Genomic DNA, 283,925 nt, shown 5'->3' on the forward strand with positions numbered 1-283,925 from the left:
TCCTGCTTTTCTGAAAAGGAGAGAAAGCATTTCCCTGGTTTATGGGAACAATACTTTCCCCAAAGTCCTTCTGCTTCTTGAGCAGTGTGGAAAGGGCTTACTCTCATGCAAAGCATACTTTATTCAGCATATGATACCACCAGCTCACCTGCTGACAAAAGCCAGCAGAGCTGGCTTGATGTAGAGCACAGCAGATGGAGCACAGACTGCTGCCTATAGTTGCCAGGACTGTGCTCTGGTTTTGTTGCAGCTGAAAGGCAAATAGAGTCCCCAGTTTGAAAATCTACCTCTAAATTGCTTAGATCCATGAGTAAAGAGTTCTGTAGTAACACCTCTAGATTAATAGTGGTGTTATTTTTAATTCAGCTGCCATTAGCCGCCATCTGTTTAAGTAATTCATCTGCAGTGCAATATTACTCTGTGAGACCCCTTGCTAGTCACTATCGCTGCAGAGCTGTGCCTTCTCTCCAATCTAAAATACTAAAGGGCCAAAGTAATGTGGCACCAGAAAAAGTATTTAAAATAAAACACAACAAACAAGGCATACATTTAAAAAGTGTTTTTCCGTAAACTAGCACATTAGATCAGACTCAAAGAAAAGACCCATTTTGTCTTATTTGACTAACAAGTGGACAAAAACACTACTACAGCATCATATAGAAGGAGGGGAGAGATTCTGGTTCTTGATCAGCAGAAGCAGAAAGTTTTCCAGACATTAACATCTGACCTTCTCTATGCTCAAGCATGCACATCTTGATTATATTAGTGTGGAATGTAGTCCTCCCTGCACTTATTAGACCTCAGTTGGAAGCTGGTGGGGGTCCAAATTGTCTGACACAGCTTAGCACTCAGGTGGTAAGGAGGCACACTGACTGCTCCGGAAAATTGGGATGCAGGGGAGGCAAGGGAGTTTTCTGCCTTCAGCCCTGAGCAAGGCAAAGAGAAATACCTCTGGCAGCTCTACTAACCTGTAGATTTATCTACATTTTCTGTGTATGTTTAAACCAAAACATAAATGCTGAAAGACATTTGGCTATAGCAGTTTTTCTTGGGGTAGTGAGCTCCCCCACCCCCTCTCCTCAACCTCTTATGCATACACGATTTTCTTTTGGGAAAAAAAGATACTGATAGCTTTTTAAAATAGCTATTCCGTAACATCTATTTCAGAAAATATCTAAGTTTAGAAAAGCCATAGGGATGTCTTCCTCTGAGGCCCAACACTGTGAGGTGCCAATGTCCCTTAACTGCTCAGCATGTCAGAAGGAGGCTCTTCATATGCATCTGCATTGCTCAGTCTCTGTTTAATGTACCACCAAGACACAGAAACAGCCTATAATTCGTGAGAAGCTGAAACAACAGAAGCTTCCTGTGGTCCTGTATTAACGCTTCAGAGGGAAAAGCTGCAGGTGGATGTTCACTCATTGCAGATTGTCATTCTCCAGCATGTGCCTGTATCAGTTATCCTATACACCTCTGTCGGCTGGAGATTTCCTGCTATTGAACTTGACCTTGGAAGGTACTTTGTACATGGTTTTGTTTGGAAGAAAGGTCTTAGAAGAAAACACAGATGCTAATCTCAGTAAGCTTGTATCTTAGGTATTCATTCACGAGCGGACATGACTTTGTGCTTTAGAAGAAAAATTCCAAAGGATAACAGTGGTATTTTTTATATGTTGTTGTGATCAGTTTGATACCAGAACTAGTAGTCTTTATGTAAACAGAAATAAAGCAAGTAGGATGCAGCAGAAAAACAGTGAAAAAAATTCATTAATTTATCCATTAATTATTATGACTATGGCTACAATGGAACCTGTGCCCACCTGGCTAAAATAGCCATGTGTGTACAGCAGGCGCAGTACAAACAGAAGGGGAAGTGCCACATAAGGAAAAACGGCTTGCTAGGGTAGTGCTGCACAGTGCCCTGGGATCCTTAACCCTCATAGTGCTTTGGGCCTCCCATTTGCATTTCCTGAGCCTATTTCAGTACAAGATCAGAAACTCAATTTTCAGCCATTAACCGGGATGTACAGGATTGGTTTTGTCAGTGTTGCAGAGAAATGGATCTGGCATGTGACACAGAAAGTATGGTACAAAGGATTTGGGAATTATCATTTCTTTGTAAATTTTGAGATCACCAGGTTTACTGAGATATCTGTTAATATCGCTATGATTTTTTTCTCATCCATTTACTTGCCTGGGAGAGCCTATTCCACTACAGATTTGTTTATATATTTAGAAAAGATCTGTCATTACCAGTTCTCCTTTGCTCAGTCCAGTGATGTGTTTAACACACTATGAACAAGAACGATACCATACATTTTGGTAATGAAGCCATTCTGCCCCTGACATTAATATTAGAGATACTTTCTTCCTCCCAATGGTTTATTCAAGCTCTAAAAAATTAAGTAACCTTAAGGACCTTTAGAGTGAAAAATTAATCCACTGAGTATTTTATTATCTTTTGTTTTGATGCAACATCAGTGGGAAAGTTTCTAGTACTTGTAACAGCACTAGATCGTGCTCTTAAGCATAATAAAAAGTGCCAAGATACTTCATAGAAACAATTCTGAAACAAGAATTTGAAATAGACAATATAGCTCCCTAGTCTGAACACCCTGATCTTGTACAAGAGTTTGGATATAAAGTTGGAATGTCACATTTCTTCCCTGCAGTGCCTGTGATTTCCCCCTGTACTTGTCAGCTCAGATATCACAAAAAGAAATACCCTTATACCATCACCAGTACCCTTATATCATTTATGTGTATATTTTAAAGCAAGATTCTTCACTTTGGAAAAGTCCCCAGACTTATAAAATAAAAATTAAAAAAAAAGAGAAAAAGAGTAAAACCTTGTGTTTACATAGCAGATACACTAGGAAAGACATCTAGGATCATGTTCAGTTTCAGGATATCACATTATTATATTCATCTTTGTTCTACTACAATAAGTTTTCTGGACTTAACTTGATGAGTAATTAAAATTAGTCCAGTGATTTTAAGGACAACTCTGATTTAAAAGTGTTTATGAGGTGAGAACTGGGCTTCTATTTAATTGTTTTGTGAGTGATGAAGTTTTTCATATAGGCTCAATTAAAGTTGTGCACCCAAACTCATGTGAGATAGTGTAGCTTGCAAGAGGACTGAGAGGCAGGGGAAGACTGCACAGAGAATGTTGATAGCATTGGAGCGGGATGAGGGAGAACACAGCAATTTTACAAGCATACTGAAATTCAGCCCAATAATGAGGCAATAGTTGCTCACGTTTCTCCAAATAAGCTAGGTGACAGACATAGAAAACAAAGTGATCATGATTTGCCATTTATTATAAAATCTTGCTTTCAGCTTGGTAATCAAGTAAAAAAGATAGCAAGAGATATTTTATTTTAGAGTTTTTCAATAGCATCAGCAGTTTCAAACACAGTGTTCATCATGCTGTTCTGGCCAGAGCTCAAGAAATAATAAAAGATCTAAGGCTCTATTTTGATGTACGGTCTACATCTGTTAGAGGGTATACATTCAAAGCCGTTGACTAGCATTAGATCTGGAAGGAGGGCTCCAAAAGAAATAGCATTGGGCTAATTCCAAGAGTTCTCAAAGTTCTAATGGAAGTAAACTGCAGTTTTGTTCTCCTGAGAATCTAGGTTGCTTTTCAATGCCAAATAATGACCTAGCAGGAGATGAGGAAGGGCTTCTGGAGAATGACTAGCTGGCATAACAGTTTTTAGATAGAAATCATTCCTTATCATCTTTGCATATTTTCTATTCTAAAAGTGAGGAAAATAAGAGCATTAAAGAGTTAAATTATCTTTCATCATAGGGAGTTTAATAAAAATAAACATAAAAGTTTCCATTAATCACCAGGCTTCTGAAGTGGTCAACAAAGATACATAAATGTCCCTATGGTATTAATTCCATTTAACAGATACCTGAGCTGAAGCAGAAAGAAGCTAAGAGGCACATACAAGATGCAGGGAACATGTGGCATAGCAAAAACAGAATGTGTATTTCCTGGCTCTTTGACTTTAACCAGTGTGTGGATATTTCTGCTTTGCCAACAGCTAATTCTTTCCACTCCCAATTATATATATACACACACACATACATCCCAAGAACGTGATACATTACAGAAAAATGTGCTGAAGACAAGTAGTGCCCCCTCACAGTTAATAACCTTTGAAAGCTTTAATGTGAACAATAGCATGTGTCTGTTCTGCAGATTTTTCATTAAAGTACATAGACCAATCGTGAAGAAAAAATTAAAAAGATATTTGAGGAAGTAATAACCCAGAGGTTAAAAAATATTGATTAGGAAAAATATTTTCTTCATAAAGATAATATTTCTCTTTTAGCAAGAAGAAGCTGCTCAGTCTCCAGAAAAAGAAAACAAAGTATGTTCTGAAGGTACCCATTTCATTTATTGTGAGCTTTGTTGAATAATGAGCAAAACTGTCATTCGTCTTACAACCTTCTCTCACCTTACCTATCACACTGAAAGATTTAAAATTCTTCTGGGAAGTCTGTGCCACTTCATTTATTATATTGTGAAAAAAAAAATAAACCCCAACTTTTAAATACTTTTAGTGTTTTGGGTTTTTTTGCAATCTAACTACCTGCCCTTTGGTGCCTAATAACTTCTTAGAAGATACGACCTGGTAAATTTAGTATGGATTACAACAGACTGCATTTACTTCTAATGAGACATAGTTTCTCCTAATCTTTTTCATCTATCTTCAGAGAAGAAAGATAAAAAAAAAAAGCTTGTTTCTGTCAGTTCGCTCTTTGGTGTCAGGGAAACATGCTGGGTTTTTTCCTTCTCCATCTTCTAAGTTTTCACCTTGATCTTGTAAAATATTACAAATAATACAAATGCATATATTGCACTGCTATTTTGTAAATTCAAACTGAATAGTCAAATAGTTAAAGATAATGATAACGATTACTTGAGAATATATTGTTCCATCTTTGAGAAATGCATTGGGTGGTATATTTCCAAATTTCAGGAGACTGGTGGGTGACTTGCAGACTAAGGCAAATGCAAATTAAGATAGCTGAATCAAGGGCCTTCTGAGGACTTCAAAGGGCTTTGGATTGAGCCTCAAGTTCTTAGGACTTTTCATCTCTAGATATCAAAATACTTCACAACAATCAGTAGCATTTCATTATTTTTATTTCATTGATGGGGAAACTGAGGTATAGAACAGTGAACAATTCTCCCCTTATCATTTAGTGAGTCTGTGACACATCACAGGATAGCAGTCAGTTTCCATGACTGTCCCTTTCTTCCGTCTCAATCAAGTTTTTGCACAAAGATTGCTGTAGGAATTATTAGTTAGGCTTGTTACTCCAGTAATTTTGCCCCATTTCTGACTAAACTGAAGTAACGTGTTATGTATCAGCTGTATACTGATCCCTCAGGACTAGGGCTAAATGTATTAGTAAACCTTCAAAATCCCAATGTGCTGTGCCTGCCACCACCAACTCTCATCATGGCAGTTCACTCGCATCTTTTCCTATCACCCTTTGATCCTCCCCATCTCTTACTAATCCCAGCTACTTCAAGGGATTAGATGGAATTAAAATTAGATCCTGTGTTGATTTAGAAGTCTGTACTTTCAGACAGAAATTGTATCCTCTCATCTGTGTTCAAAAATAAGTAGCATGCTATCATCACAGCCACAATATAAATTGCTAATTATAATAAGGAGCCTGATGCTCATAAAATAAATAATAAGGTCTTTGAATGCCGCTGTCCTTTTTCTCCTCAATCGTATCATCTGTTTTATATGCTGGGGGGCTGGACTTTCTGCATTAGGTTAAATAGTTAAAGGGAAAGCCTGACACTTTGGCATGGAGGAACATTCTTAATAGTTGCTGTTTAACACATACCATGGGAAAAAAGGTTGTGAGTGCCCATTGGATAAGCAACAGCAGTTAACTAATAAATACTATTCCCGAATGATTCACAAACAATGAAGTAACCAAAAAGAGCCATGTTAATTTCTATTCTGTTTTCAAGGAGGAGGACAAAATCAATATTTGCTTAATGGCAATACTTGAGTCAGGCCATCAAGGGCATAAGGGCTGACTTGTAGCCAAAGCATAAATAAGGCTGGGAATCAGGAGACAATGATTTTTCCTTTTGAATTGCTTAAAATGAGTTAGTATTGCTCTTTGCCTCACTTTCCCCACTTAAAACATGTGAAGTTGCTGCTCCTGGATGCTGCGTGAAGCAAACAGATGACCACAGTTTTCAAGCACTATGGGTATTTTCTGGACTGGCAGTGAATGCTGTGGAGAAGTGCTGTTGGTGACCTGTCGCTATCACTGCTGACAGCAATCCAGGCACAGATAAAACTGAGGCTGCTTCTTAGCACCATACTAAAAATCTACTTAAATGAAGAGGGAGGGTGAGGACTAGCATTCTGCTGCTATGCATACTTAGCATGCAATGGGTACAGACCCTCAATATCCGACCCAACAGCTCATAAAAGTGTTATTATATATGAAATACCTCCTTTGGGGTTAAAGAATGAGAAGAATGGAAAGAATTTATTTCAAATTTAAAAAAAGGCTTCTTGGGAGGATATTATCCTATTATTGCCATGTAGCAGCTGCATTTATCCACTTCCATTGCTAAGACCAATCCTCTTGTTAACATTTTTATATTATCACCATGTGCTCTAGGAATGCTGTGTAGGAATGCTGTGTGGCCTTTTTCCCTATGAAATACTCAAATCTTTTAAAACCTGTGAAGGTCAGTCAGTTCCTCAGTGGGGCCCATTGACTACAGTAAGACTGTTAATGTTTCATTAGTTTTGTTTCTGAGTCAGAGGTTTATAAATTGTACAGCATTCTTTAAAACCACAGCTTTTTGAGTAACATAACATCAACAGCCTTACATTTGAATTTCCTGAAATCTGCTGATACCTTACCAGAGCTAGGTATATTTCCCACATCAAAATAAAACTCACTGAGAATGTAGTTGACTAAAAAGGTATTCCACTCCAAGAGAAGATACTTAAATAGTCTGTATATTACCTTAGGCACCACTCACAGGCACTACCCTGCACCCCAGGGACCTGGATTTTGACTCTGACATTGCTTCATAATCAAGGGTTGTCCCAGGGTGAACTGTCAGACTTCAGCAATGTGGTCTAGGGTCAAATCCTGAGGGGATGTAAGAGGATGGGAAGAGATGGCAAGGAAAACATAGCTGTGCAATGAAGCGGATTGATACACACAAGCTAAAGATGTGATGAAATAAAGAACTGGTTTTAAGACTTTTTTTTTAAGCTATGTTATCATCATCATCAGAAAACAGAACACACAGTGAGGATTTTGCTTTCCGTAAATGGAGAGGTTGACTCATAGCTACAGGAATTTGTGATTAAAAGGCCCGATGGCAATAAACTGATGGCCTGATCCTCAGTTACTCTGAGGCCTTTGTTTAAAAAAAAGTATTCTGTGAGTGAAAAAGGGTCTAAAATGAAAATTATTACTTTTATGAGTGTCATACACAACAGAAAGAAAAGAAAGTTCATTGAGACAATCAAGGGTTTATTCTGCTGGCCAGGATCCATTCTGCACCTCTGGTCAGTGTAGTGTCTTGGCATGGTGGTAGCACCAGTTAGAGGGGCTTTACAGGCTTGTGACACATTTAATTCAATGTTTTGGGCTGCAGAAAAGTTAACTGGATTCATCTCATGAATTAAATTGTGCGATGTGTACCCAAATTAAGATGGTTCAGTTACGCTGTAATAACCAGGAATGAAGACAACCCTACACCAACAGAAAATACATGGACTTTTGTGGTTGTGATCACCTGTGTGCCTCTAATTTCATGTGTTCATAGCTATTGAATATTTCAATCCCTGGTTTAACAGGAAATATGGAATATTTGCGTGAAGTATTAACCCCTTTTTCACGAACAGTAAAACCCTCACTCAATTTAGTGGAACCAGAATTTGATGTCATATCTGTCAAATGGTAATATCAGTTGCTATCTGTTTGGCAGGAGTCTTATCGTGGCTTATTTTATTTTGTTGCTTCTCCTCACTTTCACATTTTTCATTCTTTCCTTCCTTCCACTCTCTGGATCTCACTTAAGCAGTATTACAAAATATATATACAAAGATGGCAAAGTTGAAAATTCACTTCAGAATGTTAGTGTAATATGCTCTATGGTTATAGCCAGAATATTATGCATGGAAAACCTACAGTATTCCTGAGGTAGGAACTCTGATAACCTCATCAATCATTTCCTGTATGTTATGTACACTATTTAAGTAAGTGGAAAGCTAAGTATTTTTCCTTGAGGTTAAGTGTATGTCAAGAAGAAGAAGAAGAAGAAGAAAAGTGTTTTTCACTGTAAATACAAAATAGATTTTCCAATGATCTATTTAACATTGACTCCATTAAAAACCTTCAGTAACAGAGCAGATCAGAAGTAGTGAGGGAAAATAATTACCAGAAATAGCACTTGTGAAGAAAAGGAATAGGAGAGATCTTTACTAGGCTATGGTGATTTGACTCTTGAGACTCAAAGGCAAGATACAACAAGAAAATCTCATTTTCTGTATCTATATGCCAATATATTAAATATTTATTTCTTATATATTAATTATTTTGAGAATAGTAGTTGCTATTTTCAAAAGCATAGAATTTTCATCTAAATATTTTTCTACTGAAATCAATAATAAAACTCCTATCAGCGTCACTGCCAGCAGGGAGAGACAGCTGCTTCTGAAAATAGTAGTATATAGGGGCTTTTTTTGTGTGTGTGTGGAGGGAGAGGGTTATTTTGAAAATACACGTAATCTATAGTTTTTTCACCTTGACACCATCCAAAACGTGACAAGTTCAAAAACAATAATACTTGTGTTTCAGGTGGAAAGGACATTAGGTGGAAAGGACATTCATGAGAGATCTCAAAATCTTTAATAGTGAGGTGTGCATAAACAAAACTGATATACTGTGTCTTCACAACACAGCAAGTGAGGCAGCCTGAGCCAAATACAGAGAAGCCCCATATTCCGGTGACAACTCATCTAACCACTATATATATAAATATGCCATATTATATTTTCTTTAGGATTGTATTTGATGAAAATGTCAATATTTGGGCAGTAATCTGTTCCTTCACTGATTTTGCAAAAGGTACTTGAACAAATATTGCTACCTCTGACCCTTTTAATGAATGCCTCTTAACAACAGGAAAACCTTCACCAGGCATTAAATTTAAGATTAAAATCGGAATAACTTATGTTCAATTAATTTTGTTCTATTGTATTCCAATGCTTTTTTTTTTTCTTTAGGTTCAAATACAAGCAGATCAAGGTATGTCTGTGTATCACTGTAATACAGGTCATATAGATGAATGTCACTAAGATTTGGAAAAGAGAATTTTTTGTGATGTGCCAGTTTAGGTAAGCCATTTGGAAAGATTCTTTACAAGTAGGTGGTCTCCTTTAAAAGGAGCTGTTGGAAAAAATACTACTACCAAATCTTCTGGTTATACCATGATCAGTATCTGGAGTATGAATGAAAGTATCAGTATATTACTGAGATTCATGCAGATTTGTAACAGCCTAAGGAAAATAGAAACAAAATATTTGGGTAGCATCACCTGTATATAGAAAGACCACAGGAGCACAAAATTATTCTGTGTATGGGTCCATACTGCCAGCTTGCCTCACACATTAGCTTCAGTACCCTGTTACCTCAATCACCAAAATCAGACAGGGCTGTTCACGTCAGGGCTCCCCTCTGTAGTTAAGAAACTAGTGACCTCTATGACAGTTTGGTCCAGGATCTGCTATAGAGTGACGCTACCATGGCAAACCCTATCAAGTGTCATTCCTTCCTCCAGCACTACCCCTGAAGGCTTTGGCTTTTGCATGTTCCTTTGTTTATCCTTCCTGGACATGAAAAAATCTCAGCATAATGCAAGACACCCACCTGACAGATGGAAACGCCACCTTCAAATCACTTCAAGTACTCAAAATGGGAATCTCACAAGAAAGCAATGCCTTGAGTGAGCTTGTTCCAATCACCTTGAGAAACAGGACTCCTGCTGGTGCAACCTATAACAAGAATATAGACAGAAATGTCTCGATAATTCAGTAATGACAGGGACATCATTATATCAGTAATGTAAATGACTGATAGTTGATCATAATCAGTATGATAGACAGTTGCGTTGAAGTCACATTGTAAGACAGATAATTTATAAAAATGATTTTAACCTAGACTGAAGTTTTATAAATTGGGATTCTGGATTTTTAATTTCAAATTCCAGAAGTGTTATTAAAACTGTAAAATCATAAAGTCAAGATTTGGGGTCTTACTGAAATATATATATATATTTAAGGATTGATCTCACTCGTAGACAGCAACTCTCAACACATAGGAAAGAAAAGAGCTAATAAAACCTAAATATGAACATGGGAATCAAATTTAAACTTGTTCTTGAGGCTCTTGGACCAACAGCATTTTAAGACTGTTCTAACCATTATATGTTAATTTTAAATTAGATCAAATTTGAATTTGAATGTTTTCTTTGATGAAAATGTTCATTACTCAAATTACATTTATGTTTGACAATGGAATACAGCTCTTAGTAGAAACAATCATGAATGCTGCTTTAAAAAGATGAAACTAATGAATAACCAGCTGGGAGGAAATCTTAGTTGGAAGTGGGAACTCTTAACACAAAATATCCTTGAGCAAGACATGAAAACATTCATTATAAGTTTCCATCCATAGGTAAGAATAATTCCTAGGTTTGAATTTAGAGTTGCTGCTACTGATGTTTTTTTCTCTTTGGCAGCAACTGTAAATGAAAACCTATGAATTACATATATTATAGAAAAAAGGAAAAAAATTCAATGTTAGAAGGATTAAAGACAAGGAGTGTTCTAATTCTATTAGGAAGGAGAAGGAATCCTAAAAATGGAATGGCAGCTGGAAATGGTATAGTTATTCACAATAATAAAATTACTGCAACTTGCACTTGTTTAACACTAATAGTCATGTCCCACTAGCCACAAATTAAGAAAGATGGCAACAGATTAGACGTATAGCAGGCAGCAGTCATAAAAAATATTTGTGGGATGTAAAACATCTTTTGTGAAAGAATCAGTAGCATCTTTCTATGTAACTAACACATATGTGAATTCCATGTTAGACTGCAAGTACCCACATGGGTGTTGTGGTTTTGCCTGGCAAGGTTCTGGTAGCGGAGGCAGGTGCATGGGTGGCTTCTGCGAGAAGCAGCTAGAAGCTCTCTGCCTGACAGTGTAAACACCAGCTGACTCAAGGCTGGACCTGCTACTGACCAAGGCTGAGCCCATCAGTGACAGTCACAGCACCTTTGGGAATCATATTTAGGAGAGAAAAAAACTGCAAGCAGGTGCTTTTTGCCACCAGAGAAGGGAGTGAGAAAATGTAAGAAACTCTGTAGAAAACAAGGTCAGTGAAGAAGGAGGGGACAAGGCACTCCAGGCGCCGGAGAGATTCCCCTGTAGACCATGGAGAAAGCCATGACGGAGCAGGATGTCCCCCTGTAGCCCATGGATGAGGATGGGGAGCAGAGACCCCACCTGCAGCCCATGCAGAGGCCCCACGCTGGAGCGGGTGGAGATATATAGAAGATGCTATGACCCACATTGGAGCAAGCTACTGGCAGGACCTGAAGCCCAAGGGGAGAGAAAGGTGGGGCGGGGCAGGGAGAGGGAGAAGGAGAGAGAGTGGGACATGTTGTCCCCCCCTCCCTGTGCTTTGTCCCTAGGGGTGAAGAAGGGAGAAGTGTTTGTGTGTGTAGTGTAGTGTAATAAATTGGACTTTTTTTTCTTTTTAGTTGGTGTTGAGTCTGTTTTGCCTACTTGCAGAATGATCTCTCCCTGTCCTTATCGTCTCCTAAGCCTCTCAACATATATTCTCTCCCCTGCCCAGCTGAAAAGGGGAGTGATAGAGTGGCTTTGGTGGTCATCTGGCTTCCAGCCAGGGTCAAAACACCACAATGGGGTATCTTTTAATACAGAACTTTCAAAAGTGGCTGACAGACTAAGCCAATGTGGACATAATGGAGCAATACAAAGCTGAAGTAAGACAAATTCAAATTTGCCATAGGAAAACCCATTACATACCAAGTCCTGGAAAATTAGAACTAAGGGGTACTTATCAAAACTGGTCAAGGAGCCATAGCAGAGCAGTTTACAACTTGAAAAGAATGAACTTTTTTAAGTACCAGGCAGAGAATTTCTGGGCTTCATTGCCTTAGATGATTGTGGAGGCAAGCCGTAACAGCAGGTCCAAGAGGCAAATTAATCAACCACAGGTTTGTTAACAATTACTAGAAAGAGCAGTCAGGGATGTGTCTTCGAACACCCTTAATACAATGCCAGTAGATGCTGGGGTAAGACAAAGGGAGTGGAGCTTGGAGGTAAGTGCTCACCCCAGATAGCATCCCTTATTGCCGCTGTTGGGGAGCAAGGGCTAGATGGACCACTCTTCTGGCTGGGTAAGACATTTCTTTTGTGTTCTTTATTTTTATAGCAGTGATCATAACTGCCCTTGAAATGACTTACCAGAAGTGCAGGGAGTTCTGTGGAATTGGCCATGTTATGGCAAGGTATGTTTTCCTTTTAAAAAAGGATACAAAGAGCTTTAATTTTAATTCAGGTAAATCTCATGGCACACGTTAGGGAGTTCAGATTAATTTACAGAGCTATTCTCATCTGGCTTCATAATCTACAGATCTTTGGAATTTTCTAGTAGCATAATAATTTTTCAAATTCAGACTTGCTCCTTCTTTACCAGTCCCTTAATATTTTTTAACTATAAGGTTTTTAAGAGGGTCCCGTACTATCTCTCCTTTTATATATAGCACTTGTTTATCTTTAATAAATGGATAATTGTACTGGCTTTACGTTGTTTACTGTTCTTTGCATTTTTCATCTTCTTTGTGTGCTCTACCTAGCACGAGAAGGTATCTTTCAATAAAAATTGCCTGAGAGTGGAGATGAAGAAAGGGAGCAGAAGAAATACAGACAGGGAGAGAGGGGCAGAGGAAAAAAAAAAAGACTAAAGGGAATGTTATTGCTGAAGGATTTAAAATAATTCACTATAATTTGGAAAAGTCTTTAAATGCCAGGGAATGCAGATCAACTATTTTAAAGAACTTGTGATAATCTTTGTGATGGTATTACCACTCCCATTTTTATAAAAATTGATGATAATTCACATTTAATTTAAACATGCTGCAGTGGTGGGACTTTGTGTACAAATGTGTACTTTGCCTTCTCACCTTGCCTTTTTGGTGGCATGGCAAATTACATAGAGGTAATAAATTTTCCTGATGTAATAAAAACCTATAATCATGGCAGATTTGCTCCAATTAAAGAAGCAGTTGCTATGATGCTCATACTATGATGTTTAGCATCACACTCTGATGTTTAACAAAAAGATACTTGTTTATTTCATGTTAATGATTATCCTGTGAAGATTTCCTTGGGAGCTTAGGTTTATGAGCACCGTTTATCTAGCCTCGAGTCATTAAAGTGTTGTGATTTGGGGTTTTATAATTTATAATTTAAATGTTTTCATAGTCTTTCTGATACTTATTTCAGGACGAAATGTGATAAATAAATTTTCAGTGTGGATTAAGAAGAAAAAAGTAAACAACTGCAAAACCATATAATGCTAACAGGTGAAATAGGATCTCTTCTAAAGTATGAAGTTCCAGAACATATTCAAGATTATATTTATGAAAGCTATGGTACAAATTGAAAGTATCTTCACAGAAATAATTCTTTGATAGCAAAGAAAAAAAAAAAGCCTTTGCAAGTTTCTTTCTACAAAAAAACAGAAAGAGGAAAGCCTTTGAACTGCTATTGTTCTGACAACAATATTAGCTATGTTTTATCCAGCATAGTGTTTTTAAATGCTATTAACTTACAGACAACACTGCTTTTTTTTTTTTTTTTTTTTTTTTTACAGAATAAGTGGTGGCAAGAGTGGTGAGAGATAACCCAGCTGAATATTTTGCTGGATGAATCAATCCTACTTGAAAGCAACTGAGAGCTCTTGGAGACTGAAATACAATAATCTCTACCAAATGGCATGGATACTTGCTACTTGTTATGTTTCACAGTAGACAGGGAGAAAGCAAGAGATAAAAATTCTAGCCGTATTTGGAATCTGAATGTTGGTCAAGGTCCAAGTTTCAACGATCTGTGGCAAAGGATAAATTGGAAACTCCTGACAGACTTGAATTTTAGAAAGCTGGATGGGGGTGTCAGCATCCTTTTAGAAGAGTCCTGTAGAATTCCCACCAACTGGAATCTCTTTGTTAAAAGTGTCACAGTATGGGTAAAAATGCAATTTGAAAATACTTATGAAAAGTGCTATTTTTGGTGAACCAAGTTTGAACTAAACGATAAGGTAGAGTCAGCCTATCACTTAAGATGGATCTGAGCCAAAATACTCTACCTAAACTTCAAAGTGTTTGCAAACCCTCCCTCTTCTACAACTGACTTAACCCAAACTTCAGATTTGCGTGCTGGGAGACAATGAGAGTAGATTTTAAAGTTAGGACAGAAAATTTAGTTCCCTTGGGCAGTGCTGTATTTTCTACTTCTGCTTGACTATGTTTAAGCTTTTTTTGTCCCAAGGTTGACTGGGAAGTTCTCAGGCCCAAGTCTGTAGGATGCTGAATGCTTTGCAGGAGGTGCTGAAAGATTTTAAACCCCATTGTTGTCATTGATTCTTGACAGCTTTCAACACTTTTGGATGGTGGATGTGGAAGGGGTGGCAGAATCAGATGCCAGTATAGTAAATTTTCTTGACACAATAAAAATCTATGATAGTGGCAGATTGAATTCATACTTTAAGCCTAAACAAGAAAAAAAAATTAGTTTTGCGTGTTTCTGCCAGAAATAAGTAGCACACTATAAGTAAATCACATTGTTTATACCACTTATTCTATGTGCAGTGAAAACAAGAACAGCTGTTCCATGACTGTTCTGTTTGTAACAAATGTGCACTGTTACCTGTTATAATAGCAAAGTTTACAAGATCTGCTATCCTTTCCCTTACACTCTGTTTTCCTTGGCATTTATAAAGTCAGTTATTAATGTTCATTCCAGTTTAAAAAGTGCCACAAAAGAAAAAAAAATAAGTCTCTTGAGGACAAAAAAAGAAAACCAACTCTGAAAACCAAAACCTGCACACAGTTCTTTTGTCGTGGAAGTGGGGAAAAGCCCCGTATCAGGCAAAGTTTCCTTTCACTAGATATATGCAGTCTTCAAGTACCAGACAAGATAGCTTGTGCATTAAATATTACAGGACAAATCCTGGCTCCATTAACAGCAATGATTTTTTTTTAATTGATTCAAACAGGACTAAGATTCAAAAAGGTCAGAATAAGACTGGAACAAGTTCTCTGGGTAAGCAACACAGCTGTTAGAAATATCCCTTAACAGTCTCTTACATGAGTTTATTAAGTCTCATCTCTTTCTTGCCAGCAAGGGTCTTCTGATGACCACACTTACCTGAAACATGGAAATCTTCTTTTCATTTCCAGCCTAAATGCAGTGAAAATAGCTGATGCCTATTTGATCTCATATCTTTTACTTTAATAGCTCTTCTTTCTCTTAGTGGTCCTTTGCCCCCTTATGGCTTGAAACAATCTTTTTTTGCAATAAAGTTGACTTGAAATGTACTGTTATGTCCAGGCGATGTCTCAACAATATTTTGTACAATGGCAGCCAAACATCTCCTTCTCTGTAGGTATCTTTTGGCTTATATGGTCTGATGACATTCACATACTCATTTGCCATGGTACCCTGATAGTCCATAGGAATCTGGTAACAGACCAAAAAGGGAGGTTTGCTTATATTATGTAATTTGCAAATGACATAATTCCTAATAGTTATATTAATTTCTACTGACACTATTAATTTTGGTAGCTTGCTCTCACCCCGGTGTAAGCCTCCCAGTGGGGTTTTAAAGGACAGTTTATCTCTTCTCAGTCACAATTTTAGCAATTATTTTCTAAACCTATGGCAATGATATACATGATTTTCATATCTGAGGTAATACTCTGCAATTAACTTTAATTGCTTGATCTTATGGTCTTCTAGTATAATATTCTAAGATTTCTCTTTTATTGCCAAATTTGACTTGCACATTTTACAATTTTGACTTTTGTTCCAAGGATGGAGACTGGGTACATTAACACTGCAGCTCCACCTTAGATTTGGAATAGCTCCAATGGCAAAACCCAGGTGATAAAATGTGCTGCCTATTGATTTTTAGCTTTAGTTATATTTTTAACATATAAAGAAAGTAATTTGGGTGCAAGAAAGGTTGTCAAGTCTTGTTTTAATTGTTTAAAAGAAAAAAATACACCAACTCTGGAACTGTAGAAAGAAGCCTAGGTTTTCTAAAACCCTTCACCCGACAGTGAAGTGTGCATGTGGGCAATTTCAATATTGACAAATTAAATAAAATTATATATAGAGAGGACAGAGGCTGCTATGCATCTCACCAAAGGATCTAATAGATACTGGAGTTGTGCTCGTTTGAGTGCTGCTCAGATGGGTGTCAATAGATGGGCCTTGTCCCGGAGGACTGTCAGTCCAGCACACAACACGGTGGCAGGACTGTCAGTGCAGTGCGCAACATGGTGGCAGGCATGGATATGCTTCAAGTGGCTTCCAGCTTTCAACAACACTCCCACATGCACTAACCAGAGGCCATCTCATCGCTCACCAAGGTCACTGCCTTCAGTATCATCACAGCTGGGTGTGCAAAAGTCTCCCTGAGAAAATCGAAGGATTTTGGCTTAAAAAATCATCTCTTGCAGCTAAGGAGGGCAGAAGGAGACCCTGACCAGGATGGCTTGCCCCTATTTGGCCCAGCCTTGCCTCTGCCCTTGGTGCAGGTTGTAAGGCAGCACCACTAAACCCACAGCTGGGTAAGAGACAACCCACCACAGAAAATAACTAATTATCACAACAACAATGAAGAAGAAGGAATGGAAAAGGGAAAAAAGGAACTAAAAAAAAAAAAAACAAAACCAACCAACCAAAAAAAAAAACCACACCTGCTTTGAAACTACATTTCCCAGAGTGCCTCAGCTGCCGCTGGCTTCCGGTCCCTCACATGACGGCTCGCTGAGCGAGCCATGGCGGAAGCCGAGGAGAAGGTAGAGGTCGTGGGGGCATTGTTCAGGCGGAGGGGGCGAGTAGTGTGTTGGGGAGTGGGGCGGCCCGTGGGAGCAAAGGGACGGCGCGCGTGTATGAGAGGGGAGAGAGTGTCAGCCAGCCCTGCAGGGCTGCGAGGGCCGACGGCGGGGAGAGAGACGCGGTTGGAGCGGAGAGGAGGAGGAGATGGAGGCTACGGCGCGAGGCCTCCTGTCCCCCGTCGGAGCTGCCCGAGGCTGCCTGGCGGGTTTTGTCTAAAAGAACCTGATGGACGGCCACGGGAGGCGGCGCAAGCCGTGAGGGCTCAGTTTTTTAGGTAACACCCGATGCAGTAAGCAGGGGGGTAGGTGGGAGGGATTTAGAAATGCATTTGTTAACTCTGGAGCCAGGATTAGAGAGTTGAAGGGTCCGTCTGAAATGGACGGGCCCTTCACCTGTCGTTTACCAAGTGGTACAGGAGACGTGAGCAAGTTATCTCTGTAGGGCAGTTTCCTCCTGAGATGAAATTTTAGGAGTTAGGTGTTTGTGTCTGGTGGTTCTCTAGCGTGGGTGTCCTGAAGCAGCTTCCCCTGCCTAGCCCAGACCTTACAGAGGCGGGGGAGGGGGGGGGGGAGGGGGGGGAAGTAAAATCAAGAAGTGAAGTTCCTTGTCCTTTAAGATACCTTCTCAGTGTTTCTTTGCTGAGCCAGGACTTTGCCACACACCTGAACTGTAGGACATTTGTTTCTAATGCCTAAAGGTGGGAGAGTTTTAGGATTACCTCAATGACGTTGCCCTTAATTGGAGATTGACGTCTTGTTTCTACCTCCCCTGCTGGCTGGGTTTTTGTTGGGGTGGGGGGTGTGTGTGTGTCTGGTTTCCTTGGGGGAGATTTATCCACTGTTTTGGTGAGTTTTAAACTGTGGCAGGATTTCAATGGATTCTCAGGATAAAATCAACTCTGTTGACTCTTATATTATGAAGAGATTAAAACTGCCTGTGTCTTCCTACTGCAGTAGGAAAGTTCTCTTACTTGTTTCTGCTGTGTACACCCCTACTGAAAGGGGTATGTATGTTGTGTGTGTATGTTTCTTTGAAACACAAGTTTTGTGGTTTTCCCCTCCCAGCTGCTCTAATTACAGGCCTGAACATATAGTGGGTAGCATCTGATGGTTTTAAAGGCAGGGAAGCGAAAACCCTATATCCATCATATGGGAAAGCCAGTTTAAGAATTTATTGAAACCTTATGTTGGATCTGCCAAGTGAGAGATTATAATGGTGAGAGATTACTTCACATTTCTATGGTTTCCTAATCTGTGTTCCCTTTCTCCATTCTTAGTCTACTTGAGCAGTAGCATTTACCAGCTGGCTGAAGTGTATTGCTGATTTTCCCCTAGAGTCTGAGACCTACCGATGACAGCTATTCCTACATGATTTGGGATTCTTGTTGTCTAGAAATCCCTGTTGAGGGACTTCCTTTTCACAGTTACAAGAAAGTAGAAGTGGGGTATAATCCTCTCAGTTTGTGCATTTGGAGGGAGGGGAGAGGAACCTAACAAAACCCCAGGGCAGCCATAACTGCGGTTTATTTGTTCAGTTTGCTTGTGTGAGTGGGAGAAATCAGGCAAAAAGCTTCTCATAGTAAGTTGCTGGCAAAGTGAGTTAGTAGGTAAGTGTCAATTCTAAGCATCTTCAGCTCAGTTATTACCAGGGAACAAGCACAGTTTCTGAATGTTTTGCTAACCCAGGACTCTAAATTCGTGCATGTTATTTTCTACAGTAAAACATAAAGGCCATGAAGTATGTGCCTGAATTTGTATGCCACTTAGGAAAGTTAGATGGTCCAGCTGCAGTGACTTGGGAATACATTACGTATACCAGGGTACATGTCCTAAACCAAAACAATTCGATACTTTTTTAGTTCACTCAGACCGATTATCATAATCAACTCCCGATGTGCCGTGATTTGTAGGCCATTGTTTTCCAAGGATGCCCTCATACATAACAACCTGCAATTCAGTTCAATCTTTATTAAGTGACTCAGGTGGATGTAAGGATCAGCTGTTGTAACAAGAGGACTGTTACTCTGCCCTGCATATGTGTGAGTCTTTGTGGTGTTAGACAGCAAACTAATCCTGAAAATTAGCATCACTGGCTTTCTTGATAATTGTAGTCTCCTGAACAGCCAAAGCAATTAGAGCCATGGGGAGAAAGAAATGTTAAATGATGTAGCTGTAATAGACAGTCTTGTGTTTACCAGCAAAAGTGTCACTTGCTGCAATTGCTTATTTTGTTTGGGAGAACAGATTCATTTAATTTATAAAACAAATTCTCCTGTTGACACAGAGAATGTGAATTGTATCAAAATGGTGATACTTAGAGTTTAGATTTATTACGGAGTAGGCAGTGCTTGATGATCGTGAGAGAAAGACAGCTTATTTTACTAGGAACCTGATGATACTTTGCTTTGGACTTTGTGTGGTGCTCTAGCTTGTCCAATAGGCTGGCAATGTTACACAACAATATTTTAGGTTTGTCCTCATTTGGTTATTGTTAAGTAGAATTTAAGATGCACAGAGATTATTTGTAACAGAATTGTTATTGCCCAAATGGTAACTGCATCTTGTGAATACAGGCCATGAGACTGACAGACCAACAGTTGCATGTGTAAAATCAAACCTAAGCTTGAAAGAAACCCAGGATACTAATCCCTCTTCATCTTCCCTGGCTCCCATGTTCTTTCTACATGCAGTTTCCCAACTTGTATCACGAGTATAGGCGACAGAGATAACCCTTCTTTGGGATATGTGTTCTAGAGGTGGACCTGGCTATAGTGGATAAAGTGGAGGAAACAGATGGCAGTATCGCAGTAGCACCTTGCGCTGAGTTTCTGATCGCAAGTACAAATGCTGCTTTTCCTCTCCCCCATCTGTTGCAATGCTCACTGTGGGTACTAAAGGTGAACTTCGACTACTGCAAAGCAGGCATTTGCTTTTTGCCTAGAGGTCACAAGCAGTGTGTTTTATAAACACAGAAAAGAAATAAATGTGACAACCTGTCGTGGTTTCACCCGGCTGAGGGCCAAGATCCATGCAGCTGCCTGCTCCTTTAAGGAAAAGAGCAGATTAAAGGGAAGGGGAGGGGGGTGAGAAGTAAGGGAAGGGAAAAGGAAGAGAAAGGGGCAAATAACCCCAAGATCAAGAAATTAAGAGGCCCGTGGGTTGGGATAAGGATAGTTTACTAAGATAACAGAAAGATACAATGTAACAATACTAACAGGACTTCAAAGCAAACATATATAAAGCAGTTGATACACAATGCAGTTTCTCACCAAACCATACAACTCAGGCCGTGCCAACCAGAGCCGTCCCAGAACCCGACCGTCCCCCACGAACCGCGCGTCCCGGCGCCGCCCCAGGCCTTCCTCCCGTCAGCCCCCGATATCCTGGGCAGGACGTAACTGGCGTGGAATACTCTCTTTGGTCAGTTGGGTCACCTGTCCTGGCTTCGCCCCTCCTTTCTCATGAAGAGCTGAGAAAGTCCTTGACTGTCTGACAGCAACTAGAAACATCAGGGTGTTATCAGCACTGCTCCCATTTTACTCTCAAACACAGCATTCATCTGCTGCTACAAATGAAATTAACTCCATCCTGACCAAAACCAGGACACAACCTGAAAATGCCATTGGTTGTTAGTGCATTAACTTTTATTCCCTTTACTGTTGGCAACTGTCTCTTTTTTTTTTTTTTTCTTTTCTTTCTTACCCTTCACTGGTGAAATTCTGTACCTACTTATCTTACTGTCCAAATGCTACTTCATAAGATTTGAAATGCTGCTGTCTCTCTTTCTCGTTCTTTATATCATATTTTGTTGTTAAAATGATTACATTCACTGTCAATGTATTAGTTGGAACCTTTTATTACTGTTGATAACGATAAATACATTAAGTAGATCTTCATTTTGCTGACCTTTTTGAAGAGGCATTGCATCAGCAGATTTTCTCAGTGGACAGGTGAAAGATTAGGAGTTGACTTAGTAGGACAGGAAGTATCATTGTCTTGCCAGAGAGAGATGTTTTAAAGGCACAGTTGCCTCAAAGGTGGGAGAAAGCCACATAATAGCTCACATTGACATGCGGTGGGAAGGAAAAAGTCATTCAATGCTGGATTTCTATGGAAAATGGTTTGAAGTTATTTAAGTTTAAAATAAGTCTGTCAACAGCTTACAAGCTGAATACTGAAGCTAGTTTGTGGATAATTTGAGAATGCTGTTCTGCCTTGCAAGTGAAGACATGGGCAGTTGCTTTGCAAAACTTGCTGACACTTCTGGGAGAAGGGAGGCTTTCCCATGGACAGGTTTTTGGGTGATGCAATCCTGCTGTCTCTTAGGGCAAGTGATAGTTGTATCACAGTCAACTGGTGCCACTGAGTGTCAGTGTGGCACTAGATTGCAAGTACTAGCAAAAATGGGTATGAAAGGAGAGGATGGAAACTGAGCTTTGGGTTGCTTTTGCTTGTTTTCTGTTTCTTAATAAAGGCTTAAAAAGAACTTTAAAAAAGGGAAATACTACTCAGTTATGTTTACTTAACTAATTTACCTGTTGTTCTTCGTGTTGTTTTCAGGAAACCAGGTCTAATGAGGAATCAACAGATGAATCCGAGGTAAACCTGCCTAAAATGCTTCACACTTGAATCTGTCAGTGTGGGTTCTTTGTCAGTATGGAGGTAGAAATGCTACCTCGTAGGTTGGTTGTAGAAGTTTTGCCAGTACTATGTAGCAAGGTTTGTTAATCTGGTCTTAAATTATTAAGAAGGAGCTGTGTTTTGCTATTAGAAGGTTCTTTAGGTTAAAAAAATCTGACAATGCCAACAACACAGTCATCCCATTATAGTGAAATGACTTATGCTGAGAGAGAAGTTCAAATGCATGCACTTTAATTGTCAGTATAATTATATATACAGTAATACTACATTCATGTAATTACTGTGTTATTTTAATAGCTTCACAGTCTTGTTTTAATTTAGTTCTGTTCTTTATTTGACGTTTTGTCAAAAACTGTCTCATGTTCTGGAGAAGTCTACTTACCTTGCTGAAGGTGTTGGAAAAAGTGGGCTAGGGATGAGGAAAGGACGGGAGCTATGGAGGGTTTGAGAATTCTGCCCCAGCCAGCAGTATACTACCTTCAACACTGAAAGAACCATGAGAGGTCTCAAAAGACATACTTGGCTTCAGTGTGGTCTAGGATGGCTACAGGAAGGAAGAAATAAGAGTGATTGAGCAGCAAGGACAGATGACATAGAGCATGGCGTTACCTTGATGGAGTGTTTGCACCCATTATGTGTCTCAATGAAAGCGGCTCCTAGACATCTAAAACTTTAATGGGCTTGCTGTTAGGAAGATTTCTGTTCTTTACCTGGGGACAAATATTCATACTTGGGATTTGGGTTTAAGAACTAAGAAAGCAAAAATTGTGATTTCCAAGGTAGTGGTTACTGCAGAGACTGCAGTGGGGGATTCTAAAAGAAATCTTTGTGCAGAAGATGGTGGCTTTGTTTCTTGTGGGATAATGTTTTACCCTCTGCCTTTCATGCTTGGCTGTCTGCAGTGCCACCATAGGACATTCCTGGTAAGAAGCAAGGATTACTTTGGCCCCTTAATGTTACTCTATGTAACAGCCACCTGGACCAGACTTTTTTTTTTTTTTCCCGCCAGTGATGTTGCATTGTGATGTGAAGTGTGGATAGACACTGACTGGGCAAGGACTCAGTACTTAGTAGAGTAGTAATCCTGAGATTCACAGGTTAGTGAACACAAATACTTACCTGCAAAGGGTTTATTTTCTTTAAAGCTTCTTGCAAGTGAGAACTTGTTTTAGTGGTCTTTTTAATGGCCTATCAACACTTCAGCCCATAGTAAATAAGTATTTACAGCAGAATTAATCATAAATGGGTTGCCAGGTTGTCAGGGTTTTATTTGTTTTTACCATAAGTAAAAATAGGCATCATGCAGCTCTCACAAAATCGAAAGTCATAAAATTTTAACAAGACCTTTGTTAATGTCCACTTTGAATGTTAATTTCACACGCGTAGAAAAGTGAAAAAGAGTTTTTCATATTGAGAATGTAGATGTTGGATCTAAAGAACAATGCCTGTGAATATGTTTTTCAGGAGCTGTCCTTCAATAGAAAGTCCAGTCTATAGTATATTGACACTACGCAGGTAGCTGATGAAATGAAATTTTGAAACCATGTTTAGTAAGTACATGGAGGAAGTAGTTGACAATTTTCAGTTTTAGTGCTTATATCACTTTACTAGGCCATCTCTGATCATGATTCAGCTAGAAGTCAAGAACACTGATAGAATCACAAAGTCTGCTGCTTGTTGGTGCTTGTTTATGTGGTTTGAAGTATGGTCAGAGGTAAGATTGAACTGATTGCTTTGCTCTTGGCTCTTGTGATCATAAAAGTGTATTGTTTTGGGTGGCTCATGGCTTGAATAATCAGGAATGGATTTTATGGCAGTACTAGGATCTGAGACTCTAATCCTTGCAGCCTGTGTCCAGTTTTGCTCAAAAATATAGTATTTATGGCATGGACTTGTAGACATCATAGTGATAAAGATTTTTGCATGTGATTTAATTCTTCCCATAAAATTGAAAGTTGGCACTAGTGGTTTCAGAGGCCACATGACACACATCCAAGTTCTACTATATAAGTCTTTTCTATTATGGAGGAACATAATTTTTAAATTCCTAGTTTTGAGTAAATTATGTCCCTGTCTCAACAGGGTGTGTAAACAAAATATGCCAATATCTGTTGCCAATATACGAAAGCTCAGGCTAAGAGGGATGACAGCACTACCTTCTGTTGCCTTTTATGCAGCATCTTCATCAGAGGACAGAAACTGTGCTCAGTCATTATCAATGCTTGTAAAGTGCTCCGACTTGGCTGTCCCTGTGTGGATCCGGGAGTTGAACTTGATGATCCTTATGAGTCCCTTCCAACTCTGGAGATTCTATGAGTCAATGGATATTTTTTTTTTCTGTACTCTTGACAATAGTGTTCCATTACTTATTAAAGAATCAAAAATATAGTGATTCTGTTTTATACAGCAAGTCTTTTACTCTCGTTCCTTCAGTAGCTCTTAGTAAAGAAGATGCTAATTCTAACTTGCTGTGTGTTTGGTTTCTTTTGCACAACAGGTTCTTTACCGAGTGCCAGTATGCTTATTCACGCAGACTTGGTGGTAGGCTTTACAATGGGCCTAAAATTTGACAGTCTGCCAAAATGACGGTCTTCAGTGTGTATCTGCTAAGAAACATTCCTTATAAGTTTGGTTTCAACTCTTGCTTCCCAGGAAATTGAATTCCTAAGGCTCCTTAAGTGTTCAATACTTCAAAGGTGTTAATTAGCAGAAATGGTGCACATATTCAGATGTTAAGCAGATCTTTCAGTGTATAGTGGTAGTTACTTGTGTCAGCAGGGTACAACTTACACTTAAATTTCATATGCTTATGTATGATATGGTGTATTGTAAGCTTTTCTTTTCTTATAGACACATAACTATACTGCTTCCCCACAGTATCACAGTATAACATATAGCAAACACAGTCTTCTAGTTCTCAAGAGAAAAGCCTACTTGTTTGCAAAGTAATACTATTGCAGTCTTGAAACACAGTTATTTTCTATATGTATCTTCTGGTTTTGGTGATTTATTTTTGTTTTTTAATTGTTCTTGTGAAGTAGAATCATAGAATCATAGAATTTTAGGGGTTGGAAGGGACCTCAAGAGATCATCAGGTCCAACCCCCCTGCCAAAGCAGGCTCCCTAGGACAGGTCACTCAGATAGGCGTCCAGACAGGTCTTGAATAGCTTCAGTGAAGGAGACTCCACCACCTCCCTGGGCAGCCTGTCCCAGGGCTCTGTCACCCTCACTGTGTAAAAGTTTTTCCACATGTTGGTGTGGAACTTCCTGTGCTCCAACTTGCAGCCATTGCCCCTTGTTCTGTCCCCACAGACCACTGAAAAGGGGCTGGCTGATTCCCCCTGCATCCCCTGCTTCAGATAATTGTAAACTTTAATTAGGTTCCCCCTTAGTCTTCTCTTCTCAAGGCTGAACAGTCCCAACTTACTCAGCCTTTCCTCATATGGGAGATGCTCCAGGCCCTTAATCATCTTCGTAGCCCTTCTTTGGACTCTCTCCAGGAGATCCCTGTCCTTTTTATACCAAGGAGCCCAGAACTGGACACAATACTCCAGGAGGGGCCTGAGCAGGGCAGAGTAGAAGGGGAGGATCATCTCCTTTGACCTGCTGGCTACACTCTTCCAGATGCACCCCAGGATCCCATTGGCTCTCTTAGCCTCCAAGGCACGCTGCTGGCTCATGGCCAACCTGTCATCTACCAGGACCCCCAGGTCCTTCTCCACTGAGCTCTTCTCCAGCAGGTCATCCCCCAGCCTGTACTGATACAAACGGTTGTTCCTTCCCGGGTGCAAGACTTTACACTTGCTCTTGTTGAATCTCATCTGATTTCTCCCTGCCCAGCTCTCCAGCCTGTCCAGGTCTTGCTGGATGGCAGCGCAGTGTTCCTGCGTGTCCGCCACTCCTCCCAGCTTTGTATCATCGGCACTTGCTGAGGGTGGATGCTATTCCCTCATCAAGGTCGTCAGTGAAGATATTAATCAGGACTGGACCCAACACCGAGCCCTGGGGAACACCGCTAGTCACAGGCCTCCATTCAGATTCTGCTCCACGAATCACAACCCTCTGGGCTCGGTCCAACAGCCAGTTCTCAACCCACCTCACTGTCCATTCATCTATCCCATGCTCTCTCTGCTTTTCTACCAGGATGTCATGGGAGACAGTATCAAAGGCCTTGCTCAAGTCAAGGTAGATAACATCCACTGCTCTCCCTCCATCTACCCAGCCTGTCATGAGATTGTAGAAGGCTATGAGATTGGTCGAGCACGATTTCCCCTTGGTGAATCTATTCTGACTACACCTCATGACCTTCTTCTCTTCCAATTGCTTGGAGATGGCATCCAGAAAAAGCTGTTCCATTACTTTTCCGGGGACAGAGGTGAGGCTGACTGGCCTATAGTTACTAGGTTCCTCCTTCTTGCCCTTTTTAAAGACTGGAGTGACATTGGCTATCCTCCAGTTTTCAGGCACTTCTCCTGTTCTCCAAGACCTGTTGAAGATGATAGAGAGCAGCTCAGCAATCACCTCTGCCAGCTCCCTCAGCACACGTGGATGTAACCCATCTGGGCCCGTGGATTTGTGTGCATTAATCCCTTTGAGCCGCTCTTGGACCTCCCCTACCTCAACCAGAGGGAAGTTCTTTATTTCCCATCCAGTGTCTGTGGGTCCTGAGGGGCCTTTGAAGTGAAGACCGAAGCAAAGGTGGCATTCGGTATCTCCACCTTCTCAGCATCCCCTGTTACCGGGACACCCTCCTCATTCAGCAAGGGACCTACATTATCCCTGGTCATCCTCTCACTATACACGTATCTAAAAAAACCCTTTTTATTATCCTTTATGTCCCTTGCCAGCTTCATTTCCAAGAGGGCTTTAGCCTTCCTAGTTGCATCCCTACAGGCCCTGACCGCATTCCTGTATTCTCCCCAGGTGCTCAGACCCTTTTTCCACAATTCATAGATCTTCTGCTTCTCTTTGAGTTTACTCAATAGCTCCATGTTCATCCATGCAGGTCTTCTGCCTCTCTTTCCCAAAAACCAGTACATTTGTATTACTTCTCCCAATCCTGTCTAATCATCAAATATGCTACATTTGGGGCTAAGCCTGAGCAGACTGAAAAGTCTTAGCATAATGTGGTTTATTTGGCTTATTTAATTTTATTTTAAAGCACTTGGAGCTACATGTTTCCACTGTGGCATTTGATGAGATCTTAAAAATAGCCAATCAAGTAATCTGACTTTTGGCTGTTTGTAAACTGTGGAGGACAAAAGTCTGCATAAATTATGTACAGCTTGAAACTAAACTTCTGTTTTCAAATTAATTTTCTTCCTTGCAATATGATTGTTTCTGTAAAATTTCCCATTTTTCAGTTGAGCTGTTTTCTGTCAGGCGGATGCTTATATTTTACCAGATGATTAGCAAAAGTTGATGCTAATAGATACATAAGTAAATAGTTAAGCTTGCTTCAGTAGCAATGCCATGTGATATTAAGGTAAGATGCACAGTGGTATTTTTCTTGTGCTTAAGCAGATGCTGCTGCTCAGCTTGTAATTTTGTCTTTAAAAAAATGAGAGAACCCTGTTATATAACATGATGGACCGTTGTGGAATGATTTAACTAAATTTTATTTTCATTTAATTAGTGTCCTTTAAAACAAGGAATAATTAGAGCACAGTACCACACACAACAGGATGTATTGTGGAATACATCCATGAATCATTTGCATTATATGGAGAGAGGAGCTAGTTTTGTATCTCTTAATTCAAAAGAAAGGTTATTAAAGAGCCAGCTTGAGTCTCCCTGAAGTCTAGTGCTGTAGTGCTATGGAGTGTGTTTATTTACAGTGTGTTCTAGTTGCACAATACGGCACAGTCACCATTCATTATGTTACACTGTGAAGTCTTGTGAGGTCAGGTGAATGCTATTTTTGTTTTCCCTGATTAGGTAGTGCACAAAACATTGCTATCGAGACTTAATTTGCACTGATGAAAGCATCTTTTGCACCTTGGAAAATTTATTGTCTGCATAAATTAGTAACAGTTATTTCAGGTAACTTGCAAGTAGCAGAAAAATGTTTGGAACCATGCCTCAGGCTCTGAGGTTGAGAGAGAAGCTGTAGGTCCTGGTACCAATGTACAGGGTAATTATGTTCCACCTCTTTCTTCCCTGCCTGCCTCCCACTGCTCCCCCAACTATAGAACCTACCAATAGTTTCCTGCTTCTGAGGAGTAAAGAGAGGATTTCAAACTTCATTTGTGAGTGTGAGGTACTGATAAAGTAATGATGTATCCAAAACTATTTATTTTAGTGATTTAAACACTTTATTAATAAAATTCTATGACTGTTTGTAGTAAGGAAAGTATTGCAGAAATTTTTGGTCAACTTGGTGCTCAGATATTTTATGGCAGTTTAGAAATACCCCTCACTGATACACTTTTATCTCTATAATTCATAACAGTTTTGTTCTTTTAACTTTTTGAAATCTGAACATAGCAGGAAAACTGTTAAGGAACGTATAAATTTTTTAATTTTTTTTTTTTTTTTTAGGTTTTTCTTTTCCTTTTCAGTGCACTCCAGATCTTAGTCTTGTAGTTTGGGTCTGGATTAGGTCAAAGCAATTAAATCATTCCAAGTAAATAAAGCACCTGGTAAAAAACGTTCCTTGTCATACTCTGTTTCCATCAAAAGGTTCTCTTAATGTGGAGTGTGGAGCATTGGGATGGAAGAGGTGAGCGCTTCTGTGGCTAGTAGCTTTTGAAGGGGCACCACCATTGCAACAAAAAATACAGATGATTGAAAGATTTGTCTACTGTACATCAGACCAGTTTGCCTTTTTTTTAATCTCTTGTCCGACCTTTGGCAATGTGTTGTTTTTCATAGTGCCTCTTCTCTCTATTATTGAATGGCTCTATGCTAGGTTGCCATTTTTCTCTTCCAGTTGTTTTAAGAATATAAAATGGTAGAAAAATGCTCAAATAACCTATTCTCTTTCACATGAATTTTACGTGAAATTGGCCTTTTAAATAGAATTGAAGGAAAGGATATATCAATTCCAAATAGAAAGTTTTCTTCCTTATTAATGAGAAAATGTATCATGCTAATAATTTATCAGTTTGAGTCAGTAGGATGAGCATTGTAAATTATTTATTGAAGTTTAAATGGAATCTTTTCATACATTAATTTGAAAAACAAGTTTGCAGTGACTAGTAACTAACATTATAATATACATAGTTAGAGGATTGACTTGCAGGAAAAATGGATTATTGGTGTGTTCTTTTAATATCTTCTGGTTTTTAGTGAAAATTAGATACTTCATTTAATGAGCTATTAATATTAACCAGAAGTGCCTGTTCTATCTGTGTGTTGTGGAATACATAAAAAGTAAAACAGCTTCTGTGGGTGCTACATAAATTAAACTCAATTGCAAAGCCAGCGTGCTAACAGAGTATGCAGATGTGGCTTTTCCAGAGTGCTAACTGTAGTCAGCTGGGTGGAATGGCACTCTGGGCTGGAAAGAAAGTAGCAGAGAAATTAATCTGTTTACCATCTATCTGTTCTCCTGCGGCAAGTGGGTGAACTTTAAAAACTACTGTTCCCAAAACTGCACTGTAGGGCTTTCATAGGCAGTACATCACAGAGTGGCAACCAGGCTGCTTGAGAAGTGTTCACAGGGGAAACAAATGTTTGCCCAAGTTACTTACTCAGCAAAAGGAAAATACAAGTAGAAACACATAGTTTCGTTGATATTTGAACTGTGTGGGGATTTTTCAGTGTTGGAATTGGATTTGGATGTGAAAGATAAAACAGGCTATCTCGTGCCGCTTCTGTATGGCGCACTTAATGCGTGTGGACTGATGCTGTGCTTTTGAAGGCTGCAGTGGATTTGAAACTTTTTTTGTAAAATAAAACAAATTGATGTGAGCTGAAGAGAAAGCAGATTGTATTATATGGACTTCTTACTAATTTCTTCTTTAACATGCTGTTTATGATGATTGCTCATGTGTAGTATGTCATCTGTGTGTTATTTCTGCCTCACAACTTGGCTGGGGCCCAGCTCCTTCAAACCTGTAGGAGTGAATCTTCAATTAGTGTTCTGCAAATATAGTCTGACATTCTCTATACTGAACTGTTTTGTGAAGACATAAAATACTCTCTGCTTTGCCTTTCATCTATGTGTCTTTTCATACTGTGAATACAGCCCATTTTTGATACATATTTGCAGGCAGCCATATAATCTTAATTCTTTGCTCCTGATGTGTATCTGCATTTTCCCAAAGAGGTCAAGGTATTAAATAAATCCCTGTGGATAATGCATGGGGAGAATAGAAAACTGCTGTGTGAAATTTTACCACCCTAATCCATATTTGCCAATTTCACAGCCAAACACTGGGGCAGTTTTGGTGATTTGCCTTTTGAGGAATCATGAAGGAACTGGCAGGGTGGTTATTCACTTGTTTCCTTCACTGAGCTAGTATTAGTGTATTTTCACAACAGAATTAAGGGAAAATATTTTTAAAATTTGTGTAAATCACAAATGTGTGTTCATTCGTTTGAAGTTTCAGTCTTCATGCCTTTTGTTGTCTTGCGTAGTGACAGTTGCAGAACAGAAACTGATTCTCGTAGGGGTTGGAACCTAAATAGGATTTTAGTATTTGTTCCAAATGACTATAACTTTTATTCCAAAATTCCCTGTTTATGTAGGGTTCAGAATAGAGCAGCTCATGCTCTTTCATTTTGGTTTTGCAACCATTCTAGAAAACCTGAGTAAATAATCAGGTATTCTACAAAGGTAATGATGTGTCCTCCATGCCCAACTCGGTAATTTGCATTTTTTGAAATTGCTACCCAGGTTGTCACTTGAGTAACTTTGTAATATGTCTCTCTTCATAGGAAATTGTTTGGTTTTGTTTTGAGCTTTTTGTTTGTTTGTTTGTTTGTTTTCTTTTTCCTTTTCTCAGATTTTTGGCTAAGCAAGCTGATGATGGATATTTATAGTTTTTATTCACTGTTGCTCTAGCTGCTTTGGAACCAATGACTTAATGCAATGTTCTTTGCTATTTTAATTCTTAAAGAAATGAACAGAATTTTTTTTTCTGCTTTGAAATTTTCTTGTAGGAACAAACTTTTTAATATGAAAGTAACAGAAGAAAAGAGATTTGTGTTCTCTCAGTATGTTTTAGTCTCCAGAGGATCTGGTAATTTGCTCAATATTTAAATTCACCACAGTAAATAAAACAACAACTTGCAGTAAAATTGGCTGCCAATTTGTGCACTACCTAGGAAACTGGGTTTTTGAAGATTTAAGGCCTTACTCTGAATTTTTCTTGGCATCCCTTTAGTGTTAGAGGTTTGATTGCTTAGAGAGAAATTGATTCAGGATCCTAATCCTGAAAATAGCACAGGTAGTTCCTTTGTCACTGAGACAGGAGCACAAGCCTGGAAACCATATCCCAGGGATGGAATACAGTAATGATGAAGCAGCACTTTGCACTAGTTACGTATTCTTATACTATAATTCTCCTTGTTTGCTCTGTATCATGTCTTCCCAAACTGTGGAGGACGGAGCGCTTTCTTTTGATTTACTTTTGGCTTTTTTTTTTTCTTTTAAAAGAAGTCAGGGTAGCAGGGCCCTGCCTCGAAATGGGCAGCAGGAAAGGTGTGGTGTTTCCATAGTTTTAGAATACAGTAATCTCTTTTCAAAAGTAAATGTGGACAGATCTTTAATATATGACTTTGAGGTGTAATCATTGTAAGGACTGAATGGGCTTTTAAATGGGACTTATCTGTTTCTTGATTATACATGTAAAAATTCACTACTTTTTTTGCAGCAGTGAAAAAACTAAATTTTGGGGAATCTTTGTGCAGTGAATTCTCAGGTATTTTTTATCATAAATAATGATTCTTGAAATTATTTTTCAAAGCCAGTGTTTAGATTCCAGTTGTGAGAAGAAACATGAGTTGGGCTAGGGGTTCTTCTGACTCCCGTGTCAGAGTTGTGTGCAGTAGGTTATTCTGTTTCCTTCAAAAATGGCAGCATCGGAGACACACATTGGAGTCAGATGTTACAGTGGAAGAAGTCTGAGTAAGCAGCTACATCTTTTGTGAAGATAGTGATATGTTTTTATTGCCTGCCTCAGTAATTTCCATCTTTTGACAAATTTGACTTCTAAAACTTTCCAAAGGCAAGCGCTCCCTTAATTTCTGACCAGAACTGGTCATCTTCCAAGTAAGGTGAGCTGTGAAAGAGTAAGATGCTGCTGGCATGTGTGCCCAGTGCAGCACGAGTTAAAATAAAAGCAGGTGAGGTTACTCAAAGTTACTGTAAGGAAGCAAAAAGTGAGTTTGCAGTAGAGGGGAGTGAACAAATGCCCAAAAATACTCTCATATGCCTTCTTATATCAAATAGATGATATACCAATTCCAATTTAATATAGGGGGTTCAAAGCTTTTACCTATCATCTTTAATGTATAAGTCATAGTCTGATGCCCGCAATTGTAAGGCAGGAGTGACATCCACAATGACTGTTTTGTAACTGCTAAAAAGGAATGTAACAAGGAAGGAGGGGGTAGGAAGCTAATATACCCCATCACAGGTATAACCAAGGTGTAATCATGCTTAAAATCATCAGTTTGATAAGCTGTTTAGTAGATAAAGAGATTTTTCTTCATGTTCTCAGAAAACAAAACAAAGAGCTAATCAGTCTTAATACAAAATGATACACTATAAAATATGATCTGAGATGGAAGTTGAAAGGATCTCCAAACTGTGTTGCTATGTTATGATAATGTTTCTGTAAATTCATCAACAGACTCTAGCAAGCTCTAACAACTTTCCTTCTAATATTTTCTAGAACTGCTTTAAGAATATTTCTAATACATAATTTAAGTCATGTGTTGCTCCCGTGTAATGATTTCCCTTGTAGCAGGATTTTTGCTTATTTTTTAAAATTTGTTAGTCATAATTCCATGTGTTGCAAATGGAAAGTGTGTTCACTTGCATATGTGAACTCTGAGTAAAATAAAATTGCTTCTTCCTGCAATGTATTTGAAGAACATGTATGGTGTTAAGGCATGGAAAAAGGAGACTGAAATACAGGAAGGTAATTCTCTAGGTTTCTGAATCCTCTTGCTTGGTTTTGATCTCTGTCCCCCTGAGTGTCCATGAGTTGGTGTGGGTGTGCTGCTGGGACTGCATCTGTCTCTGCTTTTTCTTAGATCCAAATTTAGTGGTTTTGCTGAGCAATTCATGGTGGGTTTTGGTGTCTTGTGAACAGCTGTTCATACCAGGCTGTTAGCAGTCATTAAAAACTCTGTATATGAAAGCTACTCTGCCATGAGGGCTGCCTGGTTGGAAGTAGGCTTCCAACCGATGATGTGGTGGCTTTGACGGGTAAGAAAATGGGGGTCCTAGCATTCACACTGGAAGGTGTTGAAACTGGTACAGGAGTCTAGGCTGAGAGAGTTTGCTGAAGGGTTTGAGGGCAGTGAGAGTATCGTCAAGGATCCATCTGAGGGTTGCAAGAACAGATTTGAAAGTGGGAGTCTAGTGAGGGCTATGTTATATTTCCTCCTGCTTGTGAGAGTTCAGAACTCTGCAGTCTTAAAAGTGGAGATTGTTACTCTAGGAGTCAGCACCCTTAACCTGTTGGCTTTATTCATAACTGGATTGTAAGCAGAATTGACCGGTGCTTTGAAGGCAGGCCACCCCCTTGAGAATCCGTTTGATGTAGCATTATGGTGAGCAGAGTCATTTGTTGCCTTTTCCATTGGCATTCCAAAATTCCAAGTAGCCCAGGGAGCAGTCTCAGCCCTGCAGAGCTGTTGTGAAGAATTCCTGTGCCTGCATTGTGCCCTGCCCCCACACTAAGCTGAATAAACTGCTCATTGTCCTGTATGGTCAAGGGTGTCTAAACTGAAGTATTATTTCCAGGATGGAAAAACTATAGTTTGCCAGACCTAATTACCACCTTTGGGTACAAAACATATGGGAAGTGTCAGTGTTTTAGCATTACAGCTATTAGAAAAAGTATGTATCTTTGTTTTAAAGCAGGAAGTGAGAAGTGATGTGCATGCGTATTCCTGCAGTGGTAGTGGGAATATGGACACTTGTTTCTGGTCATCTAGATTACCAGATTATTTGAGCCACATTTTGCCTAAATACAATCTGGGTAGAGAGGACTAGAGGTGACATATTAATGGAATAGTGAACCTTGTCTGAGGGACTCTGTGTTAGGTGACTAATATCTCTGAAGAATTTGGGGGACAACATTTAGCAAACCTAAAGTTGAGGTTATACATTTATCAGTGCTTCGTTATCTCTTGACCTTGAATGAAGAGAGATAGACGGGTCCTAACAGAGGTCTGGGATATGAACTGGAGGGAATAAAGACAGAAAATAATCATTTCTTTACCAGCCCAAAGGAGGCATTACACCCAATGTAGTACAGTTCCCAGGTGTGGTAATGAGGTGAAGGTTAAATAAGAACATTTTAGCTGTATCTTTTGTGGGAATCTTGAGACTTCTGTGTGTGAAGGGGTGGTACTGTTATACCAGCCAAAATAACAGCCTAAAGCTGTTTCCCAGTTCCCTGCATGGATTTATCCACCTCGCCTGTGCTGGCCCCTGGAGCTGGTCTGTAGCATCCGATCATGAGTCTCCCTCTCTGAAGATATTCAAGACCCATCTTGAGTTCCCAAGGTGAACTCAACTACAAGCCCCAGGCTGCTGTTCCCAGACTGCCACTGGTCAAACACAGCCGAACTGGGTGAGGTGGAACAGGTCTGGAAGGAGGAGTACAGGGAAGGCAACAGCTCCCAGCGAAACAAAGTATATGGAGCAGGAGATCACCAGTATCTTCTCATGGAAGAACTTTTCATGATGAAGGTGATGAAGCCCTGGGACAGGCTGCCCAGGGGGGTGTGGAGTCTCCTTCTCTGGAGATACCCCAAACCCTGTCTGGATGCTGACCTGTGCGACCTGTCCGAGGGACCCTGCTTTGGCAGGGGGGTTGGACCTGATGATCTCCTGAGGTCCCTTCCAACCCCTACGATTCTGTGATTCTGTGATCAGGTATCTTTGTATTTGGGTTCAGATGTTTTGCAGGGTCAAACTTACAGGTATAAATGAGGTTGGAATGGCTGCCTGCAGTAAGTGGAATTCTGGACAGATGATGTGCAGCAAAGAGGAAGGGCACTTGCCTTATAATGTATGCACCATTTATTTCCATAAAGGCTTTGAAAAACTTGGAGGGCAAATCGTGTGGGAAGGATGACACTTCGCTGTCAGTGCCTGTAACATAATTAGAGTATCTGCAATCAGTAGAGCACGTGGTTCACGTGACAGACTGTCTTGTGGGCGGATAGCCTGCTGCAGGAGCAAATGTGGGCTAATGGAATAACTCTGGGAACTGCCCACAGGTTTCTTCTGGAAATTTTCTTTGTGAGGACCAGATTCAGGTTTTGTTTTGGTTTGGTTTTTCTTGATTCCACAGCAGTTGTTCCTGTAGGCAAAGCTGGGAAGGACAGGGCAGAATATCTGTAGAAGGTTGGAACATATTTTCAGTGTCACCGGCCTTTTATGAGCTTACTGCAAATTTGCAGCTCCTTGGTTTTGTAAATTTTCTCCTAAAGAAAAGTTGATAGCAAGCTTTAGACCTACTAGGTGTTAGGTGTGGGAAGAGAAAATTGTTTTCAATTCAGGAGTGACACATGGAAGAGGTCTTAGTAGGATTAGTATTAGTTTTACTGGTTAATTTAGAGTATTTCATTCAGTTGGAAATGTACTTTCAATGGGAAATGTTTATGGATACCTGTTCTTTACAGGTTCTTTAAAGCATCATTTTAGCAATTTGACTGCCTGCTTCAGCAGTAGAAAACAGTAGAAAACAAAATGAAATATGGGGTTCAAATGAACATTCCTGTGGTTGAAAAATGGCCATTATTTATTTTGCAACACCACTAAGGTAGTCTCCTCCTGCCAGGTCTGTGGGTTTCTGTCGCTTTCATAATTTAAGGCTGCTGTGTTTGGTGCATTTCATGCAATTTGTCCAGTATATATTTCTTTTTCTCTTAAAGCATTGCATGAGAATTTCAAAATTCAGTGCTGTTGGGCTTGTTTTGCTTTGTGTTTTTTTAGGCGGACAATACAGAAGTGTTAAGCTGTGGTACAAGAAGCAGTGCTATAGTATTTCTTTTCAAATGTTTAGAATCATCTAGGATGGTTTAAAGGACCTCTCTTTAATTAAAAGTGCCATACACTTAGTAAAAATCCATGTTTCTTGAGTAATTGTGAGTTTTCTTGTATAGGGTAAATGTCACTGTTTATATCTTAGCTTTGCTGCAAGTCAGGACTTGTACTATTCCTCTAGGTTGTCATAGAAACGCAGCTAACTGTCATCTCAACTCAGGCTGCTGATGGTTTTATTTGTGGGTTTTCAAGATTATTAAAATTTAACAAAAATTATTGATTTGCTTTTTATTAACACTGGTTTCTGTTTACTTTAGAAGTTCAGACTGCATAAAAGCTTTTCCTGATAGAAAACACCTTTAAAATGATTAAACTCTGATAGTCTGAATAAGAGATCATCAAGTGCATTTAATATATGAAGTAGTCTGAAGCAGTAGACTTGCATTTTTTGCAAATCACCATTTTCATTTCATTTTGTTTACAGCGACGTTCCTCCACCCCATTTCAATTCACCTTTTAGCTTGACTTTGCCTTAACATAAAAGATACCTGTCAAGAAAGCGTGAAGTGGGTACATCATCGTGCCTAATATTTGAAGTTTTCATTTTATTTACTTTTTTTGAAGCCTGGCAAAATGCTTCGGTGCACTGACTTTGTATAGCACGTAGGAAAAATTACTTAGTTTTCACTCATAAATAAGACAGCAAAACTTACTTACAGTAACTTTATCTAATGGTCCATGGATGAATGCTTTTATGCAAACTACTCAAGAGACTGGAATTAACTTTTCACGTTGGTTGCACATTTGATGTCCAGACTATAACAACATGTGGGATCTTATAAAAACTAGATGACTGAAGTTCAATTTTTACTTTTATGAATTTATTCAATGATTACCCATGCATTTCAAGTGTAATCTTTGTAAGCAATGTATAAAATGCAGTAATATATTAATTGCTCTAAAGTGGATGCGTACTTCCTTACATCCTCCTTCCATCACATGGATGCTTTTTTCTTTGACTTTAGCTCCTACCTCTACCCTGTAGTCATTTATTGAGGATCCCTAGGCACACAGAATTTGGCTGATTTGTATACAGCCCTGTAATTTGACATTGTCATTCTGTCTAGTAACAACTTTGTTCGGTGTTAGATTTACTGGATAAAATTGTTTCTTGGTGGACATTTTGACACCTCACTTCAGACTGCTACGTCATGGACTGCTGACATCCCTGTATTAATCTCATTTGTATTCTGTCATAAAACTCTCAAATAACATTTTAAAAGGGCCTCTCTTTGCACCATATCTGTGTGAGCATGGGGGTATATATTGAATGGTTCTGTAGGCCTGTGTGACTTCTATGTGTTTTGTGTGAGAGTTTGTATATATTACTACGTGTGATGGTAGTGTAGTGCAAGTGGTAAGTGGCTGTGATATTTGACTTGGTGAAAAAACTGGCTTTAGGACTCCAAAGGCAGTTTAAACGAAGTATGTTTTATTAACATGCACATATCTCTTATCCAGATTTCTTTTTTACATCGTTAGCTACAAGAAAATGTCACACAGATACAGTTGTTCTGCCACTGGCTGACACTGCGCTTTTGGTTTCTGTTCTAGGGATTGGAAAGCAGGGGTTGGTGGGAAGTGAAGGTGCCCCTTTACTAAAGCACTACATTGGTACGTTCTGGTTGCTTAGGAATGAAAGACGTGTTTTATGTGGGAAACACACTCAACATTGATGTGTTCATTAGAACTAATAGCGAGTATAGGAGACTATTATTGCAGGTATTCTGTTTCCCACTGAGGACCAACAGATATATATGGATTTGTTTATGTCTATGTGTGTACAGTATTAACTGAGGCTTACTGAAGCTTATGAAAACTCTCTCTGGCATTGTAGTTGAGTAGACCATCTGTTACGGATAGATGCCTGTGACCAGAGAGGTGTTTTGCACCTTGGATTTTCTTTACCTAAGAGATAAAATGTGTTGATGGTTCTTTGATGAAAGTATTTGCTGCTTGTGGTTTTAGCTTGGTCTCCTTTCTCTTCATTCTGTGCTGCTTGATGCAACATCTTTCTTTGCATATAAGTAGTGATTCAGTGATAATATCTAACATGCCTGAAAAGAAAAAGAGGAAGGCATTGTTATTTACCAGAAAAGGTTCCTATCAGGCAAATGGTATAGGTGATCCATAGGAATATGCTGTGTCCAGATCGCTTTCCCAGACAGTTTTGCACCAGCATATTTAAACTTTTTTTTGTTAAAACATAAACCCATTGATGTGTTTTATATAATTAACTTATTCCTAGTGGATTCTTTATATTTTTGTCCACAGCATTTTGCCTCTATCGTTCCTACAGAGGTGCAGCATCTTATAAAGGTCTTGAAGTTTCTTGTAACCTGCATGCTTCAGCTTAGAGTTAATTGTGGCTACAGTGGCACACTTAATTTGTCATCATCCATTGTTCCATAAACATCCCCTTTATATTTTTCTTCTAAATTGGGAATGACTAACTTAATGTAACAAAGTCCACGTACATTTTTTCCTGCTTTTTAGATATCTACTAAGTGCTTCTTATAGCTGAATTGATATGCTGCTATACAGTCTATGTTTGCACCCAGAACTTTGGAATAAAAAGAGAAATCAGTAACAAAAAAGCACAATCCAAGCCCTCTTTGATGATAAAAATGTCAGAGTTTGGCTTTCGATTGTGATGGCTGTTGTTGAGAGATAATAGTGATCTGTCTTTGCCTGTTGCTCTGTGATAGCTTTGAGGTATCTTTTAGTTTGCTTTTATTTAAAGTAAACTTCTAAATATTTGGTTTTTTTTCTCTTGCTCCCTTTTCCTACACCCTTAAAAATTTAGGAGGATGAGAGCGAGGAAGAGCCTAAGCTGAAGTATGAACGACTTTCTAATGGAGTGACTGAAATTCTTCAGAAGGATGCAGCCAGCTGCATGACAGTGCATGAAAAGGTATTAATTACATGACTTTGTGGCAGAAAGATAACTTTTGCTTGGTTTTGTGTATTTATCTGTGCTTATAATGTGTCATTATATTTCTGTGTAGAAGCACTGCCAAATCTAGAGGTGCAGTGCAAGCCAACACTAACGGGAACAAAATTAATTGTAAACTTTTGTTGAACTGTGCACGCTTTCTCACTGAGAAAATGAGGTGAGAATTCAAGGGGCATTGATTTGTTAGATGGGATGTTTACATAAGCCACTGGGAAAGTGCACACTCATTTTTAGTTGTGGACAGTATTGTGAACTAGATCTGGGCCATACTCCCAACTTTTCTTTGTTCGCGTACAACCTGAATCACTGAAGACAAACTTGATCATGGTAGGGGCCAGTTTAGCATGTATTCAACTGTGGAATTTCTGTTAATACAGTATAGACAAAGGTAATTAAAATATTCCTTTTTACTTTGGTTGGGGCTTTTCTTTTGAGAGGGCATCATACTAATGCTTCCCTGTTGCAATTCCCTTCTTCAGTATGTTAAAAAAGAGAGTGCACGTGCTACAATACTGGTAAAAGTTTGAGACATGCAAGAGAATGAAAGGGAGAAAGTGATGGATAATGCAAAGTAAAGAAATTTTAGAATATTTTTTTTGTCCTTACAAAGAAGAAAGTCTGTATGTTTCTTTAGTGATTTAAACAATTGCTTTTTTAATTTTCAGGTTTAATTCTCTCTTATAAATACTGAATAACATTTTAAAATATTGAGGAATGCTGAGGAGCATCTGAAAGTATGAGTTAATGATTTGTCAAGTAACTATTAGTATGTAAAACATAATAGCTGTTTGCTGAATGTGTAATTTCTCACAGCCACTAATAGCTCCTTAACAGTTATTGTTGAGGGATTCATCTCTATTATTTGGCTGTATTTTTAGATTGAATTGTGCTGTGTTTCTTTTACTCAAAGGACCGTTATCATGGGTCAAGAGGCTCTTAAGATGAAGCTTGTATTTTAACTGTGCGAATGAAAACAATAAGTCTTTTTAAAATGTTTTTGACAACTTAGAATTACACAGATATTTGGAAAATTGGCAAGCGTTTTCTCCTGGTCTGTGGCCTGTTTGTTACCTTTTTTTCCTAAGCCTCAGGTAAATTTTGAAAGCCAGGGGATGAACAGGATTTTTTTTCTTTAAGGATGTGCACAGGCACAGCTTTAACTATGGTGTCACAAAGAGTGACAATACAGGAAAGCTGTTTAAGTGTCCTGGCACTTTTAGTTTTTCAGCAAACTAGATACACTATTTATGAGAAGGATCAATATTGTTAGAAGCCAGATACTGGAGTCTTTTAGGAATAGGTCTCTTAGAACTTGAAAATGAAGCTGGGTTATAGGTTTTGTAGAGGTGTTTTCTGTTTTGTTCTGTGAGGGATTTCTAGTTTGCGGGTTTTTTGGGGATTTTTTTTCTTCCCTGTAAGAGCAGGAAAGCCCTGCTAAAGAGTCATCATTAGCACAATTACACAGTACTATCTAAAATACGCCTCTGATTAAAGCAGTTTAACTTCACTGGGAATTCTGAAAATCAGTATTCAGACTAATTTTCCCTGAGAGTTATTTTTTTCTCTTTTCACCGCTAAAGCATCATATTTTCACCAGGCTTGCTGTCTGCACTGGATGACTAATCGTCATGGCACCTGGTGCATTCAAGCAGGCCTGTGCAGTGGAATAGTCATACCTAGTTATGTCTGCACACCTGATGTTTTATTAACCAGTATTGATTTTTTTACCCGGGGGACTTTTTTCTTCCTGAAAAAAGGCAACCTTGCAGGAGTGAAAGGCATTGCAGGGGATGAATTTCTAATGAACCCCTTCTTTCCCTTTTTGACTCCTTTTAATGTAGCTTCATATTTTAAGTGTCTGGACTGAAATTTCATTTTAAGCAATTCCATTTTGATAAATCCTTTTAAACCTTGACTTTCTGTAAGGTTATTTTTTAAAGATTGTGCTGCCTGACTGACATGCTTAGCAGTGCCTGTAAATTTGAGCATTTCATTATAGGTTGCAATGAAGCATGCTCACATGCAGTGAAATACAGAGAATTGAGGAGCCTAGACTATTTGAGTAATGCTGAAAGGAGGAGGGGGAATAAAAGAAACCTCTGTCATAAATCAAATAGTACCAAAGTTCTTCCTTTTCTGTTTAGATGTAGTTCACATGGTTCAATTAACAGCAGATCTCTCTGAATCAATTCCCTTCTTGTTTGTATCGAAACAAGTTTGTGATAGCATGTGTTTGTGTGGAGATTTCTTTATTTTGCTACTACTTTTTACAATGAACCTCCTGAGATTTGTGAGGAAAAGTGTATGTGCCTTGAGAGGGTTCAGTGGAGAAGCATTGCTACATGAAGGAAAGCAAACCCAGTGGTTATCTGTGAGCTTGAAAGTAGTGTCAGAGACCTTCTATAATTCAGCAGTATTTTACCAGTGGCCTTTTGCTGTGTTTGAATGTTTTGCTTTTATGTTAACGATGAAGGAAAATTATAAATAAAGCCCAAAGGAAACCATTAAGATTGAAACAAAGATGCAGAAAGGATAGAGGAACTATTTCAGGTCAGTATTGGTCTTTGCTTTCACGCTGCATTTTTAATTTGCTGCCACAGTCCATCAGGCAGTGTGTATGGACTGCAGACACACCATTAGTTGTCAGTGGATGAGGGTCCTCATGACTCATTCTGACAGCTAACTTGCACTATCATAGTAATATAGGCTTGAAGCCCTGTTTTATTCGTTAGGTGCCCTTAAAACAAGCTTTGTCTACAGAAGATGGTATTTTGGGGTTTTTTATTGGTTTTTTCCTCCTGTGCTGCTAAGCATTAATCTGCATTCATTTAGGATCGCTGTAGTTTGGGTTGCAGTGTCTTTGTGTTTATATAATTGGTCTCTCTCTTTTACAGTTCTTGGCACTGGGAACGCATTATGGGAAAGTTTATTTACTTGATGTCCAGGGGAACATCACACAGAAGTTTGATGTCGTAAGTATGGCATTATTCAGAACACATCTACTGGGATGTAAAAAACGCTGTGATGTACGCAGCAATAAATACATTAACGCTCTTGATAAACCTGAAATTTTGCTAATGTGTTTCCTGAACTCCCTCCCCATAATGTTAGAGGCACTGTGTGGTCCTTGCAAAAAAACTGTTGCGCTGAATGGTTTTGTGATAAGCACATCTCAGTTTACATATAATAAACTTTCTTCTTGAAGACAGAAGAGAAAATACATATTTATGATTGTAAATGGTTATTATTAATTATGTAACCGAGAGGCTCATGACTTCCATAAAGCATGAGCCCTGCTCATTAGGTGATTATTGTTAGTTGTTAGTGTGTGCGCTATCATCTTATCTAGTTGCCACAAGTAATTGAAAATTGATTGATTGCCTTGCTGGTTCAGTTTATCTACTGGAAATATATAACACTGATATTTTATGTGAATGTTTTAAAGCTTGGACTCTTAAGGGATTGTATTGATTGAAGGAGAAGCAGCAGATGCTTTCCTTATTGTGGTTCCTGATATTAGAGGATGAATGAAATACTAAATTTAAAGCTTTGTTATAGAATATTAAATGTTCAATTGTTGATATTTGTGGATTATTTTTTGTTTTGCTTTATAATGTCTCATTTTCAAATTCTCTGTCTTGCACAGAAGGTGGGAGGGAGAGAATTAGCATTTTTTTTCCCCTCCTGGCATTGTCACAAAATCTAGTAGCCAAGCTACTGTTTTTTCATAGCAATGTCAGCACTTGTCAGAGTATCCATCACAAGATGTTGGCATGTTTGCAAGGAGAACATATGTTCTAAAGCTGACACAGCTAGCTGCATGGGAGGGGAGAAAGGTTTTGTTTATATTTTTGAAAAATCTAATTATGCAGTTGTGCAAGGGTGATGAGGGAAGTCACAGCCAAAACCTAGGCTTCTAGGCACAACCTTCAGAGGAAATCATATATAGCAGTGGTCAGATTGACAATGACCTTACTGGATATTAATGAAATTCAAGCTAATGATGATGTTTTGTTTCTTTTAACTTTGTGCGTTCATCAACCCCACAGAAGAGGTGCTGTTCGCACTTCAAAAGAGGAAAAATGTTGGTGTTTCCCTTATGGTTTTGGTTACTTTACATGTACGCTACTTGTTCAAGGTAATTTCTTTCTCTCTGAGGTAATCTGTTTGGGGCAGGCTGAATTAAAGTGTAAGTGAATTCTTCTCTTCCATCTTTGCAGTTAAAGGCTGACTCAAAGACTCACTCAAATGAAATGGAGGTTTTCTATTGGAGTTCTTTATTGAGTTGGGCGTTATACGTCTTAGACTTGTATTTTTTCCACTCTGTGTCAGATGTCTGTAAGAGTTCATTTATAGAACTGCTCTTTTTTTTTCCCCTAAGTCTATTGCCAATGCCCTGTTCTCCCACACCAGTCCACAAAGATGAAATCCTCCTTATGGCACTGCCTAGGTGTAGAGCAAGGAACGAAGGGACCTCTTTTCCACTAAATATAATAAACCAAAATCCCTGCATCCTCTTTATACCTGTCCACCCAATTCTGCTTTTTTCTTTGCTTTTCCTTAATAAAAAGCCCTTCCAGTGCCTGTTGGGGCAGGTGGTTGAGTTAAGAAGTTAAGGTTGGGCTATATAATCCACTTTCTGCTCTACCCTGCTTACTTGCTTATCTATTTTCCAAACTTAGTCTGCTTCAGGATGAAGATTTTTGTGCCATGTCTTCTTACAGAGATGGCAATGATTTCTTTTTACGCTATTGTTTGAGTACAAACTGCTTTTTGAGATGGAGAATAGGAAAAAGAAGTGTTTCATGGGCTCTATTCTTAATGTTTCTGTCTCTCTTTGTAACGTACGTGTCTCCAGTCAACAGATAAATTATATCATGGATCAGGTGGAAAGGCTGCTTCTTTTTTTCATCTTTTATAGCTTGAAGAAAAATTATTTTGATCTAGGACCACTTGTCTCTAAAGGAAAAGTTTTCCAAAGAACTACTGAGTGCTGTAGAACAGAATAGGCTGCCTATGTGAGAAACAAAGCAGCTCTTGGATATTCTTGAATGCTTAAACAGGGAAGTTTCCTTAATGAATGTTGTCAGCTGTTGAGCCCTTAGAGTATTCTGATCTGGCGTCTTTATGTCAGTTTATCTTCCTTCTAACCAGAACTTTTCAAGATCTCTGCAGGCTAGAGGCATGTCAAAACGTCTGGTGGGGGTCTTCTTTCCCTTCCGTCCTACCATATTTAATGTCTCTCTTGAGCAGTTTGCCATGAGGCAAATCCCAAAGGAAACCTAATCCTTTCTTGAGAGGAAAGCAAGAAACTTCCTGATGTCCTGTGAGTGCAAAGCATTCCTTGCAAATGTGCAGGGGTGAAGAGCGTTATCAACTAGTGATACTTTGGTTCTTCGTTGGGTGCAAAATGAGCAAATTCTTTCTGAGGAGTGTTTCCACTGGTGGAATTGTGGATATGGCTTTACCTTGAAGTTGTAAATAGGAGAAGTATCTGTTGTTACTGATTACTGGAAATTAGTAGTGTATAAAAATTGTTCCAAGTAAATAAGTAAATAAGTCTCTTATTAAGGAGCAAGCAATAGTACCACTGACGTATTTTAATTGTTTGCATTAAACAGTGTATCTGAGGAGTCACTTTCAGATACATTTCTTTGTGAAAGAATCTTTTTTGCAGATATTTTCTGTCTTGTGAAATGACAGAAATTAATAGTAAGGGTAGCAATGAGAAGCCCTTTATCTGGAAGAAATCAGTTATGTAATTCAAGGGATTCTTCTGCATCTGAGTCTTTATCTGTATTGTCCAGGTGTTTGGCCCTTTTTTTTTTTTTTAGCCAAGTTAGGGACTAAAAATAAATTTTCTGGACATCTAAGTCTGTTAAATGTGTAGTAGAGAAAACAAACCATACATAGGAAACTTTACAAGTCACTAGATTTGAAATAGTGTCAGTTAGTGAAATAAGAATGGAGAGAGATATTTTTATTTTAACCTTTTAAAAATATTTTAATGACAAGTTCATATTAAATATATCTAGGAAATACCATTGTTGCTTCAGTGGTCCTCTTGATTTATGTTTTTCTTTCCTAATCTCAGGTAAACACAGTAATATAAATGCACTTGGAAATTGAAGAATTAAGAATTTTGGTTTTATAACAAATCACTTATTTTCCATATTGTCTTACATCTTTATTTGAGCCAAACTATAAACCAGAAATAGATACTAATCTCAGAGGATTTGCAGCATAATTACTTAATCATGTCTCCAGCTTCTATAAACTGGAGAGAGAAGGCTTACAGGTATGTTGCATAGTCTCCAAAATGGCTAATTTTTGAATGATGGCCCTCACATGGAAGACTGAATACATTTAACTTTTTTAATGGCTAAAATCATCTGTAAGAAACGCTATAAATATAAAACCTGACATCCCTAGAAGTTCTGCTGTTGTAGCGTGCTTTTTTTTGTAATGTCCGTACTAGTATCATAGAATCACCCAGGTTAGAAGAGCCTTTTAACATTGCTGAGTCCAACAGCAGCCTAACCCTGCTTAGTCCACCTCCAGACCATGTTCCCAAGCACAACATCTACACGCCTTTTAAATACCTCCAGGGACAGTGACTCCACCACTTTTCTGGGCAGCCTATTCCAATACTTGACTACCCTTTCAGTAAAGAAATTATCCCTGATCTCTAACCTAAATCCCCCCTGGTGCAATTTGAAACCATTTCCTCCGGTCCTATTTCTTACATGAAAGAAGGCATGAGCCCCCACCTCTCTACACCCTCCTTACAAGTAGTTGTAGAGAGCAATAATGTCTTCCCTCAGCCTCCTGTTCTTAAGACTAAAAAGCCCTAGTTCCCTCACCCGCTTCTTACAGGACATGTGCTCCAAAACCTTCACCGGTAGGGTGAAATAGGGCATTGTTGCCCTACTCTAGAAATGCTCCAGCATTAAAATGTCCTTGTATTGAGGGGCCCACAGTACTCAATGTGTGGCCTCACCAGAGCTGAGTATAATGGAACAATCACAGAATTGTAGGGGTTGAAAGGGACCTCAAGAGATCAAGTCCAAACCCCCCACTGCCAAAGCAGGTTCCCTAGGACAGGTCGCACAGGTAGGCATCCAGATGGGTCTTGAATATGTCCAGAGAAGGAGACTCCACAACCCCCCTGGGCAGCCTGTCCCAGTGCTCTGTCACTTTCACTGTGAAAAAGTTTTGCTGCATATTGGTGCGTGCTTCCTGTGTTGCAGCTTCACTTACCTACTTGTCTCGCTATACAGGCCGGGATGCTATTGGTTGGCTTGACCACCTGAGCACACAGCTGGCTCGTGTTCAGGCAGCTGTCCACTAACATGCCAAGGTCCTTTTCCTTCAGGGAGCTCTCCAGCCACTCTGCCCCAAGCCTGTAGTATTGCTTGGGGTTATTGTGACCACAGTGCAGGACCCAGCGCTTGGCCTTGTTGAACTCCATGAAGTTGGCCTCTGCCCATTGATCCAGCCTGTCTAGGTCCCTCTTCAGAGTCTTCCTGCCTTTCAGCAAATTGACACTCTCACACAATTTGGTGTTGTCTGCAAACTTAATGAGGGTTCACTCACTCCCCTCAAAAAACAGTGTGGGTATCCTAGTTACAAACAGGCCCTAGTGCTGCAAAGACTTAATCGTGTACTCTGCTTTGACCTGTAAATATTCACAGGAGTTTCTGTGAAACTAATGTAGACATCTTAAAAGTCTTTTCAGAAGAGTGCCTTGCTCTCTTCCTGCTCTTAAAAGCACTAATATCTTATGTTGGATACTGTGACAGGTGGACAATTAGTCTTTTCAGGTTTGCAACTCCTCTTGTCAATAGCAGTGGAAATATGTCATTTGAAACTGGTGTGTGAGACTTCTTGTTGGGGGAGAATTCAGAGGCAGGAGTTTTGGGGCTTTGGCCTTTGACGGTGATGGTACATGGGCAGCCACACTCATGCTCTCACATGATGCCTTTCCTCTTTGACATGTGTTTTTAGCTACTGCCAGTGTGGCTGTCTTTGATAATGTCAGCTGCCTAAGATTAACTGATACGCATCCTCAAATACCATATGTTTGACAAACTGGTATTCTCTTGTATTAGGGTTCAGTGCATTGAGTGAGATAGAATGTGTCAAATGCACTGAAAATTATTACTGAAAGGCACCGAGGGGAGGGGGGAAAAGCCTGCTAATGCCACTGACAAAGGATGATGCAGGACTGATTCACAGCATGTTAATTCCGGATGCCTCTCCATCTTTCTTTTCTTTTTAGGCTGTCTAAAATTTATTAATATAATTATTACCTCAACTGACATCTTGTGGATTAAGGACTTGTTAGATATAAAGAAAGCTGTATAAACATGTTTAGTTAAGTAACAAATCAAAAACCTTTCAAAGGGCAAGAAAACCTGTCCCCATTCTGGTCTTCTAATAAACATCAAGCTTAAAACAGAAATGGTAAGAAGTCTTGGCTGGTGACAGTGGTATTCTCTGAGAAGGGGAAACGACTCCTCTTTTACAAGTAGGGGGGATTTAAATGTTTAATGCTTTGGAGGTATTTCAGAGGTGATGCATGAGCCTAGAAAACAATTTAAATAGTGTCTTAAAACCTCTGTTAGTACAAAGAAATTGAAGCATGCAACATTTGTGAGCTATTCAAGACTGCTGGAATTTGAGAAAGAATGAAACTTTTAAGTAGAAGCCTCTTCTTGCAGCGTTTTTTTACCATGTGTTTCTTTCCAGGCCTCACTTTTTTTTTTTAATAGTTGTCTCATAGCACTAAACATTTCTTTATGTTTTTTCAATTGGAGTGGCAGGAATCCAAAATGACTAGGGCATCTCTGCTACCTTGAAAAATTAAAGGGAAGTTTCTTCTGTGGTGGTATTTTTGCCCTTGGGTATATTAAAGTTACAGCGCTTGCCAGCCTCCAGAGGAAGTGTGTTGCTTGCTTGAAGGTCAGTCAGTGGCTTGTTGATTTTGCTGGTAACTCAGCAGGTTGCAAACCAAATCTCAGAGGTTTTTGTGAACTTGAGGTGCTTTGGAAAGAATTTAATTGCTAACAAGAAAAGCATATGTCTAATGAAGAAACAGCTGTTGTTAAGCAATAAATGCTGGTGCTGGAACTGATGTGGAGCCTGCTAACTGCTGTGAGAGATAATGTAGCATCTTTCAATGGGGAAGGTAACTTTTTGCATTGGATTTTATAATGAAGAAGTTACTTTGAATGGAACTTTACACAAGAGTTTAAGACTAAGATGATATAAGTGTCACTTACTTTGACAGTCTACTTAAAATTCCCTGTTTATTACTTTAACTACATCATTTTAGTTGTCACTGTCAGACTATGAAAGAAGTCTTAGTCGGGAAATGAAATGAAGCAACGGAATTTAGAGTAGAGATCTGGGTAGCTGTGTGTTAGTATTTGCAGGGTGTCACTGCACCTGTTAAATTCGAAGCTGAAATCCTCTGTTTAGTACAAATCCAAGTGAGTTGCTCTAAATATAGGCTTCAGAAGACAAACTAACAATTCAGGTTTTGATAGGAGCAAGTGTCTATGCAGGGAACGGGTTTCCTTCTGCTCCATGGGACCTACCACCCAAATGGGTGGTGCAGTCTTATGGCTTAAATGCTTTAAATTAACCCCTAGCTCTGCCCAGTAGAAAAAATGGAGAAAAGTTACATCCGTTGGGATTTTGCTCTTAAGACTTGGGTGTCTACACCCGATTTAATAGCCCTTCTGCTTTTGTCTACCCTTCTCTTCATTTTAACTGCAGATGATGTGGAAATCCAGAGGTGTTTATAGTAGTTATGGGAGTAACTCAGATGGCCTTTTGTGTCTGGCCTTTTGGGTGTTCCAAAGGTTTGGCAAGTGTGTCTTATGTTGTTTGTTCTGGTATTGTGTTTATTATGAACTGGAGTGTTTCCAATTAGAACGTTGGAACTATTGAAGATTATGACCCTTCTTTGTCAGGAGTCATGGTGTACCTGGATCTGTCACTGGCTAAGTGAGGTAGCTTGCCTAGACTGGCAAAAATTGTGGTGTCAGGGACGATACTCCACAGATCTAGAAAAAAATTCATGCCTGGTACGACTGAAATAAAAAAAACCCCAAAACTCTCATAGTGTTTTGCACATCATCTTTGTATCCACTATATCTAACTTATGAAGGGAGTGTTGCTTAAACTTTTTATTTAAAAAAATCAAATAGATGTGGAAGGCATTTGTTATTATTAGAAATGTTGCTTGGAGTATGGATGAAATATGGGAGTTTTAAACAGTTGTAGTACCATGTATGGTTAATTCTTATAACCTCAAAACTGAGGAAAGCATGACCATTTCATTCAGTGATTCTTTCAAGCTTGTGGCTTGCAATAGCTCTGGAGCTTAGTGCAGAATACTGTTAAAATTGTAACTGGATGTGTGGGTTCAGCTACAGAAGTTCTTGTGTGGTCCAGCCACTTGTTTCTTGAATGGTGCTAGCTTATAAAAGTCAAATATATGCTTGTTCAGTCATGATCAGTAATGTGTATGTAGTAGATTAAATTTATTTCAGTTAAAGACTGTGTACTTTATCAGCTATTACTCGGACTGCAGGTGTTTCTGCCTTCTCTTTTCAGCATTTCACCTGTGGCTCTCCTGTCCATGTACCTTCTTTTGAGAAATATGTCAGCCCCATCTTTTGACTGAATGATCTTTCTACAGCTTCCTTATTCTACAAACACATATTGGATTTCCTCTATTTGTTTGACATAGAAGCATGGAAGAAGTTCTGCTTTTGTTCTCCAGTATAAATCCCTTTTCTAGAGAGTGGGTATCCTGCAGCCTGTCAGTTTAATTTCATTACCAAATCTAAATCTAAAGGTACTATGTTTAAAGTACCTTAGCAGTCCTTTTTAATGCCACTGATTCCAGTAACAGTTTGTTAATGTCAACTCTTAATGAGGTAAAGGGCTGTGACTGGATACTGTTTTGTAGCAATCATCCAGACATAGGAAATAGTTCAGTTTCTCTTGATTTGTATGGACTCATTGTATTGTGCATATTTTTCAAAGGTTCTATTGTATTCTGTGTATTTTCTCAAAAAAAAAAAAATAGAAAATTTCACTTCTTCAAAATTCTAGGGGGAAGAATATCATGCCCTTTCACTGACCGACAGCACTGCATTAAATACTAAAGCAGTAATGCCCTTCATGTTTAGCAAAGTTTTCATTGTGGTTTTTATTCTTTTTTCACCAGACCTTGTAGGTTCTCTGATTTTGTGAAAGGTCAAGTAGGAGAATTATAGTAAGGTCCTCGAAGTGAATTCACATGTCATTTTCAAACAGTTTTTGAATGAAACTATTTGTGACATTATGCAGAAACATTAAGATCATCAAAGCAATTTTTCTTTTTTTTTTCTTTTTTTCTTCTACCTCACTATTCAGGTTTGGTAACATTTGCTGTTTGAATACATAGTGTATGCAACCATTACTCATAATTTCTTTAAAAAATGCCCTCTGAACCATAATTTGACAACATTATTAGGCAACAAAGTTTATTTTGCTAATTTCAAAGATGTTTTAAACAGCCATACAGTATATTGTTTTTATCTCTCATTTAAGCAAAAGTTTACTTTCTAGACTGTAATTGTCTCTTAAAGGAAAGCTTCAAAAGGCTCACAGTAAATTTCAAACTACTGTTTAATAAAGAACATACTTCTCTGGGCCTTCCAGAGGCTTAGTCCTTGACTAAGACGAGATGCTGTTAGTTTGTCTTATACTACTTGTTGGTGTTTGAAGAGCTACAGATTCTCACCATCAGGGATGTCCCTGACCTGCTAGGAGCTTTCTGGTTGACCAGGTGATGTTAACTAGCATGAGACATACGTCCAGTGATACTGCATCCGTTTTTCAGTCATCTCAGAAGCATTTTGTGCCACATCTGTCTCATGCCCCCTTGAAATATTCTTACTGATAAGTAGCTGGACTGCTGGGCTAAGTTGCTCTAGAGGTTTTATTAGCAGCAATGGAACAGCTAGTTTCAGGTAGCAGTGATGAAATCTTCATAAAAGACTGATAACACAAACGTGTGTTTTCTAAACCCTAGCAACCTTTAAAAGCAGAGGGAGGATTTGGAAAGGTTTAATTCCATAGAAGCTGGGATGCTGCTGATTCCTAGAGCTGTTTTCCTTTCAAATGGCATATTATACCTGGATGGCATTTTCCTGTATACAGAAGGCAGGCACTTACGTGCACACACACACAAAATAATAGCAGTTTGCTTGTCAGAATTATTCAGGGTTCTGGCATTAATAAAATATTATTTGCATTAGAAAATGTTTTCCTTGTTAGAAAGTACAAAGCAACTGAGTTCTGGAGGACAATGTTTTTTATACAAGTTGACATTAATGATAGAGCTGCAGCCCTTTGTTTCCATTAACAATAAAAATGCAGTGCTATTAAAAACACAGCATGACATAACAGGAGCATAATATGATGAACAAAACACGAAGGCAAAACTAAGTATTTTTTCCCATAGGGAGTAAGAGATTGTTGATAAGGAACTTGGTAAATCTAGTAAAGATGCTGCTTTGAAGGATGAGACTTAATTTGTTTGAAGAGACATAATGGCATGTGTAGCAATTGTTTGTTGCTCTCTGGATGGAATGCTAAACATGGACAGTCCAGATTTGTCCAGACTTGGGTGTTAATGGCCTCACAGTGGCTGCTGACAGTTGTAGCTACTTTGAAGCTGGCTGTCTCCACTGTGATGCTGTTGAGAAAGGTAGTTCCACTCAGTGTCCCCTGACACAGCGAAATAAAAGACATTTCAGAAATCGTTATTTTGGTATTGGAAGGTTCACCACTGTAACCCTAACTGGCTGCTAATTGAAGTCTGTGGTTGCTGCAGGTCTCAGCAGTTTTGAAGACAGGAGCTGTGCACACTGTAAAGGCGGAAGCATTAATGTATCTGTTTGCTTTTTGGATCTACTTTAAATATATTTTATTATAAGCAATCATGTCTATGCTTCACTGGTATTGAAATAGAGCCTCTTTGTATGTAAATGCATTGAGGAAGTTGCACAGGATCAATTAATCTTCAGATTTATCTTTTCCTATCTTACTGTCACAGTGAGGATATTGCATACAGTATGCCATTTACAGTAAGTTACAGTTCACTTCATGATCCATATTTCCTACTTGTGTGAGTATTCTCTTCCATCTTCCACCATCTTTTGGATTTGCACATCTTTTTTTAGGATTCTGTCAAGAATCAGACACCCAGCGTTGATATTCATTGAGTATCTGATGGGTTTTTGAGACTTTCCCAGACAATATAATTGCAAATAAAGGAAGTTACAGAGTGGTGTCCAAAGAGAATACAACGCTTTTACAAAGCAGGAAGTGTGTTTGTTATTGAGTGGAGTTCTGATTAATGCCAATCTATACTAGTGTTGGTAACTGAACATTTACATGGAAAATGTCAGTTTAGCTCTTTAGCCTATAGGCTGAACTTCAGCATTGTTATTTAGGCATGCCAGGAATATGACTAGTTATGTCATTTTTCATCCAGGAAAGGGAATTCCTTTCCTTACACTCTTTCTGTCTGATTTACCTAGGTGAGAGATGTTTTCACTGATTTCAGTGGCTATCAGGTTGAGATCACTGTAGTGGAATGGTTGACAGGCTAAAATAATTAGGGAAAATACTTAGTGCAGTTTTTCTTGGCAGGAGCTGATAGAAGAAAGAAAACTACGTAGTTGTGGGAAAAATAATGGCTACATAATGGAACATATGGAGAAGCAGTGATGCTAGGCTCCATGTGGTCATGTCCTTTGTCCTCTCAGTTAGGTCAGGGAGGGGCATGAGCATTACGGCTGTTGTGAAAACCTTCCTGGGAATGATGTTGGCTCAGCAATGCATGACCCCTGAAAAAAAATAGACAAGAGCCTCTTTCCTTCTTTAAAAGATTTTTTATTTTTGGTCAAAGCACCAATAAAATAATCTCTTAAAAGCAAATCTGTCCTGACAAGAACTTGCACGGTGTGACCTGATTGGCCTTTCTCATTAGTCACATCTCTGAAATGTGGCTTATCAAGAATTTTTGAAAAATCTCATACTTTACACTTTGGGGGTTTGTGTGGGGGGTGATGGTGCTAGAATTCTATAAAATGTTGTTAAATACATTAATAACAATGGTGGTGGTATTCTGTTAGAAAGAAGCTGTGGAAGTGCCCCAGTAGGTGTCATCCTCAGAGGTTTAGATATTTTTTTGAGTTGTTGTTCAAAACCCAATTTATAATTCAGTAGCCTGTGTGGAAAATTAATGCTCAGTGATAAATTCTTCAAGCTCATTGTGCTTGGGGAAGTGTTCTGAAAAGAAAGTGGTTAGAGAAGTCACTGATGTGAACCTCCAGGTTGCCTGGGATAGTCTTTGCCCACATTGTGGTGAGCTTTCTGAGGAACACGCATGAAGTCATTGCCTGGAACCTTTCCTCAGCCCTCTGACAATACTTCAGCTCTCAACCTGGGTGAATGATGGGGAATACTGCTTCATATTCTCAGATGGCAACAAAAAGGTAGAGGCAGGCTTAGGATATACCATTGTTGAAGCGCTACAGTACAGTAGGTGGTGAAGGGGACTTGGGGAGAGGAGAAAATGGGAGTAATTTGTTTACTTTGGCACAGAGCTCCTGAGAGGATATCTCCTTACACGCAGTGTTTTAATAGAAAAAAAGATTCTACTTTGGATCCATCAGGAATTAGCTAACATTTAAACTCTGCTAGGAGGCAGTGTAGGCTTTCAATATAGATTTGTTTTCAGTAATAGTTCCATCATTCCTAGAAAAATATTCTGATTATCTAGCAACTGCTACAGATTTAGCGAGATCCCTTATTAATTTTTTTTCCCTTGGTTGTTTGTTTTTTTTTCATAGTCCTTGTAGTTGACAAACAAGATTAAGGGATTCACTGATGTGGAAAACATTTAAGTCACTGTAGGCTTTTTGGTCTTTCTCACTTTCTTAGACTGTATGAGAGATTCCTTGTCCTCATATTCCCTTAGTTTTAGACAAGCTTTTGAGATCTTTCTTTTTTTTTTTTTTTTTTTTTTTTCTGGGCAAAGTCTACCTTCCCACAGACAAAATAAAAGTGAATGTTGTTATTGTTCTGTGTCCCGGACCTTGTCACTCTCCACAGCTTTCCCTCCACCCCCCCGCCCTTTTTTGCTAACCAATATAATCTCCCATTTTTCATTTGGAGAATGACAGATTCAGGAGTGTTACAGGAAAAAACACTGGAGCAGGAATCCTCACTGACCAGAAGTTGACTGTTGAACAAAACCTCTTTGGTGTGGATGTTGGTTCATAAAATTAAATTTAAAGTGTTTTAAATTCAGAGTATATTAATTCTATTACAGACAGTGGTAGACAGCTTACTCTGTAACCTTTAAAGCTGCCTTTTCAATTTCAACCTTTATCTGACTACCTTATGTTTGAGTTGTGTATATACATGTAGATAGGTGTGTACTTTTACCTTTTTATAGGTAAACCATGATACAGCATCAGAATCTGCTTTTCTGACTTGCTTTTCCCTCTATTGTATCAGTAAAACTCTACAAATACAGAAAATATATGTAAGTGCAGCACTGCAGCATCTGGGGATAGAAAAGTGAATGGGTTTAATGTCTTCTTTTCAAAGGGGGCTCCTAGGTATGAGAGATGTGTGGGCAGTGATGTTCTGAAGTCAAAACAGATGGGACAAACAACATGTGATAGAGTTGGCTTAGCTGTTGGACACTGTTTTGGGGTTCTTTAAGAAAAGAGTTGAAGACTCTCTTGCCATCTTTGGGGTTGTTACTGTTTTGTTTTTCTTCCTTCACCTGTTATCACTTCCCAAAAATGAAAAGGCCCTGGAAAGTAGAACACTTTTTTTGACAAGCTGCAAAAATTAGGCTTTCTTAGGTTGGCTGAAGCTATCTTTTCAGATTGGAAAAGCACCCATGGAGAAACATAATGCTCAGTACTTGCTTAGGTTTTTTGCGTTTTTCTCCTTTTTCTTTTTTTCTCCATGTAATGGTATTGTCTGTTCATTCATTCATTGGTGGTGATTCATATAGAATGTCTAATTTTTAAATGTAAAAGCTGAAGAGCTCTGGGGCTCTATTCAAAGCAAGTTCCTCATCCTACCTAGAGCAAGGCTTGTATTTTGAGAGGATCTTAGCTTAGTTCTGACAATAGCTAAGGCAGCTTCTGTTTACAAATCAGTAGTTTGCACTTGCGTACCTCCACCGTAGAGGAAAATAGTACAAACATAAAAATGGGAGTCCTTAATCCAGTGGTCTAAGATGTTAAGCAGTGACTTGATTGGTCATATTGCTGTATATTGGAAATCATATGTGAATGTCATACGGATGGAAACATATGAGTAAATAAAACATTGGTGCTTGTAGGAGACAAATTTATTATTTTGTTACAATTCAAATTCTGCATGCATAAAATTTGCCTTAGTTTGGAAAGCAGACACATAATGGTTATGTAGATCCAGATTGATATTAATGTGTTAGAAAACATGGCTTTTTTTCTTCTTTGGGTATGTATATTTGTGTGTATAGATAAAAATGTTTGGCTTAATTCAAGAAAAGTTTCTGAAAATTCTTTTTAAAGAACGCATGAAAAAGCTGCTTAAAGGGATTGTATTAGTAATGGGAGCCTCTTGAAGTACAATGAGCTTTGCTTATGAGTATGATTGAACACTGCTTTGCTTTTCACACTCCTAATGTGTGTGTTGTTTGCCTGCTAACCGTGGCTAAAAGGCATGAAGTCACAGGCAACTATTAAAATGCTTAGATTCTAGCTTGCAAATATTGCATTTCTTGCAGAATTGGAGTGAAATCCAGTCTTACATTTCTTGTTCATCCACTTCGTATCCATTGGGATGCAGCATTTGTGAAAGAATCAATTATCCATTTGTTAGTCAGAGGAGCTTTACAAATTATACATTAGCAGATTGATTTCTCAGGCTCACCATTGAGGGACTGATAGTATAAGGTGGGTTGATGATGAGTGTCAGGGGAGAAGGAGTTGCCACAAAGAACACAATTGAAAGAAGCTTTCTGAGTGGCCGTGAATTTACTCCTAATTGAAGAGCTGACATAATCCATACTAAGTGTGTTTATTTCAAGCATTTTACATTAGGTAATTGACTATCAAATGAGGTACGTGTATTGGTAGATGCTTTGTTTTCCTTTCCTTTAAATTTAGGATTTTGCAAAAGTCTGCATTTAGATCTTTATGTGCAAGGTGCCTGCTAGCTTTTTTTCCTTCTCCCTAAACTTTTCTTTCTTCCATTAAAGTAACATTTTTTTGTTCTGTAGTGTCAGCTTGACATTATTGATTTTGAACAGTCAAACTTACTTACGTTGTCCAGAATTCCAAACATGTCTCCATCAGAAAGAAAACTGCAACTAATGGAAATTCATCTGAAGTTGTTTCTTCCCCCTTTGACGGAACTTCCTCAGTGTATGAAATTCTGAAACTGTTCCCAGGTTAATCATTTCAGTGTATTTCCCTTCCTAAGTAACAGGATCCTCCTTAGTGCCAGATTTGAGTTATGTTGCTTTAGAAAAACTGCCTCCGTTACTTACAGTGCTGTATAAATAATAGTATTGCTGTGACCACAAAGAAGTTGTGTGGTTTTTCCTTATGTTTGCCCTAAAGCCTAGGGGTCCTGATTGGGTTTAAAAAAAAATTACCCAATGTAATGCTTACTTATTACAAGCAATTTCCTCAACATTTCAGATGCAGTTGCATGTGTTTTTATGATAAGGGATTTAAGATTAGATCATCTCTTTATTGAAAAATATTTATATGGATTATATGTTCCCAATTTTTAGATTGAAACTGTGACTATAGATTGCTGTTGTAATTTACAGGCATCATTTAAAAAAAAATTAATAAAGTGTGGACAGATCCCACTCATTTAAAATACCTTTGAAACAGTCAACAGACTAAACCCCAGACCATGTCCTGGTTCTGACTATATCACATGTCCTCCAGATTATGAAGAATTAGTGACTACCTGTGTCCTCTCTAACCTTGAGTGATTCTTCATCTTTTGTCATCCAGTAAAGGTGGATGTTGCAGGAATGGCGTTTATTCTCTGTACTTTAAAACCCCAAACCTGTTTTCTTTTGCCAGGCAAATTAAACTCTTCAGTGTTTTAGATGGAATAAGATTTAAACAAAACAAAACAAAAAAACCCCAAAACAAAAATCACAAGGGAAAGACAGCTGTAACTCCATGGCTGAGTTGATAACATTTAATAAAAATAAACAATAAAAGCAGGGTGTATGAAAGTAACCCACAAAATTATCTGTGCTCCTCTTTTCTGAACTATCACAATAATCCACAGCATGTTGGTGTGAAATAAACACAAGTAAATTTGAAATGGTGAGTAACTTAGACACAGTGGTATAGTTATAAAAATAATTTATATGAAAAATTGAATTGGAGCTGATTCTAAAAGAAACGCTCTGGTTGACATAACACATGTACCAATTTTCCTGGAATCGTAGAATGGTTTGGGTTGGAAGGGATCTTATAGATCATATAGTTCCAACCTCCCTGCCATGGGCAGGGACACCCTCTACTAGACCAGGTTGCTCAAGGCTCTGTCCAGCTTGACCTTGAACACCTCTAGGGATGGGGCAGCCACAGCTTCTTTGGGCAATCTGTGCCAGTGCCTCACCACCCTCAGAGGGAAGAATTTCTTCCTCATCTCTCCTATAAATCTCCTCTCCTTCAGATTAAGGCCATACTTCCTTGTCTGATCATTGCATGCCCTTGTAAGTATTCCTGCTCTATCTTTCTTTTAGGCTTCCTTCAGGTATTGAATGGTTGCTAGAAAGTGGTCTTGGAGCCTTCTCTTCTTCAGGCTGAACAAGCCCACCTCTGTCAGGCTGTCTCGATAGGAGAGGTGCTCCAGTGCTCTGATCATCTTAATGGTCCCCCTCTGGACTTGCTTCAACAGGTCCATGTCTGTTTTGTGCTGGGAACCCATAGATCTGCATGCAGTTTGCTTCCTGGGCTGCAAGCACACCTTGATGGATTTTGTTGCGCTACTCAACCACCAACACCCCCAAGTCCTCCTCCTCCGGGCTGCTCTCAATCTATTCTCCGCCCAGCCTGTAGTTCTGCTTGGGATTACCCTGACCCATGTGCATGACCCTGTGCTTGGCCTTGTAGAGCTTCATGAGGTTTGCATGGGCCTACCACTCGTCAGTCAAGATCCTTCTGGTTTGTATCCCTTCCCTCCAGCATGTTGACTGCACTAAACAGCTTGGTGTCTTCAGAAGACTAGCTGAGAGTGCACTAGATCCCACTGTCCATGTTACCAACAAAGATACTGAACAGCACTTGTACCAATACCAACCTCTGAGGAACACTGCTTGTCACTGATCTCCACTTGGATATAGAGTTGTTGACTGCAACTCTTTGAGTGAGACCATTCAGCCAATTACTTTTCCACTGAGTGTTCCGTCTGTTAAATTTGTGTCTCTCCAATTTAGAGACAAGAATGTCGTATTGGACAGTGTCAAGTTCTCTGCAGAAGTCCATTTTATCTGTGGCCTTATATTTCTGATTTCCTAGGTAGTTTTAGATAGACATCTTAAACAGCTTTCCAGTGAAATGTAGTCTGGAAATGGTAGGCTTGATTTAACTCAGCTCTGAACAAGGAGATCCTTGCATTAGCTATCTTTGCTGGAACTTTATTTCAAACTGCATTTACTAGTCTCACTGTTTTTAAGTTCATGGTCTGTTGTCACTTTCTGAGCTCCATGGAAGGTTCTGCCTGGTAAAATCAGTGAACTTGCTATTAGCCAGTAGTGCCAATTTGGCTTCAGCGCAGAAAAATCCCAAACCCTCTGCATTTGTTTGCCTTGTGTGCATCATCTAGAATAGTGCCCCTTGCTGGAATTTAGCTGGAGGTTTGTGTAAGTGGGCAGGTCTGCTTTTAGCTGAATCTGTTTGCCTTCCCTGATCGTTATCTGTGTGTAGTGCAGACAACAGGATTAAAAGACTTGGATAAAGGCAAAGCTACAAGCAACTGATGGAGATATTGGGAATCCAGTAGGCTTGTACCAAGTTGCCAGTTACATACAGTGTTATGAAATACTGTACCATCAAATCCCTGTTCAGCAGGAGGTTCTGAAGCATTGTGCACAGTTTTGAATGTGGGGAAAAATGTAAATACTGCGGAATCACTGCCTTCTCCACCAATATTCTGTGTGTATGGAAGGAGAGATTTTGACTTTCTAGGTACCGTTTGGTTACCTGAGTGTAATCATGCATTTAATCTCTAAAGTATGCTATGTGGCTTTCAAATGCCACATGACAGATTAATTCCATTATCCTGCTCCTCAGTCTTCAACTTCTATGTAAGCTATCTTCACATAATCTACATCGCCTACTTCCTGCACTTCAGTTTTTCAGCATCAAACTTTATCAAAGCGATTTGGCAGCAAACTGGGAACAGTGCAGACTGAGTGTAGAATTGAGTTGTTGGCTTTTCTGGTGTGTCCTGTTTTGTTTCTTTTTGTCTTGGGCTTTGTTGGAGTAGACTGTCTCCAATAAGGCCTATCAGACAGGAGTGCTGCTAGATCTGCTGTTGCTGTCCTGTCAACCCTGGTGGCAGCTTTAGGTGCTGGAGAGTTGAGAATAATACGGCCAGTTGAACGCTGCGTATGGCCCTATGTCAAGATGGGGCTATTCAAGATTGACTTTTTACCTTTCCAACTGCAGAATAGAGTAATAAGAGGAGAGCCTTTGTGAGAAAGTTATAGCAATGACAATTTAGATGCAACACAGAAAAAAAACAACATACCACTTCCATGATGAACTCAGTTGAACTTTATGTGCTTGTCCTTTTATAAGGCCAGAGTTCTTTCTTATTGTAGAGGGAATGGTAGAGATGTGCTGGCATTTTTTTTTTTTATTATTATTTTTCCTCTAGACAGAGACAAAATGTTCTATTGAACCTTGATGACCAAAACAGAAGTTTACAAAGGCATTTTCAAGGTAAGGCAGGAATAAAAGTGCATGTTAGCAACTTTTATGAGGCTTCTAGAAAGTGGCGACTGGAGGCAAGACATGTCAGTTGTCAGTATTGGAAGTAGCCAAATGTGTGTGGCATCTGGTAATCAGAGCTTTCACATGGGTGTTGACCACATCACACAAGGTGATGGGCTTAAGCTGTACTCTTCAGCTGACATCCCCCCAAATGTGACACCTCCCACCAGCTGCTTGCACAGCCAGCCATGTGTTCACTTCTGATTTTTGAAATGCAGCAAGTCAGCGTAGGTGCTTTGTGGTGAATGAGAATGCTCCTGGGACACAGAAGTCAAGGAAAATTAGTTTGATTTCCTCCTCAGTAGTGCACTTTTTGGAAGACAACACACAGTGGAAAGACTAGTTGGTGATAAGTGGTAATTGTGGTGTTTCTACGTAGCATTTTGTGGTGATGCAAAATGAGAGCAAGAGTAGCGTCTCCTGAATGCCAGGAAGTGGAAAAGCAAAGGTGTTGGCAGCATCCATTTTCCCAACTCATCAGGCAACTGTTGTACTGCAGGGCTCAGTTTTTCAACCTTACTTAGAAAGAAGCTTCTAGAAAAGGAAATGTGATTTAGGTGTATATTCTTGTCAAGGTAGAAGTGAGGAAAACTTAATTTCCCTGTGTTGGAATTTGTGTGTATGTGTGAAAGATTATAGGGAAAGGCTTTCTAAAGGTTGTGAGAAGACCTCAGTTAATAAACTGTAGATAATCCTTCTGGACAGGGTGTTTTTATATAATTTTTTCTGATGTACTTCTGTAATTCCAACTGCCACAGCATATCTAAGGACCTGTGATATTTTATACACAGTTGTGTAACATCTGTTTTGACCCTATGACTCCAGTGGTGTTCCAGTGATGCTTTCTTTTTACACAAACATACAAAGTATTTCTCTTACTGTCATGCTCAGAAGTGATCTGTTTTTGTGATTCAATCTGTTCAAAATTTTATGAGAGTAAGAAAAGTTCTTAAATGTGTAAGAGAGATTCACTTGGGTTAACATCCTTCATTGACGCTTGAAATGGTGAGAGATTTGTTGCAGAGGGTGAAATCAGGATCATGGTACATAAGAAGGTTCTTGGTACTTGAATATAATTGAAGGGGGATTGTATGTGACAAGGATAGACATCGTATTACCCAAATGATGTTATAATTTTGTCCTCAATATTTAAGGTAAGTATAAACGTTAAGCTATAGTAAACAGCAGCAGAGGTAGATTAGAACCAAGCACACACTTGGATGGGAAATAAAATTTATTAAATTGGGGCACTCTTTAGGCTTTTTCAGTATTTGAGTACATCTATGTTGCACTTCAATATCTTCTAATAGTTGCTTCTGAGAACGCTTTTAGAGGCAAAAATGGAAGTAAAAGAAGGGATTTGAAGGAAGAAATAATTCCAGTATAGCCATCAGACCAAGCTAGAAGAATTTTCTGCTGCCTTGTTGCCTGGTCAGTGTGTTTTATTCTGAGTTTTGATAGTGGGAGAGGTTTTTAATGAACAGCTGTGGTGTGCAAGGTTGGTTTTTTGTGGTTTCATTTTTTTATTTGTCCAACTAAACATAATACAACTGTTAACACATGAATCCTAGGAAGTGTGGGGGTGTGTTAAAAGATGTAATTGGTGATATAATTTTAAAGTCAACTTCAAAGTCTGTTTTTCTTTCTTCTTTCTCTAGAGCCCAGTGAAAATAAATCAGATTAGCCTGGATGAAAGTGGAGAACACATGGGTGTTTGCTCAGAAGATGGCAAGGTACAACAGACCCATTTATATATTTAGTAAGATAGCAGGTAGACCTCAGTATTGCACTTAAGATAATTGTGATACCTGTGGAGGTAATTCCTGTATCTAGCACGACTGCTTTGACCATCCATTTTGAGAACTGAGCTCACCTTTGAATACTCAGAATTAAAGTCAAATATATTTTGCACAAATGTGCTGTAGGAAAAGTAATTACAAGAATGTCAATAATGTAACTGGTATTAAGCTGATTAACAGCTGTGGCAGGAGGACATGTCACCTTAATCATTACTGCTGTGCCAGTTATACTTCAGTGACTACTCTGCTGTTCCTGCAAGACAGTAGTTTAATGCCTTTCTGCTATAAATCCACAAAATTGGATTTTGTGGGCATGATTTCTGTGGGCTGGTGGTTTTCATTTTCACACGTTATGAATGTTTCTCTTGAATTACAGAATCTTTTGATAAGCAATCATAGTTTATCAGAAGAATAAAGTGTCTTACAACAGCCACATTAAATAAATGTAAAATCAATATATGTACAGTTTCCTAAAAAACTGGCACCTACTTCCTTGACTGAGGACATATATCATTTGTGCAGTGTATAACCAACAATTATCAGTGCTTCTCTGGAATGTTGAGCTGTGACATTGAGTGGTTTTGGTGATTGATTTTCCACTTATAAGAATGTCTTTTTTGTTTTTAAGTCGATGGCAGTCTTTTGTAATGTTAGTTTGCAATGATAAAATTCTAATGCACAGGATGTATTTAAGCTTCTTTTTTCATGTAATGCTTATATACAAATGCAGTGCATTAAAAAATCATTTAAGTAATTTCTCAATATCCAACTGACTTACTGAGGAGAACGTTGCTTACAGAGTAGAGTTGGAGGAGGACGAATGTTGGTGATCCTAATGGATGCGTCTCATTCAGTAGAAGTTTTAGAAATTAAATATAAAATTGGATTTTGCAGTAGGTAGAATGGGGAAACAACCCTTTTAGACTGTATGTACTTTGGGTGTTTTCGTTCAAAATATGGGGTTTTTTTTTTTCCTCAGTAGGCAGGCAGCCAGTTTATGTATCCAAGCCTTTTGTTTCTCAAAGCTATGTTGATGTCAGTATCTTGACACAGTAATTGGGATCCTAGTGCCTATCAAAGCGGGTTGTAGAATTTTACAGCCTATCAGAAACACAGCAAGAGTGTCCTAATTGTTTAAGCAAGATAAGGGAAGGGTCAGTAATTGTGCAAGGTAATAAAAATGTTGAGCCTAGCATTGTTGATTTGGGTGGTTCTTTGAATGGTGGGGGAAAGCAAGCACTTGCTATAAGACATCCTCAGATGTGACTGTGGATTACTGACTTGAAATATGTATGTTGCGGAAGACTACAAGCCACACACATTTTTCATATATTAATATTAAAAATACGCATTTGATGTCAGAAACATTAAGAAATCCATAATCTCTGCTCTTGTGTGGCTGTATTTGAAAAGACTCCAATACTATAAGTGATGGACCTATTTTGATTTTGTGAAACAACTATTGTGGATTCAGTAGGTGACATTTCATGTCTCCAAGCCAGGGCTAATTCTGGTAATGTTCTTGACACAGAGCTGGAAGAGCACGACTGTGATATTCATCATATTTTCATTCATAACATCCAGGGACGTTTTGGTTCTATATTAAAAAGCTCATCTGGAGATTTGGAAGATCTGGGTAATTTAGAAGTTTGACTTTCCACTTGACCCAGAAAGGGGTGTGTCTATGAAAGAATACACCCTTAAAATGGGTGAAAACACCTACTTATGTGTTGTGCTACTGTGTAAGAAAATGGCAGGTATTCCTGGCCAGATAACATAGCACTTGTAGGTTCTGGGTCAAAACAGAAGTGTAATTTTACACTCCTTATAGCTCTTTCCTTACTGCAGTGGGAGTGTTCATATTGTGGAAGAAGTTACACACTTCTTGGAGTGGTTGCAGAGTTGTCATTAACTGAGATAAATAAGTAAAAATAATGAAATCCTTTCTTTAAAAAAAAAAAAAGTAAACCAGCTTAGTTTTCTTAAATCAGTTTTAAACAACAGCAACAAAAACGATTTAATAAAAGACCTGTGAATTTAGAGCCAGCTGGGATAATGCAAGTATCCTGTATACCACTGCAAAGGATTTTTGCAATAGGGAGGTAGTGCATTTTCCCATATCGAAGTGGGTCCAATATGAGGGAGATGGAAACCATTTGTCATTTTGAAGGAAGCCCTTATGATGAGAAACCCCTACTCATATCCGTTCTGCCTTCTTGATGTATTTTATTTTCCTACTTTTTTTTTTTTCTTTCTTTTCCCACACTAAAACTAGATTTGGACAAGCTACATTGACTGGGAGAGGGGCTTGGCAGCACAGTTCAAAGCTTTAACCCTCTTCTTGTCAGCTGGCATTTTCACCTAATGTCAAAATTTGGCACTTGTTGGCCACATATGACATACAAGTGCTTTGGTTCTTTGAAAATCTTCCTTGCCAGTGAGGCCTACTGCAGCTGGTCAACACTGGCATGGAAGGAACAGAAATCAAACCCTACACAATCACTCCAGTCTGGCCACTGACTGGGGAAAATGGCTTGGTGTTGAAATCTTGGGGTGTAAGAGGAGAACTTTGGTGCTAGAATAAATAGAAGGGGAGGCAGGCTTGCAGCTTCAGAATTAAGGAGGGCTTTTTAGGTTAATTTTTTCCTAATTATATGCTGTCTTGCAAAAACCCAACTCCAAATTTTTCTTAAGTTGTCATGTCATTAAGTAATAGTGATATAATTGGCACTGTTATTGGCTTGTAACTTTTTTATATCAAGAAATATAAATTAAATTGAAACCTCGTGTTGCTTACATGCTTTAGTGTCATGTTTAATCCCTGTATTCTTAACATTTATGTTAAGAATATCCATGAAGTATTGTATTGATCATTTGTCAAGAAATGTGGTTTATCAATAAATCTGAATCTGTTTTTCTGCCTTTTGATCGCTGGAGTTTGGGTGCTTCTTCCACGTGTAGAAACAAAGAAACAGCTAAATCGAGAGTGGTGGGTTCTGGATAATTAAAATCAGACAGGATTGACAAAATGTAGTGGACTACCGTCCTAAAATCCTTTTTCCAGCTACCCAAAACCATCATGAGCTTAGTGGGGATAGAAAGCAGAAATAGATAAATCCAATATAGGTTTGTAATATCAAAAGAATCACTTTCTCTCTGAAGAATAAAAGACACTAAGAAGTAATAAACTGTTATACGGTGTCCCTAGAGTAAACATGAGAACATGTATTTTATGCTGAGTTGTTTTTTCCCGTTTAGTTAACTGGCTCCATTTTGTTTTCATACCCTTAAAGGAATATCATATTGTCATGTTCAGTGCAGTATTATGAAAATACTGAAGACACCGCTGCTAATGTTAATTTTTAATTGATTTAGAGAGGAGTGTTTTCTCATTTTTTAGCATTCTGCTTATATGGAATTTTGTGTTGTAACCACATCTATTCTTTTTCTTCCTCCTTTCTTCCTTCTGTCTTATTTTCTTTTTCCTTTGTTTCTTATTTTGTTTAGTCTGTTGTATTGGATATGTTGTGCCAACTGATTAAAACAAAACCCCGGGAAACAAAATCCTCTAGACATCAGCCCGAAGGTTTTCTAGGCTTACAGCCAGGCCCAACTCAAATACAGCCCTTTGGTTGGCTTACATAATCACAGCTTCGCGATACATCGCACTGTCTCCAAATATTGATTTTCCAATCATTTGGAGCAGTAGCTCAGCCCTACATAGTGCATGCAGCAGTACTTTTAAAGTGTGTTGTTAGAGGCAGTATATTCGCTAATGAGTAATGGACAGAGCTGATAATGCTGCTTAGGAGATGTATCCAGGAGACAAGCTTGAAAGGGAGAGGAGGTGGTTTGAGATGGCTTTTAACGCCACTGAAACTGCTGAACTTTGAGTCACACTGCACATGGCTCAGTTCTTGTTCCTTACTTGAAGTCTAATTTTTATTTTTTTAAACTCTGTCTCCTGGACTGTGTCTGGGAATTTTGTCCTCCAAAATGTTCTTTTTAGAGCCATTAAGCCTGGCTTTTTGTGGCACATTGCTGCTGTTTACTGCGTTTGTTCTGCATATCTTTGTGTAGTGTTCTGTTTTGGTTCTGGGGTGGTGTTTTTTTGTTACTATTACTTCGGTTTTCCCCTGAAGGAATCACAGTGGAGAGAGAAAGAAATAAGGTTAAAAGATCTCTTGAATCTTCGAGTCGAACTTGTTGAACATGCAGATATGGTTTTCCACTGATTGCTCCATGGGATGCTCCTTTTTCTCCTTTCGCCAACCAGCAATATCATTCCCCGCTGGGGTATTATTGTTTCAACCACTTCTGACAGTGGGTGAAAGCCTCCTAAAATCATAATCAAAAAGCAAACCAGTAGTTATTCTTTGTTGAAATCGTATTAGTGAATCGATTACTAATTCCTGGCCATCAGTCTTCAGCTCTGTTTTGCTCCTAAGTTCTGCAGGAGCTAGTTTGAGAATTGGAGGAGCTTTGCATGTTGCACAAAGAGACATGAGCTTGAAAGAGGTGTATTTAAAAAAAATTAAGAAACCCTATTCCATAATCATGGTGTCTAATAATATTTCTGAACACTTGATACCTCTGTACCTGTTCTGTAAGTAAAGGGAAGAAAACACTTAAAAATCCATTAATTCTCTTGACAACAGAAACACTGTTTTTAGTTTGGGTTTGGCTTTTTTAATGTTGAGCCGCCTTCCGATGGAGTAATTCTGAAAGGTATTCTGATGGCCTATGGTTACAACTGCTGTGCTGGCTATTAAATGTACTGAGACATCTATATAGATGAGAAGGGAGGAATATTTAGAGAAAGACATTTCCAGTGGTCATGGAATAAAACAAAACAGCACTGAATGCACTTGGGAGGATGAGAGGATGCCAAGAAACATATAGGACTTGGTTTTCAAGCTGATTTTGCTTTATTGTCACAAATTTCTTCTTTCTTATGTAAACCCTGTATTGCTTAGAGGGTAAAAAAAAATCCTGCAGTTCTTTCCGAGAAAGGAAGAGTTTTTAATTTATCTTCCACTGAATGTTATTATGTTGCTCTTACCTTACTTAGATCAGTATCTGTTAAACAGATTTGATCAGCCTAAAGCAAAAGGAACTTGTAGTTTTTGCTGTGCTTGTAACAAAAAAGGAAAAGATTCAACGAAGTACCTTTGCACTGCTGCAAATATTTAGAGACATGCCATAATAGAAGCCCAGGATATCTCAGTTAACTCTGCATTGTTGAATATGACTTTTTTTTTTTTTGCTTCAGGAAAAAAAATGTAACTGTTTGCATTCAGATTCATCATCTAGTTGTTAGTCATTTACGTTCACCATTAATTTTCAAGTGGTTATTAGGTGTAACTGTTTTTGGGGTTTTTATGTACTTCTTTAGGTGCAGGTGTTTGGATTGTATTCAGCAGAAGAGTTCCATGAAATTTTTGACTGTCCTATTAAAGTAAGTGCTTGTTTTAATCTTTAGTAATTGTGCTGTTGTCCTCTTTAATAACAGAAAGGTCATATTGAATCTAAATGAGAGGAACACCACTCCCTTGTAATGTTATTCAAGTCACTAGAAAATAGTTATCTATCTCAATACAAAAGCTTTTGATCTGGTTAGGCAGGGAGAAAGCCGATCTTGGTTTTGTAAGAAGTATTATTGAGTTTTTCAAATACAAAAGGCAAAGTGAAAGAAAAATTGTCCTGTTTCACCTGTTACCTGTCTCAACATATTTCTCTCTTAGTAGATTTGTGATACAAATTCTGAGGGTTCTGCTAACTCTGAGGTCAATATTTTGCAGCCAATTCATATCTTTTAAACCTACCTCAGGCTAAGGCAATGGGTGGTGATGCTGATGTACCCTGTCTGAAGGGGAAAACTTCTGTTGTACTCTGCTTGAGAGATGCATGGCTGTCTGGCTGGTGAAAAAGCACTTCTAGTAGGTTAATGGGAAGATCTAGCTTTTTTGAACACAAAACCTTTCTTGAAAGAGGGAAGGCGGTGCAGGCAAATGATTGCGTTTTGCTTTTTGGGGTCTTCCATGTTGCAGCTTGCTCTTGTAAGGGTGGGAAATTAGGTAATGGAGTTTTCACACATGGAGGGGACTGGCCTTCTAGGCCCTTAATGCTCTTACAGCTGGGTCTCACACACTTGACATAACATATAAGGCAAAGAGGCTGTTTTAAGGTGTGTTGATGCTACACAAGGTTGCCCTGCAGCAGGGCTGAGGTGTGTGTGCCCTCTAAGCCCGGCCCCAGACAAGACTTAATTGGGGTAACCCTTACTCATGGCAGTACGGTCCTGGTTCTGATGACTGCTGTGCAAAAACAGTAGTTGTGTGGTGTAATGTGGCCTTCAGTGTTAGGTATGTGACTTGTCACATGCCATGTAATACTGAAAATTTTCTTCTTTGCTAGGAAAAACAGATGTCTGAAACAACTAGGCTTTTTTCAGAGAAAGAACTTGGCTGTAATACGTGGTAGTTGGCAAAGGGTTATCTAGTTTAAAAAGCCATGTGATGCTCCCTGTAAACTCCTATTTAAGCCACAATCCTGTCCTTTTTTTCCCCTCCTCAGATTGTTGCTGTTCATCCTTATTTTGTAAGATCCCACTCCAAGCAATTTGTAACAGGAGGGAAAAAGGTAAGCAGTAATAGTGTAATGATCTTAGGCTATCGTTTTAAAAATGCTCAGAAGGCTGTGTATGTAATATTTAACACCTGAACCAGAGAGTTCTGTGTTTTCCTTCTCTTTATGCATTATATTCCAAAACAATCTTTCTTAGTTAAGACTAATTCCAGTGGGGAGGCCGAGGGGATGTGTACCTTTTATGTTAAAAACATGTTGCAACAAGTTGAGCTTCAGGGTAGGAATGTTTCCATCTACAAAGTCTGAAAATAAAAAAAAGTTTGATTTGAAACAGTCACTTGAATTCATGGATTTTTCCTGTTGCCTTCTCTTATGAATTAAGGATGAACAATCATCACTTATAGATGCATCAAACCACATGCCACGGCATTCCCTTACCAGCGTGCAAGAAATACAGACTTCTACTGAGGAATACAACTTAATTTTCATTAACAGTTCAGTATGTTTCAAAGCAAAGCTGTGTTTTATTTTGCTTTTTAAGTGGTATATATGCTTGACAGCTTTTGCTGGCTGGTCATATTTGGTGTTGTCCTTAAAATAATGCACAGTCAGCGTATGTCTTTGTCAGCCACCAGTTTGTGAAGCTTTTTTGTGTTGATAAAAGGGGTTTGGAAAGAGAGAAGCAGGGAATTAATAGAACAGGGCTCCGTCAGGTGGTAAAAGAGCTCGCATTCACCTGATGCTGAACAGAAAAAAACATCAGGGAGTTAACACATTCTCTTTGGTTATCTTTGATTGCTTGACAGGTTGTTTTATATTCTGTCCTCTGGGGAATGGTATACTCATTCTTAATGCATTCATTTTTTGCTGAGGAACTTTCCTCTTCAGGAAAACTTTAATTGACATCTTAACATAAGGTATTTAGTATTGAAATAAATGTCCCTCGACACCTGTAATTTGATTTTATTGATACATAAAACCAACAAATAAATCCTCTGAGCTTTGTGGCAGAAACCCTTCCCCTTTTCTCCTTTCCTCCAAAAGGAGCATGCACTCTTGTATAAAAGCAACAACAAAATGCTCTGTGAAAATTCGGAAAGTTAAATTCCACTTGCTTATTTCTTTAAGATTTTTGTAAAACATATCTGGTTTTTATTTACACCTCTCCTTAAGTATAAAGCCTGTGTGTGGGTAGATGGCAACAGTCTGTTGGTCCAGAAGAGCGAGGAGAAGCAGGCTGAAGCATACTACCTCACGCTGTGGACCTCTCCCTGTGTCTGGAGGCTGTGTAGTTGGGTGAGCTCCTTTGGGAAGGGGGACAGGACCTTCCATGGCTTCTGAGGTCTCCGTGCTGTTGTCCTCGACACAGCAGCTTACAGTTGATAGCTGGCAGCTGTGGGAGACAGGCTGCCTGTCTTTCCCACCTGCACCAAGGCAGGGATAGCAGTATGAATAGGGGTAAGGCTGTCCTCACTTTAGATCAAGCTTAAGGGAAAAGCTGTGCTTAAACCCCTGTAGTTCTTGCCTGAGCTGCATTCAAGAACATAGTGTAAAGTGTGCGAACGCTTTATCCAAGGCGTTTTGTCTTTGAGTGGGGTTGTTTGTTTTTTCTAGAAGATGGTGGCATAATGTATATTAGCATTTTAAATGGGTGTTTTTTTAAATTGTTTGCTGAGGTAATTTGAACAGATAAATAGACCCAGAAAGAAATTTGGTAGCTTCCTTAAGCCTCTCATTGTTTTCTCAGAGTATGAGAAGGATGTTCATGATGTCTTAATTGAATTTCATGCTGATTTTTGGTTTACCATGAAAGAAAAAAGACAAGCCAAACCATACATACGTACAGGAAGCAAGAGCTTGACACCTGTTTTGTCTCATCTCAAAAAACTACTTTAGGATCTGCTTAAACTTCCTAATTTTATAGCCAAGAATCTGCCTCAGTAGGATCCTTAATGAATAGAGTGAGAAGGCTGTAGCTGTACATTATCACCTACATAATTTTTTGAGAAATACACAGTCTTCATAGCAATATAAAATGCATAAAAATAACAGTTTTCAAAGACATATGGCAGAGCATTCTGTAATTGTTCAAGGTGAGCAACAATCTGTTTTAAAAAATGTAGAGAGAGAGGGCAAAAAAAGTGACATGATCAACTTCAGCAATGTGCAGTGCAGGTCCTCTGTTCCCAGCACTGGTGGATGTTTGGAATTTGGGTGAATTTTTGTGTGAGTCTGAGATTTCCCAAATGTTGTGTTTCTGGCCAGGCCAGAGTCAACCTCCACAGGCAGCCAGCACAGGTGAGCTGACTTAGCCTGGGCTGTTTTCCACACCACCTGACAGCACTCTCCCATAAATGCAGCTGGTTGAGGAAGGGCTGGGGCTTGGTGCCTCTAGGACAGTCTGAGTGCAGCTGGGGCATGGAGTCAGTCCTTGCCATCGGGCAGTACTCTGTAATTGTTGGGTCAGTAAGGTATCTGAGTGTGTTATCACCAGTGTGTTATTACTGGGTGTTGATGTAATTGGCTGTTATTTTTCTATGTTCACAGTGATGATTTTTGTCTGTAAACTGTCCTTACCCCAACCCGTCAAGGCTCTGTCTCTTTCTCCTCTGGGAGTGAGCGATGTGTGGTGCTCAGGCCACTGGTTGGGGCTGAATCACCACACCACGTCTTAGAAGCTCAGCCTGACCTAAGGTTGACTTAGCAGCTCTCCCTGGGATAACTATTTAAATAATTGCAGGTTGTTGAAAGTTTAACTCTTACCATGAATATGTTTATACAGTTGCTTAACTGTGTGTGTACTAGAGCCACGTTAAGAACGGGTTTTCCTCAAATTGTTTTATGAACTAACTAACCAATTTAAATTGTTTGCTTACTAATGCACTAGTTTTAAAAAGTGAAGAACTTTCATTAAACTTGGAATGATGTAATTGCCTTCTGTTTTGGGCTGGAAAAAAATATTTTTCACCCCCTTTTTTTCCAGTGTTACCTGTACCTAGAAACAAGGCAGGTAGTGTGCAAACATTGATATGATCCCAGTGAGAAGCAATAGGTGCCATACTAAATACAGGCATTCCCAGCTCCCCTCCCCTTTATCTCTGCAATTAACTGCAACACCGTTGTCATGACTTGGCAGATGATGGTAACCCTGAAATAATAATACTGTATATTGTAAATAACAGGGCATTCCTGTCCCAAGCAGGCAGTAGAGCTTCAAAGCAAGGCAAAAGACAAATGCTGTGCTATTGAAGGCCATAACCTTCTACCTTTTAAAAAAGGGTCTAATCTTAAAAAATAACAGGGTAAAAGCCAACTAAATGAGGGTGGTAAAGCTGAAAAGAAGGTGTTCTTTATTTAACTGTTACAGTGCTGGTCTTTCCCAACACATCAATGTTATTGCAAAGTCCAAGTATCCATTATATCCAGAGGGTTAAAGAAGCAGGACTAACAAAGAGAAAAGATGGAAGGTATTTCAGTTCCAAAGGCAAGGTATTGGCTGCAGCGTCTTGTGAAAAGATAAATTAGGAGATCAGGACAACTTAAAGATTCTTTCTTGGCAGAATTTCATATTTTGATTAACCAGACACATAGGTTTCTGTAGTAAAATTCCTAGGATGGTGAATCCTCTGGAGTGACCGAATCACTCTGCTCTACGTGTAGTAATAAAGGTGTTTGGGTGCATTCTCTGTCTGGCATGGTAGTGGGGCCCCAGCACAAATAAGAAAATGAACTCTGAAGCCAGTGTGGGGTAGGACATTTGGTATCTTAAAGGATTTGGCTCCTCATTTGCTTAGGACATGCATTTTATATAGTAAGTGTTGATTTGAGTATCCAGTCTGAAACAAATTAAGGGTTAGGGAACCAAGATAGAACTGAAAATTTACACTGCAACTGTCAGCAGTCACATCTTTATCTGGGTCTATATCTACATGATATATTTTTATTTTATATATATATATATGGTGGAAGTAGACAGAAAAACATATATTTAATGGGGTATGTATTTCTTTTGCTGGAGAAGATACACTATTAAAAACTGGGTTTCAAATACAGATGTGTCTGAACATTTGTCCCATTTATCTTCCCAGAATTAACATGTGAGCATATCGATGCCCATGCTTTAACATTTGACGTTTTTCTTTGTCTGCTATAAAAGCAGAGAAAACTTAATGTGGCCCGGGGAAAATTTCTCATTAAAAAAAAAAAGTCTAAAACATTATTTCAGTGTTAGAATCGTGGCCTGGACCCATGGTGTCTCCTGCCTGAGATGCCACACAAGGCAATCCTTTCCACTCCAGGTGAAGCAATGTTATAGACAGAGAAAGGGTAACGATTGTGAACAATACACAAGTGGGAAGAGAAATAGCATTCTTGGGGATCTGCAGTTGCTGTTACAGGTAGAGGAATTTGTATGTTAAAGTCAAGTCTGCTAGGGAATGTCATGGATTTTTTTTTTTCTTAATTGTCTGCATTTAAGTGTCAGCAGATGCACTTTGCTTTGTGAGTAAGTAGATGACCTTTACCTCTGAACCCTATGATATGTACTTCATAATAACTGGTTGGACTACTTTGACAAATTATTAAATTGTCAGGATGCTGTTTGCAGCACAGTCCATTTTTAGAAAGCAGATAGTCAGCTGTTTGGCATTATGCTGGGTAGAAGAGCACCAGACAAGAAAGGCAGATTGCTTTGTAAGCTATGAAATGTCAGTCAGAAAATACACAAAGGTCTGGTTTAAGTGAAGAAAGAGTAAATACTATGGCAATTTCTGTCCATACATTGGATAATTTACCATAAGCAGGAAACAAACTGTAGCAGCAAGCAAGCCACAGTAATACAGGTCTGCAATTTGCTTGCTTTGATGTATAATCCCCTGATGTACCCCATATTATTCAGCAGATGAGACTTTGATATGTAGTGATGTGCTGTTTGCACAATAAGCATATTATTTGGTTTAGATTTCTCCTTTAGTATTATTTGCCTGTGCATTTCTTCTTTATTGTGGAAAACAAAACACTCTTGTGCTGTAACAAATTTGGTTTGTGTAAAGAGGCAATGGATCATAGTCTTGTGTGTGTGATCTATAGTTGTGTGTTTTGAAAATGTCTGCATAGAAAACTTTCTTTCGTGGCATGAGGTGGAAAGCAAAGAGGATCTAAATATATGAAATGTGTGAGAGCTTGTGTCTCTGCCTGCAAGGCTGCAGGACTCGCTTTCCAAGGTGTTAATTCTGTAGCTCTTTGTGAATAGGTGACAGCTGGAATCTAGCAGTTGAGTTATTAAAAGTACAGCCTAATAAAAGTCCTATGGCATTTGTTTGTATTAAACATCTCAGAATTTCTAGCCTCTCTGTGAACTACAGCAACAGTTCGTGTTTCGTATCTCACTGTTGCCGTCACTTACCTCCTAATGCTGCTGCTGTCTGCCACTGCCTCCTTGCTTGATTTTCCTTGTCTGCACCTCCTGCCCTCCTCTCCATCCCCACCCGGGCTCCTTAAGACAACAGTGTTTTGTGATGATGTTTTGAAAACTCATCTTCACTTGAAAACTTGAGGTTTACATTATTCTCAGCCTCTTTTGATCTCATCCAGTCCATCGCTGCTCCAAACAGAAGTGATAATTTTTTATTGTTGCTATATATTTTCCTAGAGATGCACAATTAAACAGGAAGTCTTCATGTGGCATGCTCTTCTGTGTTACTCTCTGATATCTGTTAATCTTGGCTGTGCCTGTAAATGTAGGCCTTATGCTGAAAACAATAAATATCTATAATGATCACTAGTAACCATGGCAGTAGTATTTTAGGGGTTTGTGATCTTGCCTGGCTGAGAGGATAGTTGGTGACACAGATGCAAAGACCAGAACAAATGCCACAGGTAGACACATCTCCGCACTCGGGCAAAGATCAGGACAAGGGAAATCCAGGGAGTTTTTTCCTAATTTTTATTTAGTGAAATAAAACCTAATCTGACAGTGCTGCGATGGGGAAGGGAAGGGTAGAGTGGCTCTTCAGTTATAAATTGAAGTCTCGGCCTTCTGTAAAAGTCCTCCATGTCTTTATGGAGAAAGCATTATATTGAAACAAAGAAATGACTGTGCATCCTGCATCATTAAAAGCAGGTATCCTCTGAAACCTTTCGCTGTGTGAGAACAGACATGATTTCAGTGTTTTGAAGGTGGTATTTGGTAGTGAGATGAAATAAAATTGAATTACCTCACCTTATTGATACTACCAAAGCTGCAATCGTTGGCCTCTTTGTTCAGAGGACTGAGAATTCCTGTATGTAGTTTAAAGACTGAGATTATATGTAATTAGTGATAATGCTAATTGTATGATAGGCTCTGTTAAATGCTCCATTAAATGCAAACACTGGTCTTTTTTCTTTAGTGGATGCACTCTAAAATAAGAGTTTCGAGCTCTTCTGGGAGGAGGTTCATCTCCTGCTAGTGAAAGACTTGGTTACGTATTCACTAATCCAAGTGCATTGTGTTAACTTGTTTTTAAAACCAAAAAGTGTCCTTCACCATCTTATCTCATGCGTTTCAATCTGTTTTGTAATGATCCAGTGAATAAGCATAAGCAGTTAAAAAGATTATTAAAATAGTAGTAAACTATCAGAAGATTACACTGTACCATGGAGCAGTGCGGGTGGGGACCCTTGAAGTCAAAGTTTATTGTATTTGATTTTAGCTGTATTATGTCATGGTGCATGCAGAAGATGTTGGCAGTGTGTTCTAAACACTACAGTACTGTAACAAAGGACCAGAAAGATTTACCAGATCAAATCAAAAAAGGGAGAATACAAACTGTATTGCAGGTAATGCAAGAAAGTCATTTTTGTGACTGCTGTTGAAATACAAGTGCTGTGAATGCTGACTGCCAAAATCTGGGATTTATGGGAAATAAAGCCCTAAAATATTTTTCCCCTACCAGAACCAGAGGGAGGTGGAAGAAGGAACCACTCTAGAAACAGTGGATTTTTGTTATGTGTCTAGTTTCTCTTGAAGTTTTAAATGGCTTCTTTGTGTGATAAACACTTTGTTATGAAGACAGAAAGGAAGACTAAGAAAGAAATTAGGGTGCTTGTTTGAGACTGATGCAATGGATGGATAGCAGTTCTAAAATGCATAGCGAAGTTCTGGGTTTAGTAACTTAGTTTCTAGGTGTCACTGCAGTAAGGAATAATAAATATCTGTAGATATATCACTGAAATGCAGGTATAATGCCATTGCAAACAAATTGGTAAAGATGAAAAAATATTTTTTGGAGGCCAAAATGTTGTGTCCCCTTTGGCTTCAGTCTTTTATCTGTTGCACTTGCTGATAGGAATTGAGGATTTCTGGGTGCTGCAGCGATTCAGATTCTCTTCCCATCTTTGTTACAGGCAATATCAGACTTGTCTTCTACTGTCTTGGTCTGAGAACTTAACCGTGTGCTTAGAGCTGAGCAGAGACAAAGTAGGATTTTTTTGTTGTTGTTCTTCTTCTCACCAGTTCTTTGTCAGGTCATTTATTTTCTTTGCAGCTTCTTACTCAGAGAGTCATGAAAAGGCGTGAACAGTCACAAAATAGCTGCAAAGTACCATTCCAAGCTCAATCACCATCTTGTGTGTAATAAACTTAAATCACAACACAGTCATAAGCAGAAAGGATTCAAAATTCAGTTAATATAATGGAAATAAGCAAGTTTTAACCTTTCACAACAGTTTTCACAGCCTTGTCCATTAAGTCCAGATAAAAATACTACGTGTTTACTGCCGTTTTTACTGGGCTGTTATTGACAGAAGCATCCAAGTGATGGTTCTTTTCCTATCGAGCCTCTCAGGAGTTTGTGAACAAGGAAAAAAGTAATTTTCAAGTCTGGATCGGCACAGTGCTTAGTTTTTAACGATAACCTTGTCCTCTGAGTGAAGCCAATGAGTGATGTTCGGGTGGGGTTAAAATGACAAGATATATCTAAGACGTTAAATGTCTGCAGCACACTTTCCGCAGAAATTTCTGATAGACCCTCCCAGGTAGTGACTGCTTTACACTACTGGAGAAAATACTTGTCTTTTGGTGCCATCTTGTGGCGTTAGGAGAGGGAGGCATTCTGTGCAATCGCCGTTAAAAATCCCTTATTTTGTTAAAAGATGTTCTTTTAAACATCTAGTGTCTTGTCAGTTGATGTATTTATGCGAGTAGGGGCAGGGGGAAATAGGTGTAAGAAAGCATGTACAGCTGGACCTTAGCAAATGCTAGCAAAATAGGTACTTGGTTTAGGCTTTTAGCATGGTTGTTGTGCATGACTCGGTACCTGGGTGTGCTCATGCAGAAGCTGGTCCAACTGGTACCTTGGAGTATGATCTTTGTAGATGCTTCACCTTCTTGTGTAGGTATCCCTGCGAGCACTGCATTTTGCATCACTCAAAGTGATTCCATGTTATAATCCTATTAAATAACTTCCTAAAACCATACAGGAACTGGTAAAAGAGGTGGACTATCACACGAACAGTCTGCGTGTAGCTGGATTATTCTTTGCTGCTGCAAAGCATTTTGTAGCATCTCCTGTGCAATTAGCTGTTCTAAAATACCTTCCCTGTATGCAGAACCTGGGATTCCTCATCACAGAAGTTTTGCAATCAGAGCACTTGCTGTACAGTGGAGTTTGTGTGTGTGGGACTCTCATGCAGCGACTATAAGAGCCCTGTGGTTCTACATGGGGCCAAGCAAAAGGCCAGAGTTTTGGGGTTCTTCAGTTAATTTTCTTTTGACTACACCAGGCATATAGGATGTTTTTCCTCTCTCCAGGTTTTTGGAGGGAAGAGGGAGCCTATCACCAGATCAGCGCGTAGGTGTGAGGTAGCCTGGTTTCATTACCAGCTTTCTGAAGTGTTGCCACCAGTGCTGTTGGCTTAGGTTCTCAAACTGCTGTCATTTCTTTATCCTTAAAATAAAAATAATTATGCTTACTCTTCTCTGGAGAAACTTGATGAAAATTTGAAATATAATTAAAGCAATTTTAATTCTGTAGTATAAAAAATTACCAGTGCATATGTACCATATAAAAATAGGTGAGGTTTTTTCATTACCGTTGATAATGAAGAAAAAAATAACCTCCCCTGTTTACATACATTCTTGTGTATCAGAAATATTTTTTGTTGCACTTCTTTATAGCTGCTGTTATATGAGAGGGGTTGGATGAACAGATGGAAGCCTTCGGTTTTACATGAAGGGGAAGGAAACATAAGAAATGTAAAATGGAGAGGACACTTAATTGCTTGGGCCAATAATATGGTACGTATATCATCGCTCTTAAAGGAACAAATATTCTGCTGCGTTATCACTGTTTGAAATGTTTCAACGTTAATTGTCAGAAGCTTTCACTGAAAGATGGTACGTTTGAAGAACCAGGTATAAAAGGGTTTAAAGGATAGTGTTCTCTATTTTGCGTTTCTTCATAGGTATTTCTGGCATCTCCTGATGATTAGTCAGGGTTCTCCATATGATTGCCACTTCTGAAGAAATTAAGAAATGTGACTCTGTACCACTGTTTGGGGTGGCTATTACTGTTGCCTAGCAGAGTTTTGACCAGTGCAGTGTATTTGAAACAAACAGAGAAAGAAATTATCAAAGGAGGAAGGAATTATCAAAAAAACCACCAAACCAAACAACAAAACAACCAAGCCATCACCACCCTCACCAGCCCACCCCCCCCCCCCCCGCCCAAAATCCCAAGTCTGTCTTGATTTTCAAATTTGTACTGAAGTGACATTATCATATATGGTTCTAATACTGCAGATTTGCAGATTATACTTAAAAAAGTTACAATTTCTCATTTTGATAGGCCAGTAGAAAAGACTAGATTTAGGAGAAAATAGGGTCTTTTTCCTCTCAGTGTAATTCATATTTTAAAGGGAACCATTGCTTTCATGCTGAGTGTTGCATTTCACCTATCACTGTATATCTAATTGATGGGTCAAGGTCTGTGTTTTAAAGCTCAGCAGTGAGGGATATTTTTTAAGTGTGTATCATGTCTAAATTCCAAAGTCTTATTTTAAAATGTGGGGAAAGTCTTCTGAAACACTAGCTTTTTTCCTTTTCTTGTTTTTAGCTCCTGAAGGGAAGCATTTATTAAAATATTTTAAAGCTATTGTTTTCCTTTCAAGGCTGATAGGAAATTGGTAGAGGTGGACTTTTGTTTATTAACTCCCCTTTAATAATTGCATTAGAATCAAAACTTCAGTGGGTGCTTGATCATCGTAACATAAGCTCTTTTTAAATGGTTTGTTTTTTCCAGAGCTATACAATTAAAATATATATTCTAGGTGAATCTGCTGGGAATAGATAGGACAGTTGAGGAGAGCTATCTCTGGAGATGATGTGCCACATCAGAACACAGAATACTAATAAAATGTTGAGAGCCATCTGTCAGAGACAAAAAGCCATGGTCAGGACCTATTTTTCAATGAAAAATGAAATTACACTTGCCCTCCAAAAGATTAATATATTTGGTTATTGGCCTTTCCCATCCCCCTTTACCTTTTCAAAAATTTCTCCATCCTCTAGCAAGGTTTTGTGTTCCTTTTATTTTTTTCCTTCTTTCAGAGAAGATCTTTTATAGCTTGGCTGCTTACTGGCTGTATATGGCTACCTAGTTCTTTTCTTTTCTTTTTGTTTGTTTTTCTGGGATTTTTGTTTGGTTGTTGGTTTTTGGCACACTCTATGTGAACTTATTAGGTAGACATCTGGTATTCTGACATGGGCACTGGTTTAGTTAGGTAAGATTTAACTCTGCTTATTGGATGCTCAGGTAACCCATGCAGGATGATTCTGCACCCTACTCCTCCTCTATGGTCAAGATTGTACATAGGATTTGCAAACTAGCAACACCCAAGTTCCAAATCCTTAGATGCATTAGGCTGCCTTACTCCTATTTCAACAAATTTTAGGCTCCTTCATGAGAGGAAGTTGGCCCTGGAAGTCCTTTTGGTTCATGATGAAAAATGGCATACTTTTAACTATGGAGTATCCTATGCTATTGGTTTGAAAGGCACTTGAAACGTAAGCTAGGCTGTGCCATACAGGTATTGTTACCTTGCAGAAAAATGGAAGGTGTGATGTGGGTCAGTTTTATCTGAAAATTGTCCTTGAACAGAAAGTGGTAATATTAATAAAAAACAATTTTATTAAAATGCAGTTCACACAAGATTGCAGATTTTATCAGATGAGCTTTTAAAACACAAAACATAGGCTTCTTGTTTAGGTCTGGGCTCTATACGTTACACATGCTTAGTGTAAGGGTTTTTTTTCCTGAAACTTTGGTGGCTGTTAACCTAAGAGATGCCAACAGGAGTGTGTTCTACACTCACAGTGTTCTGGTGACAAAGATCACTAAAAATTTTTTTAAAAAAAGAGCCTACCCTCCCACCCTGATATCACTTACTGCTTCTTGTGCTTTAAGGGGGGGTAGCTGAAGGCAAAACCTGTTTTAGACCATGACCTCCATGTTTAGGCTCTGAGACATACAAACAGTTCAATCTACAGCTGGGGATGTATGAGCTCGTGGTGGGGGTGAAACAGAAACAGGCAGGGGAATATTTTAAATCAGTTTTGTCAGTAGAAAATCCTAACATGGAATGGCATCCTGGACACTGACCTTTCAAGGTCCCTTCCGTCCCCTTTTCTGTGATCATGAGTGTTGTTTTTCTGCTCTCTGAGCTTAAAGGAAATATCTACTAAAATGCTTTGTTTTATTTTGGGGACTGTTGTTTTGAAATCACTAAGAACAAGTCATTACTTAACATGAAATTAATCTCCATTCTGTTATTTGAAAGGTTATAGCTTACCTTTCTAAATGGCATGGAAAAATCTGATTAATGGTGCTTTTCTTTCTTTCCCCTCTCTCAAATGACTTTAATCTTCCTTTCTTTTAACTTTTTTGTTCTATTAGCTTAGGAGGTTTCATGAGGAAGCAGTGAAAACTCTCAGCATATAAAACCAAGCATCATTTAAATATACTTGCCTTTCTGTTTTAAGTGAAGAAATGCATTTCTGGAGAAGTACAGATTGACCTCATTTATCTTAATGAGCTGTTGCATCACATCTTTTTCTTTTCCAAGGTGGAAATTTCTGCTACACTCTACAAGGGCTGAGAAGGGATGTTTTTTTAATTTCTCCAGTAGCAGCACTGGCCTAACAAGCTGGACTGGTTCATGACTGAAGTTGCCCATCTGTCACTCATTCACTTTACTGTATCTTTTCATTTGGCGTGTGAATTAAAAATATAATTTCCTCTAATCCCTTCATTTCATTCTGTCATCTTCTGGTTAGATGGGGCTTTGTACCAAAAAAGGCATTTCTGTATTTCTGATGGCACTCTCAGCCCTACCCTGAAACTTATGCCATAAACTGCTATGACTGCCTTCGTGTGCAAAGTAATACAGGATGTGGGGAGTAGGAGTTTGTCATACTGAATAAAGTTCTCTTGTATTTAAACTTTCAGGGTGTGAAGATACTTGACATGATCTCCAAGCAAAGAATTACCAATGTGCCTCGAGATGACATAAGCCTTCGCCCAGATATGTATCCCTGCAGCCTTTGCTGGAAGGATAATTTAACGCTGATTATTGGCTGGGGAAATTCAGTAAAGGTGCAATTACCTGTCTTTGTAATAAATGCTTGCTGTTATCACAGACAAACAGAGGATTATTTCTGAAAAGTAAAGACAATCGAAAAAAATAGAATTTGGTTTGACTACAGAGTGCAGGATTCCTGCTGCCATAGAAATGTCATTGGACTGACCCTCATGAGGAGGAGTGATAGACACCCAGCAGTCAGACAGATCTCTGTGTGTGAGCACGCAGTGAATGTAATCCTCAGGGACACGTTTCTCCGTGCCTTGGAGAGATAGCCTCTTCTGAATGCTATTAGTGGGCTGTTGAATTAATTTCTTTTGATTAGCATTAAGGATCAGCTACTTACCACGAGGTGTTTTTGGAGGGGTTTGTTTTGGGGCATTGAGGAGTTTGCAACTGTTGAAACAGCTACATAATTTGGTCAACCATGGAAAGAAAGGAAAAAAACCAAAACCAAGATGGGGTGGGGAACAAGCTGCTTGGGATTTTGTTCTGCTTTCAGCAGGGAGCTGGCATTTTGAACTTGAGCAATGCAGACTGACTGTGATTTGCTCAGACCAGCACCTGACATGAGTTTGTTACAAGCCTGTTAGCTATTTCCTAATAACAGACTGCTACATCACTGCACAGTGGGAAATTAAAAGTGCTTGGTAGGAGTAGATGGAGAGGGAGGGCAAAGTGAGGTAGTGAAGTGTAAAAAGCTTTTGGAGCATTAAGAGTTTTATAAATGAGGGGGTTTGTCATAAGTTTGGCATTTGTCTTCCTCCTCGTATTGTCTGTGCTTCACATTTGGGTATTTGCATTTTTTTTTTTATATGTACATGCTGTCCTGTTGTTGGGAGTTGCTATAGCATGTTCTTACTGAAATGGTAATGAGATTCGAAGTGTGAGCAGATACCAAATCCAAACTCACATATATGCTACTATGAAGAAGTCATAGTAGGCAGATGTTTTCAGATTTGTCTCGGGGTTCATCTTTCTTCTCCCCTCCAAGCATATTTATAAAGCTGTGGGCTATGGTTACAACTTTGGTGTCTGGTTTCCTTCTTCAGTGATGCATCATCACTGTTCTATAGCTTGTGTTTTTAAAAATGTAGAAATGCATGTCCAAAAATTACCAGAAGCTCCTTTTCTCATTGAGGCAAAGTTAGTATCATTTTGGGAATTGCAGTTTGGTCATCCTAATGATGCAGATCTCTTTCCCATAGATTTGTTCGGTAAAAGAACGGCATGCCAATGAAATGCGTGACCTTCCGAGCCGCTACGTGGAAATAGGTATGATTGCACCAATGCGCTCTGTCTCAACATTACATAAGTTTTAAAACTCTGTTGTCACATTCTAGCTGGAAAAGGTGTTGCAGTTCAGAGGCAGCATGTAGTCATAGCACAAATGTCTTCTTTTTAGTTGATGAAGCTATCATAATGTCCTCCTGCATAGGCATATGTGGTTTTATTCAAAATTTTGTATTAATGTAAAATCAGAAATCCTTGTGTGAGCAGTGGATGTCGTAGTTTTTCCTTCATGAAGACTCCTATGGATAACTTGGTGTTTTTCATCATGGTTGATGATCAGTATAGTAGTAAGGACAAAATAGACACTATTTTATTTGATTATGTGTTATTTGATTATATTGCTCATAACTTTTTTTTAAACACCTTTTTGGTATAGTGCTATAAAATTGATTTAAATTCTGAATTTTGATTTTAATTTTTTTCATAAAAGCTGCCTTTTATGCTTCTGCATTTTGAGTTCTCCTTTGTTTTCTTACTTGACTGGTTTAGGTGATGTGAATGAATTTTGTTATTGCTGATTAATGGAAGAGATCTTGACAAAACCTTTGTTAAGTAAAGTGGGATTCAGAGGAAATTTGGAGGGGAAGAGGGGATGTAAACAAAAAGTCACGCTGTCCCCAGAAGCTTCATCTGGGGAAAGGATATAGCCATGAAGAGGTATTGATGGGGAGGTAAAAGGGCCATTTGGGATTCTGCCGATCCTGAGCAGACAACAGTTTGTAAACTTTGCTGCTTCATTGTCTTGAATGTAATGACATGAAATTATAGACAAGAGTGTTTAACTACAATTCTGGCTCATGTGAGATTAGAATGTTGCATGGCATAGGTATATACTCTGCTTTCTAATTTCTGAAATAGCTTCTGAAAACCAACTAGGAGGCTTGTAAACTCTGTAGGAACTCTGGATGTGGAGAGACCGTAGCACGCCAGACAATTAACTGAGACCTGAAAGCTATTTGTTATTTAAGATTACATGCTCGCAGCAGAATACTTAACTGTGGAATTCTAGGGTATTTGAAAGAATTTTTCAAGGAGAAGTTCTGTTTTGAGTTTTAGCCTCAGATTTTTTATGGAATCTCTTCTGTACCTATGAGTCGTTTTTAGAGAATAATTAAATGGGTTTATTTATATAGTGACAAGAGCACAGAGGCAATTTATAGTTCAGCTATAATGTGTCTACATGGAGGGAGCTACTATTAGATGGCTAACTACTTCGTTTTAAGAAAAACAAAAACTGTCGTCAGAATTTTGAGGTGCAGACCTGAAAGTCAGAGATTATTATGGAAGTAACCTTTTCATTTTACAATTTTTAGCCTAAAATCTTCTCTCTATTCTTTAGGACTGGTGTATTATCTCAGCCTGTTAATGAAGTGCTTGAGATTTTTCTTTCTGGTCTCAGGTCAGAGCACTGAAACAGCTCTGCCAAATGCAGTAAGCAGCACTTACTGGAATGTGGTATTAGATTGGGAGGGAGAGGCAGACACTGTTGCTCAAATCTCAATATAAATTACAATAGCTTTTGATGTAGTCACATAGAAGGTCTTCTTGAGAGTGGTGTCATGTTCTAGCATTTATTGTAACTTTATTTTTCAAAGGCATAGCTGGAAGGTCTGATACTATTAACGAGCAGGCCAGCAACTAGTATAGTTTTTTGCAAGATCATTAACATCCTAAGTGGTTGCATACGCTTTCCATAATGTAAAGAATTTATATAAGGCAAGAATATCCTTCAGTGGCAGGTTAGCTTAATTTCCTTCAGCTTTCTTGACTCATATTATCTTGGCAACATGCTTATGAAAAATAGTTGTGGTTTTTCCCCACCTGGGATATAGCCACCGTGTAGCAGCTAGCTCACCCCTTCTCCCTGCAAGGGAATGGGAAGGAGAATGGAAAAAAATAGTCATGGGCTGAGATAAAGACTATTCTCTATTAAGGTAACAAAGGAAGAAAATAACAACAACAATAGCAATTAAACAAAATAAAAATAACTGATGTACAATGCAATTGCTGATTGCAATGGAAAGGAAAAAACAACAAGCAGATGCGCAGGCTGTTTCCAAGCAGTGAAACTGCTTCCATTATATAGGGAGCACGATGTGACATGGTAGGTAATGTATCTTTGGCCAGGCTGGGTCAGCAGGCCTGTGTCCACTCCAGCATCTCATGTACCGGGCAGGGTGTGAGAAGCTGAAAAGCCCTTGATTTAGTGTAGACACTACGAGTACCAAGCAACAACTAAACCCATCATTCTGTTATCAACATTGTTTCTGTAGGAAGTCCAGTGCAGCACTATACCAACTACTAGAATGACAATCAACAGTCAGCCAAAACCAGGAGAAAAATGAAACCCATAACACAGTATAATTTTTGTGGTGTGGGATTTTTTTGTTGCTGCCCTCCCTGTCTGTACTCCCCATGCCCATTTTTTACAATTTTTTACAGTTTTGCAACTGGAATAAAAACCAGAAGCGGAGCAAGAGACTTCATAGTTGCTTCTTTGATGGTCATGGTAACACCCATGAAGCATAGGGAGCTTTCTCATGTCTCAAGAGTGTAAGATTTTTGCTCTATTTTAGAGTCATTCTGAGGGCTTCAGAGTTCCACAATAGTATCATCGTCAACTGTGATGGCATTAATAGATCATGTTTCTTCAGTAGTTTGCAGCACAGTGAATGAGGAAATTGAGCACTTTATGCTTTGCAAGTTATGTACATAGGAGCCTGTAACACGGTGTAGGCCTCGTCTTCTGATTCTTGACACACGGCAGTACTTTGAGGCGGGAAATACATACAGTGTCTACCATGATGCTAAAACAGATGGCCCATAACATGGGAAAGTAACACCACTGAACTGTTCTAGCTGGTGTATTTTCAAGAAGATAACGCTATGATTACTTTTAAGAGAAATTAAATTAATTTTAAAGGTCTCATGCACTAAGATCTCTGCATGGCATTGCTCATTTTATTTACATCTTTCATTATATTAACGGTCCTGTTTTTCAATAATCTTTTCCATTGTTTCTGGTTGTATGTTACAGTTCAATGATTCCATGGGTCTTCATTCACCGTCGAAGATAAACTCCTGTGAAATTTTTCTATTTAGGTTTAAATGTATGTTAGCTGAGCAGATCCTATCAGTTTAGCTCTGTCAGCTACCGCTGTGAAGTAGTGTATTGATTAGAAAGTATTGGTATTGAATTACAGGCTTAACATGGACTAAATGCTGTTGTGATCCTTCTTAAAGAGTGCTTGACCTCTATGCTAGCTCCTGATGCGTGTACAAAAGCTGTAATGCTGGACAACTTCTGGTCTGAACAGGGAACCCTTCCTCAACTGAAACTTGTGAGAAGGCTGGCTGCTAACAAACTAATTAGCACTTTGCAGTTAATACAATGGCTTTTCAAAATGAAACAGGACGTCTTGTCTTCAATGGCCTCCTCAAGTAGCTTGTAATTTTATATACCTTTACAGAGAAGTACTTTGTCTCTACCTCAGTTACTCAGGTTGTTAATGGTAGTCGAAAAAAGAGATTAACACTGGAAGTCAGTAAAAGACTTGAAGTCAGAGACATCCTATTCAATTTATTTCAGCCCAAATTTTATTTGAGGATTCTCTGCTTAATTCCAGATGTCAACCAGCCAGCAATGCTCTTGAGCACTTGCCTCCCCTCTGCATTCCCCCAAATTCCTCACAAAGAAGAATTCTGGTTGAAAAATTATATGATTAGTGGTTATGCTTATAACAACACATCTGTATGTTTTGTGAGGTAATACCTGTATAACTGCATGGCAGGTTACCACCAAGCATTGAGATTGCACGTTTTTAGCTGAAAATAAAACATGGGAATATTTTTTTTTTTTTCTGTTTGTGAAGTGAGATACTGGGATCTATCATACCAGCATTTGTCTCTTTATATAGACAGAACTTAAAACTTAATAAATGTGATGAGCAGGAAATTAACTGTGACTAAATGCCATCAACTTAGCATAAATCAGCATATAAGTGTATCATTGGAGAAAGCCTGCTGCACTCTGAGAAGCTGTGGTGGTTTAGGCCTGGCTGGAGGCCAGGTGCCCACCAAAGCTGCTCTATCACTCCCTTTTGCAGCTGGACAGGGAAGAAAATATATATTGAGAGGCTTAGGAGACAAGATTAGGATAGGGAGAGATCATTCCACAATCAGCATCATGGACAAAATGGACTCAACGTGGAATGAAAAAAAAAAAGAAAACCATCTAATTTATTACACTGCACACACAGAGAAACCAGAGTTGGATAATGAGAAGTGCGACCAGATCTTAAAACACCACCTCCCACCCCTCCTTTCTTTGCAGACTCAACTTTATTCATGATTTCTCTACCCTTCTCCCCCCTCCCAGGTTTCACAGGGGGAGACAGGGATAGGGGTCAGTTCTTCACAAGTTGTTTTTCTTCTTCGTAGAGGGGGTGGCATTCATCACACTTTTCCCCCCCATTTTTTTTTCCTCTTAGATTTGTTATCACTGTCACTGACTGGCTGGTCCTTGAACCCAGGTGGCATTTACTATGTTTGGCCTGGGGAAAGTTTCTAGCTGCTTCTTGCAGAAGCCACCCCTGCAGCACCCTCTTCTCCACCAGAACCCAGACACATAGAACCACAACAGAAGCAAATTGAAAAAAAACCAAAAGCAAACAAAAAAGCCCCACTCCAACCCATTTATATAGCTGATTCCACTGGGACTTTTGCTAATCCTCTATTGCCACAAACCAAATCAATCATTTATAAATTTCTTGATTAAAAATAGTCAAGACTATAAGACTCCTGAATATTTTCTTTGGTGGTTAACAGTTTCCTCAATTAATGCATAATGGGGAAAAAAGAGGTTTTCAGAAAATCAATTTAGAAGCTTTGAAACTTAGGCTCCTGACTTCCAGATTTTATCAAGGATTGTATGGGATTTCCTTAAAGGCTTTTGTGTGTCAATAGCTAAACAGTTGTACAGGCAATTGTCCTGTTTCTAAAGATGATTTTTATTGTTATGTGAGATGGAATGGGGCAAGATGGCTTCACCACAGTAGCACTTCTGTTTCACAGAACCTGACTTCAGGTAAAACACCAAGTTGGAACAATGCTTACAGTAGACAAGACGTTTTTCTTTTTCAGTTGAAAGGGTGGACCTCACCAGATGGGTGGTATGGGTATGAAGTAGTAGTGGACTTTTTTCCTGGTGTTTCTGATTAGTGTGATTCTGTAACTGAGAGAAATTGTTTTGTTTTAGTAGCAAAATGATTGCTAGTTTCCATTCTGTGCTGGTAGCAAGTAGTGAACGAACAGCTTTCAGTGACAGGCTTTAGAGAGTTTTAATTTTAAACCTGGGTGTTGTGGGGTTGGGTTTTTTTTTGGGGGGGGGGAGTGGGGAGGGGTTGGAGGGTTTTTAATGTTTGGGGTTTTTTTGTTTCGTGATCATATTCAAACAACAGTATCATTTTCATTGCCCTGATTTGCTCATTCTCTTTGCCATTTGGCATTTGAAGTTGGATATAGAATAATTAATGATTTTCCGTAAAACATTTCTGAATCTTCAGTATTTGAACAAAAATAAATTGGAATATTTTTGAATCAGTTTGTTTATAAATAGAAGAGGGTGTGAATTCCAAATTTGAAGTTTTGCTAATCATTGATAGGGCCTGCCATCGATTTTAGTCTTACCCTACTGCTCTTCCTACTGAAATACCAAGAAAAGTATAGTCCATTAAAATGTCAAAATATTTACATTAATTAGGTAAATATTTGCTTGATTTTACATATTATGGTATGGGTAGAAAACTTACAGGGAGTTCTATGGAAATTCAGACCTAAATATCGTGTGGGATACTTCACTGCTTCTCCCCAGAAATTTATGGTTCCTTTTTGAGTTGATGTTGACTTTTTTTTTACTGGGCACATCCTGAGCTTTCTGCTCTGGCTTCCAGTCAGAAGTAGGTCTGCCCTGGAAATCTGAATATATGAAGACTTTTGGGGAGCCTTATAGGAGGCAGAAACATTTGTAAGGAAATCACAGAATCGTAGGGGTTGGAAGGGACCTCAAGAGATTATCAGGTCCAACACCCCTGCCAAAGCAGGCTCCCTAGTTCATACTGCACAGATAGGTGTCCAGATGGGTCTTGAATATCTCCAGAGATGGAGACTCCATCATCTCCCTGGGCAGCCTGTCCCAGTGCTCTGTCACCCTCACTGTGAAAAAGTTCTTCCGCATGTTGGTGCGGAACTTCCTGTGCTCCAACTTGCAGCCATTGCCCCTTGTTCTGTCTGCACACACCACTGAAAAGGGGCCGGCCATTTCCCCCTGCATCCCATACTAATGCTTAAATGCTGCCAGAGGTGTTCATCTATGATGATTTTCAAAGGAAAGTACAAAGGTGAAAACCCCAAGATTTGTATTTTCTTCAAGGATCATGTTGGGTGGTACACTTAAAAGTAAGAATATTCTTTTATTTCAAAAAATATATATACCATGCTTGTATCTTTGTGATTTATGATTTGTTTCTATGCATCTAAAGACAGCTTAGGTGATACTTATATGCAACCTGTTCTGGTCCTGTAGCTGGAACTGAATGCAAATACTCTAGAAAGGGAAATAAAAATAAGGTTTTTGTATTTTATATCAAATACAACTGCATGAACATGATCTTAAATAAGTAAAACATGCCATTTCATGTACTATTTTGCTTTACACAAATAACCTAGGTTGGTAAAAGCACTGATGGGGAAGCTACTGTCTTAAAAACACTTAAGGGTATGCTGTACTGTGACCTGCAGCAATGACTTAAAATTTTGCAGATGTGCTTGAAATAGCTGGTGAAAAATGTAATTTGGGAACATATAGTACGATCACCCCAGCAACTAGTGGTGCACTAGAGTTCTAGGGAAGCTGGGCCAGTTCATGGATCTTTTGTGGCTCCGCTGCCATGGATATATGAGTGGGCTACCTAAAAATTAACTTGTGTGTTGGCTTTTCCACTTCTTTCATATATCATGTAGATTTATTTTTTTTTAAATGTGTGGAGGAAAAGAAGGATTTTAAATTTTTTTTTTAAGTTTCATGTTAATTCTCTGCATGTTAGTTCAGCTTCTTGCTTACTTTCCCAAAAGACAGAGTGGAAAACTTGCCCCTTTGTAATCAATGGCCAAAACTCTCTGCGTGTAACCCAAATTTCACACTAAATTTGCAGTGGAAAAGCAGGGCCTGCTTTTTGAGATTTGATTAAATAAAATATACTTCTTTTAGTTTCACTCCACTGTGTGTGTATCTTTAAATTCCAGAGAGAAATACTTTACTGAGTTTGGGTAAATAAGGTAGAGCACGTGTTATTTCTGTAGTGTGGTGTATTTCATACATTCTTTATAATGAAGGACACAGAGAATTACAGGTTTCTTCTTTTTGCTTCCTGGTAATTTGTTATCTGTATGTAGGTGCTGAATGTAGAGTAGATCGCTGTGAGCATGTCTTCCATCTTCTCTCATGACAGGCATAAACATATATGACACATGGTCATACCTTGGTCATTCCCACTTACTTCAATGATTGTTTTAGTTGTTTTGGATCCTTTTAAAATTAACAGCATTTCTGCAGTTCTGTTGGATTTTTTTCTCTCTTCATCACTACAAAATGTCCAGACAGTAAGTCAGATTAACCTATTAGTGTTCTGTGCAGCTGTAACTCCTGTAATTTATTTTATTCGTTCAGTAAAACCTGTTTTTGATTAGCTGCATCAAAGGTTTTTATCAGGTCATGAAGCCCTGTCTATGCCAGCTATTCTTTGTTCAAGGCTATAGCAGCAGAGCTAGAGCATTGTGTTTCAACAAGGCCTCTTGAGGAGAATGAATTGAGAGAAAGCTGGAAGTGAAACCAAGGAAACTAAACTCTACTAAAAAGAAAAACTTGAAGTGATGACTTTTATTTGTTAATTTCTTTTTGTCTCACAAACCAGTACTACACCGTTACATAGACGGTACAAATGTTTTCAGTGGCAAAGGAACTAAAGTTCCAGTGAAAGCCAAAGAAACACACCTGTGTTTTATCTAAATTGTCCCCTTAATCTTTATAAAGGTACCATTCACTGCACTGTGGTGTTCTCTGAATCCAAACCCTAATATTTTATATGTGTCTGATAGCCGTTTCTTGTCACTTTTTCAAACTGAAAGTTTCTTTGCTTATCCTAGCCAGCATTATGGGTGTGGGGTTTTTTTTGCGTGTTTTTACTCCTGCCTTCCAAATTCTTTTAAAATGCCAAATGCTAAACCGTAAGCTAAAAGTAAGATATATTATGTAGATATTTCTGACATGGCTTAATATCATCACTCTGAGCAACATGTGCCAAGGTCCACATAATCTCATCAGTCTGCAGGCTAGAACAAAATAATTAGGTCCACATTTGTAATCCTGTACATATTATCTCCTGGAATAGATTTCGTGCTCTACCGTTGTGCCATGCTTTGGTCCCTCAGTGATGTCAAAGTGGCACCAGTAATTAAGGGAAAATGAGTATTTACTTATTCATTGAGAGACAGGTGTCAAATCTGTATTTTATGTGACAGAATTTTTTTTTCTCCCTTAGCAGAACAATTATTTCTCCTGTTACTTCTTATTACCTTACTAAAGAAAATTAGTTTTAGTGTTAGGATGCTGCATTTTTTCTTTGATTTACTAAAATAATTAGTAACTATTTTAGTAAAGAGTAGATACTAGTAATGCAGCCTGCTAAGCAGCAAGCTAGGAAAACTTGGGGTTTTTTACGTACTTATAAAAACATGTTTTGAGAGAAAATGATGATGCATGATGTTTTTGTAAAAGCTTACAGATACAAGTTTTTCCAGTGTAAGCACTTGGATGATTCCTGTTTTGGGCCCCATGAGAGCGGAGCCCACAAAAAGGGCTTCCCAGACACTGAATGCCTGCACTGTAAATCCAGCAGAATAAAACAAAATAGATATTTCTGTGGCAGAAGTCTTCTCTAATGAGTCTTTTTGTAAATATAGTTCATCTCTTTCTCAAAATAGTTGCCACAAAACCATCTCAATTATAGGAAATTACATTTTCAGTTTTATGAACAAGAAAGGGACTGTTTAACCGTGTGTTTTCTTTGTAATGAGGGTATCTGTAAATCTTCCTTTGATGTCTAAAATGATGATAAATAAATAATGATCTTTGTGTTTTCATTTATCATAACAATAGGTGTAGCAGGAGTGATTCTGTTATTCACCTCAAGTTTGTGGGGCTGTATGCAAACCAATGAAGATGTTCTATTTAGTGCCTATTTTATTGAGTTTGGGTTTGGTTTTACTTTGTTTTTTTCAGTGTGACTACTGAAAATCAAGCCCACCATTAATTTCAAATGTTTCATCTCTAGCATGTCCCAGAGCACAAACATTTCTTCTTGCAAGCTTTAATGAGATTTAATCTGTTAAAATGTAATTTTTCATCTTGCTGATCCAACTGGGAAGTCCATAGGTTTGTTTATATGTATTGAATCTCCCTTTCTCTGAAGTGCTACTGTGTGCTGTTGCCACTGAAAATCAGTTGTGTGGGGTTCTGTTTTCAGGGAGTAGTTAATTTCATTCACCTATTTAACAGTCTGTTGCCTTTCCTGTGTTTCAGTTTTCCAGTTTGACACCGAATTCTATATCAGTGGACTTGCTCCTCTCTGTGACCAGCTCGTTATACTGTCATATGTAAAGGAGATTTCCGAAAAAACGGTAATTATTCTTAATTAGTTTCTTCACGGCGCTTATCTGGCTTGTGAGTTGGGGCTTAATTTAGTCACATAGATCTGATTATCTGTGAAAGAATTTGCAGTCCACTGGTAGTGAACGGTACTTGAAACTTCTCTGACCTATGAAATAAGGTCAATGGAGGTGATGTTGAAGACCGGTGCACCTACCTTTCAGAAGTTCTGTCTGTGTCTCTTTGTTTCTTGCAGGAAGCAGGAAAAGTGTCTGGCTAATCTTTCTCTCTCCTATGTAATTCTTTTTTTTTTTTCCCCTCTGAGTTTTTCTCCTTTTCTCTCTGCCTTTGTGCTGTTTCTGCACCAGATAACATAAAGGATCTTTTTTAGCACTAATCGGGGCTTGCTGACACTGCATCTTAAAATAAATGAGTAGTGAAGTTGATCAACTCTAGCAATTGGAGTCAGCGTGGTGGGGGTGGGCTGCGTGACTGCAAGCAAGCCGCATCATTGTCTCCCTTGCTTCCAAGACCTTTAGTTGCCTACACCCAGATACGTGTGTAAATAGGTAGAAATTAGGATTCATGTCAGCCTTTTTTACTGTGCACAGGCGAGTACTGTGTCTGTCTCCAACGTTTACTTCATATTGCCAAATAAAAGGCGAAGCAGTGGAGGAGATCCTTGAAGTTGCAGTGTTAGAGTGGCAGATGCTCTTGATCATCTTTTTGATAGTACGTCTGCATTAGACAACCATCACCATAGTAACCTTAAGCAACTGGGTGCACAAGTTGCTAGGCAATGAAATGCTGTAGGTTCAAACAAATGCTCGAGCCTGCTGAAATCAATAGGGTTAGCTTCTAGCTCTGCTGCAGGATGTCAGATTATTATTTCTTTATTTATATTAAGGAGAAAAATAATGTCACAGCAGTGTTTCCCAAGAGAGCTGGTACAGTAGTCCTCTACTGCAGGAAAGTTGGTGAAAGGAAGCAAACAAATAGAATAAGAAAAGGGGAAGAAAAGGTGGGTTGAAATGTAAGGAAGCAAGGAAACAGGGAAGCTTCTGTTAATGAAGAAGTAGCATTCAAAAGGAGCTAGTATAAAGGAGGATACTGACTAACGAAGGTTAAAGTCATTATAACTACTTCAGGAAAGATGAAAAGAAAATTTCAGGTGCTATAACAGTTTTAGAACATATGAAAGAAATTTCTTTTTTTTCCATGTATTTGCGGTTAATTGGCCTCTTAAACAAACTCCAAATGCTGAACTTTGATAACTTCTCAGTCCTCTGGGTAACCCTAGCAAGGAAACAAAAGTACTCTTCTCCCTAGAATTGTGTCTGTGCACTGGTATGATGGGAAACCCTCCCTTAGTGTCTTGGGTCCATGGTTACCAGACTGCCTGAGAGTTGCAGCAGAAGTGCTGCTCACTACAAATGCAGTTGGGTTGTGAGGACCACTATTCTTCCTATTCTTGATTTCACAGCTTTCAAAGGACATTTTCCAACTTGTTACAAATAGGGTCAGAATTGAACTCGCAATGCCTTCCTCTCCTTCTCCACCCCCTGCACTAGAACAGTTAAATTGAGAAAGGACCTGAGTGGTTCCACTGCTGAACTGGGTAGGCTAGAGCTGTGTAAATCAACTTTACATGTCTCTTTGCACTTTCATTCTGTATTTTGTTACAATTCACAGACAGAAGTAGAAAATAAGGGATTGACTTGGACCTTGGTTTAATTAAAAATACAGCTAGTTGAAGGCAGTGGCCTCCCTTGTAGAGAAGATGAAAATACATGATGTTGTATTACCATAACCATCTACATTGCATTTTAAAGTTCATGTTACTCTGAGATCATCAGCACAGCAAGAGTTTCAGAGTATTCTCAGATTAATTTTTTTTTCCTTACTGCTACTGGACAATTAAAAGTGAAAACTTAAATACCAGTAAAAAAAACCCCACTCAGGTTCATCATAGTTTGAGAATATCATTGAGTCATAGTGCTCTGCCTTTTAGGGTCCTGAGCTGAGAATGTGCCTTAAGTAGTTGAATGCAGTGTTTGATCATCATCTGTGATAACCCTGAAAACAATTGTGACCAAGAGGGTAAAAACAGTGATCAAACTCAGGGGAAGGGTTAGACCTGCGTCTTGTCTAAACCTCCTTCTCTGTGCTGATCTGTTGAAGGGAAGCAAGCCAAGAGTAGGGCTAACTTTGCTTTGTGTTTCATATGTATTTACAGCTACTCTGTGGAGCACAACATTGCAACTTGTGTGGCCTGCAACTAAATATTCAGTGCGAAGTACTGCACCTTTGGAATGTTTGCGGGTGTTGAATTTCAGCTGTATTTGTAGATGGCCGTCAGTTGGCATTGCTAGGTTAAATAGTGGAGGATGTAACTAAGATGTTGGAGTTTTTCTAGGAAGTGGAGTATTGTGCAAGGCCTAGACTGGATATTGTACAACCCCTGCCTGAGTCCTGTGAGGAGATCTCTTCTGATGCACTAACAGTACGAGGGTTTCAGGAAAATGAATGTAGAGATTATCATTTAGGTAAGTATTCTTAATCTTGTTTTGGTTTATTTTCGTAACTTTACTTAAAAAAATACTTGATTTGACAGGACTCAGCCTCCTTTTTCATTATGTCATTTCCTTGAGTAGTTGTCTATGACTGCTTTTGACACAGAAGCTTCAAGTGGAAATCCACAAGAACCAGTTGTATGAAAGAAAACAAATGTGGATGTTTAAGATCATGATTTGTAATTCCACCTGTTAAGTCAGACATACTGGGGAAGGCAGAAATGCGGATTTCATGTAACGTCTGGTATAGTGTAAAGCGGTATCTTTGATGGACACTCATTCAGCATGTTGTCCATAGGAGCTCTTGTATCTCTTTGGACACAAAAGGCTTCGGGAATAGTGAAATGAGTGACACAGTGTCTGGAAAAGCTTCTTTAGAGACAAAGATGGAATAAATGTCATTTCAACAGGCAGATGCACCTAGATAACTTAAAAGGACTACACCTAATATTTAGCTTCCCTGTACTGGCAAAGATGTAGGTGTATAACACACCACAGAATAGTAAAATGTAATGAATAGAAACTGGATTTTGCCAAGTTCAGCCTAGAAGATAGGTTTAATTATGTAAGAGGCAGAGAGATTAAGCCTTGGCACAATACATGCCAGTCTTTTGAAAAAGATGGGATAGTTTTCTTGTATATGTGCCTGACAAAGCTGGTGCAGAATTCTTTGGTGAAGATTATATAGCCTGTATTATACAGAAACATTCCTTCTGGCTTTTAAAATCTATGAATCTGATTTTTAAGCATCTTCTCTGGCAGCATGCTTCAAATCATAGGCTTGGCAGGCCTCTTTGTGTACATCAATGCCCTTAAGCCACTAGAAATATAGTATATCTCCTCCTGATCACCAAAACATCGCTGCTGCTATCAGTAGAATTGGGATTTCTTTATACCTGTCCCTAAGCAGAACATCGTCCACACTTGTGCTTTTATGCTTAATGAATATTCTAGTTAATCTGACAAACGTACATTTTTTGCATGGCTTTAAAACAAGCATTATTTTGTGAATTGCCTATCAGTTCAGGAGTATATTTCTGTGTGTGTGTAGATGCAGGTAAAGGATGGGGGATGGTTTTCTTTCCTGTACTGACAAAATATTGATGGTGTTTCTTCATGGGTTCTCTGAAAATAATAACTACTCTGAACAGTCATCTTCTGTGTTTGATTTTTACCTTTAAGTACATTTTTACTTTGAGCTTACTCAAAAATAAAAGCTTATAGTATAAGCAAATGCATTATACATATAACCTTAACTTATAGCATTGCAAATGCATTGCTGTAATGATGTGCTGTGTCCCCAGGGGTTATGGCATCTATCATTTATGCTTTTGATGGCCTTGACCTTGATGGGGAGGATAAGTTTATTGCAGGCTATGTAGTGTAATAGTCCTCTAAAAGTATAATAATGTGTTCTAAACCATCATAAAGTTTACACACAGTGGATGAATCAGAATTTGCAATAAGCTGTAGTGGTTTTTTTTTTTTCTAAAAGCTATTTTGCCATTTAAACCAGGTTTAATTTATTAGAGAATACAGCTTCCCAAACAAGCATGTTCTGCAGGAATAGCCTTGCTGTCTGCCTTGCATCTCCTTTTAAAATGTCCCCTCAAGGGTGTACTAAAAAGCAGGGCTTTACTTAAGGAAAATATAATAATAATAAAGCTGTGTATGCTTTTGCAGAGTATTCAGAAGGTGAATCACTTTTTTATATCATCAGCCCAAGAGATGTGGTTGTGGCTAAAGAGCGGGACCAAGATGACCACATCGACTGGCTTCTTGAAAAGAAGAAATATGAAGTAATTTTTACAACATTCTTTCCTTCAGGCTTTACTTGTTTTGGAAAAGGGGGTGGAATGATGAACTTTGCTATATCCTCTGGATTGGATAATTTCTGTTCCTATAGTTATTGACTAAATGCTTGTAAAAGGTAGGGGTTGACTCTGCATCCCTCCGTGTCTCTGGAGACTTAGTCTTCCTACTGAAACATCTGAATTGCACCCAAGCGAGGTCGCTCAATTAGATGCTGTGAATACTGCTCTCAGCATCTGGTATGAAATGTGTTAGCTGTCACTGAAAATTATTAAAGCTGGGTTTTGGCTTTAAAACAGTGGAACCATTAACTAATGAGCTACATGAATATTTTTTTCGATCTACACCAACTAAAGAGGGGAAGGGAAATGGGCATGGTGGGCAATATTAATTCTTCCCACTCTATACTGATTCCACCACAGAAAAAAAAGGTTGGGTTAGGCTGCTGTGCATTGCTCTATGTTACTTATCTTCAGTGCTGAGGCTTTTAAAAGGAAAATGACATGGGCTTGAACTGTTGGTTCTGAAAGTGGAGTTACTCACAGAAAGGCAGAGCCAGTATTAAAAAAAAAACAAGGGTATATATCTCCTTTGGAAAAAAGCAGCTTGGTGTTTGGTTGTGTAAATATTGGCATGTTTAAGTATAAACACCTAAAGCAATAAAAAATTCTTGCAGACAGTGTCAGCATACACCCAGTGTTCTGGATTCTGATGTCCTGCAGTTAATGACTTAGAACCCTTGTTACCATGCATAAAGTAACTTGCAAATTCTTATTTGTGTTATTTGGTGGATGCCTATTATAAGAAAAAAATATAATGTGGGAAAGCCATTTGGCACGTATTCCTTTTGTTAATGCAGTCATGATATTCCTCATGCAGATTTGTTTAAATCCTTGTGGATGCTTTTGCATCTGACTAGCAAACTCAGTTTTGCAGTTTATGTAAATTGCAGCAGTCCCTGAGGACTCCAGTAATTTGCAAGTGACAGCTATGTGTGTGCCTTTTTGAAAGCCATTGAAGGTAGCAGATAGCTTCTGTGTTATGATGTGTGTTAAAGGTTTCACTTTGTTTGTAAAAGTGCTGCCTTTGTTTCTGTAAATTTGAAAGAAGTAGAAAAACAGCAAATGACACTTAAATATAAATCAGCCTGACTGAAGGAGACTTTCAGGCTGGGGGAGGGAAAAGTAGCCTTCCCCCAGCCCCTTTCCTGATTATTTTTTTCACAGCTTTTTGTAGTAAAGTGTTCTCATTTGAAAATGATCCAATGCAATTGGATTGTCTGTTTCATTGTAATCTTGCAATTTGATCCTAATATAGTAATGTGGAGTGAACCCAGATGGAAACAAAAGTAGTTTTCTCTTTGGTTGACTGCTCTTGTTTGAGTATGAATTCAAAGCTGTTCATCCAACCATGGCATTAAAAATGCTAGTGCTTCAAACACCCAGCTCTGAAAAATAGTTGATTTATGCAGTTCTAGAGCTTTCTGTATTGAAAATTTGTGTATTTGGCCAGTAACTCTATTATCCACTTTTTAAATATAGGAAGCTTTGATGGCAGCTGAGATCAGTCAGAAAACCATAAAAAAGCACAAGATTTTGGTAAGTCTCAAAACTTCTATTCAAAACAAAATATCTGATTTATTTTAGAGTGCTGTGAGATGCTACAACTACACTCCCTGTTCTGTATTGCACCAAACAATAGCTGTTAGGCATACTCCACCTAGCATTTGATGTCTTGGTTTCAGCTGCAGAATAGGAAAGTTAGTGTGTGAAACAGGAAAGGGCCTGGATTTTATGAAGGGGCAATTGACATCGAAAAGAAGAGAGTTCCATTACTCTGATGATGGGGGTTTTGTTTGCTTTTTTTTTGATTTAAATTCAAGTAACACACAATATTACAATACTAGAGGTTGGGGGTGGGGTGGGGAGAGAGTGTGATATTTTTCTCTTTTAACTTTTACCTTGTACATGTGGCAGGGTTTCTGCAGGAGTTTAAAAGGTGTGATTGGAAGACCTTTTAAATGCTAGTGAAATTCGGTCGCAGCTCCACATTGAGAGTGCTCATGTTGCTTTGCAATTCTGTTATTTTACATACTTCAGCTCCTTCTCTCCTGTGTAGCTATTTTCCATGTCTATAGTGCCTCCCAGAGCAGCAAAGGGTATCAATGTTTAAGAGGAAAGGAGGCAGGTAATGTAATAACCACAAAAGCATCATTAATTTAAGCTCGTTTGTTTAAATTGTCCTCAGTGTGATCACATTAGTATTTCATTAATAAATTAATACTGCTGCTTCTTTAGTGGAAGTTTATGTTTTAGTACAAAGCATTAGAAGATTTGTTTAACTTTTGATGCTCTAATATATACAGTGTGTATCAGTATATCTTAAAAAATCTTTTCTTCTTACGTAGTCCAGGACTTGAATCAAGAACTAATGGCATGCCATCACCTGTCACAGAGTTCATATGATTTATCTGCTCTGTGACCCTTGGAAAAAGATGTAAAGAGCTCTTAAAAGAGGTCTTGGCAATACATTAGGAGAAAAATCCAACAAAAACACCAAACCAAAACCAGCCCAAAACAAACAGCAAAACAAACCAAAACAAAGCAGCTTTTCTCTTGGTTTGCAGAAATTAGTTCTGTTAGGATGAAATTCATTCAGTGTGGGTATATACAGAGTTGTTTCATGTTTGGTCTCTAATGCAAAACCATGAAATGTGTTGAGGGGGGAAAAAATACTGAGCTCTAAGTGAGGGATTACTGGTACAGTGATTTAAAACACCTTGTGCTCTCACTAGCCAGCAATGATACCACACTCTCACCATTTAACAAGTCTGGTGGTCTTAGGGATTATTTAGGTTGCAGTTATGATTGCTGCACCTCTTGAGCAGAACAAGAGTTCTAAACAACCACACATCTACAGCTCTTCTACTGTCTTCTCTGCTCACTGGGAAGTGACTCACAGGAGAAAGCAGCTGCTAGAAATCTACCTTCTTGAGAATGGTAAATGTGAAAATACAAACATAGTTCCTATGGTGGAACAGAATCCAAAAATCTGTTGCATATGCATGACTTGGGTTTTTTCAACTTTGTAGTAGGTTGACGAAGTTGTTGGATATCTCTGTTAGCATTCTGCTCTGCTCAGCACTGTCCTTGATACTGATCGAAAAATTTTATGTTGTGAATCCAAGTGGTTTGGGTTTTTTTTTTTTGTAGGAAACAAGTACTTCTTCTTCATCATACAGCTTTTTCTTTTTTTCTGTTACTCTTTTTTTTTTTTTTGCCTGGAAGCAATGTGCTTTTACTGTTGTGATTCTTTAAGTTATGGAGTGGGTACACTGGGCTTTGTTGACATTGACACCAGTGTTGACATTACAGCAAGAAAGCACAGCTGTCTCAGCAGTTCTTTAATATATTTAAACACCTATCAGAAAAATCTTACAGCTGACCTGTGTGATAAACTCTTGAGAAAGGCAATTTAGTATTCAATAATATGTAATAATGTTGCTAAATTTTCAGTAATTCCTTTACTTTTACAAAGCAGCACTAGTATTTACACTCTCAACCAATGTTGTTCCCCCCTGCAAACTTAGTATTGACAAAGAAAGTGTTTCATACAGTGGCTGGTGGGGTGGTTTTTGAGATAGCTGACCATTCAGTGCTTGGATTAGCTATGTGTTTTGAACACTCCAAAGTATATAGGTGTGGCATAGTCTTCATAGCATCAGTGAGGTTCTGACAATGATTAAAAAGAATATCTTAATTTGAACCCATCAATGCCCCTGGTGCTTGACTTAACAGCAGTGCACGCAGCTGGAATGATAGTTATCGTGGTGGTCATGTAGTTACTACCAAACTTCTATAAGTAATTCTTTATTTTTATTCCCTTTAGGACATTGGCTTAGCCTATATAAATCATCTGGTGGAGAAAGGAGAGTATGACCTGGCTGCTCGGTAATGGCTACAAAGAATTTATTTGCTGGCTATCATGCGCGTGTGTGAGGAAAAAGAAAAAGCAAATTATTGATTCTGAAGTATTTTGTGAGGTTGATTTTCTGTGTGCTCTGGAGTTTCAGAATTGTCAAAGCATATACATGTATTACTGTGACTTACATTTTCTTGCCTGCAGTAACCCAAAAGTTACTGTAAACTTTCTAAAATTTAACTAGAATTGAGACATGTATATATTTGAAAGCCTTGATTTTTTTCAAAGCCACAGTAGATTTTGAAAACTGTTTTCTTTGGATGTTGATAATAAAAAATTATTACTGTGTCATTACAAGTGGAATCATATAGTCATAGAATGCTTTGGGTTGCAAGGGACCTCAAAGATCATCTAGTTCCAACCCCCCTGCCATTGTCAGGGATATCCATCATTAGACCAGGTTGCCCAAAGTCTCATCCAACCTTGAACACTTTCAGGGATGGGGTTTCCACAGTCTCTCTGGGCGACCTGTTCCAGTGCCTCACCACCCACAGAGTAAAGAATTTCTTCCTAACATCTAACCTAAACCTCCCCTCTTTCATTTTGAAGCCATTCCCTTTTGTCCTTCAGAAGGCAATTTGTGGTTATATGGGTGTAAACAAAAATGCCAAATATGGGTATCTAAAGTAAAGATCAGAAATTTCCTAGTTTGTTTTCATGTGTGCGTAAGCATAAATACATCTTTTTAAGTTCTTGAATTTTCTAAGCTGAGATTTAAAAACTTCACTAATAAAGCTAATATGGTCCTAATTAATAAGGGTGAATACATAGTAAGCAGTTAAGTCCTCTTGCATGCACCAACATTTTAAGATCTGAAAGGAAACATACCTTGCATGCTCTGCTTGAAGAGATGGCTGCCAAGGTAAGTCACTTTTGAAAGTGATAGGAGAAAGAAGAAAGGAATCCTTGTAGTAATGCCGTTGCATTTGTATTATTTTATGTAGCTACTTTTGTTCTCTTCCCTTTCATTTTCCTTCCAGAAAGTGCCAGAAAATTCTTGGTAAAAACACAGAACTCTGGGAGTTTGAAGTTTACAAGTTTAAAGAAATAGGTCAGCTTAAGGTAAGTTAATTTCTGTCTCTGCACTATGGTAATTGGCATGCTATATTTTCTGAATGTTTTGACCAAGTGTCTAAAGAATCACATTTAATGATCCTAGTGTGGTAGCAGGATAAAACACCTATGGGGAAATTCCTGCCCCAGATCTCTAGTTTTGGGGTTTTTTCGGATTGATGTGTATATGTTAAGAAGCCTCAAAATGAGGTTGGAGGCATAGCACATCCAGGTACTCAGTTACGTATTTTTAACTTGTTGACAGCCCCCAAGTAAAAGATCCACCCCCAAGGCCTTTACATGCAAAGATGCTCACAGCTAAATGCATCTTTCCTGTTTACTTTTTATACCCTTCACTTATGGCCTGAAAAATCCTACCTCAACTCTTGAGGAAAATAGCCTCTGTTGATGCCAGCCTTTCCTGAAAATCCAAGCTCTTTGCGACAGAACCAGAGCGTTTAGAGTGTTGAAGAATAGTTAAATAGAAATGCATCAGGAAAACCCTATGCCATGTGCTAGAAATTGTAGCAAGAAAGAAGAGCAGTCTGCCGTGTCTTGTATTTTCCCTGGTTGCAAGCCAGCTCGCATAACGGTGCAGGTTTAATGGGAGGTTCTCAGTTAATAAATTGCTCAGGACATAAGGCTGTAGCGCTGTCACTGCCAAACCAGTAGAAAACATTATGCACACTCCCTTTGGTAACGCCTGTACGTTTATTTCTGAGTTTTATGTCTTTCTATTCAAACTCAATGAGCCAAAAAGGACATATTATTAAGATCTCACAGCATGCAGTCCCATGCTGCTTTTGAGCTGTTTAATTCTGTTCAAAGAGCGGAAGTGTTTCGGCGTGACGGCTTTCAGAAGCGTCTGGCTTTTGTTTTAGAGCCATGTCAGTGCAGGAAGAGCCTTGCTTTTTGTGTGAGTTCTTTGTGGTTCGGTGCACACTTTGCCACCTTGGAGGATAAAGTCTTATGTTCCTGTCTCTCTGTATCAATACAATAAAGGACCTGAGTGCAGGTATAGGTGAAATTTTGTTACAGTGCTTCTTAGTCCTTTTGGCTTTATTTTGCTTTTCAGATGGAAGTGTCTGGAACGGATGTTTTCTTGTCTCTACTTATGTCATCCAGCAGACTGTAAAATATAAAAATATTTGCAGGTTTGCTGCAAAAGCATCTCTGCTAAATTACTGCTTTCTAAACGGTTGTTTTCAGCTGCTTGAAAGCAGACTTAGCAAAACATAAGATGCGGTCTGTTAGATTATTCAGCTTCAAGCTGCAGTTCTAGAAGATGCCTTTCTTATTTTACACTTGCAATTACAAATAACTTTTCTCAAGTTCATAGAATCATAGAATGGTTTGGGTTGGAAGGGACCTCAAAAATCATCTAGTTCCAACCCCCCTGCCATGGGCAGGACACCCTCCACTAGACCATGTTGCTCAAAGTCCCATCCAGCTTGGCCTTGGACACTTCCAGGGAAGGGGCAGCCACAGCTTCATTGGACAACCTGTGCCATTGTCTCACCACCCTCATGGACCTTGTGCATCTTCAGGTTCCTTAGATGTTCTCAAGCCTTATCTTCCCCTGCAGTGGGCAGTTCTTCCTTCTCCTAGTCCCTGCGTTTGCCTTCTGTGACCTGGGCTGTGTGACCAGAGCTCTTGCTGGTGAAGACTGAAGCAAAAAATTCATTGAGGTCCTTAAACTTCTCCATATCCTATGTGACCAGGTCTGCTGTTTTGTTCCAGAGGGGGCCCACATTTTTCCTTCTCTTACTTTTATCACTGACAGAAACTTTCCTTGTCCTCGATGTCCCTGGCCAGATTTAATTCTATCAGGACTGTAGTATTCCTAGTCTGATCCCTGGCTACTCGGTCAGTTTCTCTGTATTCCTGCCAGGCTACCTGTCCTTGCTTCCAGCCTCTGCAGGCTTCCTTGTTGTGTATGAGTTTTCCCAGAAGCATCTTATTCATCCATGCAGTCTTCTAGGCACTACTGCCTGACTTTTTCTTTGTTGGGGTGCATCACTCCTGAGCTTGGAGGAGGTGATCCTTGAATACTCCTAGCCAGTTTTCTTGGGCCCCTCTTCCCTCCAGGGCTTTGTCCCAGGGTACTCTGAAGCAGGTCCCTTAGAAGCAAAAGTGTGCTCTCCTGAACTCCAGGGCTTGCTGTGTGCCCTCCTTGCTGTCTAAGCTCTTCACTGTTTCCTGGTTGCTGCAGCCAAGGCTGCCCATGAGCTTCTACCAACCCCTCCTTGTTGGCAAGAACAGGGTCCAGAATGCCACCTCTCCCTTTTGGCTCCTAGAGATATTGGAGTATCATAAATGATAAATTAAGTTGAACCAGTTCTAAATGAAGTGGTTCTTGAAATATTTGGGCTCACTTGAATGCTATTTGAAAATGTCACCAATTTACCCAACCAGCAGGTATTAAACAGGATAGTGGGTTATAATGGCTTTAAGCCCTGGTGAGGAGACTTTATTTTAGATTTGTAGACAAAGTGTTTTTTTGAAAGGGAATTTCTTAAAGAATTTGCACCACATGTAAGCCTGGTGTTTCCAGTATAACGTGGTTTGCCAAGAATGGAGGTACCAGTGAAACTAAAGGTTTAAACTTCCCTTCCTACAGAGAGTCTAATTAGTGACACACCAGTGTCAAAGCCTGTGGGATGTGTGTGTTGTCTGTTTGCTTGTGGGTTTTGGAGGGGTTTTTTGAATGTTCTGTACTAAAAGGTACTGTTTGGCTACCAGAGGCTGCAATTTGGTATCTTGAAGTCTCTTCTGTCTTCTGTGAATGTCTTCTAGTGAACTTTGCTATGACAGTTAAAAGATTTTAGAGCTTTGCAATGATGCTCTTCCTCCAGCAGTGGTGTCTTGATGGAGTTACATGCTTGTGCTTGAGTTACTTCAGAATAAAATCCGGTATCTCAGTTCAAACAGCTGGGGAAGGTGGGTTTGCAGGAATATACCAATCTCTGCGAGTACTGGCCATTGTAGCATGAGGGAAATGCTCCATTCTGTTGACTGTGCTGTGGCAGCAATGACTTTCAGCAGGGGTTCAGGATAATCATCTATCAGCAGCAATGTTTTAATGACCAAATGTTGACTAGAGGACACAAAAAAGACTTCACCTGACTGGTGGGCATAGCATAGAGAAGCATTGTCCAATCAGCTTCTTTCAGCTCATAGATATCCTCAGAGGAATAAATAGTTGTGGTTTGGGGTTATCTGTGAGATGTTTTAGGCACTCTTATGTCAACTTTTATAGAGGCCTTCTTGTGTTTACACCATGCTTATATCTAGTGAGTAAAAATCTGAAAGCAGGGCTTTATAGAGAAATATTTTCTAGTATCCTTTTTACTATTAATTTAAAGTCACTTTCACCACATGACTTGGGAGCTGATGCGAAGGCATCCTGATTCTGGAGGGTTTTTTTGTCTGACCTTGCTCCTTGCCTACTGTTAAAAAACAGAATCATAGAATGGTTAGGGCTGGAAGGGACCTTAAAGATGCCATGGACAGGGACACCTCTCACTGGACCAGGCTGCTCAGGGTCCCATCCAACCTGGCCTTCAACACTTCAAGGGAGAGGGCTTATCTGAGCAACCTGTTCCAGTGCCTCACCACCTCCTAGTGAAGAATTTCTTCCTAATATCCAATCTAAATCTACCCCCTTTAAATTTGAAGCCATTCCCCCTAGTCCTATCACAGCATGCCCTCATAAAAGTCTCTCCCCAGCTTTCCTGTAGGCCCTTCCAGGTACTTGAAGGCCACTATACGATCTCCCCAGAGCCTTCTCTTCTCCAGGCTGAAAAGCCCCAACTATGTCAGCCTGTCATAAGCCAGGAAGAATTTGTAACCTCCAGCTCAGGTTTTAGTTCACCTTGGTGCCTGGGCTTAAAAATAACTTTAATGATTCTCAGTCTTTGCTGCTCTCAGGGGCCAAGCTGCAGGAGGTGGTTGCACTTTTCCTTCAAAGCAGTGGGACTTGGGGCAGGAGTGATTTCCTTCCCAAGGCAGCCTGGCCCCCGTGCAGTGAGGCAGCTGCAGCTGCTCTGCAGCTTGCTGTGTGGCCCGTCCACAGCCAAGAGTTGCAGCAAAGCCTGTCAGGTAAGGCTGTTCATTTAGGAGGTGGCAAGAAGGTAGAAAGTGAGTTTGAAAACAGCTGTTGGAGAATGTTCTCTGCCTTCAAGATTCCAGCAGATGTCCAACTTGCTTTTTTTTTATGGTTGGAAGAGGGTTTTTTTATGAGGGGGTCAGGAATATGATTCCCCAGGGCAGCTGGCAAGACTCTGCCCTGAGTTAGCTATTAAATTCTGTGGCAGATGGTGGGAACTGATGTTGGCAGTACACTATGTTTCAAAGACTGGCCAAGCTCAGACAGTGCAGGGAGAGAAGAGGTCTCCTGTGAGCAATGAACTTTTAATTTTTACAGAGTCATTAACAATGCTTTTTTTTTATTGGTCTTTTACTTACTTTTTGACCTACAAATGGAAGTCTTTCATGAAATACATAATTCAGGAAATAGTTTTGATTTAAATACTGGGAGAATTTGTTGTGAATAGCTATCACACTCTGTAAAGCTAAAAAAAATCAATAGTGAGACGTTACTTTTCCTGCTTTGTTCAAACAACTTCAGTAACAAAATGCTACTGCACTTTGTACCATTAGTGGGCAGCAGACAACATCTTTGAGTGTTTGGAGGAATTTCATCAGTGTTAGGCCTTTGGCTACAAACCCCAAAGTCCCAACACAGCTGGTAGCAGTAGGGTTTATTTTGGCAGGTGGTAATAACCTTGGCCTCTAGTTGCATGGAATAATAGTGCTAATAAGATGTGCTGAAATTCCAGGGTATGAGGTGATTCATTCTGGCAGGTTTTTGTCTCCTGCCTGCCAGAATGCTGTTCTTTAACTCCTCCTGTAGAGCAGCAGATCACACAGCGTCACCTTTTCCACAGAGAGATGTATTCTCAAATTAATTTTAATTTGGCTATGTAAAAATAGCTGGCAAAACAGAACTCTTCGTAACACCATTGGTAAATCATAAATCACAAGTACAGATTATTCTGCTAATAAATGCTTATATCTTTTTTGTGAGATCAAAGACCAAGACTGAACATAATGGATTATGAAAACTTCATTCTTCTGAGGGGTCTTTCATGGGTTTTATATTCTAGATGACTAGCAGTAAATATTCAGATGTGTAAGTAAATATTCAGGTGTATGTATGTGCAATGGTTGATACTCCATTCGAACTGGGATCCTACCACTACCTTTCTAATGAAAATTCTTTCACATAAATAATACAATTCTGATGTGTGTGATGCAAAAGCAAATAACTTTAGGTTACTGCTTAGAACTATGAATATAAAGCACTTTGGTGTTTAGCACGAGGCATGTTTTGTGCATAGTTTTGATATGTGTGTTGGGGTTCGTTTTATTTCAGCGTGCCAGGATGTGACATGCCATTCCCCTTGTAATGCTTTGTTCTTGTTGTTCATACAGGCGATTAGTCGTTACTTGCCCAGACGAGATCCGATCCTGAAACCTCTGATCTATGAAATGGTCCTGCATGAATTTTTGGAGAGTGACTATGAGGTACTGCAACCTGACATGTCCACATGTCATAGCTGTTGCCAGCAAAATGGCCTCGGCAGTGTGTAACTGAGAGCAATTCTATGTTGTATTCAGACATTATCAATGGAAAATATAATGACAGTGGTTAAAAAGATGAATTTTGGTTTAGTTTTTAAGAGAATTAGTAGAATGTTCTTCAAGAACACAAATACGTTGAGATTGGTTATTTATTATAAATACTGTTATTTTTAGTTTGCTTAATGTAGCACAAGGGGTTGAGGTGCTGCAGAAAGCATGCAGCACCTGAAAGACACCCAGCTTCATGAATCTTTATAACATTGCCCTAAGAAGGAAGAAGCTGTGTTCTACACTGTGCACATCTGTGGGAACGTAAAAGTGGCTTAGAGGTGAAGCACAGCAGGTATCATCTCAGAGGCTTAGCTGAAGCTTTGATGTTTTGAAATGTTCCTTAGGCAGTTCTTTCTATTTCTGTTATAATCTCTTTTAGGGCTTTGCAACTCTGATAAAAGAGTGGCCTGGAGATCTCTACAACAACACAATCATAGTTCAGGCTGTAATGGATCACCTGAAGAAAGATCCACAGAACAGGACTTTGCTACGAACACTTGCAGAATTGTGAGTATAATTTTAAACTATTACAAAATGTAAGCTTGAACTAGTATACTGTAGTTTATAAATATTTGTCTAACTCAACAGAAGTATCTGCTTTGCTGCAGTCTACAAAGTATTGGCTTTCTCTACTCTCCACTCTGCTGATTGCTGATTGCACAGCTTAGAAATTCTTTTCCCTTCCTTATAAAGTCTATGCTGAGTATGAAAGCAAAGAGTTTAGTGTAAGATTGGATTTGCTACTCCTCTTTCCAAAACAAATAGCTAGCATTCCTCTTTGTGCTGTCACAGGAAATGTCTTTTGTGGAGAGTGAATTTCAGAGTTGCCCATAGGAAAATAAATGGCATTTTATCTCCTCTATTTCAGAAGTAGTATATTTAGGTTTATGGTGTGGCTGGAAATATGTGACTGGGAAATGTACCCAAACTGGTCTGGTTCTAGGCTGCTTCATACAAGAATAAAGCTCTCCAGTTTTCTCAGCCTGATTCCCATGTTAAGTTCTTTTCTTACTGCTTTTTTGTAGAAATCAGAGCTGCTGCTATTGTGATGTTACAGTCTGTCCTGAAGTTTTAAGAGAACAGTGGGTTATAGTTCTGAAGTGAGTTCCAATTACTTTCCAAAAATAGAAAAGCTAGCATTTTGTGGGGCTTCCCCTGTGGTTTGAAAATGGGAAAATGAAAATGCAGAGAACCACAGGTCAGAACACAAGTGTGGTGTTTGATATGTACAGAGTTGAAATTCACATTGCCCAGTGTTTTATTTCCTTTTAACGAAAGCAAGTCACAGCAACTATTTAGGTACTCATCAAACCAGGTATCCTTATAAGCCTTGCATCCTAGAGTATATTTATATATATATTTACATTTTTCCTCATAGCTAATTTTCCTATACTTGGATATGTAAGGTAATGTCTACTGTTGTTTTTTATCAGGTATACTTATGACCAGCGCTATGGCAAAGCCCTAGAAATTTACCTAACTCTGAGGCATAAAGATGTCTTCCAGTTGATCCACAAGCACAATCTTTTCAGTTCTATCAGAGACAAAATTGTTCTTCTCATGGATTTTGATTCAGAGGTATGGGGATTTTAATGGTTTTATATTCCCTGTCCACCAGAGATATTTAAACAGATTAAAAATAAAGGAGCTAAAGAAAGTATTGAGGTGGAGAGTGTGCTTTCTGTGTCTGGATATATGTTTGAGGTAAGATGGTGTTTGCCAAGGCTGCAGATAATTGACCCAAGGATGGGGTTGGGTTTTTACTTTGTATTTCTATTTAAGTATCAGTCACAGTGAGAATGCTCCACATCTGAGATGTGATTCTCAAGTAGATTTCTGCCATGATAATCTTTCTGCATTTCTAATCAAGTAATGCTATTAATAAGCAAAGAAAGCAGTCAGTGAATTTATAGTGAGGCATATGTTCAATTACTTGCCATTTTTCTTTCACTGCTGTCAGTTAATAGAATAGCGTATTCCTGTTGGAAGGTACCTACAATGATCATCTAGTCTAACTGTCTGACCACTTCAGGTCTTAAAAAAAATTAAAGCAATCTACTAAAGGCATTGTCCAAATACCTCTTAAACACTGACAGGCATTGGGCATCAACCACCTCACCAGGAAGCCTCTTCCAAGGTTTGCTCACCCTCTTGGTAAAGTAGTGCTTTCTAACGCCCAGTCTAAAGCTCCATTGGCTCAGCTTTGAGCCATTCTAGTGCATCCTGGCATTGGGTCCCAGGGAAAGAGATCAGCACCTCCCTCCCCACTTCCCCACCTCAGGAAGCTATAGAGAGCAGGGAGGTTGCCCCTCAACCTCCTTCTCTCCAAACTAGACAAGCCCAAAGTCAGACAGTCTTCACAGAACGTTCCTTCCAGCCCCTTCACCACTTTTGTTGCCATCCTCTGGATACATTCAAGAACCTTCAATTCCTTTTATGTGGTTGGACCCAGAACTACATACAATACTCAAGGTGAGACCAAACCAATGCTAATTACAGCAGATGATTGCCTCTTTTGACCCACTGGTAATGTTGTCTGATGCACCCCAGGATGTAGTTTGCCCTCTTGGCTGCCAGGGCACACTGTACTGCTGACTCCTGCTGAGCCTCCTGCCAACCAGCACCCCCTAAACCCTTTCTGCAGGGCTGCTCTCTAGCCACTCCTCTCTCAATTTAGATTTGTGTCATGGTGCAGAAACTTGGTCTCAGGTGCAGAATCTGGCATCTGTTCTTGTTCTGTTTCATGCTGTTGATGATTTCCCACTGCTCCAGTCCATCCAGATCCCTCTACAAGGCCTCTTGTCCCTCAAGACAATCAATAGTACAAGCCCCAGTTTAGTATCACCAGCAACCTGCATTCATCTCCTGCGTCCAGGTCACTGATAAAAATACTGAACAGAATTGGTGCCTAGAACTGATCCCTGACAAGGACTGGTGACAGCTCTTCTCCAGCCAGATGTTGCCCATTCAGTGCAACCCTTTGAGCCCTGACTGTATGCAGCTATAATGATGACACTCAGTATACTGAGTATCTGCTCATCTCACAGTTGGACAACTTGTCCAGAAGGATGCTGAGAGGAACAGTATCAAAGCCATACTAAACCCCAGAATAACTATATCCACTGCCTTCCCTTTATCCACTAGGCAGGTAACTTTTTTGTAGAAGGTATTACATTAGTTAAACAGGACTTTCCCTTTGTTCATGGTTACTGACGATTGCATTCTTCTTTAAAAGTCTTTCAGTAGCACCCAATATGATCTTCTCCATATTTTTCCCAAGAACTGAGGTTAGGCTAATAAGTTTGTAGTTCCCTAGTTTTTTCCTGACACCCTTTTTGTAAATTGGAATACTGTTGGCTAGCTTCTAATCACTGGGGACATCCTCAGACTCCCTGGACCTTTATTGGATGATGAAAATCAGTCCTGCTATAACATCTACTAGCTGCTTCAGTATTCTGGGATGAATCCCAGCAGGCCCTCTGAACTTGTGAACATTCAGCTGATACACTTCGTCCTTTAAAATTTCAGTGGCAACAAATGGAAAGGTGCAGTTCCTGCAGTCATGGTCCTCCAGTTCATGGAACTGAGCAGCCCAAGGTCTCTCAGTATAGTGCCTCAATAAAGATTGAAGCAAAAAGCGGCATTCAATAATGCCTCTTGCTTTTTCTCCACCCCTATTATTCAGATGACAATATCTGACAAGCATCATGATGTCCAATGTTTTTCTTACATCTCTTCTTACTATTAAAATACATTAAAAAGCCCATATTTGAAACAGGTCTGTTTCATCTCTCATTGAGTTGGCCTTTTCTGTCCTCTCCCTGTATATATGAACCACAGCTCTGTGAAGCCTGACCTTGCTGTCAGAGATTGTACAATTTCTTTTTCCTCTTGAGCTCCGTGAGTTGTCTCTTCAGCCAAGCCGATCTTCTTTCACCTCTCACACTTCCTTGTCCACACAGTGGAATTGCCTGCTCCTCTGCTTCTAAAAGGTGATTCTTAAAGACTGTGGACTCCTAAGCTCTCAAAAGCAGATTCCCATAGTAGTCTACTAAATAGCTCCCTGAGTAGCTTCCAATTTGCTCTCCTAAAGTCTGCAGTAGCAAGTTTTTTGTCCTTTTTTCTCATTGTACTAAAAATTTTTAAATAAACCACTTCATGTTCACTGTGACCAAGACAGCCATCTACCATCGCATCCCAAATGAGTCATCCTCTGTTCAGAAAGAACAGGTCTACAAGGGTGTCTTTCTTATTTGGCTCACTGTGTACCTGGGATTGGAAGTTCACTCCTACTAGCCTCAAGAATTTCCAGGACCAGCTCATCACAGCAGTATGATATTTCCATTTGATGTCTAGGAAGTTAAAATATCCTATAAGGACAGGGACTACCAAACCAGAAATTTCTCTTAGTTGCCTATAGAGTAACTCATCAGTTGGTTACATCCTGGCTGGGTGATTGTAGTAAACATCCATATAACATCTCGTTTGTTTTCCACCCTTCTAATTCTCATCGAGAGGCTCTCAGCCACATCTTCCCTAACTGTAAGGGCTGGACAGTCAAACCTCTTCCTTACATGTAATGCAACTCCTCCATCTTGCCTGTTCTTCCTATCCCTCCTGAACAGCCTAGAGCCCTCCATCCCCCCCTGCCAGTACTTAAATCATGGGACTCATTCCACCAAGTCTCACTAATACCAGTGATGTCATAGCTCTGGGAACAGACCAAGGCTCCTCATTCATGCTGTTAGTTTCTCATACTGTGTATGTTGGTGCACAAACATTCTAGACATGCCCCTGCACTCCCAGGAGCAGTGTAAATGTTCCCACTGGCATTGCCACCCTCAGGAGATGCCATGCCAAGATTTGGCTTACCTACTGTAATCCTGTTAGCATCCGCTTCACCTATCAATAATAGTTTAAAGCTCTCTCAAGCAGCCCTGCTGGCTTATGCCCAAAGATGTGTTTCCCTAGGTGGATCCTGTCAGGCCTCAGCATACCTTATCTCCCCAAAGTTTGCACTATTCCAGAGCCAAGTATTGATATCCTGGGCTTGCCTGTTTGTTCTGAAGTCTTCCCCTCACTGCTGGAAGGATTGAAGAAAACACTATCTGTACTCATGAATATTTTTTCTTTTGGTTTTTTTTTCCATTGTTCTGAAAGTCTGCAAGGTTATTAACTTATACTTCCTGATTTTTAGAATTTATGTTTTGTGATGAATTCAATTTTATTTCTTCCCATCTGGCTATAAAACCTCAGCAAATGACTTTTGGTATGATCCTTGAGGGGAAATTAAGGTAGATCTTCTATTTCAGTGCAGTGGTGGTTTAAACACTGGAACTAAAATAGGGAGCCACCTCTGCCAAAGATGATAATCTTTGGTGTGTCCATTCTAAACTACTTGGGGAAAGAAAACAATATATTTTTCTTAGAGTAAATCGTATCATGAATCTGTGGATTTATATTTTTTTAAATGGGAAAGTTTGTTCTCCTAAAAGGAAGCAGAACCAGAATCCCGTTGGCTACTCTGCTTTACATGGTCTTGTCTGCTTGTGCTACAGTATTGGTGTGCAGATAGTTTGGTGGAATCCAGTTGTAACGCAAGTAGAGTTGTGTGTTTCACCCATCACCCTACACTCGCCCCTTTTGCAAAAGGCCAATTAGTATTTCGACATCATTTGACCATGGCCTTTTGTGACCTGCGATTTGATGGGCACACTTCACCTGCAGTATAAGTGTATATGGTATTGATTGCTGTTAGTGTGGAAACTTAATACTGGAAGAATACATGATGTGTTCTCCTGTAATGCTGTGCTGTTGGGGAATGCCGGTTTTATGCAAATTGCTCTGTAATTGCTCATGCTGCAAAAAGTAGGTCTGCAATAGTCATCCAATACCCATCAGTGAACAAGCATAATACTTTACAGAGTGTGAGAAAATGAGTATACCTGTTTCTTAACTGGGTTCTCTTTCTTTTAGAAAGCAGTAGACATGCTTTTGGATAATGAAGATAAAATTTCTGTGAGTATAACAATTTTGTGGCATGGCAGCCCAGTGCTTGTTTGTATTACCTGCCCTTTCAGCCCTGCAAATGTGAAGTCCTTCACAGGTTTGCTAATCTGCTGGGTTTATTTTTCTTTCAGATTGACAGAGTTGTGGAAGAATTAGAGAACAGGCCTGAGCTACAGCATGTGGTAAATACTTCTGTATTCTGTGGGTTTCAAATTGAGCTGAATAAACTCTTTGCTGGGCACATCTTTTACAGATGGGGTTATCCGTCAAAGTGCACACGACACTAAAATGTTTGTTAAGTCATTGAGAACCAAAGTGGCTACTTTTGCTAATCCATTTTTTTTTAACATGGCCATAGCATTTTTACAATAGCAAAATAATTTTAACGTGTACCTGTGAGAATTTGGTAACATACTGCTTCCATGTCAACATATTGTGAGGTGCTCCTTATGATATTGCAGGCACTTATTTTATCTGGCCAATTACTTTTTGCTTGTACCCTTCTCTTTCCCTACAGAAAAAATGGGGTTGGGTGTTGGGTGAACCTCTGCAGCATGTTTTGCTGATCTACAGAGACAGCAAACTGCTTGTCTTTCTAGAGCTGCAACTTCCATGTGCTGCAGGATTGTTCTTGTTTGTGCAGAATTACAGCATCACTCTAAGGCTGTGGCTCCACATTGCTCTTCCAAAAGCATCTCTTCAATTTGAGTGTGGTGTCAGTGGAATATATAACGTGTAACTGTGGGCTGTGTTAAGGAAGGAAGCTTAGCTTACTTGGTACTCTGTACAGGTGGGGCTCAGGGCACTGATCTGGTGAGGAGCAGGTTTATGTGTTAGAGATTTGATTATGGGAAGCAGCTCTATGAAGTGTGCAGCTCACAGCCCAAAAGCTTTGCAATGGCAACTGTCTGTCAGTTTATGGAAGGGATGCATATATTTCAAAGTGTGATGTCAGCTTCCCTTCGTGTAAAAGGACTCTCCAGATGATTCTGGAGGCTTTTCGGTGCTTGTTTAGAGAGGAGGAGCTTTGCCCCAGTATTCATAGTTAAAACATGAAATGTTTTAACCTGTTTTATCTCTAGTTATGTGTAATGGTCGAGCATATCTAGATAACTAAATGCTTCATTTGACATATTTGCCCAAAGTGTTCTGTAAAATTCAAAATCATAGAATTATATAATAGAATCACAGATTAGTTTGGGTCGGAAAGGATCTTCAAAGATCATCTAGTTCCAACCCCCCTGCTGTGGGCAGTACTGTCCTTCACTAGACCAGGTTGCTCAAAAGACCCATCCAACTTGGCCTTGAACACTTCCAGGGATGGGGCTTCCACAGCTTCTCTGGGCAACCTGTGCCTGTGCATAACCACCCATAAGGGAAGAATTCCTTGTTTAATCTAATCTACCCCCTTTTAGTTTAAGCCCATTGCCCCTTGTCCTGTCACTAAAAAAGCAGTAGTTTCATTGAAGGTTCAAGGACAGTTTCTTTACTGTTGCTGAAAGCCTGCTTCCCAGACCTGGTTTTGGAGATTTTTACTTAAGTGGTACTTAAGAAAAATGTAAAAGAAGTCTTTTGAATCAGGGTTTAATCTTTTTGCTTTTCAGTGTATAAAGAAAAAACAATATTGTCTAAGTGATTTTGAATTCTGCTTCTCTTTTTTGATTCCTAGTATTTGCACAAGCTTTTCAAGAGAGACCACCATAAAGGCCAGCGATACCATGAGAAACAGATCAGCCTTTATGCTGAATACGATCGTCCAAACTTACTCCCATTTCTCAGAGACAGCACACACTGTCCGCTAGAGAAGGTAAGCCCTTGAAACCGAAACCAGGTCCTCGATTTTTATGTCTGTAGCTTGTAGTGTTGTGAATTTGTAACTGTGTCTGGTACTGCCCTCTACTGCCAGGAGGAGGAGATCGTTTGAGTTTGTGGCAATCACCTTCAGAAATTTGGTTTGCAGAGCTGACTGGCAGCTGAGACCTTTGTCTCAGCTCACAGGGTCGAGATTTTTAGTGCAGTTCTGAATTTAGACTTGATGGGTACTTACAGCAGCATATCTACATAGAGGTGCCTGGCCTGACTGGGCAGGGGGTTGTGGTTGCTGGAAATCAACAACTGCTTTGCCAAATCTAGGACTAGTCAGTAAACAGATACTGAAAACTGATTAACTGTGGCTGGAGGCTTTTTCTAGCTTTGTGTTCTAAGGTCCTAAATTACTTTCCAATTATATATATAATATAGTAGGTAGTTAACTAGAAGAGATGAAAATATTTTGTCTTTAATCCTGCTACTAGACTTGAGATTTTACAAAGTACCATATTTTGACCACCTTTAACCTTTTACATTTTCCTTCTTTGTTCTTTTGTGTCAAATTAAAAAATAAGTTAAGGACAGTCTTGGGTTTTTTCCCTTGCTTGAATTCAAGTTAATTGAATGGAAATTTAAGTTTCCCTCTTTAGTTAGGTCAGTATTTTATTATTTCTCTTTGTTGCTTTTTATGGCTAAGCAGAGAAATTATTGAGAAAGGATGCCTCTCTGTATGCAGCTATAATGATGACACCAGTGGGGTAGCTTGAAATTTAATACTGAATATTGCATCTTCACTTTTTTTCTTCTTTTGGTGCAAATTAATTGTAGTTATTGCACATCCAGGCACCTGTCTTCAGTGATGGGTGGTGCAAAGTGAAGGTATGGACTATGAGCAAGAATATGTCAGACAGCCCTGAACCTTTGAAAGGTGTGGTGCAATAATCACCAAAATGAGAGAAAAGGATGTTAGAAAAAGTGTCATTCTAACCTTAGGTTAAAGTGTGAATATGTCTCAGTAAGAAGCTGAGGAAGAGAGAAAAGATCTCAACACTCTATAAAACTTAGCTGAATTTACTGTCACAACTCATTCTGTAATTGTACTTCTTACCATACATATCATATAGTAACACTTCATGCTGCATACAAATCTTTGTTCTAAGGAAATAAAAAAGGGACCAAGAATTTCCCAGTTAACTATTTTCAGTTCCTGTTAAGCAGATTACTGTGCTGTGTTATAAATTGCAATAGAAGATATATTTGAACAAATTCACACTTATTATTGCTTTAAAGAAATTACAAATAATTATTGTTCTTTAAAAGTATGTCACTTTTATTCAAGTGCGGTTTAGCAGCTGCTTGTAAAATGAACTGAAAAAGAAGTCTGAGTGTTCCTTGTCTTCCTCTAGAGGGAGCATGACACTCATGCTATGAAGCATCCAGAAATACTGAATACCGGTACTTTATAGTTTAACTTCTCAGTGGAGAAAAAAAAGCTGTCAGATATGTTTATAACTTATTAGTATTGTTCATACCTTCATTCCCCTGTAGTATCTGGTTGGTAATTCATTTACCCCGACCCTGAAATTCATTGTCTGCATCACTGATCACTAGTAACCCATCTGAAATAATTTGAGTAGGGAAGGAAAAGCTGTATCTTATACATTTGCAATTTTGATTTCCAAATATGAAAAAATTTATTAGCGAACAGTTGTTCTCATAGGAATGTCACGAATCTTGAGTTTCTTCTTCCAAACTAGGAAGACACATGGCAATGTTTACGGCATACCAGCCCTACCAATTTTGTGTTACTAAAAACTTCTTGGTAATCAATTTGATAATTTTGCTCGGTGTTTGTCAACTACACACAGGTTCAATAACTACTCATGGTATTTATCCCTCAAGTCTTTAAACCAAATTTACAGTAAATGTTTCGTCCTTATTCTTGCATACTTGGGTTGGATTATTCTTGTATTGCCTTCTTTGAGGTCATTGGTAAAACATTTAGCAGGCACTGTCTGTCTCCCCTGAGGAGATCTACAGGCTTGTATTATGACTGAGACTTCATAAGTCCATCCACAGGAAGCAAGTCTTGACAGCACATCACCTGGATGCTTTTGAATTAACCAGATTTTAAAAGCCGAAGAATTGCTGGTAGGTGTAAAAGTAGAGGTTGGCATAATCCAGATTGAAATCCCTGTCCTGTCCCCAGATTTATTGCATCTTGTAGAAAAATCAAAAAAGTGCCATGGAGTTTCTTCTCTTAACTAGTGTGAGAGGACCTGACAGTGCATATTAAAGGAGCTGTATTCCTGTCAAAATGAGTAACACAGCTTCATGGAAAAGTATCTTTAAGCCTCCTGCAGCATTTCTGATCAATAAAGTATCATGTTACATGGTTCCCTGTATTCTTTTCCCCTCCTCCCTTCCCTTAAATTCAAGGCTCTTGAGATCTGCCAACAGAGGAACTTCGTAGAAGAGACAGTCTATCTTCTGAGTAAGTAACAGTGTGATAAATTACAACGTGCTTTTAATCTTGTCAAAGTTTGTGCTGTGAAAATGTATGATGTACTGTGTAATATCATTTAACATGCTTTCCCAGAGACAAAGTCAGTAGGACGAAATAGCACAATTTAGAAAATAAAACAAAGCACTGAATTATTTATATGACTCCATATATTGTGTTACAGCGTTTCTGATTTGGTGTTCTGGGGTTTTGGAGGTGTTGGGGGTCTACGGGGAGCAGGATGGGGCGGTGGGAAGGCAGTATTTTTGAGACTATCTCCAAGAGAAGAGTGATACTGTCAGTTTGAAGGGAGGTGAGAAATAAAACAAATGTTTTATTCTGAATGCATCTCAGAAGCTTAGTATTGTCTTTTGCTGGAAGAGGAAGATTTGCTTATGTTCTTTTTTTTCTTTTCTTAAATAAAAGTAATTGTAAGTCTCCCAGCAGGCCAGGAAATCTACTCTAACTGAAAGGCATTATAAGATTGGGATTTTTATGTATGTTTATGTATTAGGCATGAATGGAGTGGAAAGCATTTTTTTAAAATCAATTTTCTTCTAGTAAGAATGTTTTGTGAACCTTTGAGAGCAAACTAGGAATCATTCATGGACTCATTTAAATAATTGATCATCATTTTTACAATGTCTTCCTCTTCCTTCCTTTCATTTTCCATGGGTGTAAGCTGTGCTAAGCCTACTGCAAATTAAAACTGTCTGTGAGGTCTTTAAAAAGGTGTTTGATGTCACAGTTTCAGTGCATTGCTCCCCCTTATGTTAGATGTTGCTGCAGTTCAGAACCCCTAATATGAGCCAACCCATCCTTAAGAAAGCTTCCAGGTGCCAGTCCAGGAAAGTGCTCCAAGCATTTGTTCAGATTATACCAATTCCTCCGCGATTTGCATTCCTACATTAGATTACATTTCATCTTGGTTGAATTAGTATGAGGCAACCTCACACTTAAAGAATTCATAATTAAAGAGCTTGTTAAAGCACTTGAGTGTTGATAAGTGTTTAGTACTTAATATCTCTTTTCCTTATTTTTTTCCTTCTAGGCAGAATGGGCAATAGTCGCAGTGCCTTGAAGATGATAATGGAAGAACTACAAGATGTAGATAAAGCTATTGAATTTGCCAAGGAACAAGATGATGGAGAACTGTGGGAAGACCTCATTTTATATTCTATTGATAAACCACGTAAGTGGGATAGTTTCTCAGAAGCCTTGCATGTGTTTGGGATTTTATTTTTATTTTGTGGAATGCTACTGGAGTTAAAGGATGGAATTATCCATGTGCATGTTAGCAGAGGTGTTTACGGATGGCCAGGGAGGGGTTCTGGTTTGTGGAGCACAACATAGCTGTCCTACTGTGCATAAAAATTCCCAGTAAACCAGCATGTGGGCATGCTACGGAATGAATACTTAGGGATTTAACATTTGACTACATTCTGTGTGGTTATGTCCTTAATGACAAACTAAGGGGAGAATGGTGCTTTTAATTTGGCAGAATAAGGTTTTAATTTTAGACAGCCTCAAAACACAGTCTGCAGGCTTGATGAGAATGTTGTGTAGTATGTTTATTGCAGCTGCTTACTTTTGACATTCTGAAAATGAAGATCCTACACTTTTCTAAGTCTCATTAGAATAATTAATTTGTTTTGTTTCTCTGGCACAAAGGTAAGAACTGTAATGATGCATACACTTTAGTTTTTACCCTTTATATGAATAGCTACTCAAGTTTAAAGTTTAGATAGAATCAGAAACCAACAATCTCATAAGCAATATAAGATTTGTTCAGGAGGCAGATTCAGAGTAGTTAACATAACTGAGAAAATAGAGAAGTATGTTAACGATCTAGTCCATTAGTTCTGCAGCCTCTTCTGAGGCTTTAATCAAGGCTTTAAAGCCTCTCTTGGGATCTTTTTTCTGAAGGATTGAATGTCTTGTAGAATTAGTGTCAAAATACATCTTTTCATCCCTTAGCTGCTAATTCTGACAGGAAAAAGTAACCAAAATCTGTTACTCCTTTAGAAGAATGGTGTTCTCAAGTTACACATACTTAAATACAGCCCATCACTGAAAGCGATGCCACAATTGGTGACATCTTCAGTGCAGATGGGATTAAAAGCATATAAAATTTTCTCAGTACCCTCTGCCAATATGCAGAGCAACTCTACTGATACTCCTCAGTTTTGGGGGTTGGAAAAAAAAAAAACAACACAGCTTTGAGGTTCATCTCTCTAGTGTTTCATTTACCCAGGTGCACTTCAGAAAGCAAAAGACTTTTGTGTCATTATCACCAGTGTTTAGAACCAACTTGGAGGTAGGCAAGTGCTTGAAATTGTGGGGTGTTTTTTTTAAATCCTGTAACTAAGAATCGAGTAATCACATAATGATTTAGTGAATTTTCTGACTGTTTGCTTGAGTGCCCTTTTTGATTAATTGAAATGCATTATTTACCCCTTTTCTGAATCCCTCAGAAGTTCTGTGAATTGCCAAACTATCTTCCCATCTTACCCAAAGTAAGTACTGAAGTAAACACTTCTTCAAGAAGTGTATGAAGGACGTTTGAAAGAGGCTTAGTGTTAACTCTTATTAGAGAACTGTCATAGAGTCAGCCAGAGCCTGTAGCTTGTAACCAAAGCACCCTTTAATTGGGTATTTTGCTGGATTTTTTTCTTAATTTCATTGTCTTTTGGTTTTCACAGCTTTTATTACTGGTTTGTTAAACAATATTGGAACCCACGTTGATCCCATTCTTTTGATCCACCGCATCAAGGAAGGCATGGAGATTCCTAGTTTGAGAGACTCACTAGTGAAAATTCTTCAGGACTACAACTTGCAGGTAAATACTGCATCCTCATTGGCATACTCATTTTCAGAGAGACACCAAAACCGCTTTGCCACTGAACAGCATGAGAAATAGCTACTATGAAGGTCTGCTCATTCTGTTCAGAATTCTGTTCTGTCATTATCACTATGAGTTGGTACAAAGCTATGACAAAAAGGATAGAAATCTATCAAGACAAATAGTCTCTCTTGATGGCTTCTAGCACTTCTAAATCTCCCCCATGCTGTCATAAACCTGATAGGTAAATAGAACTGAAAAGATCTTGGGTGATCTAGACTACTTTATGCTGCTCAACTGTCCAATATTGGAAGGTCTGATGACTAGTATTAATTTTCATTCTGCTTCACACATGAGGAGGTAGAACACAATATGCGCTCATGAAAACATTCCCCGGGTATTAGAGCCGTATGCTAAATATCATACTGTCCTGGTTTTGGTCAGGATGGAGTTAACTTCTTTTGTAGCAGCAGATGGAATGCTGTGTTTGAGAGTTAAAATGTAAGCAGTGCCAATAACACTCTGATTGTTTTAGTTGTTGTCAAGCAGTCAAGGACTTTTTCAGTTCTTCATATTTCCCTATTAATGAAAAAGGAGGGGACGAAGCCAGGACAGGGTACCCAAATGGGCCAAAGAGAGTATTCCATGCCAATTACGTCATGCTCAGTATAAAGGGGGACTGATGGGAGGAGGAGTGGGGTGGCTCCAGGACGCGCGGTTTTTGGGGGACGGTTGGGTTCCGGGACAGCTCTGGGTGGCACGGCCTGAGTTGTGTGGTTCGGCGAGAAACTGCATTGTGTGTCAACAGTTTCATATATATTTTGCTCTAAAGTCCTGTTAGCATTGTTATATTTAATTTTTCTGCTATTCTAGTAAACTATCCTTATCCCAGCCCACGGGCTTTTGGCTTCTTGGTTTTGGGTCGTTATTTGCCCCTTCCTTTTCCCTTCCCTTCCCTCACCACCCCTCCCCTCTTCTCCCCCTCCTCTTTTCCTTTAAGGAGCAGGCAGCTGTGTGGATCTTGGCTCTCAGACGGGGTAAAACCATGACACATACTACCTACAGGAACATGAACTTTTAAAATGAAATTCTGTGATGTGATGTGCAGAATGTGTTGGTATCTATGCATTTTAAAAAAATAAAACCCCACTTATTGGATTATGTGAGATCTTTGCACAATTATACAGATAAGTGCTGTTTCCTATGTGGCTGGTTTTGCTGTGTACTTTTAAGAACTTTAAAAGATGCAAATCTGTAAGTTAAGTGTTTCTGAAAGTAAAAACAGAGAGTTGCATTGTATACTTTAAACCTCAGTGCAACCAAAGAAGACCCAAACTTGAGTTCTCTGTGAGACTGCTCTGCACCCTTCGTAAGGATATTGAGCAGTTTGAATGCCCCAGGTGTGGCTGTTCGGAGTCCAAGAAAATATAGCCCAGTAGGCAGGTGAAACTCTGATTTTCTAAACCTCATAAATATTTGTTTCCCATCTGCTGTTAGTCTTCGGACATCTCTAGCAAATGGAGAGTCTTGATGGTTTTCAGTAAGGGTCACAGGTGGTCTCTTACCAGACCAAATCAAGACTGTGCCTGCTAGAGCCTTCGCTGATGTCAGAAGTCCTTTTAAAAAGGCAAGTTCTAAGCCTTTCTAAGGCTCTTCTTTTATTATCGTATGTGCCTTAGATTATGTCTTCCATTATTTAAAAAAGCATGTTAAGTATCTTGTTCTCCTGTGTGCTCATTATGTGCAAGGAGCTACCCCAGATAAACAGATACTTGTTTGCTTGTAATTTATGTTGTAGCATTACTTAAAGTCCTTAGGTGGCTTCTTTAGATACAAGCTATAGGTTGAAATAAGACTGTTCCTGAAGTGTTACAGGCAACATTAATTGCACCATTCATGGACAGATGGTGTGTCTACACTGAAATTTATAGTCTACACTGATCACAGCTCTTGCACACTTACCTAAGTAGACTTAGATTGGGAAGCTCAATTTGTTATAGCAGGACTGTGCATTCAGCGTGTGCTTCAGGATCTGGATGGCACTTCACGTAAATATCTAAGTGGCTTCTCATTGCTGAGGGTAGTTCTGCCCTAGGTTCATCATTGCTGCTACCTCAGTAGCTGTTTTAAAGCTAGACTTTGCTGTGTTCGTATGACACCGGGTCACACCTTTGCATCATGTTGTGTAGGTTAAGGGTGAGAATTTCATGTCCTACCATACAAGGCATTTTGAGCTCACACATCAATCCAAATATCATTGGCTAGGACTTTTTGTAATTTCATCTCTTCAGATCTCAAGTTCTTCATGCACATAAGTTTTCTTGTTCCCATTTTCAAAAGTAGAAAAGAAAATCTTGTGCCAAGATCCACAGAGGGGAAAAGCAAGATGCACACATGAAGTTACAACCTGTTGCTTCGCTTTCAAGTCACTGCCTAGCACAAAGCAAGTGCTGGTATTTTCATAACATTGGCTCCCCAAAAGGTATTACAGCTGCGCTCTTGCATTATTTAATTGTGGCCTCCTTTGGCAAGCCTTGCTAAGAGTGGTTCATGCTTGTGTAAGTATGTGGATGCAATTTTTCTGTTATGCTCCTAAATTTCCTTAGCAGTAAACTTTGTGTTAGATGCGATTTGAAATATGGATAGGAGCTAAAAGCAGTGCCTTTGACAGACTTTGCCTTTTTGAAAACAGTTCTTTATATCCCAGCAAAACCAAGTCAATCAAATTGAGTTGCTGCCAAAGCAAGCCATATGTGGCTTACAGTGTGCATTAGAGAATCCAACACAGAACTCTACTGATGCAAGAAAATTTTTTATCTTTTTTTTTTTTTTAATCTGGGATCTTCCCTGGATTTTTTTTATTAATGCTGACATACCACGGAGTGATTGCTTCAGTTGAACAAATTATCACCCATTAGATGAACGTTTGCTACTGTTGTATGTGCTATGCTAAGCTCACCTCAGCTCTAAAGTAATGTAGTTAGTTAATATCTTTTAGTTAATATCTAATGTCAACCAACGAGTCATGGCTGTAATGTAGGTTTAGGGATTCTACTGGATAAAACCAAAATGTAGATCATATAGCACTTTGTTCATAGGCTACAATGTAAGTACTTCTAATTTACTTTTGCTGTGAGCTACTGCTCTGCTTTCCAGCTGGGGATTTGTTAAACGGCCTTATTCTTCAGGGATACCCATTTTTATTTTCCAACTTCAGGAAATAGTAGTCCTCCACAAACTTAGAGCTGCACACATACTTAAGTATTTTCAGAAACAGGAAGAGATTTAAGTATTCATTTCAGTCGTTTTCTGAATTGGGATTAAAAATCCAAGTGATTATTTTTGTTTGTTTTTTCCCTCCCATAGATCATTTCTTATAATCTTTTCTCTTTGTCATCATCTGAGTTTGTATATTAAAACATGTCCTGGATCTGGCCAGGCCAGAGTCAGCCTCCCCACAGGTGAGTTAGCCTGGGCTGTTTTCCACATCACCTGGCATCACTCCCCTATAAAAGGGACTTGTTGGAAAGAGGCGGTTCAGTGCTGCTTTGGGACAACAACAGTCTTCTTTTTGGTGCCCAGCTTAGGGCTCTAACTCATGACCCTAGCGTTAAGTGTTCCATGGTCTACAGCTACCCCAGCCCTTCAAGCCTTCCACCCCATTGAGGCTGTAGATAGTTGAATGACACTGATTTATCATAGTGATGAAAGTTGGTTTACTGTTGAAACAATACTGATTTTTTTGTGTTTATATACAGTAATATTCATAGTCTACAAAGTTATGAAGACATAGACAACAAAGTTACAGCTGTCTGAATTTTAACAGGAGTATTTATCAAGTAAAGTGTAATCTAATTTTTTTATTATTATTTTATCTCTAGCTCCTGAAATCTTCTTCCTTGGTGCCATAAATTTATAGATAAAATAGACCACAGGCTGCTTCCTTTGAATTTGGAAATTTCTGAAGATGTGTTGTCTTAAGGAGGAACCTGCTTGTTTATTAGAAATGACACATTCCTAGCACATTTTTTATTTAAAGGCAAATAAATCACTGTTCTTTAGTCAACAGTCTCAACAGAACTAAATGCCATTCAAATCTATGGCATGCTAACCAAATTGAGCCAAGACAAAAGTTTAATAATTTTCATCTTTACTGCTTGCATTTAGAAGCATTTTCAAGGACATGTAATCAAAGCTCAACTTTATCTTATAGTTGAAAAGTTGTTGCCAGTGTAACTTTAGTTTGGTCTCCACACATAGACATTGCTTCTCTGAGCCTCAGACAGAACCTCTGTTCTGTTACGAATTTACCAGTGCAGTTAGTTTTAAAAACTCCCTCAGCCAACACAATTAGGTCAGTCATGCTCTTATTTGAAAATTGCCGCAAAATCAGCATCTACTGGTATTGTTAGGCAAAGTATAAATTCAAACTGTTCTCTTGTCCGTGAAACCACTGCTGCTGATCTGTTTATACAACTTCTTTGGACTTGAAACTCATCAGTCATACAGTGGTTTGATCTTAACGAAGGCCTTCCTTCTCGAATGTTCCTTTGAACTTTGTGTTTGCCTTTTATAATCAGTTCTCTGGAAATTAAATTGAAGAAGAATATGAAATGGTTCACGTGTTTAGGTGACCGGTGTCTGATTGCGCAGTGGTCTTAACTGATAAATGAGGAATGCAGGAACCTTTCTTAAGATAAATCATTCAATCATGCTACAGGTTTCTGAAGCATTGTGTCACAGGTCTCTCAGAGAATGCTGTAGAAAAATGCTCTTGCTTGTGTACTTGTGAGTTAGTTGTAAGTCTGTTGTCCTTTCCAAATTTATAAAATAAGTTTCTTTTCAGCTTTGGTGTTATATTTGAGTGAAATTTAGGAAATGCTTGTGGTACTGGAAGAGATTTAAATGCCTCCCTTCTTTCAGAAATGCCTAATTTCTCACCCTTTGTATGACAATTGTTAGCAGAAAACATCAAAAGATGTTTGGACTTGTTTTCCGTAGTTCTAAAGTATAAATCAAATTTGTTTAGATGCTACACCTCTAGATTTTTGTGGGCTAGTGATTTTACTCAAATGTTGCCCTCTTAGTTTTGTCTTTGACACCACAGTAACTCTGATAGGTAACACAGATTCATCCATTGATAGAATTCACATCTGTCCATTCAAAATAGAGGCTATGAACTAATAACTAATAAAACCACAATGATAAGCTGATGAACGCTGTTTGAAACAGCACCTGGAAAATTAATTGACGTGCTTTGTTCCTGGATACACATCAGCTGCTGTTCAGACACCTTGGAGGCACAAGGGGGAGGGTGGCAGCTTGCACAGATGGATGTCTGACTTGTGATTGCAAAGACTAAAAATTATGCACTTTTAATTGTGGTTGTGATGCTATTTGGAAGAATTTGGTTCATTGGCCTTGAGAAACTTTTGAGTGCTAAGCTGTATCAAAGTCTGAATTTATTCTCAGAGGTTTGAGTATACCCTTTCAAATTAACTGCGTACTGCAGTGATTCCCCTTAAAGATAATGCTAAGCATTTGTAAATCAGGACTTTTCAAATTAAATATAAGGGTTTATGGCTTCTGATTCTAATTTTGCATCTACTCATTCTAATTAGCATCTTCCCTAATTGCGATGATTTGACCTTGGCTGGAGGCTAGATGCCCACCTAAGTCACTGTATCACTCCCCTTTTCAGCTGGACAGGGGAGCTAATATATATTGAGAGGTGTAGGAGTCAAGATAAGGACAGGGAGAGATCATTCAGCAATCAGCATCATGGCCAAAATGGACTCAACACAGAATAAAGGAAAGAAAACTCTCTAATTTATTGCACTGCACTGCACACCCAGTGAAACCAGAGTCACATAATGAGAAGTGTAACCAGATCATAAAGCACCTCCCCCAATCCCTCCCTTCTTTGCCGTGGGATGATGACTGGAGGTAATGGTAACTTAAAAGTTAAACCCTATGTCAAAAGGCTCAGCATTTACAGAACATCCCAGGGTGATAAGCAGCTGAGCTTGACGTATTGACCCTAAGACAGCTACACAGAGGATGGAGTGAAGTGGAGACATCGCAGCCAAACTCTGCAATAACATGGAACTTGAGGGTTAAGACGGAACTGATAAGTTGCATCCCTGCTGTCCCTAGCCCATGGCATGCTGTCCTTCATCATAATACCAAAACTCCCACCTCCATCAATTTCATTAATCTGTACTTTTGAACATGAGGTGAGAGAATTTTACACCAATCAAAATAAAGGTATGTATGACTAGAGTCCCTCAAGCTCCACCTTAAAGATAAGAAATGACATAAAAATAGCCCAAAATCTGAGATGTGTCAGGGAAGATACCACTGTGTCAGGGAAGACACCCTTTACCCTGATCCCTATGACTAGCCGACGGGCTGAGCCTCTCTTTCCCCCCCGTCTGGACACCTTTGGGTAAGATTTGAACACTTGGTCATGCCAAGTGCCTCCTCCAGGAAACTTAGAAATCTCTATAAAGTTACTGTACATCTTTTAATGTGTTAGTCGCTAAGACCTTTAGTATTTGCTAATGTTTTTGCAGACAGTGAATTGATCTCCAGCAATCCAAAGAATCTGTGTATCTGTTGCTTGAATAAAATACTCTTTCGTTTGAGCCTGTCATGTTAGTTCTCATTGAACGTGACCGAACTCCTTTTGAGGTGGCTGTGGTAGTTCAAGGAACACGACTAGGTTGACAGAGTATTTTGTTATTTGTGAATCCAAATCATGATAGTTCAGTGCATGGAACGTGACTGGACTTAAAACGACGAATTGGACATATCGTTACCCTTAATGCAACATTCACAGACTTCACTTTAGTCATGATTTCGCTCCCTTCCTCCCCCCGCATTGTGGAATGGGGAGTGGCAGGTAATGAGGGAATGGGATTTTGGTCAGTTCTTCACAAGTTGTTTTCCTTCTTAATTGGAGGGGGTGGCATTCCTCACACTCTTCCCCTGCTCCAGCATAAGGTCCCACCCACAGGAGACGGTCCTCCACGAACTTCTCCAATGTGTCAGTCCTTTCGCACAGGGCTTCAGCTCTTCACCAGCTGCCCCAGTGTGGGTCACTGCTATGGAGTGCAGTCATAAATCATAGAACACCTCTCAGTCTCTCAGGCCCAGACTGCTCCAACCTGGTCCTCTACGGAGTCACAAGCCTTCCTTCCCCCAGGAAACCTGTTCCAGCATGGATCTGTCTCTCTCTGTGGGCTGCAAGTGCTGGCAGGGGCTTGCTCCAACACGGGTCACAGTGTCTTCTGTATGTCTCCACCTGCTCCAGTGTGGGGCCTCTCCACTGGCTGCAGGTGGAGTCTCATCCTCTCTGTGGGCTGCGGGAGGACACCCGTTCCACCATGATCTTTTACATAAACTGCAGGGACATCTTTCTCTCTGACACCTGGGGCACATCCTCCCCCCACCCCTTCACTGGCCCTGGATGTCTGCTCAGTTTCTTAAGCCTTCTCACTCCCTTCTCTGGTGGCAAAAAGCAGTTGCTAGGGGTTTATTTTTCTCCTAAATGTGATTCACAGAGGTACTATGACCATTGCTGATGGGCTCGGCCCCGGTCAACAATGACTCCAGCCTTGAGCCAGCTGGTGTTTGCTCTGTCAGGCCTGCAGAGAAGGTCTAGCTGCTTCCTGCAGAAGCCACCCCTGCAGGCCTCCCTCCCCACCCCAGAACACAGCAATGCAGGATTACAACACTAATATAGTCAGAAAATGAACTGGGATTCTTTTTTGCATCAAATGGTTTCAGCAGTCTTCGTGAACTTGGTAAAACACATTATATCTGCCTAAAACTTCTTTCTGTAGGTGTGCTGTGCTGTCCTGCTTGTGCTTGCAATCATGAGCTTTTAAAGGGGAAAAGGTGCAGCTTCATCCTCTTGAGTCCTGTTCTCCTCAGAAAGCAGTTTCATTACAGATTTATGCCTGATGTCATTTTTAAGTAATTTAGCCTCATCATAGGGTGCAAAGTTACATATTTCTCCCTCCTTTTAACAAAAATAAGTAAATTAAAACGCTCTTTCTCCCTCCATCTCTCCTCCAAATTCCTTCTCCTGCTTCTCTGCCTGTAATTCTGAAGTTATCCATCTCACCTTTAAGCTCTTCAAACCTGTTATTATGGAAGTTTTGAGATTTATTACCTTGAGAATTGACATTTTACATTTTTCATTGTGACTTTTATATAACAAAAGCTGCCTACTGTATTGCATTTCTAGCAAAATAAGCTCTGACAAACAGTCATTGAATGTGGTATGGAAAAATTTTAGTGGAGTTCAAGAGAAAGATGATGTGTATGTCTTTCATATCTTAAGATATTTCTGTTGTATTTTGTAAGGCATCAAACAGTATTGAGGTTTTCCAGTGATTTAATGACATTACTGTTTTCCTTTTTATTTTTCTTTTCTTTTTTCTATATTTAAAACAGAATTTACCATTCTCAGCTCCCCTTGGATAAAGTTGGAAGAAGAAAGACATTCTTGGATAGTTCCTGAGATTTTTATAGCTAGTGATGATTAGTTTTCTCTGTTTGCCATATAGAGCTGTATTCAGTTTCTAGTGCTCAGAAATGTTTCCTAGTTTTATGTGCCTAATACTGAAGAGTATAATTTACCCACTGACATATCTGGTTTGAAATGTTTAGTGTTACTCAATTTTAATTTTTGTAATGGATTTCAGATTTGCAGTCTTAACTACCTGTCAATTTTGGCAGTGCATCCTTACTACTACTCAATACATAGGTGAGAAGATAGGGCTTTGGACAGCAGCGTTCACCTGGCTTTAACATCTTGTCGTGGTTTTACCCTGTCTGAGAGCCAAGATCCACGCAGCTGCCTGCTCTTTAAAGGAAAAGAGGAGGGGGAGAAGTGTGGGTGTGGGTGTGTGGGTGTGAAGCAAGGGAAGGGAAAAAGAAAGGGCAAATAACGACCCCAAAACCAAGAAGCCAAAAGCCCGTGGGTTGGGATAAGGATGGTTTCCTAAAATAGCAGAAAGATAAAATGTAACAATGCTAACAGGACATCAGAGCAAAAAATATATGAAGCTGTTGATACACAATGCAGTTTCTCACCGAACCACACAACTCAGGCCGTGCCACCCAGAGCTGTCCCGGAACCCAACCGTCCCCCAAAAACCGCGCGTCCTGGAGCCACCTGCTCCTCCTCCCATCAGCTCCCCTTTATACCGAGCATGACGTAATTGGCATGGAATACTCTCTTTGGCCCGTTTGGGTCACCTATCCTGGCTTTGTCCCCTCCTTTCTCATTAATAGAGAAGTATGAAGAACTGAAAAAGTCCTTGACTGCTTGACAACAACTAAAACCATCAGAGTGTTATTGGCACTGCTTTCATTTTAACTCTCAAACACAGCATTCCATCCGCTGCTACAAAAGAAGTTAACTCCATCCTGACCGAAACCAGGACACATCTGTTGTTATACTTCTAAAGTATTTGCATTAGCTGTATCTTGGACTATTCTGGAATGCTCACTGTTTCCTGTAATGCAAATAAGGAGGAGAAGGGAATGCACGCGGCCTTTTTGTACCACCTTTTTTGGGTAGGTTTGTTCAGTTTAAAATTGACTGTGATGAGCCTCTTTTGAAAGTGCATTTCAGAGGAATTGTTGCCGCAGAAAACAAATTTCTAAGCATCAACTTGGGTGAAAGAAGAGAAAATCCAGAAGACCTAATTTGTATTTCTCATATTTACATGTATTAAGTATGGTGGAACTGTATCATTTTGACACCCTTGATCCCTTTTTGTGTTTCACAGCACTGTCAGGCAATGACACATCGATCTAATAAAAAATATTAAGTAAGTTGAAAGGCGCTGAGATATTTGCTAAAGAGGAATGAAATCTGGACCTTTGGTTAGTTGAATGGTGATTTAATACTGCATTCTAAATGACACCTCAGCAGGAAATGTGTTTGAATAAAGTAAATTTTGAATTCCTTTGTTTATGAAGGGTTTATGGTTATCAAATGCCTTTCCTAAAGAAGACAGGAAAGATACAGGTGGAAGTTTTGAAATGGTTTGGAAACCAATTATGAGAGAAACTGTAAAAATCCCTCTCCATTGCATTTTGTCAAGATAAGCTCATGGGAAGATCATAATTTATGACAGTAGTATATTTGTAAATTACTTTTTTTTTTAAGGTGCCTTGTTTTATAGTGTGGGCTTTTCATTTAGGTTAAGGTGGCAGTAACAGGAGGTTACTATTTTCCTTCCTTTACGATAGCTTTGAAGTGTCTCACACATTCCTTGTGCTCTTCTTGGCAGCAGAAAACCAGTAGAGACTTTCTAAAATAGCTGATATGCCCTGATTCAACAACCACTGTATTCTGTGTTCTTTGCTTCAACAGATCCTGCTGCGGGAAGGTTGCAAGAAGATACTAGTTGCTGATTCTCTCTCTTTATTGAAGAAAATGCATCGAACTCAGATGAAGGGTGTTATAGTAGATGGTGGGTACAGAGAAGAACACGGTGACTTTCAAGGTTTTGAAGTCTTTTACTTAAGGTTATAGACCTAAGACACATGACTGTTTTGGAAGCTGCCCAAAAAACTGAGTATTGTATTGCATTTGTGGAGTATAGTAGGATGGTAGTTACTTTCCTCTTTGTGAAGGAAGCACTTTTATTTCAAAAGCTACAGGACCTGGCATGTGGTTTTTCCTCCTGATCATTCTCTGCATAGCCAGTAATGTATTGTCTCCTGCAGTTTGTCTCTAAAGGTGAAAATGCTGTTCAGTGCCAGCACAGATAATCAGATAATAATCTACAACCAAAGGAAAAGCTGCAACATAATTTTCAGAAATAGATGAAACTATTTTGCAAGGTGCTAAGCATGCATGTGAGCAGCACTGTAATTCACACCAGCTGAGTGCTAATACCACGAGGCAAATGCTGAGGGAAGGACAGAGATCAAACCTTCTGCTACAAAATGCTGCAGAGAAACCAGGCACCCATCCTACACTTTTTTTTTTCAGTCTGCCTTGTGCCTGCACATCACTGATCCTAGACAGCCTCAGTCTTGAGTTCTGGCATCATCAGAGTCAGAAGATGCAAATATTTCTCATGCTGTTAATAGAAATGCTGCTTCAGTATTGCACTTCAATTTTTTTAATATATGCACCTTAAGTAAATACTTTAAGATCAAGTCCCATTTCTGTAATAGCAGTATGTTCATGCCTGCTTTATAAAAACTGTGACCATGGAGTTTGTTAACAAAGCTGTTACAAATTTATTTTGTTTTGTTATCCAGAGGAGAATATTTGTGAATCGTGCTTGTCTCCAATACTTCCTTCAGGTAGGATGCTTTTCTGGAAGAGAAGTTGTCTGTTGTTTATTTTTAGAGGAACTACTGTTTGCTTTTATCCATAGAAATGTCTGGTAGTCTCCCTTGGTAATCTCTGTGTAAATTTCAGTCTCCTATAAAGCCTGCTTATGAATTCAAATGTGGGAGGGGAGTGCAATTCGAATTTTGGGGTTTTTTGTTGAGGTAAACCTAATTTTTTTTCATTAACAATCTTTGACTTTCTCATTTTCTGTTTTGAAATACATGGAATGGAACCCCTATTTTAATTCCATCAACATAGGCATTCTCAAAGATCATTAGAACCACAAACCACCAAGTCATGTCCAATCTGTTGAAAAATTTAGGCTGAACCTGAAAAAGTTTTATGGAATATATCTTTTGTCTGACTGGTGGAAAACTTAGCTTCAGTCACTGCTGTGATACTTGAAGCAGCTTAAAACAGATGGGTTTTTTTAAAGCATCTTCTTAAAGTTAGTACTGAAACTAGAAATTCCGAATATTATTTTAAAGATACACATTCTTCAAGGCAACTGTTGTTCAGAAATATTAATATAGATTTTGGCATCTTAAGAGGAAATAGTTCTACCAGGAGAGTATCTATGTCGTGGCGTCTTCAAACAAAAATATGAAAGGCAGCATGTATTTATAAAACTTATTTTGTTTGCCAAGTATGCATAGCCCAGTGGAATCACTTGCAGTTTTTAAATCTGGATTCTATGAAAATTTTTTTGTGAAATAAATAATATACAATTATAGTATGATCACCAGCACCGATATGCAGACCACAGCAGCCACATGGTGACTGAAAACCTGGCAGAGCTTAATGTGCTGGTGCCTTGAAGTGAATACGCACACATACCTGTGTTGAGGGAATGGGAGACAGGGAATCAAATGTGGATGGTGCTGCTGAGATGATTATTCTTTGGGTGTTCTACGTAGGCTTCTAATTGGGCTGTATATATTCATGTGGAATCCAAAGGCAGCAGCTTCTTGCCAAGTTTCAGTCTCATGGCATGAAGTGTAGGTGCTGGAACTGATTAATGTTCTGGTTCTCCCCACACTAGTGTAAGATTTGTTTTAATAACTTTTCTTCAAAATGGACGAATTATTTTGTGGTAGTTTACTCTTCTGCCTCCCCAGATTTAGGATGTAGCACACAATGACATGAATAAATTTCTGCTGAATACAGCATTTAAGCCACAAAATAGAAGTTTAACTCTATCAGTGGGATACATTACCTGAAGGCATCATTGCCTAGTTTCTATAAACAGCCCAGAATAATTTGTAAATTAATTTGATAGAAAAATATTTCTTGATGGTTCTGTGTGTATAATGGAATGCCAGCACATGCTGCTGTAACTGTGGAATCCTTTGTTTCAGTGTTCTGTTGTAAGGAATTTACTTTTCTCTTTCCCAGATGCATCCAAGTCCTTCAATGTGGTAGTGTTCCACTGCAGACACATGTTTCACAAGGAGTGCCTCCCAGTATCTAACACAGTAAGCAACTATCTTAATCCCTCTGACACATTTGCTAAAGATAAAAGGGCAAAGTATTTCCTTTTGTCAACTTAGAAGGACATGGTTCTAGTAGGAATTATAATATGATTACAGCAATTACTTGTGATGATACCCCATAGTAGTATGTGACTAGGGAAAGCTTATTTAGGGCATCTGCAACTAAAGTACATCTAATTTAGAAAGAAATTTCTGCTGTCTGAGAAGTATTTTATTACTTTTGGCAATCTGAATATGCAGTGTAGCTTTGAGACATACAGGGAATAGGAGCTATCTGGACTTTTTTAATTAATTTTTTCCCCATTCCAGTTCTCACTTTAAGTAAGTTTAATTAAAGACTAGAATAAAGATGTTTTGTTTCGGTTGTTTTATTAGGTGAACCATATTAGATGATTTCAACCTGGAAGCAAACCTCTACTCATTTCAGAGTGAATATTTAAATATCCTTGTGATCATCTTTATGCTCAGAATGTGTTTTTCTCCATCAGGGAAATATTCCACACACCCCCTCCGCCTCCAATGTAAACAAAAATTCCTAGATGTAACCAGTGTTGAATTTAGGAGTGAAAGCATCAGGGTCCTAACAAAAACACAAAGAAAATGGAATTTAAGCTTTTCCCGTTTTCTGTCTCTGAAAATGACCATCTAGTGAAAAAATAACTTTAGTGAATCACTTAAATCTGCAAGTATTCCAAACAAAGTGCTTATAGCCATATGGTACAGTATCTATAGAAAATCTTAATGAATTAGATCATTTCCATGAGAAGGCCCAACAGCTAGTAAATATTTATTCAAACAATATTTACCTCAAATATCATTACATGAGAAACAATGTAAAATTTATCTAGCATTCTTAATTTCCTGGAGCAGGGGTGAAACTGCATAACTTGTCATGGTGTTTTTAAATGTGACTCAGACATTACATGATATATATATTTAAGAGCATGTATTAATACATAGGTATTTGCATAGATCACAGCCAAATTCTTCACTGTTACAGTGTTTCTTGGCCTTAAGTAATCAGTTGCATTACAGGTATTTGGTTAGTGAGGACATACTGAAAGAGAAGTAATGTGTGCATAAGCATCACACAGAGCTAAACACAGGATACTATCAGTTGGACAGTAGTCAAGCTGTATTCTCAGCTGTTGGAAAGCTGTAGAGCACCATCCAGACACAAAGCTGTGACAAAGACATCCAGTGGTCAGTGGAGCTGACCAAGTGACTTACTCTCCTCTTTATCTGTGGAGATAATCAATGATATTTTTGACTCTGTATTTTTCGTTTTTATTGCAGAGGAAGTTCAGAGTTACTCTCCAGGAAGGTTGTGGTAGCACACTTGGAGTGAGTGGTGAGATTTGTTATCTCTGGCTCCAGACTCCAGAATAGCCTATGTTATCATTTTCCACTGTATAGCCTTCCCATGCCTAGCCATGAATGTGTCTATAGGAAACAACCTGAGTGGGAACAGTAGCATTGAGAAAGGCATTTTGCATTCATCTTCCCATGTTCTAACTTGGCTACCCCTCCCTAAGAGGTTCTCATTTTCTTTTTAATTTCTAGGTATCTCCTGTCCAGTTCTGCAACATATGCAGTGCCAAACACCGAGGGCCAGGAAGTGCAATTCTGGAGATGAAGAAATAGCAGTCCCATCCAGTCTGTGACAGCAACTCCATCAGGATGATGCAGAGCAACTGTAGTTTCTGTTAATCACAATTTTTGAATATAGTTCTGGTTGTGATTTAAAGCTGGTTTGTGTTAGTTACCCAGCTTATCGAACATTATCGGGGAAGAGAAAATGTGAAAAACTTTCCCTAGTAAGTCTGTGCTATGTAATTCATATTCTGTTGTTCCTTTGTTCTGCTTGTTACTTAATTCTGGAACAGAAAGGAGAAATAAAATGGGAAGGGGGAAATAAAAACCCAACAGTTTGGAGACTTGTCTTGTTATCAACTAATGCATTTTTCAGTTTGGAGATGTATCAGGTTCACATTTAGATACTTGTGGTGGTTTGGCCCTGGCTAGAGGCCAAATGCACACCAGTGACGTACGGAAATAGACTCTATAACTCGAAAGTTATAACGTCAGTATGTTTATTGCACGCAGATGCACGTGGGATCGCTCCACCACAAGTGTGCATAACTGGAGTAGCAAAACCGTCCCATATTTATACAATGAAACAATGAATATTCAATTAACACCTACACATATTCATTACCTAAACCCGCCTACTCTCGCTTCTCATGCTAAATAGCTTATCAGTCCTTCGCACTTGCGCAGATTCTTCCAAAAATTGTTGGCAAGGGTCTTTGGTGGTCCTTGGGAGGAAGGCCATGAGTCCTCCTCACGATGTACTTTTCAACTTTCGCCTAGAATGTGAGGGTCTGGCAAGCTTGCAGTGTTCTTCTTGGTCTGAGCTAATTTATGTCCTTGTTAAGGAGATCTCCGTCCTTGTTAAGGAAATCTTTGTCCTTGTTAACCACCTGTTTTCTTTTAGCAAGGAGATTTCTGGATGTATCCATGACGGATGCCATCCTGTCCTCCAACTCCTGCCTCTTATAATTACTCCCTTGAGACAGTGCGAGACCGTTTCTTACTCTTCAGGTGATCCTTTGTCAGGGAAAGAAAAAGAGGCTTCCTCCTTCATTAGTTGTTCTCCCCAAACTACATGGTTACGTGGCTAAGTTCCATGACCACACTCTTTGAGTACACATGTATAGTTGTGATTAACTTATTGTCCCTATATTGACATGGTCCCATACATCACCAGAGTCGCTTGCTCACTCCCCTTTTCAGCCAAAAAAGGGAAAAAATTTATGTTGGGAGGCTTAGGATTCAAACTATGGACAAGAGGGATCACTCTGCAATTAGTGTCATGGGCAAAACAGGCTCAACACAGAATAAAGGAAAGAAAACTAATTTATTCCTACTACAACTCCACACTCAGTGAACCACAGTCGGGTAATGAGAAGTGTGGACAGGTCTTAAAGCACCTTCTCCCCACCCCTCCCTTCTTAGCAGACTTAAACTTCATCACAATTTTACTCCCTTCTTCCCCTCTATTGCGGCACAGGGAGGGGCAGGGAATGGGGAATGGGGGTTTTCAGTTCCTCTGGAGTTGTTTTCCTCCTTAACTGTTGTGGGGGGCATTCCACACACACACCCTTCCCCTGCAGCGCTGTGGGGCACCACCAACAGGAGACAGTCCTCCGCAAACTTCTCCAGCGTGAGTCCTCTCTACCCCAGAGTCATCCCCTCACCACAGGCCTCAGCAGGGCACCTTTCCATGGGGTGCTGACCTTCGGGCCTAGACTCCTCCAGCCTGGTCTCCCACCGAGTCACAAGTTCAGGGGCAAACCTGCTGTGGCATGACATGGCTCAATCTCTTCACAGGCCATAGATGTCTCTGCTCCCCGCCCTTATCCATGGGCTGCGAGGGGACACCTGCTCCACCATGGCCCTCTCCACGAGCTGCCAGGGAAGCTCTGTTTCTGGCACTTGGAGAGCCTCAATTCTTCCCCCCCCCGTCCTCCTTCCCTGGCCTTGGTGTCCACACAGCTTGTTACATCTTCTCACTCCCTTCTCCAGTGGCAAAATGCGTCTGGCATGCATTTTTTTTTTTCTCTCCTAAATGTGATTCACAGAGGCACTGTGACCATCTCTGTTGGCTCGGCCCTGATCAGCAGCAACTTTGGCCTTGAATCCGTCAATGTTTATTTTCTCGGGCCTGCAGAATGCTTCTAGCTGCTGGTTCCAGAAGCCATGATGCAAAACTGCTACACCGTTGTAAGTAAAGATGAATTGCTGAGACCTATAAGGAGCCTGACGGCTTTCAGTGCAGCTACTTGAGGACTTGAAGCTGGCTATATGCTGAATCATAGGTGAGTTAAGGAATATGTTAATTTAAATTCCACACATTGGCAATCTACTGAGATTGTATGGGTACACCTTTGTAGTTTGTTAAAAACTGGTTTTGGGTTTTTTTGGTTACTTTTCACAAACCAGCAGTTTAACGTGGAGTTTTCTCATTCTAAACTCATCCAGAAACTTTCTTTTAAAATGTTAGCAGTAAGTCTTTACGCTTTCTTTGTAACTGTGGTTCTAGTTTGTGACTTTAAGTTCAGAAAAAAAAAAAATCTGGTCTTTTAAAGATAACATCTCTGGGAGTTTCTATAGGCCTTAGCAATTTAAGAGCTAAGTTGGGAATTAACAAAAAAAATATTTATTTTTAATTTCAGCCATGTTCTTTTTTGTTAATGCAGAGGTGATCTTTCAGTGTCTTCACAGTAATGTAATTTCTTTATAATATTCTCTGATTCCATTAAATATAAGCATTTTTCCCTAAGAAAAGTAATTTTTCATTCCTCCCAAGATATTTTTTTCCTTTTTGTAATAACTGGAGCTTGGAAGTAAAAATACATCATCACCAAATTGTGATGTTTAATCAAGTAGTTAACATCAACATTTAAACAAGTAGTTAACAGGTTTTGAAACAATGGCATAGTGATAGTGCAGTGTACCTGTAAAACTGGAAATATAGGACAACCCTTAGTCCCATGTAAATTATAACCTGTTGTAGAAAGCTGGATAGCTATTTTATAAAAATTCATTATACTTTTTTGATATTCTCTGAGCAGCTGGCTGAACTGGTCTAGCAATTCAGTGGTGATTTTTAAATTTTTTTTTTGTCCACTGTGTAGATATAATACTGGAGTAGAATTTTAAGGGTAGTATAAATGTAAGGATGTACTCTGCATGGTTACTGTTAGAAATGCCAATGGTCCTAAAGAAAGGATTTGAGGTAGACACGTTAGTGAAACAGTAATTTATTATATATTCTTGCAAGAGCGGGTGACCTAACAAAGTAGGCACGCCTTTAGTCAGAGTTTGTAGCACTTTTATTCAAAAATCATTAGGTTACCTCATACACATATACATATTCATAACCTGTCCCGCTTCATATTAAAATGAATTCCAAGAAGTGATTTCCATAAACTTGTCCCCACTGCGCCTGTGCACTGCTGTTTGGTGGTGGTCGTTGAGGGTCTTGGGGATGAAGTCGGATGGCTCCTCTTCGTCACCACAAGTAACCTTCTGTTTTGCGCAGACTCAGTTACCCCTTGACTCTGATCCAAACTCCAGATTTGGTTTCAGCAGGTTTTGTATACCTTCAAGGACAAGGGGGAGCTTGAACTAGTTTGATGAATACATTCCCTTGTTTGTCTCTATTTGGTCACAAATGCAGGCAAAGCATTTCATTCTAACAGATAAGGAGGAGGGGGTACTGGAACTTGTAAAAGAGGTCATTTTATATGCACAGAGCACATAGTCCTTGAGTGTGTAATTTACTTAAAATACGGTGTTAGACTCCAACTTATGTCCCAATTGATGTTTCTTCTTTTATCAGTGAGGCAGAGTCGTTCAAGCGAGGCATAGTTTATATGAGGTCACCACTATGGCACTTCATCCTGTTAGCAAGTCTTCCTTAACCCTTTACAAGCATCTTGATTCAATATTTCAGCAATGTTGAGCCATAAGTCCTCGTCCTTCAACTCCACAAGTGGTAAGGTTTCCTTTCTCCAGCACTATAGCCAGGCAGTAGGGACAATGTCCTTGCTATGGCTATAGTGGTGTATTGTTCCTCTGCCATTAGACTTTCAGGTCGTCACAGCCTACCCAACAAGTGCAGTTTCACCTCCCGGAGCAACCAGAGAGGTGGGTTTTATTGAGACTGAGAGGTCTCTTCAAACTGAGATAGTTGGTTTAGAAAGAATCAAGGTTTTCCTGTTCTGTTATTGCTTTACTTCTAGGCAGAGGACCCATGCTTCTCATCACAGGGTTGCAGATGCTGTGGCGATGTGTCGTGTGATAGAATTTTATCACTGTTAGAAGCTCTTGTTATTTTGGTTTTGTTCTTGATTGTGGCTGGTTTCTATTGTTGTTACAGTTGTGTACATGAGTAAAGTTTAGTTTTGTTCAGTTAATCAAGTGTTTCTATGTATCCTAAATTCTTCTACAGAAAATACAATAACCCTTTTCAATTTGCAAAAGCAACATTTCCCAGCATTTTCCACATTAAGGAAGGACCTGATGGATTTAAACTAGAGAGCACAGGGTGGGGGAAAGGGGGAGCGGAATTTCAGGCTGACCCACTCAGATAATATCCACCTTAGAATGGCCTGACCAGCACACTGACCCACATGTTATGTTAACCACTGCTCCCAGGTGCAGACCTGTAAATTTCACAATTGATATGGGAGCTGAGAGAAGTGTTATCAGCCAAAAGGTTAGGACTGACTGCTACCCAGGAAAAAAAAATAAATGTAATAGGAGTAACTGGAGTCCCTGAAACCAGACCAATTAGTGCTGTGTGTGTTTGGTCTCCAGGGGAAAACCCAATATCTAAGATAAAGATTGCCATTGGTCCATACTGAAATAATACACTAGAATTTGATGTCCTAACAAAGTCTGGAAACTACTTAATGGAATAGTGTGGATCTTTGGAGCCCCACTGTGTGAGGTTTCAGTACTTAAGGAAGCTGTTAAGTCACGTCCTTCCAGAATAAGGAACGTTAATCAATATCCTTTACCATTTGCTGCTAAGGAGGGGATCACAGAGGTGATCAAAGACTTGGAAACCTGTGATACTGCAGCCAGAGCTCAGTCACCCTGTAAGGCTCCAGTGTGGTCAGTACGCACAACAGACGGGAAGGAACTGCTGACAGTGGCAGCAGCCCGCAGGGAGTCAAACAGTGACACGGTGCCACTCCGCCGCTGGTGCTGACACTGCTGAACCAGTCGGCCAAACGCAAGCTAAACATGATGATTCCTCTTCAAGAGGAGGGTAGACATCAATCTGTGTTCACTTGGGAGGGAGTACAATATACCTTCAACCAACTTCCTCAAGGATGCAAACACTCCCCTGCCATTGCCCATAGTGCACTGGCAAGAATATTGAAGAAAAATGATATTCTACAAGGTGGATTACATCAGATTCCTAACCAATTCACTGTCAAGCATATGTATGTTCGTGCAGTTCTCTTTTAATCACAAGACTGCTCCAGTAAGAAAAGCAAAAGGGACAGCTGAGAAGACATGGGGTTGAGACCTCATAGGTATAAGTCTGAAATATGAACCATACCTGGAAGAAATTGAAGAAATACTGAAACCTGAAGCACAGACTGGGAGTTTTGGTTTTCTGATCTTAGTTTTGTCTGTCTGTCTGTTTCAATAGGAATTATTGTTTGTAACTCAAGTTTTAATAAGAAGTGCTACATCATGGCTGTAGTTGTAAAAAAATCTAGTATATGGAATATACAGCCTCGAGCTTTTGAACAACATGTTAATGGTTCTCTGATTATAAATCACACTGAACCAGACAGTCCGATCTATAAAATGATGCTCGTATGCTTAACTTTTCTCATGTGGTTACCTGTTTGCCTTTACCACATACCCCTACTCAAGGGATCCCTGTAACAGCTCTCCCTGTGGACATGAGTAAAAATTTAGATTGTCTCTGGAACCAGAATAAGTCGATAATTTGGGGAGATTACTTAACAATTGGTCTGCCCAGACATGTGAATTATATCTTTTAAATCAAGCATTACAATTGTTAAATGGGACAGAAGGGACGATTTATACTGATTCAAGGTGTGCTTTTAGGGTCATTCAAACATTTGGAAAAATATGGGAAGAAAGAGGGTTAATTAACAGTAAAGGAAAGAAGATGGTACATGGGGAACTGGTGAAAACCTTTTCAAAGTATTCAAGTAGATTTCATGGAATTGCCACTCATAGGAAGGTTGAAATAGCTCCTGGTATTGCTTGACTGTCTAATAGGATGGGTGGAAGCATATCCAATGGCTTCAGCCACAGCTGCAGAGGTAATTAAAATCCTTTAAAACAGGTCATTCCCAGGTGTGGAATAATTGAAAATGTGGATTCTGACCAAGGGAGTCACTTTACATCCAGGGTGCTTCAAGGGACTATGGAGGGATTAGGGATGTCCTGGGACTTTCATACTCCCTGGCATCCACCCTCCTTGGGTAGGGTTGAACAGATGAATGAAACCCTAAAAAAACAATTATCAAAGTTATCAAATGCTCCCTATGAAATGTTGTTTGGCTTGCCTCATATGGGTGAAATAAGAAAAATCCCAAGGTCCCAAAGAACTGTATACTGGGGATATCCTCTTCTTTATCCTTTCTCAGAAGTAAAAGACTCCTTGCACAAACTCCACCATTGGAATTTGCAGCCCATACTATCCAACCTGGAGAATGGGTTCTGATTAAGTCATGGAAGGAATCCAAGCTGCAGCCTGAATGGGAAGGCCCATTTCACGTTCTACTGACAACAGAAACTGCTGTGAGAACTGCTGAGAAGGGTTGGACTCATTACACCCGGCTCAGAGGACAGGTAGAACACCCCTCTGAGGACAAACGTTGGTATATACAGCCCAGCAAAAATCCTCTGCTCATCAAACTGAAGAAACAGTAATCTAAAGACTGTTTGAAATATTGTTTTTGAAGTAGAGATTTTGTTTAGTTTTTATTATACTAGTATTTACCTATTGTGTTTGGGGAGGGGTAAATGGGTTGAAAATGTTCAAAATAATGTTAATATGGTGCTTATACTTCACTATAATGAAAATAGGAGTGTCAGGTTGTGCTAGAAAACCCCTTAATAATCAAATGAACTTACAATGCAGCATTCCAGAGGGGACCAGACTTCAGAGCATCATGTTTGACGCTTGCCAGATTTTGAATTGTGGTGGTCTAGAGAACCAAAGGGCACTGAGCAGTACAGAAAAGTACATGTGTCCTGTACCAGTATAAGGTTGGACACTTTATGGGATAGGTCCTTGCCCCTTTTGGAGCAATGTTGGATGAACTACTAAGGTTAATGGATGGACAGCAGATGTAAATAAATAAAAAAAAAGTTTGTATCGGGAACCTCTAAAAGACACAATTACAATCTCTAAAGGACACGCTACCCACAATCGCCAAGAAAAGGCATGCAATCCTATAATAATTACTCTCAGTAATGCTAATGGTACTATCACTCTATCCTATGGACTAGGGATAGTGGTCATGGGGAAAGATCCACTAGGGCGATTCAGAATAATGGTAGAAAAATTTGAAAATAGGAGTTCAAAGAAAGATAAAGAGTGGAAAAGTACACAAAAACCTAAGACAAAGGTAGGAGGACTTGTCAATGATCCTACAATAGTGAAAGCAGTTAGAATTGAGGATTTGAGACAGACATTTGAAGTCAAAACAGGATATGGAGACATGAATGCCTGGAAACGTTGGTAAAGTTGGAAACGACATGGCTTGTCTCTCACGACTGGGCGGAGTGGCTATACAATTTGTAGGGGAGTCCTCAGGATATGAGAGAACGTTGAATGTGACAAATGATAAAGGTGGGAACTATTCATCATTACAGGTTCTGAGAGCTGACTTGTGGTGGTATTGTGGAGGAAGAGTTCTGAGGAATATTCTCCCATCCAACTGGAAAGGCACTTGTGCTACTGTACAATTGGCCATCCCATTCACACTGGCATTCCGAGAGGATAAGGCTTCTAGAGAAAAAGATATCAGGTCCAAAAGGAGCATATTGGGAACCTCCTTTGATGACAGAATATATATAGACTCAATTGGAGTTCTTCGAGGGGTTCCTGATGAATTTAAGGCTAGAAATCAGATTGCTGCAGGTTTTGAATAATTCTTTTTTGGTCGGTCACAGTAAATAAAACTGTAGATTGGATCAAATATATTTATAATCAACAAAGATTCATAAATTATACAAGGAATGCTGTTAAAGGAATATCAGAACAATTGGATGCCAATAGCAGAATGACGTAGGAAAATAGGATGGTCCTAGATATGATGCTAGCAGAAAAAGGAGGAGTATGTATTATGTTAGGAGGACAGTGTTTCACATTTATGCCAAACAATACTGCTCCTGATGGAACGATTAGCAGAGTCTTACAAGGCCTTACCACTTTGTCTGATGAACTAGCAGAGAATTCGGGAGTAGATACTTCTCTTACTGGGTGGTTCGGATGTTGGTTTGGAAAATGAAAGGGAAAGGTGGTATCTATTTTCACTTCTCTGATAGTGGTAGTAGGGATATTAATGGCCATAGGGTGTTGTATAATCTCTTATGTTAGGGGTTTAATACAGAGATTAATAGAAACCTCAATAACTAAGAAAATGCCCCTGGGACCATCACCTTGTAATATGCTTCTCCTAGAAGAGAAAGAAGCAGATAATAGAGAATCTCAAGAAAAAGAATATGAAGCAATGCTGGCCAGGTTAGAAGCTTCATATAAAATAGGATTTTGAAAAGATGCAAAAGACAACAGTGAGTATAAAGAAAAGAAGGGGGGAATTGTGGAAAATGCTGGGAAATGTTGCTTTTGCAAATTGAAAAGGGTTATTGTATTTTCTGTAGAAGAATTTAGGATACATAGAAACACTTGATTAACTGAACAAAACTAAACTTTACTCATGTACACAACTGTAACAACAATAGAAACCAGCCACAATCAAGAACAAAACCAAAATAACAAGAGCTTCTAACAGTGATAAAATTCTATCACACGACACATCGCCACAGCATCTGCAACCCTGTGATGAGAAGCATGGGTCCTCTGCCTAGAAGTAAAGCAATAACAGAACAGGAAAACCTTGATTCTTTCTAAACCAACTATCTCAGTTTGAAGAGACCTCTCAGTCTCAATAAAACCCACCTCTCTGGTTGCTCCGGGAGGTGAAACTGCACTTGTTGGGTAGGCTGTGACGACCTGAAAGTCTAATGGCAGAGGAACAATACACCACTATAGCCATAGCAAGGACATTGTCCCTACTGCCTGGCTATAGTGCTGGAGAAAGGAAACCTTACCACTTGTGGAGTTGAAGGACGAATTTTGGGGAAGGGATTTGGGGTCTCATCCTCACCAACACTAGCCATTTTCTGCTGCTCCAGTGCTTGTTCACATGTGTGCTTTTGGAAATGCACATGCGCAGTTTTTCCTCACCACCTCTCCACAGAAAGTACTAGAAAAGGAAGCTCACGCATGCGTGAATCCAGTGAACCCAGCAGTTCTGCCATGATGATGGCGCATGACAAAAAAGAAGACTCCAGACGGTTTTGAACAGGTCTGGAGACCCACCTAAAGCTTAATTTGCTAAGTAATGGGTGACAGGGTGTGAAAACTGTGGACTGCCTGCATTGCATATTCCAAAACTGATTGGTTTTGCATTTCCAAAATCACAACAAACAAGGGAATGTATTCATTTGATGGTGCCAATTTGTGATGCATTTTTTTAATTTTGTTAAAATGTATTGTTGTGATCCTCACAAATATTCATCTTGTAAATGTTCATGTAAAGTATCATTGTTTTGTTTTCCTCCAGACACTGAACTACAAAGGAACAGTTCTTATTGATTATTGCAAAAGCAAATTGTTAATAGTTTGAATGTTTTGATTGTAGCTATTGACCTATTGTGCACACACTTTTCTTTTCCTTCCTCCTTTATCTCTATCTTCTGTCTATCATGGAGTGCCATCTATAAGATGGCAATTTCGAGCCAAAGGATGGCGTAACATACTGTGTCCCGCAACAAATGCCTGTACCAGTGGACTTATGTCTCAACATTGCTGAAATATTGAATCAAGATGCTTGTAAAGGGTTAAGGAAGACTTGCTAACAGTGCCATAATGGTGACCTCACATAAACAATGCCTCGCTTGAACGACTCTGCCTCATTGATAAAGAAGAAACACCAATTGGGACATAAGTTGGAGTCTAACACCATATTTTAAGTAAATTACACACTCAAGGACTATGTGCTCTGTGGATATAAAATGACTTCCCCTCCTCCTTATCTGTTTGATGAATTCCTTGCTTGTCTCTAATTGGTCACAAATGTAGGCAAAGCATTTCATTATAACTAGTTCAAGCTCCCCCTTGTCCTTGAAGGTATACAAAACCTGCTGAAACCAAATCTGGAGTTTGGATCAGAGTCAAGGGGTAACTGAGTCTGCGCAAAACAGAAGGTTACTTGCGGTGATGAGAATGAGCTGTCCGACTGCATCCCTAAGATGCTCAACAACCACCACCAAACAGCAGTGCACAGGCGCAGTGGGGACAAGTTTATGGAAATCACTTCTTGGAACTCATTTTAATATGAAGCAGGACAGGTTATGAATATGTATATGTGTATGAGGTAACCTAATGATTTTTGAATAAGGATATGGTATAAAAGTGCTACAAACTCTGACTAAAGGCGTACCTACTTTGTTAGGTCACCCGCTCTTGCAAGAATATATAATAAATTACTGTTTCACTAACGTGTCTACCTCAAGACCATTCTTTAGGACCATTGGCATTTCTAACAGCTGCCTGGGGAGGTTTCAGGCCAGCTATGTCTTTCGGTCCTGGCTCCTTTGGTTTGGGACCTATTGCTGGACGTTCAGCATGTTGGCCGGGGAGCGCTTCTCGGGCCGCGAACTGCAACTATGGAGATAGATCCAATGTTCCTAGGTTCCCTGGCAAATAAAAGCCCTCAGAGCCACAATGCTAGGGGCTGCTTGTGGGTCGCCTGGGGAGCTATCAGGCCAGCTATGTCTTTCAGTCCTGGCTCCTTTGTTTTGGGAGCTATTGCTGGACGTTTGGCATGTTGGCCGAGGAGCGCTTCTCGGGCTGTGAACTGCAACTATGGAGATACCTCCAAGGTTCCCTGGCAAACGAAAGCCCTCAGAGCCGTAATGCTAGGGGCTGCTTGTGTGCCGCCTGGGGAGCTTTCAGGCCAGCTAGGTCTTTGGGTCCTGGCTCCTTTGTTTTGGGAGCTATTGCTGGACGTTTGGCTTGTTGGCCGGGGAGCGCTTCTCGGGCCGTGAACTGCAACAATGGAGATAGCTCCAAGGTTCCAAGGTTCCCTGGCAAACGAAAGTCCTCAGAGCCACAATGCTAGGAGCTGCTTGTGGGCCGCCTGGGCAGGTTGCATGCCAGCTATATTGTCATGGTTTCACCCCTGCTGAGAGCCGAGATGCACGCATCTGCCTGCTCCTTAAAGGAAAAGAGTAGGGAAAAGGGAAGGGGGGGTTGGTGAGGGGGGGGGGTGGGGGGGTGGGGGGGGAAGAGTTAAGGGAAGAGAAAAGGAAGGTCAAATAACCCCTAAACCAAGAAATTAAGAGGCCCATGGGTTGGGATAAGGATAGTTTACTAGGATAACAGAAAGATACAATGTAACAATGCTAACAGGACTTTAGAGCAAAAATATATGAAGCTGTTGATACACAATGCAGTTTCTCACCAAACCACACAACTCAGGCCGTGCCACCCAGAGCCGTCCCAGAACCCGACTGTCCCCCAAAAACCGCGCATCCCGGAGCCGCCCTAGGCCTTCCTCCCGTCAGCCCCCCGATATCCTGGGCAGGACGTAACTGGCGTGGAATACTCTCTTTGGTCAGTTGGGCCACCTGTCCTGGCTTCACCCCTCCTTTCTCATGAAGAGCTGAGAAAGTCCTTGACTGTCTGACAGCAATTAACAACATCAGGGTGTTATCAGCACTACTCCCATTTTAACTCTGAAACACAGAATTACAAATGAATTTAACTCCATCCTGACCACAACCAGGACATTATCCACCCCTTATTCCATACCATTTATGTCATGACCATATCCAAACATTCCTTTTGGGAACAACCAGTTTCTTGTTTCAGACACACATATATGTATGTACACATGTATACACACACATGTGCATACAGGTATTATTCCCTTAGTCTGTGGACCATTCATCTGAGTTTGTTGAGTGAATGAACATTTAGTCCATGATGATTTTCAGGCTTCATTCGTTGTAACAGTCTCTCATGGTGTCAGTATGCGCCACTGGATCGTTGCATGCTGCATCTCAGGCTCTCGACCGATACATCTGACATGGTCCATGTTCATAGTCTGTGAATCAAAGATATTCATTTTCAAAGGGAAGGAGGAGAAAAGTTCTTGGAACACCAGGTCTTGGTCCCGTCATCGTGGCACTCTTCCTTCATTGACTTGTATGACTCCGGCTGTAATTCCATTGGTACAACATACAACAACATACAGCAATAATAGCAATAATGAATGTACAGTAATGGGTTATTTAGCAATTACTATAATACAATTTCTACCTTATTAATTATATTGGCTATTCTCACCTAAAATCAAATCCCTTTGAGGTACACATCGAACTTCTCCATCCTTCTGCATTACCCACCAAGTACAACCAGGTCCTTGAGCAAAAACAATCCCAGACATGGGGTTGCCTTTGCCCGAAGCAGGGATGACCCAAACTGTCTTCCCTAATAAACTCTTCATATGCACCACTGGGACTCTGTCTCCTTCTACAGTACATGGAAATTTTGACTGGGCAGGACCAGCTCGACTGGTGGATCCCCTAGAGTTAACTAACCACATGGCTTTGGCTAAATGTGTATCCCAATGTTTGAATGTTCCACCACCCATCACTTTCAGGGTAGTCTTTAAGAGCCCATTATATCGTTCAATTTTCCCAGAGGCTGGCGCATGATAAGGAATGTGGTACACCCACTCACATGCCATGCTCTTTTGCCCAGGTGTCTATGAGAGTGTTTTGGAAATGAGTCCCGTTGCCTGACTCGATTCTTTCTGGGGTGCCGTGTCGCCATAGGACTTGCCTTTCCAGGCCCAGGATTGTATTCCGGGCAGTGGCATGGGGTACAGGATATGTTTCTAGCCAGCCGGTGGTTGCCTCCACCATTGTAAGCACGTAACGCTTGCCATGGCGGGTTCGTGGGAGGGTGATGTAATCAATCTGCCAGGCCTCCCCATATTTATATTTCATCCACCGTCCTCCATACCAAACGGGCTTCAACCGCTTAGCTTGCTTGATTGTGGCACACGTCTCACATTCATGAATAACTTGTGCAATAGCATCCATGGTTAAGTCCACCCCTCGATCTCAAGCCAATCTATATGTTGCATCTCTCCCTTGATGACCTGAGGAATCATGAGCCCATCGAGCTAGGAATAATTCACCCTCACGTTGCCAGTCTAGATCTACCTGAGCCACTTCAATCCTAGCAGCCTTATCTACCTGATTGTTGTTTTGATGTTCCTCCATGGCCTGACTCTTAGGTACATGGACATCAACATGACATACCTTTACAACAAGCTTCTCTAACCAGGCAGCAATATCTTGCCATAAGTCAGCAGCCCATATGGGTTTGCCTCTACGCTGCCAGTTATTCTTTTTCCACTGCTGCAACCAACCCCACAGGGTATTGGCTACCATCCATGAATCAGTATAAAGGTAGAGCATTGGCCACTTTTCTCTCTCAACAATGTCCAGGGCTAACTGGATGGCTTTCACCTCAGCGAACTGGCTTGATTCACCTTTTCCTTCAGTGGCTTCTGCTACTTGTCTTGTAGGACTCCATACAGCAGCTTTCTGTCTTCGATGCTTTCCCACAAGGCGACAGGAGCCATCAGTGAACAGGGCATATTGCTTCTCATTCTCTGGCAGTTTGTTGTAAGGTGGGGCTTCTTCAGCCCGTGTCACCTCCTCATCCTCTGGTGACAATCCCAAAATCTTTGCCTTCTGGCCAGTCTGTGATCACTTCCACGATTCCTGGGCGATTAGGGTTTCCTATTCGAGCCCGCTGAGTAATTAGCGAAACCCACTTGCTCCACGTAGCATCAGTGGCATGGTGTGTAGAAGGGACCTTCTCTTTGAACATCCAGCCCAACACCGGCAGTCAGGATGCCAGGAGGAGCTGGGCTTCAGTTCCAACCACTTCTGAAGCTGCTCGAACCCCTTCATAGGCGGCCAGTATTTCCTTTTCTGTTGGAGTATAATTGGCCTCAGATCCTTTGTAGGCACGACTCCAAAACCCCAGCGGTCGACCTCGAGTCTCCCCTTGTGCTTTCTGCCAGAGACTCCAGGTAGGGCCATTCTCCCCGGCTGCAGTGTAAAGCACATTTTTAACATCTGTCCCTGTCCGGACAGGCCCAAGGGCCACTGCATGGACTATCTCGGGTTTGATCTGCTCAAAGGCTTGTTGCTGCTCAGGGCCCCATTGGAAATCATTCTTCTTCTGAGTTACGTGGTAAAGTGGGCTCACAATGAGACTGCAGTTTGGGACATGCATTCGCCAAAAACCTATAACACCTAAGAAAGCTTGTGTTTCCTTTTTGTTGCTTGGTGGAGACATAGCTGCTATTTTATTGATAATGTCCATTGGGATCTGATGACGCCCATCCTGTCATTTTATTCCTAAAAACTGGATTTCTTGTGTAGGCCCCTTGACTTTACTTTTTATAGCAAAACCAGCTTCTAGAAGGATTTGAATTATCCTTTTTCCTTTCTCAAATACTTCCTCTGCTGTATTGCCCCATACAATGATGTCATCAATATACTGCAGGTGCTCTGGGGCTTCACCTTTTTCCAGTGTAGTCTGAATTAGTCCATGGCGGATAGTGGGGCTGTGTTACCACCCCTGGGGCAGATGATTCCACGTGTATTGGATGCCCCTCCAAGTGAAAGCAAACTGTGGCCTGCACTCTGGCGCCAGTGGTATTGAGAAGAAAGCATTTGCAATGTCAATTGTGGCATACCACTTGGCTGCCTTTGATTCCAGTTCCTACTGCAGTTCCAGCATGTCTGGTACAGCAGCACTCATACCTGGAGTCACTTCATTTAGGCCACGATAATCTACTGTCAGCCTCCACTCTCCATCGGACTTCTGCACTGGCCATATGGGACTGTTAAAGGGTGAGTGGGTTCGGCTGATCACTCCTAGACTCTCCAGCTGACGAATCAGCTTATGGATGGGGATCAGGGAATCTCGGTTAGTACGGTATTGTCTTCTGTGCACCGCTGTCGTAGCAATTGGCACTTGCTGTTCTTCGACCTTCAACAACCCCACAACAGAAGGATCCTCCGAGAGTCCAGGCAATGCACGCAATTGTTCAATTTCTTCTGTCTCCAAAGCAGCTATTCCAAAAGCCCATCGGTACCCTTTTGGGTCTTCAAAATATCCTCTACGGAGATAATCTATACCTAAAATGCATGGAGCTTCTGGGCCAGTCACAATTGGGTGTTTCTCCCGGTCCTTCCCAGTTAAGCTCACTTCAGCCTCTAACACAGTCAATTGTTGGGATCCCCCTGTCACTCCGGAAATGCTGACAGGTTCTGTCCCTACATGATTCGATGGCATTATCGTACACTGGGCACCAGTATCCACCAGAGCCTTGTACTCTTGTGGGTCTGACGTGCCAGGCCATCGGATCCACACAGTCCAATAAACACAGTTATCCCTCTCTTCCACCTGGCTGGAGGCAGGGCACCTCTATTGTTGCTGATTGTGTTGGCTGTTCACTGGTGTAACATTCTTCCTGGCAGAATCGCGTTGTACGATTCTTTTTCCTCGCAGCTCATTTACTCGTGCTTGAAGGGATGAGGTGGGCTGCATACCCCACTTCCTCATGTCCTCACCATGGTCACACAGGTAAAACCACAGCATCTCTCATGGTGTGTACCTACTGTATCCTCCCTTCTGGGACGATGGACGCTTTCTCCCAGTAGCTGCAACATTGCTCCATACGGGTTGGGAGTTGGACACATTTTTGTCAAATTGTTTGACCCGTTTCTCTACCGCTGCTATGATGGATAGGGAAACATTGTCCTGATATTTCCGGAGTTGGCAGGACACCTCATATACGGTATATACATCACTCCAGTCCATTGTTGCCAATGAATTGGTGTGCCCTGCTGGTGCACTTTGTACAACCTTACGCCACATATCTGGAGTTCATAGGATCAGAGGGAAGCTGTGAGTTGTCCAGATCATAATAAATTACCTCCCGTACAGCTAATTCTCTCAGGTGCTGGATAACTGCCTCAATGTTGTTACACTTGGGTGATTGACATGTAATGTATTCCTTTATGGGATACCTCTCCCTCACACTTGACAGTAGTCGCCTCCAGAGGCTGAGGATTTCAGGCTTTTCCCCAATTGCCTTATCAATGCCTCCTTCTCTAGCTAGGGATGACAACTGCTTGGCCTCCCTGCCATCTAATTCCAGACTACTGGCCCCGTGATCCCAGCATCGGAGCAACCAAGTGATGATGTGCTCACCTGAGCGGCGGCTGAAATCTTTTGAATCTCACGCAGCTCACTCAGGGTCAGGGATCGTGTGACAACCACCTCATCCTGAGATGGTTGAGATGGCCCTGCCTTATCCTGAGATGGTTGAGATGGCCCTGCTTTATCCTGACATTCATCAGATGGCCCCGTTTCACTTTCATCCTCATCCTCATCCTCCTTTACTGCAGGAACAACTTTCTTTGTGTATTTCGTCTTTCGTACAGGAGCAACAGACACTGATGTGGGTTGATTTTTTTGCTTTATCAGCAGTATCTGCTATAGGGGTAGCAGTAGCTGCAGCATCGGTTGGACAGGTTGCAGTAGCCACAGTGCTAGTTGCAGTGGTTACAGTAGCTGCAGTGCCAGCCATAGGGGTTGCAGCAGCTACAGTCTCTGCTGGTCTGTTTTCCTTCCTTCCCCTCTGACAGTGCTGACAGTTCTGACAGTGCTGACAGTACTGACAGTGCTGCCAGTACTGACAGTGCTGCCTGCTATCAAGCAGTGTTTGGTAAATAGTGGCCAGGGCCCAGAACAGTGCAGTAAGTTGTGCATCTCTGGGAAACGTATGGCAATTTCTTTTCAGATATGCAGTCACTTTATCAGGGTCCTGTAACTGCTCAGGGGTGAAACTCCAAACCATCGGGCATGAGAAAGTGCCTAGATAGTTGCCCATACTCTGCCACATACCCTGCCACTCGCGATTATCTGCACTTGCAGAAAACTCTTGAGTAGTATTCATGAAACTTTGCTTAATATTTAACAAAAGCTGAACCATGTGCACCAAAGCTATAAACAGCAAAATGCTAGTTTGGATATCCCAGGGACATTGGAAATCTTCAAAAACTGTTACCAGAGGTGTTGTATTTAGCCCAAAGGAAGAGAAAGCAGCATAGATATTTCTTTCTGTACTCCCACCATACCAGCTGCCGTTATTAATCCCTCCCTGTCTAAAGAATGGACAGGACAGCAAAATCTCATACAAATACCCGCACAAGTTCATGATCATCGATATCAGTAAATACCAGAGCATCATGACCAGAGACTGCTTGAACCAAAGTGCTTATCAAAACTTTGTCTTAATTACAATCAGGTCAGGGTAAGATCTACCATTATCCCAACTTTTCGGGCACCGCGTTGGGCGCCAAAAAGACTGTCAGGGTTTCACCCCAGCTGAGAGCCAAGATCCAGCAGCTGCCTGCTCCTTAAAGGAAAAGAGCAGGGAAAAAGGGAATGGGGGGTGGGGGTGGGGGTGGGGGGTGGGGGGGGTGGGTGAGAAGTAAGGGAAGGGAAAAGGAAGAGGAAGGGGCAAAAAAGCCCAAAATCAAGAAATTAAGAGGCCCGTGGGTTGGGATAAGGATAGTTTACTAAGATAACAGAAAGATACAATGTAACAATGCTAACAGGACTTCAAAGCAAAAATATATGAAGCTGTTGGTACACAATGCAGTTTCTCACCAAACCACACAATTCAGGCCGTGCCACCCAGAGCCGTCCCAGAACCTCACTGTCCCTCAAGAACCGAGCGTCCCGGAGCCACCCTAGGCCTTCCTCCCGTCAGCCCCCGATATCCTGGGCAGGACGTAACTGGCGTGGAATACTCTCTTTGGTCAGTTGGGCCACCTGTCCTGGCTTTGCCCCTCCTTTCTCATGAAGAGCTGAGAAAGTCCTTGACTGTCTGACAGCAATTAACAACATCAGGGTGTTATCAGCACTACTCCCATTTTAACTCCCAAACACAGCATAACATATGCTGTTACAAATGAAATTAACTCCATCCTGACCACAACCAAGACAGGTGATAGCAGCAAGGTTCCAAGGTTCCCTGGCAAATGAAAGCCCTCAGAGCAACAATGCTAGGGGCTACTTGAGTGCCGCCTGGGGAGATTTCAGGCCAGCTATGTCTTTCTGTCCTTTCTCCTTTGGTTTGGGAGCTATTGCTGGACGTTCGGCATGTTGTCTGGGGAGAGCTTCTAGGGTCGCGAACTTCAACTATGGAGATAGCTCCAAAGTTCCCTGGCAAACGAAAGCCCTCAGAGCCACAATACTAGGGGCTGTTTGGGTGTCTCCTGGAGAGCTTTCAGGCCAGCTATGTCTTTTGGTGCTGGCTCCTTTGGTTTGGGAGCTATTGCTGGACGTTTGGCATGTTGGTCGGGGAGCGCTTCTCAGGCCGCGAACTGTAACTATGGAGATACATCCAAGGTTCCCTGGCAAAGGAAAGCCCTCAGAGCGACAATGATATGGGTATTTGTGTGCCTCCTGGTGAGCTTTCAGGCCAGATATGTCTTTCGGTCCTGGCTCCTTTGGTTTGGGAGCTATTGCTGGACGTTCAGCACGTTGTCTGGGAACTGCTTCTCGGGCCGTGAACTGTAAAATATGGATTTAGCTCCAAGGTTCAAAGGTTCCCTGGCAAACGAAAGCCCCCAGAGCCACAATGCTAGGTGCTGATTGTGGGCCACCTGGGGAGCTTTCAGGCCAGCTATGTCTTTCGGTCCTGGCTCCTTTGGTTTTGGAGCTATTGCCTGACGTTTGCCATGTTGGACGGGGAGCGCTTCTCGGGACGTGAACTGTAACTATGGTGACAGCAGCAAGGTTCCAAGGTTCCCTGGCAAATGAAAGCCCTCAGAGCCACAATGCTAGGGGCTACTTGAGTGCCGCCTGGGGAGCATTCAGGCCAGCTATGTCTTTCTGTTCTTTCTCCTTTCATTTGGGAGCTATTGCTGGACGTTTGGCATGTTGTCTGGGGAGTGCATCTCGGGCCGCGAACTTCAACTATGGAGATAGCTCCAAGGTTCCCTGGCAAACGAAAGCCCTTAAGGCCACAGTGCTAGGGGCTGCATGTGGGCTGCCTGGGGAGCTTTCAGGCCAGCTATGTCTTTCGGTCCTGGCTCCTTTGGTTTGGGAGCTATTGCTGGACGTTCGGCATGTTGGCTGGGGAGCGCTTCTCGGGCCGCGAACTGCAAATATGGTGACAGCACCAAGGTTCCAGGGTTCCCTGGCAAACGAAAGCCCTCAGAGCCACAATGCTAGATGCTGTTTGGGGATCTCCTGGGGAGATTTCTTGCCAGCTATGTCTTTCAGCCCTTTCTCCTTTGGTTTGCGAGCTATTGCTGGACGTTCAGCATGTTGGCCGATGTGTGTTTCTTGGGCCGCGAACATCAACTATGGAGATAGCTCCAAGGTTCCAAGGTTCCCTGGCAAATGAAAGCCTCATAGCTGCAATGCTAGGGGCTGCTTGTGGGATGCTTGTGGAGCTTTCAGGCCAGCTATGTCGTTCGGTCCTATCTCCTTTGGTTTGGGAGATATTGCTCGGCTTTCGGCATGTTGGCCGGGGAGCGATTCTCGGACCGTGAATTTCAAATATGGAGACAACTCCAAGGTTCAAATATTCCCTAGCAAAAGAAAGCCCTCAGAGCCACAATGCTAGGAAATGCATGTGGGCCTCCTGGGAAGCTTTCAGACCAGCTATGTCTTTCGGTCCAGGACCAAAAGACATAGCTGGCCTGAATCCTCCCCAGGGGGCCCACAAGCAGCCCCTAGCACTTTGGCTCTGGGGGCTTTCGTTTCCAGGAATCCTTGGAGCGATCAACATAGTTGCAATTCGCGGCCCAAGAAGCGCTCCCGTAATGGCATGCAGAATGTCCAGCAATAGCTCCCAAATCAAAGGAGCCAGGACCGAAAGACATAGCTGCACTGAAAGCTCCCCACGAGGCCCACAAGCAGCCCCTAGCATTGTGGCTCTGAGGGCTTTCGTTTGCCAGGGAACCTTGGAGCTATCTCCATAGTTGCAGTTCACAGCCCGAGAAACGCATATCGGCCAACATGCCGAACGTCCAGGAATAGCTCCCAAACCAAAGGAGCCAGGACGGAAAGACATAGCTATCCTGAATCTCCCCAGGAGGCCCACAAGCAGCACCTAGAATTGTGGCTCTGAGGGCTTTTGTTTTCAAGGGAACCTTGGAGCTATCTCCATAGTTGCAATTTATGGCCCGAGAAACGCTCCCCGGCCAACATAGAATCACAGAATCACAGAATCTTAGGGGTTGGAAGGGACCTCAAGAGATCATCGGGTCCAACCCCCCTGCCAAAGCAGGCTCCCTATCTCACATTACAGAGATAGGCATCCAGACGAGACTTGAATATCTCCAGAGAAGGAGACTCAACCACCTCCCTGGGCAGCCTATTCCAGTGCTCCATCACCCTTACTGTGAAAAAGTTCTTCCGCATGTTGGTGTGGAACTTCCTATGCTCCAGCTTACAGCCATTGCCCCTAGTCCTGTCCCCACAGACCACTGGAAACGGGCTGGCCAATTCCCCCTGCATCCCAAGTCTAAGATATTTATAAACACTAATTAGGCCCCCCATAAGCCTTCTTTTCTCCAGGCTGAACAGACCCAGCTCACTCAGCCTTTCCTCATAGGGGAGATGTTCCAGGCACCTAATCATCTTTGTTGCCCTTCTCTGGACTCTCTCCAGAAGGTCCCTGTCTTTTTTATACCAGGGAGCCCAGAACTGGACACAGTACTCCAGGTGGGGCCTGACCAACGCAGAGTAGAGGGGGAGGATCACTTCCTTCAACCTGCTGGACACACTCTTCCTGATGCATCCCAAGATCCCATTGGCTCTCTTAGCCATCAGGGCACACTGCTGGCTCATAGCCAACCTGTTATCAACCAAGACTCCCAGGTCGTTCTCCACAGAGCTCCTTACCAGCAGGTCATCCCCCAGCCTGTACTGATACAAACGGTTGTTCCTTCCCAGGTGCAAGACTTTACACTTGCTCTTGTTGAACTTCATTAGATTTCTCCCTGCCCAGCTCTCCAGCCTGTCCAGGTCTCGCTGGATGGCAGCGCAGTGTTCCTGTGTGTCAGACAATCCTCCCAGCTTTGTATCATTGGCGTACTTGCTGAGGGTGGATGCAATACCCTCATCAAGATCGTCAATGAAGATATTAAACAGGACTGGACCCAACACCGAGCCCTGGAGAACGCTGCTAGTCACAGGCCTCCATTCAGATTCTACACCACTGATCACGACCCTCTGAGCCCGGTCTGACAGCCAGTTCTCAACCCACCTCACTGTCCACTCATCTATCCCTTGTTCCCTCAGCTTCTCTATCAGGATGTCGTGGGAGACAGTATCAAAAGCTTTGCTAAAGTCAAGGTAGATGACATCCACTGCTCTCCCTCCATCCACCCAGTTGGTGATGACATCATAGAAGGCTATGAGATTGGTCGAGCACGATTTCCCCTTGGTGAATCCATGCTGACTACTCCTCATGACCTTCTTCTCTTCCAGTTGTTTGGAGATGGCATCCAAAACATGCCGAACGTCCAGCAATAGATCCCAAACCAAAGGAGCCAGGACTGAAGCACATAGCTGGCCTGAAATCGCCCCAGGAGGCCTACAAGCAGCCCCTAGCATTGTGGCTCTGAGGGGTTTCGTTTGCCAGGGAACTTTGGAACCTTGGAGCTGTCGCCATAGTTGCAGTTCACGGCCCTAGAAACACATATCGGCCAACATGCCAAACGTCCAGCAATAGATCCCAAACCAAAGGAGCCAGGAACGAAAGACATAGCTGGCCTGAAAGCTCCACACAGGCCCACAAGCAGCCCCTGGCATTGTGGCTCTGAGGGCTTTCGTTTGCCAGGGAACCTTGGAGCTATCTCCATAATTGCAGTTCAAGGCCCGAGAATCGCTTCCCGGCAAACATGCCGAACGTCTAGCAATAGCTCCCAAAACCAAATGAGCCAGGACCAAAAGACATAGCTGGCCTGAAAGCTCCCCAGGAAGCCAACAAGCCACCCCTAGCATTGTGGCTCTGAGGGCTATCGCATGCGGGGGAAAATTGGAAACTTGGATCTATCACCATAGTTGCAGTTCGCGGCCCGAGAAGCGCTCTCTGGCCAACATGCCAAACGTCCAGCAATAGCTCCCAAACCAAAAAAAACAGGTCTGAAAGACCTAGCTGGCCTGAAAGCTCCCCATTCAGCCTAAAAGCAGCCCCTATCACTGTGGCTCTGAGGGCTTTCGTTGGCCAGGGAACCATGGAACCTTGGAGCTATCTCCATATTTGCCGTTCGCGGCCTGAGAAGCACTCTCTGGCCAACATGCCGAATGTCCAGCAATAGATCACAAAACAAAGGAGCCAGGAAAGAAAGACATAGCTGGCCTGAAAGCTCCACAGGCGGCCCATAAGCAGCACCTATCATAGTGGCTCTGAGGGCTTTCTTTTTCCAGGGAACCTTGAAAATTTGGAGCTATCTCCATAGTTGCATTTCAAGGCCCGAGAAGCACTGCTCGACCAACATGAAGAACGTCCAGCAATAGCTCCCAAACCAAAGGAGTCAGGACAGAAAGACATAGCTGGCCTGAAAGCTCCCCATGAGGCCCACAAGCAGCCCCTAGCTATGTGGCTCTGAGTGCTTTCATATGCCAGGGAACCTTGTAGCTATCTCCATAGTAGCAGTTCACGGCCCGAGAAAGGCACATCAGCCAACATGCCGAACGTCTAGCAACAGATCCCAAACCAAAGGAGCCAGGACCGAAAGACATAGCTATACTGAAGCTCCCCAGGAGGCCCACAAGCAGCCCCTAGCATTGTGGCTCTGAGGGCTTTCGTTTGCCAGGGAATCTTGGAGCTATCTGAATAGTTTCACTTCACGGCCCGAGAGGCACACTCCAGCCAGCATGCCGAACGTCCAGCAATAGCTCCCAAACCAAAGGAGCCAGGACCGAAACACATAGCTGGCCTGAATGCTCACCAGGAGGCCCACAAGCATCCCCTAGCATTGTGGCTCTGAGGGCTTTCGTTTGCCAGGGAACCCTGGAACCTTGGTGCTGTCACCATATTTGCAGTTCGCGGCCCGAGAAGCGCTCCCCAGCCAACATGCCGAACGTCCAGCAATAGCTCCCAAACCAAAGGAGCCAGGTCTGAAAGACATAGCCGGCCTGAAAGCTCTCCATTTGGCCTAAAAGCAGCCCCTAGCACTGTGGCTCTGAGGGCTTTCATTGGCCAGGGAACCTTGGAGATATCTTCATAGTTGCAGTTCGCGGCCTGAGAAGCGCTCCCAGGCCAACATGCTGAACGTTCAGCAATAGCTGAAAAAGCATAAAAATCAGGACCGAAAGACATAGCTGGCCTGAAAGCTCCCCAGGGCGCCCACAAGCAGCCCCTAGCATTGTGTATCTGATGGGTTTCGTTTGCCTGGGAACCTTGGAGCTATCTCCATAGTTGCAGTTCGCGGCCTGATAAGCGCTCCCCGGCCAACATGCCGAACGTCTAGCAATAGCTCCCAAACCAAAGGAGCCAGGACCGAAAGACATAGCTGGCCTGAAAGCTGCCCAGGAGGCCCACAATCAGCCCCTAGCACTGTGGCTCTGAGTGCTTTCATATGCCAGGGAACCTTGGAGATATCTCCATAGTTGCATTTCACGGCCCGAGAAACGCACATAGGCCAACATGCCGAACGTCCAGCAATAGATCCCAAACCTAAGCATCCAGGACCGAGGGACGTTGTGGGGAGCATGGTTCAGTTTTGGCTAACAGAGAAGGGACACGGCAGCCTGGATCCGCTTAGAATGCTGTAAATAGGGTAAGAGTTAGTTCTCAGTCAGCCTAACCATGGAGCCGACTGTAACTGGATCTTGCTGCCTCTGTTATAGCTGCAGGAGAACATAAGGAACTGCTCTAACCGCAGGAATGTGTAAACAGAACAAAGAATGGATGGGCTGGCATTTAGCACATTAACCAATGATGAGCTTAGCTTTTGCAATATGTATGAGCTAATTACCAAGGCATATATAAGAAAGCGACACGGCTAATAAAGTGAAGTATACCGAACACTCATATTGAGCGTCTGTGTCTTCCTTTCGTCGGTTCCTCCCGGAAGATTGATCCAAGAAATGGCGCCCGAAACAGGGACTCTGCCAGACGGGGACTCTGCTTCAGTAATCCGAACTCGTGAACCGGCGGAACATTAGGAACAGCTGGTCCTGCTTCGAGGTCAAGGTGGCGAGACACAAAAGGGGTCTGCACGCCAGGACCGCAGAGGAGGCGGAGATGACACAAAAGGGGGTCCGTGCCTAGGATGAGAAGGGGTCCTGCCAGAAAGTTCCGCCGCAGATCTTGCAAAGGTTGCAACGGTACGTGAGTAACCAGGGAGTGACAAGCGGCTTATGATTTACTTAAGTGCTTTTTAGAAAAGCGTGGTACTCTAGAGATCGATTGTCCCGAAGAACTACCAGGGCTATTAGCTTACGGGGTGGCTAAGGGATGTTTCGTGCATCCAGACACGGTGTTTGAGCGGGGCGAATGGAGGAAATTCGGGGATAAGTTGTTTGAGGAAGTGCCCCAACTGGACTATCGGTAACAGCTGAACCCTTTAACACATCAGGGGCTTGTGAGGCAATTCCTCCACAATCTGCTGTCTTAGAGAGTGATTAAGAATTATGAAGTCTTTAAAACCCCTCCTTTTTGTGGAGCGAAGAAAGAAAACTGATAACAAGCCTTGACAGCACATTTGATTTACGTACTTGGGAAGCTATTGGAGCTTAAATCCTTGACAAACCCTCAGTTCGGGCGAAAGAAACTAAGTCCTTAATAACTCTCTAGAAATCAAGTAAAAGGACTTTAACCAAAATAGAGGCAGTACACGTAGCTGCTACTTCAGCCTTTGCAGCTTTAGCACCAGTTCTGGATTCTACAGAACCGATTTAAAAAGGGAAAAATCTACTATGAAGAATGTGTTTTTGTTTCTGGGTGCTCTTTCGCCTACCCCAGTTACTATGCTAAATAATAATGCCGTGTTATCAGAGCAAAGTGATAAATCTGTCAGAACTGACCAGGAAGGGGAGCGAGTAGTGCGCGTAAATCTGCCACCACGGCCTGCGGCCCCCCCCACTATACCTTTGGAAGGAAAAATGTGGAAACAAACGTACAACTGACTGCCTTTAATAGCTGTTTAACTTTTACTGAGCCTAAAACACTCTATGACACCGTCGAAAATGTTAACTGGCATCGACAACTTCAGCCTGTCCTTGAAAAGCAGGAAAAAAGCGGAGAGGGCAATGGCATGCCCTGCTGGGAAAGGGTTTGCAGAACTGCCCACCCACCTACCTGAAACCTACTGAGAGAGAAACTACCTATATGAAGAATCACCAACTAAGGCACAGAGCAGTGTTTCCCCATGGACAAGGAACCTAAGCACAGGGACAAGAATCCTACGGAGATGGACACATCACCCACACCTCATCAATCCCCAGCAAACTCATCAATACATCACTGTCTCCTGACGCCCGAGACACTCTGCAGAGACTGCTCGTCACAGCCTGGACACGTAAGATGCCGTCAGAATGGGATAAAGGGTTACAGCAGGATATTTGGATTCCTACTCAGTTGCGGAACTTACTGGGGAAAAGTTTATGTGGGACTGAGCGGGTGGTGGAGAGAGTTAATAGTGGGCCGGTGGGAGGTGGACGGAAAAGGGAGACCGTGCGGCAGGTCCTGGTGTTCCGCCAGGTCCTAGTGCTCACCCAGGGCTTGGCCCCGGTGACCGTCGGGGTCGCGCTGTGGTTCACAGCACGGAGAGTAGAAGGGCACTGCGGGCAGCAGCCGACACCACTGACACCATGCTGCGCAGCCGAGTGCCTTGGCATAATTGCCATAGAAGTGGGAGAACTGCCCCACCCATACGGACTGGATGTGACAACTCGCGTCTTGCAATGTGGTTTGTTTGATGACTTGCTTTGCAGTGTTTGTTTGTATGTGCTATGGGTTCAGAGATGCATTTATCCACTGAGAGCAAGGCTGCCTACTTAGCAAAGGGATTTTTGATAGCAATCATTGAAACTGGGCAGCTTACTTTAGAATTTCAACCTGAAAAACAGAAAATCCCCATATGGGCTGATTACTAGCTACTTACTTGGACAAAAATATTTCCCATTTGCAATGTTTAATACAGGAGTAACTGACTACGGGGCGTATAAAGCCTTCCACAAGTTTGTGGACCATGTAAAAATTTTAAGAAATTGGGTTTGTTTTTTCTTTTTTTCAAAAGGTATTATTGGGTCTTGCTTCCACAAGGCATAAAAATTCACTGACTATATGCCAGACTTATGTATCCTGGACACTTGCTCCAGTATGAAAAATGCATCCTGATCTAATCTTTTATCATTACATGGATGAGAATTTGATTACAGAAAAAACATGGACTTTGAAAGTTTGATTCATGAGTTACCAGCAGAAAGAATTAGAGATAACTGTGTTTTCTGGAAGTGTGAGCTACTACACAAACAGGGGAATCCAGAAAGTGTGCTTTGCTATAGCAGCATTAGACTACCCTGTGAAATCAAACTGGACAACAGCTCAGAATATATAGCACGAACATTTCCCATGTTACAGGGACACCACATTTGCCTACAGGCAAAGCCATGGTAGAACATGTGAATCAAACTCTCACAAAGCTCTTTATGTTTTGAACTAGTTATGTCTGTCACAGAACAGTTTGGTACCCCCAATGGTGAACCATGCAAAAAAAAAAAAGAGGGCGAAAAGGGAGCAAAAAGTCGATGTCAAGTGTTATTAAGAATGAAGTTCCAGGTACTAACTTGGGAAGGAGATGTGCCTGTGTCATTACAGATATGGGAGCCAAGCGGATAAAGCCGTGGATCCAGAAGAACTCAAGCTTGCATGAACCAGAATGAGATCCTGATCCCAGTAACTGAAGTCAAGTGTTCCAACTGCAGCCACAGTGGACTATGAACTTTGCTGTGGGATATTTTGAATGATCTGACGGTCATTGAAAAATGCATGTGTTTGTACTAAATGAAAATTAGGGCAATAGTGATTTCTGCACAGCCTAAGGTCACAGATTGCAATCCGTGCCTGCAGGGAAATGTGAGGCTGATGTTATCTGCACTTCTGACACTCCTGATTGGCAAAGCAAACAAGTGCAACAGCAAAGGCATCAAGGCACTTACAATTGGTTTCATGACTAGGGAATTTCAGGATGGATATTGTCAATGGTCAAATTCGGATTATTTGATTTGGTAATTATGGTATTTGTCTTACATTTACTGTCATGTTCATTGAGCTTTCTGCAAAGGGCCCTTGCAGAGACCTCAAAAAGCAGTTTTTGTAACACAGATCCTAAAGGGAAAAAATTGGCAAGGAGGACAGTGGGCCTGCCGGCGGCCTGGCTCTCCTCACAGAAGACAATATCCTTGAATTCCCATAAGACAGGAAAATTACTCATGCTGAGAGGTATTTGGTAATTACATTCTCAAACATAGTGATCTTGAAGACAGAGGTACACACTGCCTCAACCCAAGAAGGAGTTGTAGGAAAATATTTGAGAGTAAGTGAACATGTGGTTAACGAGCCATAATAAGATGGACAAAACACAGCAGGTGTGCAGATAACTTTTAGACATCAAAGATAAGCTAACAACGATTAGCTATAAGATATGCTTCTCAAAACTCGTTATAAGTATTAATTAATTGCTTTGGTGAGAACAGTATGTGTAGCCAATTAGCGGTTTTTTAGCTTGCCATGCTTTGCAGTATGGCTTTCTGTTTATGGGATGGTTTTTAGATGCAGTTAAATAAGGGCTTGTGTTTTGTCAGTTATTTTTGCCTTAGCATTATTTTTGCCGTGTATGTCCCAGTATTTCCCTGGCAGGATGGATAATGCTTTTTGCAAAAAATCTGTCTGGTCCACAAACAAGAAGGGGTCTCGCAACTCCGCCAGGATGACCGATGGGATTGTCTGGATCAACTTTTTGGGAGTTGGGGTTTATCAGGATGGATAATGAGTTTGTTAAAGATGTTGTTATATGCCTTGTTTGTTATTTTGTTGATATTGCTTTGCTTGCCATGTATTGTACGGTGTATTCAACAGCTTCTTGCTCGCTCTTTGAATGGGGTATTCCTTCTCAAAAAAAAAAAAAAACCCGGGGGAAATGTGGAGAGCATGGTTCAGTGTTGGCTAACAGAAAAGGGACATGGCAGCCTTTTGCCTGTCCTTGGCGTCTGCTACTGACCCGTTTAGAACCTGTTTGTTCGGAGTCCCTATAGGGGACCCCAAGGAATTGCAAAATTTGTGTGCACCTTATACAAATATCTCTAACATCTCCTCACTAGGACAGCAGTGGAGAAGCACCGCTGAGGGCATAGTGGAAGTTTTAGCTCGCCTGAATCATACGTTGCCTTGGGACCCCCAAGAATTAGATCTATTGGGCTCTGTGGCAGCGGGAAATAGTAGCCAAAACTGGACCAAAACATGCTTTATACTCAATGATAGAGTGCAGATGTATTTTAAAAGTATACAGTGGACCAATATCACTTCTAGAACGCCCGGTTTCAACCAACACGGGCCTTGTGGCTACAACGATACCTGCAGTGATGCTGCATTCGCAGCATTTAATAAGAGTTCTGTTAACCTTACTAGAGCCATGGCTTTACCCCCAGGAATGTTTTTGATTTGTGGGGACCGAGCATGGCAAGGGATACCTGCCAATCCGTTAGGAGGACCCTGCTACATAGGGAGATTAACGCTCTTTGCCCCTAATTTTCATGATCAGCAATGGTTAAACCTGACCCTTACAATGAGGCAAGACAAAAGCAGTGGACGCAGGCTGCTGGAGTTAAAAACATTAGGGTCGGATTGTAAGGATGACGTGGAGTTGTGGGGTCCTGCAGAAAGATTCTTTGCCTCAGCATTAGCGCCAAGTGTAGCAGTTGCATATGCTATGACCAACCTTAATAAGCTTGTGTGCTGGGCTGTTAAACAATCAAACGTCACCACGCAAATTCTTTCCGAGATGTCACAAGATATGGATAGCCTGAGGCATGTGGTATTGCAGAATAGAGCTGCTATAGATTTTTTGCTATTGGCACAGGGACATGGGTGCGAGGATTTTGAAGGGATGTGCTGCTTTAATCTCTCCGACCATGGCCAATCGATCCATGAGCAGTTGAAGTGGTTGAAGGACCACACCCAGAAGATTACGATGGAAAACAACTGGTTTGATGACCTGTTTAGGAAAATGTTTGGCAATGTAGGTGGATGGATTTTGGGATTAATTAAGGAAGGGCTATGCATATTGCTTGTTATTATATTAATTTTAATTGCAGCAAGGGTGATTTTTGGCTGCCTTACGCAAAAGCTTGAGCAACTAACTGAGGAAGTTTTTATAGCACAAAATAAAAACAGGGGAAATGTGGGGAGCATGGTTCAATGTTGGCTAACAGAGAAGGGACACGGCAGCCTGGATCTGCTTAGAATGCTGTAAATAGGGTAAGAGTTAGTTCACGGTCAGCCTAACCATGGAGCCGACTGTAACTGGATCTTGCTGCCTCTGTTATAGCTGCAGGAGAACATAAGGAACTGCTCTAACCGCAGGAATGTGTAAACAGAACAAAGAATGGATGGGCTGGCATTTAGCACATTAACCAATGATGAGCTTAGCTTTTGCAATATGTATGAGCTAATTACCAAGGCATATATAAGAAAGCGACACGGCTAATAGAGCGAAGTATACAGAACATTCATATTGAGCGTCTGTGTCTTCCTTTCGTCGGTTCCTCCCGGAGGATAGATCCAACAGGACATAGCTGGCCTGAAAGCTCCACAGGAGGCCCACAAGCAGCCCCTAGCATTGTGCCTCTGAGGGCTTTCGTTTGCCAGGGAACCTTGGAGCTATCTCCATAATTGCATTTCGCGGCCCGAGAAGCGCTCCCAGGCCAACATGCTGAACGTCCAGCAATAGCTCCCAAACCAAAGGAGCCACGACCGAAAGTCATAGCTGGCCTGATAGCTCCCCAGGAGGCCCACAAGCAGCCCCTAGCATTGTGGCGCTGAGGGCTTTTGTTTGCCAGGGAACGTTGGAACCTTGGAGTTATCACCATAGCTGCACTTAGCGGCGCGAGAAGCGCTCCCCGGCAAACATGCCGATCATCCAGCAATAGCTCCCAAACCAAAGTAGCCAGGACCGAAATACATAGCTGGCCTTAGAGCTCCCCAGGAGGCCCACAAGCAGCCCGTATCATTGTGGCTCTGAGGGCTTTCATTTGCCAGGGTACCTTGGAGCTATCTCCATAGTGGCAGTTCGCAGCCCAAGAAGCGCTCTCAGGCCAGCATGCCAAACATCCAGCAATAGCTCCGAAACAAAAGGAGCCAGGTCTGAAAGACATAGCCGGCCTGAAAGCTCCCCATTAGGCGTAAAAGCAGCCCCTAGCATTGTGGCTCTGAGGGCTTTCGTTGGCCAGGGAGCCTTGGAACCTTGGAGTTATCTCCATAGTAGCACTTAGCGGCCCGAGAAGCGCTCTCCGGCAAACATGCCGATCATGCAGCAAGTTCTCCCAAACCAATGGAGCCAGGACGGAAAGACATAGCTGGCCTGAAAGCTCCCCATTAGGCGTAAAAGCAGCCCCTACCATTGTGGCTCTGAGTGCTTTCGTGTGCCAGGTAAACTTGGAAACTTGGAGCTATCTCCATAGTTGCAGTTCAAGGCCCAAGAAGCGCTCTCGGGTCAACATGCCGAACGTCCAGCAATAGCTCCCAAACCAAAGGAGCCAGGACCGAAAGACCTAGCTGGCCTGAAAGTTCCACAGGGGGCCCAGAAGCAGCCCCTAGCATTGTGGCTCTGAGGGCTTTCGTTGGCCAGGGAACCTTGGAACCTTGGAGCTATGTCCATAGTTGCTGTTCGCAGCCCGAGAAGCGCTCCCCGGCAAACATGCCGAACGTCCAGCAATAGCCGCCAAATCAAAAGATCCATGACCGAAAGACATAGCTGGACTGAAAGCTCCCCAGGGGCCTCACAAGCATCCCCTAGCATTGTGGTTCTGAGGGCTTTCGTTTGCCAGGGAACCTTGGAGCTATCTCCATAGTTTCTGTTCGCATCTCTATAAGCGCTCAGTGGCCAACATGCCAAACATCCAGCAATAGTTCCCAAACCAAAGGAGCCAGGACCCAAAGACCTAGCTGGCCTGAAAATTACTCAGGAGGCCCACAAGCAGCCCCTAGCACTTTGCCTCAGAGTACTTTCGTTGGCCAGGGAACGTTGGAACCTTGGAGCTATCTCCCTAGTTTCAGTTCGCGGCCCGAGAAGCGCTCCGCTTCCAATATGCCGAACATCCAGCAATTGCTCATAAATAAAAGTAGCCAGGACCCAAAGACCTAGCTGGCCTGAAAGCTCCCCAGGCGGCCCACAAGCAGCCCCTAGCAGCTTGGCTTTGGGAGCTTTCGTTGGCCAGGGAACCTTGGAGGTACCTGCAAGGTTGCAGTTCGCGGCCCAAGAAGCACTCTCCGGCCAAAATGCCAAACATCCAGCAATAGCTCCCAAATCAAAGGAGCCAGGACCGAAAGACCTAGCTGGCCTGAAATCACCCCAGGGGCCTCAAAAGCAGCCCCTAGCAGTTTGGCTCTGGGGGCTTTTCTTGGCCAGGGAACCTTAGAGGTACCTGCAAGGTTGCAGTTCGCGGCCCGAAAAGCACTCTCCGGCCAACATGCCAAACATCCAGCAATAGCTCCATAACCAAAGGAGCCAGGACCAAAAGACCTAGCAGGCCTGAAAGCTCCCCAGGGGGGCAAAAGCAGTCCCTAGCAGTTTGGTTCTGGCGGCTTTCGTTGGCCAGGGAACCTTGGAGGTACCTGCAAGGTTGCAATTCGCGGCCTGAGAAGCACTCTCCTGCCGACATGCCAAACGTCCAGCAATAGCTCCATAACCAAAGGAGCCAGGACTGAAAGACATAGCTGGCCTTAGAGCTCCCCAGGGGGCCCACAAGCAGCCCCTAGCACTTTGGCTCTGGGGGCTTTCGTTGGCCAGGGAACCTTGGAGGTACCTGCAAGGTTGCAGTTCGCGGCCCAAGAAGCACTCTCCGGCCAACATGCCAAACGTCCAGCAATAGCTCCATAACCAAAGGAGCCAGGACCAAAAGACCTAGCAGGCCTGAAAGCTCCCCAGGGGGGCAAAAGCAGTCCCTAGTAGTTTGGTTCTGGCGGCTTTCGTTGGCCAGGGAACCTTGGAGGTACCTGCAAGGTTGCAATTCGCGGCCTGAGAAGCACTCTCTGGCCGACATGCCAAACGTCCAGCAATAGCTCCCAAACCAAAGGAGCCAGGACTGAAAGACCTAGCTGGCCTTAGAGCTCCCCAGGGGGCCCACAAGCAGCCCCTAGCACTTTGCCTCAGAGTACTTTCGTTGGCCAGGGAACGTTGGAACCTTGGAGCTATCTCCCTAGTTTCAGTTCGCGGCCCGAGAAGCGCTCCGCTTCCAATATGCCGAACATCCAGCAATTGCTCATAAATAAAAGTAGCCAGGACCCAAAGACCTAGCTGGCCTGAAAGCTCCCCAGGGGGCCCACAAGCAGCCCCTAGCAGCTTGGCTTTGGGAGCTTTCGTTGGCCAGGGAACCTTGGAGGTACCTGCAAGGTTGCAGTTCGCGGCCCAAGAAGCACTCTCCGGCCAAAATGCCAAACGTCCAGCAATAGCTCCCAAACCAAAGGAGCCAGGACCGAAAGACCTAGCTGGCATGAAATCACCCCAGGGGCCTCAAAAGCAGCCCCTAGCAGTTTGGCTCTGGGGGCTTTTCTTGGCCAGGGAACCTTAGAGGTACCTGCAAGGTTGCAGTTCGCGGCCCGAAAAGCACTCTCCGGCCAACATGCCAAACATCCAGCAATAGCTCCATAACCAAAGGAGCCAGGACCAAAAGACCTAGCAGGCCTGAAAGCTCCCCAGGGGGGCAAAAGCAGTCCCTAGCAGTTTGGTTCTGGCGGCTTTCGTTGGCCAGGGAACCTTGGAGGTACCTGCAAGGTTGCAATTCGCGGCCTGAGAAGCACTCTCCTGCCGACATGCCAAACGTCCAGCAATAGCTCCATAACCAAAGGAGCCAGGACTGAAAGACATAGCTGGCCTTAGAGCTCCCCAGGGGGCCCACAAGCAGCCCCTAGCACTTTGGCTCTGGGGGCTTTCGTTGGCCAGGGAACCTTGGAGGTACCTGCAAGGTTGCAGTTCGCGGCCCAAGAAGCACTCTCCGGCCAACATGCCAAACGTCCAGCAATAGCTCCATAACCAAAGGAGCCAGGACCAAAAGACCTAGCTGGCCTGAAAGCTTCCCAGGGGGGCAAAAGCAGTCCCTAGTAGTTTGGTTCTGGCGGCTTTCGTTGGCCAGGGAACCTTGGAGGTACCTGCAAGGTTGCAATTCGCGGCCTGAGAAGCACTCTCCTGCCGACATGCCAAACGTCCAGCAATAGCTCCCAAACCAAAGGAGCCAGGACTGAAAGACCTAGCTGGCCTTAGAGCTCCCCAGGGGGCCCACAAGCAGCCCCTAGCACTTTGGCTCTGGGTGCTTTCGTTGGCCAGGGAACCTTGGAGGTACCTGCAAGGTTGCAGTTCGCGGCCCAAGAAGCACTCTCCGGCCAACATGCCAAACGTCCAGCAATAGCTCCATAACCAAAGGAGCCAGGACTGAAAGACATAGCTGGCCTGAAAGCTCCCCAGGGGCCCAGAAGCGCCCCTAGCACTTTGGCTCTGGGGGCTTTTGTTGGCTAGGGAACCTTGGAGGTACCTGCAAAGTTGCAGTTTGCAGCTTGAGAAGCACTCTGTGGCCAACATGCCAAACGTCCAGCAATAGCTCCATAACCAAAGGGGCCAGGACCGAAAGACCTAGCTGGCCTGAAAGCTGACCAGGGGACCCACAATCAGCCCCTAGCACTTTGGCTCTGGTGGCTTTTGTTGGCCAGGGAACCTTGGAGGTACCTGCAAGGTTGCCGTTCGCGGCCCGAGAAGCACTCACCGGCCAACATGTCAAATGTCCAGCAATAGCTCCCAAACCAAAGGAGCCAGGACCAAAAGACCTAGCTGGCCTGAAATCCGCCCAGTGGGCCCACAAGCAGCACCTAGCACTTTGGCTCTGGGCGCTTTCTTTGGCACGGGAACCTGGGAGGTACCTGCAAGGTTGCAGTTCGCGGCCCGAGAAGCACTCTCCGGCCAACATGCCAAACGTCCAGCAATAGCTCCCAAACCAAAGGAGCCGGTCGTCGGTCCCCGGTCGTCGGTCACAAGTCGTCGGTCATTGGTCGCCGGTCGTCATTCGTTGGTCGCCGGTCGTCGGTCGTCAGTCGCCGATCGTCGGTCGACGGTCGTCGGACACCGGTCGCCGGTGTTCGGTCGCCGTTCGTCGATCGTAGGACGTCGGTCACCGGTCTTGAAACACCGGTCAACCGTCGTCGGTCACCGGTCGTCAGTCACCGGTCGTCGGTCATCTGTCACCGGTCGTCGGTCGCCGGTCGTCGGTCGCCGGTCGCCGGTCGTTGGTCGTCCGTAACCGGTCGTCGGTCGTCGATCGTCGGTCGTTGGTCACCGGTCGTCGGTCACCGGTCTTCGGTCGTCTGTCGTCGGTCACTGGTCGTTGGTCGTCGGTCGTCAGTCGTCGGTCATCGGTCGTCGGTCACCAGTCGTCGGTCGTCGGTCACCGGTCGTTAGTCGTCGTTGGTAAGTGGTCGGTCGTCGGTCGCCGGTTGCTGGTCGTCGGTCACCGGTTGTCGGTAGTCGGTCGTCGTTCACCGGTCGCCGGTCGTCGGTCGTCAGTCGTCGGTCATCGGTCGTCGGTCACCAGTCGTCGGTCGTCGGTCACCGGTCGTCGGTCACCGGTCGTAAGTCGTAGGTTGTTGGTTGTCGGTCACCGGTCGTCGGTCATCCGTTTTCGGTCGTAGGTCATCGGTCGTCAGTTGTCGGTCATAGGTCGTCGGTCATCGGTCGTCGGTCACCGGTTGTAGGTCGTCGGTCGTAGGTTGTCAGTCGTCGTTCGTCGTTAACCGGTCGTAGGTCGTAGGTCGTCGGTCACCGGTCGTCGGTCACCGGTCGTCGGTCGTCGGTCACCGGTCACCAGTCGTCGGTCTTTGGTCGTCGGTCGTCGGTCACCGGTCGTTGGTCGTAGGTAGTCGGTCACTGGTCGTAGGTTGTCGGTCTTTGGTCGTCGGTCGTGGGTCACCGGTCGTCGGTTGTAGGTCATCGGTCACCGGTCGTCGGTCACCGGTCGTAGGTCACCGGTCGTAAGTCGTAGGTTGTCGGTCGTCGGTCACCGGTCATCGGTCGTCGGTCATAGGTCGTCGGTCTCTGGTCGTCGGTCTTCGTTGACCAGTCATTGGTCGTCGTTCGCTGGTCGCCGGTCGTCGGTCGTCGGTAACCGGTCGTCGGTCGCCGGTCACCGGTCGTCAGTCGTTGGTCGTCGGTCGTCGGTCACCGGTCGTAGGTCACCGGTCGTAGTTCGTCGGTCACCGGTTGTCGGTCGTCGGTCACGGTTCGTCGGTCACCGGTCGTCAGTCGTCGGTCACCGGTCGTCGGTCGTCGGTCACCGGTCTTCGGTCGTCTGTCGTCGGTCACTGGTCGTTGGTCGTCGGTCGTCAGTCGTCGGTCATCGGTCGTCGGTCACCAGTCGTCGGTCGTCGGTCACCGGTCGTTAGTCGTCGTTGGTAAGTGGTCGGTCGTCGGTCGCCGGTTGCTGGTCGTCGGTCACCGGTTGTCGGTAGTCGGTCGTCGTTCACCGGTCGCCGGTCGTCGGTCGTCAGTCGTCGGTCATCGGTCGTCGGTCACCAGTCGTCGGTCGTCGGTCACCGGTCGTCGGTCACCGGTCGTAAGTCGTAGGTTGTTGGTTGTCGGTCACCGGTCGTCGGTCATCCGTTGTCGGTCGTAGGTCATCGGTCGTCAGTTGTCGGTCATAGGTCGTCGGTCATCGGTCGTCGGTCACCGGTTGTAGGTCGTCGGTCGTAGGTTGTCAGTCGTCGTTCGTCGTTAACCGGTCGTAGGTCGTAGGTCGTCGGTCACCGGTCGTCGGTCACCGGTCGTCGGTCGTCGGTCACCGGTCACCAGTCGTCGGTCTTTGGTCGTCGGTCGTCGGTCACCGGTCGTTGGTCGTAGGTAGTCGGTCACTGGTCGTAGGTTGTCGGTCTTTGGTCGTCGGTCGTGGGTCACCGGTCGTCGGTTGTAGGTCATCGGTCACCGGTCGTCGGTCACCGGTCGTAGGTCACCGGTCGTAAGTCGTAGGTTGTCGGTCGTCGGTCACCGGTCATCGGTCGTCGGTCATAGGTCGTCGGTCTCTGGTCGTCGGTCTTCGTTGACCAGTCATTGGTCGTCGTTCGCTGGTCGCCGGTCGTCGGTCGTCGGTAACCGGTCGTCGGTCGCCGGTCACCGGTCGTCAGTCGTTGGTCGTCGGTCGTCGGTCACCGGTCGTAGGTCACCGGTCGTAGTTCGTCGGTCACCGGTTGTCGGTCGTCGGTCACGGTTCGTCGGTCACCGGTCGTCAGTCGTCGGTCACCGGTCGTCGGTCGTCGGTTACCGGTCGTCGGTCGTCGGTTGTCGGTCATTGGTCGTCGATCGTCGGTCACAGGTATTCGGACTTCGATCGTCGGTCACTGGTCGTCGGTCACTGGTCGTCAGTCGACGGTGGTCGGTCGTCAGTCACCGGTCGTCGATCGTCTGTCACCGGTCGTCGGTCACCGGTCGTCGGTTGCCGGTCGTCGGTCGCCGGTCGTCGGTTGTCGGTCGCAGGTCGACTGTCGCCGGTCGTCGATTGTCGGTCGCAGGTCGTCGGTCGTCGGTCACCGGTCGTAGGTCACCGGTCGTAGTTCGTCGGTCACCGGTCGTCGGTCACCGGTCGTCGGCCACCGGTCGTCGGTCGTCAGTCACCGGTCGTCGGTCGTTGGTTGTCGGTCATTGGTCGTCGATCGTCGGTCACCTGTATTCGGTCTTCGGTCGTCGGTCACTGGTCGTCGGTCGCCGGTCGTCGATTGCCGGTCGCCGGTCGTTGGTCACAGGTCGACGGTCGTCGGTCGTCGGTCGCCTGTCGTCGGTCATCGGTCACCGGTCGTCGGTCGTCAGTCGTCAGTCGTCGGTCGCCGGTCGCCGATCGTCGGTCGCCGGTCGCCGGTCGTCGGTCGCCGGTTGTCGGTCTTCAGAGTCGGTCATCCGTTGTCGGTCGTCGTTCGCTGGTCGTCAGTCGTCGGTCGTCATCACCGGTCGTCGGTCATCGGTCATCGGTCGTCGGTCGTCGGTCGCCGGTCGTCGGTCGCTGGTTGTCGGTCGTCGGTCGCCGGTCGTCGGTCGTCGGTCGCAGGTCGCCGGTTGCCGGTCGTCGGTCGTCGGTCGCCGGTCGTTGGTCGTCGGTCACTGGTCGCCGGTCGTCAGTCGTCGGTCGCCGGTCGCCGGTCGTCGGTCGTCTGTCGCCGGTCGTCGGTCGTAGGTCACCGTTAGTAGGTCAACGGTCGCAGTTCGTCGGTCACCGGTCGTCGGTCGTCGGTCACCGTTCGTCGGTCTTTGGTTGTCGGTCATTGGTCGTCGATCGTCGGTCACCGGTATTCGGTCTTTGATCGTCGGTCACTGGTCGCCGGTCGTCAGTCGTCAGTCGCAGGTCGCCGGTCGCCGGTCGCCGGTCGTCTGTCGTCGGTCGCCGGTCGCCGGTCGTCGGTCGTCGGTCACCGGTCGTCGGTCGTCAGTCGTCGGTCGCTGGTCGTCGTTCATCGGTCACCAGTCGTCGGTCGTCAGTCGTCGGTCGCTGGTCGCCGGACGCCTGTCGTCGGTCGCCGGTCGCCGGTCGTCGGTCGCCGGTTGTCGGTCATCAGAGTCGGTCGTCCGTCGTCGGTCGTCGTTCGCCGGTCGTCAGTCGTCGGTCATCATCACCGGTCGCCGGTCGTCGGTCGACGGTCACCGGTCGTAAGTCGTCAGTCGTAAGTCGTCGGTCGTAAGCCGTCGGTCGTCGGTCACCGGTCATCGGTCGTCGGTCATAGGTCGTCGGTCTCTGGTTGTCGGTCTTCGTTGACCGGTCATCGGTCGTCGTTCGCTGGTCGTCGGTCGTCTGTCATCGGTAACCGGTCGTCGGTCGCAGGTCACCGGTCGTCAGTCGTTGGTTGTCGGTTGTCGGTCACCGGTCGTAGGTCACCGGTCGTAGTTCGTCGGTCATCAGTCGTCGGTCGTCTGTCGTCAGTCACCGGTCGTCGATAGTCTGTCACCGGTCGTTGGTCGCCGGTCGCCGGTCGCCTGTCGTCGGTCATCGGTCACAGGTCGTCAGTCGTCTGTCACCGTTCGTCGGTCACCGTTCGTTGGTCGTCGATCACCGGTCGTCGGTTGTCAGTCATTGGTCATCGATCGTTGGTCACTGGTCTTCGGTCTTCAATCGTCGGTCACTGGTCGTCGGTCATCGGTCGTCGGTCGTCTGTCGTCAGTCGTCAGTCACCGGTCGTCGGTCGTCTGTCACCGGTCGTTGGTCACCGGTCGTCGGTCACCAGTCGTTGGTCGCCGGTCGCCGGTCGCCTGTCGTCAGTCGTCGGTCACAGGTCGTCAGTCGTCTGTCACCGTTCGTCGGTCACCGTTCGTTGGTCGTCGATCACCGGTCGTCGGTTGTCAGTCATTGGTCATCGATTGTTGGTCACTGGTCTTCGGTCTTCAATCGTCAGTCACTGGTCGTCGGTCATCGGTCGTCGGTCGTCTGTCGTCAGTCACCGGTCGTCGATCGTCTGTCACCGGTCGTTGGTCACCGGTCGTCGGTCACCGGTCGTCGGTCGCCGGTCGTCGGTCGTCGATCGTCGGTCACCGGTAATCGGTCGTCTATAATCGGTCACCGGTCGTCGGTCACCGGTCTTCGGTCGTCGGTCGTAGGTCGTCTGTTGCCTGTAGTCGGTCGTCTGTCGTCGGTCGTCGGTCACCGGTTGTCAGTCGTCGGTTGTAGGTCATTGGTCGTCGATCGTTGGTCACCGGTCTTTGGTCTTTTATCGTCGGTCACTGGTCGTCGGTCAACGGTTGTCGGTCGTCTGTCGTCAGTCACCGGTCGTCGATCGTCTGTCACCGGTCGTTGGTCGTCGGTCACCGGTCGTCGGTTGCATGTCGTCAGTCGTCGGTCGTCGGTCACAGGTTGTCGGTCACCGGTCGTCGGTCGTCGGTCACCGTTCGTCGGTCGTTGGTTGTCGGTCATTGGTCGTCGATCGTCGGTCACCGGTATTCGGTCTTCGATCGTCGGTCACTGGTCGTCGGTCGCCGGTCGTCGGGCGCCGGTCGCCGGTCGTCGGTCGTCAGTCGCCGGTCGTCGGTCGTCGGTCGCAGGTCGCCGGTCGCCGGTCGCCGGTCGCCGGTCGACGGTCGTCGGTCGTCGGTCGTAGGTCACCGGTCGTCGGTCACCGGTCGTCGGTCGTCAGTCGTCGGTCGCCGGTCGTCGGTCACCGGTCGCCGGTCGCCGGTCGTCGGTCGCTGGTCGCCGGACGCCTGTCGTCGGTCGCCGGTCGCTGGTCGTCGGTCGCCGGTTGTCGGTCATCAGAGTCGGTCGTCCGTCGTCGGTCGTCGTTCGCCGGTCGTCAGTCGTCGGTCGTCATCACCGGTCGCCGGTCGTCGGTCGTCGGTCACAGGTCATCGGTCGTCGGTCGCCGGTCGTCGGTCGTTGGTCACAGGTCGCCGGTCGTCGGTCGCTTGTTGTCGGTCGTCAGAGTCGGTCGTCCGTCGTCGGTCGTCGTTCGCCGGTCGTCAGTCGTCGGTCGTCAGTCACCGGTCGTCGGTCGTTGGTCGACGGTCACCGGTCGTAAGTCACCGGTCGTCGGTCGTTGGTCGACGGTCACCGGTCGTAAGTCGTCGGTCGTCGGTCACCGGTCATCGGTCATCGGTCGTCGTTTGCTGGTCGTCGGTCGTCTGTCATCGGTAACCGGTCGTCGGTCGCAGGTCACCGGTCGTCAGTCGTTGGTTGTCGGTTGTCGGTCACCGGTCGTAGGTCACCGGTCGTAGTTCGTCGGTCACCGGTTGTCGGTCGTCGGTCACGGTTCGTCGGTCACCGGTCGTCGGTCGTCAGTCGTCGGTCATCGGTCGTCGGTCACCAGTCGTCGGTCGTCGGTCACCGGTCGTCGGTCACCGGTCGTAAGTCGTAGGTTGTTGGTTGTCGGTCACCGGTCGTCGGTCATCCGTTGTCGGTCGTAGGTCATCGGTCGTCGGTTGTCGGTCATAGGTCGTCGGTCATCGGTCGTCGGTCACCGGTTGTAGGTCGTCGGTCGTAGGTTGTCAGTCGTCGTTCGTCGTCAACCGGTCGTAGGTCGTAGGTCGTCGGTCACCGGTCGTCGGTCACCGGTCGTCGGTCGTCGGTCACCGGTCGTCAGTCGTCGGTCTTTGGTCGTCGGTCGTCGGTCACCGGTCGTTGGTCGTCGGTCATCGGTCATCGGTCGTCGGTCGTCGGTCGCCGGTTGTCGGTCTTTGGTCACAGGTCGCCGGTCGTCAGTCGTCGGTCACCGGTCGCTGGTCGCCGGTCGTCGGTCGCCGGTCGTCGGTCGCTGGTTGTCGGTCATTGGTCGTCGATCGTCGGTCACCGGTATTCGGTCTTCGATCGACGGTCACTGGTCGTCGGTCGCCGGTCGTCGGTCGTCGGTCACCGGTCGTCGGTTGTCAGTCGCCGGTCGTCGGTCGTCGGTCGCAGGTCGCCCGTCGTCGGTCGTCGGTGGTCGGTCGTCGGTGGTCGGTCGTCGTTCGTCAGTCGTCGGTCGCCGGTCGTCGGTCGTCGGTCACCGGTCGTCGGTCGTCAGTCGTCGGTTGCTGGTCGCCGGACGCCTGTCGTCGGTCGCCGGTCGCTGGTCGTCGGTCGCCGGTTGTTGGTCATCAGAGTCGGTCGTCCGTCGTCGTTCGCCGGTTGTCAGTCGTCGGTCGTCATCACCGGTCGCCGGTCGTCGGTCGTCGGTCACAGGTCATCGGACGTCGGTCGCCGGTCGTCGGTCGTTGGTCACAGGTCGCCGGTCGTCGGTCGCTTGTTGTCGGTCGTCAGAGTCGGTCGTCCGTCGTCGGTCGTCGTTCACCGGTCGTCAGTCGTCGGTCGTCATCACCGGTCGTCGGTCATCGGTCATCGGTCGTCGGTCGTCGGTCGCCGGTTGTCGGTCGTTGGTCACAGGTCGCCGGTCGTCAGTCGTCGGTCACCGGTCGCTGGTCGCCGGTCGTCGGTCGCAGGTCACCGGTCGTCAGTCGTTGGTTGTCGGTTGTCGGTCACCGGTCGTAGGTCACCGGTCGTAGTTCGTCGGTCACCGGTTGTCGGTCGTCAGTCACGGTTCGTCGGTTACCGGTCGTCGGTCGTCGGTTGACGGTCATTGGTCGTCGATCGTCGGTCACAGGTATTCGGACTTCGATCGTCGGTCACTGGTCGTCGGTCACCGGTCGTCAGTCGACGGTGGTCTGTCGTCTGTCACCGGTCGTCGGTCACCGGTCGTCGGTCGCCGGTCGTCGGTCGCCGGTCGTCGGTTGTCGGTCGCCGGTCATCGGTCATCGGTCACCGGTCGTCGGTCGTCAGTCGTCGGTCGTCGGTCGTCGGTCGTCGGTCGCCGGTCGTCGGTCGCCGGTCGCCGGTCGCCGGTCGTCGGTCGCCGGTCGCCGGTCGTCGGTCGCCGGTTGTCGGTCTTCAGAGTCGGTCGTCCGTCGTCGGTCGTTGTTCGCCGGTCGTCAGTCGTCAGTCGTCATCACCGGTCGTCGGTCATCGGTCATCGGTCGTCGGTCGTCGGTCGCCGGTTGTCGGTCGTTGGTCACAGGTCGCCGGTCGTCAGTCGTCGGTCACCGGTCGTCTGTTGTCGGTCACCGTTCGCCGGTCGCCGGTCGTCGGTCGTCGGTCACCGGTCATCCATAGTCGGTTGCTGCTAGCCGGTCGTCGGTTGCCGGTCACAGGTCGTCGGTCGTAAGTCGTAGGTCGTCGGTCGTCGGTCACCGGTCGTCGGTCACCGGTCGCCTGTTGTCGGTCACCGTTCGCCGGTCGCCGTTCGTCGTTCGTCGGTCACCGGTCGTAAGTCGTCGGTCGTCGGTCACCGGTCGTCGGTCACCGGTCGCCGGTCGTCGGTCGCTGTCGCTGGTCGCCGGTCGCCGGTCGTCGGCTGTCCGGGCACCGGTAGTCGGACGTCGGTCGTCGGTCGTGGGTCATCGGTCACCGGTCATCGGTCACAGGTCATCGGTCACCGATCGCCAGTCGTCGATCTTCGGTCACCAATCACCGGTCGTCGGTCACCTGCTGCCGGCCTTCGGTCAACGGTTGTCGTCACCGGTCGTCGGTCTTCGGTCGTAAGTCTTCGGTCACCGGTCAGCGGTCGTCGGTCGTCGGTCACCGGTCGTCGGTCACCGGTCATCGGTCACCGGTCGTCGGTCGTCGATCACCGGTCGTCCGTCGTCAGTCGTCGTTCGTCAGTGGTCGGTCAAGGGTCGTAAGACGTCAGTCGTCGGTCGTCGGTCACCGGTCGCCTGTCATCGGTCGTCGGTCACAGGTCGTCGGTAACCGGTCGCCGGTCGCCGGTCGTCGGTCACAGGTCGTCGGTAACCGGTCGCCGGTCGCCGGTCGTCGGTGGTCAGTCAACGGTCGTCAGTCATCCGTCAGAGGTCGTCGGTCGTCCTTCACCGGTCATCGGTCGTTGGTCGCCAGTCACCGGTCGTCGGTCTTCGGTCACCAGTCGTCGGTCGTTGGTCGTTGGTCGTCGGTCGTTGGTCGTTGGTCATCTGTCTGCGGTTGCCTGTCGTCGTTCACCGGTCTTCGGTCGTCGGTCACCCGTCACCGGTCGTTGGTCGTCGGTCACCTGTCATCGGTCAGCGGTCGTAAGTAGTCGGTCATCGGTCACTGGTCATCGGTCATCGGTCACCTGTCGTCGGTCACTGGTCATAGGTCGTCGTTCGTAGATCGTCGGTTGTCCGTCCCTGGTCGTAAGTCGTCGGTTGTTGGTCAACGGTCGTCGGTCACCTGTCGTCGGTTGACAGTTGTCGGTGACCGGTCGTCGGTCACCGGTCGTCTGTCACCGGTCATAAGTCGTCGGTCGTCAGTCGTCGGTCGTCCGTCCCTGGTCGTAAGTTGTCGGTTGTCGGTCGACGGTCGTCGGTCACCTGTCGTCGGTTGACGGTCGTCGGTGACCGGTCGTCGGTCGTTGATCACTGGTCGTTCACACTGGTCGTAAGTCGTCGGTCGTCGATCACCGTTCGTCGGTCGTCGGTCGTCGGTCACCGGTCGTCGGTCACCGGTCATCGGTCACCGGTCGTCTGTCGTCGATCACCGGTTGTCCGTTGTCAGTCGTCGGTCGTCGGTCAAGGGTCATAAGACGTCGGTCGTCGGTCGTCGGTCGTCGGTCACCTGACATAGGCACCGGTTGTCCGTCACCAGTCGCCGGTCGTCGGTCGTCGGTTGTCGGTCACCGGTCGCCTGTCATCGGTCGTAGGTCACAGGTCGTCGGTCACCGGTCGCCGGTCGATGGTCGTCGGTCGTCGGTCAACGGTCGTCGGTCGTCGGTGAGCGGTTGTCGGTCGTCGTTCACCGGTCGTAAGTCGTCGGTCTTCGTTCACCGGTCGTCGGTCACCGGTCGCTGCTCGCCGGTCATCGGTCACAGGTCGTCGTTCGTCGGTCGTAAGTCATAGGTCGTCGGTCGTCGGTCACCGGTCATCGGTCACCGGTCGTCGGTCACCGGTCGCCGGTCGTCGGTCGCCGGTCGTTGGTCACTGGTCGTCGGTCACCGGTCAGACGTCGTTGGTCGTCGGTCACCGGTCGTCGGTCGCCCGTCGTCCGTCGTCAGTCCTCGTTCGTCGGTCACCGGTCACCGGTCACCGGTCGTAAGTCGTCGGTCGTCAGTCGATGGTCGTCGGTGTCGATCGTCTGTCATCGGTCACCGGTCGTCGGTCGTCGGTCACCGGTCGTCGGTCACCGGTTGTCTGTCACCAGTCGTATGTCGTCGGTCGTAAGTCGTCGGTCGTCAGTCACCAGTCGTAAGACGTCGGTCGTGAGTCGTCGGTCGTTGGTCACCGGTCGTCGGTCACCGGTCACTGGTCGTCGGTAGTCGGTCACCGGTCGTCGGTCAGCGGTCGTAAGTAGTCGTTCGTCGGTCACTGGTCGTCGGTCTTTGGTTGTCGGTCACCTCTCATAAGTCGTCGGTCTTCGGTCACCGGTTGTTGGTTGTCGGTCACCGCTCGTAAGTCGTCGGTCGTCAGTCGATGGTCACCGGTCATCGGTCACAGGTCTTCGGTCACCAGTCGCCGGTCGTCGGTCGCCGGTCGTCGGTCACTGGTCGTCGGTAGTCAGTCAACGGTCGTCAGTCGTCGGTCATAAGTCGTCGGTCGTTGGAGGTCGATCGCCGGTCACCGGTCGTCGGTCACTGGTCGCCAGTCACCTGTCGCCGGTCGTCGGTCGTAGGTCGTCGGTCAGTGGTCGTAAGTCGTCGGTCGTCGGTCACTGGTCGTAAGTCGTCGGTCGTTGGAGGTCGATCGCCGGTCGTCAGTCACCTGTCGTAAGTCATCGGTCACCGGTCGTCGTTCGTCCATCAGTCGTCGGTCGTCGGTCACCGGTCACCGGTCACCGGTCGTAAGTCGTTGGTCGTCAGTCGATGGTCGTCGGTGTCGATCGTCTGTCATCGGTCACCGGTCGTCGGTCGTCGGTCACCGGTCGTCGGTCACCGGTTGTCTGTCACCAGTCGTATGTCGTCGGTCGTAAGTCGTCGGTCGTCAGTCACCAGTCGTAAGACGTCGGTCGTAAGTCGTCGGTCGTTGGTCACCCGTCGTCGGTCACCGGTCACCGGTCATCTGTCCCCGGTTGTCGATCGTCGGTCACCAGTCACCGGTCGTCGGTCACTGGCCGCTGGTCTTGGGTCACCAGTCTTCGGTCACCGGTCGTCGGTCACCGGTCGTAAGACGTCGGTCATCTGTGACCTGTCATTGTTCACCGGTCGTCGGTCACCGATCGCCGGTCGTCGGTCACCGGTCGCCGGTCACCGGTCGTAAGTCGTCGGTCGTCGGTCACCGGTCGTCGGTCATGGGTCGCCGGTCATCCATCGTCGGTCGCTGCTCACCGGTCGTCGGTTGCCGGTGACAGGTCGTCGGTCGTCGGTAGTCGGTCGTAAGTCGTAGGTCGTCGGTCGTCGGTCACCGGTCATCGGTCACCGGTCGTAGGTCACCGGTCGCCGGTCGTCGGTTGTCAGTCGCCGGTCGCCGGTCGTCGGTCGTCGGTCATCAGTTGTCCGGTCACCGGTAGTCGGTCGTCGGTCGTCAGTCGTGGGTTGTCGGTGACCGGTCATCGGTCACCGGTCATCGGTCACCGGTCGCCAGTCGTCGATCGTCAGTCACCGGTCACCGGTCATCGGTCACCGGCTGCCGGTCTTCGGTCAACGGTTGCCGTCACCGGTCGTCGGTCTTCGGTCGTCGGTCGTCAGTCACCCGTCTTAAGACTTCGGTCGTCGGTCACCAGTCATCAGTCACCAGTTGTCGGTCACCGGTCGTCAGTCACCGGTCGCCGGTCGTCTGTCGTCGGTCACCGGTCGTTGTAGTTGGACTTCAGACGTTGGTCGTCAGTCAGCGGTCAGCGGTCGTCGGTCGTCTGTCACCGGTCACCGGTCGTCGGTCACCGGTCGCCGCTCACCGGTCGCAGGTCGTCGGTCACCGGTCGCCGGTTGTCTGTCGTAAGTCTTCGGTCGTCGGTCACCGGTCGTAAGTCATCGGTCATCGGTCACCAGTTGTAAGTCGTCGGTCGTAAGTCGACGGTCGTTGGTCACCGGTCGTCGGTCACCGGTCGTCGGTCACTGGTCGTAAGACGTCGGTCGTATGTCACCAGACATCGTTCACTGGTCGTCGGTCACCGATCGCCGGTCGTAGGTCGTCGGTCACTGGTCGTCGGTCGTCGGTCGCCGGTCGTCGGTTGTTCGTCACCGGTCGTCGGTCCTCGGTCGTCGGTCACCTGTCAGCGGTCGTCGGTCGTCGGTCACCGGTCGTAAGTCGTCGGTCGTCGGTCACCGGTCGTCGGTCACCGGTCGCCTGTCGTCGGTCACCGGTCGTCTGTTGTCGGTCACCGTTCGCCGGTCGCCGGTCGTCGGTCGTCGGTTGTCGGTCACCGGTCATCCATAGTCGGTTGCTGCTAGCCGGTCGTCGGTTGCCGGTCACAGGTCGTCGGTCGTAAGTCGTAGGTCGTCGGTCGTCGGTCACCGGTCGTCGGTCACCAGTCGCCTGTTGTCGGTCACCGTTCGCCGGTCGCCGTTCGTCGTTCGTCGGTCACCGGTCGTAAGTCGTCGGTCGTCGGTCACCGGTCGTCGGTCACCGGTCGCCGGTCGTCGGTCGCTGTCGCTGGTCGCCGGTCGCCGGTCGTCGGCTGTCCGGGCACCGGTAGTCGGACGTCGGTCGTCGGTCGTGGGTCGTCGGTCACCGGTCATCGGTCACAGGTCATCGGTCACCGATCGCCAGTCGTCGATCTTCGGTCACCAATCACCGGTCGTCGGTCACCTGCTGCCGGCCTCCGGTCAACGGTTGTCGTCACCGGTCGTCGGTCTTCGGTCGTAAGTCTTCGGTCACCGGTCAGCGGTCGTCGGTCGTCGGTCACCGGTCGTAAGTCGTCGGTCGTTGGTCACCAGTCGTCAGTCACCGGTCGCTGGTCGTCGGTCGCTGTCGCTGGTCGCCGGTCCCGGTCGTCGGCTGTCCGGGCACCGGTAGTCGGACGTTGGTCGTCGGTCGTGGGTCGTCGGTCGTGGGTCGTCGGTCACCGGTCGCCGCTCACCAGTCGCAGGTCGTCGGTCACCGGTCGCCGGTTGTCTGTCGTAAGTCTTCGGTCGTCGGTCACCGGTCGTAAGTCATCGGTCATCGGTCACCAGTTGTAAGTCGTCGGTCGTAAGTCGACGGTCGTTGGTCACCGGTCGTCGGTCACCGGTCGTCGGTCACTGGTCGTAAGACGTCGGTCGTATGTCACCAGTCATCGTTCACTGGTCGTCGGTCACCGATCGCCGGTCGTAGGTCGTCGGTTACTGGTCGTCGGTCGTCGGTCGCCGGTCGTCGGTTGTTCGTCACCGGTCGTCGGTCCTCGGTCGTCGGTCACCTGTCAGCGGACGTCGGTCGTCGGTCACCGGTCGTAAGTCGTCGGTCGTCGGTCACCGGTCGTCGGTCACCGGTCGCCTGTCGTCGGTCACCGGTCGTCTGTTGTCGGTCACCGTTCGCCGGTCGCCGGTCGTCGGTCGTCGGTCGTCGGTCACCGGTCATCCATAGTCGGTTGCTGCTAGCCGGTCGTCGGTTGCCGGTCACAGGTCGTCGGTCGTAAGTCGTAGGTCGTCGGTCGTCGGTCACCGGTCGTCGGTCACCGGTCGCCTGTTGTCGGTCACCGTTCGCCGGTCGCCGTTCGTCGTTCGTCGATCACCGGTCGTAAGTCGTCGGTCGTCGGTCACCGGTCGTCGGTCACCGGTCGCCGGTCGTCGGTCGCTGTCGCTGGTCGCCGGTCGCCGGTCGTCGGCTGTCCGGGCACCGGTAGTCGGACGTCGGTCGTCGGTCGTGGGTCGTCGGTCACCAGTCATCGGTCACAGGTCATCGGTCACCGATCGCCAGTCGTCGATCTTCGGTCACCAATCACCGGTCGTCGGTCACCTGCTGCCGGCCTCCGGTCAACGGTTGTCGTCACCGGTCGTCGGTCTTCGGTCGTAAGTCTTCAGTCACCGGTCAGCGGTCGTCGGTCGTCGGTCACCGGTCGTAAGTCGTCGGTCGTCGGTCACCAGTCGTCAGTCACCGGTCGCCGGTCGTCGGTCGCTGTCGCTGGTCGCCGGTCCCGGTCGTCGGCTGTCCGGGCACCGGTAGTCGGACGTTGGTCGTCGGTCGTGGGTCGTCGGTCACCGGTCATCGGTCACAGGTCATCAGTCACCGATCGCCAGTCGTCGATCTTCGGTCACCAATCACCGGTCGTCGGTCACCTGCTGCCGGCCTTCGGTCAACGGTTGTCGTCACTGGTCGTCGGTCTTCGGTCATAAGTCTTCGGTCACCGGTCGTCGGTCGTCGGTCGCCGGTCGTCGGCCACCGGTCGTAGGTCACCGGTCGCCGGTCGTCGGTTGTCAGTCGCCGGTCGCCGGTCGTTGGTCATCAGTTGTCCGGTCACCGGTAGTCGGTCGTCGGTCGTCAGTTGTGGGTTGTCGGTGACCGGTCATCGGTCACCGGTCATCGGGCACCGGTCGCCAGTCGTCGATCGTCAGTCACCGGTCACCGGTCGTCAGTCACCGGCTGCCGGTCTTCGGTCAACGGTTGCCGTCACCGGTCGTCGGTCTTCGGTCGTCGGTCGTCAGTCACCCGTCTTAAGACTTCGGTCGTCGGTCACCAGTCATCAGTCACCAGTTGTCGGTCACCGGTCGTCGGTCGTCAGTCACCGGTCGCTGGTCGTCTCTCGTCGGTCACCGGTCGTTGTAGTTGGACTTCGGACGTCGGTCTTCAGTCAGCGGTCAGTGGTCGTCGGTCGTCTGTCACCGGTCGTCGGTCACCGGTCGCCGGTCACCGGTCGCAGGTCGTCGGTCACCGGTCGCCGGTCGTCTGTCGTAAGTCTTCGGTCGTTGGTCACCGGTCGTAAGTCATCGGTCATCGGTCACCAGTTGTAAGTCGTCGGTCGTAAATCGACGGTCGTCGGTCGTAAGTCGTAGGTCGTCGGTCGTCGGTCACCGGTCAGCGGTCGTCGGTCACCAGTCGTAAGTCGTCGGTCGTCGGTCACCGGTCGTCGGTCACCGGTCGCCTGTCGTCGGTCACCGGTCGTCTGTTGTCGGTCACAGTTCGCCGGTCGCCGGTCGTCGGTCGTCGGTCACCGGTCATCCATAGTCGGTTGCTGCTAGCCGGTCGTCGGTTGCCGGTCACAGGTTGTCGGTCGTAGGTCGTAAGTCGTAGGTCGTCGGTCGTCGGTCACCGGTCAGCGGTCGTCGGTCGTTGGTCACCGGTCGTAAGTCGTTGGTCGTCGGTCACCAGTCGTCGGTCACCGGTCGCCGGTCGTCGGTCGCTGTCGCTGGTCGCCGGTCGCCGGTCGTCGGCTGTCCGGGCACCGGTAGTTGGACGTCGGTCGTCGGTCGTGGGTCGTCGGTCACCGGTCATTGGTCACAGGTCATCGGTCACCGATCGCCAGTCGTCGATCTTCGGTCACCAATCACCGGTCGTCGGTCACCTGCTGCCGGCCTTCGGTCAACGGTTGTCGTCACCGGTCGTCGGTCTTCGGTCATAAGTCTTCGGTCACCGGTCGTCGGTCGTCGGTCGCCGGTCGTCGGCCACCGGTCGTAGGTCACCGGTCGCCGGTCGTCGGTTGTCAGTCGCCGGTCGCCGGTCGTTGGTCATCAGTTGTCCGGTCACCGGTAGTCGGTCGTCGGTCGTCAGTCGTGGGTTGTCGGTGACCGGTCATCGGTCACCGGTCATCGGGCACCGGTCGCCAGTCGTCGATCGTCAGTCACCGGTCACCGGTCGTCAGTCACCGGCTGCCGGTCTTCGGTCAATGGTTGCCGTCACCGGTCATCGGTCTTCGGTCTTCGGTCGTCGGTCGTCAGTCACCCGTCTTAAGACTTCGGTCGTCGGTCACCAGTCATCAGTCACCAGTTGTCGGTCACCGGTCGTCGGTCGTCAGTCACCGGTCGCCGGTCGTCTGTCGTCGGTCACTGGTCGTTGTAGTTGGACTTCGGACGTCGGTCGTCAGTCAGCGGTCAGCGGTCGTCGGTCGTCTGTCACCGGTCACCGGTCGTCGGTCACCGGTCGCCGGTCACCGGTCGCAGGTCGTCGGTCACCGGTCGCCGGTCGTCTGTCGTAAGTCTTCGGTCGTTGGTCACCGGTCGTAAGTCATCGGTCATCGGTCACCAGTTGTAAGTCGTCGGTCGTAAATCGACGGTCGTCGGTCACCGGTCGTAAGACGTCGGTCGTATGTCACCAGTCATCGTTCACTGGTCGTCGGTCACCGATCGCCGGTCGTAGGTCGTCGGTCACTGGTCGTCGGTCGTCGGTCGCCAGTCGTCGGTTGTTCGTCACCGGTCGTCGGTCCTCGGTCGTCGGTCACCTGTCAGCGGTCGTCGGTCGTCGGTCACCGGTCGTAAGTCGTCGGTCGTCGGTCACCGGTCGTCGGTCACCGGTCGCCTGTCGTCGGTCACCGGTCGTCTGTTGTCGGTCACCGTTCGCCGGTCGCCGGTCGTCGGTCGTCGGTCGTCGGTCACCGGTCATCCATAGTCGGTTGCTGCTAGCCGGTCGTCGGTTGCCGGTCACAGGTCGTCGGTCGTAAGTCGTAGGTCGTCGGTCGTCGGTCACCGGTCAGCAGTCGTCGGTCGTCGGTCACCAGTCATAAGTCGTCTGTCGTCGGTCACCGGTCGTCGGTCACCGGTTGCCTGTCGTCGGTCACCGGTCGTCTGTTGTCGGTCACCGTTCGCCGGTCGCCGGTCGTCGGTCGTCGGTCGTCGGTCACCGGTCATCCATAGTCGGTTGCTGCTAGCCGGTCGTCGGTTGCCGGTCACAGGTCGTCGGTCGTAAGTCGTAGGTCGTCGGTCGTCGGTCACCGGTCAGCAGTCGTCGGTCGTCGGTCACCAGTCGTAAGTCGTCTGTCGTCGGTCACCGGTCGTCGGTCACCGGTTGCCTGTCGTCGGTCACCGGTCGTCTGTTGTCGGTCACCGTTCGCCGGTCGCCGGTCGTCGGTCGTCGGTCGTCGGTCATCCATAGTCGGTTGCTGCTAGCCGGTCGTCGGTTGCCGGTCACAGGTTGTCGGTCGTCGGTCGTAAGTCGTAGGTCGTCGGTCGTCGGTCACCGGTCAGCGGTCGTCGGTCGTCGGTCACCGGTCGTAAGTCGTCGGTCGTCGGTCACCAGTCATCGGTCACCGGTCGCCGGTCGTCGGTCGCTGTCGCTGGTCGCCGGTCGCCGGTCGTCGGCTGTCCGGGCACCGGTAGTCGGACGTCGGTCGTCGGTTGTGGGTCGTCGGTCACCGGTCATCGGTCACAGGTCATCGGTCACTGATCGCCAGTCGTCGATCTTCGGTCACCAATCACCGGTCGTCGGTCACCTGCTGCCGGCCTTCGGTCAACGGTTGTCGTCACCGGTCGTCGGTCTTCGGTCATAAGTCTTCGGTCACCGGTCGTCGGTCGTCGGTCGCCGGTCGTCGGCCACCGGTCGTAGGTCACCGGTCACCGGTCGTCGGTTGTCAGTCGCCGGTCACCGGTCGTTGGTCATCAGTTGTCCGGTCACCGGTAGTCGGTCGTCGGTCGTCAGTCGTGGGTTGTCGGTGACCGGTCATCGGTCACCGGTCATCGGGCACCGGTCGCCAGTCGTCGATCGTCAGTCACCGGTCACCGGTCGTCAGTCACCGGCTGCCGGTCTTCGGTCAATGGTTGCCGTCACCGGTCATCGGTCTTCGGTCGTCGGTCGTCAGTCACCCGTCTTAAGACTTCGGTCGTCGGTCACCAGTCATCAGTCACCAGTTGTCGGTCACCGGTCGTCGGTCGTCAGTCACCGGTCGCCGGTCGTCTGTCGTCGGTCACTGGTCGTTGTAGTTGGACTTCGGACGTCGGTCGTCAGTCAGCGGTCAGCGGTCGTCGGTCGTCTGTCACCGGTCACTGGTCGTCGGTCACCGGTCGCCGGTCACCGGTCGCAGGTCGTCGGTCACCGGTCGCCGGTCGTCTGTCATAAGTCTTCGGTCGTTGGTCACCGGTCGTAAGTCATCGGTCATCGGTCACCAGTTGTAAGTCGTCGGTCGTAAATCGACGGTCGTCGGTCACCGGTCGTAAGACGTCGGTCGTATGTCACCAGTCATCGTTCACTGGTCGTCGGTCACCGATCGCCGGTCGTAGGTCGTCGGTCACTGGTCGTCGGTCGTCGGTCGCCAGTCGTCGGTTGTTCGTCACCGGTCGTCGGTCCTCGGTCGTCGGTCACCTGTCAGCGGTCGTCGGTCGTCGGTCACCGGTCGTAAGTCGTCGGTCGTCGGTCACCGGTCGTCGGTCACCGGTCGCCTGTCGTCGGTCACCGGTCGTCTGTTGTAGGTCACCGTTCGCCGGTCGCCGGTCGTCGGTCGTCGGTCGTCGGTCACCGGTCATCCATAGTCGGTTGCTGCTAGCCGGTCGTCGGTTGCCGGTCACAGGTCGTCGGTCGTAAGTCGTAGGTCGTCGGTCGTCGGTCACCGGTCAGCGGTCGTCGGTCGTCGGTCACCAGTCGTAAGTCGTCGGTCGTCGGTCACCAGTCGTAGGTCACCGGTCGCCTGTCGTCGGTCACCGTTCACCGGTCGCCGTTCGTCGTTCGTCGGTCACCGGTCGTAAGTCGTAGGTCGTCGGTCGTCGGTCACCGGTCGTCGGTCACCGGTCGCCGGTCGTCGGTCGCTGTCGCTGGTCGCCGGTCGCTGGTCGTCGGCTGTCCGGGCACCGGTAGTCGGACGTCGGTCGTCGGTCGTGGGTCGTCGGTCACCGGTCATCAGTCACAGGTCATCGGTCACCGATCGCCAGTCGTCGATCTTCGGTCACCAATCACTGGTCGTCGGTCACCTGCTGCCGGTCTTCGGTCAACAGTTGTCGTCACCGGTCGTCGGTCTTCGGTCGTAAGTCTTCGGTCACCGGTCGTCGGTCGTCCGTCGCCGGTCGTCGGCCACCGGTCGTCCGTTGTCGGTCGTCCGTCATTGGTCGTCGGTCAACGGTCGCCGGTCGTCGGTCACAGGTCGTCGGTCGCCGGTCGTTGGTCGCTGCTCACCGGTCTTCGGTCGTTGGTAACCGGTCGTCGGTCGTCGGTCACCGGTCGTAGGTCGCCGGTCGTCGGTCGCTGCTCGCCGGTTTTCGGTTGTCAGTCGCCGGTCACCGGTCGTCGGTCATCGGTCACCGGTCGTCAGTCATTGGTCGTCGGTCGTTGTCGTTGGTCGTCGGTCGCCGGTTGCCTGTCGTCGTTCACCGGTCTTCCGTCGTCGGTCACCGGTCACCGGTCGTCGGTCGTTGGTCACTGGTCGTCAGTCAGCGGTCGTAAGTCGTCGGTCATCGGTCACTGGTCTGTCATCGGTCAGCGGTCGTCGGTCACCGGTCGTAGGTCGTCGTTCGTAGATCATCGGTCATAGGTCGTCGGTCACCGGTCATCGGTCGTCAGTTACTGGTCGTGGGTCACCGGTCGTCTCTCACCGGTCGTAAGTCGTCGGTCGTCAGTCGTCGGTCGTCTGTCCCTGGTCGTAAGTCGTCGGTTGTCGGTCAACGGTCGTCGGTCACCTGTCGTCGGTCGACGGTCGTCGGTGACGGGTCGTCGGTCGTCTGTCGTTGGTCACCTATCATTGGACACCGGTTGTAAGTCGTCGGTCGACGGTCACCGTTCGTCGGTCGTCGGTCACCGGTCGTCGGTCACCGGTCATCAGTCACCGGTCGTCTGTCGTCAGTCGTCGGTCGTCGGTGGTCGGTCACCAGTCGTAAGACGTCGGTCGTCGGTCACCTGACATAGGGCACCGGTTGTCGGTCACCTGACTTAGGGCACCGGTTGTCGGTCACCGGTCGCCGGTCGTTGGTCACCGGTCACCGTTCGTCGGTCATCGGTCGTCTGTCATCGGTCACCGGTCGTCGGTCTTCAGTCGTCGGTCACCGGTCGTCGGTCACAGGTCGCCGGTGGATGGTCATTTGTCACCAGTCATCGGTCGTCGGTCGCTGGTCTTCGGTCGTCGGTCGTCGGTTGTCGGTCGTCGGTCGTCAGTCGTCGGTCGTCAGTCGTCGGTCACCGGTCGTCGGTCCTCGGTCGTCAGTCACCGGTCGTAAGTCGTCGGTCGTCGGTCACCAGTCATCGGTCACCGGTCGCCGGTCGTCGGTCAACAATCACAGGTCGTCGGTCGTCGGTCGCCGGTCATCGGTCATCGGTCATCGGTCACCGGTCGTTGGTCACCGGTCGCCGGTCGTCGGTCGTCGGTCGCCGGTTGCCGGTCGCCGGTAGTCGGATGTCGGTTGTCCGGTCACCGGTAGTGGGTCGTCGGTCGTCACTCGTGGGTCGTCAGTCACCGGTCATCGGTCACAGGTCATCGGTCACCGGTCGCCAGTCGTCGAACATCGGTCACAGGTCACCGGTCGTCGGTCACCGGCTGCCGGTCTTCGGTCAACGGTTGTCGACACCGGTTGTGGGTCTTCGGTCGTCGCTCGTCGGTCACCGGTCTTATGACTTCGGTCGTCGGTCATCGGTCATCGGTCACCGGTCGTCGGTCACCGGTCGCTGGTCGTCGGTCGTCGGTCGCCGGTCACGGGTAATCGGTCATCGGTCGTCGGTCGTCGGTCACCGGTCGTAAGTCCTCGGTTGTCGGTCACCGGACGTCGGTCACCGGTCGTCGGTCACCGGTCTCCGTTCGTCGGTCGTCGGTCACCGGTCGTCGTAGTCGGTCACGGGTAGTCGGTCATCGGTCGTCTGTCATCGGTCACCGGTCGTCGTTCGTCGGTCGTCGGTCACCGGTCGTCGGTCACAGGTCACCGGTCGTTGGTCATCGGTCACCGGTCGGTGGTCGTCGGTTGCCGGTCGTCGGTCACCGGTCGCCAGTCGCCGGTCGCCGGTCGCTGGTGTTCAGTCGTCGGTCACTGATCGCTGGTCGTTGGTCACCAGTCGTCAGTCGCCGGTCACCCGTCGTCCGTCTTCGGTCGTCGGTCACCGGTCATCGGTCACCGGTCGTCGGTCACCGGTCGCCGGTCACCGGTTGCCGGTCGTCGGTCGTCGGTCACCGGTCACCGGTCGTCGGTCACCGGTGTTCGGTCTTCGATTGTCAGTCACTGGTCGTCGGTCACCAGTCGTCGGTCGTCGGTCGTCGGTCGTCCGTTGCCGGTCGTCGCTAACCGGTCGTCGGTCATAAGTCGTCAGTCATCGGTCGTATGTCGTTGGTTGTCGGTCGTCGGTCGCTGGTCGTCGGTCACCGGTCGTCGGTCACCGGTCGTCGGTCGCTGCTCGCCGGTCTTCGGTCGTCGGTCGCCGGTCACCGGTTGTCGGTCTTCGGTCACCGGTCGTCGGTCTTCGGTCGTTGGTCGTCGGTCGTTGGTCATTGGTCGTCGGTCGCCGGTTGCCTGTCGTCGTTCACCAGTCTTCGGTCGTCGGTCACCGGTCACCGGTCGTTGGTCGTCAGTCACCAGTCGTCGGTCAGCGGTTGTAAGTCGTCATTCGTAGATCGTTGGTTGTCTGTCCCTGGTCGTCGGTCGTCAGTCACAGGTCGTTGGTCAGCGGTCGTAAGTCGTCAGTCATCGGTCACTGGTCGTCGGTCGTCGGTCACCGGTCGTCTGTCACCGGTCGTAAGTCGTCGGTCGTCAGTCGTCGGTCGTCCGTCCCTGGTCGTAAGTCGTCGGTTGTCGGTCAACAGTCGTCGGTCACCTGTCGTCGATCACCGTTCATCGGTCATCGGTGACCGGTCGTCGGTCACCGGTCGTCGGTCGTCGGTTGTCGGTAATCGGTCAGCGGTCGCCTGTCGTCGTTTGTTGGTCACCGGTCGTCGATCACCGGTCGTCGGTCGTAAGTCGTCAGTCATGGGTCGTATGTCGTTGGTTGTCGGTCGTCGGTCACCGGTCGTCTGTCGTAGGTCGTCAGTCACGGGTCGCTGGCCGTCGGTCGTCGGTCGCCGGTCACGGGTAATCGGTCATCGGTCGTCGGTCACCGGTCGTAAGTCCTCGGTTGTCGGTCACCGGACGTCGGTCACCGGTCGTCGGTCACCGGTTTCCGGTCGTCGGTTGTCGGTCACCGGTCGTCGTAGTCGGTCTTCGGTCGTCGGTCGTCGGTCACGGGTAGTCGGTCATCGGTCGTCTGTCATCAGTCACCGGTCGTCGTTCGTCGTTCGTCGGTCACCGGTCGTCGGTCACAGGTCGCCGGTCGTTGGTCATCGGTCACCGGTCGTTGGTCATCGGTCACCGGTCGGTGGTCGTCGGTCACCAGTCGCCGGTCGTCGGTCACCAGTCGTCGGTCACCGGTCTCCGGTCGTCGGTCAACGATCGCAAGTCGTCTGTCATCGGTCGCCGGTCACCAGTCACCGGTCACTGGTTGCCGGTCGTCGGTCACCGGTCGCCGGTCGTCGGTCGTAATTCTTCGGTCGTCGGTCACAGGTCGTAATTCATCGGTCATCGGTAACCAGTCGTAAGTCGTCAGTCGTAAGTCGACGGTCGTTGGTCACCGGTCGTCGGTCACCGGTCGTCGGTCACCGGTCACCGGTCGTCGGTCACCGGTCGTAAGTCGTAGCTCGTAGATTGTCGGTCATAGGTCATCGGTCACCGGTCATCAATCGTCAGTCACTGGTCGTCAGTCGTCGGTCGTCGGTCACTGGTCGTAACTTGGCGGGTGTCAGTCACCGGTCGTCGGTCGACGGTGGTCTGTCGTCAGTCACCAGTCGTCGATTGTCTGTCACCGGTCGTCCGTCGCCGGTAGTCGGTCTTCGGTCACCAGTCGTCGGTCACCGGTCGTCGGTCACCGGTCCCCGGTCGTCGGTCATCGGTCGTTGGTCACTGGTCGTTGGACACTGGTCGTAAGTCGTCGGTCGTCGATCACCGTTCGTCGGTCGTCGGTCACCGGTCGTCGGTCGCCGGTCATCGGTCACCGGTCGTCGGTCATCGATCACCGGACGTCCGTCATCAATCGTCGGTCGTCGGTGGTCGGTCAAGGGTCGTAAGACGTGGGTCGTCGGTCATCGGTCACATGACATAGGGCACCGGTTGTCCGTCACCGGTCGCCGGTCGCCGGTCGTCGGTCGTCGGTCAACGGTCGTCGGTCGTCGGTCACTGGTCGTCGGACGTCGTTCACCGGTCGTAAGTCGTTGGTCACCGGTTGTTGGTCACCGGTCGCCGGTCGTCGGTCACCGGTCATCGGTCACCGGTCGCCGATCGTCTGTCGTCGGTCACGGGTCGTTCGTCACCGGTCATCGGTCGTTGGTCGTAAGCTGTCGGTCGTCAGTCTCTGGTCATCGGTCATCGTTCGTCGGTCGTCGGTTGTAAGTCGTCCGTCACCGGTCGTCAGTCACCGGTCGCCGGTCGTCGGACGCTGGTCGCCAGTCGTCGGTCACAGGTCATCGATCATCGGTCACCGGTCGCCGGTCACTGCTCGTCGGTCACCGGTCGTCCGTCGTCAGTCGTCGATCGTCAGTCACCGGTCGTCGGAGTCGGTCGTCGGTCACCGGTCAACGGTCGTCGGTCGTCGGTCACCGGTCGTAAGTCGTCAGTCGTCGGTCACCGGTCATCGGTCACCGGTCGTCGGTCACTGGTCGCCAGTCGCCGGTCGCCGGTCGTTGGTCGTCGGTCACGGATCGCCGGTCGTCAGTCGTCGGTCACCGGTCGTCGGTCACCGGTCGTCGGTCTTCGGTCGTCGGTCGCCGGTTGTCGGTCGCTGGTCGTCGGTCAGAAGTTGACGGTCATTGGTCACAAGTCGTCGGTCACCAGTCACCGGTCGTCGGTCGTTGGTCACCGATCGTCGGTCAGCGGTCATAAGTCGTCGGTCATCGGTCACCTGTCGTCGGTCACCGGTCGTATGTCGTCGGTCGTAGATCTTCGGTCATAGGTCGTCTGTCACCGGTCATCGGTCATCAGTTACTGGTCGTGGATCACCGTTCGTCTGTCACCGGTCATAAGTCGTCGGTCGTCAGTCGTCGGTCGTCAGTCACCGGTCGTCAGTCGATGGTAGTCGGTGACCGGTCGTCAGTCACAGGTCGTCGGACACCGGTTGTAAGTTGTCGGTCATCGGTCACCGTTCATCGGTTGTCGATCACCAGTCGTGCGTCGTCTGTCGTCGGTCTCCGTTCGTAAGTCGTCGATCGTCGGTCACAGGTCGTCGGTCACTGGTCGTCGGTCTTCGGACACCGGCCGTCGTTCACCCGTCTTCGGTCACCGGTCGTCGGTCGTCGGTAGTAAGTCGTAGGTCGTCGGTCGTCGGTCGTCGGTCACGGGTCGTTCGTCACCGGTCATGGGTCGTCGGTCGTAAGCTGACGGTCATATGTCATCGGTCTCCGGTCATCGGTCACAGTTCGTCGGTCGTCGGTTGTAAGTCGTCGGTCACCGGTCGCCGGTCGAAGGACGCCGGTCTCCAGTCGTCAGTCGTCGGTCGCTGGTCACCGGTCATCGGTCGTCGGTCACCGGTCATCGGTTGTCGGTCACCGGTCTTCGGTCACCGGTCGTCGGTCACTGGTCGTCGGTCGTCGGTCATCAGTCACCGGTCGTCGGTCGTCGGTCATCGGTCATCGGTCACCGGTCGTAAGACGTCGGTCGTCAGTCACCGGTCATTGGTCACCGGTTGTCGGTCACCGATCGCCGGTCGTCGTTCGTCGGTCACCGGTCGCCGGTCGTCGCTTGTCAGTCTTCGGTCACCGCTCGTTGGTCACCGGTCATCGGTCGTCAGTCGTCGATCGTCGGTCACCCGTCGTCGGTCGTCGGTCACCCGTCGTCGGTCGTCAGTCACTGGTCAACGGTCCTCGGTCGTCGGTCACCGGTCGTAAGTCATCGGTCATCGGTCACCGGTCATCAGTCACCGGTCGTCGGTCACTGGTCGCCGGTCACCGGTCGCCGGTCGTTGGTCGTCGGTCGTCGGTCACCTGTCGTTGGTCACCGGTCGTAAGTCGTCGGTCGTAGATCGTCCGTCATAGGTCGTCGGTCACCGGTCATCGGTCGTCAGTTACTGGTCGTGGGTCACCGTTACTCTGTCACCGGTCGTAAGGCGTCGGTCGTCAGTCGTCGGTCGTCGGTCGTCGGCCGTCGGTCACCGGTCATCGGTCACCGGTCGTCGATCACCGGTCGTCCATCGTCAATCGTCGGTCAACTGACATCGGGCACCGGTCGTCGGTCACCGGTCGCCAGTCGTCGGTCGTCGGTCACCGGTCGCCTGTCATCGGTCGTCGGTCACCGGTCGTCTGTCGTCACTCACCGCTTGTAAGTCGTCGGTCACCGGTCGTAGTTCACCGGTGGTCGGTCGTAAGTCGTCAGTCGTTGGAAGTCGATCGCCGGTCGTCCATTTCTGGTCGTCGGTCGTAAGTCGTCAGTCATGGGTCGTATGTCGTCGGTTGTCGGTCGTCGGTCGCCCGTCGTCGGTCGCCGGTCACCGGTCATCGGTCACGGATCGTCAGTAGTCGTTCGTTGGTCACCAGTCGTTGGTCACCGGTTGTCGGTCGTCGGTCACCGGTCGTCAGTCGTTTATCCTTGGTCGTTGGTCGTTGGTCACCGGTTACAGTCGTCGGTCACCGGTCATCGGTCACCGGTTACCTGTCTTCGGTCACTGGTCGTCGGACGTCGGTCGGTCGTCGGTCTTTGGTCACCAGTTTTCGGTCGCCGGTCGTCGGTCACAGGTCGCCGGTCACCTGTCGTCGGTCACCGGTCGTCGGTCACCGGTCGTCCGTCGTCAGTCACTGGTTGTCGGTCACCTGTCGTCGGTCAAAAGTTGCAAGTCATCGGTCGTCAGTTGTCGGTCGTCGTTCACCGGTCATCGGTCCTCGGTCGTTTGTTGTCGGTCACCGGTCGTTGGTCACCGGTCGTCGTCACCGGTTGTCGGTCGTCGGTGGTTGGTCGTCGGTCTTCGGTCACCGGTCAACAGTCGTCGGTCGCCGGTCACCAGTCGTCGGTCACCGGTCGTCGGTCACCAGTCGCCGGTCGTCGGTCACCGGTCGTCGGTCAGTCGTTGGTCTTCAGTCACCGGTCGTAGGTCACCGGTCATAGGTCGTCGGTCACCGGTCATCGGTCGTCGTTCGTCGGTCATCAGTCGGTCGTCGGTCGTCTATCACCGGTCGTCGGTCGTAAGTCGTGGCTCGTTGGTCACCGGTTGTAAGTCGTCGATCGTCGGTCACAGGTCGTCGGACACCGGTCGTCGGTCATCGGACACCGGTCAGCAGTCAGCGGTCGTCGGTCACTGGTCGTCGGTCGTCAGTCATCGGTAGTAAGTCGTAGGTCGTCGGTCGTTCGTCACCGGTCATCGGTCGTTGGTCGTAAGCTGTCGGTCGTCGGTCGTCGGTTTCTGGTCATCGGTCATTGTTCATCGGTCGTCGGTTGTAAGTCGTCCGTCACCGGTCGTCCGTCACCAGTCGTCGGTCACCGGTCGCCGGTCGTCGGACGCTGGTCGTCGGTCACAGGTCATCGGTCAGCGGCCGCCGGTCTTCGGTCACCGGTCGTCGGTCACTGGTCGTCGCTCGTCGCTCGTCGCTCGTCGGTCATCGGTCACCGGTTGTCGGTCGTCGGTCACTGCTCGTCGGTCACCGGTCGTCCGTCGTCAGTCGTCGGTCGTCGGTCACCGGTCATCGGTCACCGGTCGTCGGTCACTGGTCACCAGTCACCAGTCGCCGCTCGTCGGTCGTCGGTCACGGATCGCCGGTCGTCGGTCGCCGGTTGTCAGTCACCGATTGTCGGTCAGCGGTCATAAGTCGTCGGTCATCGGTCACCTGTCGTCGGTCACCGGTCGTATGTCGTCGGTCGTAGATCTTCGGTCATAGGTCGTCTGTCACCGGTCATCGGTCATCAGTTACTGGTCATAAGTCGTCGGTTGTCGGTCACCGGTCGTCGGTCACCGGTCGTCGGTCGATGGTCGTCGGTGACCGGTCGTCGGTCGTCGGTCACCTGACATCGGACACCGGTCGTAAGTTGTCGGTCGTCGGTCACCGTTCATCGGTCGTCGGTCACCGGTCGTCGGTCACCGGTCATGGGTCACCTGTCGTCGGTCGTCGATCACCAGTCGTGCGTCGTCTGTCGTCGGTCACCGGTCGTAAGACGTCGGTCGTCAGTCGTCGGTCGTCGGTCACCTGACATCGGGCACCGGTCGTAGGTCGTCGGTTGTCGGTGACCGGTCGTCGTTCACAGGTTGTCGGTCATTGGTTGTCGGTCGTTGGTCACCGGTTACAGTCGTCGGTCACCGGTCGTCGGTCACCGGTTACGTGTCGTTGGTCACCGGTCGTTGGACGTCGGTCGGTCGTCGGTCTTCGGTCACCAGTTTTCGGTCACCGGTCATCGGTCACCTGTCGTCGGTCGTCGGTTGTAGGACACCGGTCGTCGGTCTTCGGTCGATGGTCGTCGGTCGACGGTCGTCGGTCACAGGTCGCCGGTCACCGGTCGCCTGTCGCCGGACGTTGGTCGTCGGTCACCTGTCGTCAGTCACGTGTCATCGGTCGTCGGTCGTCGGTCACCGGTCGTCGGTCACCGGTCGTATGTCGTCGGTCGTAGATCTTCGGTCATAGGTCGTCTGTCACCGGTCATCGGTCATCAGTTACTGGTCATAAGTCGTCGGTTGTCGGTCACCGGTCGTCGGTCACCGGTCGTCGGTCGATGGTCGTCGGTGACCGGTCGTCGGTCGTCGGTCACCTGACATCGGACACCGGTCGTAAGTTGTCGGTCGTCGGTCACCGTTCATCGGTCGTCGGTCACCGGTCGTCGGTCACCGGTCATGGGTCACCTGTCGTCGGTCGTCGATCACCAGTCGTGCGTCGTCTGTCGTCGGTCACCGGTCGTAAGACGTCGGTCGTCAGTCGTCGGTCGTCGGTCACCTGACATCGGGCACCGGTCGTAGGTCGTCGGTTGTCGGTGACCGGTCGTCGTTCACAGGTTGTCGGTCATTGGTTGTCGGTCGTTGGTCACCGGTTACAGTCGTCGGTCACCGGTCGTCGGTCACCGGTTACGTGTCGTTGGTCACCGGTCGTTGGACGTCGGTCGGTCGTCGGTCTTCGGTCACCAGTTTTCGGTCACCGGTCATCGGTCACCTGTCGTCGGTCGTCGGTTGTAGGACACCGGTCGTCGGTCTTCGGTCGATGGTCGTCGGTCGACGGTCGTCGGTCACAGGTCGCCGGTCACCGGTCGCCTGTCGCCGGACGTTGGTCGTCGGTCACCTGTCGTCAGTCACGGGTCATCGGTCGTCGGTCGTCGGTCACCGGTCGTCCGTCGTCAGTCACTGGTCATCGGTCACGTGTCGTTGGTCAACGGTTGTAAGTCGTCGGTCGTCGGTCGTCAGTCACCTGCCGTAGGTCACCGGTCGTCGGTCGTCGGTCACCGGTCATCGGTAACCGGTCGTCGTTCGTCGGCCACCAGTCGTTGGTCACCGGTCGTCGTCACCGGTCGTCGGTCATTGGTGGTTGGTCGTCGGTCTTCGGTCACCGGTCAACAGTCGTCGGTCGCCGGTCACCAGTCGTCGGTCACCGGTCGTCGGTCACCGGTCGCCGGTCGTCGGTCACAGGTCGTTCATCACCGGTCATCGGTCGTTGGTCGTAAGCTGTCGGTCACCGGTCGTCGGTCACCGGTCGCCGGTCGTCGGACGCTGGTCGCCAGTCGTCGGTCGTCGGTCACTGGTCATCGCTCGTCGGTCGTCGGTCGTCGGTCACCAGTCGCCGGTCGTCGCTTGTCAGTCTTCGGTCACCGCTCGGTGGTCACTGGTCATCGGTCGTAAGTCGTCGATCGTCGGTCACCCGTCGTCGGTCGTTGGTCGTCGGTCACTGGTCAACGGTCCTCGGTCGTCGGTCACCGGTCGTAAGTCATTGGTCGTCGGTCACCGGCCATCGGTCACCGGTCGTCGGTCACTGGTCGCTGGTCACCGGTCGCCAGTCGTCGGTCGTCGGTCAGCGGTCGTTGGTCACCGGTCATCGGTCGTTAGTTACTGGTCGTGGGTCACAGTTACTCTGTCACCGGTCGTAAGGCGTCGGTCGTCAGTCGTCGGTCGTCGGTCACCTGACATCGGGCACCGGTCGTCGGTCACCGGTCATCGGTCGTCGGTCACCGGTCACCGGTCGCATGTCGTCGGTTGTCGGTCACCGGTCGTCGGTCGTCGCTCACCGGTCACCGGTCATCGGTCACAGGTCGTTGTTCTCCGGTCGTCGGTCGTTGGTCGTAAGTCATCGGTCGTTGGAAGTCGATCGCCGGTCGTCCGTTTCCGGTCGTCGGTAACCGGTCGTCGGTCGTAAGTCGTCAGTCATCGGACGTATGTCGTCGGTTGTCGGTCGTTGGTCGCCCGTCGTCAGAAGCCGGTCACCGGTCGTCGGTCACTGTTTGTGAGTAGTCGTTTGTTGGTCACAATTGTTGGTCACCGGTCGTCTGTCGTCGGTCACCGGTCATCGGTCGTCTATCCTTGGTCGTCACTCGTTGGTCACCGGTTACAGTTGTCGGTCACCGGTCGTCGGTCACCGGTTACGTGTCGTCGGTCACCGGTCGTCGGACGTCGGTCGGTCGTCGGTCTTTGGTCACCAGTTTTCGGTCACCGGTCGTCGGTCACCGGTCGTCGGTCGTCGGTCGTAGGACACCGGTCGTCGGTCTTCGGTCGCCGGTCGACGGTCGTCGGTCACAGGTCGCCAGTCACCGGTCGCCTGTCGCCGCATGTCGGTCGTCGGTCACCTGTCGTCAGTCACTGGTCGTCGGTCACCTGTCGTCAGTCAACGGTTGCAAGTCGTCGGTCGTCAGTCGTCGGTCGTCGTTCACCGGTCGTCGGTAGTCGGTCGCCTGCCGTCGGTCACCGGTCGCCAGTCGTCGGTCGTCGTTCATCGGTCACCGGTCGTTGGTCACCGGTCATCGTCACCGGTCGTCGGTCGTCGGTGGTTGGTCGTCGGTCTTCGGTCACCGGTCACCAGTCGTCGGTCACCGGTCGTAGGTAACCGGTCACCGGTCTTCGGTCACCAGTCGTCGGTCAGTAGTTGGTCTTCAGTCACCGGTCTTCAGTCAACGGACATAGGTCGTCGGTCACAGGTCATCGGTCGTCGTTCGTCGGTCATCGGTCGGTCGTCGGTCGTCGATCACCGGTCGTCAGTCGTAAGTCGTGGGTCGTTGGTCACCGGTCGTAAGTCGTCGATCGTCGGTCACAGGTCCTCGGACACCGGTCGTCGGTCGTCGGACACCGGTCATTGGTCACCGGTTGTCGGTCACTGGTTGTCGGTCGTCAGTCATCAGTAGTAAGTCGTAGGCCGTTGGTCGTTGGTCACCGGTCGTCGGTCGTCGGTCACGGGTCGTTCGTCACCGGTCATCGGTCGTTGGTCGTAAGCTGTCGGTCGTCGGTCGTCGGTCATCGGTTGTAAGTCGTCCGTCACCGGTCATCCGTCACCGGTCGCCGGTCGTCGGACGCTGGTCGCCAGTCGTCGGTTGTCGGTCACAGGTCATCGGTCACTGGCCACCAGTCTTCGGTCACCGGTCGTCGGTCACTGGTCGTCGCTCGTCGGTTGTCGGTCATCGGTCACCGGTCGTCGGTCACCGGTCGTAAGTCGTCGGTCGTCGGTCACCGGTCATCTGTCACCGGTTGTCGGTAACTGGTCGCCAGTCACCGGTCGCCGGTCGTCGTTCACGGATCGCCGGTCGCCGGTCGTCGGTCATCGGTCAAAGGACACCGGTCGTCGGTCTTCGGTCGATGGTCGACGGTCGACGGTCGTCGGTCACAGGTCGTCGGTCACCGGTCGCCTGTCGCCGGACGTTGGTCGTCGGTCACCTGTCGTCGGTCACGGGTCATCGGTCGTCGGTCGTCAGTCACCGGTCATCCGTCATCAGTCACTGGTCGTCGGTCACGTGTCGTTGGTCAACGGTTGTAAGTCGTCGGTCGTCGGTCACCGGTCGTCGGTCGTCGTTCACCGGTCATCGGTAACCGGTCGTCGTTTGTCGGTCACCGGTCGTTGGTCACCGGTCGTCGTCACCGGTCGTCGGTCGTTGGTGGTTGGTCGTCGGTCTTCTGTCACCGGTCAACAGTCGTCGGTCGCCGGTCACCAGTCGTCGGTCACCGGTCGTCGGTCACCGGTCGCCGGTCGTCGGTCACCGGTCGTCGGTCAGTCGTTGGTCTTCAGTCACCGGTCTTCAGTCACCGGTCATAGGTCGTCGGTCACAGGTCATCGGTCGTCGTTCGTCGGTCATCGGTCGGTCGTCGGTCGTCGATCACCGGTCGTCGGTCGTAAGTCGTGGGTCGTTGGTCACCGGTCGTAAGTCGTCGATCGTCGGTCACAGGTCGTCGGACACCGGTCGTCGGTCGTCGGACACTGGTCATCGGTCACCGGTCGTCGGTCACCGGTCGTAAGTCGTCGGTCGTGGATAGTCGGTCATAGGTCGTCTGTCACCGGTCATCGGTCGTCAGTTACTGGTCGTGGGTCACCGTTCATCTGTCACCGGTCGTAAGTCGTCGGTCGTCAGTCGTCGGTCGTCGGTCACAGGTCATCGGTCACTGGCCACCAGTCTTCGGTCACCGGTCGTCGGTCACTGGTCGTCGCTCGTCGGTTGTCGGTCATCGGTCACCGGTCGTCGGTCACCGGTCGTAAGTCGTCGGTCGTCGGTCACCGGTCATCTGTCACCGGTTGTCGGTAACTGGTCGCCAGTCACCGGTCGCCGGTCGTCGTTCACGGATCGCCGGTCGCCGGTCGTCGGTCATCGGTCAAAGGACACCGGTCGTCGGTCTTCGGTCGATGGTCGACGGTCGACGGTCGTCGGTCACAGGTCGTCGGTCACCGGTCGCCTGTCGCCGGACGTTGGTCGTCGGTCACCTGTCGTCGGTCACGGGTCATCGGTCGTCGGTCGTCAGTCACCGGTCATCCGTCATCAGTCACTGGTCGTCGGTCACGTGTCGTTGGTCAACGGTTGTAAGTCGTCGGTCGTCGGTCACCGGTCGTCGGTCGTCGTTCACCGGTCATCGGTAACCGGTCGTCGTTTGTCGGTCACCGGTCGTTGGTCACCGGTCGTCGTCACCGGTCGTCGGTCGTTGGTGGTTGGTCGTCGGTCTTCTGTCACCGGTCAACAGTCGTCGGTCGCCGGTCACCAGTCGTCGGTCACCGGTCGTCGGTCACCGGTCGCCGGTCGTCGGTCACCGGTCGTCGGTCAGTCGTTGGTCTTCAGTCACCGGTCTTCAGTCACCGGTCATAGGTCGTCGGTCACAGGTCATCGGTCGTCGTTCGTCGGTCATCGGTCGGTCGTCGGTCGTCGATCACCGGTCGTCGGTCGTAAGTCGTGGGTCGTTGGTCACCGGTCGTAAGTCGTCGATCGTCGGTCACAGGTCGTCGGACACCGGTCGTCGGTCGTCGGACACTGGTCATCGGTCACCGGTCGTCGGTCACCGGTCGTAAGTCGTCGGTCGTGGATAGTCGGTCATAGGTCGTCTGTCACCGGTCATCGGTCGTCAGTTACTGGTCGTGGGTCACCGTTCATCTGTCACCGGTCGTAAGTCGTCGGTCGTCAGTCGTCGGTCGTCGGTCACTGGTCGTCAGTCACCGGTTGTCGGTCGATGGTCGTCGGTGACCGGTCGTCGGTCGTCAATCAACGGTCGTCGGTCGTCGGTCATCGGTCACTGGTCGTAAGACGTCGGTCGTCGGTCGTCGGTCACCTGACATCGGGCACCGGTCGTCGCTCAACGGTCACCGGTCGTCGGTCACCGGTCGTTGTTCTCAGGTCATCGGTCATCGGTAGTAAGTTGTCGGTCGTTGGAAGTCGATCGCTGGTTGTCCGTTGCCGGTCGTCGGTAACCGGTCATCGTTTGTAAGTCGTCAGTCATCGGTCGTATGTCGTCGGTTGTCGGTCGTCGGTTGCCAGTCGTCGGTCGCCGGTCACCGGTCGTCGGTCACGGTTCGTCAGTAGTCTTTCGTTGATCACCAGTCGTCGGTCACCGGTCGTCGGTCGTCGGTGGTTGGTTGTCGGTCTTCGGTCACCGGTCACCAGTCATCGGTCGTCGGTCACCGGTCGTCGGACACAGGTCGTAAGTTGTCGGTCGTCGGTCACCGTTCATCGGTCGTCGGTCACCGGTCGTCAGTCACCGGTCATCAGTCACCTGTCGTCGGTCATCGAACACCAGTCGTGCGTCGTCTGTCGTCGGTCACCGGTCGTAAGTCGTCGGTCGTCGGTCACAGGTCGTCGGTCACCGGTCGTAGGTCTTCGGACACCGGCCATCGGTCACCGGTCTTCGGTCACCGGTCGTCGGTCGTCGGTAGTAAGTCGTAGGTCGTCGGTCGTCGGTCACGGGTCGTTCGTCCCCGGTCATGGGTCGTTGGTCGTAAGCTGACGGTCGTAGGTCGTCGGTCTCCGGTCATTGGTCACCGTTCGTCGGTCGTCGGTTGTAAGTCGTCGGTCACCGGTCGTCGGTCGTCGGTCACCGATCTTCGGTCACCGGTCGTCGGTCACTGGTCGTCGGTCGTCGGTCGTCGGTCATCTGTCACCGGTCGTCGGTCCTCGGTCATCGGTCATCGGTCACCGGTCGTAAGACGTCGGTCGTCAGTCACCGGTCATCGGTCACCGGTTGTCGGTCACCGATCGCCAGTCGTCGGTCACCGGTCGCCGGTCGTCGCTTGTCAGTCTTCGGTCACCGCTCGTTGGTCACCGGTCATCGGTCGTAAGTCGTCGATCGTCGGTCACCTGTTGTCGGTCGTCGGTCACTGGTCAACGGTCCTCGGTCGTCGGTCACCGGTCGTAAGTCATCGGTCGTCGGTTACCGGTCATCAGTCACCGGTCGTCGGTCACTGGTCGCCGGTCACCGGTCGCCGGTCATTGGTCGTCGGTCACCTGTCGTTGGTCACCGGTTGTAAGTCATCGGTCGTAGATCGTCCGTCATAGGTCGTCGGTCACCGGTCATCGGTCGTCAGTTACTGGTCGTGGGTCACCGTTACTCTGTCACCGGTCGTAAGGCGTCGGTCGTCAGTCGTCGGTCGTCGGTCACCTGACATCAGGCACCGGTCGTCGGTCACCGGTTGTCGGTCGATGGTCGTCGGTGACCGGTCATCGGTCGTCGGTCGTCGGTCACCGGTCATCAGTCACCGGTCGTCGGTCGTCGATCACCGGTCGTCCGTTGTCGGTCGTCGGTCACCGGTCGCCTGTCATCGGTCGTCGGTCACTGGTCGTCTGTCGTCACTCACCGGTCACCGGTCGTCGGTCACAGGTCATTGTTCACCGGTCGTCGGTCGTAAGTCGTCGGTCGTTGGAAGTCGATCGCCGGTCGTCCGTTTGCGGTCGTCGGTCACCGGTCGTCGGTCACTGATCGTCAGTAGTCGTTCGTTGGTCACCAGTCGTTGGTCACCGGTCGTCGGTCGTCGGTCACCAGTCGTCGGACGTCGGTCGTTCGTCGGTCTTTGGTCAAGAGTTTTCGGTCACAGGTCGTCGGTCACCGGTCGTCAGTCGTAGGACACCGGTCGTCGGTCTTCGGTCGTCGGTCGCCGGTCGTCAGTCACAGGTCGCCGGTCACCGGTCGCCTGTCGCCGCACGTCGGTCGTCGGTCACCTGTCGTCGGTCACCGGTCGTTGGTCACCGGTCGCCCGTCGTCAGTCACTGGTCGTCGGTCACCTGTCGTCGGTCAACAGTTGCAAGTCATCGGTCGTCAGTCGTCGGTCGTCATTCACCGGTCGTCGGTCGCCTGTTGTCGGTCACCGGTCATTGGTCACCGGTCATCGGTAACCGGTCGTCGTTCGTCGGTCACCGGTCGTTGGTCACCGGTCGTCGTCACCGGTCGTCGGTCGTCGGTGGTTGGTCGTCGGTCTTCGGTCACCGGTCAACAGTTGTCGGTCGCCGGTCACCAGTCGTTGGTCACCGGTCGTCGGTCACCGGTCGCCGATCGTTGGTCACCGGTCGTCGGTCAGTTGTTGGTCTTCAGTCACCGGTCGTAGGTCACTGGTCATAGGTCGTCGGTCATCGGTCGTCGTTCGTTGGTCATCGGTCAGTCGTCGGTCGTCGGTCATCGATCACCAGTTGTCGGTCGTAAGTCATGGCTCGTTGGTCACCGGTCGTAAGTCGTCGATCGTCGGTCACCGGTTGTCGGACACCGGTCGTTGGTCGTCGGACACCGGTCATCGGTCAGCGGTCGTCGGTCATTGGTCGTCGGTCATCAGTCATCGGTAGTAAGTCGTAGGTCGTCGGTCGTTGGTCGCCGGTCGTCGGTCGTCGGTCACGGGTCGTTCGTCACCGGTCATCGGTCGTTGGTCGTAAGCTGTCGGTCGTCGGTCGTCGGTCTCTGGTCATCGGTCATCGTTCGTCGGTCGTCGGTTGTAAGTCGTCTGTCACTGGTCGTCAGTCACCGGTCGCCGGTCGTAGGACGCTGGTCGCCAGTCGTCGGTCACAGGTCATCGGTCACCGGTCGTCGGTCACTGCTCGTCGGTCACCAGTCGTCCGTCGTCAGTCGTCGATCATCAGTCACCGGTCGTCGGAGTCGGTCGTCGGTCGTCGGTCACCGGTCAACGGTCGTCGGTCGTCGGTCACCGGTCGTAAGTCGTCGGTCGTCGGTCACCGGTCATCGGTCGCCGGTCGTCGGTCATGGATCGCCGGTCGTCGGTCGTCGGTCACCGGTCGTCGGTCACCGGTCGTTGGTCTTCGGTCGTCGGTCGCCGGTTGTCGGTCGCTGGTCGTCGGTCAGAAGTTGACGGTCGTTGGTCACCGGTCGTCGGTCGTCAGTCACCGATCGTCGATCAGCGGTCATAAGTTGTCGGTCATCGGTCACCTGTCGTCGGTCACCGGTCGTATGTCGTCGGTCGTAGATCTTCGGTCATAGGTCGTCTGTCACCGGTCATCGGTCGTCAGTTACTGGTCGTGGGTCACCGTTCGTCTGTCACCGGTCGTAAGTCATCGGTCGTCAGTCGTCAGTCGTCGGTCACTGGTCGTAAGTCGTCGGTTGTCGGTCACCGGTCGTCGGTCGTCGGTCACCGGTCATCGGTCACCGGTCTTTGGTCGTCGGTCACCGTTCGTAGGTCGTCGGTTGTAGGTCACTGGTCGTAGTTCATAGGTTGTCGATCATTGGTCGTCGGTCGTTGGTCACCGGTTACAGTCGTCGGTCACCAGTCGTCGGTCACCGGTTACGTGTCGTCGGTCACCGGTCGTCGGACGTCGGTCGGTCGTCGGTCTTCGGTCATCAGTTTTCGGTCACCGGTCATCGGTCACCGGTCGTCGGTCGTCGGTCTTCCGTCGATGGTCGACGGTTGTCGGTCACAGGTCGCCGGTCACCGGTCGCCTGTCACCAGACGTTGGTCGTCAGTCACCTTTCGTTGGTCACGGGTCGTCGGTCGTCGGTCACCGGTCGTCCGTCGTCAGTCACTGGTCGTCAGTCACGTGTCGTTGGTCAACGGTTGTAAGTCGTCGGTCGTCGGTCGTCGGTCGTCAGTCACCGGTCGTCAGTCGTCGGTCGCCTGCCGTAGGTCACCGGTCGTCAGTCGTCGGTCACCGGTCATCGGTAACCGGTCGTCGTTCGTCGGTCACCGGTCGTTGGTCACCGGTCGTCGTCACCGGTCGTCGGTCATCGGTGGTTGGTCGTCGGTCTTCGGTCACCGGTCAACAGTCGTCGGTTGCCGGTCACCAGTCGTCGGTCACCGGTCGTCGGTCACCAGTCGCCGGTTGTCCGTCACGGTTCGTTCATCACCGGTCATCGGTCGTTGGTCGTAAGCTGTCGGTCGTCGGTCGTCGGTCTCTGGTCATCGGTCATCGTTCGTCGGTCGTCGGTTGTAAGTCGTCCGTCACCGGTTGTCGGTCACCGGTCGCTGGTCGTCGGACGCTGGTCGCCAGTCATCGGTCGTCGGTCACAGGTCATCGGTCACCGGCCACCGGTCTTCGGTCACCGCTTGTTGGTCACTGGTCATGGGTTGTAAGTCGTCGATCGTCGGTCACCCGTCGTCGGTCGTCGGTCACTGGTCAACGGTCCTCGGTCGTCGGTCACCGGTCGTAAGTCGTCGGTCACCGGTCGCCTGTCGTCCGTCGTCGGTCACCTGTCATTGGTCACCGGTCGTAATTCGTCGGTCGTAGTTCGTCGGTCATAGGTCGTGGTTCACCGGTCATCGGTTGTCAGTTACTGGTCGTGGGTCACAGTTACTCTGTCACCGGTCGTAAGGCGTCGGTCATCAGTCGTCGGTCGTCGGTCACCTGACATCGGGCACCGGTCGTCGGTCACCGGTTGTCGGTCGATGGTCGTCGGTTACCGGTCATCGGTCGTCGGTCACCGGTCATCGGTCACCGGTCGTCGATCGTCGATCACCAGTCATCCGTCATCGGTCGTCGGTCACCTGACATCGGGCACTGGTCGTCGGTCACCAGTCGTCAGTCGTCGGTCACCGGTCACCAGTTGTAAGTCGTCGGTCGTCGGTCACCAATCGCCTGTCGTCGGTCATCAGTCACAGGTCATCGGTCACCGGCCGCCGGTCTTCGGTCACCAGTCGTTGGTCACTGGTCGTTGCTCGTCGGTCATCGGTCATCGGTCACCGGTCGTCGGTCGTCGGTCACTGCTCATTGGTCACCGGTCGTCCGTCGTCTGTCGTCGATCGTCAGTCACCGGTCGTCGGAGTCGGTCATCGGTCACCGGTCATCGGTCAACGATCGCCGGTCATCGGTCTTCGGTCACCGGTCGCCGGTCGTCTCTTGTCAGTCGTTGGTCACCGCTCGTCGGTCAGTGGTCACCGGTCGTCGGTCATCGGTCACAAGTCGTAAGTCGTTGGTCGTCGGTCACCGGTCATCGGTCACCGGTCGTCGGTCACTGGTCACCAGTCACCGGTCGCCGGTGGTCGGTCGTCGGTCACGGATCGCCGGTCGTCGGTCGTCGGTCACCGGTCGTCGGTCACCGGTCGTCGGTCTTCGGTCGTCTGTCGCCGGTTGTCGGTCGCTGGTCGTCGGTCGTCGGTCACCTGTCCCCGGTCGTCGGTCGTCGGTCACCAGTCGTAAGTCTTATGTAGTCGGTCGTCTGTCACCGGTCATCGGTCACCGTTCGTCGGTCACAGGTCGCCGGTCGTGAGACATCGGTCAGAAGTTGATGGTCGTTGGTCACCGGTCGTCGGTCACCGGTCACCGGTCGTCGGTCGTCGGTCACCGATCATCGGTCAGCGGTCGTAAGTCGTCGGTCATCGGTCACCAGTCGTCGGTCACTGGTCGTAAGTCGTCGGTTGTCGGTCGTCGGTCGCCAGTCGTCGGTCGCCGGTCACCGGTCGTCGGTCACGGTTCGTCAGTAGTCGTTCGTTGGTCACCAGTCGTCGGTCACCGGTCGTCAGTCGTCGGTCACCGGTCGTCGGTCGTCAATCCTCGGTCATCAGTCGTCGGTCACCGGTCATCAGTCAACGGTCGTCGGTCTTCGGTCGTCGGTCACCGGTCGTCAGTCATAAGACGTCGGTCGTCGGTTGTCGGTCGTCTGTCGTCGGTGGTCGGTCGTTGGTCGACGGTCGTTGGACACCGGTCGTCGGTCTTCAGTCGTCGGTCACCGGTCGTCGGAGTCGGTCATCGGTCGTCGGTCACCGGTCGTCGGTCGTCAGTCGTCGGTCGTCGGTCGTCAGTCGTAAGTCGTCAGTCATCGGTCGTCGGTCGTCAGTCGTCGGTCGTCAATCGTCGGTCGTCAGTCACTGGTCGTCGTTCGTCGGTCACCGGTCGTCGGTCACCGGTCATCAGTCACCGGTCGTCGGTCGTCGGTCACCGGTCGTCAGTCGTCGGTCGTCTGTCACAGGTCGTCGGTAGTCGGTCATCGGTCACCAGTCGTCGGTCGTCAGTCACCGGTCATCGGTCGTCGGTCACCGGTCACCGGTTGTCGGTCGTCGGTCGTCGGTCACCGGTCACATGTTGTAAGTCGTCAGTCGTCCGTCACCGGTCGTTGTTCATCGGTCACCAGTCATCGGACGTCGGTCGTCGTTCACGGATCTTCCGTCGTCGCTCGTAAGTCATCGGTCACCAGTCGTTTGTCACCAGTCGTCGGTCTTCGGTCGTAAGACGTCGATCGTCTGTCGTCAGTCGTCGGCCGTCAGTCACCGGTTGTCAGACTTGGGTGTCGGTCACCTGTCGTCGGTTTTTGGTCACCAGTCGTTGGTCGTCAGTCTTCGGTCATCTGTCACCGGTTGTCGGTCATCGGTCACCGGTCGTCGGTCTTCGGTCACCGGTCACCGGTTGTCGGTCGTCGGTCACCTGTCACCAGTCGTCGGTCGTCGGTCACCGGTCGTCGGTCGCCGGTCACCAGTCGTCAGTCGTAAGTCGACGGTTGTCGGTCACCGGTCGTCGGTCGTTTGTCACCGGTCGTAGGTCACCGGTCGTCGGAGTTGGTCGTCGGAGTCGGTCGTCAGTTGTCGGTCGTCGGTCACTGGTCGTCGGTCACCGGTCGTCGGTCGTAGAACGTCAGTCGTCGCTTTTCAGTCGTCGTTCGTCTATCACCGGTCACCCGTCATCGGTCGTCGGTCACCAATCGTTGGTCACTGGTCGTCGGTCACCGGTCGTCGGTCATCGGTCGTCGGTCGTCAGTCGTCGGTCGTCATTCGTAGGATGTCGGCCGTCGGTCACCGGTCGTCGGTCACCGGTCTTCGTTCACCGGTTGTCGGTCACCGGTCATCGGTCGTCGGTCTTTGGTCACCAGTCGTCGGTTGTGTGTCACTTGTCTTCGGTCACCGGTCGTCGGTCACCGGACGTCCGATTCGGTCATCGGTCGTAGGTCACCGGTCGTCGGAGTCGGTCATCGGTGTTGGTTGTCGGTCACCGGTCGTTGGTCACCGGTCATCGGTCGTCGGTCACCGGTCGTCGGAGTCGGTCGTCGGTTGTAGGTCGTCGGTCACCGGTCGTCGGTCGTAGAACGTCAGTCGTTGCTTGTCAGTTGTCGGTCGTCTGTCACCGGTCGTCGGTCATCGGAGTTGGTCGTCGGTCACCGGTCGTTGGTCACCGGTTGTCGGTCGTCGGTCACCGGTCGTCGGAGTCGGTCGTTGGTCATCGGTCACCGGTTGTCTGTCGTCAGTCTTCAATCGTCAGTCATCGGTCGTCAGACGTCGGTCGTCTGTAGTCGGTCGTCGGCCACCGGTTGTCGGTCACCGGTCGTCGGTCGTCGGCCACCGGTCGTCGGTCGTCGGATGTCATTCGTAGGTCGTCGTTCGTCGGTCACCGGTCGTCGGTCAACGGTCTTCGGTCAGAGGTCGTCGGTCACTGGTCGTCGGTCGTGTGTCACTTGTCTTCGGTCACCGGTCGTCGGTCACCGGACGTCCGATTCGGTCATCGGTCACTGGTAATCGGTCACCGGTCATCACTCGTATGACGTCGGTCGTCGGTCACCTGTCACCAGTCGTCGGTCGTCGGTCACCGGTCGTCGGTCGCCGGTCACCAGTCGTCAGTCGTAAGTCGACGGTTGTCGGTCACCGGTCGTCGGTCGTTTGTCACCGGTCGTAGGTCACCGGTCGTCGGAGTTGGTCGTCGGAGTCGGTCGTCAGTTGTCGGTCGTCGGTCACTGGTCGTCGGTCACCGGTCGTCGGTCGTAGAACGTCAGTCGTCGCTTTTCAGTCGTCGTTCGTCTATCACCGGTCACCCGTCATCGGTCGTCGGTCACCAATCGTTGGTCACTGGTCGTCGGTCACCGGTCGTCGGTCATCGGTCGTCGGTCGTCAGTCGTCGGTCGTCATTCGTAGGATGTCGGCCGTCGGTCACCGGTCGTCGGTCACCGGTCTTCGTTCACCGGTTGTCGGTCACCGGTCATCGGTCGTCGGTCTTTGGTCACCAGTCGTCGGTTGTGTGTCACTTGTCTTCGGTCACCGGTCGTCGGTCACCGGACGTCCGATTCGGTCATCGGTCGTAGGTCACCGGTCGTCGGAGTCGGTCATCGGTGTTGGTTGTCGGTCACCGGTCGTTGGTCACCGGTCATCGGTCGTCGGTCACCGGTCGTCGGAGTCGGTCGTCGGTTGTAGGTCGTCGGTCACCGGTCGTCGGTCGTAGAACGTCAGTCGTTGCTTGTCAGTTGTCGGTCGTCTGTCACCGGTCGTCGGTCATCGGAGTTGGTCGTCGGTCACCGGTCGTTGGTCACCGGTTGTCGGTCGTCGGTCACCGGTCGTCGGAGTCGGTCGTTGGTCATCGGTCACCGGTTGTCTGTCGTCAGTCTTCAATCGTCAGTCATCGGTCGTCAGACGTCGGTCGTCTGTAGTCGGTCGTCGGCCACCGGTTGTCGGTCACCGGTCGTCGGTCGTCGGCCACCGGTCGTCGGTCGTCGGATGTCATTCGTAGGTCGTCGTTCGTCGGTCACCGGTCGTCGGTCAACGGTCTTCGGTCAGAGGTCGTCGGTCACTGGTCGTCGGTCGTGTGTCACTTGTCTTCGGTCACCGGTCGTCGGTCACCGGACGTCCGATTCGGTCATCGGTCACTGGTAATCGGTCACCGGTCATCACTCGTATGACGTCGGTCGTCGGTCACCAGTCGTTGGTCACCGGTCGTTGGTCTTCGCTGTTGGTCAGAGGTCGTCGGTCGTCGGTCGTTGGTCACCAAACGTTGGAGTCGGTCGTCGGTCGTCGGTCACCGGTCGTCGGTCGTCGGCGTTCGGTCACCGGTCGTCGGTCACCGGTCGTCGGTCGTCAGTCACCGGTCGTCAGTCGTCGGTCGTCTGTCAGCGGTCGTCGGTAGTCGGGCGTCGGTCACATGTCGTCGGTCGTCGATCACCGGTTGTGGGTCGTCAGTCGTCGGTCGTCAGTCACCGGTCGTCGGTCACCGGTCGTCAGTCGTCGGTCGTCGGACAACGGTCGTCGGTCGACGGACAACGGTCCTCGGACAACGGTGGTCGGACACCGGTCGTCAGACTCCTGTCATCGGTCGTCGGTCACCGGTCGTCAGTCACAGGTAATCGGTCAGAGGTCGTCGGTCGCCGGTCATCGGTCGACAGTCGCCGGTCGACGGTTGCCGGTTGCCGGTCGTCGGTTACCGGTCGTCAGTCACCGGTCATCGGTTTCCGGTCGCCGATCGCCGGTCATTGGTCGCCGGTCGCCGGTCGTCTGTCGTCGATCGCCGGTCACCGGTCACCGGTCGTAAGTTGTCGGTCGTCGGTCGTCTGTCACCGGTCGTCGGTCGTCGGACACCAGTCGTCGGTCATCGGTCACCGGTCATCGGTCACTGGTCGTCGGTCACAGGTCATCGGTCGTAGGTCATCGGTCACCGGTCGTCGGTCGTAAGTTGTCGGTCATCAATCACAGGTCGTCTGTCACCGGTAGTCGGTCGTCGGTCACCGGTCGTTCGTCGTCGGTCACAGGTCGTAAGTCGTCGGTCACCGGTCGTCGGTCACTGGTTGTTGGACAGCGGTCAACGGTCGTCAGTCGTCGGACAACGGTTGTCGGTCGACGGTCAACGGTCGTCAGACAAAGGTCGTCGGACATAACTCGTCGGACACCGGTCATCGGTCACCGGTCGTCGGTTACCGGTCGTCAGTCGCCAGTCGTCGGTAACCGGTCGCCGGTCGCCGGTCGTCAGTCGTCGGTCGCCGGTCGTCGGTCACCGGTCGTCGGTCTTCGGTCGTCGGTCGTCGGACAACGGTCATCGGTCGTCAGTCATCGGTCGTCAGTCGTCGTTCGTCGGTCACCGGTCGTCGGTCGCTGGTCGCCGGTCGTCAGTCGCCGGTCACCGGTTGTCGGTTACCAGTCGTCGGTCGCTGGTCGTCGGTCACCGGTCGTCAGTCTTCGTTCATCGGTCGTCGGACAACGGTCGTTGGTCTTCAGTAATAGGTCGTCGGTCGTCGGTCGTCAGTCCTCGGTCGTCGGTCGTCGGTCACCGGTCGTCGGTCATTGGTCACCTGTCGTCGGAGTCGGTCGTCGGTCACCGGTCATCGGTCGTCAGTCGTTGGTCGTCAGTCGTTGGTCGTCGGTCATCGGTCACTGGTCGTCGGACGCCGGTCACCGGTCGACGGTCTTCGGACGCCGGTAGTCGGTCGTCCGTCACCGGTTATCGGTCGTCGGTCACCGGTCGTTCGTCGTCGGTCATTGGTCGTCGGTCACCGGTCGTCGGTTTCCGGTCGCCGGTCTTCGATCGTCAGTCGCCGGTCGTCGGTCGCCGGTCACTGGTTGTGGGATACCGGTCGTCGGTCACCGGTCGTCGGTCACCGGTCATCGGACTTCGATCGTCGGTCGCCGGTCGCCGGTCGTCGGTCGCCGGTCACCGGTCGTCGGTTGCCTGTCGTCTGGCGACGGTCGTCGGTCATCGTTCGCCGGTTGCCAGTCGCCGGTCTTCGGTCGTCGGTCACCCGTTGTCGGTTTCCAGTCGACTTGTGACCGACGACCAACGACTGATGACCGGCGACCGGAAACAGACGACCGGTGACCGACGACCGGTGTCCGACGAGCGGTGTCCGACGACCTTTATCCGACGACCGTTGTCCGTCGACCAACGACCGTTGTCCGACGACCGACGACCGACGACCGATGACCACTGACTGACAACCGGTGACCGACGACCAGTGACTGACGACCGACGACCGACGACCAGTGACCGATGACCGACGACCTGTGACCGACGACTTACGACGTATGACCGACGACGAACGACCGGTGACCGACGACCGACGACCGGTGACAGACGAACTGTGACCGACGACCAACGACTGCCGACTTACGACCGATGACCGGTGACCGACGACCGACGACCTATGACCTGTGAGCGACGACCAGTGACCGATACCAGTGACCGACGACCGACAACCGGTGTCCGACAACCGGTGTCCAACGACCTTTGTCAGACGACCGTTGTCCGTCGACCGACGACCGACGACCGGTGACAGACGACCGACGACCAACGACGTACGACCGGTGACCGGTGACCGGTGACCGACGAAGAGCGACCAATGACCGGCGACCGGCGACCGACAACCGACGACCGGTCACCCACGACCGATGACCGACGACCGGCGACCGGCAACAGGTGAACTATGACCGGTGACCGACGAACGACGACCGGCGACCGACAACCTGCGACCGACGACCGAAGACCGACAACCGGTGACCAACGACCGACGACCGACAACCGATGACTGACGACCGATGACCATTATCCGACGACAGACGACTGAAGACCGACGACCGGTGACCGACAACCGGTGACCGGCGACAGATGACATGCGACCGGAGAACGACGACCGACGCTCGGTGACCGCCGAACGCTGACCGACGACTGACGACCGACGACCGATGACCGATGACTGACGACTGACGACCGTTGTCCAACGACCGACGACCGATGACTGACGAATGATGACGGTTGTCCGACGACCGAAGACCGACGACCGGTAACCGACAACCGGTGACCGGTGACCGATGACATGCGACCGGCGACCGACGACCGACGACTGACGACCGGCGTTCGCGACCAGCGACCGGCGACAGACGACCGGTGACCGCCGAACGCTGACCGACGACTGACAACCGACGACCGATGACCGATGACTGATGACCGACGACTGTTGTCCGACGACCGAAGACCGACGACCGATGACTGAGGACCGGCGACCGACGACCGGTAACCGACGAACGGCGACCGGCAACCGACGAACGGCGACCGACGACTGCTGACTGACGAAAGGCGACAAGCGACTGGTGACCGACGACCGGCGACTGACGACCGGTGACCGGCAACTGACGACTGGCGACCGGCGACCGACGACCGGCGACCGACGAACGGTAACCGGCGAACTGTGACCGACGACCGGCGACTGACAACCGGTGAACCGGCGACCGAGGACCGGTGACAGGCTACTGACGACCGGAGTCCGACGACCGACGACCAGCGACCGACGACCGGTGAGCGACGACCAACGAAGGACGACCGGCGACCGGAAACCGATGACGGGTGACCGACGACCAACGACCGACTACCGGGGACCGGTGAACGACGACCGGCGTCCGACGATCGACAACCGACAAGCGACGACCGGTGACAGACGACCGACGACTTACGACCGGTGACCGGCTGTTTGGGGGCCCCCTGGGGGGCTGTCAGGCAAGCTAGGTCTTTGGGTCCTGGCTCCTTCGGTTTGGGAGCTGTTGCTGGACGTTGGGCATGTTGGCCGGAGAGTGCTTCTCGGGCCGCGAACTGCAACCTTGCAGGTACCTCCCAGGTTCTCGGCCCAACAAAAGCCCCCAGACCAAAATGGAGAGGACCTGCTTGGGGGCCCCCTGGGGGCCCTTCAGGCCAGCTAGGTCTTTGGGTCCTGGCTACTTCGATTTGGGAGCTGTTGCTGGACGTTGGGCATGTTGTCCGGAGAGTGCTTCTCGGGCCGCGAACTGCAAACTTGCAGGTACCTCCCAGGGTCCCGGACCAACGAAAGCCCCCAGACCCAAATGGAGAGGGGCTGCTTGGGGGCCCCCTGGGGGCCCTTCAGGCCAGCTAGGTCTTTGGGTCCTGGCTCCTTCGGTTTGGGAGCTGTTGCTGGACGTTTGTCATGTGTGCCGGAGAGTGCTTCTCAGGCCGCGAACTTCAAACTTGCAGGTACCTCCCAGGTTCCCGGCCCAACGAAAGCCCCCAGACCCAAATGGAGAGGGGCTGCTTGGGGGCCCCCTGGGGGCCCTTCAGGCCAGCTAGGTCTTTGGGTCCTGGCTCCTTCGGTTTGGGAGCTGTTGCTGGACGTTGGGCATGTTGGCCGGAGAGTGCTTCTCGGGCCGCGAACTGCAACCTTGCAGGTACCTCCCAGATTCCAGGCCCAATGAAAGACCCCAGACCCAAATGGAGAGGGGCTGCTTGGGGGTCCCCTGGGGGCCCTTCAGGCCAGCTAGGTCTTTGGGTCCTGGCTCCTTCGGTTTGGGAGCTGTTGCTGGACGTTGGGCATGTAGGCCGGAGAGTGCTTCTCGGGCCGCGAACTGCAACCTTGCAGGTACCTCCCATGTTACCGGCCCAACGAAAGCCCCCAGACCCAAATGGAGATGGGCTGCTTGGGGGCCCCCTGGGGGCCCTTCAGGCCAGCTAGGTCTTTGGGTCCTGGCTCGTTCGGTTTGGGAGCTGTTGCTGGACGTTGGGCATGTTGGCCGGAGAGTGCTTCTCGGGCCGCGAACTGCAACCTTGCAGGTACCTCCCAGGTTCCCGGCCCAACAACAGCCCCCAGACCCAAATGGAGAGGGGCTGCTTGGGGGCCCCCTGGGGGCCCTTCAGGCCAGCTAGGTCTTTGGGTCCTGGCTCCTTCGGTTTAGGAGCTGTTGCTGGACGTTGGGCATGTTGGCCGGAGAGTGCTTCTCGGGCCGCAAAATGCAACCTTGCAGGTACCTCCCAGGTTCCCGGCCCAACGAAAGCCCCCAGACCCAAATGGAGAGGGGCTGCTTGGGGGCCCCCTGTGGGCCCTTCAGGCCAGCTAGGTCTATGGGTCCTGGCTCCTTCGGTTTGGGAGCTGTTGCTGGACGTTGGGCATGTTGTCCGGAGAGTGCTTCTCGGGCCGCGAACTGCAAACTTGCAGGTACCTCCCAGGTTCCCGGCCCAACAAAAGCCCCCAGACCCAAATGGAGAGGGGCTGCTTGGGGGCCCCCTGGGGGCCCTTCAGGCCAGCTAGGTCTTTGGGTCCTGGCTCCTTCGGTTTGGGAGCTGTTGCTGGACGTTGGGCATGTTGGCCGGAGAGTGCTTCTCGGGCCGCGAACTGCAAACTTGCAGGTACCTCCCAGGTTCCCGGCCCAACAAAAGCCCCCAGACCCAAATGGAGAGGGGCTGCTTGGGGGCCCCCTGGGGGCCCTTCAGGCCAGCTAGCTCTTTGGGTCCTGGCTCCTTCGGTTTGGGAGCTGTTGCTGGACGTTGGGCATGTTGGCCGGAGAGTGCTTGTCGGGCCGCGACCTGCAACCTTGCAGGTACCTCCCAGGTTCCCGGCCCAACAAAAGCCCCCAGACCCAAATGGAGAGGGGCTGCTTGGGGGCCCCCTGGGGGCCCTTCAGGCCAGCTAGGTCTTTGGGTCCTGGCTCCTTCGGTTTGGGAGCTGTTGCTGGACGTTGGGCAAGTTGGACAGAGAGTGCTTGTCGGGCCGCGAACTGCAACCTTGCAGGTACCTCCCAGGTTCCCGGCCCAACGAAAGCCCCCAGACCCAAATGGAGAGGGGTTGCTTGGGGGCCCCCTGGGGGCCCTTCAGGCCAGCTAGGTCTTTGGGTCCTGGCTCCTTCGGTTTGGGAGCTGTCGCTGGACGTTGGGCATGTTGGCCGGAGAGTGCTTCTCGGGCCACGAACTGCAAACTTGCAGGTACCTCCCAGGTCACCGGCCCAACGAAAGCCCCTAGACACAAATTGAGAGGGGCTGCTTGGGGGCCCCCTGGGGGCCCTTCAGGCCAGCTAGGTCTTTGGGTCCTGGCTCGTTCGGTTTGGGAGCTGTTGCTGGACGTTGGGCATGTTGGACGGAGAGTGCTTGTCGGGCCGCGAACTGCAACCTTGCAGGTACCTCCCAGGTTCCCGGCCCAACGAAAGCCCCCAGACCCAAATGGAGATGGGCTGCTTAGGGGCCAGCTGGGGGCCCTTCAGGCCAGCTAGGTCTTTGGGTCCTGGCTCCTTCGGTTTGGGAGCTGTCGCTGGACGTTGGGCATGTTGGCCGGAGAGTGCTTCTCGGTCCACGAACTGCAACCTTGCAGGTACCTCCCAGGTCACCGGCCCAACGAAAGCCCCCAGACCCAAATGGAGAGGGGCTGCTTGGGGGCGCCCTGGGGGCCCTTCAGGCCAGCTAGGTCTTTGGGTCCTGGCTCGTTCGGTTTGGGAGCTGTTGCTGGACGTTGGGCATGTTGGCCAGAGAGTGCTTGTCGGGCCGCGAACTGCAACCTTGCAGATATCTCCCATGTTCGCGGCCCAACGAAAGCCCCCAGACCCAAATGGAGAGGGGCTGCTTGGGGGCCCCCTGGGGGCCCTTCAGGCCAGCTAGGTCTTTGGGTCCTGGCTCCTTCGCTTTGGGAGCTGTTGCTGGACGTTGGGCATGTTGGCCGGAGAGTGCTTCTCGGGCCGCGAACTGCAACCTTGCAGGTACCTCCCAGGTTCCCGGCCCAACGAAAGCCCCCAGACCAAAATGGAGAGGGCCTGCTTGTTTGGCCCCCTGGGGGCCCTTCAGGCCAGCTAGGTCTTTGGGTCCTGGCTCCTTCGGTTTGGGAGCTGTTGGTGGACGTTGGGTATGTTGGCCGGAGAGTGCTTGTCGGGCCGCGACCTGCAACCTTGCAGGTTCCTCCCAGGTTCCCGGCCCAACGAAAGCCCCCAGACCCAAATGGAGAGGGGCTGCTTGGGGGCCCCCTGGGGGCCCCTTCAGGCCAGCTAGGTCTTTGGGTCCTGGCTCTTTCGGTTTGGGAGCTGTTGCTGGACGTTGGGCATGTTGGCCAGAGAGTGCTTCTCGGGCCGCGAACTGCAACCTTGCAGGTACCTCCCAGGTTCCCGGCCCAACGAAAGCCCCCAGACCCAAATTGAGAGGTGCTGCTTGGGAGCCCCCTGGGGGCCCTTCAGGCCAGCTTGGTCTTTGTTCCTGGCTCCTTCGGTTGGGAGCTGTTGCTGGACGTTGGGCATGTTGGCCGCAGAGTGCTTCTCGGGCCGCGAACTGCAACCTTGCAGGTACCTCCCAGGTTCCCGGCCCAACGAAAGCCCCCAGACCCAAATGGAGAGGGGCTGCTTGGGGGCCCCCTGGGGCCCCTTCAGGCCAGCTAGGTCTTTGGGTCCTGGCTCCTTCGGTTTGGGAGCTGTTGCTGGAAGTTGGGCATGTTGGCCGCAGAGTGCTTCTCGGGCCGCAAATTGCAAACTTGCAGGTACCTCCCAGGTTACCGGCCCAATGAAAGCCCCCAGACCCAAATGGAGAGGGGCTGCTTGGGGGCCCCCTGGGGGCCCTTCAGGCCAGCTAGGTCTTTGGGTCCTGGCTCCTTCGGTTTGGGAGCTGTTGCTGGAAGTTGGGCATGTTGGCCGCAGAGTGCTTCTCGGGCCGCAAACTGCAACCTTGCAGGTACCTCCCAGGTTCCCGGCCCAACGAAAGTCCCCAGACCCAAATTGAAAGGGGCTGCTTGGGGGCCCCCTGGGGGCCCTTCAGGCCAGCTAGGTCTTTGGGTCCTGGCTCGTTCGTTTTGGGAGCTGTTGCTGGACGTTGGGCATGTTGGCCGCAGAGTGCTTCTCGGGCCGTGAACTGCAACCTTGCAGGTACCTCCCAGGACCCCGGCCAAACGAAAGCCCCCAGACCCAAATGGAGAGGGGCTGCTTGGGGGCCCCCTGGGGGCCGTTCAGGCCAGCTAGGTCTTTGGGTCCTGGCTCCTTCGGTTTGGGAGCTGTTGCTGGACGTTTGGCATGTTGTCGGGAGAGTGCTTCTCGGGCCGCGAACTGCAACCTTGCAGGTACCTCCCAGGTTCCCGGCCCAACAAAAGCCCCCAGACCCAAATTGAGAGGGGCTGCTTGTGGGCCCCCTGGGGGCCCTTCAGGCCAGCTTGGTCTTTGTTCCTGGCTCCTTCGGTTGGGAGCTGTTGCTGGACGTTGGGCATGTTGGCCGCAGAGTGCTTCTCGGGCCGCGAACTGCAACCTTGCAGGTACCTCCCATGTTCCCGGCCCTACGAAAGCCCCCAGACCCAATTGGAGAAGGGCTGCTTGGGGGCCCCCTGGGGGCCCTTCAGGCCAGCTAGGTCTTTGGGTCCTGGCTCCTTCGGTTTGGGAGCTGTCGCTGGACGTTAAGCATGTTGGCCGGAGAGTGCTTGTCGGGCCGCGAACTGCAACCTTGCAGGTACCTCCCAGGTTACCGGCCCAATGAAAGCCCCCAGACCCAAATGGAGAGGGGCTGCTTGGGGGCCCCCTGGGGGCCCTTCAGGCCAGCTAGTTCTTTGGGTCCTGGCTCCTTCGGTTTGGGAGCTGTTGCTGGAAGTTGGGCATGTGGGCCGCAGAGTGCTTCTCGGGCCGCAAACGGCAACCTTGTAGGTACCTCCCAGGTTCCCGGCCCAACGAAAGCCCCCAGACCCAAATTGAGAGGGGCTGCTTGGGGGCCCCCTGGGGGCCCTTCAGGCCAGCTTGGTCCTTTTTCCTGGCTCCTTCGGTTGGGAGCTTTTGCTGGACGTTGGGCATGTTGGCCGGAGAGTGCTTCTCGGGCCGCAAACTGCAACCTTGCAGGTACCTCCCAGGTTCCCGGCCCAACGAAAGCCCCCAGACCCAAATGGAGAGGGGCTGCTTGGGGGCCCCCTGGGGGCCCCTTCAGGCCAGCTAGGTCTTTGGGTCCTGGCTCCTTCGGTTTGGGAGCTGTTGCTGGACGTTGGGCATGTTAGCCGGAGAGTGCTTATTGGGCCGCGAACTGCAACCTTGCAGGCACCTGCCAGGTTCCCGGCCCAACGAAAGCCCCCAGACCCAAATGGAGAGGGGCTGATTGGGGACCCCCTGGGGGCCCTACAGGCCAGCTAGGTCTTTGGGTCCTGGCTCCTTCGGTTTGGGAGCTGTTGCTGGACGTTGGGCATGTTGGCCGGAGAGTGCTTCTCGGGCCGCGACCTGCAACCTTGCAGGTACCTCCCAGGTTCCCGGCCCAACAAAAGCCCCCAGACCCAAATGGAGAGGGGCTGCTTGGGGGCCCCCTGGGGGCCCTTCAGGCCAGCTAGGTCTTTGGGTCCTGGCTCCTTCGGTTTGGGAGCTGTTGCTGGACGTTGGGCAAGTTGGACAGAGAGTGCTTGTCGGGCCGCGAACTGCAACCTTGCAGGTACCTCCCAGGTTCCCGGCCCAACGAAAGCCCCCAGACCCAAATGGAGAGGGGCTGCTTGGGGGCCCCCTGGGGGCCCTTCAGGCCAGCTAGGTCTTTGGGTCCTGGCTCCTTCGGTTTGGGAGCTATCGCTGGACGTTGGGCATGTTGGCCGGAGAGTGCTTCTCGGGCCACGAACTGCAAACTTGCAGGTACCTCCCAGGTCACCGGCCCAACGAAAGCCCCTAGACACAAATTGAGAGGGGCTGCTTGCGGGCCCCCTGGGGGCCCTTCAGGCCAGCTAGGTCTTTGGGTCCTGGCTCGTTCGGTTTGGGAGCTGTTGCTGGACGTTGGGCATGTTGGACGGAGAGTGCTTGTCGGGCCGCGAACTGCAACCTTGCAGGTACCTCCCAGGTTCCCGGCCCAACGAAAGCCCCCAGACCCAAATGGAGATGGGCTGCTTAGGGGCCAGCTGGGGGCCCTTCAGGCCAGCTAGGTCTTTGGGTCCTGGCTCCTTCGGTTTGGGAGCTGTCGCTGGACGTTGGGCATGTTGGCCGGAGAGTGCTTCTCGGTCCACGAACTGCAACCTTGCAGGTACCTCCCAGGTCACCGGCCCAACGAAAGCCCCCAGACCCAAATGGAGAGGGGCTGCTTGGGGGCGCCCTGGGGGCCCTTCAGGCCAGCTAGGTCTTTGGGTCCTGGCTCGTTCGGTTTGGGAGCTGTTGCTGGACGTTGGGCATGTTGGCCAGAGAGTGCTTGTCGGGCCGCGAACTGCAACCTTGCAGATATCTCCCATGTTCGCGGCCCAACGAAAGCCCCCAGACCCAAATTGAGAGGGGCTGCTTGGGGGCCCCCTGGGGGCCCTTCAGGCCAGCTAGGTCTTTGGGTCCTGGCTCCTTCGGTTTGGGAGCTGTCGCTGGACGTTGGGCATGTTGGCCGGAGAGTGCTTCTCGGTCCACGAACTGCAACCTTGCAGGTACCTCCCAGGTCACCGGCCCAACGAAAGCCCCCAGACCCAAATGGAGAGGGGCTGCTTGGGGGCGCCCTGGGGGCCCTTCAGGCCAGCTAGGTCTTTGGGTCCTGGCTCGTTCGGTTTGGGAGCTGTTGCTGGACGTTGGGCATGTTGGCCAGAGAGTGCTTGTCGGGCCGCGAACTGCAACCTTGCAGGTACCTCCCAGGTTCCCGGCCCAACAAAAGCCCCCAGACCCAAATGGAGAGGGGCTGCTTGGGGGCCCCCTGGGGGCCCTTCAGGCCAGCTAGGTCTTTGGGTCCTGGCTCCTTCGGTTTGGGAGCTGTCGCTGGACGTTGGGCATGTTGGCCGGAGAGTGCTTCTCGGGCCACGAACTGCAAACTTGCAGGTACCTCCCAGGTCACCGGCCCAACGAAAGCCCCTAGACACAAATTGAGAGGGGCTGCTTGCGGGCCCCCTGGGGGCCCTTCAGGCCAGCTAGGTCTTTGGGTCCTGGCTCGTTCGGTTTGGGAGCTGTTGCTGGACGTTGGGCATGTTGGACGGAGAGTGCTTGTCGGGCCGCGAACTGCAACCTTGCAGGTACCTCCCAGGTTCCCGGCCCAACGAAAGCCCCCAGACCCAAATTGAGAGGGGCTGCTTAGGGGCCAGCTGGGGGCCCTTCAGGCCAGCTAGGTCTTTGGGTCCTGGCTCCTTCGGTTTGGGAGCTGTCGCTGGACGTTGGGCATGTTGGCCGGAGAGTGCTTCTCGGTCCACGAACTGCAACCTTGCAGGTACCTCCCAGGTCACCGGCCCAACGAAAGCCCCCAGACCCAAATGGAGAGGGGCTGCTTGGGGGCGCCCTGGGGGCCCTTCAGGCCAGCTAGGTCTTTGGGTCCTGGCTCGTTCGGTTTGGGAGCTGTTGCTGGACGTTGGGCATGTTGGCCAGAGAGTGCTTGTCGGGCCGCGAACTGCAACCTTGCAGATATCTCCCATGTTCGCGGCCCAACGAAAGCCCCCAGACCCAAATGGAGAGGGGCTGCTTGGGGGCCCCCTGGTGGGCCCTTCAGGCCAGCTAGGTCTTTGGGTCCTGGCTCCTTCGGTTTGGGAGCTGTTGCTGGACGTTGGGCATGTTGGCCGGAGAGTGCTTGTCGGGCCGCGAACTGCAACCTTGCAGGTACCTCCCAGGTTCCCGGCCCAACGAAAGCCCCCAGACCAAAATGGAGAGGGCCTGCTTGGGGGCCCCCTGTGGGGCCCTTCAGGCCAGCTAGGTCTTTGGGTCCTGGCTCCTTCGGTTTGGGAGCTGTTGCTGGACGTTGGGCATGTTGGCCGGAGAGTGCTTCTCGGGCCGCGAACTGCAACCTTGCAGGTACCTCCCAGGTTCCCGGCCCAACGAAAGCCCACAGACCCAAATGGAGAGGGGCTGCTTGGGGGCCAGCTGGGGGCCCTTCAGGCCAGCTAGGTCTTTGGGTCCTGGCTCCTTCGGTTTGGGAGCTTTTTGCTGGACGTTGGGCATGTTGGCCGGAGAGTGCTTCTCGGGCCGCGAACTGCAACCTTGCAGGTTCCTCCCAGGTCACCGGCCCAACGAAAGCCCCTAGACCCAAATTGAGAGGGGCTGCTTGGGGGCCCCCTGGGGGCCCTTCAGGCCAGCTAGGTCTTTGTTCCTGGCTCCTTCGGTTGGGAGCTGTTGCTGGACGTTGGGCATGTTGGCCGGAGAGTGCTTCTCGGGCCGCGAACTGCAAACTTGCAGGTACCTCCCAGGTTCCCGGCCCTACGAAAGCCCCCAGACCCAATTGGAGAAGGGCTGCTTGGGGGCCCCCTGGGGGCCCCTTCAGGCCAGCTAGGTCTTTGGGTCCTGGCTCCTTCGCTTTGGGAGCTGTTGCTGGACGTTGGGCATGTTGGCCGGAGAGTGCTTCTCGGGCCGCGAACTGCAACCTTGCAGGTACCTCCCAGGTTACCGGCCCAATGAAAGCCCCCAGACCCAAATGGAGAGGGGCTGCTTGGGGGCCCCCTGGGGGCCCTTCAGGCCAGCTAGGTCTTTGGGTCCTGGCTCGTTCGGTTTGGGAGCTGTTGCTGGAAGTTGGGCATGTTGGCCGCAGAGTGCTTCTCGGGCCGCAAATTGCAACCTTGCAGGTACCTCCCAGGATCCCGGCCCAATGAAAGCCCCCAGACCCAAATGGAGAGGGGCTGCTTGGGGGCCCCCTGGGGGCCCTTCAGGCCAGCTAGGTCTTTGGGTCCTGGCTCCTTCGGTTTGGGAGCTGTTGCTGGAAGATGGCCATGTTGGCCGCAGAGTGCTTCTCGGGCCGCAAACTGCAACCTTGCAGGTACCTCCCAGGTTCCCGGCCCAACGAAAGCCCCCAGACCCAAATTGAAAGGGGCTGCTTGGGGGCCCCCTGGGGGACCTTCAGGCCAGCTAGGTCTTTGGGTCCTGGCTCCTTCGGTTTGGGAGCTGTTGCTGGACGTTGGGCATGTTGGCCGCAGAGTGCTTCTCGGGCCGCGAACTGCAACCTTGCAGGTACCTCCCAGGTCACCGGCCAAACGAAAGCCCCCAGACCCAAATGGAGAGGGGCTGCTTGGGGGCCCCCTGGGGGCCGTTCAGGCCAGCTAGCTCTTTGGGTCCTGGCTCCTTCGGTTTGGGAGCTGTTGCTGGACGTTGGTCACGTGTGCCTGAGAGTGCTTCTCGGGCCGCGAACTGCAAACTTGCAGGTACCTCCCAGGTTCCCGGCCCAACGAAAGCCCCCAGACCCAAATGGAGAGGGGCTGCTTGGGGGCCCCCTGGGGGCCCTTCAGGCCAGCTAGGTCTTTGGGTCCTGGCTCCTTCGCTTTGGGAGCTGTTGCTGGACGTTGGGCATGTTGGCCGGAGAGTGCTTCTCGGGCCGCGAACTGCAACCTTGCAGGTACCTCCCAGGTTCCCTACCCAACGAAAGCCCCCAGACCCAAATGGAGAGGGGCTGCTTGGGGGCCCCCTGGGGGCCCTTCAGGCCAGCTAGGTCTTTGGGCCCTGGCTCCTTCGGTTTGGGAGCTGTCGCTGGACGTTGGGCATGTTGGCCGGAGAGTGCTTCTCGGGCCGCGAACTGCAACCTTGCAGGTACCTCGCAGGTTCCCAGCCAAACAAAAGCCCCCATACCCAAATGGAGAGGGGCTGCTTGGGGGCCCCCTGGGGGCCCTTCAGGCCAGCTAGGTCTTTGGGTCCTGGCTCCTTCGGTTTTTGAGCTGTTGCTGGACGTTGGGCAAGTTGACCGCAGAGTGCTTCCGGGCCGCGAACTGCAAACTTGCAGGTTCCTCCCAGGTCACCGGCCCAACGAAAGCCCCCAGACCCAAATGGAGAGGGGCTGCTTGGGGGCCCCCTGGGGGCCCTTCAGGCCATCTAGGTCTTTGGGTCCTGGCTCCTTCGGTTTGGGACCTGTTGCTGGACGTTGGGCATGTTGGCCGGAGAGTGCTTCTCGGGCCGCGAACTGCAACCTTGCAGGTACCTACCAGGTTCCCGGCCCAACGAAAGCCCCCAGACCCAAATGGAGAGGGGCTGCTTGCGGGCCCCCTGTGGGCCCTTCAGGCCAGCTAGGTCTTTGGGTCCTGGCTCCTTCGGTTTGGGAGCTGTTGCTGGACGTTGGGCATGTTGGCCGCAGAGTGCTTCTCGGGCCGCGAACTGCAACCCTGCAGGTACCTCCCAGGTTCCCGGCCCAACGAAAGCCCCCAGACCCAAATGGAGAGGGGCTGCTTGGGGGCCCCCTGGGGGCCCTTCAGGCCAGCTAGGTCTTTGGGTCCTGGCTCCTTCGGTTTGGGAGCTGTTGCTTTACGTTGGGCATGATGGCCGGAGAGTGCTTGTCGGGCCGCGACCTGCAACCTTGCAGGTACCTCCCAGGTTCCCGGCCCAACGAAAGCCCCCAGACCCAAATTGAGAGGGGCTGCTTAGGGGCCAGCTGGGGGCCCTTCAGGCCAGCTAGGTCTTTGGGTCCTGGCTCCTTCGGTTTGGGAGCTGTCGCTGGACGTTGGGCATGTTGGCCGGAGAGTGCTTCTCGGTCCACGAACTGCAACCTTGCAGGTACCTCCCAGGTCACCGGCCCAACGAAAGCCCCCAGACCCAAATGGAGAGGGGCTGCTTGGGGGCGCCCTGGGGGCCCTTCAGGCCAGCTAGGTCTTTGGGTCCTGGCTCCTTCGGTTTGGGAGCTGTTGCTGGACGTTGGGCATGTTGGCCAGAGAGTGCTTGTCGGGCCGCGAACTGCAACCTTGCAGATATCTCCCATGTTCGCGGCCCAACGAAAGCCCCCAGACCCAAATGGAGAGGGGCTGCTTGGGGGCCCCCTGGGGGCCCTTCAGGCCAGCTAGGTCTTTGGGTCCTGGCTCCTTCGGTTTGGGAGCTGTTGCTGGACGTTGGGCATGTTGGCCGGAGAGTGCTTGTCGGGCCGCGAACTGCAACCTTGCAGGTACCTCCCAGGTTCCCGGCCCAACGAAAGCCCCCAGACCCAAATGGAGAGGGCCTGCTTGGGGGCCCCCTGGGGGCCCTTCAGGCCAGCTAGGTCTTTGGGTCCTGGCTCCTTCGGTTTGGGAGCTGTTGCTGGACGTTGGGCATGTTGGCCGGAGAGTGCTTCTCGGGCCGCGAACTGCAACCTTGCAGGTTCCTCCCAGGTTCCCGGCCCAACGAAAGCCCCCAGACCCAAATTGAGAGGGCCTGCTTGGGGGCCCCCTGGGGGCCCCTTCAGGCCAGCTAGGTCTTTGGGTCCTGGCTCCTTCGGTTTGGGAGCTGTTGCTGGACGTTGGGCATGTTGGCCAGAGAGTGCTTGTCGGGCCGCGAACTGCAACCTGGCAGGTACCTCCCAGGTTCCCGGCCCAACGAAAACCCCCAGACCCAAATGGAGAGGGGCTGCTTGGGGGCCAGCTGGGGGCCCTTCAGGCCAGCTAGGTCTTTGGGTCCTGGCTCCTTCGGTTTGGGAGCTTTTTGCTGGACGTTGGGCATGTTGGCCGGAGAGTGCTTCTCGGGCCGCGAACTGCAACCTTGCAGGTTCCTCCCAGGTCACCGGCCCAACGAAAGCCCCTAGACCCAAATTGAGAGGGGCTGCTTGGGGGCCCCCTGGGGGCCCTTCAGGCCAGCTAGGTCTTTGTTCCTGGCTCCTTCGGTTGGGAGCTGTTGCTGGACGTTGGGCATGTTGGCCGGAGAGTGCTTCTCGGGCCGCGAACTGCAACCTTGCAGGTACCTCCCAGGTTCCCGGCCCAATGAAAGCCCCCAGACCCAAATGGAGAGGGGCTGCTTGGGGGCCCCCTGGGGGCCCTTCAGGCCAGCTAGGTCTTTGGGTCCTGGCTCCTTCGGTTTGGGAGCTGTTGCTGGAAGATGGCCATGTTGGCCGCAGAGTGCTTCTCGGGCCGCAAACTGCAACCTTGCAGGTACCTCCCAGGTTCCCGGCCCAACGAAAGCCCCCAGACCCAAATTGAAAGGGGCTGCTTGGGGGCCCCCTGGGGGACCTTCAGGCCAGCTAGGTCTTTGGGTCCTGGCTCCTTCGGTTTGGGAGCTGTTGCTGGACGTTGGGCATGTTGGCCGCAGAGTGCTTCTCGGGCCGCGAACTGCAACCCTGCAGGTACCTCCCAGGTTCCCGGCCCAACGAAAGCCCCCAGACCCAAATGGAGAGGGGCTGCTTGGGGGCCCCCTGGGGGCCCTTCAGGCCAGCTAGGTCTTTGGGTCCTGGCTCCTTCGGTTTGGGAGCTGTTGCTTTACGTTGGGCATGATGGCCGGAGAGTGCTTGTCGGGCCGCGACCTGCAACCTTGCAGGTACCTCCCAGGTTCCCGGCCCAACGAAAGCCCCCAGACCCAAATTGAGAGGGGCTGCTTAGGGGCCAGCTGGGGGCCCTTCAGGCCAGCTAGGTCTTTGGGTCCTGGCTCCTTCGGTTTGGGAGCTGTCGCTGGACGTTGGGCATGTTGGCCGGAGAGTGCTTCTCGGTCCACGAACTGCAACCTTGCAGGTACCTCCCAGGTCACCGGCCCAACGAAAGCCCCCAGACCCAAATGGAGAGGGGCTGCTTGGGGGCGCCCTGGGGGCCCTTCAGGCCAGCTAGGTCTTTGGGTCCTGGCTCCTTCGGTTTGGGAGCTGTTGCTGGACGTTGGGCATGTTGGCCAGAGAGTGCTTGTCGGGCCGCGAACTGCAACCTTGCAGATATCTCCCATGTTCGCGGCCCAACGAAAGCCCCCAGACCCAAATGGAGAGGGGCTGCTTGGGGGCCCCCTGGGGGCCCTTCAGGCCAGCTAGGTCTTTGGGTCCTGGCTCCTTCGGTTTGGGAGCTGTTGCTGGACGTTGGGCATGTTGGCCGGAGAGTGCTTGTCGGGCCGCGAACTGCAACCTTGCAGGTACCTCCCAGGTTCCCGGCCCAACGAAAGCCCCCAGACCCAAATGGAGAGGGCCTGCTTGGGGGCCCCCTGGGGGCCCTTCAGGCCAGCTAGGTCTTTGGGTCCTGGCTCCTTCGGTTTGGGAGCTGTTGCTGGACGTTGGGCATGTTGGCCGGAGAGTGCTTCTCGGGCCGCGAACTGCAACCTTGCAGGTTCCTCCCAGGTTCCCGGCCCAACGAAAGCCCCCAGACCCAAATTGAGAGGGCCTGCTTGGGGGCCCCCTGGGGGCCCCTTCAGGCCAGCTAGGTCTTTGGGTCCTGGCTCCTTCGGTTTGGGAGCTGTTGCTGGACGTTGGGCATGTTGGCCAGAGAGTGCTTGTCGGGCCGCGAACTGCAACCTGGCAGGTACCTCCCAGGTTCCCGGCCCAACGAAAGCCCCCAGACCCAAATGGAGAGGGGCTGCTTGGGGGCCAGCTGGGGGCCCTTCAGGCCAGCTAGGTCTTTGGGTCCTGGCTCCTTCGGTTTGGGAGCTTTTTGCTGGACGTTGGGCATGTTGGCCGGAGAGTGCTTCTCGGGCCGCGAACTGCAACCTTGCAGGTTCCTCCCAGGTCACCGGCCCAACGAAAGCCCCTAGACCCAAATTGAGAGGGGCTGCTTGGGGGCCCCCTGGGGGCCCTTCAGGCCAGCTAGGTCTTTGTTCCTGGCTCCTTCGGTTGGGAGCTGTTGCTGGACGTTGGGCATGTTGGCCGGAGAGTGCTTCTCGGGCCGCGAACTGCAACCTTGCAGGTACCTCCCAGGTTCCCGGCCCAATGAAAGCCCCCAGACCCAAATGGAGAGGGGCTGCTTGGGGGCCCCCTGGGGGCCCTTCAGGCCAGCTAGGTCTTTGGGTCCTGGCTCCTTCGGTTTGGGAGCTGTTGCTGGAAGATGGCCATGTTGGCCGCAGAGTGCTTCTCGGGCCGCAAACTGCAACCTTGCAGGTACCTCCCAGGTTCCCGGCCCAACGAAAGCCCCCAGACCCAAATTGAAAGGGGCTGCTTGGGGGCCCCCTGGGGGACCTTCAGGCCAGCTAGGTCTTTGGGTCCTGGCTCCTTCGGTTTGGGAGCTGTTGCTGGACGTTGGGCATGTTGGCCGCAGAGTGCTTCTCGGGCCGTGAATTGCAACCTTGCAGGTACCTCCCAGGTCACCGGCCAAACGAAAGCCCCCAGACCCAAATGGAGAGGGGCTGCTTGGGGGCCCCCTGGGGGCCGTTCAGGCCAGCTAGCTCTTTGGGTCCTGGCTCCTTCGGTTTGGGAGCTGTTGCTGGACGTTGGTCACGTGTGCCTGAGAGTGCTTCTCGGGCCGCGAACTGCAACCTTGCAGGTACCTCCCAGGTTCCCGGCCCAACGAAAGCCCCCAGACCCAAATGGAGAGGGGCTGCTTGGGGGCCCCCTGGGGGCCCTTCAGGCCAGCTAGGTCTTTGGGTCCTGGCTCCTTCGGTTTGGGAGCTGTTGCTGGACGTTGGGCATGTTGGCCGGAGAGTGCTTCTCGGGCCGCGAACTGCAACCTTGCAGGTACCTCCCAGGTTCCCGGCCCAACGAAAGCCCCCAGACCCAAATGGAGAGGGGCTGCTTGGGGGCCCCCTGGGGGCCCTTCAGGCCAGCTAGGTCTTTGGGCCCTGGCTCCTTCGGTTTGGGAGCTGTCGCTGGACGTTGGGCATGTTGGCCGGAGAGTGCTTCTCGGGCCGCGAACTGCAACCTTGCAGGTACCTCGCAGGTTCCCAGCCAAACAAAAGCCCCCATACCCAAATGGAGAGGGGCTGCTTGGGGGCCCCCTGGGGGCCCTTCAGGCCAGCTAGGTCTTTGGGTCCTGGCTCCTTCGGTTTTTGAGCTGTTGCTGGACGTTGGGCATGTTGACCGCAGAGTGCTTCCGGGCCGCGAACTGCAAACTTGCAGGTTCCTCCCAGGTCACCGGCCCAACGAAAGCCCCCAGACTCAAATGGAGAGGGGCTGCTTGGGGGCCCCCTGGGGGCCCTTCAGGCCATCTAGGTCTTTGGGTCCTGGCTCCTTCGGTTTGGGACCTGTTGCTGGACGTTGGGCATGTTGGCCGGAGAGTGCTTCTCGGGCCGCGAACTGCAACCTGGCAGGTACCTACCAGGTTCCCGGCCCAACGAAAGCCCCCAGACCCAAATGGAGAGGGGCTGCTTGCGGGCCCCCTGTGGGCCCTTCAGGCCAGCTAGGTCTTTGGGTCCTGGCTTCTTCGGTTTGGGAGCTGTTGCTGGACGTTGGGCATGTTGGCCGCAGAGTGCTTCTCGGGCCGCGAACTGCAACCCTGCAGGTACCTCCCAGGTTCCCGGCCCAACGAAAGCCCCCAGACCCAAATGGAGAGGGGCTGCTTGGGGGCCCCCTGGGGGGCCCTTCAGGCCAGCTAGGTCTTTGGGTCCTGGCTCCTTCGGTTTGGGAGCTGTTGCTTTACGTTGGGCATGTTGGCCGGAGAGTGCTTGTCGGGCCGCGACCTGCAACCTTGCAGGTACCTCCCAGGTTCCCGGCCCAACGAAAGCCCCTAGACCCGAATTGAGAGGGGCTGCTGGGGGGCCCTGGGGGCCCTTCAGGCCAGCTAGGTCTTTGTTCCTGGCTCCTTCGGTTGGGAGCTTTTGCTGGACCTTGATCATGTGTGCCGGATAGTGCTTCTCGGGCCGCGAACTTCAACCTTGCAGGTACCTCCCAGGTTCCCGGCCCAACGAAAGCCTCCAGACCCAAATGGAGAGGGGCTGCTTGGGGGCCAGCTGGGAGCCCTTCAGGCCAGCTAGGTCTTTTTTCCTGGCTCATTCGGTTGGGAGCTTTTGCTGGACATTGGCCATGTTGGCCGGAGTGTGCTTGTCGGGCCGCGAACTGCAACCTTGCAGGTATCTCCCAGGTTCCCGGCGCAATGAAAGCCCCCAGACCCATATTGAGAGGGGCTTCTTGGGGGCGCCCTGGGGGCCCTTCAGGCCCGCTAGGTCTTTGGGTCCTGGCTCCTTCGGTTTGGGAGCTGTTGCTGGACGTTGGGCATGTTGGCCGGAGAGTGCTTCTCGGGCCGCGAACTGCAAACTTGCAGGTACCTCCCAGGTTCCCGGCCCAACGAAAGCCCCCAGACCCAAATGGAGAGGGGCTGCTTTGGGGCCAGCTGGGGGCCCTTCAGGCCAGCTAGGTCTTTGGGTCCTGGCTCCTTCGGTTTGGGAGCTGTTGCTGGACGTTGGGCATGTTGGCCGGAGAGTGCTTCTCGGGCCGCGAACTGCAACCTTGCAGGTACCTCCCAGGTTCGCGGCCCAACGAAAGCCCCCAGACCCAAATGGAGAGGGGCTGCTTGGGGGCCCCCTGGGGCCCCTTCAGGCCAGCTAGGTCTTTGGGTCCTGGCTCCTTCGGTTTGGGAGCTGTTGCTGGACGTTGGGCATGTTGGCCGGAGAGTGCTTGTCGGGCCGCGAACTGCAACCTTGCAGGTACCTCCCAGGTTCCCGGCCCAACGAAAGCCCCCAGACCCAAATGGAGAGGGGCTGCTTGGGGGCGCCCTGGGGGCCCTTCAGGCCAGCTAGGTCTTTGGGTCCTGGCTCTTTCGGTTTGGGAGCTGTTGCTGGACGTTGGGCATGTTTTCCGGAGAGTGCTTCTCGGGCCACGAACTGCAACCTTGCAGGTACCTCCCAGGTTCCCGGCCCAACGAAAGCCCCCAGACCCAAATGGAGAGGGGCTGCTTGGGGGCCCCCTGGGGGCCCTTCAGGCCAGCTAGGTCTTTGTTCCTGGCTCCTTCGCTTGGGAGCTGTTGCTGGATGTTGGGCATTTTGACCGGACAGTGCTTCTCGGGCCGCGAACTGCAACCTTGCAGGTACCTCCCAGGTTCCCGGCCCAACGAAAGCCCCCAGACCCAAATGGAGAGGGGCTGCTTGGGGGCCCCCTGGGGGCCCTTCAGGCCAGCTAGGTCTTTGGGTCCTGGCTCCTTCGGTTTGGGAGCTGTTGCTGGACTTTGGGCATGTTGGCCGGAGAGTGCTTCTCGGGCCGCGAACTGCAACCTTGCAGGTACCTCCCAGGTTCCCAGCCCAACGAAAGCCTCCAGACCCAAATTGAGAGGGGCTGCTTGGGGGCCAACTAAGGGCCCTTCAGGCCAGCTAGGTCTTTGGATCCTGGCTCCTTCAGTTTGGGAGCTGTTGCTGGACTTTCGGCATGTTGGCCAGAGAGTGCTTCTCGGGCCGCGAACTGCAACCTTGCAGGTACCTCCCAGGTTCCTGGCCCAACGAAAGCCCCCAGACTCAAATGGAGAAGGGCTGCTTGGGGGCCCCCTGGGGGCCCTTCAGGCCACCTAGGTCTTTGGGTCCTGGCTCCTTCGGTTTGGGAGCTGTTGCTGGACGTTGGGCATGTTGGCCGGAGAGTGCTTCTCGGGCCGCAAACTTCAAACTTGCAGGTACCTCCCAGGTCCCCAGCCCAACGAAAGCCCCCAGACCCAAATGGAGAGGGGCTGCTTGGGGGCCCCCTGGGGGCCCTTCAGGCCAGCTAGGTCTTTGGGTCCTGGCTCCTTCGGTTTGGGAGCTGTTGCTGGACGTTGGGCATGTTTGCCGCAGAGTGCTTCTCGGGCCGCAAACTGCAACCTTGCAGGTACCTCCCAGGTTCCCGGCCCAACGAAAGCCCCCAGACCCAAATGGAGAGGGGCTGCTTGGGGGCCCCCTGGGGTCCCTTCAGGCCAGCTAGGTCTTTGGGTCCTGGCTCCTTCGGTTTGGGAGCTGTTGCTGGACGTTGGGCATGTTGGCCGGAGAGTGCTTCTCGGGCCGCGAACTGCAACCTTGCAGGTACCTCCCAGGTTCCCGGCCCAACGAAAGCCCCCAGACCCAAATGGAGAGGGGCTGCTTGGGGGCCCCCTGGGGGCCCTTCAGGCCAGCTAGGTCTTTGGGTCCTGGCTCCTTCGGTTTGGGAGCTGTTGCTGGACGTTGGGCATGTTGGCCGGAGAGTGCTTCTCGGGCCACGAACTGCATCCTTGCAGGTACCTCCCAGGTTCCCGGCCCAAAGAAAGCCCCCAGACCCAAATGGAGAGGGGCTGCTTGGGGGACCCCTAGGGCCCCTTCAGGCCAGCTAGGTCTTTGGGTCCTGGCTCCTTCGGTTTGGGAGCTGTTGCTGGACGTTGGGCATGTTGGCCGGAGAGTGCTTGTCGGGCCGCGAACTGCAACCTTGCAGGTACCTCCCAGGTTCCCGGCCCAACGAAAGCCCCCAGACCCAAATGGAGAGGGGCTGCTTGGGGGCCCCCTGGGGGCCCTTCAGGCCAGCTAGGTCTTTGGGTCCTGGCTCCTTCGGTTTGGGACATGTTGCTGGACGTTGGGCATGTTGGCCGGAGAGTGCATGTCGGTCTGCGAACTGCATCCTTGCAGGTACCTCCCAGGTTCCCGGCCCAATGAAAGCCCCCAGACCCAAATGGAGAGGGGCTGCTTGGGGGCCCCCTGGGGGCCCTTCAGGCCAGCTAGGTCTTTGAGTCCTGGCTCCTTCGGTTTGGGAGCTGTTGCTGGACGTTGGGCATGTTGGCCGGAGAGTGCTTGTCGGGCCGCGAACTGCAACCTTGCAGGTACCTCCCAGGTTCCCGGCCCAACGAAAGCCCCCAGACCCAAATTGAGAGGGGCTGCTTGGGGGCCCCCTGGGGGCCCTTCAGGCCAGCTAGGTCTTTGTTCCTGGCTCCTTCGGTTGGGAGCTGTTGCTGGACGTTGGGCATGTTGGCCGGAGAGTGCTTCTCGGGCCGCGAACTGCAACCTTGCAGGTACCTCCCAGGTTCCCGGCCCAACGAAAGCCCCCAGACCCAAATGGAGAGGGGCTGCTTGGGGGCCCCCTGGGGGCCCTTCAGGCCAGCTAGGTCTTTGGGTCCTGGCTCCTTCAGTTTGGGAGCTGTTGCTGGACTTTCGGCATGTTGGCCAGAGAGTGCTTCTCGGGCCGCGAACTGCAACCTTGCAGGTACCTCCCAGGTCCCCGGCCCAACAAATGCCCCTAGACCCAAATTGAGAGGGGCTGCTTGGGGGCCCCCTGGTGGCCCTTCAGGCCAGCTAGGTCTTTGGGTCCTGGCTCCTTCGGTTTGGGAGCTGTTGCTGGACGTTGGGCATGTTGGCCGGAGAGTGCTTCTCGGGACGCAAACTGCAACCTTGCAGGTACCTCCCAGGTCCCCAGCCCAACGAAAGCCCCCAGACCCAAATGGAGAGGGGCTGCTTGGGGGCCCCCTGGGGGCCCTTCAGGCCAGCTAGATCTTTGGGTCCTGGCTCCTTCGGTTGGGAGCTGTTGCTGGATGTTGGGCATTTTGACCGGACAGTGCTTCTCGGGCCGCGAACTGCAACCTTGCAGGTACCTCCCAGGTTCCCGGCCCTACGAAAGCCCCCAGACCCAAATGGAGAGGGGCTGCTTGGGGGCCCCCTGCGGGCCCTTCAGGCCAGCTAGGTCTTTGGGTCCTGGCTCCTTCGCTTTGGGAGCTGTTACGGGATGTTGGGCATGTTAGACGGAGAGTGCTTGTCGGGCCGCGAACTGCAACCTTGCAGGTACCTCCCAGGTCCCCGGCCCAACAAAAGCCCCTAGACCCAAATTGAGAGGGGCTGCTTGGGGGCCCCCTGGGGGCCCTTCAGGCCAGCTTGGTCCTTTTTCCTGGCTCCTTCGGTTGGGAGCTTTTGCTGGACGTTGGGCATGTTGGCCGGAGAGTGCTTCTCGGGCCGCGAACTGCAACCTTGCAGGTACCTCCCAGGTTCCCGGCCCAATGAAATCCCCCAGACCCAAATGGAGAGGGGCTGCTTGGGGGCCCCCTGGGGGCCCTTCAGGCCAGCTAGGTCTTTGGGTCCTGGCTCCTTCGGTTTGGGAGCTGTTGCTGGACGTTGGGCATGTTGGCCGGAGAGTGCTTCTCGGGCCGCAAACTGCAAACTTGCAGGAACCTCCGAGGTTCCCTACCCAACGAAAGCCCCCAGACCCAAATTGAGAGGGGCTGCTTGGGGGCCCCCTGGGGGCCCTTCAGGCCAGCTAGGTCTTTGGGTCCTGGCTCCTTCGGTTTGGGAGCTGTTGCTGGACGTTGGGCATGTTGGCCGGAGAGTGCTTGTCGGGCCGCGAACTGCAACCTTGCAGGTACCTCCCAGGTTCCCGGCCCAACGAAAGCCCCCAGACCCAAATGGAGAGGGGCTGCTTGGGGGCCCCCTGGGGGCCCTTCAGGCCAGCTAGCTCTTTGGGTCCTGGCTCCTTCGGTTTGGGAGCTGTTGCTGGACGTTGGGCATGTTGTCGGGAGAGTGCTTTTCGGGCCGCGAACTGCAACCTTGCAGGTACCTCCCAGGTTCCCGGCCCAACGAAAGCCCCCAGACCCAAATGGAGAGGGGCTGCTTGGGGGCCCCCTAGGGCCCCTTCAGGCCAGCTAGGTCTTTGGGTCCTGGCTCCTTCGGTTTGGGAGCTGTTGCTGGACGTTGGGCATGTTGGCCGGAGAGTGCTTGTCGGGCCGCGAACTGCAACCTTGCAGGTACCTCCCAGGTTCGCGGCCCAACGAAAGCCCCCAGACCCAAATGGAGAGGGGCTGCTTGGGGGCCCCCTGGGGGCCCTTCAGGCCAGCTAGGTCTTTGGGTCCTGGCTCCTTCAGTTTGGGAGCTGTTGCTGGACGTTGGGCATGTTGGCCAGAGAGTGCTTCTCGGGCCGCGAACTGCAACCTTGCAGGTACCTCCCAGGTCCCCGGCCCAACAAATGCCCCTAGACCCAAATTGAGAGGGGCTGCATGGGGGCCCCCTGGGGGCCCTTCAGGCCAGCTAGGTCTTTGGGTCCTGGCTCCTTCAGTTTGGGAGCTGTTGCTGGACTTTCGGCATGTTGGCCAGAGAGTGCTTCTCGGGCCGCGAACTGCAACCTTGCAGGTACCTCCCAGGTTCCCGGCCCAACGAAAGCCCCCAGACCCAAATGGAGAGGGGCTGCTTGGGGGCCCCCTAGGGCCCCTTCAGGCCAGCTAGGTCTTTGGGTCCTGGCTCCTTCGGTTTGGGAGCTGTTGCTGGACGTTGGGCATGTTGGCCGGAGAGTGCTTGTCGGGCCGCGAACTGCAACCTTGCAGGTACCTCCCAGGTTCCCGGCCCAACGAAAGCCCCCAGACCCAAATGGAGAGGGGCTGCTTGGGGGCCCCCTGGGGGCCCTTCAGGCCAGCTAGGTCTTTGGGTCCTGGCTCCTTCGGTTTGGGAGCTGTTGCTGGACTTTGGGCATGTTGGCCGGAGAGTGCTTCTCGGGCCGCGAACTGCAACCTTGCAGGTACCTCCCAGGTTCCCGGCCCAACGAAAGCCCCCAGACCCAAATGGAGAGGGGCTGCTTGGGGGCCCCCTGGGGGCCCTTCAGGCCAGCTAGGTCTTTGGGTCCTGGCTCGTTCGGTTTGGGAGCTGTTGCTGGACGTTGGGCATGTTGGCCGGAGAGTGCTTCTCGGGCCGCGAACTGCAACCTTGCAGGTACCTCCCAGGTTCCCGGCCCAACGAAAGCCCCCAGACCCAAATGGAGAGGGGCTGCTTGGGGGCCCCCTGGGGGCCCTTCAGGCCAGCTAGGTCTTTGGGTCCTGGCTCCTTCGGTTTGGGAGCTGTTGCTGGACGTTGGGCATGTTGGCCGGAGAGTGCTTCTCGGGCCGCAATCTGCAAACTTGCAGGAACCTCCGAGGTTACCTTCCCAATGAAAGCCCCCAGACCCAAATTGAGAGGGGCTGCTTGGGGGCCCCCTGGGGGCCCTTCAGGCCAGCTTGGTCTTTGAGTCCTGGCTCGTTCGGTTTGGGAGCTGTTGCTGGACATTTGGCATGTTGGCCGCAGAGTGCTTCTCGGGCCGCGAACTGCAACCTTGCAGGTACCTCCCAGGTTCCCGGCCCAACGAAAGCCCCCAGACCCAAATGGAGAGGGGCTGCTTGGGGGCCCCCTGGGGCCCCTTCAGGCCAGCTAGGTCATTGGGTCCTGGCTCCTTCGGTTTGGGACCTGTCGCTGGACGTTGGGCATGTTGGCCGGAGAGTGCTTCTCGGGCCGCGAACTGCAACCTTGCAGGTACCTCCAAGGTTCCCGGCCCAAAGAAAGCCCCCAGACCCAAATGGAGAGGGGCTGCTTGGGGGACCCCTAGGGCCCCTTCAGGCCAGCTAGGTCTTTGGGTCCTGGCTCCTTCGGTTTGGGAGCTGTTGCTGGACGTTGGGCATGTTGGCCGGAGAGTGCTTGTCGGGCCGCGAACTGCAACCTTGCAGGTACCTCCCAGGTTCCCGGCCCAACGAAAGCCCCCAGACCCAAATGGAGAGGGGCTGCTTGGGGGCCCCCTGGGGGCCCTTCAGGCCAGCTAGCTCTTTGGGTCCTGGCTCCTTCTGTTTGGGACATGTTGCTGGACGTTGGGCATGTTGGCCGGAGAGTTCATGTCGGTCTGCGAACTGCAACCTTGCAGGTACCTCCCAGGTTCCCGGCCCAATGAAAGCCCCCAGACCCAAATGGAGAGGGGCTGCTTGGGGGCCCCCTGGGGGCCCTTCAGGCCAGCTAGGTCTTTGAGTCCTGGCTCCTTCGGTTTGGGAGCTGTTGCTGGACGTTGGGCATGTTGGCCGGAGAGTGCTTGTCGGGCCGCGAACTGCAACCTTGCAGGTACCTCCCAGGTTCCCGGCCCAACGAAAGCCCCCAGACCCAAATGGAGAGGGGCTGCTTGGGGGCCCCCTGGGGGCCCTTCAGGCCAGCTAGGTCTTTGGGTGCTGGCTCCTTCGGTTTGGGAGCTGTTGCTGGACGTTGGGCATGTTGGCCGGAGAGTGCTTCTCGGGACGCAAACTGCAACCTTGCAGGTACCTCCCAGGTCACCAGCCCAACGAAAGCCCCCAGACCCAAATGGAGAGGGGCTGCTTGGGGGCCCCCTGGGGGCCCTTCAGGCCAGCTAGGTCTTTGGGTCCTGGCTCCTTCGGTTTGGGAGCTGTTGCTGGACGTTGGGCATGTTGTCGGGAGAGTGCTTCTCAGGCCGCAAACTGCAACCTTGCAGGTACCTCCCAGGTTCCCGGCCCAACGAAAGCCCCCAGACCCAAATGGAGAGGGGCTGCTTGGGGGCCCCCTGGGGGCCCTTCAGGCCAGCTAGCTCTTTGGGTCCTGGCTCCTTCGGTTTGGGAGCTGTTGCTGGACGTTGGGCATGTTGGCCGGAGAGTGCTTGTCGGTCTGCGAACTGCAAACTTGCACGTACCTCCCAGGTTCCCGGCCCAACGAAAGCCCCCAGACCCAAATTGAGAGGGGCTGCTTGGGGGCCCCCTGGGGGCCCTTCAGGCCAGCTAGGTCTTTGGGTCCTGGCTCCTTCGGTTTGGGAGCTGTTGCTGGACGTTGGGCATGTTGGCCGGAGAGTGCTTCTCGGGCCGCGAACTGCAACCTTGCAGGTACCTCCCAGGTTCCCGGCCCAACGAAAGCCCCCAGACCCAAATGGAGAGGGGCTGCTTGGGGGCCCCCTGGGGGCCCTTCAGGCCAGCTAGGTCTTTGGGTCCTGGCTCCTTCGGTTTGGGAGCTGTTGCTGGACGTTTGGCATGTTGGCCGGAGAGTGCTTCTCGGGCCACGAACTTCAACCTTGCAGGCACCTCCCAGGTTCCCGGCCCAACGAAAGCCCCCAGACCCAAATGGAGAGGGGCTGCTTGGGGGCCCCCTGGGGGCCCTTCAGGCCAGCTAGGTCTTTGGGTGCTGGCTCCTTCGGTTTGGGAGCTGTTGCTGGACGTTGGGCATGTTGGCCGGAGAGTGCTTGTCGGGCCGCGAACTGCATCCTTGCAGGTACCTCCCAGGTTCGCGGCCCAAGGAAAGCCCCCAGACCCAAATGGAGAGGGGCTGCTTGGGGGCCCCCTAGGGCCCCTTCATGCCAGCTAGGTCTTTGGGTCCTGGCTCCTTCGGTTTGGGAGCTGTTGCTGGACGTTGGGCATGTTGGCCGGAGAGTGCTTGTCGGGCCGCGAACTGCAACCTTGCAGGTACCTCCCAGGTTCCCGGCCCAACGAAAGCCCCCAGACCCAAATGGAGAGGGGCTGCTTGGGGGCCCCCTGGGGGCCCTTCAGGCCAGCTAGGTCTTTGGGTCCTGGCTCCTTCGGTTTGGGACCTGTCGCTGGACGTTGGGCATGTTGGCCGGAGAGTGCTTGTCGGGCCGCGAACTGCAACCTTGCAGGTACCTCCCAGGTTCCCGGCCCAACGAAAGCCCCCAGACCCAAATGGAGAGGGGCTGCTTGGGGGCCCCCTGGGGGCCCTTCAGGCCAGCTAGCTCTTTGGGTCCTGGCTCCTTCTGTTTGGGACATGTTGCTGGACGTTGGGCATGTTGGCCGGAGAGTTCATGTCGGTCTGCGAACTGCAACCTTGCAGGTACCTCCCAGGTTCCCGGCCCAATGAAAGCCCCCAGACCCAAATGGAGAGGGGCTGCTTGGGGGCCCCCTGGGGGCCCTTCAGGCCAGCTAGGTCTTTGAGTCCTGGCTCCTTCGGTTTGGGAGCTGTTGCTGGACGTTGGGCATGTTGGCCGGAGAGTGCTTGTCGGGCCGCGAACTGCAACCTTGCAGGTACCTCCCATGTTCCCGGCCCAACGAAAGCCCCCAGACCCAAATGGAGAGGGGCTGCTTGGGGGCCCCCTGGGGGCCCTTCAGGCCAGCTAGGTCTTTGGGTGCTGGCTCCTTCGGTTTGGGAGCTGTTGCTGGACGTTGGGCATGTTGGCCGGAGAGTGCTTCTCGGGACGCAAATTGCAACCTTGCAGGTACCTCCCAGGTCACCAGCCCAACGAAAGCCCCCAGACCCAAATGGAGAGGGGCTGCTTGGGGGCCCCCTGGGGGCCCTTCAGGCCAGCTAGGTCTTTGGGTCCTGGCTCCTTCGGTTTGGGAGCTGTTGCTGGAAGTTGGGCATGTTGGCCGCAGAGTGCTTCTCGGGCCGCAAACTGCAACCTTGCAGGTACCTCCCAGGTTCCCGGCCCAACGAAAGCCCCCAGACCCAAATTGAGAGGGGCTGCTTGGGGGCCTACTGGGGGCCCTTCAGGCCAGCTAGGTCTTTGGGTCCTGGCTCCTTCGGTTTGGGAGCTGTTGCTGGACGTTGGGCATGTTGGCCGCAGAGTGCTTCTCGGGCCGTGAACTGCAACCTTGCAGGCACCTCCCAGGTCCCCGGCCAAACGAAAGCCCCCAGACCCAAATTGAGAGGGGCTGCTTGGGTGCCCCCTGGGGGCCCTTCAGGCCAGCTAGGTCTTTGGGTCCTGGCTCCTTCGGTTTGGGAGCTGTTGCTGGACGTTGGGCATGTTGGCCGGAGAGTGCTTCTCGGGCCGCGAGCTGCAACCTTGCAGGTACCTCCTAGGATCCCGGCCCAAGGAAAGCCCCCAGACCCAAATGGAGAGGGGCTGCTTGGGGGCCCCCTAGGGCCCCTTCAGGCCAGCTAGGTCTTTGGGTCCTGGCTCCTTCGGTTTGGGACCTGTTGCTGGACGTTGGGCATGTTGGCCGGAGAGTGCTTCTCGGGCCGCGAAATGCAACCTTGCAGGTACCTCCCAGGTTCCCGGCCCAACGAAAGCCCCCAGACCCAAATGGAGAGGGGCTGCTTGGGGGCCCCCTGGGGGCCCTTCAGGCCAGCTAGGTCTTTGGGTCCTGGCTCCTTCGGTTTGGGAGCTGTTGCTGGACGTTTGGCATGTTGACGGGAGAGTGATTCTCGGGCCGCGAACTGCAACCTTGCAGGTACCTCCAAGGTCCCCGGCCCAACGAAAGCCCCCAGACCCAAATTGAGAGGGGCTGCTTGGGGGCCCCCTGGGGGCCCTTCAGGCCAGCTAGGTCTTTGGGTCCTGGCTCCTTCGGTTTGGGAGCTGTTGCTGGACGTTGGGCATGTTGGCCGCAGAGTGCTTCTCGGGCCGCGAACTGCATCCTTGCAGGTACCTCCCAGGTTCCCGGCCCAATGAAAGCCCCCAGACCCAAATGGAGAGGGGCTGCTTGGGGGCCCCCTAGGGCCCCTTCAGGCCAGCTAGGTATTTGGGTCCTGGCTCCTTCGGTTTGGGAGCTGTTGCTGGACGTTGGGCATGTTGGCCGGAGAGTGCTTCTCAGGCCGCAAACTGCAACCTTGCAGGTACCTCCCAGGTTCCCGGCCCAACGAAAGCCCCCAGACCCAAATGGAGAGGGGCTACTTGGGGGCCCCCTGGGGGCCCTTCAGGCCAGCTAGCTCTTTGGGTCCTGGCTCCTTCGGTTTGGGACATGTTGCTGGACGTTGGGCATGTTGGCCGGAGGGTGCATGTCGGTCTGCGAACTGCAACCTTGCACGTACCTCCCAGGTTCCCGGCCCAACGAAAGCCCCCAGACCCAAATGGAGAGGGGCTGCTTGGGGGCCCCCTGGGGGCCCTTCAGGCCAGCTAGGTCTTTGGGTCCTGGCTCCTTCGGTTTGGGAGCTGTTGCTGGACGTTGGGCATGTTGGCCGGAGAGTGCTTCTCGGGCCGCGAACTGCAACCTTGCAGGTACCTCCCAGGTTCCCGGCCCAACGAAAGCCCCCAGACCCAAATGGAGAGGGGCTGCTTGGGGGCCCCCTGGGGGCCCTTCAGGCCAGCTAGGTCTTTGGGTCCTGGCTCCTTCGGTTTGGGAGCTGTTGCTGGACGTTGGGCATGTTGGCCGGAGAGTGCTTCTCAGGCCACGAACTTCAACCTTGCAGGTACCTCCCAGGTTCCCGGCCCAACGAAAGCCCCCAGACCCAAATGGAGAGGGGCTGCTTGGGGGCCCCCTGGGGGACCTTCAGGCCAGCTAGGTCTTTGGGTCCTGGCTCCTTCGGTTTGGGAGCTGTTGCTGGACGTTGGGCATGTTGGCCGGAGAGTGCTTCTCGGGCCGCGAACTGCATCCTTGCAGGTACCTCCCAGGTTCGCGGCCCAAGGAAAGCCCCCAGACCCAAATGGAGAGGGGCTGCTTGGGGGCCCCCTGGGGGCCCTTCAGGCCAGCTAGCTCTTTGGGTCCTGGCTCCTTCGGTTTGGGACATGTTGCTGGACGTTGGGCATGTTGGCTGGAGAGTGCTTCTCGGGCCGCAAACTGCAAACTTGCAGGAACCTCCGAGGTTCCCTGCCCAACGAAAGCCCCCAGACCCAAATGGAGAGGGGCTGCTTGGGGGCCCCCTGGGGCCCCTTCAGGCCAGCTAGGTCTTTGGGTCCTGGCTCCTTCGGTTTGGGAGCTGTTGCTGGACGTTGGGCATGTTGGCCGCAGAGTGCATGTCGGGTTGCGAACTGCAACCTTGCACGTACCTCCCAGGTTCCCGGCCCAACAAAAGCCCCTAGACCCAAATTGAGAGGGGCTGCTTGGGGGCCCCCTGGGGGCCCTTCAGGCCAGCTAGGTCTTTGGGTCCTGGCTCCTTCGTCTTGGGAGCTGTTGCTGGACGTTGGGCATGTTGGCCGGAGAGTGCTTCTCGGGCCGCGAACTGCAAACTTGCAGGTACCTCCCAGGTTCACGGCCCAACGAAAGCCCCCAGACCCAAATTGAGAGGGGCTGCTTGGGGGCCCCCTAGGGCCCCTTCAGGCCAGCTAGGTCTTTGGGTCCTGGCTCGTTCGGTTTGGGAGCTGTTGCTGGACGTTGGGCATGTTGGCCGGAGAGTGCTTGTCGGGCTTCGAACTGCAACCTTGCAGGTACCTCCCAGGTTCCCGGCCCAACGAAAGCCCCCAGACCCAAATGGAGAGGGGCTGCTTGGGGGCCCCCTGGGGGCCCTTCAGGCCAGATAGGTCTTTGGGTCCTGGCTCCTTCGGTTTGGGAGCTGTTGCTGGACGTTTGGCATGTTGGCCGGAGAGTGCATGTCGTGCCGCGAACTGCAACCTTCAGGTACCTCCCAGGTTCCCGGCCCAACGAAAGCCCCCAGACCCAAATTGAGAGGGCTGCTTGGGGGCCCCCTGGGGGCCCTTCAGGCCAGCTAGGTCTTTGGGTCCTGGCTCCTTCGGTTTGGGAGCTGTTGCTGGACGTTGGGCATGTTGGCCGGAGAGTGCTTCTCGGGCCGCTAATTGATACCTTGCAGGTACCTCCCAGGTTCCCGGCCCAACAAAAGCCCCCAGACCCAAATGGAGAGGGGCTGCTTGGGGGCCCCCTGGGGGCCCTTCAGGCCAGCTAGGTCTTTGGGTCCTGGCTCCTTCGGTTTGGGAGCTGTTGCTGGACGTTGGGCATGTTGGCCGGAGAGTGCTTGTCGGGCCGTGAACTGCAACCTTGCAGGTACCTCCCAGGTTCCCCGCCCAACGAAAGCCCCCAGACCCAAATGGAGAGGGGCTGCTTGGGGGCCCCCTGGGGGCCCTTCAGGCCAGCTAGCTCTTTGGGTCCTGGCTCCTTCGGTTTGGGAGCTGTTGCTGGACGTTGGGCATGTTGGCCGGAGATTGCTTCTCGGGCCGCGAACTGCAACCTTGCAGGTACCTCCCAGGTTCCCGGCCCAACGAAAGCCCCCAGACCCAAATGGAGAGGGGCTGCTTGGGGGCCCCCTGGGGGCCCTTCAGGCCAGCTAGGTCTTTGGGTCCTGGCTCCTTCGGTTTGGGAGCTGTTGCTGGACTTTGGGCATGTTGGCCGGAGAGTGCTTCTCGGGCCGCGAACTGCAAACTTGCAGGTACCTCCCAGGTTCCCGGCCCAACGAAAGCCCCCAGACCCAAATGGAGAGGGGCTGCTTGGGGGCCCCCTGGGGGCCCTTCAGGCCAGCTAGGTCTTTGGGTCCTGGCTCGTTCGGTTTGGGAGCTGTTGCTGGACGTTGGGCATGTTGGCCGGAGAGTGCTTCTCGGGCCGCGAACTGCAACCTTGCACGTACCTCCCAGGTTCCCGGCCCAACGAAAGCCCCCAGACCCAAATGGAGAGGGGCTGCTTGGGGGCCCCCTGGGGGCCCTTCAGGCCAGCTAGGTCTTTGGGTCCTGGCTCCTTCGGTTTGGGAGCTGTTGCTGGACGTTGGGCATGTTTGCCGGAGAGTGCTTCTCGGGCCGCAAACTGCAAACTTGCAGGAACCTCCGAGGTTACCTTCCCAATGAAAGCCCCCAGACCCAAATTGAGAGGGGCTGCTTGGGGGCCCCCTGGGGGCCCTTCAGGCCAGCTTGGTCTTTGAGTCCTGGCTCGTTCGGTTTGGGAGCTGTTGCTGGACATTTGGCATGTTGGCCGCAGAGTGCTTCTCGGGCCGCGAACTGCAACCTTGCAGGTACCTCCCAGGTTCCCGGCCCAACGAAAGCCCCCAGACCCAAATTGAGAGGGGCTGCTTGGGGGCCCCCTGGGGCCCCTTCAGGCCAGCTAGGTCATTGGGTCCTGGCTCCTTCGGTTTGGGACCTGTCGCTGGACGTTGGGCATGTTGGCCGGAGAGTGCTTCTCGGGCCGCGAACTGCAACCTTGCAGGTACCTCCCAGGTTCCCGGCCCAAAGAAAGCCCCCAGACCCAAATGGAGAGGGGCTGCTTGGGGGACCCCTAGGGCCCCTTCAGGCCAGCTAGGTCTTTGGGTCCTGGCTCCTTCGGTTTGGGAGCTGTTGCTGGACGTTGGGCATGTTGGCCGGAGAGTGCTTGTCGGGCCGCGAACTGCAACCTTGCAGGTACCTCCCAGGTTCCCGGCCCAACGAAAGCCCCCAGACCCAAATGGAGAGGGGCTGCTTGGGGGCCCCCTGGGGGCCCTTCAGGCCAGCTAGCTCTTTGGGTCCTGGCTCCTTCTGTTTGGGACATGTTGCTGGACGTTGGGCATGTTGGCCGGAGAGTGCTTCTCGGGACGCAAACTGCAACCTTGCAGGTACCTCCCAGGTCACCAGCCCAACGAAAGCCCCCAGACCCAAATGGAGAGGGGCTGCTTGGGGGCCCCCTGGGGGCCCTTCAGGCCAGCTAGGTCTTTGGGTCCTGGCTCCTTCGGTTTGGGAGCTGTTGCTGGAAGTTGGGCATGTTGGCCGGAGAGTGCTTCTCGGGCCGCAAACTGCAACCTTGCAGGTACCTCCCAGGTTCCCGGCCCAACGAAAGCCCCCAGACCCAAATTGAGAGGGGCTGCTTGGGGGCCTACTGGGGGCCCTTCAGGCCAGCTAGGTCTTTGGGTCCTGGCTCCTTCGGTTTGGGAGCTGTTGCTGGACGTTGGGCATGTTGGCCGCAGAGTGCTTCTCGGGCCGTGAACTGCAACCTTGCAGGCACCTCCCAGGTCCCCGGCCAAACGAAAGCCCCCAGACCCAAATTGAGAGGGGCTGCTTGGGTGCCCCCTGGGGGCCCTTCAGGCCAGCTAGGTCTTTGGGTCCTGGCTCGTTCGGTTTGGGAGCTGTTGCTGGACGTTGGGCATGTTGGCCGGAGAGTGCTTCTCGGGCCGCGAACTGCAACCTTGCACGTACCTCCCAGGTTCCCGGCCCAACGAAAGCCCCCAGACCCAAATGGAGAGGGGCTGCTTGGGGGCCCCCTGGGGGCCCTTCAGGCCAGCTAGGTCTTTGGGTCCTGGCTCCTTCGGTTTGGGAGCTGTTGCTGGACGTTGGGCATGTTGGCCGGAGAGTGCTTCTCGGGCCGCAAACTGCAAACTTGCAGGAACCTCCGAGGTTACCTTCCCAATGAAAGCCCCCAGACCCAAATTGAGAGGGGCTGCTTGGGGGCCCCCTGGGGGCCCTTCAGGCCAGCTTGGTCTTTGAGTCCTGGCTCGTTCGGTTTGGGAGCTGTTGCTGGACATTTGGCATGTTGGCCGCAGAGTGCTTCTCGGGCCGCGAACTGCAACCTTGCAGGTACCTCCCAGGTTCCCGGCCCAACGAAAGCCCCCAGACCCAAATGGAGAGGGGCTGCTTGGGGGCCCCCTGGGGCCCCTTCAGGCCAGCTAGGTCATTGGGTCCTGGCTCCTTCGGTTTGGGACCTGTCGCTGGACGTTGGGCATGTTGGCCGGAGAGTGCTTCTCGGGCCGCGAACTGCAACCTTGCAGGTACCTCCCAGGTTCCCGGCCCAAAGAAAGCCCCCAGACCCAAATGGAGAGGGGCTGCTTGGGGGACCCCTAGGGCCCCTTCAGGCCAGCTAGGTCTTTGGGTCCTGGCTCCTTCGGTTTGGGAGCTGTTGCTGGACGTTGGGCATGTTGGCCGGAGAGTGCTTCTCGGGCCGCGAACTGCAACCTTGCAGGTACCTCCCAGGTTCCCGGCCCAACGAAAGCCCCCAGACCCAAATGGAGAGGGGCTGCTTGGGGGCCCCCTGGGGGCCCTTCAGGCCAGCTAGCTCTTTGGGTCCTGGCTCCTTCTGTTTGGGACATGTTGCTGGACGTTGGGCATGTTGGCCGGAGAGTGCTTCTCGGGACGCAAACTGCAACCTTGCAGGTACCTCCCAGGTCACCAGCCCAACGAAAGCCCCCAGACCCAAATGGAGAGGGGCTGCTTGGGGGCCCCCTGGGGGCCCTTCAGGCCAGCTAGGTCTTTGGGTCCTGGCTCCTTCGGTTTGGGAGCTGTTGCTGGAAGTTGGGCATGTTGGCCGCAGAGTGCTTCTCGGGCCGCAAACTGCAACCTTGCAGGTACCTCCCAGGTTCCCGGCCCAACGAAAGCCCCCAGACCCAAATTGAGAGGGGCTGCTTGGGGGCCTACTGGGGGCCCTTCAGGCCAGCTAGGTCTTTGGGTCCTGGCTCCTTCGGTTTGGGAGCTGTTGCTGGACGTTGGGCATGTTGGCCGCAGAGTGCTTCTCGGGCCGTGAACTGCAACCTTGCAGGCACCTCCCAGGTCCCCGGCCAAACGAAAGCCCCCAGACCCAAATTGAGAGGGGCTGCTTGGGTGCCCCCTGGGGGCCCTTCAGGCCAGCTAGGTCTTTGGGTCCTGGCTCCTTCGGTTTGGGAGCTGTTGCTGGACGTTGGGCATGTTGGCCGGAGAGTGCTTCTCGGGCCGCGAGCTGCAACCTTGCAGGTACCTCCTAGGATCCCGGCCCAACGAAAGCCCCCAGACCCAAATGGAGAGGGGCTGCTTGGGGGCCCCCTAGGGCCCCTTCAGGCCAGCTAGGTCTTTGGGTCCTGGCTCCTTCGGTTTGGGACCTGTTGCTGGACGTTGGGCATGTTGGCCGGAGAGTGCTTCTCGGGCCGCGAAATGCAACCTTGCAGGTACCTCCCAGGTTCCCGGCCCAACGAAAGCCCCCAGACCCAAATGGAGAGGGGCTGCTTGGGGGCCCCCTGGGGGCCCTTCAGGCCAGCTAGGTCTTTGGGTCCTGGCTCCTTCGGTTTGGGAGCTGTTGCTGGACGTTTGGCATGTTGACGGGAGAGTGATTCTCGGGCCGCGAACTGCAACCTTGCAGGTACCTCCAAGGTCCCCGGCCCAACGAAAGCCCCCAGACCCAAATTGAGAGGGGCTGCTTGGGGGCCCCCTGGGGGCCCTTCAGGCCAGCTAGGTCTTTGGGTCCTGGCTCCTTCGGTTTGGGAGCTGTTGCTGGACGTTGGGCATGTTGGCCGGAGAGTGCTTCTCGGGCCGCGAACTGCATCCTTGCAGGTACCTCCCAGGTTCCCGGCCCAAAGAAAGCCCCCAGACCCAAATGGAGAGGGGCTGCTTGGGGGCCCCCTAGGGCCCCTTCAGGCCAGCTAGGTCTTTGGGTCCTGGCTCCTTCGGTTTGGGAGCTGTTGTTGGACGTTGGGCATGTTGGCCGGAGAGTGCTTCTCAGGCCGCAAACTGCAACCTTGCAGGTACCTCCCAGGTTCCCGGCCCAACGAAAGCCCCCAGACCCAAATGGAGAGGGGCTGCTTGGGGGCCCCCTGGGGGCCCTTCAGGCCAGCTAGCTCTTTGGGTCCTGGCTCCTTCGGTTTGGGACATGTTGCTGGACGTTGGGCATGTTGGCCGGAGGTTGCATGTCGGTCTGCGAACTGCAACCTTGCACGTACCTCCCAGGTTCCCGGCCCAACGAAAGCCCCCAGACCCAAATGGAGAGGGGCTGCTTGGGGGCCCCCTGGGGGCCCTTCAGGCCAGCTAGGTCTTTGGGTCCTGGCTCCTTCGGTTTGGGAGCTGTTGCTGGACGTTGGGCATGTTGGCCGGAGAGTGCTTCTCGGGCCGCGAACTGCAACCTTGCAGGTACCTCCCAGGTTCCCGGCCCAACGAAAGCCCCCAGACCCAAATGGAGAGGGGCTGCTTGGGGGCCCCCTGGGGGCCCTTCAGGCCAGCTAGGTCTTTGGGTCCTGGCTCCTTCGGTTTGGGAGCTGTTGCTGGACGTTGGGCATGTTGGCCGGAGAGTGCTTCTCGGGCCACGAAGTTCAACCTTGCAGGTACCTCCCAGGTTCCCGGCCCAACGAAAGCCCCCAGACCCAAATGGAGAGGGGCTGCTTGGGGGCCCCCTGGGGGACCTTCAGGCCAGCTAGGTCTTTGGGTCCTGGCTCCTTCGGTTTGGGAGCTGTTGCTGGACGTTGGGCATGTTGGCCGGAGAGTGCTTCTCGGGCCGCGAACTGCATCCTTGCAGGTACCTCCCAGGTTCGCGGCCCAAGGAAAGCCCCCAGACCCAAATGGAGAGGGGCTGCTTGGGGGCCCCCTAGGGCCCCTTCATGCCAGCTAGGTCTTTGGGTCCTGGCTCCTTCGGTTTGGGAGCTGTCGCTGGACGTTGGGCATGTTGGCCGGAGAGTGCTTCTCGGGCCGCGAACTGCAACCTTGAAGGTACCTCCCAGGTTCCCGGCCCAACGAAAGCCCCCAGACCCAAATGGAGAGGGGCTGCTTGGGGGCCCCCTGGGGGCCCTTCAGGCCAGCTAGGTCTTTGGGTCCTGGCTCCTTCTGTTTGGGAGCTGTTGCTGGACGTTTGGCATGTTGTCGGGAGAGTGATTCTCGGGCCGCGAACTGCAACCTTGCAGGTACCTCCAAGGTCCCCGGCCCAACGAAAGCCCCCAGACCCAAATGGAGAGGGGCTGCTTGGGGGCCCCCTGGGGGCCCTTCAGGCCAGCTAGCTCTTTGGGTCCTGGCTCCTTCGGTTTGGGACATGTTGCTGGACGTTGGGCATGTTGGCTGGAGAGTGCTTCTCGGGCCGCAAACTGCAAACTTGCAGGAACCTCCGAGGTTCCCTGCCCAACGAAAGCCCCCAGACCCAAATGGAGAGGGGCTGCTTGGGGGCCCCCTGGGGCCCCTTCAGGCCAGCTAGGTCTTTGGGTCCTGGCTCCTTCGGTTTGGGAGCTGTTGCTGGACGTTGGGCATGTTGGCCGGAGAGTGCTTCTCGGGCCGCGAACTGCATCCTTGCAGGTACCTCCCAGGTTCCCGGCCCAACGAAAGCCCCCAGACCCAAATGGAGTAGGGCTGCTTGGGGGCCCCCTAGGGCCACTTCAGGCCAGCTAGGTCTTTGGGTCCTGGCTCCTTCGGTTTGGGAGCTGTTGCTGGACGTTGGGCATGTTGGCCGGAGAGTGCTTCTCGGGCCGCAAACTGCAACCTTGCAGGTACCTCCCAGGTTCCCGGCCCAACGAAAGCCCCCAGACCCAAATGGAGAGGGGCTGCTTGGGGGCCCCCTGGGGGCCCTTCAGGCCAGCTAGGTCTTTGGGTGCTGGCTCCTTCGGTTTGGGAGCTGTTGCTGGACGTTGGGCATGTTGGCCGGAGAGTGCTTGTCGGGCCGCGAACTGCATCCTTGCAGGTACCTCCCAGGTTCCCGGCCCAACGAAAGCCCCCAGACCCAAATGGAGAGGGGCTGCTTGGGGGCCCCCTGGGGGCCCTTCAGGCCAGCTAGCTCTTTGGGTCCTGGCTCCTTCGGTTTGGGAGCTGTTGCTGGACGTTGGGCATGTTGTCGGGAGAGTGCTTGTCGGGCCGCAAACTTCAACCTTGCAGGTACCTCCCAGGTTCCCGGCCCAACGAAAGCCCCCAGACCCAAATGGAGAGGGGCTGCTTGGGGGCCCCCTGGGGGCCCTTCAGGCCAGCTAGCTCTTTGGGTCCTGGCTCCTTCGGTTTGGGAGCTGTTGCTGGACGTTGGGCATGTTGGCCGGAGGGTGCATGTCGGTCTGCGAACTGCAACCTTGCACGTACCTCCCAGGTTCCCGGCCCAACGAAAGCCCCCAGACCCAAATTGAGAGGGGCTGCTTGGGGGCCCCCTGGGGGCCCTTCAGGCCAGCTAGGTCTTTGGGTCCTGGCTCCTTCGGTTTGGGAGCTGTTGCTGGACGTTGGGCATGTTGGCCGGAGAGTGCTTCTCGGGCCGCGAACTGCAACCTTGCAGGTACCTCCCAGGTTCCCGGCCCAACGAAAGCCCCCAGACCCAAATGGAGAGGGGCTGCTTGGGAGCCCCATGGGGGCCCTTCAGGCCAGCTAGGTCTTTGGGTCCTGGCTCCTTCGGTTTGGGAGCTGTTGCTGGACGTTTGGCATGTTGGCCGGAGAGTGCTTCTCGGGCCACGAACTGCAACCTTGCAGGCACCTCCCAGGTTCCCGGCCCAACGAAAGCCCCCAGACCCAAATGGAGAGGGGCTGCTTGGGGGCCCCCTGGGGGCCCTTCAGGCCAGCTAGGTCTTTGGGTCCTGGCTCCTTCGGTTTGGGAGCTGTTGCTGGACGTTGGGCATGTTGGCCGGAGAGTGCTTGTCGGGCCGCGAACTGCATCCTTGCAGGTACCTCCCAGGTTCGCGGCCCAAGGAAAGCCCCCAGACCCAAATGGAGAGGGGCTGCTTGGGGGCCCCCTAGGGCCCCTTCATGCCAGCTAGGTCTTTGGGTCCTGGCTCCTTCGGTTTGGGAGCTTTTTGCTGGACGTTGGGCATGTTGGCTGGAGAGTGCTTCTCGGGCCGCGAACTGCAACCTTGCAGGTACCTCCCAGGTTCCCGGCCCAACGAAAGCCCCCAGACCCAAATGGAGAGGGGCTGCTTGGGGGCCCCCTGGGGGCCCTTCAGGCCAGCTAGGTCTTTGGGTCCTGGCTCCTTCGGTTTGGGAGCTGTTGCTGGACGTTGGGCATGTTGGCCGCAGAGTGCATGTCGGGTTGCGAACTGCAACCTTGCACGTACCTCCCAGGTTCCCGGCCCAACAAAAGCCCCTAGACCCAAATTGAGAGGGGCTGCTTGGGGGCCCCCTGGGGGCCCTTCAGGCCAGCTAGCTCTTTGTGTCCTGGCTCCTTCGTCTTGGGAGCTGTTGCTGGACGTTGGGCATGTTGGCCGGAGAGTGCTTCTCGGGCCGCGATCTGCAAACTTGCAGGTACCTCCCAGGTTCACGGCCCAACGAAAGCCCCCAGACCCAAATGGAGAGGGGCTGCTTGGGGGCCCCCTAGGGCCCCTTCAGGCCAGCTAGCTCTTTGGGTCCTGGCTCGTTCGGTTTGGGAGCTGTTGCTGGACGTTGGGCATGTTGGCCGGAGAGTGCTTGTCGGGCTTCGAACTGCAACCTTGCAGGTACCTCCCAGGTTCCCGGCCCAACGAAAGCCCCCAGACCCAAATGGAGAGGGGCTGCTTGGGGGCCCCCTGGGGGCCCTTCAGGCCAGATAGGTCTTTGGGTCCTGGCTCCTTCGGTTTGGGAGCTGTTGCTGGACGTTTGGCATGTTGGCCGGAGAGTGCATGTCGTGCCGCGAACTGCAACCTTCAGGTACCTCCCAGGTTCCCGGCCCAACGAAAGCCCCCAGACCCAAATTGAGAGGGGCTGCTTGGGGGCCCCCTGGGGGCCCTTCAGTCCAGCTAGGTCTTTGGGTCCTGGCTCCTTCGGTTTGGGAGCTGTTGCTGGACGTTGGGCATGTTGGCCGGAGAGTGCTTCTCGGGCCGCTAATTGATACCTTGCAGGTACCTCCCAGGTTCCCGGCCCAACAAAAGCCCCCAGACCCAAATGGAGAGGGGCTGCTTGGGGGCCCCCTGGGGGCCCTTCAGGCCAGCTAGGTCTTTGGGTCCTGGCTCCTTCGGTTTGGGAGCTGTTGCTGGACGTTGGGCATGTTGGCCGGAGAGTGCTTGTCGGGCCGTGAACTGCAACCTTGCAGGTACCTCCCAGGTTCCCCGCCCAACGAAAGCCCCCAGACCCAAATGGAGAGGGGCTGCTTGGGGGCCCCCTGGGGGCCCTTCAGGCCAGCTAGCTCTTTGGGTCCTGGCTCCTTCGGTTTGGGAGCTGTTGCTGGACGTTGGGCATGTTGGCCGGAGAGTGCTTCTCGGGCCGCGAACTGCAACCTTGCAGGTACCTCCCAGGTTCCCGGCCCAACGAAAGCCCCCAGACCCAAATGGAGAGGGGCTGCTTGGGGGCCCCCTGGGGGCCCTTCAGGCCAGCTAGGTCTTTGGGTCCTGGCTCCTTCGGTTTGGGAGCTGTTGCTGGACGTTGGGCATGTTGGCCGGAGAGTGCTTCTCGGGCCGCGAACTGCAACCTTGCAGGTACCTCCCAGGTTCCCGGCCAAACAAAAGCCCCCAGACCCAAATGGAGAGGGGCTGCTTGGGGACCCCCTGGGGGCCCTTCAGGCCAGCTAGGTCTTTGGGTCCTGGCTCCTTCGGTTTGGGACATGTTGCTAGACGTTTGGCATGTTGGCCGCAGAGTGCATGTCGGTCTGCGAACTGCAACCTTGCACGTACCTCCCAGGTCCCCGGCCCAACAAAAGCCTCCAGACCCAAATGGAGAGGGGCTGCTTGGGGGCCCCCTGGGGGCCCTTCAGGCCAGCTAGCTCTTTGGGTCCTGGCTCCTTCGTCTTGGGAGCTGTTGCTGGATGTTGGGCATGTTGGCCGGAGAGTGCTTCTCGGGCCGCGAACTGCAACCTTGCAGGTACCTCCCAGGTTCCCGGCCCAACGAAAGCCCCCAGACCCAAATGGAGAGGGGCTGCTTGGGGGCCCCCTGGGGGCCCTTCAGGCCAGCTAGGTCTTTGGGTCCTGGCTCCTTCGGTTTGGGAGCTGTTGCTGGACGTTGGGCATGTTGGCCGGAGAGTGCTTCTCGGGCCGCGAACTGCAACCTTGCAGGTACCTCCCAGGTTCCCGGCCCAACAAAAGCCCCCAGACCCAAATGGAGAGGGGCTGCTTGGGGGCCCCCTGGGGGCCCTTCAGGCCAGCTAGCTCTTTGGGTCCTGGCTCCTTCGGTTTGGGAGCTGTTGCTGGACGTTGGGCATGTTGGCCGGAGAGTGCTTCTCGGGCCGCCAACTGCAACCTTGCAGGTACCTCCCAGGTTCCCGGCCCAACGAAAGCCCCCAGACCCAAATGGAGAGGGGCTGCTTGGGGGCCCCCTGGGGGCCCTTCAGGCCAGCTAGGTCTTTGGGTCCTGGCTCCTTCGGTTTGGGAGCTGTTGCTGGACGTTGGGCATGTTGGCCGCAGAGTGCTTCTCGGGCCGCGAACTGCAACCTGGCAGGTACCTCCCAGGTTCCCGGCCCAACGAAAGCCCCCAGACCCAAATTGATAGGGGCTGCTTGGTGACCCCCGGGGGCCCTTCAGGCCAGCTAGGTCTTTGGGTCCTGGCTCCTTCGGTTTGGGAGCTGTTGCTGGACGTTGGGCATGTTGGCCGAAGACTGCTTCTCGGTCCGAGACCTCCAACCTGGCAGGTACCTCCCAGGTTCCCGGCCCAACGATAGCCCACAGACCCAAATTGAGAGGGTCTGCTTGGGGGCCCCCTGGGGGCCCTTCAGGCCAGCTTGGTCCTTTTTCCTGGCTCTTTCGGTTGGGAGCTTTTGCTGGACGTTGGGCATGTTGGCCGGAGAGTGCTTCTCGGGCCGCGAACTGCAACCTTGCAGGTACCTCCCAGGTTCCCGGCCCAACGAAAGCCCCCAGACCCAAATGGAGAGGGGCTGCTTGGGGGCCCCCTGGGGGCCCTTCAGGCCAGCTAGGTCTTTGGGTCCTGGCTCCTTCGCCTTGGGAGCTTTTGCTGGACGTTGGGCATGTTGGCCGGAGAGTGCTTCTCGGGCCGCGAACTGCAAACTTGCAGGTACATCCCAGGTCCCTGGGACAACGAAAGCCCCCAGACCCAAATTGAGAGGGGCTGCTTGGGGGCCCCCTGGGGGCCCTTCAGGCCAGCTAGGTCTTTGGGTCCTGGCTCCTTCGGTTTGGGAGCTGTTGCTGGACGTTGGGCATGTTGGCCGCAGAGTGCTTCTCGGGCCGCGAACTGCAACCTTGCAGGTACCTCCCAGGTTCCCGGCCAAACAAAAGCCCCCAGACCCAAATGGAGAGGGGCTGCTTGGGGGCCCCCTGGGGGCCCTTCAGGCCAGCTAGGTCTTTGGGTCCTGGCTCCTTTGGTTTGGGACATGTTGCTGGACGTTGGGCATGTTGGCCGCAGAGTGCATGTCGGTCTGCGAACTGCAACCTTGCACGTACCTCCCAGGTCCCCGGCCCAACAAAAGCCCCTAGACCCAAATTGAGAGGGGCTGCTTGGGGGCCCCCTGGGGGCCCTTCAGGCCAGCTAGCTCTTTGGGTCCTGGCTCCTTCGTCTTGGGAGCTGTTGCTGGACGTTGGGCATGTTGGCCGCAGAGTGCTTCTCGGGCCGCGAACTGCAACCTTGCAGGTACCTCCCAGGTTCCCGGCCCAACGAAAGCCCCCAGACCCAAATGGAGAGGGGCTGCTTGGGGGCCCCCTGGGGGCCCTTCAGGCCAGCTAGGTCTTTGGGTCCTGGCTCCTTCGGTTTGGGAGCTGTTGCTGGACGTTGGGCATGTTGGCCGGAGAGTGCTTCTCGGGCCGCCAACTGCAACCTTGCAGGTACCTCCCAGGTTCCCGGCCCAACGAAAGCCCCCAGACCCAAATGGAGAGGGGCTGCTTGGGGGCCCCCTGGGGGCCCTTCAGGCCAGCTAGGTCTTTGGGTGCTGGCTCCTTCGGTTTGGGAGCTGTTGCTGGACGTTGGGCATGTTGGCCGGAGAGTGCTTCTCGGGCCGCGAACTGCAACCTGGCAGGTACCTCCCAGGTTCCCGGCCCAACGAAAGCCCCCAGACCCAAATTGAGAGGGGCTGCTTGGGGGCCCCCTGGGGGCCCTTCAGGCCAGCTAGGTCTTTGGGTCCTGGCTCCTTCGGTTTGGGAGCTGTTGCTGGACGTTGGGCATGTTGGCCGAAGACTGCTTCTCGGTCCGAGACCTCCAACCTGGCAGGTACCTCCCAGGTTCCCGGCCCAACGATAGCCCACAGACCCAAATTGAGAGGGTCTGCTTGGGGGCCCCCTGGGGGCCCTTCAGGCCAGCTTGGTCCTTTTTCCTGGCTCTTTCGGTTGGGAGCTTTTGCTGGACGTTGGGCATGTTGGCCGGAGAGTGCTTCTCGGGCCGCGAACTGCAACCTTGCAGGGACCTCCCAGGTTCCCGGCCCAACGAAAGCCCCCAGACCCAAATGGAGAGGGGCTGCTTGGGGGCCCCCTGGGGGCCCTTCAGGCCAGCTAGGTCTTTGGGTCCTGGCTCCTTCGGTTTGGGAGCTGTTGCTGGACGTTGGGCATGTTGGCCGGAGAGTGCTTCTCGGGCTGCGAACTGCAACCTTGCAGGTACCTCCTATGTCTCCGGCTCAACGAAAGCCCCCAGACCCAAATTGAGAGTGGCTGCTTGAGGGCTCCCTGGGGGCCCTTCAGGCCAGCTAGGTCTTTGGGTCCTGGCTCCTTCGGTTTGGGAGCTGTTGCTGGACGTTGGGCATGTTGGCCGGAGAGTGCTTCTCGGGCCGCCAACTGCAACCTGTCAGGTACTTCCCAGGTTCCCGGCCCAACGAAAGCCCCCAGACCCAAATGGAGAGGGGCTGCTTGGGGGCCCCCTGGGGGCCCTTCAGGCCAGCTAGGTCTTTGGGTCCTGGCTCCTTCGGTTTGGGAGCTGTTGCTGGACGTTGGGCATGTTGGCCGGAGAGTGCTTCTCAGGCCGCGAACTGCAACCTTGCAGGTACCTCCCAGGTCCCCGGCCCAACAAAAGCCCCTAGACCCAAATTGAGAGGGGCTGCTTGGGGGCCCCCTGGGGGCCCTTCAGGCCAGCTTGGTCCTTTTTCCTGGCTCTTTCGGTTGGGAGCTTTTGCTGGACGTTGGGCATGTTGGCCGGAGAGTGCTTCTCGGGCCGCGAACTGCAACCTTGCGGGTACCTCCCAGGTTCCCGGCCCAACGAAAGCCCCCAGACCCAAATGGAGAGGGGCTGCTTGGGGGCCCCCTGGGGGCCCTTCAGGCCAGCTAGGTCTTTGGGTCCTGGCTCCTTCGGTTTGGGAGCTGTTGCTGGACGTTGGGCATGTTGGCCGGAGAGTGCTTCTCGGGCCGCGAACTGCAACCTTGCAGGTACATCCCAGGTCCCTGGGACAACGAAAGCCCCCAGACCCAAATGGAGAGGGGCTGCTTGGGGGCCCCCTGGGGGCCCTTCAGGCCAGCTAGCTCTTTGGGTCCTGGCTCCTTCGGTTTGGGAGCTGTTGCTGGACGTTGGGCATGTTGGCCGGAGAGTGCTTCTCAGGCCGCGAACTGCAACCTTGCAGGTACCTCCCAGGTTCCCGGCCCAAGGAAAGCCCCCAGACAAAATGGAGAGGGGCTGCTTGGGGGCTCCCTGGGGGCCCTTCAGGCCAGCTAGGTCTTTGGGTCCTGGCTCCTTCGGTTTGGGAGCTGTCGCTGGACGTTGGGCATGTTGGCCGGAGAGTGCTTGTCGGGCCGTGAACTGCAACCTTGCAGGTACCTCCCAGGTTCCCGGCCCAACGAAAGCCCCCAGACCCAAATGGAGAGGGGCTGCTTGGGGGCCCCCTGGGGGCCCTTCAGGCCAGCTAGGTCTTTGGGTCCTGGCTCCTTCGGTTTGGGAGCTGTTGCTGGACGTTGGGCATGTTGGCCGGAGAGTGCTTCTCGGGCTGCGAACTGCAACCTTGCAGGTACCTCCTATGTCTCCGGCTCAACGAAAGCCCCCAGACCCAAATTGAGAGTGGCTGCTTGAGGGCTCCCTGGGGGCCCTTCAGGCCAGCTAGGTCTTTGGGTCCTGGCTCCTTCGGTTTGGGAGCTGTTGGTGGACGTTGGGCATGTTGGCCGGAGAGTGCTTCTCGGGCCGCCAACTGCAACCTGTCAGGTACTTCCCAGGTTCCCGGCCCAACGAAAGCCCCCAGACCCAAATTGAGAGGGGCTGCTTGGGGGCCCCCTGGGGGCCCTTCAGGCCAGCTAGGTCTTTGGGTCCTGGCTCCTTCGGTTTGGGAGCTGTTGCTGGACGTTGGGCATGTTGGCCGGAGAGTGCTTCTCAGGCCGCGAACTGCAACCTTGCAGGTACCTCCCAGGTTCCCGGCCCAACGAAAGCCCCCAGACCCAAATTGAGAGGGGCTGCTTGGGGGCCCCCTGGGGGCCCTTCAGGCCAGCTATGTCTTTGGGTCCTGGCTCCTTCGGTTTGGGAGCTGTTGCTGGACGTTGGGCATGTTGGCCGGAGAGTGCTTCTCGGGCCGCGAACTGCAACCTGGCAGGTACCTCCCAGGTCCCCGGCCCAACGAAAGCCCCCAGACCCAAATTGAGAGGGGCTGCTTGGGGGCCCCCTGGGGGCCCTTCAGGCCAGCTAGGTCTTTGGTTGCTGGCTCCTTCGGTTTGGGAGCTGTTGCTGGACGTTGGGCAAGTTGGCCGGAGAGTGCTTCTCGGGCCGCGAACTGCAACCTTGCAGGTACCTCCCAGGTTCCCGGCCCAACGAAAGCCCCCAGACCCAAATGGAGAGGGGCTGCTTGGGGGCCCCCTGGGGGCCCTTCAGGCCAGCTAGGTCTTTGGGTCCTGGCTCCTTCGGTTTGGGAGCTGTTGTGGACGTTGGGCATGTTGGCCGAAGACTGCTTCTCGGTCCGAGACCTCCAACCTGGCAGGTACCTCCCAGGTTCCCGGCCCAACGAAAGCACCCAGACCCAAATGGAAAGGGGCTACTTGGGGGCTCCCTGGGGGCTTTCAGGCCAGCTATGTCTTTGTGTCCTGGCTCCTTCGGTTTGGGAGCTGTTGCTGGACGTTGGGCATGTTGGCCGGATAATGCTTCTCGGGCCGCAAACTGCAACCTTGCAGGTACCTCCCAGGTTCCCGGCCCAACGAAAGCCCCCAGACCCAAATGGAGAGGGGCTGCTTGGGGGCCCCCTGGGGGCCCTTCAGGCCAGCTAGGTCTTTGGGTCCTGGCTCCTTCGGTTTGGGAGCTGTTGCTGGACGTTGGGCATGTTGGCCGGAGAGTGCTTCTCGGGTCGCGAACTGCAACCTTGCAGGTACCTCCCAGGTTCCCGGCCCAACGAAAGCCCCCAGACCCAAATGGAGAGAGGCTGCTTGGGGGCCCCCTGGGGGCCCTTCAGGCCAGCTAGGTCTTTGGTTGCTGGCTCCTTCGGTTTGGGAGCTGTTGCTGGACGTTGGGCAAGTTGGCCGGAGAGTGCTTCTCGGGCCGCGAACTGCAACCTTGCAGGTACCTCCCAGGTTCCCGGCCCAACGAAAACCCCCAGACCCAAATGGAGAGGGGCTGCTTGGGGGCCCCCTGGGGGCCCTTCAGGCCAGCTAGGTCTTTGGGTCCTGGCTCCTTCGGTTTGGGAGCTGTTGTGGACGTTGGGCATGTTGGCCGAAGACTGCTTCTCGGTCCGAGACCTCCAACCTGGCAGGTACCTCCCAGGTTCCCGGCCCAACGATAGCCCCCAGACCCAAATGGAAAGGGGCTACTTGGGGGCTCCCTGGGGGCTTTCAGGCCAGCTATGTCTTTGTGTCCTGGCTCCTTCGGTTTGGGAGCTGTTGCTGGACGTTGGGCATGTTGGCCGGATAATGCTTCTCGGGCCGCAAACTGCAACCTTGCAGCTACCTCCCAGGTTCCCGGCCCAACGAAAGCCCCCAGACCCAAATGGAGAGGGGCTGCTTGGGGGCCCCCTGGGGGCCCTTCAGGCCAGCTAGGTCTTTGGGTCCTGGCTCCTTCGGTTTGGGAGCTGTTGCTGGACGTTGGGCATGTTGGCCGGAGAGTGCTTCTCGGGTCGCGAACTGCAACCTTGCAGGTACCTCCCAGGTTCCCGGCCCAACGAAAGCCCCCAGACCCAAATGGAGAGAGGCTGCTTGGGGGCCCCCTGGGGGCCCTTCAGGCCAGCTAGGTCTTTGGGTCCTGGCTCCTTCGGTTTGGGAGCTGTTGCTGGACGTTGGGCATGTTGGCCGGAGAGTGCTTCTCGGGCCGCGAACTGCAACCTTGCAGATACCTCCCAGTTTCCCGGCCCAAAGAAAGTCCCCAGACCCAAATGGAGAGGGGCTGCTTGGGGGCCCCCAGGGAGCCCTTCAGGCCAGCTAGGTCTTTGGGTCCTGGCTCCTTCGGTTTGGGAGCTGTTGCTGGACGTTGGGCATGTTGGCCGGAGAGTGCTTCTCGGGCCGCGAACTGCAACCTTGCAGGTACCTCCCAGTTTCCCGGCCCAAAGAAAGTCCCCAGACCCAAATGGAGAGGGGCTGCTTGGGGGCCCCCTGGGGGCCCTTCAGGCCAGCTAGGTCTTTGGGTCCTGGCTCCTTCGTTTTGGGAGCTGTTGCTGGACGTTGATCATGTTGGCCGGAGAGTGCTTCTCGGGCCGCGAACTGCAATCTTGCAGGTACCTCCCAGGACACCGACCCAAGGAAAGCCCCCAGACCCAAATGGAGAGGGGCTGCTTGGGGGCCCCCTGGGGGCCCTTCAGGCCAGCTAGGTCTTTGGGTCCTGGCTCCTTCGTTTTGGGAGCTGTTGCTGGACGTTGATCATGTTGGCCGGAGAGTGCTTCTCGGGCCGCGAACTGCATCCTTGCAGGTACCTCCCAGGTTCCCGGCCCAACGAAAGCCCACAGACCCAAATGGAGAGGGGCTGCTTGGGGGCCCCCTGGTGGCCCTTTAGGCCAGCTAGGTCTTTGGGTCCTGGCTCCTTCGGTTTGGGAGCTGTTGCTGGACGTTGGGCATGTTGGCTGGAGAGTGCTTCTCGGGCCGCGAACTTCAAGCCGGCAGGTACCTCCCTGGTTCCAGGACCAACGATACCCACCAGACCCCAATGGAGAGGGGCTGCTTGGGTGCCCCCTGGGGGCCCTTCAGGCCAGCTAGCTCTTTGGGTCCTGGCTCCATCAGTTTGGGAGCTGTTGCTGGACGTTGGGCATGTTGGCCGGAGAGTGCTTGTCGGGCCGCGAACTGCAACCTTGCAGGTACCTCCCAGGTTCCCGGCCCAACGAAAGCCCCCAGACCCAAATGGAGAGGGGCTGCTTGGGGGCCAGCTGGGGGCCCTTCAGGCCAGCTAGGTCTTTGGGTCCTGGCTCCTTCGGTTTGGGAGCTGTTGCTGGACGTTGGGCATGTTGGCCGGAGAGTGCTTCTCGGGCCGCGAACTGCATTCTTGCACGTACCTCCCAGGATCCCGGCCCAACGAAATCCCCCAGACCCAAATTGAGAGGGGCTGCTTGGGGGCCCCCTGGGGGCCCTTCAGGCCAGCTAGGTCTTTGGGTCCTGGCTCCTTCGGTTTGGGAGCTGTTGCTGGACTTTGGGCATGTTGGCCGGAGAGTGCTTCTCGGGCCGCGAACTGCAACCTTGCAAGTATGTCTCAGGTTCCCGGCCCAACAAAAGCCCCCAGACCCAAATGGAGAGGGGCTGCTTGGGGGCCCCCTGGGGGCCCTTCAGGCCAGCTAGGTCTTTGGGTCCTGGCTCCATCAGTTTGGGAGCTGTTGCTGGACGTTGGGCATGTTGGCCGGAGAGTGCTTGTCGGGCCGCGAACTGCAACCTTGCAGGTACCTCCCAGGTTCCCGGCCCAACGAAAGCCCCCAGACCCAAATTGAGAGGGGCTGCTTGGGGGCCCCCTGGGGGCCCTTCAGGCCAGCTAGGTCTTTGGGTCCTGGCTCCTTCGGTTTAGGAGCTGTTGCTGGACGTTGGGCATGATGGCCGGAGAGTGCTTCTTGGGCCGCGAACTGCAACCTTGCAGGTACCTCCCAGGTTCCCGGCCCAACGAAAGCCCCCAGACCCAAATGGAGAGGGGCTGCTTGGGGGCCCCCTGGGGGCCCTTCAGGCCAGCTAGGTCTTTGGGTCCTGGCTCCTTCGGTTTGGGAGCTGTTGCTGGACGTTGGGCATGTTGGCCGGAGAGTGCTTCTCCGGCCGCGAACTGCAACCTTGCAGGTACCTCCCAGGTTCCCGGCCCAACGAAAGCCCCCAGACCCAAATGGAGAGGGGCTGCTTGGGGGCCCCCTGGGGGCCCTTCAGGCCAGCTAGCTCTTTGGGTCCTGGCTCCTTCGGTTTGGGAGCTGTTGCTGGACGTTGGGCATGTTGTTCGGAGAGTGCTTCTCGGGCCGCGAACTGCAACCTTGCAGGTACCTCCCTGGTTCCAGGACCAACGATAGCCACCAGACCCCAATGGAGAGGGGCTGCTTGGGTGCCCCCTGGGGGCCCTTCAGGCCAGCTAGGTCTTTGGGTCCTGGCTCCATCAGTTTGGGAGCTGTTGCTGGACGTTGGGCATGTTGGCCGGAGAGTGCTTGTCGGGCCGCGAACTGCAACCTTGCAGGTACCTCCCAGGTTCCCGGCCTAACGAAAGCCCCCAGACCCAAATGGAGAGGGGCTGCTTGGGGGCCCCCTGGGGGCCCTTCAGGCCAGCTAGGTCTTTGGGTCCTGGCTTCTTCGGTTTGGGAGCTGTTGCTGGACGTTGGGCATGATGGCCGGAGAGTGCTTCTCGGGCCGCGAACTGCAAACTTGCAAGTATGTCTCAGGTTCCCGGCCCAACAAAAGCCCCCAGACCCAAATGGAGAGGGGCTGCTTGGGGGCCCCCTGGGGGCCCTTCAGGCCAGCTAGGTCTTTGGGTCCTGGCTCCATCAGTTTGGGAGCTGTTGCTGGACGTTGGGCATGTTGGCCGGAGAGTGCTTGTCGGGCCGCGAACTGCAACCTTGCAGGTACCTCCCAGGTTCCCGGCCTAACGAAAGCCCCCAAACCCAAATGGAGAGGGGCTGCTTGGGGGCCCCCTGGGGGCCCTTCAGGCCAGCTAGGTCTTTGGGTCCTGGCTTCTTCGGTTTGGGAGCTGTTGCTGGACGTTGGGCATGATGGCCGGAGAGTGCTTCTCGGGCCGCGAACTGCAACCTTGCAGGTACCTCCCAGGTTCCCGGCCCAACGAAAGCCCCCAGACCCAAATGGAGAGGGGCTGCTTGGGGGCCCCCTGGGGGCCCTTCAGGCCAGCTAGGTCTTTGGGTCCTGGCTCCTTCGGTTTGGGAGCTGTTGCTGGACGTTGGGCATGTTGGCCGCAGAGTGCTTCTCAGGCCGCGAACTGCAACCTTGCAGGTACCTCCCAGGTTCCCGGCCCAACAAAAGCCCCCAGACCCAAATGGAGAGGGGCTGCTTGGGGGCCCCCTGGGGGCCCTTCAGGCCAGCTAGGTCTTTGGGTCCTGGCTCCTTCGGTTTGGGAGCTGTTGCTGGACGTTGGGCATGTTGGCCGGAGAGTGCTTCTCGGGCCGCGAACTGCAACCTGGCAGGTACCTCCCAGGTTCCCGGCCCAACGAAAGCCCCCAGACCCAAATGGAGAGGGGCTGCTTGGGGGCCCCCTGGGGGCCCTTCAGGCCAGCTAGGTCTTTGGGTGCTGGCTCCTTCGGTTTGGGAGCTGTTGCTGGACGTTGGGCATGTTGGCCGAAGACTGCTTCTCGGTCCGAGACCTCCAACCTGGCAGGTACCTCCCAGGTTCCCGGCCCAACGATAGCCCACAGACCCAAATGGAGAGGGTCTGCTTGGGGGCCCCCTGGGGGCCCTTCAGGCCAGCTTGGTCCTTTTTCCTGGCTCTTTCGGTTGGGAGCTTTTGCTGGACGTTGGGCATGTTGGCCGGAGAGTGCTTCTCGGGCCGCGAACTGCAACCTTGCAGGTACCTCCCAGGTTCCCGGCCCAACGAAAGCCCCCAGACCCAAATGGAGAGGGGCTGCTTGGGGTCCCCTGGGGGCCCTTCAGGCCAGCTAGGTCTTTGGGTCCTGGCTCCTTCGGTTTGGGAGCTGTTGCTGGACGTTGGGCATGTTGGCCGGAGAGTGCTTCTCGGGCCGCGAACTGCAACCTTGCAGGTACCTCCCAGGTTCCCGGCCCAACGAAAGCCCCCAGACCCAAATGGAGAGGGGCTGCTTGGGGGCCCCCTGGGGGCCCTTCAGGCCAGCTAGGTCTTTGGGTCCTGGCTCCTTCGGTTTGGGAGCTGTTGCTGGACGTTGGGCATGTTGTTCGGAGAGTGCTTCTCGGGCCGCGAACTGCAACCTTGCAGGTACATCCCAGGTCCCTGGGACAACGAAAGCCCCCAGACCCAAATTGAGAGGGGCTGCTTGGGGGCCCCCTGGGGGCCCTTCAGGCCAGCAAGGTCTTTGGGTCCTGGCTCCTTCGGTTTGGGAGCTGTTGCTGGACGTTGGGCATGTTGGCCGGAGAGTGCTTCTCGGGCCGCGAACTGCAACCTTGCAGGTACCTCCCAGGTTCCCGGCCCAACGAAAGCCCCCAGACACAAATGGAGAGGGGCTGCTTGGGGGCCCCCTGGGGGCCCTTCAGGCCAGCTAGCTCTTTGGGTCCTGGCTCCTTCGGTTTGGGAGCTGTTGCTGGACGTTGGGCATGTTGGCCGCAGAGTGCTTCTCGGGCCGCGAACTGCAACCTGGCAGGTACCTCCCAGGTTCCCGGCCCAACGAAAGCCCCAGACCCAAATTGAGAGGGGCTGCTTGGTGGCCCCCTGGGGGCCCTTCAGGCCAGCTAGGTCTTTGGGTCCTGGCTCCTTCGGTTTGGGAGCTGTTGCTGGACGTTGGGCATGTTGGCCGAAGACTGCTTCTCGGTCCGAGACCTCCAACCTGGCAGGTACCTCCCAGGTTCCCGGCCCAACGATAGCCCACAGACCCAAATTGAGAGGGTCTGCTTGGGGGCCCCCTGGGGGCCCTTCAGGCCAGCTTGGTCCTTTTTCCTGGCTCTTTCGGTTGGGAGCTTTTGCTGGACGTTGGGCATGTTGGCCGGAGAGTGCTTCTCGGGCCGCGAACTGCAACCTTGCAGGTACCTCCCAGGTTCCCGGCCCAACGAAAGCCCCCAGACCCAAATGGAGAGGGGCTGCTTGGGGGCCCCCTGGGGGCCCTTCAGGCCAGCTAGGTCTTTGGGTCCTGGCTCCTTCGGTTTGGGAGCTGTTGCTGGACGTTGGGCATGTTGGCCGGAGAGTGCTTCTCGGGCCACGAACTGCAAACTTGCAGGTACATCCCAGGTCCCTGGGACAACGAAAGCCCCCAGACCCAAATTGAGAGGGGCTGCTTGGGGGCCCCCTGGGGGCCCTTCAGGCCAGCTAGGTCTTTGGGTCCTGGCTCCTTCGGTTTGGGAGCTGTTGCTGGACGTTGGGCATGTTGGCCGGAGAGTGCTTCTCGGGCTGCGAACTGCAACCTTGCAGGTACCTCCTATGTCTCCGGCTCAACGAAAGCACCCAGACCCAAATTGAGAGTGGCTGCTTGAGGGCTCCCTGGGGGCCCTTCAGGCCAGCTAGGTCTTTGGGTCCTGGCTCCTTCGGTTTGGGAGCTGTTGGTGGACGTTGGGCATGTTGGCCGGAGAGTGCTTCTCGGGCCGCCAACTGCAACCTGTCAGGTACTTCCCAGGTTCCCGGCCCAACGAAAGCCCCCAGACCCAAATGGAGAGGGGCTGCTTGGGGGCCCCCTGGGGGCCCTTCAGGCCAGCTAGGTCTTTGGGTCCTGGCTCCTTCGGTTTGGGAGCTGTTGCTGGACGTTGGGCATGTTGGCCGGAGAGTGCTTCTCAGGCCGCGAACTGCAACCTTGCAGGTACCTCCCAGGTCCCCGGCCCAACAAAAGCCCCTAGACCCAAATGGAGAGGGGCTGCTTGGGGGCCCCCTGGGGGCCCTTCAGGCCAGCTAGCTCTTTGTGTCCTGGCTCCTTCGTCTTGGGAGCTGTTGCTGGACGTTGGGCATGTTGGCCGGAGAGTGCTTCTCGGGCCGCGAACTGCAAACTTGCAGGTACCTCCCAGGTTCACGGCCCAACGAAAGCCCCCAGACCCAAATTGAGAGGGGCTGCTTGGGGGCCCCCTAGGGCCCCTTCAGGCCAGCTAGGTCTTTGGGTCCTGGCTCCTTCGGTTTGGGAGCTGTTGCTGGACGTTGGGCATGTTGGCCGGAGAGTGCTTCTCGGGCCGCTAATTGATACCTTGCAGGTACCTCCCAGGTTCCCGGCCCAACAAAAGCCCCCAGACCCAAATGGAGAGGGGCTGCTTGGGGGCCCCCTGGGGGCCCTTCAGGCCAGCTAGGTCTTTGGGTCCTGGCTCCTTCGGTTTGGGAGCTGTTGCTGGACGTTGGGCATGTTGGCCGGAGAGTGCTTCTCGGGCCGCCAACTGCAACCTTGCAGGTACCTCCCAGGTTCCCGGCCCAACGAAAGCCCCCAGACCCAAATGGAGAGGGGCTGCTTGGGGGCCCCCTGGGGGCCCTTCAGGCCAGCTAGCTCTTTGGGTCCTGGCTCCTTCGGTTTGGGAGCTGTTGCTGGACGTTGGGCATGTTGGCCGGAGAGTGCTTCTCAGCCGCGAACTGCAACCTTGCAGGTACCTCCCAGGTTCCCGGCCAAACAAAAGCCCCCAGACCCAAATGGAGAGGGGCTGCTTGGGGGCCCCCTGGGGGCCCTTCAGGCCAGCTAGCTCTTTGGGTCCTGGCTCCTTCGGTTTGGGACATGTTGCTGGACGTTGGGCATGTTGGCCGCAGAGTGCATGTCGGTCTGCGAACTGCAACCTTGCACGTACCTCCCAGGTCCCCGGCCCAACAAAAGCCCCTAGACCCAAATTGAGAGGGGCTGCTTGGGGGCCCCCTGGGGGCCCTTCAGGCCAGCTAGGTCTTTGGGTCCTGGCTCCTTCGTCTTGGGAGCTGTTGCTGGACGTTGGGCATGTTGGCCGCAGAGTGCTTCTCGGGCCGCGAACTGCAACCTTGCAGGTACCTCCCAGGTTCCCGGCCCAACGAAAGCCCCCAGACCCAAATGGAGAGGGGCTGCTTGTGGGCCCCCTGGGGGCCCTTCAGGCCAGCTAGGTCTTTGGGTCCTGGCTCCTTCGGTTTGGGAGCTGTTGCTGGACGTTGGGCATGTTGGCCGGAGAGTGCTTCTCGGGCCGCGAACTGCAACCTTGCAGGTACCTCCCAGGTTCCCGGCCCAACGAAAGCCCCCAGACCCAAATGGAGAGGGGCTGCTTGGGGTCCCCTGGGGGCCCTTCAGGCCAGCTAGGTCTTTGGGTCCTGGCTCCTTCGGTTTGGGAGCTGTTGCTGGACGTTGGGCATGTTGGCCGGAGAGTGCTTCTCGGGCCGCGAACTGCAACCTTGCAGGTACCTCCCAGGTTCCCGGCCCAACGAAAGCCCCCAGACCCAAATGGAGAGGGGCTGCTTGGGGGCCCCCTGGGGGCCCTTCAGGCCAGCTAGGTCTTTGGGTCCTGGCTCCTTCGGTTTGGGAGCTGTTGCTGGACGTTGGGCATGTTGTTCGGAGAGTGCTTCTCGGGCCGCGAACTGCAACCTTGCAGGTACATCCCAGGTCCCTGGGACAACGAAAGCCCCCAGACCCAAATTGAGAGGGGCTGCTTGGGGGCCCCCTGGGGGCCCTTCAGGCCAGCAAGGTCTTTGGGTCCTGGCTCCTTCGGTTTGGGAGCTGTTGCTGGACGTTGGGCATGTTGGCCGGAGAGTGCTTCTCGGGCCGCGAACTGCAACCTTGCAGGTACCTCCCAGGTTCCCGGCCCAACGAAAGCCCCCAGACACAAATGGAGAGGGGCTGCTTGGGGGCCCCCTGGGGGCCCTTCAGGCCAGCTAGCTCTTTGGGTCCTGGCTCCTTCGGTTTGGGAGCTGTTGGTGGACGTTGGGCATGTTGGCCGGAGAGTGCTTCTCGGGCCGCGAACTGCAACCTTGCAGGTACCTCCCAGGTTCCCGGCCCAACGAAAGCCCCCAGACCCAAATGGAGAGGGGCTGCTTGGGGTCCCCTGGGGGCCCTTCAGGCCAGCTAGGTCTTTGGGTCCTGGCTCCTTCGGTTTGGGAGCTGTTGGTGGACGTTGGGCATGTTGGCCGGAGAGTGCTTCTCGGGCCGCGAACTGCAACCTTGCAGGTACCTCCCAGGTCCCCGACCCAACGAAAGCACCCAGACACAAATGGAGAGGGTCTGCTTGGGGGCCCCCTGGGGGCCCTTCAGGCCAGCTAGGTCTTTGGGTCCTGGCTCCTTCGGTTTGGGAGCTGTTGCTGGACGTTGGTCATGTTGGCCGGAGAGTGCTTCTCGGGCCACGAACTGCAACCTTGCACGTACCTCCCAGCTTCCCGGCCCAACGAAAGACCCCAGACCCAAATGGAGAGGGGCTGCTTGGGGGCCCCCTGGGGGCCCTTCAGGCCAGCTAGGTCTTTGGGTCCTGGCTCCTTCGTCTTGGGAGCTGTTGCTGGACGTTGGGCATGTTGGCCGGAGAGTGCTTCTCGGGCCGCGAACTGCAACCTTGCAGGTACCTCCCAGGTTCCCGGCCAAACAAAAGCCCCCAGACCCAAATGGAGAGGGGCTGCTTGGGGGCCCCCTGGGGGCCCTTCAGGCCAGCTAGGTCTTTGGGTCCTGGCTCCTTCGGTTTGGGACATGTTGCTGGACGTTGGGCATGTTGGCCGCAGAGTGCATGTCGGTCTGCGAACTGCAACCTTGCACGTACCTCCCAGGTCCCCGGCCCAACAAAAGCCCCAAGACCCAAATTGAGAGGGGCTGCTTGGGGGCCCCCTGGGGGCCCTTCAGGCCAGCTAGCTCTTTGGGTCCTGGCTCCTTCGTCTTGGGAGCTGTTGCTGGACGTTGGGCATGTTGGCCGGAGAGTGCTTCTCGGGCCGCGAACTGCAACCTTGCAGGTACCTCCCAGGTTCCCGGCCCAACGAAAGCCCCCAGACCCAAATGGAGAGGGGCTGCTTGGGGGCCCCCTGGGGGCCCTTCAGGCCAGCTAGCTCTTTGGGTCCTGGCTCCTTCGGTTTGGGAGCTGTTGCTGGACGTTGGGCATGTTGGCCGGAGAGTGCTTCTCAGCCGCGAACTGCAACCTTGCAGGTACCTCCCAGGTTCCCGGCCAAACAAAAGCCCCCAGACCCAAATGGAGAGGGGCTGCTTGGGGGCCCCCTGGGGGCCCTTCAGGCCAGCTAGCTCTTTGGGTCCTGGCTCCTTCGGTTTGGGACATGTTGCTGGACGTTGGGCATGTTGGCCGCAGAGTGCATGTCGGTCTGCGAACTGCAACCTTGCACGTACCTCCCAGGTCCCCGGCCCAACAAAAGCCCCTAGACCCAAATTGAGAGGGGCTGCTTGGGGGCCCCCTGGGGGCCCTTCAGGCCAGCTAGGTCTTTGGGTCCTGGCTCCTTCGTCTTGGGAGCTGTTGCTGGACGTTGGGCATGTTGGCCGCAGAGTGCTTCTCGGGCCGCGAACTGCAACCTTGCAGGTACCTCCCAGGTTCCCGGCCCAACGAAAGCCCCCAGACCCAAATGGAGAGGGGCTGCTTGTGGGCCCCCTGGGGGCCCTTCAGGCCAGCTAGGTCTTTGGGTCCTGGCTCCTTCGGTTTGGGAGCTGTTGCTGGACGTTGGGCATGTTGGCCGGAGAGTGCTTCTCGGGCCGCGAACTGCAACCTTGCAGGTACCTCCCAGGTTCCCGGCCCAACGAAAGCCCCCAGACCCAAATGGAGAGGGGCTGCTTGGGGTCCCCTGGGGGCCCTTCAGGCCAGCTAGGTCTTTGGGTCCTAGCTCCTTCGGTTTGGGAGCTGTTGCTGGACGTTGGGCATGTTGGCCGGAGAGTGCTTCTCGGGCCGCGAACTGCAACCTTGCAGGTACCTCCCAGGTTCCCGGCCCAACGAAAGCCCCCAGACCCAAATGGAGAGGGGCTGCTTGGGGGCCCCCTGGGGGCCCTTCAGGCCAGCTAGGTCTTTGGGTCCTGGCTCCTTCGGTTTGGGAGCTGTTGCTGGACGTTGGGCATGTTGTTCGGAGAGTGCTTCTCGGGCCGCGAACTGCAACCTTGCAGGTACATCCCAGGTCCCTGGGACAACGAAAGCCCCCAGACCCAAATTGAGAGGGGCTGCTTGGGGGCCCCCTGGGGGCCCTTCAGGCCAGCAAGGTCTTTGGGTCCTGGCTCCTTCGGTTTGGGAGCTGTTGCTGGACGTTGGGCATGTTGGCCGGAGAGTGCTTCTCGGGCCGCGAACTGCAACCTTGCAGGTACCTCCCAGGTTCCCGGCCCAACGAAAGCCCCCAGACACAAATGGAGAGGGGCTGCTTGGGGGCCCCCTGGGGGCCCTTCAGGCCAGCTAGCTCTTTGGGTCCTGGCTCCTTCGGTTTGGGAGCTGTTGGTGGACGTTGGGCATGTTGGCCGGAGAGTGCTTCTCGGGCCGCGAACTGCAACCTTGCAGGTACCTCCCAGGTTCCCGGCCCAACGAAAGCCCCCAGACCCAAATGGAGAGGGGCTGCTTGGGGTCCCCTGGGGGCCCTTCAGGCCAGCTAGGTCTTTGGGTCCTGGCTCCTTCGGTTTGGGAGCTGTTGGTGGACGTTGGGCATGTTGGCCGGAGAGTGCTTCTCGGGCCGCGAACTGCAACCTTGCAGGTACCTCCCAGGTCCCCGACCCAACGAAAGCACCCAGACACAAATGGAGAGGGTCTGCTTGGGGGCCCCCTGGGGGCCCTTCAGGCCAGCTAGGTCTTTGGGTCCTGGCTCCTTCGGTTTGGGAGCTGTTGCTGGACGTTGGTCATGTTGGCCGGAGAGTGCTTCTCGGGCCACGAACTGCAACCTTGCACGTACCTCCCAGCTTCCCGGCCCAACGAAAGACCCCAGACCCAAATGGAGAGGGGCTGCTTGGGGGCCCCCTGGGGGCCCTTCAGGCCAGCTAGGTCTTTGGGTCCTGGCTCCTTCGTCTTGGGAGCTGTTGCTGGACGTTGGGCATGTTGGCCGGAGAGTGCTTCTCGGGCCGCGAACTGCAACCTTGCAGGTACCTCCCAGGTTCCCGGCCAAACAAAAGCCCCCAGACCCAAATGGAGAGGGGCTGCTTGGGGGCCCCCTGGGGGCCCTTCAGGCCAGCTAGGTCTTTGGGTCCTGGCTCCTTCGGTTTGGGACATGTTGCTGGACGTTGGGCATGTTGGCCGCAGAGTGCATGTCGGTCTGCGAACTGCAACCTTGCACGTACCTCCCAGGTCCCCGGCCCAACAAAAGCCCCAAGACCCAAATTGAGAGGGGCTGCTTGGGGGCCCCCTGGGGGCCCTTCAGGCCAGCTAGCTCTTTGGGTCCTGGCTCCTTCGTCTTGGGAGCTGTTGCTGGACGTTGGGCATGTTGGCCGGAGAGTGCTTCTCGGGCCGCGAACTGCAACCTTGCAGGTACCTCCCAGGTTCCCGGCCCAACGAAAGCCCCCAGACCCAAATGGAGAGGGGCTGCTTGGGGGCCCCCTGGGGGCCCTTCAGGCCAGCTAGGTCTTTGGGTCCTGGCTCCTTCGGTTTGGGAGCTGTTGCTGGACGTTGGGCATGTTGGCCGGAGAGTGCTTCTCGGGCCGCGAACTGCAACCTTGCAGGTACCTCCCAGGTTCCCGGCCCAACAAAAGCCCCCAGACCCAAATGGAGAGGGGCTGCTTGGGGGCCCCCTGGGGGCCCTTCAGGCCAGCTAGGTCTTTGGGTCCTGGCTCCTTCGGTTTGGGAGCTGTTGCTGGACGTTGGGCATGTTGGCCGGAGAGTGCTTCTCGGGCCGCCAACTGCAACCTGGCAGGTACCTCCCAGGTTCCCGGCCCAACGAAAGCCCCCAGACCCAAATGGAGAGGGGCTGCTTGGGGGCCCCCTGGGGGCCCTTCAGGCCAGCTAGGTCTTTGGGTGCTGGCTCCTTCGGTTTGGGAGCTGTTGCTGGACGTTGGGCATGTTGGCCGCAGAGTGCTTCTCGGGCCGCGAACTGCAACCTGGCAGGTACCTCCCAGGTTCCCGGCCCAACGAAAGCCCCAGACCCAAATTGAGAGGGGCTGCTTGGTGGCCCCCTGGGGGCCCTTCAGGCCAGCTAGGTCTTTGGGTCCTGGCTCCTTCGGTTTGGGAGCTGTTGCTGGACGTTGGGCATGTTGGCCGAAGACTGCTTCTCGGTCCGAGACCTCCAACCTGGCAGGTACCTCCCAGGTTCCCGGCCCAACGATAGCCCACAGACCCAAATTGAGAGGGTCTGCTTGGGGGCCCCCTGGGGGCCCTTCAGGCCAGCTTGGTCCTTTTTCCTGGCTCTTTCGGTTGGGAGCTTTTGCTGGACGTTGGGCATGTTGGCCGGAGAGTGCTTCTCGGGCCGCGAACTGCAACCTTGCAGGTACCTCCCAGGTTCCCGGCCCAACGAAAGCCCCCAGACCCAAATGGAGAGGGGCTGCTTGGGGGCCCCCTGGGGGCCCTTCAGGCCAGCTAGGTCTTTGGGTCCTGGCTCCTTCGGTTTGGGAGCTGTTGCTGGACGTTGGGCATGTTGGCCGGAGAGTGCTTCTCGGGCCACGAACTGCAAACTTGCAGGTACATCCCAGGTCCCTGGGACAACGAAAGCCCCCAGACCCAAATTGAGAGGGGCTGCTTGGGGGCCCCCTGGGGGCCCTTCAGGCCAGCTAGGTCTTTGGGTCCTGGCTCCTTCGGTTTGGGAGCTGTTGCTGGACGTTGGGCATGTTGGCCGGAGAGTGCTTCTCGGGCTGCGAACTGCAACCTTGCAGGTACCTCCTATGTCTCCGGCTCAACGAAAGCACCCAGACCCAAATTGAGAGTGGCTGCTTGAGGGCTCCCTGGGGGCCCTTCAGGCCAGCTAGGTCTTTGGGTCCTGGCTCCTTCGGTTTGGGAGCTGTTGGTGGACGTTGGGCATGTTGGCCGGAGAGTGCTTCTCGGGCCGCCAACTGCAACCTGTCAGGTACTTCCCAGGTTCCCGGCCCAACGAAAGCCCCCAGACCCAAATGGAGAGGGGCTGCTTGGGGGCCCCCTGGGGGCCCTTCAGGCCAGCTAGGTCTTTGGGTCCTGGCTCCTTCGGTTTGGGAGCTGTTGCTGGACGTTGGGCATGTTGGCCGGAGAGTGCTTCTCAGGCCGCGAACTGCAACCTTGCAGGTACCTCCCAGGTCCCCGGCCCAACAAAAGCCCCTAGACCCAAATTGAGAGGGGCTGCTTGGGGGCCCCCTGGGGGCCCTTCAGGCCAGCTAGCTCTTTGTGTCCTGGCTCCTTCGTCTTGGGAGCTGTTGCTGGACGTTGGGCATGTTGGCCGGAGAGTGCTTCTCGGGCCGCGAACTGCAAACTTGCAGGTACCTCCCAGGTTCACGGCCCAACGAAAGCCCCCAGACCCAAATTGAGAGGGGCTGCTTGGGGGCCCCCTAGGGCCCCTTCAGGCCAGCTAGGTCTTTGGGTCCTGGCTCCTTCGGTTTGGGAGCTGTTGCTGGACGTTGGGCATGTTGGCCGCAGAGTGCTTCTCGGGCCGCTAATTGATACCTTGCAGGTACCTCCCAGGTTCCCGGCCCAACAAAAGCCCCCAGACCCAAATGGAGAGGGGCTGCTTGGGGGCCCCCTGGGGGCCCTTCAGGCCAGCTAGGTCTTTGGGTCCTGGCTCCTTCGGTTTGGGAGCTGTTGCTGGACGTTGGGCATGTTGGCCGGAGAGTGCTTCTCGGGCCGCCAACTGCAACCTTGCAGGTACCTCCCAGGTTCCCGGCCCAACGAAAGCCCCCAGACCCAAATGGAGAGGGGCTGCTTGGGGGCCCCCTGGGGGCCCTTCAGGCCAGCTAGCTCTTTGGGTCCTGGCTCCTTCGGTTTGGGAGCTGTTGCTGGACGTTGGGCATGTTGGCCGGAGAGTGCTTCTCAGCCGCGAACTGCAACCTTGCAGGTACCTCCCAGGTTCCCGGCCAAACAAAAGCCCCCAGACCCAAATGGAGAGGGGCTGCTTGGGGGCCCCCTGGGGGCCCTTCAGGCCAGCTAGGTCTTTGGGTCCTGGCTCCTTCGGTTTGGGACATGTTGCTGGACGTTGGGCATGTTGGCCGCAGAGTGCATGTCGGTCTGCGAACTGCAACCTTGCACGTACCTCCCAGGTCCCCGGCCCAACAAAAGCCCCTAGACCCAAATTGAGAGGGGCTGCTTGGGGGCCCCCTGGGGGCCCTTCAGGCCAGCTAGCTCTTTGGGTCCTGGCTCCTTCGTCTTGGGAGCTGTTGCTGGACGTTGGGCATGTTGGCCGCAGAGTGCTTCTCGGGCCGCGAACTGCAACCTTGCAGGTACCTCCCAGGTTCCCGGCCCAACGAAAGCCCCCAGACCCAAATGGAGAGGGGCTGCTTGGGGGCCCCCTGGGGGCCCTTCAGGCCAGCTAGGTCTTTGGGTCCTGGCTCCTTCGGTTTGGGAGCTGTTGCTGGACGTTGGGCATGTTGGCCGGAGAGTGCTTCTCGGGCCGCGAACTGCAACCTTGCAGGTACCTCCCAGGTTCCCGGCCCAACAAAAGCCCCCAGACCCAAATGGAGAGGGGCTGCTTGGGGGCCCCCTGGGGGCCCTTCAGGCCAGCTAGGTCTTTGGGTCCTGGCTCCTTCGGTTTGGGAGCTGTTGCTGGACGTTGGGCATGTTGGCCGGAGAGTGCTTCTCGGGCCGCCAACTGCAACCTTGCAGGTACCTGCCAGGTTCCCGGCCCAACGAATGCCCCCAGACCCAAATGGAGAGGGGCTGCTTGGGGGCCCCCTGGGGGCCCTTCAGGCCAGCTAGGTCTTTGGGTGCTGGCTCCTTCGGTTTGGGAGCTGTTGCTGGACGTTGGGCATGTTGGCCGGAGAGTGCTTCTCGGGCCGCGAACTGCAACCTTGCAGGTACCTCCCAGGTTCCCGGCCCAACGAAAGCCCCCAGACCCAAATTGAGAGGGGCTGCTTGGTGGCCCCCTGGGGGCCCTTCAGGCCAGCTAGGTCTTTGGGTCCTGGCTCCTTCGGTTTGGGAGCTGTTGCTGGACGTTGGGCATGTTGGCCGAAGACTGCTTCTCGGTCCGAGACCTCCAACCTGGCAGGTACCTCCCAGGTTCCCGGCCCAACGATAGCCCACAGACCCAAATTGAGAGGGTCTGCTTGGGGGCCCCCTGGGGGCCCTTCAGGCCAGCTTGGTCCTTTTTCCTGGCTCTTTCGGTTGGGAGCTTTTGCTGGACGTTGGGCATGTTGGCCGGAGAGTGCTTCTCGGGCCGCGAACTTCAACCTTGCAGGTACCTCCCAGGTTCCCGGCCCAACGAAAGCCCCCAGACCCAAATGGAGAGGGGCTGCTTGGGGGCCCCCTGGGGGCCCTTCAGGCCAGCTAGGTCTTTGGGTCCTGGCTCCTTCGGTTTGGGAGCTGTTGCTGGACGTTGGGCATGTTGGCCGGAGAGTGCTTCTCGGGCCGCGAACTGCAAACTTGCAGGTACATCCCAGGTCCCTGGGACAACGAAAGCCCCCAGACCCAAATTGAGAGGGGCTGCTTGGGGGCCCCCTGGGGGCCCTTCAGGCCAGCTAGGTCTTTGGGTCCTGGCTCCTTCGGTTTGGGTGCTGTTGCTGGACGTTGGGCATGTTGGCCGGAGAGTGCTTCTCGGGCTGCGAACTGCAACCTTGCAGGTACCTCCTATGTCTCCGGCTCAACGAAAGCCCCCAGACCCAAATTGAGAGTGGCTGCTTGAGGGCTCCCTGGGGGCCCTTCAGGCCAGCTAGGTCTTTGGGTCCTGGCTCCTTCGGTTTGGGAGCTGTTGCTGGACGTTGGGCATGTTGGCCGGAGAGTGCTTCTCGGGCCGCCAACTGCAACCTGTCAGGTACTTCCCAGGTTCCCGGCCCAACGAAAGCCCCCAGACCCAAATGGAGAGGGGCTGCTTGGGGGCCCCCTGGGGGCCCTTCAGGCCAGCTAGGTCTTTGGGTCCTGGCTCCTTCGGTTTGGGAGCTGTTGCTGGACGTTGGGCATGTTGTCCGGAGAGTGCTTCTCAGGCCGCGAACTGCAACCTTGCAGGTACCTCCCAGGTCCCCGGCCCAACAAAAGCCCCTAGACCCAAATTGAGAGGGGCTGCTTGGGGGCCCCCTGGGGGCCCTTCAGGCCAGCTTGGTCCTTTTTCCTGGCTCTTTCGGTTGGGAGCTTTTGCTGGACGTTGGGCATGTTGGCCGGAGAGTGCTTCTCGGGCCGCGAACTGCAACCTTGCAGGTACCTCCCAGGTTCCCGGCCCAACGAAAGCCCCCAGACCCAAATGGAGAGGGGCTGCTTGGGGGCCCCCTGGGGGCCCTTCAGGCCAGCTAGGTCTTTGGGTCCTGGCTCCTTCGGTTTGGGAGCTGTTGCTGGACGTTGGGCATGTTGGCCGGAGAGTGCTTCTCGGGCCGCGAACTGCAACCTTGCAGGTACATCCCAGGTCCCTGGGACAACGAAAGCCCCCAGACCCAAATGGAGAGGGGCTGCTTGGGGGCCCCCTGGGGGCCCTTCAGGCCAGCTAGGTCTTTGGGTCCTGGCTCCTTCGGTTTGGGAGCTGTTGCTGGACGTTGGGCATGTTGGCCGGAGAGTGCTTATCGGGCCGCGAACTGCAACCTTGCAGGTACTTCCCAGGTTCCCGGCCCAACGAAAGCCCCCAGACCCAAATGGAGAGGGGCTGCTTGGGGGCCCCCTGGGGGCCCTTCAGGCCAGCTAGGTCTTTGGGTCCTGGCTCCTTCGGTTTGGGACCTGTTGCTGGACGTTGGGCATGTTGGCCGGAGAGTGCTTCTCAGGCCGCGAACCGCAACCTTGCAGGTACCTCCCAGGTTCCCGGCCCAACGAAAGCCCCCAGACAAAATGGAGAGGGGCTGCTTGGGGGCTCCCTGGGGGCCCTTCAGGCCAGCTAGGTCTTTGGGTCCTGGCTCCTTCGGTTTGGGAGCTGTTGGTGGACGTTGGGCATGTTGGCCGGAGAGTGCTTCTCGGGCCGCGAACTGCAACCTGTCAGGTACTTCCCAGGTTCCCGGCCCAACGAAAGCCCCCAGACCCAAATGGAGAGGGGCTGCTTGGGGGCCCCCTGGGGGCCCTTCAGGCCAGCTAGGTCTTTGGGTCCTGGCTCCTTCGGTTTGGGAGCTGTTGCTGGACGTTGGGCATGTTGGCCGGAGAGTGCTTCTCAGGCCGCGAACTGCAACCTTGCAGGTACCTCCCAGGTTCCCGGCCCAACGAAAGCCCCCAGACCCAAATTGAGAGGGGCTGCTTGGGGGCCCCCTGGGGGCCCTTCAGGCCAGCTATGTCTTTGGGTCCTGGCTCCTTCGGTTTGGGAGCTGTTGCTGGACGTTGGGCATGTTGGCCGGAGAGTGCTTCTCGGGCCGCGAACTGCAACCTGGCAGGTACCTCCCAGGTCCCCGGCCCAACGAAAGCCCCCAGACCCAAATTGAGAGGGGCTGCTTGGGGGCCCCCTGGGGGCCCTTCAGGCCAGCTAGGTCTTTGGGTCCTGGCTCCTTCGGTTTGGGAGCTGTTGCTGGACGTTGGGCAAGTTGGCCGGAGAGTGCTTCTCGGGCCGCGAACTGCAACCTTGCAGGTACCTCCCAGGTTCCCGGCCCAACGAAAGCCCCCAGACCCAAATGGAGAGGGGCTGCTTGGGGGCCCCCTGGGGGCCCTTCAGGCCAGCTAGGTCTTTGGGTCCTGGCTCCTTCGGTTTGGGAGCTGTTGTGGACGTTGGGCATGTTGGCCGAAGACTGCTTCTCGGTCCGAGACCTCCAACCTGGCAGGTACCTCCCAGGTTCCCGGCCCAACGATAGCCCCCAGACCCAAATGGAAAGGGGCTACTTGGGGGCTCCCTGGGGGCTTTCAGGCCAGCTATGTCTTTGTGTCCTGGCTCCTTCGGTTTGGGAGCTGTTGCTGGACGTTGGGCATGTTGGCCGGATAATGCTTCTCGGGCCGCAAACTGAAACCTTGCAGGTACCTCCCAGGTTCCCGGCCCAACGAAAGCCCCCAGACCCAAATGGAGAGGGGCTGCTTGGGGGCCCCCTGGGGGCCCTTCAGGCCAGCTAGGTCTTTGGGTCCTGGCTCCTTCGGTTTGGGAGCTGTTGCTGGACGTTGGGCATGTTGGCCGGAGAGTGCTTCTCGGGTCGCGAACTGCAACCTTGCAGGTACCTCCCAGGTTCCCGGCCCAACGAAAGCCCCCAGACCCAAATGGAGAGAGGCTGCTTGGGGGCCCCCTGGGGGCCCTTCAGGCCAGCTAGGTCTTTGGGTCCTGGCTCCTTCGGTTTGGGAGCTGTTGCTGGACGTTGGGCATGTTGGCCGGAGAGTGCTTCTCGGGCCGCGAACTGCAACCTTGCAGGTACCTCCCAGGTTCCCGGCCCAAAGAAAGTCCCCAGACCCAAATGGAGAGGGGCTGCTTGGGGGCCCCCAGGGAGCCCTTCAGGCCAGCTAGGTCTTTGGGTCCTGGCTCCTTCGGTTTGGGAGCTGTTGCTGGACGTTGGGCATGTTGGCTGGAGAGTGCTTCTCGGGCCGCGAACTTCAAGCCGGCAGGTACCTCCCTGGTTCCAGGACCAACGATACCCACCAGACCCCAATGGAGAGGGGCTGCTTGGGTGCCCCCTGGGGGCCCTTCAGGCCAGCTAGGTCTTTGGGTCCTGGCTCCATCAGTTTGGGAGCTGTTGCTGGACGTTGGGCATGTTGGCCGGAGAGTGCTTGTCGGGCCGCGAACTGCAACCTTGCAGGTACCTCCCAGGTTCCCGGCCCAACGAAAGCCCCCAGACCCAAATGGAGAGGGGCTGCTTGGGGGCCAGCTGGGGGCCCTTCAGGCCAGCTAGGTCTTTGGGTCCTGGCTCCTTCGGTTTGGGAGCTGTTGCTGGACGTTGGGCATGTTGGCCGGAGAGTGCTTCTCGGGCCGCGAACTGCATCCTTGCACGTACCTCCCAGGTTCCCGGCCCAACGAAATCCCCCAGACCCAAATTGAGAGGGGCTGCTTGGGGGCCCCCTGGGGGCCCTTCAGGCCAGCTAGGTCTTTGGGTGCTGGCTCCTTCGGTTTGGGAGCTGTTGCTGGACTTTGGGCATGTTGGCCGGAGAGTGCTTCTCGGGCCGCGAACTGCAACCTTGCAAGTATGTCTCAGGTTCCCGGCCCAACAAAAGCCCCCAGACCCAAATGGAGAGGGGCTGCTTGGGGGCCCCCTGGGGGCCCTTCAGGCCAGCTAGGTCTTTGGGTCCTGGCTCCATCAGTTTGGGAGCTGTTGCTGGACGTTGGGCATGTTGGCCGGAGAGTGCTTGTCGGGCCGCGAACTGCAACCTTGCAGGTACCTCCCAGGTTCCCGGCCCAACGAAAGCCCCCAGACCCAAATTGAGATGGGCTGCTTGGGGGCCCCATGGGGGCCCTTCAGGCCAGCTAGGTCTTTGGGTCCTGGCTCCTTCGGTTTAGGAGCTGTTGCTGGACGTTGGGCATGATGGCCGGAGAGTGCTTCTTGGGCCGCGAACTGCAACCTTGCAGGTACCTCCCAGGTTCCCGGCCCAACGAAAGCCCCCAGACCCAAATGGAGAGGGGCTGCTTGTGGGCCCCCTGGGGGCCCTTCAGGCCAGCTAGGTCTTTGGGTCCTGGCTCCTTCGGTTTGGGAGCTTTTGCTGGACGTTGGGCATGTTGGCCGGAGAGTGCTTCTCCGGCCGCGAACTGCAACCTTGCAGGTACCTCCCAGGTTCCCGGCCCAACGAAAGCCCCCAGACCCAAATGGAGAGGGGTTGCTTGGGGGCCCCCTGGGGGCCCTTCAGGCCAGCTAGGTCTTTGGGTCCTGGCTCCTTCGGTTTGGGAGCTGTTGCTGGACGTTGGGCATGTTGTTCGGAGAGTGCTTCTCGGGCCGCGAACTGCAACCTTGCAGGTACCTCCCTGGTTCCAGGACCAACGATAGCCACAAGACCCCAATGGAGAGGGGCTGCTTGGGTGCCCCCTGGGGGCCCTTCAGGCCAGCTAGGTCTTTGGGTCCTGGCTCCTTCGGTTTGGGAGCTGTTGCTGGACGTTGGGCATGTTGGCCGCAGAGTGATTCTCGGGCCGCGAACTGCAACCTTGCAAGTATGTCTCAGGTTCCCGGCCCAACAAAAGCCCCCAGACCCAAATGGAGAGGGGCTGCTTGGGGGCCCCCTGGGGGCCCTTCAGGCCAGCTAGGTCTTTGGGTCCTGGCTCCATCAGTTTGGGAGCTGTTGCTGGACGTTGGGCATGTTGGCCGGAGAGTGCTTGTCGGGCCGCGAACTGCAACCTTGCAGGTACCTCCCAGGTTCCCGGCCCAACGAAAGCCCCCAGACCCAAATGGAGAGGGGCTGCTTGGGGGCCCCCTGGGGGCCCTTCAGGCCAGCTAGGTCTTTGGGTCCTGGCTTCTTCGGTTTGGGAGCTGTTGCTGGACGTTGGGCATGATGGCCGGAGAGTGCTTCTCGGGCCGCGAACTGCAACCTTGCAGGTACCTCCCAGGTTCCCGGCCCAACGAAAGCCCCCAGACCCAAATGGAGAGGGGCTGCTTGGGGGCCCCCTGGGGGCCCTTCAGGCCAGCTAGGTCTTTGGGTCCTGGCTCCTTCGGTTTGGGAGCTGTTGCTGGACGTTGGGCATGTTGGCCGCAGAGTGCTTCTCGGGCCGCGAACTGCAACCTTGCAGGTACCTCCCAGGTTCCCGGCCCAACAAAAGCCCCCAGACCCAAATGGAGAGGGGCTGCTTGGGGGCCCCCTGGGGGCCCTTCAGGCCAGCTAGGTCTTTGGGTCCTGGCTCCTTCTGTTTGGGAGCTGTTGCTGGACGTTGGGCATGTTGGCCGGAGAGTGCTTCTCGGGCCGCCAACTGCAACCTGGCAGGTACCTCCCAGGTTCCCGGCCCAACGAAAGCCCCCAGACCCAAATTGAGAGGGGCTGCTTGGGGGCCCCCTGGGGGCCCTTCAGGCCAGCTAGGTCTTTGGGTGCTGGCTCCTTCGGTTTGGGAGCTGTTGCTGGACGTTGGGCATGTTGGCCGAAGACTGCTTCTCGGTCCGAGACCTCCAACCTGGCAGGTACCTCCCAGGTTCCCGGCCCAACGATAGCCCACAGACCCAAATGGAGAGGGTCTGCTTGGGGGCCCCCTGGGGGCCCTTCAGGCCAGCTTGGTCCTTTTTCCTGGCTCTTTCGGTTGGGATCTTTTGCTGGACGTTGGGCATGTTGGCCGGAGAGTGCTTCTCGGGCCGCGAACTGCAACCTTGCAGGTACCTCCCAGGTTCCCGGCCCAACGAAAGCCCCCAGACCCAAATGGAGAGGGGCTGCTTGGGGTCCCCTGGGGGCCCTTCAGGCCAGCTAGGTCTTTGGGTCCTGGCTCCTTCGGTTTGGGAGCTGTTGCTGGACGTTGGGCATGTTGGCCGGAGAGTGCTTCTCGGGCCGCGAACTGCAACCTTGCAGGTACCTCCCAGGTTCCCGGCCCAACGAAAGCCCCCAGACACAAATGGAGAGGGGCTGCTTGGGGGCCCCCTGGGGGCCCTTCAGGCCAGCTAGCTCTTTGGGTCCTGGCTCCTTCGGTTTGGGAGCTGTTGGTGGACGTTGGGCATGTTGGCCGGAGAGTGCTTCTCGGGCCGCGAACTGCAACCTTGCAGGTACCTCCCAGGTTCCCGGCCCAACGAAAGCCCCCAGACCCAAATGGAGAGGGGCTGCTTGGGGTCCCCTGGGGGCCCTTCAGGCCAGCTAGGTCTTTGGGTCCTGGCTCCTTCGGTTTGGGAGCTGTTGGTGGACGTTGGGCATGTTGGCCGGAGAGTGCTTCTCGGGCCGCGAACTGCAACCTTGCAGGTACCTCCCAGGTCCCCGACCCAACGAAAGCACCCAGACACAAATGGAGAGGGTCTGCTTGGGGGCCCCCTGGGGGCCCTTCAGGCCAGCTAGGTCTTTGGGTCCTGGCTCCTTCGGTTTGGGAGCTGTTGCTGGACGTTGGGCATGTTGGCCGGAGAGTGCTTCTCGGGCCACGAACTGCAACCTTGCACGTACCTCCCAGCTTCCCGGCCCAACGAAAGACCCCAGACCCAAATGGAGAGGGGCTGCTTGGGGGCCCCCTGGGGGGCCCTTCAGGCCAGCTAGGTCTTTGGGTCCTGGCTCCTTCGCATTGGGAGCTGTTGCTGGACGTTGGGCATGTTGGCCGGAGAGTGCTTCTTCGGCAGCGAACTGCAACCTTGCAAGTACCTCTCAGGTTCCGGGCCCAACAAAAGCCCCCAGACCCAAATGGAGAGGGGCTGCTTGGGGGCTCCCTGGGGGCCCTTCAGGCCAGCTAGGTCTTTGGGTCCTGGCTCCTTCGTTTTGGGAGCTGTTGCTGGACGTTGGGCATGTTGGCCGGAGAGTGCTTGTCGGGCCGCAAACTGCATCCTTGCAGGTACCTCCCAGGTTCCCGGCCCAACGAAATCCCCCAGACCCAAATGGAGAGGGGCTGCTTGGGGGCCCCCTGGGGGCCCTTCAGGCCAGCTAGGTCTTTGGGTCCTGGCTCCTTCGGTTTGGGAGCTGTTGCTGGACGTTGGGCATGTTGGCCGCAGAGTGCTTCTCGGGACGCGAACTGCAACCTTGCAAGTATGTCTCAGGTTCCCGGCCCAACAAAAGCCCCCAGACCCAAATGGAGAGGGGCTGCTTGGGGGCCCCCTGGGGGCCCTTCAGGCCAGCTAGGTCTTTGGGTCCTGGCTCCTTCGGTTTGGGAGCTGTTGCTGGACGTTGGGCATGTTGGCCGGAGAGTGCTTGTCGGGCCGCGAACTGCAACCTTGCAGGTACCTCCCAGGTTCCCGGCCCAACAAAAGCCCCCAGACCCAAATGGAGAGGGGCTGCTTGGGGGCCCCCTGGGGGCCCTTCAGGCCAGCTAGTTCTTTGGGTCCTGGCTCCTTCGGTTTGGGAGCTGTTGCTGGACGTTGGGCATGATGGCCGGAGAGTGCTTCTCGGGCCGCGAACTGCAACCTTGCAGGTACCTCCCAGGTTCCCGGCCCAACGAAAGCCCCCAGACCCAAATGGAGAGGGGCTGCTTGGGGGCCCCCTGGGGGCCCTTCAGGCCAGCTAGGTCTTTGGGTCCTGGCTCCTTCGGTTTGGGAGCTGTTGCTGGACGTTGGGCATGTTGGCCGGAGAGTGCTTCTCAGGCCGCGAACTGCAACCTTGCAGGTACCTCCCAGGTTCCCGGCCCAACGAAAGCCCCCAGACCCAAATGGAGAGGGGCTGCTTGGGGGCCCCCTGGGGCCCCTTCAGGCCAGCTAGGTCTTTGGGTCCTGGCTCCTTCGGTTTGGGAGCTGTTGCTGGACGTTGGGCATGTTGGCCGGAGAGTGCTTCTCGGGCCGCGAACTGCAACCTGGCAGGTACCTCCCAGGTTCCCGGCCCAACGAAAGCCCCCAGACCCAAATGGAGAGGGGCTGCTTGGGGGCCCCCTGGGGGCCCTTCAGGCCAGCTAGGTCTTTGGGTCCTGGCTCCTTCGGTTTGGGAGCTGTTGCTGGACGTTGGGCATGTTGGCCGAAGACTGCTTCTCGGTCCGAGACCTCCAACCTGGCAGGTACCTCCCAGGTTCCCGGCCCAACGATAGCCCCCAGACCCAAATTGAGAGGGTCTGCTTGGGGGCCCCCTGGGGGCCCTTCAGGCCAGCTAGGTCTTTGGGTCCTGGCTCCTTCGGTTTGGGAGCTGTTGCTGGACGTTGGGCATGTTGGCCGCAGAGTGCTTCTCGGGCCGCGAACTGCAACCTTGCAGGTACCTCCCAGGTCCCCGGCCCAACAAAAGCCCCTAGACCCAAATGGAGAGGGGCTGCTTGGGAGCCCCCTGGGGGCCCTTCAGGCCAGCTTGGTCCTTTTTCCTGGCTCTTTCGGTTGGGAGCTTTTGCTGGACGTTGGGCATGTTGGCCGGAGAGTGCTTCTCGGGCCGCGAACTGCAACCTTGCAGGTACCTCCCAGGTTCCCGGCCCAACGAAAGCCCCCAGACCCAAATGGAGAGGGGCTGCTTGGGGGCCCCCTGGGGGCCCTTCAGGCCAGCTAGGTCTTTGGGTCCTGGCTCCTTCGGTTTGGGAGCTGTTGCTGGACGTTGGGCATGTTGGCCGGAGAGTGCTTCTCGGGCCGCGAACTGCAACCTTGCAGGTACATCCCAGGTCCCTGGGACAACGAAAGCCCCCAGACCCAAATTGAGAGGGGCTGCTTGGGGGCCCCCTGGGGGCCCTTCAGGCCAGCTAGGTCTTTGGGTCCTGGCTCCTTCGGTTTGGGAGCTGTTGCTGGACGTTGGGCATGTTGGCCGGAGAGTGCTTCTCGGGCCGCGAACTGCAACCTTGCAGGTACCTCCTATGTTTCCGGCTCAACGAAAGCCCCCAGACCCAAATTGAGAGGGGCTGCTTGAGGGCTCCCTGGGGGCCCTTCAGGCCAGCTAGGTCTTTGGGTCCTGGCTCCTTCGGTTTGGGAGCTGTTGCTGGACGTTGGGCATGTTGGCCGGAGAGTGCTTCTCGGGCCGCGAACTGCAACCTGGCAGGTACCTCCCAGGTTCCCGGCCCAACGAAAGCCCCCAGACCCAAATTGAGAGGGGCTGCTTGGGTGCCCCCTGGGGGCCCTTCAGGCCAGCTAGGTCTTTGGGTCCTGGCTCCTTCGGTTTGGGAGCTGTTGCTGGACGTTGGGCATGTTGGCCGGAGAGTGCTTCTCGGGCCGCGAACTGCAACCTGGCAGGTACCTCCCAGGTTCCCGGCCCAACGAAAGCCCCCAGACCCAAATTGAGAGGGGCTGCTTGGGGGCCCCCTGGGGGCCCTTCAGGCCAGCTAGGTCTTTGGGTCCTGGCTCCTTCGGTTTGGGAGCTGTTGCTGGACGTTGGGCATGTTGGCCGAAGACTGCTTCTCGGTCCGAGACCTCCAACCTGGCAGGTACCTCCCAGGTTCCCGGCCCAATGATAGCCCCCAGACCCAAATGGAGAGGGGCTACTTGGGGGCTCCCTGGGGGCCCTTCAGGCCAGCTAGGTCTTTGGGTCCTGGCTCCTTCGGTTTGGGAGCTTTTGCTGGACGTTGGGCATGTTGGCCGGAGAGTGCTTCTCGGGCCGCGAACTGCAACCTTGCAGGTACCTCCCAGGTTCCCGGCCCAACGAAAGCCCCCAGACCCAAATGGAGAGGGGCTGCTTGGGGGCCCCCTGGGGGCCCTTCAGGCCAGCTAGGTCTTTGGGTCCTGGCTCCTTCGGTTTGGGAGCTGTTGCTGGACGTTGGGCATGTTGGCCGGAGAGTGCTTCTCGGGCCGCGAACTGCAACCTTGCAGGTACATCCCAGGTCCCAGGGACAACGAAAGCCCCCAGACCCAAATGGAGAGGGGCTGCTTGGGGGCCCCCTGGGGGCCCTTCAGGCCAGCTAGGTCTTTGGGTCCTGGCTCCTTCGGTTTGGGAGCTGTTGCTGGACGTTGGGCATGTTGGCCGAAGACTGCTTCTCGGTCCGAGACCTCCAACCTGGCAGGTACCTCCCAGGTTCCCGGCCCAACGATAGCCCCCAGACCCAAATTGAGAGGGTCTGCTTGGGGGCCCCCTGGGGGCCCTTCAGGCCAGCTAGGTCTTTGGGTCCTGGCTCCTTCGGTTTGGGAGCTGTTGCTGGACGTTGGGCATGTTGGCCGCAGAGTGCTTCTCGGGCCGCGAACTGCAACCTTGCAGGTACCTCCCAGGTCCCCGGCCCAACAAAAGCCCCTAGACCCAAATGGAGAGGGGCTGCTTGGGAGCCCCCTGGGGGCCCTTCAGGCCAGCTTGGTCCTTTTTCCTGGCTCTTTCGGTTGGGAGCTTTTGCTGGACGTTGGGCATGTTGGCCGGAGAGTGCTTCTCGGGCCGCGAACTGCAACCTTGCAGGTACCTCCCAGGTTCCCGGCCCAACGAAAGCCCCCAGACCCAAATGGAGAGGGGCTGCTTGGGGGCCCCCTGGGGGCCCTTCAGGCCAGCTAGGTCTTTGGGTCCTGGCTCCTTCGGTTTGGGAGCTGTTGCTGGACGTTGGGCATGTTGGCCGGAGAGTGCTTCTCGGGCCGCGAACTGCAACCTTGCAGGTACATCCCAGGTCCCTGGGACAACGAAAGCCCCCAGACCCAAATTGAGAGGGGCTGCTTGGGGGCCCCCTGGGGGCCCTTCAGGCCAGCTAGGTCTTTGGGTCCTGGCTCCTTCGGTTTGGGAGCTGTTGCTGGACGTTGGGCATGTTGGCCGGAGAGTGCTTGTCGGGCCGCGAACTGCAACCTTGCAGGTACCTCCTATGTTTCCGGCTCAACGAAAGCCCCCAGACCCAAATTGAGAGGGGCTGCTTGAGGGCTCCCTGGGGGCCCTTCAGGCCAGCTAGGTCTTTGGGTCCTGGCTCCTTCGGTTTGGGAGCTGTTGCTGGACGTTGGGCATGTTGGCCGGAGAGTGCTTCTCGGGCCGCGAACTGCAACCTTGCAGGTACTTCCCAGGTTCCCGGCCCAACGAAAGCCCCCAGACCCAAATGGAGAGGGGCTGCTTGGGGGCCCCCTGGGGGCCCTTCAGGCCAGCTAGGTCTTTGGGTCCTGGCTCCTTCGGTTTGGGAGCTGTTGCTGGACGTTGGGCATGTTGGCCGGAGAGTGCTTCTCAGGCCGCGAACTGCAACCTTGCAGGTACCTCCCAGGTTCCCGGCCCAACGAAAGCCCCCAGACCCAAATGGAGAGGGGCTGCTTGGGGGCCCCCTGGGGGCCCTTCAGGCCAGCTAGGTCTTTGGGTCCTGGCTCCTTCGGTTTGGGAGCTGTTGCTGGACGTTGGGCATGTTGGCCGGAGAGTGCTTCTCGGGCCGCGAACTGCAACCTGGCAGGTACCTCCCAGGTCCCCGGCCCAACGAAAGCCCCCAGACCCAAATTGAGAGGGGCTGCTTGGGTGCCCCCTGGGGGCCCTTCAGGCCAGCTAGGTCTTTGGGTCCTGGCTCCTTCGGTTTGGGAGCTGTTGCTGGACGTTGGGCATGTTGGCCGGAGAGTGCTTCTCGGGCCGCGAACTGCAACCTGGCAGGTACCTCCCAGG

At 49.9% G+C, this 283,925-nt stretch overlaps 1 protein-coding gene across 3 annotated transcripts; it reads left to right on the forward strand.

Moving 5' to 3' along the window:
* Positions 1-17,178: 17,178 nt before the first annotated feature.
* Positions 17,179-135,263, forward strand: VPS41 (VPS41 subunit of HOPS complex). Of its 3 annotated transcripts, none has more exons than XM_084280152.1 (29): positions 17,179-17,209; positions 21,809-21,847; positions 38,936-39,043; positions 41,980-42,057; positions 61,860-61,934; positions 67,396-67,458; positions 68,577-68,642; positions 77,746-77,865; positions 81,074-81,220; positions 82,415-82,481; positions 92,137-92,234; positions 94,619-94,748; positions 96,459-96,574; positions 98,129-98,185; positions 100,476-100,537; positions 101,549-101,630; positions 107,118-107,210; positions 107,698-107,825; positions 108,752-108,896; positions 113,295-113,336; positions 113,459-113,509; positions 114,997-115,134; positions 117,576-117,630; positions 118,691-118,831; positions 120,342-120,478; positions 130,878-130,977; positions 131,777-131,821; positions 133,248-133,327; positions 134,909-135,263. In XM_084280152.1, exons 1-29 carry the CDS (start codon positions 17,189-17,191, stop codon positions 134,987-134,989), a joined length of 2,565 nt encoding a protein of 854 aa, XP_084136278.1. In that variant the 5' UTR covers positions 17,179-17,188; the 3' UTR covers positions 134,990-135,263. The 3 variants fall into 3 exon arrangements, with proteins under 3 accessions (XP_084136278.1, XP_084136279.1, XP_084136280.1); XM_084280153.1 differs by having other exon boundaries at positions 113,459-113,506; XM_084280154.1 differs by lacking the exon at positions 17,179-17,209 and adding an exon at positions 17,481-17,523.
* Positions 135,264-283,925: the final 148,662 nt, after the last annotated feature.

Source organism: Gallinula chloropus (assembly GCF_964237585.1).
Source record: "Gallinula chloropus genome assembly, chromosome: 2".
Classification (NCBI taxonomy): domain Eukaryota; kingdom Metazoa; phylum Chordata; class Aves; order Gruiformes; family Rallidae; genus Gallinula; species Gallinula chloropus.

What these genes read in the sequence shown, in the direction of transcription:
- VPS41 (XM_084280152.1), top strand. Translation starts at nt 17,189, where the DNA reads ATGGCGGAAGCCGAGGAGAAG. An exon ending in AGGAGATTTCCGAAAAAACG is followed by an intron (nt 92,235 to 94,618) that starts GTAATTATTCTT and finishes GAGTTTTTCTAG; the next exon opens with GAAGTGGAGTATTGTGCAAG. An exon ending in TTTTGGAGAGTGACTATGAG is followed by an intron (nt 107,211 to 107,697) that starts GTACTGCAACCT and finishes AATCTCTTTTAG; the next exon opens with GGCTTTGCAACTCTGATAAA.